Source organism: Trachypithecus francoisi, unplaced genomic scaffold (assembly GCF_009764315.1).
Source record: "Trachypithecus francoisi isolate TF-2019V2 unplaced genomic scaffold, Tfra_2.0 Lachesis_group4, whole genome shotgun sequence".
NCBI classification, from domain to species: domain Eukaryota; kingdom Metazoa; phylum Chordata; class Mammalia; order Primates; family Cercopithecidae; genus Trachypithecus; species Trachypithecus francoisi.
Window position 1 is genome coordinate 73,468,093 of NW_022681469.1, and position 288,358 is coordinate 73,756,450.

General features: G+C 35.7%; 2 protein-coding genes, 1 non-coding gene and 1 pseudogene across 5 annotated transcripts; 2 read left to right on the forward strand and 2 right to left on the reverse strand.

Moving 5' to 3' along the window:
• Positions 1-1,323: 1,323 nt before the first annotated feature.
• VPS50 (VPS50 subunit of EARP/GARPII complex) lies at positions 1,324-121,218 on the forward strand. 3 transcript variants are annotated; one of them, XM_033194767.1, is made up of 29 exons: positions 1,324-1,484; positions 8,495-8,563; positions 21,545-21,667; positions 22,756-22,827; positions 25,439-25,492; positions 26,325-26,395; positions 27,089-27,206; positions 27,288-27,323; positions 28,770-28,852; positions 30,644-30,688; positions 40,224-40,266; positions 41,622-41,720; positions 45,098-45,238; positions 60,861-60,993; positions 63,710-63,801; positions 65,914-66,008; positions 66,323-66,421; positions 72,588-72,678; positions 74,987-75,163; positions 78,037-78,155; positions 80,371-80,477; positions 92,787-92,908; positions 100,764-100,844; positions 108,352-108,500; positions 109,585-109,681; positions 110,744-110,902; positions 114,833-114,954; positions 117,064-117,253; positions 119,504-121,218. In XM_033194767.1, the coding sequence occupies exons 1-29, from the start codon at positions 1,452-1,454 to the stop codon at positions 119,621-119,623; spliced, it is 2,940 nt and encodes a 979-aa protein (XP_033050658.1). In that variant the 5' UTR covers positions 1,324-1,451; the 3' UTR covers positions 119,624-121,218. The 3 variants fall into 3 exon arrangements, with proteins under 3 accessions (XP_033050658.1, XP_033050660.1, XP_033050659.1); XM_033194768.1 differs by having other exon boundaries at positions 1,331-1,484; positions 22,759-22,827; XM_033194769.1 differs by lacking the exon at positions 30,644-30,688.
• On the forward strand, positions 53,098-55,397 carry LOC117073635 (annotated as a pseudogene).
• Positions 121,219-183,220: 62,002 nt separating the features above from the next.
• Positions 183,221-183,327, reverse strand: LOC117073948. The gene has a single exon (XR_004433476.1). It is a non-coding gene; the product is annotated as a U6 spliceosomal RNA (small nuclear RNA).
• Positions 183,328-191,403: 8,076 nt separating this feature from the next.
• CALCR (calcitonin receptor) lies at positions 191,404-253,927 on the reverse strand. The gene is made up of 12 exons (XM_033193493.1): positions 253,851-253,927; positions 246,375-246,528; positions 244,597-244,707; positions 239,195-239,307; positions 235,873-235,964; positions 228,006-228,132; positions 210,547-210,700; positions 205,129-205,189; positions 204,978-205,044; positions 202,935-203,153; positions 201,243-201,284; positions 191,404-193,493 (listed from the first exon to the last, which is right to left on the reverse strand). Exons 1-12 carry the CDS (start codon positions 253,899-253,901, stop codon positions 193,263-193,265), a joined length of 1,422 nt encoding a protein of 473 aa, XP_033049384.1. The 5' UTR covers positions 253,902-253,927; the 3' UTR covers positions 191,404-193,262.
• Positions 253,928-288,358: the final 34,431 nt, after the last annotated feature.

Sequence of the window (288,358 nt, forward strand, 5' to 3'; positions counted from 1 at the left end):
CTCATTTGTAAAAATTAATAAAACGAGGCTCTGAGGGGTGAGAAAATAGAATTGCAGAATCAGAAATAACCTCTGTTAGTGTCCCCCAAACTTCGGTCATTTGCAAATCACCTTTATTAGTTTTGCCATATCTGACTACCACCCCATACTATTGTTTACCCAGTATTTTTAATTAGGTTGACACACTAACTCTTTTTATTCTAAGAAATATTTTTGAAATTATGGGTTTATAAAAGTTTATTAACTTTTAAAAAGTTAGCATTATAATAAAATAAACTTAAAAAATTTGGTGCCATGTTTTAGAACTTTCTTCAGCACAATACATGGAAATCTTAACACACCTGATGACCAATCCTTCAGTTTCTGCTTGCACATCTGCAGTAATCTTAGGCAAGTTCCTTAATTTCGCCATACTTGCTTCGTCATCTCTAAAATGGGAACCCACAGGATTCTTGTGTGGATAAATAAAGCCATATATTTAAAGCTATTAGCCGTTTCTGACAGGTACTCAGCTTTCGATAAGTGTTAGCTATTATTATTAGCTTTAGGGCCGCTTTCTTTTTCTTCTTCTTCTAATATTCTCATAATTGTAAAGTCCTTTTAAAACTGTGTCCCCAAAGACACCCCTGTCCCTTTCCCCAATTTGACTAAACTGCCAAAAGTTGAAAAGAGGACTTTAAAGTGACACGTATACTCATTATTGTTGTCGTATTTCCCGTCATCACTTGCCTTAGAGTACGGAGGTAAAATAATAGGCGGGCGTCAAAATCCTTCGATTTTAGAGCTTTTGCGGGGGATGCCAAGACTGAGGTAGAACAGCCCTAACCCTGGCGGGCCGCCCATTGGGCAACCTAGAGCACACCTTTCCTCAGGCCAAACCCAGCGCGCCCGGGGTAGTCTCGAGTTCTCAGGTCACCTCTCAGTGACAGCCCTTTCTTGAGTTCCTTCTCCTTCGCGTCAGTCTCTCGTTCTCTCACCCCGCCCCTCTAGACCAGGTGAGGTTTCCTCCCTCACACTCCTAGGGGGCATCGCGTCAGCCTGGCTTATATATTGTCTCCTCTGAGTTTGATCTTTCGCTCAACCCCTAGTCACCTATGACTTAGGTTTCCGTCTCGCCAAAGAGTAGCTACTACCTAGTGCAAGCACCTTCCGTCAGGCCGGCGATCTCAGTGGTCGCTCTGAGCAGTAAGCTTTACCGGCTTAACTGAAGCACCCGCTCCTTTGCTTGCTGGGAGATGTAGTCCCTGGACTGGCCATTTTAGTTCATTGTTACTATCGCCGGCGGCCAGAAGACTACAGTTCCCAGCATACCCAGGGCAAGACAGGATGACCTGGGTCGGCGCCTCCACGTGACCACCCAATATGGCTTCCCTGTGTCAGGTCCAGCTGTGTAGTGGCTCGGTGTGATTTGTTAGCTATTTGAGGCAGGGTACCCTCGTCAGGACTGAGACATGCAAAAAATTAAATCTCTCATGACCCGACAGGTAAGTCGCGGCAGCTGAAGCAAAGGCTTCCTTCATCTCGGAAGTGAGAGGAGCCGAGATGTTCTGTCCCTAACCGGTGGCGGGCGGAGACCTAAGTTAATGGGTGGTGGCAGGTGTCAGGGGGACTGGGAAGCCGGGGCACACCCTGGAAAACTCACCTGGGCCGCCTGGATTGGAGCCCTGGTCCAGCAGGTACCCGCCTCCCAGAAACATTCGTATAAAAAGAAGTCATTGAAGGAATCAGGATATCTTTGTCTCCCCTCCTCCTCTTTTTGCCATCTTTCCAGAACAGCCCCAGCTTCCTTGCAAGGTCTTCCGCATCCAGGCTGTCTGTCATATGTGAGCTGATAGCCTGGGTAGGGTGGTGTGGTCTGTGCAGTAGAGGTGACCTGGAAAGAGTGAAAACGGATAATTTTAAGACAGCATTTGTAGCTTTTGGATTTTGGGCAAGTCCCCAAACTTTGTAGCTTACTTGTCTGGATGTAAAAATAATTATTTTTGTTCATTTTATTTCACAGTTCTGTTATGAGGGTCAGCAATAAGCTAATATATGTGAAAACTCTTTGTGAAATTCTACTTTAAAAAATTTATTTTTGTTATGGCAAAATACTGATCTTTTCTTTTTTTCCCAGAATGAAAATTCATGAATAAGAGCTTTGGCTGTTTTGTAATCTGCCTCATAAATGTTAGGGACCTCGTAATAATGCCTCAGCTTCGTTTAAGAAGTGCAGAAATTTTCTTTTATGTACTTATTGATTATGACTTTATTTTAGCTACCTTTATTTACTTCAACTTTAATATTTCACTAGAATTGGTCATTTTATTATTTTAATATAAAAGATAATTAAGATTAGAGTTTTAAATCAACATGGCTTTTAAAAGTTTGGAGAGTGTGGAAGATAATCGTTTAGTGGAAGGTTTATTTGTGAGATTTTTTTCTTGTTGATTACAAAAAGAACTCAAATTCCACTTTCTTATTTAAGAATTCACAATTTGAGAGAGATATAAGCAGGTTACAAATTGTATATTTCTGTTGCATAATACACAAATGACCCTTACATGATTATTTTAGTTATGTCAGATTATTTTGTTAATGGTATGAAAATATATATCAAAATGTTCTGTGAATCATAAAAATATTTAAGTAAGTGGCTAGTAACATTTGTCAGTTCCTCACATATGTGAAGTACTGGTATTATGCATCCTGCTACGTCTTACTTGACAATGAGTTTGGGTCCTGCTGTATCCTGTGGTAGCTGTGTGACTTACGGCAAGTTACATAACGTTTTTAAGCATCTGTTTCCACATCTTTAAAGTAGGAATAATGTGTACCTTATGGAGTTAGCCTGATAGTGGTGTTTATATGATACAATGAAGTTAAAGAGATTAAGGTGTTAACAGAGTTCCTGGGCATTATCAAGGAAGTGCTTGAACATAGAGACCGTTAGTTACATTGGCTACATTGATGGTGGGAAAGCAGGAAAACTGGAAGCAGGCTGTTGCAGTAATTCAAGCAATAGATAAGTTCATGCTGACTTTGGTACCTGTTTGATTTTTAAATCAATATATACTTTTGTACATTATACCACTAATACCTCTGAACTGCCTTTGGGAGGCTGAATTTGGACCTTTGTGTATCAGCTAAGTTTGATGCTCTCTCAAGTTTGTTGCCTGCCATACAGTTCAGTGTAGTTAACATTGTCATAATTGTATGGTAGCTGTGGTTGATTTAGGTTTTTTGACCTCATTTTGTAAAACTGAGGAGAGAAAAAAATTTCAGATAGGAGTGATAAGTGTATGTGTCCTAAATGTAATGCAATTTGCTGAAAATGGTAACACTTAAGCCTTAGTTGCTTATTGAATTTCAGCACGTCAAACCTGTGTTTAATTGGAATGGAAAAAAATACATTAAAGAACACATACAAAAAGCTGGAACCATACTGTGTACAAAGTGAGGTAAAATTAGGAGTTTTGCACACATATTTAAAGTTATCCTAATTATATATGTTATGTCTTGACTTTCACATATTTGATACTGATGCACATTTCTTGAATCCATGAGGTATGAAATTTGTGTGCCTCCTATTTACATCGAGGGTTTGAATTAGTACAGTTTGTTATTGGGTTAAATTTAATAGGATTACAAATAAGTGTACGTGAAAGTATTTCTTTTTTTGAACCTGTAGAATGTGCTAATAATATATATTGAGTTAATGTGAAGAGATGGAAATTAAGGTCTGTGAAATTTAAGTTTTTGGGCATTTCAGCTGCCCTGGGAACTTTGTTTGCAAAATAATGGGAGGAAGGAAGGCTTTGTTAGCTCTCTTTATTTGAATGAGATCTGTTCTTCATCTTTCTCCATTATGCTGGCCTCTGTTCTTTCAGTCCATTCAACAAATGTTTATTGAGCACTTTGTGCCAGGCACTATTGTAAGTAAAAAAAAAAAAAAAAAGACAAGTGTTAAGGCAGACATGGTGATAAACACTGTAGAGGAAAAGAGGATAGAAAGTCCTGGGAATTGTTGGTGATTTGAGGTCACTTATAATTTTAGATAGGATGGTCATGGAAGGCCTTGCAGAGAAGCTAATATAAAAAGACCCGAAGGGAGTGAGGAAGTGAACTCTGTGATGTGGATATTTGGGAAGGAGCATTTCTGATGGAAGGAAAGGCAAATGCAGAGGCCCTGAGGCAGGAGCTTGTTTGAGAAATTGCAAGTGGCCAGTGTGGGTGAAGTGAGTGAGGAGAAGAGTAGTGGGAGATGAGGTCAGGATAAGGTTAGATGACTGAGGGCAGGAAGCTAGATCATATAGTACCTTATAGATAATAGCAAGATCATGGCTTTCATTCTGAGTGAAATGGCAAATAGAGGAATGATATAATCAGACATAACACTTCAGACAGACCATTCTGACCCATGTTTTAAGAATAGATTGAAGAGGGGAAAAGAGCAAAACCAGGAAGACCAGTGATGAGGCTACTATGGTAATCCAGGTGAGAGGGTGAGTGTAGGCCTTCTACCCTAGTGGTAGAAGTGTTCAAAGAGGTCAGATTGTGAATATGCTGTAAATGTAGAGGTGACAGAATTTCCTGACAGATGGGGTTTGGGCTGTGAGGGAAAGAGAAGCATTAAGGATGACTCAAAATAGTTTGGCCCCAGCAATTGGAAGAATGTAATTGTGATTTCCTCGGATGGATAAAACTGAGGGAGGAACAGATTGAGGGAAGGGACATGGTTTTTGTACTTAATTTGACAGCCTCTTAAATATTCAACTGGAGAGATACAGTAGGCAGTTGGCCAGATGAATCTGAATTTATGGGGCGAATCCAGGGTGTAGCTAAAACTCTGGGAGTTACAAACATGTAGATTGCATATAAACTGGTTAAGATCACAGTGGAATGAGTGTAGATATACAAAGAATCTAAGGTTGGAGCTTTTGAGAATCCAGTGTTTAAAATTCAGGGGGAAGCAGTGGATCCAGGAAAGCAGAATGAGAACATGTAGCTTGTGAGGTAAGAAGTCTTTAGCTTCCTGAATGGCACCTGGAATATAGCAGATGCTCAATAAATATTTGTTGCATGAATGTGTGATAAAGAGAACAACCTAGAAGAGTGCCTTGAAGCCAAGTAAAGAATTGAAAAGAGTAAGGAGTGATTAGCTGTGTTAAATGCTGAAGATTGGTCAAGTAAGGTGAGAGTGAGAATGAGAAATGTGCTTTTGGATTGAGCAGCATGGAGGTCCTTGGTGCCCCAACTACAGCAGTTTTCATCAAGTTGTGGGGAGGAAAGCCTGATCAGAATGCGTTCAGGAGAAAATAGGGGGAGAGAAATTAGGGACTGGGTGTAAACACTTAAGTTTTGCTGAAAGAGAAGGAAACACAAATCATCACAGATGCTGCTTTGATGGATAAGACATAGTTGGTGGTTTCATAAATGGAAAATGAGGATTAATGTAGACATAACTGAAGTAGTCTGAAATGTTAATCTGATTTGGGTAAAGGAAATGCAGAGGTAAGTGTTAATTTATGATGAATTTTCTATATGTCTGAACTGGGGAGTTATCAACACAAAAATACAAAAGAAAATCAAATAGTGGTAAATGATTAGCATCAAAGTTTTAACTTAATAAAGGCAGAGAACTGCAGTTAAAACCATGACTTCATGCTTTAGAGAGATGAAGATAAAATAAGAATGACTTCACTTGTTAGTAGAAATTTATAAAATTGATAAAGTGTTGAAGATCTAAAGTACAGTTGAATGTCAGATGTGCTTTGAGACATTTATGTAATTCTTCATTTCTGTTTTGATAAAAGGAAAACATTTCTGTCATAAAATATTAAGAATTAGGGTTAATCATCACAGAATGCTTGAGATATATGAGACAGTATTTTTGGCTTCTCATATACATTACCTCTTTTACTTCTTATAATAGCCTATGAATGATCATAGAATATAATGCACAAAAAGGATAGATAAGTTGTTCAAAACCACAGCAAGAAAGTCAGGATACAAACTCAAGTGGTTTGCTTCAGAGCCCATTACTATAATCACTTCACTCTACATCCTCTTAACATGTACACAGATTTTCAATTTGTATTACTTTTATTTTATACATTTGGCAGAAATTTGCCGTGTATTGGTATTGAATTGTTATGTGGTGACTACTTTTTCTAGATACTGGTATATATCACATTTACAATGCAGGCATTGGTTTCTTTACAGAGTAGCGCTGGGGAAAGAGAAATTAAATATGATATATTTCTTTAGGGATTTCTGTTAGATTAGTTAAGCAAATCTATACAGATGGTCCCCGATTTACTATGGTTTCATTTAATGAATTTTTGAGTTTATGATGATTTTATTGAGATTATTAAATGTATTTTCCACTTATGATGGGTTTAAAAAATTTTTTTATTTTAAGTTCAATGGTACCTATAGAAGTTTGTTATATGGGTAAACTCATGTCACAGGGGTTTGTTGTACAGATTATTTTGTCACCCAAGTATTAAGCCTAGTACCCATTAGTTATTTTCCTGATCCTCTCTCTCCTCCCACCCTCCACCCTCAGGCAGTCTCAGTGTCTGTTTTCTTCTGTATGTTTCCATATGTTCTCATATGATGGGCTTATTGGAACATAACCCCATTTGTAAGTCTAGGAGCATGTGTACTTTAAAAAATGTTTGTTTAAAAGACATGTCAATTACATTTTAAAAATATATTTTAGGGGTGGTCATGATTTGGATTCAAATTGGGAAGTTTTACTTTCATATGTGTGTATATAATGTATTTAGAAGTGTAGTTTGGTAGCTCAGCCTTGCCTTCTTTACCACTTTTGATGCTATTCCCTCATGACTGTTGGTAAGAATTCAAGACAGGGAAGAACAAACTGCCCAAGACTAGTAACATATTTTTTCTCCCTCACTCATTGAAAGGCATATTAAACCTCATTAGGCCTTTCTTTTTCCAGCAGGTATTCCTAGAAATTTTTTTGCAATCAATTACATATTCCCATGGGAACAATGTGCTAATTTGTTGGAGATTGGAACCTGACCAATGACTTCTACCTAATAATTTACTCATTTCTTTGTTGTTTATTCTGTTTCTGGAACTTTGCTAACCACTGGGCTACAGAGGCAAATAGGACTTTGCCTCTCCCTTTCCTTAGGACTTAAAGTTTGGAAGAGAAAGATACATTTAAAATTTAAAGCTTTACTACTTTGGCTGAGGTATTGTCTTGGAAGATGTCTTGCTGAGGTATTGTTTTGGAAAATGCATATTCCTGGTCCAAATCCAGAGAAACCTATTCATTAGGTTTATTTTAGGGCCTACGAATCTTACTGTTAACGAGTTCCCTGGGTGATGTTGATGGTCATGATCCAAGGGTTATACTGAGAAATACTGTGTTCTTTGAAGCTTAGGGATTTAGGAAGACTGTGGAGGAGGTAATTCTGAAAGTGGTGTATTGCTTTCTCATTTCTTGGAGTGGTAAGTGTGTCTAAGAGAGAGAGAAGGGGAGAGAAGAGTGGGTGGGCTAGATATTCTGGGGGTAATGAAAGACTTGGGGTTGAGGCAGAGCACTTTGTAATAAAAAAGTGTAGCTATGACTAGTGCTATTTTACAACAGGGAAGAGAAAATACACATCTCTATAGTTTAAAGATAAGCAAGCTCTGTTCTAAGTCTCAAATAGTCAACATAAGCATAGCATGTATTTTGGTTACTAAGAACCCTCAATATAGGGCACCTAAAGGACAATTTGTATCATCAATCTCTCCTCAAATTAATAATAGCTAATTTTGCCTAAAAACTAATATTGCAGGGACCTTAATTGTCTGCTTTGAATAGTCTATTTTTAAAAAGAGGATTTTAAAGAAAATGCTAACTGCTGATTTCTTTCTATTTTAATAATTTCCCCTGGTACAGATAAAGCTTTCAGAATCCCTCAGTTGATGTGAATATAGAAAGTACAGGGCACCAAAGAACTAAAGGACAGGTAAAAGACAGTGAGATATGAGACTTCAATCTTAATTTATGCAGCATGAATTAGATATGTTGGTGGGAAATAATCAAGTAAAATGAAGGGATTACTTATATGTTAGCTTAGTTGGTTAGCATATTGCATCTGTAAATCATACTACTATTGCTTGGACTTTTTTCCTGATTGATTTAGTAATTATTATTGTATATACAAGCGCTTGTATAGAATGCTTTTTGTTATGTAAGTTTCTTTACTTTTGGCTGTTTTTAAATCATAGATGACTTAGACTTCCACCATTAGTTGTAAAATTGCTGTATAATACTCTTCTATTTTAAAATACCAGAAGTACATCATTCTCTGATTTAGTAATAGTACTATATGTGTTAAATGATGATTACTTTTAGAATGTGTGTTCCATATTTTGAAGCAGGAAAATTTCTATTTTTAAAGTGGTCATTTCTGTTTCAGTAGGTGTATTCCATCCTTTTATAATTCTTCAGCGTGATTAAAATTTTCCTTATCTTATTTTTTTTAAGGGTCTGAAAAGCCCTCAAGAAAGCCTCAGTGATCTTGGTGCCATAGAGAGTCTCCGGGTCCCTGGAAAGGTATGGATCTACATGTGTGAGCGTGACTTTTTATTTCCTTAAGAAAATATGGTTGCCTCTGGATCATAATAATTGATTCACAGAAGCTTTTCTTTCCCACAGGCAGATGGTGGTTAAGATAAGCTAGGTAAATTTTTATTGTACAGTAGGTGTAGAGCTTGTTTCATTACACATTGGGATGCAGTATGTATGATTCATTATAGCAAAGCAAAAAATGCAAACTTGACAAATTTGGAATTTATTATATTAAATTCTTAGCCTGAAAGCAGTTATATATGTGTGTATACACACACACACACACACACACACACACACACACACTCTTATTGATTTATCTGCTGTAATTTGTAGAAATAAAATGAAATAATTGACTACTGACTTTTTATACTCTTAACACTGTGCCAAAAATCATGATTATATTTTTGTTGTGGAGCAGAGGTTTTTCAATAAACATCTAAACCATAGTGTTTATACTGAATTGTATAACTTATCTCCTAGATTGTAGGAATTTTAGATTTTGATTGTCTGATATTCATGTGAATTTCTCAGTTTACAAATTTTATATAGGTTATTTGAAAGCTAGCTGGATTCCCCTCAGAATTATTAAGTATTGTTAAATCCCTGCTGTTTTTCTGGAGTGTTGCTGGTGGGAGCTGCCCATGTGAATAGCTGCTCCATCACAGATTAAGTTGGCATTTCTGAATGTCTGTTTTTGTATTTTTTTAATTTGAGAGTGACACGTGAAAATACTGTTTGTTTTCTGCATCAGGCATTTGAAAACACAGGGCGTGCTTCTTTTGATCAGCAGTTTAAGGCCTCTCCTTACACCTCAGTGTCAGCTCCTTAGGAGGATGATTTCTCATCTCTTTCAGGTGCCTTGCCTGCTCAAGTGAATTTTGTACTTACTGTATTGCTTTTATTTTGGGTTAGACCCAAACGTATTCTCCAAATGCAATAAAATTATAACCAACTCTTTTGCATGAAGTGGTTCAGACAAAAACTTAAAAAAAAATTCCATATAGTTTTATATAATGTTATTAAAAATTATGGACTATGAAAAGGTTGGGAAATAAGAGATAGCTATAAATCCTAATTGACAATAATTCTCTTTATTTCTTTGACTTAAGAAAAAGGTGATCATGCATTACGAACATACCTTTAATTCGATTGTATTACATATTGCAGAATCAATGTTAAATTGATGAGTGAGCCTCTTTAAAAAAATACGTGACTGTCTTAATAAGAACTTTCTGTTGCATTTCCACCACGAGCCATGATGTTTGCTCAGTAGTGGTTGGTAGTGAATTTATGGTGATCTCATTACACAGTCTTCTTATTGACTGTACACCCCCAACTCCATCAGTGACCAGTGCTGTCTGTACTTTTAGGATAACTGGTCTTGGGTGGAGTGGCCAGTCTGGGATCAAAAGGTCAGCAAATATAAATCGTTCAGGTGAAGAGTAAGCCTAAAGCACTGGTCTCTTTAGCACATACTAAGAAGCTAAGTTAGTTAAATAATAAAACAGTTAATAGTAAAAAAGGTATTGATGCTGTAAGCTTACATTTAACCTTACACTAAGAAATCCCTACAAGCTTCATCTGCCTGTTTGTTTTTTTCTGTGTTCTCTTATAGCATAACAAATGATGGAGGGTGAACAGAGCTGCTGCCTTCTTTCTGGGTAGTTCTGAGAACATAAGAGTGCTAGGTCCAGAGAGTGGCAAAGCTCCAGTCAGTAAAATGAGTCTTTGGATAAGGTTTGAAGTCAGTACTGATACCAAGAGTTAAGAAGACTCATATTCAGAAATTCCCTACACAGCATAGCTTGATGTAACTGTAATGTTGAGTATTTTTCACAGTGTAGATATGACTTTATACTTAGATCATACACATATATTTTAATGATTTATTTTTATATAATTGCTTTAAAATTAATGTTGCTGCTAGTTCTTGATGTCATTGAAAAATATCTTTACTTAAGATCTTTTAAAATTAAGATTAAAAGCATTTTAACAAAATGGAAAATGTTAATTCAAATTATTATTTTAAAGTAACCTTTGCTTTAAATATAAAATTAATGTATAGTCTAAACAGAAAACATGATAAACAGAAAAAGGTATCTAAACAAAAAAAAAAATCACAAAAATCACCAACACTGTCAAGGTTAACATTGCCTACTGGTCTTTTCCCTATGCATATTCAACAAATTTATTGAGTTTCTATGTGCTAGAGATACTTCCTAGGGATTAGCAGTATAGCAGTGAAAAGACAAGAGTTCTCTCCAAAAGCCAAAACTTCCCTGTTGTCAGAGAGCTTACTTACATTCAAGCCAGGGGTAAGGAGATTACAAATTAGAATACTGTGAAGGAAATAGGGCGATGAGATAAACTCTTTGAAATTGGCAGTTATTTTACAAGAAGTAGTCAGTATAACTTTTCCACTCTCCCTCCCCAACCTTTTTAAAATGGTATTATACTCTAGAAATTATTTGGAAGCTTGGGTTTTTAATTTAGTTATATATATATGTTACATAGAAAATTCTCACAGTATATTCTAGGTTTAAAAAGCAAGGTACCCATTAGTTTTGCTTAGGGGAGTACTCTTTGAACTTAACAATTTGTGCTATTTAAGTAGTCACTATAAATTTTTATATGGAAAACTTATAAACATTAACTTCATTTAATAGGTCTGCCTCACTCATAAGTGTAAGTACAACTTTTAAAAAACATTTCCCTGGTCTTCAGGAATGATCTCCTCTCTTTTCATAATGTCTTTCTAAGTTGGGACAGAGAATTGATATTTCAGTGGCATTTTCAAGAAAGAAATAGGTTAGTTTGGGTTCTGTTACATGAAAAGGTTCTAGTATAAAGGATAAGTAGGAGAAAAATATTAGGATAAATCATGGCTGTTTAAGTTTAAAATGGTCAAGTACTGGCAAATTTTATGTGCTTCAACTTGCTAGAAAAAGGAGTGTAGTGAAGCAGAATTGAAGGTCACTAGGTGTGCTTGATAAGCCAGATGGTATTATTTATTTATTTATTTTAGAACTATATAAATTCAAAGTGGGAAGAAACTATAGAAACTATCTGGTACAATTTCTGCATTCTGATCCTGTGCCCCATTTTAAGAGCAGATGCAAGTCAAGTAGTAATCTGTATACTGGAAATTTGGAATTTGGGTGGATAAAATAGTATAGAAAAGTAGAAAATATTTAAGGTTCTTTTCAGAACTTGCTAGAGGAAAGGAAACTTTTAGACAGATTTCAGGAATTTTAGCTTAAATAGCTCAGTGCTAAGATCAGTGGTGCCTAAACTTTGCTGTACATTTAGAATCAACAGTCCCCAGGCCATGGCCAATTCCAATTAAATTACCATTTTTGAGTGGAGGCAAGTGTCAGTAATATTTAGAGATTCCCCGGTAATTCCAGTGTGGAGCCAGGTTTGTGAATATTAATTGTGAAAAAAGATGAGAATATTATCTTTTTTTTTTTTTTTTTTTGAGGCGGAGTCTCGCTCTGTCGCCTGGACTGGAGTGCAGTGGCCAGATCTCAGCTCACTGCAAGCTCCGCCTCCCGGGTTTAAGCCATTCTCCTGCCTCAGCCTCCACAGCAGCTGGGACTACAGGCGCCCGCCACCTCGCCCGGCTAGTTTTTGTATTTTTAGTAGAGACGGGGTTTCACCGTGTTAGCCAGGATGGTCTCGATCTCCTGACCTCGTGATCCGCCCGTCTCGGCCTCCCAAAGTGCTGGGATTACAGGCTTGAGCCACCGCGCCTGGCCGAGAATATTATCTTAACAATGGAGCAACAGGAAATGGAGGAACTGTTCTAAAAAATAGTTTGAAAGTTTTACCGAGAACTTTTGTAGGATAAGATAGAATGACCTAAAATTTCATTCTTCGAAATAGATTCTGTTATATTTCAAATTAGTGGGATTTTCATGCAGAGGTAAAGATATAAGAAATTAGGTAGCATTTTCTAAGCTTGTTCTCCATTTAAACATGAAATGTATTTTACTTAATTGGTTACAAGAATTAAGAATAAAACTAGTATTTATTATAATATATGATAGTAGTCAGAGCCAAAATGTTATTAGTTATAGAACTTAGTAGGACTGTGTTTGAGAGTATTTGTTGAACCCAGATTAAAAAGTAAAAATACTAGTATTCAGAACCTTATAAATCTACATCCAACCTTTATTAATAAACACTTTTCATAGTACTTTCACAGTGGCACAATATGAACCTGAAAAAGAGTATTGATACTAATATTGTTTTATGAATTTTTACTGAAACGTTGCTTCCTCATAGTATTCTTTAATAAGACTTTTCTTGTCCTCAATTTAATTAACTCATAAATAGTAATGGGATTCAACTGTCTTTACTATTAATTGGTTTACTTTTGATTTTTTTTCATGAAAGAAAAATATAGTATGAAGTGACAAAATAAATGTTGCAGTCAACATTTGAGAATATATTTGTTTAAATATTTTATACTTCATCCATTCAACAAGTATTTATTGTGTACCCGCCTACTCTGAAGCATTTCTGCTTATATACATTCTAGGAATTTGAGCAGAATGTTTTCTAGAGTTTCTAGTACCTCTGTGAAATCAGATAAACCGATTTGACTTGACTTCTTAAAATCCATTAAAAGAATCCTAAAACCACATGCTAACTGCAGAGCTTGGTTTACAGTTTTACCAAAATTCGTGGAAAGTGTGCTTGAATCACATTCAAGAGACATAGGTTCAAGTATTGACTTAAACATTCAGCTTGTTGAAAGGAAGTCATTTTAATGCTTTGTGCCTCAGTTTCTTCATTTGTGAAAAGATGCTATTGAACTAGATGACTTTTTTAGAGTACTTGTAGCTCGAATGTTTTATAGTTTCTATATTGTAATTTTTGTAGGGGGAGTATGATAGAATAAATATACGTTCTAAAGAATTTTTTGAGCAGTTTTTGTTAGAAGATTTGCATATTGGTGTCTATATCAGAGAGGATTAGTATTGAGGTTTATGACTAGGAGACTTTATTTAGAGATTATGATAAAGACTTTCAATTTAGAATTAGGTATCATTTAGGACAGGTGTCTTTTGCAGGTGGTTCTAAGGGAGCCTCTAACTATGGATCTGCAAAATCATTTAAGAGTTTTTCTTAGGTGCTCATGGCCAACGGTATTTAGTTGTGTTCCCTTGAACCATTAATGAAATTATGCTTCTCATAGCTTCAGATGCTTTGAGATTCTTAACCCTTCTTTCATAGCAATCATATAAGTTCATTCATACAGTCCATTTGGCAAACACTTATGGAACCAGGCAGTTACTAATCATTGAAGATACAAAGAGGTACAAGACTGTTCCTAACTCAACCTGAGTCGGGGAGACAAGCAAAAATAGATAATTGCAGAGGAGTAGAGGCACAATAGAGTTCAGCTAGGAGAGGATGTGGAATAGATGAAGTATATTCAGGATCTTTTAGAGTTGGTGATTAATTTTTTAAAGAAATATTATAGTTTAAGTTGTTGAGTAGAGGTTGGGAACAAGGATACTGATTAAGAAGAAAAAAGGAACATAAGGTATAGGAAATGGAGAAGGGTTACATTGGAAGGACATTAAAAAGCAGAATTTGAGATTGATGATTTTATTGGATTTGGAAGGTGGAAGAACCTGTAAAAGGCACTGGGATTTAAGGTGCTGTGGTGTTGTCTTTTCTCAGATTAGACAGTATTATTATCTTTTAGAGAAAGTGTCTGATGAGATGTTTGAAAACAAAAGAAAAACAAAATTAAGATGTACACACTGGATTTTTCTCCATATATCTTGATTTATGATATATCTTTTCTTCAGTGTTAGCCCCAGAAAGGACAGGCATTGGCACACATTAAAATACATCATCTTAATCACTTGATTGTGTTATAAAGCTGGATTAAAATGTGATCCAATAACCTTTTATTAAAATGTTCTATAAATCATTTTGCCCAAAACCTCCTTTTAAATTGTAACTTCAATAATATTCCACAAGGTGGCACTAAAAGCCTGAAGAAAAACAGGGTAGGCTTTAAAAGATAAGTTTATTTAAAACACACACAGAAACTGATGAACCAGGAATCTTTGATGGATTATTACTGTTGTTCTAGTGGGATTTTAGGAGAATGTGCCATTTCCTCATGTAATCAGACATCTGACAATTCGTTATAAACTTATGTGGCATATGGTTTTAGGGTATCTGTGATCTTGAAATAAGTTTTGAATCCTGTTTCATTTGGAAAGAGATAAAATTTATTTCTGTTCAGTGATTTATGATTGTTGTAATACTGACTGAATATTGAAAACTTCATGTTTTGTCCTTATTTTTAGCTCTGTTTTAGATTTTGGTGACTAAACACTTTTTTTTTTTTTTTTGCTTTCAGTTAGAGCCCTAACATGATGTTAACTTTGGTAAGGTTATAGCATCTGTTTTCCCTATAACAGAATAGATTTTTTTTGTTGACGAATGAAGAATTGCAAACAGTAAAAAAAAGTCTTTGATAAGGGATTTGCTGTGGCAAACCCCAAATCATGCTTGCAAAATTTCTCTTTCCTTCCCAACATACACATGTACATACATTGCATTCTGCCATTGAGTTATATAATCAGCTATTTAAGCACTAATTTCTGCCACTGAGTTATATAATCAGGTGTATAATATGAACTGTGGTCTAGTGAGCTACGTACAGAAAGAGGAGTTGGTGTGCATTTCATTTTTCTGTATATTTTTAGCAGAGTTTTAAAATCTGACCTATGAAGTGAAGATTTGCATTCATATTTTTGTTTGAATAAAAACCTAGTATTGAAGATAATGAGATTCCAAGCTGTTATGTGGGTTTAGAAATTAGGTTAAATTACTTTTCAAAATTGCAGAAAATATTGAATTTAGTAATGGTAAGGAAAACTGTTAAGCTGTCATAACTAACGTTTTATAAAAGTGAATAGAATTAAGAGCCCTGAATTTGGATTAGTAGTTTTAATTAGTGTGATATTTTAGATAATTTAAAAGTAGTGGTTAAATACAAAATTAGTAGTCTCTCTTTTTTTCCTCCTAAACTTGAATACCATCCCTTGGGTGATGAACTCTTAAGTGGAAAATTTCTTGGCAAAGTTATAGTCTAGTTCCTTAGAAACCATAAACGTACTGGGAGTGTATTATAATGCCTTACATTTGAGGGCTCAAATTGTTTTATAGAGCTGAATCCCCAATTCCCATAAAATCTTTTTTGTTGTATTGTGAGGAAAAGTATCTTGGCTAAATCAAAGATGTTGACTTAAATCTCTACTATGATTGTTTTTCTTCATTTTTCATAAAGTTACATTTCTGATGTACATTTATGTGCATGGTCATGTAGCTTTATCTCAGACATGATCAAAATAGAAAAATAGACTGGGTGGTATTATATGCAACCTTATTGCGTGTTGTGACTGCCGGAAAAACACAGCCTCTAAAACATTGAATTCTGCTTGGTTTATTACATTAAGAAAATATTGAATATTTATGCCTGTTTTTGATAAAGCACCTGAGGCAGTGATATGTGTTAAGATGTTTTATTTTTAGGGAAGAAAATATGGTTCTAATATATAAAAAATATATTGAATTTATACAAATCTCAGTTGTTGCATTTGTCTCTTGGGGTACAATGCAGGCTCTCCCTTGTGACATTTTTCTATCCTGCGGAAGCCACCCTTTATTGCTTTAACCTGTTGTGCACTTTCCTGATTCAATATTTTTACTTTTGCTTTGCTTTATATTTGTAACCCTATTCCCCCAATGTCTAAATCTGAAATTCTACCTATTCTCTCATATTTTCCAAATGCCACCTCTTCCATCAGATGTGAACCCACTGTCTGATGCCTTCCTTTTGCATCACCCTTATGTTCTGCCGTGCTTTGTCATTTCTTACTTATTCGTCTGATCCTTCCTATTACTTAACTGTTTGAGGGAAGAGCTATATTTTACTCATTTGTATTCCTGTATGACCTAGTATGGGAAATGTTTACATAGTGGGAATTTAAAAAATTGTTAAATGGAATTTTTTTTTGGGGGGAAAGATAAGATTATAGAGCTTTGAAAGTAGGCAGGTTAGTTTCTGATGATAGTATGGGAGAGAGATTTGATTTATTCATTTTTTACCTTTTATGCTTTTGTTTTCTCCTTTTTGTTATTCCAATTCATTACTTTAATTGTAGTTTTTTATCCAGCTGTAATTCTGGGGTGACGCTGATATACTTTTTGCTTAGTTGATTACCATTGACAGCAAGTTGTGTGGCAGCACATTTGGTAGCCTGTAGTTGTTAACAAATTATTTTTGGATTTTCAAGTTTTAGAGAGCATTTATATCACTGTTAATGTGACTATGTATTTATTAATTACTATGTGACATAAAATTTATTATAAAAATGTTTTAAACATTTTTAAGGCTGAAATATTTTATCCCAGACTTAGTTTGAATGTCTAAGATTATTATAATTTTTTTCTTAAATCACATGTTTAAATATGGTATAAGAAGTTTCATTTGGTATTCATTTTCCCCAATTTTGCCTTGTAATTTTTAAATAGGAAACCTTTTGTTTGTTTTGTTTATGTAAAATTTGGCCTCACACCTATGTATTGGTTCTATTTTAGGTGAAGAATTGTGTATTTTTGTACATCTCCCACCCTAGGAAATCAGTTTCTATTAAATTATGGAGTAATTGTGTTAAAAATATGCAATCTGGTTGCTTCTGTTTATTTTTCTTATTTACGTGTATAAAATATTCCTAAATCAGTTCACATTGTTATCTCTAATTAAAATAAAGAAATGTTTTACTAAGAGTTTGTGGAAAATTTTGACTATTGAAACAAGAACATATTGTCTTTTCCTTTCCTTTTGTCTTATATTCATTTTTTGGCAATTAACTATAAATTAATTTTAGTTTGATCAATGATTACTATCTACGGTGTGCCTTGGCACTGTGGAGCAGCATGATGCAGAATGAAGAGAAATCTCAGTTCTCAAGAAGTGTACAGTCTGATTGAGCAGGCATCCCTAACAGCGATGAAACGTTTAGACAATGATTAGGTAGAAGCAGAGCTTTACAGACTGCTAGTTCAGTGGGACTAAAAAGAACATGGTGATCGGGATTCTAGTCAGAAGGGGGTTTGAATAAATTCCAGTTCAGATGTATATTTTCACATAGAAGCTATGAAATTGTTTTAAAGGAGAGGATATTTTATAGGGAAATAATGTTACATGGGGGCATTTGTTTTAGGTTTAATTCTGGTTTGTATGCTACGTTCTTTTTCTAATTTTCTAGGTTTTATTCCTTTCCTTTGTCCAGGTTTCTTACACTTCAGAGTGTCAGGTGTTCCATGTCAGTTCTTTGAAATTATATGGGGTTGTATGCTTTCTGTGATACTAATTGCTTAGTTCTTTAGGAAAGAATAGCGTTTGACATACATATACAGATTGTACTCCTTTTACAGAGTCATCATGTTTTTGAAATGTACACTTGTGAGATACTTAAAATTATGTTTTTTCTTTGGCTTTCTTAATAAATTTGGATATTTGTTTCACTGTCATTTTGAGAGAGACCGAGACAGAGAGAGACACACACAGAGAGAGAAAGAATGCATGTTTGCCCTTTACAGGTGGAAAAAAAAAAACAAAACAAAAAACTAGGCATGAAGAGACTAAGTTGCTGAGGGTTAGTAATGGAATTGCAGCTAAAAATCTGAGTATCTTTACCTTCTTATTAATCAATTAGGTACTATATGGAGAACCTCAGCATGGTGTTATATGTCATTGACATTTATGCTTTATTTTGAAAGTACTCAATCATTGCAGTCTATTTTAGTTTCTAGCTTGACTCTATTTCTGATTAAAAAAATCATAACAGTTTTTGTAATCTTCAAATATTTTGTCTTGAATGATATCACCTGCATTTATTTGCTCATATTACTACAGACTGCAGAATTCCTAGGGAGGCAATGTTGCCATGTCCTCACTTGGGCCTTATTTCCTCCCTTCCCTTAGCTTACAGTATTTGAAGCTGGTATTTCAAATGTCTGTGGACTTTTAGGGAAAGAGATTGCCAGGAAGTTCAGACCTCCTCTTCCATTTCATGTCTCACTTTCATTTCATATTTCCATTGGATGCACGGAGGCTGCCTGTTGATAGGCTAGTTGGTAACCTTCCCTTCCACACGTGTGAGTTTTAACCAAGTCTGTGTGACAGCACCACTGTCCAGGGTGCTAAATGGATTCATGTGTTGTAGATAAACTCCTTTGGGAATGTAGCTCCCACTGTTAGGACCCCGGATTTCTTACTGCACTCATAGTAGCTGATTGCAGGCTGACTCAGTGATGGCTATGTCACTGACCTTTTTTTCTCAGTGTATTTTATGAGTTAGTACAGAAGAGGGATTTTTCCTTTCCAAACATTTTTGATTATGCAGGTTTGATATTTATGAGTTTGCCTTCTCTTTTAAGTTTATTGGAATTTATATTTAAACAGTCAACTATTTTCTTGAGTTTTAGATTTGTTCTATTTTTTTTAGCTTGAAATTACTAATAGGGAATAATTTTATAGTTAATTTTACAAATACAACATGTAAGTTAAACTCTAAAAGATATCTGAGCAGAGCTCTTTTTACAAATAAAAAATATGCCCCACAATAAAATAATCTAGAATGTCTCTATTTGAAAAATATACTGTTCTTTGATCTCTGACAAAAACAAGCAATGGGGAAAGGATTCCCTAGTTAATAAATGGTGCTGGGAAAACTGGCCAGCCATATACTGAAAGCTGGATCCCTTCTTTACACCTTATACAAAAATTAACCCAAGATGGATTAAAGACTTAAACATAAGACTTAAAACCATGAAAACCCTAGAATAAAAGCTAGGCAGTACCATTCAGGACATAGGCCTGGGCAAAACTTCATGATTAAGACACCAAAAGCAATGGCAACAAAAACCAAAATGGACAAATGGCATCTGATTAAACTAAAGAGCTTCTGCACAGCAAAAGAAACTATCATCAGAGTGAAAAGGCAACCTACAGAATGGGAGAAAATTTTTGCAATCTATCCATCTGGCAAAGAGCTAATATCCAGATTCTACGAAGAAATTAAACAAATTTACAAGAAAAAAAAACCCATCAAAAAGTGGGCGAAGGATATGAACAGACACTTCTCAAAAGAAAACATTTATGCAGCCAACAGACATATGAAAAAAAGCTCATCATCACTGGTCATTTGAGAAATGCAAATCAAAACCACAGTGAGATACCATCTCACACCAGTTAGGATGGCGATCATTAAAAAGTCAGGAAACAACAGATGCTGGAGAGGTTATGGAGAAATAGGAATGCTTTTACACTGTTGGTGGGAGTGTAAATTAGTTCAACCATTATGGAAGACAGTGTGGCAATTCCTCAAGGATCTAGAGCTAGAAATACCATTTGACCCAGCAATCCCATTACTGGGTATATGCCCAAAGGATTATAAATCATTCTATACAGACACATGCACACGTATGTTTATTGCGGCACTATTCACAATAGCAAAGACTTGGAAGCAATCCAAATGCACATCAAGTATAGACTGTATAAAGAAAATGTGGCACATATACACCATGGAATACTATGCAGCTATAAAAAAGGATGAGTTCATGTCCTTTTCAGGTACATAGATGAAGCTGGAAACCATCATTCACAGCAAACTAACACAAGAACAGAAAACCAAACACTGCATGTTCTCACAAGTGGGATGAACAATGAGAACACATGGAGGGGAACATCATACATCAGGGCTTATTGAGGGGTGGGGGCTAGGGGAGGGATAGCATCAGGAAAAATACCTAATGTAGATGACCGGTTGATGGGTGCAGCAAACCACCATGGCACGTATATACCTAGTAACAAACCTACGCATTCTGTACATGTACCCCAGAACTCTAAGTATAATAAAAAATAAAAAGAAAAAAGAAAAATATACTGTTCTTTAATTGACCAGATAATTTTTGTGTATTTCCTTAGTATTTTTGTGTTATTTTAATTACTGTAAAATGACTTAAAACAGTAGTCCCTTTTTTGTGTATATAAATGTATTTGAGGTTAATTTGAATTAAAAATCAAATGGCTAACTTGTTATGTGTCTATAATAATGTCTTGATTAACTAGTGTGGCAGGGGAGTGGGTATCTGAATTGTAAAAATTTACTAGTTAACTGAAGCTTTATCTGATTGTGCAGTGAAATTGCATAGGATATGGATGCTGACATTGGGTTTAGGGATTTGTTTGTCAGGCTCTTCTTCAAATCTACATAACCTCCATTCTGTATCATTAGAAAGAAAGCATTTTATCATATACAGAAATTTAGGTTCATAATCAGATCATTAATTGTAACAGCAATCCACTTTGAAGGAAGCTTCTTAGAATTACAGAACTAAATTTGGGAACCTTTTCTGGAGCCACTGTTTCTTAGGTGAGTGCTGAGATTTTTTTTGCAGAGTTGATGTCTTCTGTTCAGGGCTCCAAAGTTGATTGTGACCCAGAAGTTGTTGAGGTGTTCTTCCCTTATTATCTGTTGTGAGACAGATTTTAGAATGTTATTAAATATTCTAAATGTAAAATGTATATATCTGTGATATGTATGTATGATAGGTTTAGGTAGTCACTTTTTTTTCTTTTGTTGAATATTAGCGTTTTTTTCAACCTTCTTGACATGCAAGCAATTGAGGATAAAATCTGAATGTTCAAACTGGCTAGTTTTCTTCCCTAGTTGTTAGTGTTAATGGTTGGCTATTTCCTAATTTCCTATGAACTTTTCTGGTTTCTGTTGGTTTGTTTCCTTGGTCAGAATTGTAGCAGGTAGATGTGACTGTTAAGACAAATGATCATTTATTTCCATGCAGGTGGAATTTTAACAGCTACAATTACTATAATTATGATTTTTTTTTTTTTTCTTAAAGGAAGAATTCAGGGAACTTCGAGAACAGCCAAGTGACCCTCAAGCTGAACAAGAGCTTATTAATAGTATTGAACAAGTATATTTTTCTGCGGATTCGTTTGATGTTGTTAAATATGAGCTGGAGGTAAACAGAATTTCATTAAAACATAACTAAGGCGTATTTTGTTCAGTGATTGGATTTGTGAGATTTGGATGCTTTTTTGAGGCATTTATATATTTTTGATACCAGAATAGGTCTGTGATTACCACATTGTGATTAAATCAACAGTCAGCATTGTTTGGTGATGAAATTATTATTTTTTAAATGTAACTTTAAATACAGCCGTTCAGGGAAACATTTCTGTATTTTTGATTTTCAATTGTTAGCTTTTAATGTGTTAGTATGCTGTTTCTATCCTATTTTATATTGTCTATGTTTAGAGAAGCTCAAACTTTTAATTACGAAATATGTATTTACATAATTGTTTAGTTATGATAAAAATTCTTATACTATAGTGTTTATAATACTGACATTTTAAATTTATAGAACTTTAACAAAAGCCAGAATAATGAAATTTAGTTTTAGATACAACCAAATGCCGTATGCATATATACTTTATATGCATTATTCACAGTCAGTCCCCAACTCAGTTTGAAGTTTCATCAATCAGTTGACTGAGAGTGTTTCCCTGTATACACAATGGTATGCATTTTTTGGTTAGTTTCCCATACTGTCCTCTGAAAGCTGATGTGATCCATATTGTAGTCCAACAACGGTCACACAGTAGTATTTATGGTTTGTAATATTCCAGAGGAGAACTCTGTTTTGAGTTCTGTCATAAACAAATGAGATATATCTGTGGATGGTAGAGTTGGGGTTAGGTTAGTTACTTTCTCACATTCTCCTGACATAGGCTGTGGCAGCAGTGTCTGTCGGCCTAGGGTCCGGAATCCCCAGTGGTAGTGGGGTTTCTCAGAAGGCAGAGCAGCAGCAGTGGAGGTAACAAGGCTGAATGAGGGATGGAACCAGAGGACTGTGTACTAAAGATGTATAGGTTTTTGTGGTTGGAGCCTAGGAGGGAGTTTGGGAGAACAGGCAGCATGGAGGGCAGTGGGATGTGACACTGTTTTGTATGCACAGTTTGTAGTTCACTAGTCAGAAGGGTCCAGGTAAATGAAACCAAATTAAACAATTTATTTTTTCCTTTTCATTCATGAATTTTTTTTCTGCAGAAGCTTCCACCTGTTCTCAATTTGCAAGAATTAGAGGCGTATAGAGACAAATTGAAACAACAGCAAGCTGCGGTAAGTAAAAAAAAAACATTTCTTTCTGACAAGACTTTAGATGAAACACAACAGAGAGGTATAATGTTGGCAGATTTATGGTTTAAACTAATAATTAACATAGAAACAAATCTTGTTATTTAATATAACTGATTCAAATGATGCATTTATATTAAAAATTTAATGCATATGGTTTTCCTTATGTTCCTTGATAGATTTGCTTCTAGAGCTTGGAATTTTCTCTCTGGAATCCTAAATGTGATCAAAGAACTTTGAACTTTGTTTTAGATTAGTAAGTACCTTTAGGCTCCTTGTCATACACGTATGATTTCCCTACCCATAGTTTTGTAACTGAGTATTCCTTTTTGGTTTTTGAGACAGGGTCTTGCTCTGTTGCCCAGGCTAGAGTGCGGTTGCACGATCATGGCTCACTGCAGCCTCTCCCTCCTGGACTCAAATAATCCTCCCACCTCAGCCTTCTGAGTAGTTGGGATTACAGGCATGTGCCACTAGTCTGGCTGTTTTTTTAATGTTTTGTAGAGATGACATCTCACTATGTTGCCCAGGGTAGTCTCGAACTTGGGCTTAAGTGATTTTCCTGTCTCAGCCTCCCAAAGCACTGGGATTACAGCTGCCAGCCACTATGCCTGGCCCTGTAATGGAGTATTGTCTTGGAATAAATGTCCCCCTGAGATTCAGAAAGTCTGAGTTGTAGTCACTATTTATTTATGATGTTGAGTAAATCATTTAACCTCAGTGACTCCCTTTTATTTATCAGTAAAGTGATAGGTTACTTTACTAAGTAGCCTAATAAAGAAAATGCAAGAATTTTCTTTAATGCTGTAAAATTCTCTGATTCTATAATTTCTTCATGTTAGGCTAAACCTACTTTATGAAATTTAAACTCTACTGTAGGTATTAATTAATGGTAACATGTGGTCTTTTAATTTTTTTCAACAAAAGGACCAGTAGTAATAAATGTATCCGTTTGAATTTAAGATAATGATTTTTAATAATACAACTGGCAAACAAAGGAAGGTATACTTTTCTGTTACACTCAGAAGTCGCAGTGGGTGCTAGGGTCTGCTTGGAAGTGGCAGTGTTGTTGTAGGGCAGTCTTGGGCAGGAGAAGGGATGTGAGCTCTAGAGCAGTGGTTGCCAATTCTTTTGGCACCAGGGACCAGTTTTGTGGAAGACAATTTTTCCATGGACTGGCAGGGGTGGGGTGGGGATGGTTTCAAAATAATTCAAGTGCATTTCATTTATTGTGTATTTTATTTCTATTATTACATCATAATGTATAATGAAATAATTATACAACTCAGCATAATGTAGAATCAGTGGAATCCCTGAGCTTGTTTTCCTGCAATTAGACGGTCCCATCTGATGGGAGACAGTGACAGATCATCAGGCGTTAGAGTCTCAAAAGGAGCACACAACCTAGATTCCTCGCATGTGCAGTTTACAGTAGGGATGGAGTTAGTGCTCTTATGAGAATCTAATGGCACCGCTGATCTGATGGGAGGTGGAGCTCAGGCTGTAATGCAGGTGATGGGGAGCGGCTGTAAATACAGATGAAGCTTCGCTTGCTCACTTGCCACTCACTTCATGCTATGTAGCCTGGTTCCTCACAGGCCACGAACCAGTACTCTCTATTACTAGACAATCCTGTGGAACCTTTGGAATTCTTAAAATGATGTTTAAGATAACATTGATATTTCTTCATTAATTGAAGTCTAAAACCCCTTTACAATTTGATTTTCTTAACCTTAATGGAATCCCTCTTTCTAGACAAAAACAATGAGTGTATCTAAAAATTAATTTACATAATTTCAAAGATGCTTGAAGCAGATTAAGAAAATGTGAAAGGATTAATGCAGTAGTGTAGTAGGTGTGCAATATTTTGTTCTCAGTTGGCCTGGGGAAGGGGAGCCAGTTGTGTTTCTGGAGCAAACATTCCCTAAATACTTTCTGTATGTCCTGCTTCATGCTACATGTGCTATCTCTGTTAGTGAAGTTGGCAGGGACCCTGAAATGGTGGAATTAGAGCTTCATGTTCAAAATCGTTATACTTCTAACCTGCATACATTAGTATTATTCATGGAACAATGCACACAACCTTAGATATCTTCATAGCGTTCCAAAAAACATGTTTTCAACTTTTCAGAAGTGGAGAACCAAACTACTTGCTTGTCTTCTTAGGCAGCATAAAGGATCTAAAGGATACGAGCAAGTTCTTTTTCCCAGATATTGTCTCCATAAATTCATTTGATTAAAAATCTGCTTAACAATTTCATCTTTTTCAATCAAATCCTATTCCCTTAAAGATGGTTACACTTTTTGGTTAATGTTAGGTAAATCAGATAATGATACTCATATTATTAACAATAATAATGACCATTTATTGAGTTTCTGTTAAGGACCAGGACCTGTGCTATGTGCTTTATTATATTACCTCTTTTACTAATTTCATAACCCGGGGAAATCTGTATGGCCATAGTATGCCAATATCTGCTCTGGAAGTTATTGGGGAGATCTATGGAATATTCTTTTAAAAATTCAAATATGAAATATCCTAGAAGGCATGAAGCTTGTTCTTTTGCTTCCTTTGTTTGATTACATCTTCTTATAGGTATCTAAAAAAGTGGCAGATTTAATCCTTGAAAAACAGCCTGCTTACGTAAAGGTAGGATAATATTTGTTATTTTTTGTAGTAGAATTTTTAAATGTTTGAGTGATTTACACTTGAAACTGTCAAAATATTGTATTTTTTGTCAATAATTCTGTAGCAACATATTGACTGTGTTTGTGTGTGTGTGTGTATGTATGTATGTATGTATGTACATTTTTCTCTTTCATTTGGGGTAATTTGCCAGACAGAAGAAGCGAAGAGTTTTTATATATGATTCTAAAGTGATCTCTTGGGTTTTTCAAACTTTAGAAGAGCCAGTGAAAATTGCTCCCATTAACATTTAAACAAATAGATTCACCAATATTGACCCCTCATTGGTGATATAACAATCTGGCTTTAAAATATGATAAAATTGGAACTAACTGAATCTGTGTTTTCATCAGAAAACCAGAGCCTTCAAAATCCATTGAAATGTCTACCAGTGTTCAAATGAAGACTTTCATTGTCAAAGCATCTTAGTAAACAGAAATCATGTTTGTCATATCCTTTGATTACCTTGTGAAGTTCTCTTGGGTAGAAATTTAAACAGACATATCACTGGTATTTGTTTATTCCTGTCTACAACAAGTTGGTCTAGATTTCCTTACAAGCAATACTGACTAAATATTTTGTCATCTGTCTTTGTGAAAATCAGTTACAAGTAGTCGTTTTAAGTAATTTTGTGAAAAATATACTAACAGTTTTCAAGTTCAGGTATTTTTGTTGCTACTTTGTTTTTCAAGCAGATTTTCTTTGAATCTGACTAGAGTTTTTGTTAGAGTACTATATAAATAAGAAAGAAAAATAAAATTCCTCCAACAGTAACCTGTACCTAATCTTTCCATAGGAACTTGAAAGAGTTACCTCATTGCAGACAGGTCTTCAATTAGCTGCTGTTATCTGTACAAATGGCAGAAGGTATTGCTTTTGATGATATTTTGTTCTTTACACTGGATAATATTTCAAGAATAACTATGGAATCCATAATTTATAATTTTTTTTATTATGGCTGTGGTTTCTAGAATATCATTCCATAAGCGAACATGTATTATGATCTAAAGACTACACTAAGAGGGTTTGTGGGAAACATCTCTAAATGTACTTATGGGTTTTAAAAAAATTACTATTTTTGTATTATTTAGACTAGTGCTTCACAAACTGTTTGCCATGAAGGACCTATTTTTTTCTTTCTAAAATTTCCCATCTATTATAGGCTGTGATTTTTTAAAAAATGTAATAAAACAAATTACTAGGCAAATGAAATAAAGAAGGAAAGACATGTAATACAGTCTTAATTTTTAAATTATTTGAGTCACAAAGAATAATTATTCTGTCAGCTTTTGCAGTAAATGTTTTAAGTGCCTATTCTCAGTTTCTGTAATTTTTTGTTACAGACCACTAGCAGGTTGTGAATTGGCACCAGTCTTCTTGTGGTGTTCTGAGTAATGCTGGTTTAGACTGGCCATTGAGTACATTTGTCAAATAGTAGTTTAAATCCTTGGTTTTAAAAGTAATCCATTTCATTGCTTCATTACTTACCTAATTGTTCTGTGTGGATAGTATTCTTATTATAATAAAAAACTTTTAATTATTTATTGTTCACTTTTGCAGACACTTGAATATTGCAAAGGAAGGTTTTACTCAAGCTAGTTTAGGCCTTCTTGCAAATCAAAGGAAACGTCAGTTGCTGATTGGACTTCTGAAATCTCTGAGAACTATAAAAACATTGGTATATATGGGTCATTTTAAAAAAATTAAAACTGAATTTTGTGGTTGAAACAGATTTTACCTTTGATATTTGTTTTTTCAGCAAAGAACAGATGTACGGTTAAGTGAAATGCTGGAGGTAAGTTAACAAGTTTTGGAAATTTAGGGTCCTACTGATACTATATAGAAACATTAAAGCAGGCAAAATTCAGAAGTGCATTTTTCTCAAATTGGTTTATGATATAAAGAATACTTTTAGGCCGGGCGCGGTGGCTCAAGCCTGTAATCCCAGCACTTTGGGAGGCCGAGACGGGTGGATCACGAGGTCAGGAGATCGAGACCATCCTGGCTAACACGGTGAAACCTCGTCTCTACTAAAAAAAAAAAAAAATACAAAAAACTGTAGTCCCAGCTACTCGGGAGGCTGAGGCAGGAGAATGGCGTAAACCCGGGAGGCGGAGCTTGCAGTGAGCTGAGATGTGGCCACTGCACTCCAGCCTGGGTGACAGAGCAAGACTCCGTCTCAAAAAAAAAAAAAAAAAAAGAATACTTTTAGACATGTAAAGATACTTGTTCTGGAGCCTTTTTCTATTGACATGATATATACTTTATTCAGAAAAGCAAATATATTTGGGGAAACATTTGTCTTCTGATAACATTGGAATGTTAACTTGTTTGGTTGTATTACATCCAAATAGCAATAAAAATTAACATCTTTTTCATCTAACATGTAGTAGTAATTTAAGGACTGTGTGATACTTTAGTTTTGTTCAGTATCTTGTATTAATTGCTTTTCTGAGCTAGCCATCTGTTTTTTCTTTGATGTATTGTTAGCATTTTCTGTCTACTTCTGTCATAAGGTTCTCCAAAGCATAATGTAATATGTGTGTTTCCTAACAATACTTGAGCTCCTTGGGTTAGGTACTTTGTCGTTATCAGCATCACCGGTGGTTTGTACTGCATCTGCTGAATTTAGAATTGAGCATAGGGACAAGTTTTTGTGGTTTTCTGTATAATTGCTTTATTACTTCTCAACTATTACTGCTAACTAGGGTTTCAGAAACCCATATGAAAAATTCATTTGGCATTAAATTACTGTTAGGTGATAAAAATACTCTGAGTTTATTAATTATTATATTGTTTTTTTCTAAATTTATTTCTTTAGAACTATTTATTAATTTCTTGGTGGTAAATTGTTGAATATCAATTACAAATAGAATGCATACTATTTTGAAACATTTTGTATAGGCATTACTGAAAGAAGATATGTTAACAGTTAAAGAAAACCTTCCCTGTGAAGCAGCTAATGATTTAATGTAGGATTTATCCATAAGTCGTTGTCTTCAGGGGGCTGTTACTTTTAAGGAATAGAATATTTTAAATATTTCTTCTATGTATATATCTTAGGCCTGGAACTAGTTGCCTCTTATATTTTGTCACTTATCTATCATTAATATTCTAAGAGGAATTAACATTTTTTGATTCTGCAACTTTTGGTTAGAATATGAACAGAGATGTTTTTTTTATCAGGAGCTTTAAGAAAAAATGTTTGTATTCTAATGACTCCTGTTGTTGTTATCTTAAGGAGGAAGATTATCCAGGAGCTATTCAGTTGTGCCTTGAATGTCAAAAAGCTGCCAGTACTTTTAAACATTACAGTTGTATAAGGTAAGGTCGTGTAAAAGGTTTAAAGCAGATTCTCTTGTCAGCTTTTTATGTAGCAGTTGTGTAAAAATGTTAATAAACGTTGAAAATTAGTATAAAGTGCTGTGTTCTAGTTTAACATTCGTATTTATATATGGGCAGTACAATAAAATTATAAATAATAGATTTTAAGGTGTGAAAGAGCAGATAGTTTTCATTCCTGCTTTTTCTTGTCACCTCATTGAAATTCATTTTTCATATTCTTTCCAATCCAACGGATTCTATTTTTATAGAGTTGTAGACAAGAAGAAATTATCTGTTCATATATCCAATGTACCTCTTGGGAATTCTTCCTTAACTTTGCCCAGCTTATAAATATTGAGGATATTATCACAGCTTGTTTTTAAGATCCAGATGGTTCAAGTGTTCAGCTCATCATGATAAAAAGTCTTTTGGAAAATTTAAGTATAATTTCAATGTATATAATAATTGTGTTTGTAATAGTTAAGTGATTATGTATTCTATGTGTTACGTCTTTTGTTTATTATTAAATGTAAAACAGAAAAATAGCCACTGCATATTTTGCTATTATCTCTAACTTTATGAATAGCATTTTGGTTTGCTTAAAATGAGGAATTTGTATTACTTGTGACAGTCTTGGAGAAGCTCTAATCTCTAGGTGTGATTTCCAACATTCCTCTAAAGCCATCACAAATAAATGTACAATCTAAGTAAAATAGTGTGCTTGCCAAACAAATCCAATATCAAATTAAATTCATACCCATCCCAGATTGCATCCCCTTTGTCTCTCCTGTATGGAAATTCTGGCATTCGGTGAGCATGACTCACTGTTGTTGTAGATGTTGATTGCTAGTACCTGAAAACTGAAAGCATTATAGTAGAGCAAAACATTAGTATAGGTTTGAATTAATTAAAAAAAATTATCTCATATTATAAGTGTTTGCTGGTTATAGGCTAAGGGCTAGATATTTTCCTTCCAGAAATGCTGTTTAAGTCTATGGTATTTTTTTTCTTTAAAATGTGCAGATTGAAGTTACCCTTTTTTTTTTTTTTTTTTTAGACAGAGTCTCACTCTGTCACCCAGGCTGGAGTGCAGTGGTGTGATCTTGACTCACTGCAACCTCTGCCTCCTGGGTTTAAGTGATTCTCCTGCCTCAGTCTCCTGAGTAGCTGGGATTACAGATGCCTGCCACGATGCCCAGCTAATTTTTGTATTTTTAGTAGAGATGGGGTTTTGCCATGTCAGCCAGGCTGATCTCTAACTTCACCGTGCCCAGCTTGAAGTTACATATTTTTTATTCGGTTAGGATATAAATTGAGTAGTACCAGTGACACTTTCATTTTGTCCATTTTGAGAGTCATGAACTGTCATTAGAAACCTGATGATGTCATTTACACTTATTAGGTTAAGTAAATAGAGAATTAGTTTTAGTATGTTGAATGTATTTAGAAATTTCTAACAAGCCATTCTGGGTCCTGAAAAAGCAAATCCATTTGAACCAAAGCATCCGTTTATTTCATTTTGTAGTGATAAATCTGTTACATAGTAACAGCTTGTTTATTGGGTGAAAGTAATTCAGGCAGTTTACAGAGTGTTTATGCCAGGTACTTTGCTTTAAAATTGTCGGTATGGTGATAAACCACATACAGTGTAATCAATATAATTCCTGGTTTCATAAAGAACATAATCTGTCAAGAAGGACTTATATTCAAGTAGGCACCCATAGAATTAGGCTGTAGAGAGAAGGAAGTTGTGCATACAGTGGAAGCTTTCGGATGTAACTCTCCTTCCAGGGTCAAGACTGAGGAGGACCTGAAGGAGGAACAGGAAAACTTAAGGTAGGCCAGGATATGAGGGTGTGAATAGGAAACTGTCTACTCCAGAAATGAAATCTTTGTTGCGGAGATACCAAGCAAAATGAAGACTGAAAATATGTATCTATTGGATTTATAGCAACAAAGAGGTCATAGTTGACCTTTGGGGACAGATTTGGTGGGAGCTGGTTGAACTATCAAGTGTAAGGTGAGCAAATTTTGTGACGAGGACAGATACAGAATTAAGAAGGAGAAACCTCAATATTTGAAAATTGGTGGGAGAGAGTGAGAAGCTGAAAATAAAATAGCATAATAATATACTAAGGCTTTGCAGGGATTATGGCAGAGATTGACTTTGAAAAGGTCACTGTCTATTATAATAGGGAAGAATGAGCATGGAATTGGGTGGCAGGAAATTGAGGGAGCAGGTGATGTGTTGAAACTTTTATATAATTAAAAATCTATTTTAGCTATGCTAAAGTAAATGTCTTACATGATGAGTGTTAACTGTAAAAAATGTCTTTGAAAGAAATTCTTATTTGGGCTTTTAAAAATTGATATAAAGTGGCTTCTGAGCACTTTTTAAATTAATGGATATACTGATATGTGGAGGAGGTGTGGCTACAGTTATCAAATGAGGTTAAAAGGTTGAAATGGAAAAGATTTAAATTAATAGTTATTTTAGGTAATACAGTGTATAAGAAGCATGCTATGTTTAGATACGTGAGTCATGCATGTGATAATAAGAAAAATTGGTCTTATTCTCTGAAAATAGGTAAAAATACATCACACACAAACATTCACATATCCCAAGGAATTCTTTGTAATGCGGTTTTACTTTAGATATCTTACGAAAACTTAAAGTAGGGTTTTTAAGTTGGTGATTTAGTGACAGTGTCAGGGTGACTTAGAGAGCAGGGCTATCAGTTGGAGCTGTCTGGTGGTGACAATAGCCCCTCTGCTAGCATCTCTTCTCCACCCCATACCAGCACAATGTCCTTTGCCAGCCACCATTCACCTGCCTAACACCATTCCCTCTTTCCCTTCACCTGTTGTTTAACTATTTTGTTTATATGGGAGAACATAATACGTTTGTTCACTTCTTTCGTAGATGATTTAATGTGTGATGTAAGGATAGAGTTAATTGACATGTGGGTCACGTTGAGTCCACAAAGATAAAAGACATTGTTATTCTAACGTTCTTTTATTTTTGTCTTTATAAATTAGATACACTTCTTTTTTTTTTTTTTCTGTGCGTTTTTGCTCTTTTTTCTCTGGTCTTCCCAGTACAGTGTTGCACCTGTTCTTGAGCTCTCTAGTTGGGCCTACTCATACAGGATTTATCCACACTTTTAAAATGTATTTAATTGACTTGGGGCTTGTGGAACTTAGCCAAAGGCAAGATTTAATCTTTGCTTGGACTTGAATGAATTAGAGTGAATAAGCATTTTGCCTTCTAGTAGTCTTAGGAACACTAATTAACTTCCAACTGAATTTATATATTCTCAATTTTAAAAACATTTTTATCTATTCTAATTCTTGTTGATGACTAGAGAATCATAAATATTTTCCTTTTAGAAATGATTTTTAAGAGGATCACCCAATGATGTAGAACATTTCTGAATTCTGGTGTGATTTTTTAAAAATATTTTAAGCAAGTTTATATGCAAAGTATACCTACTTGTCTACTTGTTAGTTTTTTCTTGGCAGATTGTGTGTTCCTCTTTTCTTTCCTAGTCACATCACTCCTTTATTGGAAATACGTTTTTTTGTTTTGGGTAGAGAGCAAACTCTCCAAGGAGAGTTACTTGGAGTAGCTGAGATGGAAAAACTTTGGGCTGACTCTTATGATTCTGAAAATAGGAAAAACAGAATTTACATATTTGCTTCTGCATAAAGAGATACTGACTCTGTATCTTGTAAGTCTCAGATTATATAACTAGGTAGTTTAACACATGAAATACCAAGTGTAATCGGCTCTCTGTATCCATGTGTTCTGTATCTCTGGATTCAACCAGCTGGAAGTGGAAAATATTTGGGAAGAAAAAACAACAAAAATAACAATACAACCCAAAAAATAACAATGCAATAGTAAAAATAATAAAAATAAAAATAATACAACATAACTATTTCATACATTTGCATTGTATTAGACATTATAAGTAATCAAGATGATTTAAAGTATAAAGGAGGATGCGGATAGGTTATATGCAAGTACTGTGCCATTTTACATAAAGGACTTGAGCATCCATGGATTTTGATGCCTATGGAGGGTCTCAGAATAATCCCCCACAGAGACTGAGGAATGACTGTCATATAATGATGCACCCAGTTGGTTGAAAAATGAAAGAGAACTGGCACTTCCTCTGCACCTTGCGTCTTCCTTGAGATGTACCATGTTTCAACATCTTTAATAAAATATACAGTAATCCGAGTTTTGTTCACTTTTATAACTGACAGAGAACGTTTTAACATTGTCTGACATTTCCTGAGTTGATTGACAGAGAGTCATATAGTTGGGATTTATTGAGAATAAGAATCAGAATGTGTTTATGCTAAAGTGCATCTGTGAATGAAGTACTGAATTTCTTTTTCACTTGAAATTTGTCTCAATTTGTTTCAAGGAAAGTTATTTTTAAAAGTCAAAATTGCTTTATTATTGTATTTGAAAGAAACTACTTGACGGAGCCTGATAGCATTTTGTATTATGCACTGTAAAGTTTGCATACTACTGAACTGGTTTGTTGAGTACTGTACTTTAACATAAACTGATGTATTAAATGTCTCATAATCTTTCAAGAATTCCTTCATTTTTTCTCAGAATATGATCTTGGTAGTTTAGTGAAAATTGTAGGTTGTGGAATGTCTTTACGTCGTATGGCAAATGAACAAAGCTTACAAATACAGCAATACTAGGAACTTTTCTTCCCCTGTTGCGTTTAATTTCTTTATAGCAGGATGTGTCTGCTTTCTTCCTGTAAGATCAGGGACATAAGGAGCCCTGCCTTGAGTAATGTTTGAACGTTGATTGTTTCTGCTAGGTTGCTAGGCCTTCTGACTTCATCCATTGTCTAGATCCTGAGTCCTTGTTGCTTGGTCAGCTTGGACCAAGTTTTGATAACACCTGCACTCTTATCTTCTATTTTAACTTGTTTTTCTCTGCCTCTGTCTGCCATGCTGTGCTGTTTTAAATAATGTAAAATAACAGTTTCACATGTCAAAAATTCTAATAAACAAGATTTTAAATAAAAAGCAAACGATTTTCTTTATGCCCCATTCACCCTTCCCTTTCCTAATCCCTGGAGTAAACCAGGGATTTTAGAGCTTACTAATTTTTTAAACATAATTTTAAAAAGTCTATATATAATATATATATATACACAGACACATATACACACATGTCTCTTTCCTATTTTAACTTTTATCAGTTCACCAACTAAAAGTTCTTCTGCTGAACTCTAGCATGACTTGGCAAACTGTCTTTAAAGGGCCCGATAGTAAATATTTTAGGTTTTACATGTTGTGATGTCTCTGTTGCAACTATTCAACTCTGCCTTTGTAGTCTGAAAGTAGCTGTAGATAAAAAGTGAAGAAAGGGATGTGGCTATGTTCTAGTAAAACTTTATTTAGAAACATAGACTGCCAGCTGGATTTGGCCTGTGGGTTCTGATCGCTGATCTAGAATTATAGTTAATAAAATTGGAGACGTTTTGAACTTACTAGTGTTGGACTCTGAGCTTTGTGGTGATAGATCAGGTCAGGGATTTCTTTTCTTTTCTTTTCTTTTCTTTTTTGAGACAGAGTCTCATTCTGTCACCCAGGCTGGGGTGCAGTGGTGCAATCTCGGCTCACTGCAACCTCTGCCTCCCTGGTTCAAGCGATTCTCCTGCCTCAGCCTCCTGAGTAGCTGGGACTACAGGCGTGCGCTACTACACCTGGCTAATTTTTTTCTATTTTTAGTAGAGATGGGGTTTCATCATGTTAGCCAGGCTGGTCTCGAACTCCTGACCTCAGGCAATCCACCTGCCTCAGCCTCCCAAAGTGCTGGGATTATAAGCATAAACCTCTGCACCTGGCCAAGGTCAGGGATTTATTAACAGAGTTAAGTGAAGTTAAGTGAAGACAGAGATCTAGTTAGATCCAAAGTGATCTTAGACTTTCTGTTATAGCCTGGTTATATATGGTTTGAAGGATCATGTAGACACTTCATGGTACTTAAGAGTTGTTGGTTTAGCTTCAGAATGTTGAAAAATCAGTTTCTCTGAGGTCTGCTGATAAATTATCTGCTTCCTGTAAGTAGATTGAAAACCACTGGAATAGGCTCTGATTTAAACAGACTGGAACATCAGCATCTTCGGGCCATGGATATACAGTATAAACTTGGAAGTACTTTTACTTAAGCTCATTCTAGAAGTTTTAGAGCTTTACTGAACCATGTACAAATTGGGCAATTGAGTAACTTGTCTTCAGCATATAATAGAATCATGAAACATTAGAGCTGGAAGCAACCCTTTCTATCTAGACCACCTTTATATAGGAAACTAATGCCCAGAGATATTAAAGGACTTGACTTAAATCATATGGTTCATTAATAACAGACCAGGGAAAGATCATTAAGATATTATCGCTGTGCCATCCTGTCTTTTTGTATAGTCAGATTTGTTCAAAATCTTGATTTATATGCAACCTTTCTAGGACTCATGCTTGTGAGTGTATGTGTGTCCTAGATCAGTTGTTTAAAGAACACTATTAATTAGTTCTTTATGGATAAATTATTCTTAATATTTCCTGTAGTGATGGTAAAAACGCTTTGTAGAATTGTTTGATTCATTCCATTCAGCTTGCAGATAGCTTTTAAAGGCTTTTAGCCTTCCATCTTAGAACTGGTAATTTTTTGACCATAATGTTGCATTTATTTATCAAAATGTTTATGAATAGATCCTTTTAACATACTTTGATTAATTGATCAAAATGGATTGAATTCATGCTTCTAAATGGTGGGTAAGAGCTTCTTTAAAAGCTGTAGAGTTAATGTCCACTATTTAATCACATAACTTTTATATATTTTTTTTATTATTATACTTTAAGTTCTAGGGTACATGTGCATAACGTGCAGGTTTGTTATATATGTATACTTGTGCCATGTTGGTGTGCTACACCCATCAACTCGTCAGCACATATATATGTATTTTTAATTAGTAGTAAATTGTTGTCACATTGCAGTTGTACATTTTGAAAGCATTTTTATTGAAACCAAATTTTTGATTCATAGATTTTTATGTTTATAATCTTCTGCATGCTGTTTACCTTACCACATTTGCATTAAATCTTAATAAATAGGATGTAGAATCATTTACCTTTAATAACAGCCATAAAAACATCTAGGTTTATTATAATTTCATAAACTAACACTAAAGCCCATTTGTTTTGATAGAGAAGTTGAAGAAATCATTGCTGTCACCTGTGAATGAATTCAGATATATTTCTTTTTCCTCCAAACTCAAAGTATTCCCTCAAGGAATATGTTTACCAATTCTGAATTACTCATTATTCCACTTGTCCTTGCCTCTCTGTTTCTATTACTCTAGGATCAGCCTTGGGTGAAATTTTGAACTCCATATGATAGTGGAACTGTCTTTAACCCTTACTCATCTCTCTTCTTTTACTAAGACACGTGCAGACCCAGAGTTCAGTGTGGTTCTTTTTCTTCTAAAACATTCTCTTCCCTTTCCTTCTATCTCTGTAATTTTATTTATTGAGGTAGAGAATAGGGGCTAATGGAATGATGGCAAAATTTTGCCATTTTTCTTTGAATTACAAATTTGACTTAGAATATTTGTTACCTACTCTTAGTTAGGTAGTAAATTTAATTCTGGGAAGTCACTAGTGAATAAGCCACAGTGCCTTAAATGCTTGTGCCTTGGAGACACAGCCACAGGTATTCCTTACTGTAATACAGGATGCTGTAAACAGAGTATTATGAAGATTGTGGGGGTAGTTACTTAGCAGGGAAAGACTTCCCAGATAATACGGCGTTTGAATTAAGCCTGGAAAGATAGATGGATGCTTGTGAGTGAGAAAGGAAGAAGGGATATTCAAGTTATTGTGACCACTATGTACAAGAACTGAGGGTGTGAAAGTCTGGAGTTTGGTTCAGGTGCTGTGCACAGTACGTATGTCTAAAATAGAGGCAATGAGAAGTCATTGTGAAGTTATTTTTTTCATGTCAGATTGTTAAAAGTCTTATATGCCATACTAATTTGGGGCTTTTCTCCTTAGTTTAATAGGGAGCCACCAAAAGATTAAAAGCAGGAGATTAATGTGGTTTTATTCTTGCTTTACTTAAGAGCTGCACTCAGATGTCTTTAGGGACCAGGCAGGTAGCATAAATGTGAGGCTGCCAGATTAAGACCACAGGAAATGGTAGAGCCCACAGGACTAGAGAGCACTTGCCTTGCCTAAAGCCGTTCACATACAAGCCATTTGACAACACTGTGTCTGCCAAATCATGTAGAATATTGACCAAATCCAATGTGAAATTAGACCTCTGCTCAGAACTATTTCTGACAGCTTTTTGAAGGATGTTGTACAATGTTTGGTTGATGGTGTTTGTCAAATAAATGGATGGGTTGATTAAAGTATGTGTGCTGTATGTGCAGATTCATTAGGAGGCTATTTTTTTTTTTTTCATTATTTTAAGTTCCGGGTATGTGTGCAGGATGTGCAGGTCTGTTATGTAGGTAAATGTGTGCCATGGTGGTTTGCTGCACCTATCAACCCATCACCTAGGTATTAAATCTGGCATGCATTAGTTATTTTGCCTGATGCTGTTCTCCCCACCCGTCCCCTGAGGTCCCACCGTGTGTTGTTCCCCTCCCTGTGTCCGTGTGTTCTCATTGTTCAGCTCCCACTTATAAGTTAGAAAATGTGGTGTTTGGTTTTCTATTCCTGTGTTTGTTTGCTGGGGATAATGAATTCCAGCTTCATCCATGTCCCTGGAAAGGACATGATCTGATTCCTTTTTATGACTGCATAGTATCCCATGGTGTATATGTACCACATTTTCTTTATCCAGTCTATCATTGATGGGCATTTGGATTGACTCCATTTCTTTGCTATTCACGTGTCTTTGTTATCGTGAATAGTGCTACATGAACATACACGTGCATGTATCTTTATAACTAAATGATTTATATTCCCTAAGCAAAAGGTAATAATGCTTGAATTAGGACATAGAATTGAGAAAAGATAAGCACAGGTGGATATGGGAAATCTGAAATGAAATGGTAGAATCATCAGGATTTGATTACCAATTACATATAGAGAGGGAAAAATGCAAGATGATTGAGATTTTCAGCTTTGAGTAGGTGGTGATGCTGTGAATCGAGACAGAGAACATGGGAGACAGAACAGCTCTGAGGGAGAGAAGATACTGATTTGTTTTGTTTTGCTTTTCTTGGGGTTGGATGAGGATTTATTTAATTCTTTGAAAGTGTTAAGGCACTATCATAGCTATCCTTTTGGGGGAATTATTTTGGGGGCAATAGTTTTCATTCTTCATTCACTTATTTATCCATTCATATATTGTTTTTTGGCAGGAATTGTCCTAGAATCATTTTTTAAAGGAAATTTCAGTCCTACCTACAAGTATTCCCTTAATCTGCGTCTGAGGATTTGGCTGTGTTTCAGACACAAATCCTGGTTAGAGATCTTACTTTTTCTAATAAGGTATCAGTCCTACACTGTTAACTGTCAAAGGATATAGTTTTGCTCACTTCCAGTTTTTACCTGAGAATATACTCTCCAGTCCTCAACTTCCATTCAAAATATGCTTATGATAAATACTATTTGCAGAAAATGATCTAATTCGTCTAGATGTTTGGACATTTATCATTGAGAGCATCCAAAACTGTGTACTTGTATTACATTGGTTTTACTTTTCTGACAGATTGCTATCTATATCTATCTGTATCTCACTCTGGTATTATCTCTTTAGCTTGCATTGAAAGGCTCTATAAGAAGCAAATGCAAGGAACCCATTATTGTATGTATTGTAAGGATATTGTCAAGGGTGTTGTGCCTTTGGAGATCAAGGCACTGGCAAAATTTTCTCTCAGAACTTAATGCCAACAAAAGTGATTTTTTATATTTTTGTTTTCATTTATTTTTCCCCCTTGAGCTACTGGTATGTTCTTCTGTTTTAGACTCTGAATTATGTACTGTGGCCCTCCCTATTTGCTTTGGCTGCTAGGAATTTGAGAGTCAAGTTTATTATCAGTAGATAGCAATTTTAAAAACCTTTGATTTTGGTGTGCTAAATGTCTTTCACTTGTACTATTTTAAGAACAATTAGGTTTTATTCTTTCTTGTTAAAATATGTTCTCTGTGATTGCATTTATTTTGTTAGATATCACATCATTTTTAGTAGTGAGATATAATAATTCAAATGATGTTAGTTCTATTGATTTTTTTTTTACTGACCTTGTAAGAATTAAAGGGGGGAAAAATCTAGATTCAATAACATGTCCTAAGTGTATGAGTATAACTCAGTAAACTTTCATAAAGTAAACATAGTTATGTAATTACCACCCAGAAGTAGAAACAAAGTATTTCTGACACCCCACAAACTTCTCGCATGTCTCATCCCAGTCATTCTTCTAAGGTAAGCACCGTTCTGGCTTCTGTCACCAAAATTAGTTTTGCTTGTTTAAACTTTAAATAAATGGAAGCATACAGTATATACTATTTTTACTGACTTCTTTTGCCAAACGTGTTTTTGGGGTTCACATAAATTTTAATTGCTGTAGGATTTTATTGTATGAATATATCATATTTTACTCATCTATTCTAGACAGTTGTGTTGCCTCAGGTTTTTGCCTATTAAAAATAATGCTGCAAGGATTCTGTGTGCTTTTCTGTTCGGTATGTATCCAGGACTAGACCTGCTGGGAGATAGAGTGTGTGTTGTTTCAGTAGATATTAGGGTTTTCCAAGAGGTTATATCGGTTTCCCCTTCCTCTAGCATCAAATGAGTGGTTCTATTTGCTCAACATCCTTGCCAACATTTGGTGGTGTCATTTTTAATTAAAAAAATATTTTTAGCCATTCTTTTCATTTGTTACAGTGTTTTTATAGTATTAATTTGCATTTCCTGAATGACCAATACACTTGAGACAGATAGAATAAAAATAAAGGGTGAAGGTCTTCAGATCACTGAGAAAGAGGATATTCAGTTGACTGTTAAACACACAAACATTGTTTATGTAAAAGTTATCAATTTTAATTCTTCAGTTTTTTTAGTTTTATCTGTAGATTCTTTCTTTCTACTCACACAATCCTGTTGCTGCTGATAATGACTCTTATTTATTTCCTTCTAGTACTTTTTCTTATTGCATTGTCTGTATGTAGAATTCAGCAGCATCCCTTACTGTCTATACTCTTAATCTTTGAATTTACTGATTAATTATTCAGTTAGTATGTATTTATTTAGCACTTAGTTTGTCTCTTTTAGAAATAGAAAAAGACTTTTTTTTTTGTTTTTTTGTTTTTTTTTTAATAGTGAACTGAATTCAAAGCTGCAAGATACTTTGGAACAGATTGAGGTAAGAAGGATTATATCCTAAGCTTAATGACTTTTTCTTTTCAGAAGTTTTTGAATAACATAAGTGCAACATTTTGTTTTGGCTTTTATGTTATTACCAATGTCTCTAAATCACTGTATTTCTTGATTTTCATTTGGAATATCTATTTATGGTGAAGTTTATGTAAAAATTTACTTGTAAATTATGGGATGTCAAAACAGTATTTGAAAATATTACCATTGACAATAAAAATTTCTAAACTGTTAGTCATAGGTATGTTCTCATAAAATAATATAATAGCCATAATACATTCTATGTATTAATTATATTTTAATTATCAGTTACTTTATTGTTTAGTATAGTGATAGTGAGTTAATTTACTTACAAGTAATTATTGGCTGATGAAAACCCTCCAAAATTCCTAAACCTCATAATGATACTTATATAGTTCATCAAAAAGGTAGAAACTAGAAAGGAAGAGGTATGTAATTGTGAGCATGAAGCATGTTTTGCCTGTTCCATGTATTCAAAATTCATCCCTTTCCTTGACAATCTTTGCAAAGGAGGATATTCATTTTAATAAATAAGAATTATTTGGTTTCTTCTAGTCTTTTATTGTTTTCCTGATAAGAGTATTTATAAAAGTTGAGATTGGACTTTCAAATTACCTTTTGAGAAAGTAATTTTTGACCATAGATGCAATTATTTGCTATTAAATAATTGTGAGAATAACAGTTTATTTGATAGTCACAGAAACAACTGCTTTGAGTGGCTTAAGTTAACAATTCTCTGAATGTTTTAATGAAGGCTTTCTTTTGACAGCTCAGTATTTCTTCACTCTTAATAGATATTCTGTACTTATATTAAAAGCTCTTATTTCAAAGTAAAATCATTGAAATGGAAATCCATAAAGCATAGTAATTTAGATATAAGAGCTTACATCTTGAGGAATATACTTTTAAATTCAATGTAGTTTTGTTGAGAATTCCTTTTCATTGATTAGAGAAAGATTGTTTTATTGTTTTCCAGTAGTACCACAAATTCAGTTTATATAAGATTTTAGCAGATGCTTGAGGAAATGTTAAGTAGTAGTAAGAGTAAGATTCATTACAAAACTATTATTTTGTTTCCTGTAAAACACTAGGCATGGGTTTTAAGACATAGAAATTCATATGTTAATATCTTGGTAAACTTGATTATAGTTGCTAATAAATTTACAATTGCAATTTATAACTTTATTTAAATTTATTTTTGACTTCTAAATCTGGTATGATAGTAAATGTTAACTAAAAGTGAGAGATTAGTCTTAATATTTTCCTCTCATTGCCTTGAAAACATAATTCCTTGACCATTTCTTGCTTCTTTTAATTACATAGGAACAGCTGGACGTAGCTCTTTCCAAAATCTGCAAGAATTTTGACATTAACCATTATACCAAGGTTCAACAAGCTTATCGACTTCTTGGAAAAACACAGGTTTGTTTCAAAAGCATGTTTGGATTTTTCCTTAATCAGGAATTTGTTGCCCTTATAAATCTCATGTCCTTAAAAAGTTTTGTTTTATTTAATGAAGTACATTTTTATTCTGAATTAACAGTGATAAAATGGTTGTTCTCATAGACTCAGAGGGTATATACTGTGATTAAAACATTACAGGAGTTTGTTTTGAATTATGAAGTACTTGTCAGGTTTAATATTTTCACAATTTTATGTAGATTTTCCAAAAAGTATATTATAAGATAATTCAGCGGGAGACAATATGTAGTCTCTTTTAACTCAGCTCTTGGTTCTGAGACAGGACTTCCTAATTTGCAGCTTCATGTGTTGTTAGATAGGCCAGCATGACTCCCTCAAAATGATATGTCAGCATTGTACATTTTGTACATTTATCTGTAAAACAGGTCCATTTTATTTATCAGATATTTCAGAGGGCCCTTTTATCCCCAAAGTGTCATAATTTCTCTCATAATGTATGGCTTTTCATACCCTTATTGTTCAAGGGCTTCCTTGAAAGACTGGAAACAGGTGCCATGGTTTTGCAAGTTAATCTTTTATTTGTATAGGATTATATGTTTACCTAGACAACATTTAATGTGATAGATGTAAATGTTTTCTTCCCTTAAATGCTCCCCTCTTTTAGAAGGAAGTTTAAAAATTTACTAAACAATTTAAACTCGACATTTTGAAATGTGAGTAAAGAAATTTTACTGTTTATTGTAATTTAGTTTTCATGTCTTAAGCTATACCCAAGAAAAAATCTAAGAAGAAAGAACTTAGCAATTTTGAGGGATATGTTTAAACACTTTTGAAAATAGGATTATAATTTCTCATTTCCCCCATAAGATTAAGTCTTAAATTCCATAAATATTTTTGGTACCTCCTACGCTCATTGTTTCAAGTGTCTGGATGTAGGCTTTTATGTATCTTACCTTTTAGGGATACTGGCATACCTTTTTTTATTACACTTCACTTTATTGTGCTTTTCAGATACTGTGTTATTTACAAATTAAAGGTTTGTGACCAACCTGCATCAAGCAAGTCTGTCAGTGCCATTTTTCCAACAGCACGCATGTGCTTACTTCATGTGTGTGTGTCAGATTTTCATGATTCTTGCAGTATTTCCAACTTTTTCATCATTATTATATCTGGGATGGTGATTTATGTTTAGTGAGCTTCATGTTAGTATTGTAATTGTTTTGTGGTCCATGGACTGTACCCATATAAAATGGTGAACTTAATTCACAAATGTGTGTGTTCTGACCACTGCACCAACTAGCCATTCCCCCTTCTCTCTCCCTCTCTTTTGACCCTTCTATTCTCTGAGACACAACAGTATTGAAATCAGGCCAATTAATAAACCTACAGTGGCTTCATGTCTCTCACTTTAAATCAAAAGCTAGAAAGGATTAAGCTTAGTGAAGATGGCTATGCTAAAGGACAGATTTTCAGTGTATACGAAATGGCCTTCTATTGGAAGAAGATGCCACCTAGGATTTTCAGAGGTACAGAGAATAAGTCAATGCCTGGCTTCAAAGCATCAAAGGACAGGTTGACTCTCTTTTTAGGGACTAAGGCATGTGGAGGCTTTAAGTTGAAGCCAATGCTCATTTATGATTCTGAAAATCCTAGGGCACTTAAGAATTATGCTAAATCTACTCTGCCTGTGCTCTGTAAGTGGAGTAACGAAGCCTGGGTGATAGTACATCGATTACAGCATGGCTTACTGGATGTGTTAAGCCCACCGTTGAGACCTCCTGCTCAGAAAAAAATTTCTCTTTCAAAATATTACTGTCCATTGACAATGTACCTAGTCCCCATGACTTTGATGGAGATGTACAAGAAGATGAGTGTTGTTTTCGTGCCTGATAATATAACAGTCATTCTGCATCACATGGATCAAGGAGTATTTTGACTTTCAAGTCTCACTACTTAAATACATTTTATAAGGCTATAGGTACCATAAATAGTGATTATTCTGATGGATCTGGGGAGAGTAAATTGAAAACCTTCTGGATTTACCATATGCCATTAAGAACATTTGTGATTCCTCTGCTGGATCTCAGGAAAGTCATTTGAAAACCTCCCATAAAGGATTCACCATTCTAGATGCCATTAAGAACATTCGTGATTCATGAGAGGGTCAAAATAGCAACATTAGCAGGAGTTTGGAAGAAGTTGATTCCAACCTTCATGATGACTTTAAGGAGTTCAAAACTTCATTGGAAGAAATCACTGCAGATGTGGTAGAAACAGCAGCAGAAGTAGAATTAGAAGTGGAGCCTGAAGATGTGACTGAATTGCTACTATCTTATGATAAAATTGAATGGATGTAAGAGTTGCTTCTATGGATGAGCAAAGACAGTGGTTTCTTGAGATGGAATCTACCAGTGAAGATGCCATGAACATTGTTGAAATAACAAGAAATAATTTGGGATATTACATAAACTTAGTTGGTAAAGCAGCAGCAGGGTCTGAGAGCATTGACTCTAGTTTTGAAAGAAGTTCTGCTGTGGATAAAATGCCATCAAACAGCATCGCATGCTACAGAGAAATCTTTTGTGAAAAGAAGAGTCAACTAATGCAGCAAACTTCACTGTTGTCTTTTCAGAAATTGCCATAGCCACTTCAGCCTTTAGCAGCCAGCACCCTGATCAGTCAGCAGCCATCAACATTGAGGCAAGACCCTCGACCAGAAAAAAGATTGACTCGCTGAAGGCCCAGATGATTATTAGCATTTCTAGCAATTTTTTAAAATTAAGGTTTATATGTTGTTTTTTGAAGACATAATGCTATTACACACTTTAAATAGACTATAGTACAGTGTAAACGTAACTTTTATATGCACTGGGAAACCAAAAAATTTGCTTTGTGATTTATGCCTGTAAATGAATATGATGTCAGGTAGTAACAGATGCTACAAAGAAATATAAATCAGGGTATGTGGATGCAGAGATAGAAAGTATTGGTTAGTCATGGAAGATTCCCTGAGAAGATTACCGTTGAGAAATGCACTAAATGATATAAAAGAATGAATGCATGTTGAATGATGCAGAGGGTAATTAGAGATATGGTTATGTACAACCTATTTAAGAAAGAGCAAGAGGAGTACCAGTTATAAATAAAGAACAACAGAGCAGTGTTCACGAGTCACATTTATTTTGAGTGCTCTGATAATCTGGTTGTGTGAAGGGTTATTTGCAAATAATATACCCTACAGTTATAATTCTGGGAAAAATATTATCTTTGTGCTCTAACTATTATTTGAAAAGATGTTTCCCTGGGTTTTTTCAATCTGTTGAAATTTATTTATTTTAATAATGTGAAATTATGTTGTGCGTTTTTTCTTTCCACAGACAGCAATGGATCAACTTCATATGCACTTTACCCAAGCCATTCACAACACTGTGTTTCAAGTTGTTCTTGGTTATGTGGAACTATGTGCAGGAAACACAGACACAAAATTTCAAAAGCTGCAATATAAGGATCTCTGTACAGTATGTAGTGACTTAATTACTATTCATATATCTCTGCTTTAGATTTTAAATTTGTATTTCCTTTATCTTGGCACCTACCTATTTGAAGATGCTACTAAAATAAAAATAAATCTTTGCCAAAATTTTTTTTTCTCCCAAATTGTTCTTTTCCTCATAGAGAAATTGGAGGACTCAGTCACACAAATGGTAAAGGTTACTGAGACTGGAGCGTGATTGCTTCTCAATCGACTCTGCCATTTCATAGCTTCTTTTATCCATCTCTCTCAGGCTCCAAATTATCTCCTATGATTACATCCAGTAGGCTTCTAAGCAACCATCATTGCTGGTTTTCTGTACAGATTTTCAACCAGTTTTTTCATGTGTATGAATGCTGCCTTTGTCAGCATCTGTAACTGTTTTTTTCTTTTTCTTTTTAAAGAAACATAGGTTTTTAAGTAATATAACCCAACAGGTGAGAAGTGTACTGACTTGGGTTCTGTTTTAGAAGTAGGTCCTGCTGATGAGTTGATGTAGAGTGTGAGGAAAAGAGAGTAATAAATAATTGGGAGAATGGTAGTGCCATTTGCTTTTATAGGGAAAACTGGGAAGGAACAGGACTTAGGTGAAAAATCGTGAGCAATTAGTGTAAAATTAAGTAATCTTCACCCTTCAATGAATTGTCATGACAATGAGTTGTCAAACCTGCTGGTTATATGTCTTTTGGGTACTAGAGAAATTTTCTTACCTGAGTTGCAATAAGTATCCTGGAAGGGTGTATTATATATGATGTATTAAAGATTAAGTTAATAATGATAGTGGATGTATGTTAACATATGTGGCTAAAAATATCTTTTTAAACTAATTGTAGAAACCAGGAGGACTGTTTTACAGATTTTATGATTACTAACTTTAAGTGTGATGTAGTTGCATAATTTTGTCTTTAAATGTTCAGTTTTAAGTACAGTTATCATTTGGTAAATATTAATAATTTTGAAATGTGTTGTTTATTGTTACTTTTCTTATGTTCTTACTTTGATAGTATATATTATAAAATTACTCAATTACCTTTTTTATTCTAATAAGTTTTATTAATTTTTTTATTCTAATGTTGCTCTCAGTAATAGATGGTAAACCAATTTATTATGTTGGCAATTTTTTTCTGTTAAAGCAGAAAAGAGCTCTTAAAAATTAAACCAAACATTTTAAGCAAATTAGATATTTGTCTTTTCATCTTTTTAAATTTGGTTAGATCTGTTGTGTATGTTTGTGTGTGTATATTTTGCTTTCTTTTATTGACCATTTTTATACGCTTTTAAAAAAATCAAGGACATATATTGTGCTCATGCTTCTTGAGAAAGCCTCTCTGTGCATTTATATAATAAAAAGCTGAACAAAATTTTTTATGAACAAAACTTTGTGCTCAAGGTGTTTATCATTATGTTTCTTCTGAGTCTCTTTCACTTTTTAAAAAAGCTGACTGTAGGCCAGGTGTGGTGGCTCATGCCTGTAATCCCAGCACTTTGGGAGGCCAAGGAGGCCAGGGGTTCAAGACCAGCCTGGGCAACATGGCAAAGCCCTGCTTCTGCTAAAAATACAAAGAAAAAAAAAATTAGCTGGGTGTAGTGGTGCATGCCTTTAATCCCTGCTACTGGGGAGGCTGAGGCGTCCAGCCTGGGCGATAGAGTGAGACTCTTGTCTCAAAAAAAAAAAAAAAAAAAAAAAAGCTGACTATAAAATAATCTTTTGAAGTAGCTGTGTATATATTTAAATTATCAGATAACAAATAGCTTATGCTTGATTTCATCTTTAGTGAATACTTGTTAAAATTATCCCTAAGAAACTTCTGGTACTTTATTACAAAATTATACATGTATGTGTGATAGTAGGTGATATATATGTGTACTTACACATATATATATGTATATAAAATATAGTGGTTGGCTGAGGAGAGAAAAGATAGAACCCTTAGGAGCTGAATAAAAAGCTGATGAAAGAAAATCTAAATACATTTTCCTGGTAAGAAAAAATATCAAGGTTCTGGCATAACTCAGGCAAGAGAGATAGTTCATGAAGGAACCTCGTGGTAGAATGTAAGCTTCTTATTTTTCAATATGTGGCAGTGGGGGATCATTTTAGCCTCTGATTAAGAATAACTGATAATAATTATTGAAAATATACTTGTGTGAGAGCAAATGTGGCAGTGGGGCGTCAGGTGAGCAAGAAGCAGGAGAGTCCTCAAAAGATGTGCAGGGTGTTGACTGACATGAAATGAGGAGAAAGAGTCTAGGCATTTTGGCAGTTTATATCCTCTGCACAGTAGCAATGTTTTGAAGGAAGTGTTTAATTATACATAGAGCTTAAAAATAACATTGAAAATTAAGATGAATGGTACAGAGTTAAGAGGGAGATTGAGTTCCTGTGAACAGGGAATAATTGTGCTTCCTTTAAATGGAAAGAGAGTGGAAATGAAAAGAGATAATCATCTGCTTGCTTTATTCATAGTATCATTTTAAACCATTCTTAGATGTCAGCCTAAATGAGCTACAGTGAAATTGAACTAATTAAAAAAAAAAAACCCTCTTGGATATCTGGGATGAAATTAGTGTTCCATTTTTATGTACTCTGGTATACAGAACCTCAAGTTCTTAAGGCCAGCAGCATCCTTTCCCAGTCAATTTTCTGCCATTTGTTTCCATTCACCATTGCTCTGAGTTTAAAAGTTTAGTTGGTTTTGAGCTTTTTGAAATCATTTTGCAGTTGAATGTACTTTTTTTTTTCTTTACTAAACCATATTTTTTGAGTGGTTTAATTAGATGCATAGTTTTTATTGGTTGTCTTTTAGTCTGTTTTCCCTGCTTTTCTCGAATGTATTGGTTTACTGCTTTTACACCAGCTGTTTAGGTACTTTTTTAAAAAAGCAGGTACGTTATTTTGAAACTCAAAATAAATTGGTAATACTTAGCAGCAAGATTTCCAAATGAAAATTCATCATACTTCATTTCTGGAAAGGGACAATATAAAGGGTTCATAGTAGTACTTTTATTTACTTAAAATATTAAGACTTATTTGTGATTGCATTTACATTATGATGTACCCTACATATTTACACCAATTTGCGGAGAGATTTATAGACAACATTTGGAAGCTTTTAATTTAGCACCTTTGTAGATAAACACTTTGTGGTTTATTTGAAAGTTTATGAAGTATTCATAAGGATTTTTTTTTCCTTTTTAAAGATAACTTTACTTTGGCAGACTGATGGATTTTCCTGGGGAGCTTATTTCAAGATGCTAATTAGGATGTTCTTGATTAATTTTAGGATAATAGAGTTGGCTAGGCTGCCTGAAGTTTTCTCAACTATTTTTGAAATTGTTCATTTCCAAATGATCTTAATGAGCTTTGAGTTCGGTTTTTATGATGAGTTTCATAATGTACTAAAAATATGTGCTGTGTAAAAATATACTCTCTCTCTCTATATATATATACACATATACATACACACTCATATATATTATTTGGGAGAAAATAAAATGTTTCTGTTAGAAAAAGCTTTTGAAATTATTTCATTGTGTGTTTTCTTAGTGCCTGGCACATTGGAGGTGTTTCCTTAGTAATTGGATTGCCATATTTGTCTCCAATTGGTGTGGTGTTGACACAATTAGAGTCTGTTTAGGTTAAGTGAGAGGGAAAGAAAACCAACATTGAGCACCTTCTCTGAGCCATGTACTTTTTACAGGTGCTTTATATTAGTACCTCATAGACAAACTGTAATATTGATCTAATGTTCCATTCATATAAGCTTTTAAAGTTGCATTATTAAAAATAATATTTTTTGATACTGAATTATAATCCTGTCAGTTTTTTGAGAGTGAAACAATATCTTTAGTAAGGTCCCTGTAGAAGATACAGTTTATTTTGTTATTAGTATAAAACCCCAAAGACAGATTCTTTTGAGTGAAAACATGTTTCTGTTCCTAAATTCTCAGGATTTTTGTGAAGAATTAGTATTTTCTGTCATCCAATACTGTGAGAGTGTATTGACTTTCTTTACTATGGATGATAAGCTGCAGGAAGTTAATGCTAAAGTTAATGTTCATGTTTAGTACCCATTTTGTTTTGGGTTCTCTGTAGAATTAACTGCTGCCTCCTTATCCCTTTTCTGTTTTCCGACTTCTTAAACTGGTATGTTATTTATATGTCTTTATGTTATTCACAGTCTTTATAGGGTTAGAGATGATGTGAGTTATATAAATAGTGACTCAAATTAAGCAGTCATTAATATACATTCTCAAAAATGTGCATATTTTAAATTAGACAACTAAACCATTAATTGTAGGAAAAGCACAAGCAAAAAGAAGAAAGTAAAAATTGCGTATGTCTGCATGCAAAGCTGGTTCTTTCAATGTGTATAAGCTGATAGCTTTTAAAAGTAGCTGCACAAACTGTTTTATAACTTTTTTCCCACTTGCTACATTATAAACAGTTTTTCCATTTCAGTATAATTTTTAATGACCAAATGGTATTTCACTGTAAGGGATCCTGTGGATTAATTAACTGGTTTCCTGTTCTTGGATATTTATGTTATTTCCAGCTTTTGTCATTATGAATAGCACTATAGTAAATATTCTTAAAAGCTAAATCTTTGTGTACATCTTTAATTGTTTCTTCAGAATAAATCACGAGAAATGAAATTGCATTATCTGTCAAAGCTTTACATTTTAAAGGGTTTTGGTTTGTCTTTCCTAAATTTGCACTATAAAAAAATGATATTTCAATTTACACTCCTGAGCAGCAGAGTGGGCGTTTATCCCTTTCCCTGAGCACATGAATGCTGATTATCTTTTATTTAATACTGTAATTGTCAGATGCCAGAGGTAGCATATCAAAAATAATTTGTGTTGCATATCACTCAGGCATATTTGGGATGGTAGGGAGGTTAAATGATATTTCATTGACTGTTGCGGTTAGCTTTTTCAAAAGCTTTTGCTTGATGTGGTTGGATAGGTGAGTAGACCTTTCTTGCTGAATGTTACAAATTTGAATATTTGGTTGAAGAGAGAAACCTTTTCACTTCAAAGAATATTATCATTTACTTGGTTTGCTCAGGTCAGTTTCAGAATGAACTAAGAATTCAGTTGTCAGATTTATTCTTATATATATATGGACTGCCTAGCTAATTTTGTAATATATGATTTTATGTAATGATTTCTAGATTAAGTAGGTTTTGATAATTTTTAAAATTAAAACTTAATGACCAAAAGGTAGGCAAAGAAAGTTTATTTGTTTCTTCCTTTTTTTCCTGCCATTTTCTCTCTGGATCATCAAAAATTGTGAAGAGTCTGAAATTTTATTCTACTTGCAAATTAATAAACTAGGCTGTTACTATTTCATGGATGCTGGTAGAAGACACAGACTTCATATTCTTAGCACTATAACTTGTTAAGTGTAAACCAGTTCCCTTGTCGTTACTGAGCTTTTCTTTTTTTTTTTTTTTGAGGTGGAGTCACCCTCTGTTGCCTGGGCTGGAGTGCAGTGGTGTGATCTTGGCTCAGTGCAACCTCCGCCTCCTGGGTTCAGCAGGTTCAAGTGATCCTCCTGCCTCAGCATCCTGAGTAGTTGGGATTACAGACTCCCACCACCACACCCAGCTAATTTTTGTATTTTGAGTAGAGACGGGGTTTCACCATGTTGGTCAGGCTGGTCTCGAACTTCTGACCTCAGGTGATCCGCCCACCTTGGCCTCCCAAAGTGCTGGGATTATAGGTGTGAGCCACCATGCCCGGCCTACTGAGCTTTTCTTACACAGTCATCAATTTTCTTACTTAGTCATCAGTTCAGATCAGCAAGGACAAATAAGACTTTAAAGTAATCATCTAGTTAAGGTCACATTAATTATGATCAGAGGTAGAGTAAGAAAAGGTCAAATGGCATAAAGTATCCAAGGGGTCAAAATACCTCTTTAAGGTTGGCAAGGGAGGAAAAAATTGGGTCTTAGATTTCAACAGGCACAACAGGAACAGTGTGTGTCCAGGAATGGAAAAGAAATATCATGAGCAATGCCGTGAGAGTAGGAAAGCACAGGGCAGGTGAAAGGAACAGTAGATTGTCTGGCTTGGTTTAACCGGATTTTTTAGTATGGTGGTTTGTTTGTTTCTAATGCACCCAGGGAATAATGAGTGCCTATGGAGCACATGCTTTGGGTAACCATTTATCTGGGTAACCAGTATTACTCTCTTGGCTGGAAGTGGAGGGGTGTTCTCTTCATTTGAAACTGGCCTAGGTCTGGCAAGGCCTCTATATTGTTCATATCTAAGAACCCTTAACATTATCAATGTAATTTAGACTGCTGGGTGATTTTTTCCGGGAGGGGGATTGGATTGGAGATAAAAAAGAACCAACCTATGGTGGCACACAACTTCCAGCAGAAAGAAAAAATAATATACTAGTAGGAAACCATTTTTGGGCCACCTTGCCCAGCAGGAAACTATTTTTGAAATCTGCCAAACACCTGATTATTTGATAGTGTCTTTATATTTAAATACTACCTTTTTTTGTGTGACCTCAGGCAGCATGGGGGTTAATAGCATCTTATCACTTGAAACTTTGAAAGATAATTATATATTCTGATTATACATGCTTTGCTTGTTTTATAATATTGAGCTATCTATTTGATTAAGGCCATTTAATAGCAATTAGAATAACCTGCCAACTAAAGAAGACCTTTTTATTTCATAATTTAACCAGTGCTAGTTACTTAATTCCAAGTTGGGATTATTTATATCATACATATTACATGTCTTATGTGTATATACATATTTAGCATTAATGATAAAATGCCTGGTAGATGAGAATGAGTGTTTTTCTCCCCGTTTATAGTTGTTTTTAAATAATGAATGAATCCAGTGAGTTACAAGGAAAGTTTTGCTAAAATCATACGCATAGTTTTGTCTATGGAGACTCATAGCTTTTAAAGCTTCAGAGGGACTCTAGGAGATTTGCTTTCGTCTTTGGGGTTTAGATACAGGAATTGCTATGCAGGAGTCATGATCAAGTAAATTGCGAAGTTGGGCTCCAAGCCCAAACATGTTTCATCTAGTTCAGTGCGCTTTCCACTATGCAGTACTACCTCTCTGGTTTCCAGTGGTTGGAAACTTCTTAAGATAATCATATTTCATATAGGTAGGCCCTCACAGAAATAATTAGATATTGGAGCAATTAAATTTTAGATACTGGCCCAGACGCTTCCGTAGGTCCAGAGTTACCCCGAGCTGTTTTCAACTCCCTGGGCCTAGTGCTGTTTTGACCAGCAGCATATTTTCAGAAACCACTCAGATAAGCAAGATTCTCCCCAGCAGCTTCTGATGATGTGAGCTTATAGTGCCAACAGCATTCGTCTAAAGATACTGATAACTCTTTGTTATTTTTTGAAATCCATCTATCACTGTGTGTGTGTTTTGGGGGTTGGAAGCACTGGGAATTTTGGATCTCTGTGAGGATGCCAAAACATCTGTTCCCTTTATGTTTGTTAGGATGTGATTAGAGTGCTAAATCAAAACGTGGAACAAGAACAAAATAATTCATTACAACCATCCCTAAGATTTTTCATTTTGACGCTCTAATATAAAAAGCATTACTTTGAAATTTTTGTACGGATTTAGTTATAGACATTTCTTATGAGTATTAAAGTAAATTATAGAATAAAAAGCAAAAGCTTTTCCCCCTGTATTTACTGCTTTACTTTGCATTTAAATAACTTTCAGAAGACAACATTCTCTTATTGTGTGCTTCAAACTTATAAAGGCTGCTTATATTAATTTCCGGATTTATACTATTCTTTGAAAATGACCTCAACTTATATTTTATAATCAAGACTCAGATGTTGCTGGTTTTAATAAGCTAGTTTCATCATTTTTTATTTTAACCAGGTAGGTTGGTTGACATGGTTAATAGTAGAAATGGAAGGTGCCAAGTGTTAGTGTGAACTGACAGTGATAAGAGATGGGAAATCAGATTTGTGGATTTTGTGAAAGTGTTAATCAAAATTGGATTGAGGAGTGAATTGTGGTGTTTGAATGTGAAGCATAGTGGAAATGCTGTGAGCTTCTTGCATAGAACATCCAGTTTGTTCATATTCTCCAAATCCTTCCTCCTAGGATATTTGTTTACCTTTTGTGATCACCACATGTATTAGACATATATGTTGTCTCTGTTATAGAGTTTATGGATTTTTTTTTTAAATTAGGATGCTTAAAATTTCCTTTTTTTTTCTGTGTATTTCTTGGGATATTTTCCAAAGATTATATGCTTATTTTATCTTTTCCCCTCAGTTTATAATCCTTGCTAAATAAATTGATGCTACTAGCTTTCAGTTGTAGTGTAGTAGTGGAAAATAGCTTTAGAACACAGAGAAATATTTGTTAATTAAATTGCGATTTCTTATCTATTCTTAAAAAAATTTCAAGGCGTGTTATTTAGCTCTTGGGGTGTCTTACTATGTGAATATTTTGTAAATTGATTCAATCAAGACTTTCATTGCTATTTTCCATATGTGATGTGAACATAGAACTGGGTTATAGTATGGTGCTCCTCTGCTATGATATTCCTAGTATTATGCCAAATGAGTCTCCCCTTAGCCTGAACTGAGTTTCAATGTAGGTATTTAGTAATCAATGAATGACTTCAACCAGTGATGAAACAGGAAGATACAGGTATCTCTAACACGTTTATGAAAGGTGAAACCGAGAACCAGAGTAGTTTATTATCTAAAGCATGTGACTGGTAAGTTGTAGAACTAGTGCCAGCTGGAATCCAGGGATTCCAATTCTTAATTTAGGTCTCTTTCCATTATGCCCTGCAGATGTGAAGAACTGATGTTTGGGTGGAACACTCAGGTTCCTCTTCTTAGCCTGCCTTTTATTTTTTGATTACTTGTGTAATTATTTGCTTATTCTCTGGCTTCATTGAATCTCTTTGGTTATGATTCATTTATGTCTTTGTAATAAAATTGTCTATTTGAAATTTGGAGGTGATTTTTATAAAGTAGAAAATACTGGGCGGCAGTCTTGATTCTCTTTTGGCCAGCAGTTTTTAGGTCCGTCAGTACTGCACTGCAAGAATGGCAGATTTTGGGATCTCTGCTGGCCAGTTTGTGGCAGTGGTCTGGGATAAGGCATCCTCAGTGGAGGCTCTGAAACGTCTGGTGGATAAGCTTCAAGTGTTAACTAGCAATGAGGGCCGCAGGTCTATGGAAAACATCAACCAGCTGTTGCAGTCTGCTCACAAAGAATCCAGCTTTGACATTATTTTGTCGGGTTTAGTCCTGGGAAGCACCACTCTGCACAGTGCTGAGAGTTTGACTGAAATCGCCCGGATCCTTCGGCCTGGTGAATGTCTTTTTCTGAAAGAGCCAGTAGAGACATCTGTAGATAACAATAGCAAAGTGAAGACAGCATCTAAGCTGTGTTCAGCCCTGACTCTTTCTGGTCTTATGGAAGTGAAAGAGCTGCAGTAGGAGCCCCTAACCCCTGAGAAAGTACTGTCTGTTTGAGAATATCTTAGTCATGAAAGTGACCGCTTGCTGTTTGTTCAGATCACAGGCAAAAAACCAAACTTTGAAGTGAGTTCTTCTAGTCAGCTTAAGCTTTCCATCACCAAGAAGTCTTCTCCTTCAGTGAAGCCTGCTGTGGACCCTGCTGCTGCCAAGCTGTGGACCCTCTCAGCCAATGATATGGAGGACGACAGCATGGATCTCATTGACTCAGATGAGCTGCTGGATCCAAAAGATTTGAAGAAGCCAGATCTGGCTTCCCTGTGGGCTGCTTCTTGTGGAGAAGGAAAAAAGAGGAAGGCCTGCAAGAACTGCACCTGGAGCCTTGCTGAAGAACTGGAAAAAGAGAAGTCGAGGGAACATATAAGCTCCCAACCCAAGTCGGCTTGTTGAAACTGCTACCTGGGCGATGCCTTCCGCTGTGCCAGCTGCCCCTACCTTGGGATGCCAGGCTTCAAACCTGGGGAAAAGATGCTTCTGAGTGATAGCAATCTTCACGATGCCGAGGAGGGACTTGACATGGTACTCATCTACTCCTCCAGCCAACTCCTGTCCCTCACATCCCGCCACGGTGGCTCCTCCCACCTCCTCTGGATTTGTTCACTCTGAGATCCATTTGCAGAGTGGGTGCTTAGCAGACAGAGTGAAGCTGGCTAGGTGGGCGCAGTGGTGTGTAGTGCTGCTGTGTATCAAAAGACCAAGGTATTATGGGGCCCAGTTACTCAGAATGGGATGGGTTTCTTCACCTCATTTTAAGACAAGGAAGTGAGTCCTGAAGAAGCCTTTCTTCTGATTTAAAGTGCTGACCAGAACACTCTTGAGCCCAGGCATCCTTGAGCATTTACACTCTGTGACAGAGCTCCAGACCCCTGCCCCGAGTCTCATCTCAGCAATGCTGCCACCTGCTTGTCTTTCAGAGTTGTTAGTTTATTCCATTCTTTGTGACACAAGCCAAGTGTCTCACCACCTCCTCAGGGCACCAGAGGACTCACTCACTGGTTGCTGTGATGATATCCCGTGTCCCTCTGCTCCCTTCCACCCCAACCACATTTTACTGTAGCATTGCATCTGTGTCCTGTTGTCATTTCTATTAACCTTCAGGTATTAAACTTGCTGCATATCTTGAAAAAAAAAAAAAAAGAAAATACTAGTAGCAAATGATTTTAGTTATATGATGTTAAAAGGATGAGAAGCATTTATCACTGTGAGAATTGACACCAGTTGGTTGCATGGCATTAATAGAAAGGGGCTCAATTTTAAAATGAAATAACTCTTTTAAATTATTACCAGTATAACCTTCAGAGATTAACAGAGCTGGCCTTAAATTTATTGAAAGCATTGTTTTTGTTTTTGTTTTTAATCTACCCCACTTACCTTTTTTCCTTAAACTATTTATTGTATATGTATTTAATAAAATGGTCTTTACATTTGTTCCTATTTTAGAATATAAACAGGCAAGAATCATCTTGTTTGCTGGTGCTGCATATATCATAGTCTTATGTTTGTACATGTGAATATATTTGAAGATAATAAATTTGGGTTCTTTTGGGAGATGTTTAGGTATGTGCAGTGGTTTAGCTGGATCTCTGGATTGTTTACACTTGAATCAGTTCAGTGAGAAGAAAGCCTTGCTATAGCTTCACTATGTAACTTTAACTTTTTTTGAAAAAAAGATTCACATAAACATCTGTGTGTGTATATCTCATCCAAACCCATTAAATTTCAGCAAATCTTCAAGAGATAACATAATGAAGGACCCCTTTTGTTTCAAATAAATAGGCAGATAATGAGCTGGACAGTGGTTGAGTGGAGAATAGAAGATAGTAGGTCTAAGTTTTAATTTTCTGGTTTGTTAAACTGTGACAAGTATAATAGAAATTAATTATAGGACTATAACAATTATTTGTACAGTCATAATTTTTCTTTGGGAAAAAATATGACTAACACTGCCTTTCTCTTATCTACCAGAAAGAATGTTGGGCTATACTTAGATTAAATTTGTTTGCATAATATATAAATTTATGCAAAGTTGGGCTAATAAAAGACTGACTTGTACAGGAGTACCTTTATTTGGGTGTGTGATTGCTGAGTTGCAGCCCAGAACTTTTTGGGATTTTGGGATTTTTGTTTTGCCTTGTTCTTGGAAAACGTTTTTAGTCTTTTCCTGATCCTGTGCATTAGTATTGGCTTTCATCATATGTGTATGGTATAAGAGGTATGTCAGGTATAATTATGTGCTAAAACTAAACCAAGTGTATTAGTCTGTTCTCACGCTGCTAATAAAGGCACACCCAAGACTGGGTCATTTATAAATGAAAGAGGTTTAATTGACTCACAGTTCCACATGGCTGGGGAGGCCTTATAATCATGGCGGAAGGCAAACGAGAAGCAAAGTCTCATCTTACCTGGTGCCGGCAAGAGGGCTTGTGCAGGGGAACTCTCACTTATAAAACCATCAGATCTCATGAGACTTATTCACTATCACGAGAACAGTATGGGGGAAACTGCCCCACCCTTGACACATGGGGATTATTACAATGCAAGGTGAGATTTGAGTGGGGACAGACACAGCCAAAACATATTATCAAGAGAAAATATTAAGACTGGCTCATTGTAAGGGTAGCAATTATAAAAGTAAATGTGAGAAATTACCCAAAATTGTTTTTCACAACTGTAAAGTACTCTTTTGTATGTATGAATAATGTTATACCAATCTCCTGTCTTTGGACATTTAAATATATTTCATTGTTTTGCAATTACAAATAATCCTTTAAGAAATAACATGGTGCATATGTTTTTTCACATTGTTTGAGGTATACCTTCAGTATAAATTCCCAGAAGTAGAATTGCTGGGTTGAAGAAAAAATACACATGTAGGTTTTTTTAGATCGTGACAAATTTCCCTCCTTGGGATTGTACTATTTTGCATCAGTAATGTATGCAAGTGCCGGTTTCATCACAGCCTTGCCAACAGAGCGTATATGATGTCAAAGATAAAGCCAGATACTAGTTAAAGTGTTGAGGACAGGTTTTAATCAGAAGATATTATTGTAATAGGGAAAATAGTCCAGTGTGAACTGACTCAACTTTGATTCATACAATGGTGACTGGGCATTTTTTAAAGGGAAAATGAGGGAAGGGGTTGAGCAGGGGCTTAGTGGAGTCAGAAAAGTGAACATTTACAAAAAGTGAGAAGGGAGTTAGTCCATGTGAAACTCATTTGTATTTGCTAACTGATGTTTATGGAAGTTAGGCTCCTACCCTCTCACAGAGACTGCGGAACAGGGGCCCTATCTTCAGATGTTGGAACAAACAGTACATTTTTTTTTTCAAGTACATTGGCAACCTTGAGTTTTTTTCAGGCTGGCACTTTAAGGGGGGAGCTGAAGTCATCCTAGGGGTGTGACTTGAGTCATTAGAGACTCTGTTAGGTGTTTCGTCCAAGTTTTTTTAGGCCATGGTTAAGAAGATAGCTGAGGGGAGCCTCACTAGAGTTTGGTTAAGGAGAGAATGTTTGTCAGTGCTCAGCTTTAAGATTGAGATTGGTGAGAATCTTTGAGATTAGTGAGAATTTGCATCTTATTGTAGTTTTAATTTATATTTGTCCTATTACAAGTAAAGTTGAACATGCTTTTCTGTGTTGAAGGGCCATTTTTATGTCTCTGTTTATGAAGTATGTTCATGTGTATTTTTTCTCATTTTTTTTGATAGGAGTTTTAGTCTTTTTTTTTCCCCAACTTTTGAGAATCCTATATAAATGTGGAATATCAGCTCTTTATTGTGAATATATGTTGTGAATATTTTACAGAGTTGTCATTTGTCGTTTGACCTCACATATGGTGTTTTTTTTGCTGTATAAATTGTTTATTTTCTATATAGTAAAATCAAATGTTACTTTTATTGCTTGTAAATTTTGTGTTGTAATTAGAAAGTCTTTTTCTATATCAGTGTTAGACATTGATTCGTGTTTTCTTCTAGTATAGTTTTATTTTTGACATTTAAATATCTTATTCATTTGGAGTTTATTCTTACGTATTCTTGAGGAATATGTCTAATTTTATCTTTTTCCAGCTAACTATACAGTTTTCCCAACACGATTTGTGAAGAAAAGACTATCTTCATCTAAGTGATGTGAGATGCCATCTTTATCATATACCAGATTTTTATATGAGACCAGATCTTTTTCTGTACTTTTTTATTGGCATCTCAGTAAATTTATAAATTTCCTTGGGAAGAATTGACATCTTGATGATGTTGAGACATCCTAACCGAGAATAAGGGATTTCTTTCCATTTGTTCAAGTCTGTTTTTATGTCTCTTGGGAATATTTCATGGTTTTCTTCTTGGTTTTCAATCATTTCTTATTAAATTCCTAAAAATTCTCTCTTTTGTTATTTTAAATGAGGGTTTCTCATTCAGTATCTCTTCTAAATGTTTATTTGTATACCATTGTATACCAATGCCATTGGTTTGGGTATGTACATTTTATAGCTTGCTTCCTTGCTGAATTCTTTTATGGTTTGAATTAGTTTTATTATTGGTTCTCTAGGAATTTCTGGGCATATTTTTATGTCATTAGCAGATATAGTTTTATTTTTTCTTGTCCTATTCTTTTGCCCCTGTTTTCTGTAATCTAATTGCATTGGCTTGTACTTCTGAATCGTTGTTAAATACCAGCCCATCTGCTGTGAATCAAACAAAGAAATTATTGAATTAGCAAGTGTTCTCATAAATAGCAGTGTAAACAGTTAAATAGTAATGGAGATAATGGGCATCATTTGTGTGTGTGTGTGAAACCACAGTGGTGGTGCCTTAGAGTTTTCTCATATTAAGGAAATACCTATTCATTCTTATTTCCTCATATGTTTTTGTTAGAATTGGGTTTTGAATTTTCTTAAAGCCCACTTTGAGAAATTTTTTTTTAAATTAGCATCTATTGAGATAATCACTTGATTTTTCTCCTGAGATCTATTAATAGAGCAAATTATATTAATAGATTTTGTAAGATTAAGCCATTCTAGCATTCTTGGCATAAACCCCACAGTCTGTTTCCAGAGCTTAATTTCTTTATTTTAGTACTTCCTAGTTTAGTTTCAAAGATTTGATATACTTAACATGGAAGTGTAGTAAATCATGTAAGTTAGTATTACTTGCCAAAACAATGTTTTGGTGAATGAGTTTAGAGGGAGAGATCATTACGGGAAGAAAATGCCTTTTGAAAGAGCAAGGACCACTACTAACTGTGACATCATGAGCATCAACCATACCATGGCAGTACTTGCCATAGCCTATTTCTACTAGCTGTTTATCTTGGGGAGTTTACTTACACCAGAGTCTTCACCTTTCAATATTTCATCAGCATAAGTTGTAGTCAGTTGATCACAAACTAAAGAAATGCTAGAAAATCTCAAATGATGGAGCAATTGCTGCATTATGACAAATGGGAAGCCTGCAAAATAAAATAAAATAAAAGGGCAGAATGGCAAGTTGGTTGTTTTTACAAAGGGAAACAAAATTCATATACTTCCATTAGGGAGAGGATTTGAGTTCATATATTGTTTCATAACCTTGTTTATATTAGAAGTTATTTTAAAATGTTATTGTCAGACATAGAGTATCCCATATGATTTAAAAATCTTAGAGATTGTCAAAGATATTTACTTAGTTTACACAAATGAAATGATAGAGTTGTAAATCCAACCTCCTTTTTGCGAGTTGCGACTGAGGTCCAGGCTATGTAAAGCTGTATTTGCCTGTTTAGGATCATGTCTTTCAAAAAATGCGTTTGGGGATGTTTACACTGCTATTTATGGGGCCAATTGCTATTTCAGTAATTTCTTTATGGTTCTATAACTACAGATTGATTCACAGCTTATGGGCTGATATTCTTAATGTGTACAAAATAGCCATGTTGAGATGGGAAGTATTTAAAAAATTTTTTTCTCACCATTGAGTTTTCTCTTTAGATATGTCGGTTGAAGAAATTTTCTTAGTTCTTTCTAATTTTTGAATATATTTGATTAATAACATATTTTATTATAACTGTGTTAGAGTAAACATAATAAATTGTAAGTTGTCTCTTCTCATTTTCTTTAGCATGTTACACCAGACAGCTATATTCCATGCCTTGCAGACCTGTGCAAAGCACTGTGGGAAGTTATGCTCAGCTATTATAGGACTATGGAATGGCACGAAAAGCATGACAACGAGGATACTGCTTCAGCTTCTGGTAGGAAAATATTTTTATTTTATTTTAAGAATTGAACTATAAATATCCCACATTACTGGAGTAAGAAGAAAGGAAAGGGGGCAGGAATGCCTTTGGGATTTCAAGGATTACAGTGACCATAGGCTAAATATTGAGCAAATAAAATGATTCAGCTACTTCAAATGTTCTATTACATTTGGAGAGTAACTGGGCCAAAGGACTTTTTAAGTGGCACATAGTGCCAGTTTACAGAAGTGTGTGCTGATGGCTTTAGGACTGAATTTAGTTTATTATTAGTTGCAAACTAGATAAGACATTGGTCTGTCTAAATTTACTCTGAAATTAATGCTAGATGGTCAATATTAATCTATTTGGCCAATTTTCAAGTTGCAGTAATAAAGCTAGGTTCTAAGAATCAATAATTATATTGATACTTTCCTTCCTGAAAATGAAGCAAGACTAGAATTTCATTTTAAAAATGATGTCTTAAAATATTAATCTTTGAATGGAAAATATAACTTTAAACGACTTTGGTATAGTCAGCTAAATAATAAAGAGCAAGTCTTTGAAAAATTATTGTATTTATTAATCATTCTATTTAAATTGCTTCATGAAATAATTATATATCTTAAGTGATTATCCTTGAACAGTAGCTGAGATTAAATATTCAGAATACTTACAAAAACAGTAAATGATTTTATCAGCGTTTTGTTTAATACGGACAAAATAAATTATACTGCACATCTTTTTTTTTTTTGTATTACATACAATTTATTGTAGCTATTCAATCAAATTAGTAACTTCCAGTTTCTTAGGTGCTTATTTTCTGTTGTTGGGTGAGTGGACAACACACCCAAATCTCACTGTTTGATTAAACGTTTTGGTAGTTTAGAAGGCGTTAGTTTAATCTTTGTCTTGACTTACAAAGCTTGTAAATATAGAAAACAAAATAAGAGGAAAATTATATGAATGGATTTTTATCCATTTAGAAGTATTATTGGGGAGAGTAAAGGAAGGGAGAGAAAGAGGAGAAGGCAGAGAGAAGGATGGACACATAGCCAGGATTCCAGGTCAGACTATTTTTACCCAAAACTTATACTCTTACCCTGTACTACCTCTGGGACCATGGGCTCTGCAATCTGAGAGGCCTGGCTTCAAGTTTTCACTTCCGTTTACCAAAGATGAGAACTTGAAGATACTGCTTATTTTTTCCACTCTTCAGTTTGCTCCTAAAAATGATCAGTTAAAAAGCAAAGCAAAACCAAACCAAACACTTAAAGAGTAGTAACACATGTACCCTGCAGGGTCGTTGTAGAGTTTGGACAGCATGTAAGGTACTTACATTGGTGGTGGTTAATATGATGAAAGGAAATGGATCAAGAGATAATATAATAATAGTGAAATACCTGGAGCCTGTTAAGACATATTTGCTTTTCTAGTACATTATTCAAGGAGAAACCAAAGAAAAAGTTTGGAATAGAATTAACACATATTTTAGATATCAGAATTTAGGTGAATGTTATCTATTTATTCATCATGGTAAAGCTTGCTTTTTGCTTTAGGCCGATAGTTTACATTCACTGGAGTACTGAGTCAAACTTAAAACTCTATTTGATCCTTATTACTCAACCCTCTTTGCTAAAATTTCTTCACCCTAATATGTATGTTTTATGGCACTATCAAGTGCTCAAGCAGTCAGCTGGTAGTATCTAGGACTGTAAAAAGTTATTTGTTCACCTGAAATTAATCATATTATATTCAGGAATAAAATTGTAGAAATTAGTAAATTGAAAATTACTCTTCATGGAACTTCATAAAACTGAAGAGGACTCTAGACTTTATCTGCTGTATCTCTTTAATGATAATATTTGATATTGTTTGGTAACCTAATCCTTTAATATTCTAAGATAAAGCTCTAAAGCTCTAGTTCAGGTGCACTGCTTTAGGCTGCTGGATCCCTAACAGCCATACCATGCGTGTAATAATAAGGCTATGTTTTAGGAGTGCTCAGAGGCAAACTAGTCATGTATCTATGTATCTGAGGCCTGGCATTTCCAAGGACCTTTTACTAGTTATCAGTGGACACCTTCCCAACCTGAGACAAGATGATAACATACTTGCTTAGGTATTCTGCACAGGATATTCACACAAAAGCTTCATCTTTTTAATATAAATGTGTATGTGTATTTTTCAGTTGTCTTTAGGGGGAGATTGGAGGCAGATCACTGATCTTACCTATTAAACTAGACATTGTTAAATTATTTATCTAGAGTGGATAAAACTATTATTCATCATGAAAAATATAAAATATATGCATTATCACCTCACTGCCTGAGCTGTTAATGTAGACTGCCCTCTTAGCATGCATGTTAATTGATAATTTGGTTAATTGGTCCTGTAATGCCCTTCTCACAGCCTTTTACATGGTCTTGCAGTAGGCAGTATTAAGAACCTCGTCTTTGGGCCCACACTGATTCAGGTAGAATCCCAGCCTCAGTCACATATGATCTCAGTGGTCTTAGGTATACTTAGCATTTCATAGTCTAAGTTTATTTATCTTACCAAATGGATTTACTTCTAATACCTATTGTTTGACATTGTTTTGATTGTATAAATATCAAACATATTTTCTGCATCTTACATAGACTTATAATGTATGAGAGGCCAAATAGAAAATATTTGGAAAACAAATACAAATTGGATTAAATCTAAAAATATTTATGTCTTTTATTTTCAGAAGGGAGTAATATGATAGGTACTGAAGAAACTAATTTTGATCGTGGCTACATAAAAAAGAAATTAGAACATGGACTTACACGAATATGGCAGGTTTGGTTTTTTTAATATTTTTTTTTCGCAGAAGCAATTTAAATGTCATGTCAAAGTTGTTTTAGAAATTCAGTTTTAAGTTTTCTGTATGTGTATTCTTTGCAGATTTAATCATATGTTTCTGTTTGGAATTAGGCTGTCATTTAATTTCTGTAATGTATTTGATGATTGTATTTGCACTCTAAGTGGCAGGAAAAAAAAAAGACTTTTAACTTGAAAATCTCCATTGAAAATATTCATATATGCCTTGAGGACGTTTTTTGTTTTAAAGGCCTAGAGAATTTCCACTATCGTAAAGAAATGTATGTTTTCTCAGTGAGATGTTCTGTTTATTTTTATTTCATTTTTCTATGTTTTCTTAATTTTTTTTTCTGTTAATTTTAGAAAAGGAGTAACTAAGTAGGTAGCATACTTAGGTCAGATTATAGCTCAGAATGAATAATTTGTTTTTTTTTCTCAGTCAATGATCTTTGTGCCTTGAGGGAATCTTACATGCTTATTGGCTGAATATATCTGGTTTCAGCCCATTTGGGCTCCTATAACAAAATATTCTAGACTGGATAGTTTATAAACACAAAAGTTTATTTCTCAGAATTCTAAAGGCTGGAAGTCAGAGAACAGGGTACCAGCGTTGTTGGAAGGGGCTGCTTCCTGGTTCATAGACATTGTCTTGCTATATCCTCAAATAGTGGAAGGGATGAGGGAGCCCTCTGGGGTCCCTTCTATAGGGGAACTAATGCCATTAATGATGGCTCTACCTTCTTGATTTAATCACCTCACAAAGTCCCCACTTTCTAATATATTATCACCTTGGAGGTTAGAATTTCAGTATAGGAATTTTGGGTAGACACAAACATTCAGTCCATAGCAGTATCTTATTAAGTTTTTCTTTGCAATTTAGTAGCTCAGTTGTTAAAATCAGATAATTTGTTACTTCTTAGATCACAGTGTAATTTCTTTAAGATAACTTACTCTTTTTGGACTTCTTTGAACCCTGGAAGACTATAGACCCTTTGGCCATGTTATGGTCTTTTAAAATGTATTTTTGATTTTTCTAATGAGGCTGATCTTTATTTTGACCATCTTTTTTTCTTTATATTTATTTATTTATTATTTTTTGAGGCAGGGTCTCATGTTGTCACCCAGGCTGGAGTGTGGTGGCAGAATCATGGCTTAGTGTAGCCTCGACCTCTTGCGCTCAGGGGGTCTTTCTGCCTCAGCCTCCTGAGTAGCTGGGACAGACATGCACCACCATGCCTAATTTTCTTAAATTATTATTTGTGGACATGGGGTCTTGTTATGTTGCCCAGACTGGTCTTGAACTCCTGGGCCCAAGTGATATTCCTGCCTTGGCCTCCCAAAGTGCTGGGATTATAGGCGTGAGCCACGATGCCCAGCTTGACCATCTTTTATAGAATGTGTTTTGAAAAAAATTTAGGAAAATTTATTTTGAAAATGTAAATTTCTTCATGAGTCAGTATTTATAATTTAGTGCTCTTCTATTTTTGATAATTTTGTATTGGATATACTATTTGATTTTGTACTTTAGTATTTGAAATTTATGTGGTGGTTGTAAGAGATCTGACATATATTTTCTCATTTGACTATATTAAACTCATATAACCATATTAAACATTTATTAAAATTAAATAAATATTTAATGTATCATTGTGGATTTAGGCTGACTTTTTTCTGAATATTAATGCATAAAAAGAAAGGAAAATCTTAATAGTTATTGAATATACACCCAGGGTCAGATATGATTTGTTTCTGACAGTCTCCCAGTAGGCTTTAATTGTACTTAGTTAAAATTTTAAAATCTATGATAGAATTTCTGGTAATTCAATGTACTTGGAAATACTGACTTGGCACTTTATGTAGCTAGTTTCCATTCAGTTTGGCAACCTGATGGCATTCCTGATATAGGAAATGGGATTGTCTCTATTATATCTCCCTTAAGGATGTTGGCTATTGGCCTAAATAGATATTCATTAACCAATTTGGAATATATTCCTGTCTCATTTTAATCTGGAACTATAGAGTAAATGGTTCTGATAACTTACTTTCTATATTTTGAGTTTGCTTGATTTTTTTTTTTTCTTTTTCTTACAGGATGTTCAGCTAAAAGTAAAAACCTACTTGCTTGGAACCGATTTGTCTATATTCAAATATGATGATTTCATCTTTGTTTTGGACATAATCAGCAGGTAGTGTTTAAGATCTTGTCTTATTCTTTAGTTTGAGTGATTCAACCATGATAATCAAAGAAATCATGAACTAGTGAGCTCTCATCTATAACTTCTTTATGGAAATGAAAATAATTTTTGCTGCTAAGTTTGTGAGTATATTTAAATATTTCTGCTCTTTGAATGTTTGTAAACCTTTATGAATTTGTGATCTTTAGAATTTTTTCACATATCCAAATTTTAGTGATTTTTAGTCTTTGAAGAAAGAGAACCCGCACTTCTTTTTCTCTATAAGGATGTTGCTGAAATTTACTGAAACCTTTTTATCCAACTAGGTTGATGCAAGTTGGAGAAGAATTTTGTGGTAGCAAGTCTGAAGTTTTACAGGAATCTATTAGAAAACAAAGTGTCAATTATTTCAAGAATTACCATAGGTAAGAACTCTAATAAAATATGAATGGACTTATTTAGGTAATGAGAATACTTTTGTCTAATACTTAATCTTATAGCGTTAATTGATTTTAAACAATTACTTTTGAATTTGAATGTGTTGCAGCTTTTTTAAGATGGCTAAGGATTTTTTTAACCAAAACATGATGAAATGTTCTCATTACATATTCATTGTACATTTTAAAATATTCTTTGTCTTGAGGGGCTTAAAATATTGAACTGATTTCTTTATGAGTAAAACATGATTATTAGATCAAGGTTCACAGAAATAATTTGGCTGCTGTTCCGTATCTGCATACATATGCGTGTGCTTATAAGGAAGTTAAATCAGTAGAGGCAGTGCTCAGTGAGGGGGTGCTTGAGAGTATCTATCTTTTGGAAGTAAGAAGGCTTCTACAGGAGAGGATGTGATATTCAGAATTTCACTATAAAGCCAAATTTGTATACTTTATTGCTTTGCAAAACAATCACTGCTAATATTTAAAAGAGTGACTAAGAATGATTTGGGTAGAGGAGGAAGGTGGGAAAGAATGTTCACAATAGCGCTGTGATTATATGCTTACAGCAGCAGTAAATTGAAGGAAGGGAGAGCTAACATTAGATTTTTCTTGATATAAGCTAGACCCCCAAGTTGTATCCCTTACATGTATTTTGTCCTTTGAGTTGAGTTTCATGTTACTTTTTATTCTGAACTTTTAGTTTTTACAATTGAATTTAAGTTTTGATTTCCTTGTTATTTGGTGCCAGAGAGAGTCATGATTTGAAATTCTGCTTTTGCTCCTTGTTCATAGTCAACACCTGCTCACAGTGATCTATGCCGTGTCCAAAGAGAGATGACTGAACACCAAACCATTGATTAATTATTAAATATATTTGAATACAAGTTGTCCGTGTTAATTGTAAACAAGTAAATTGTTTGAAAAAGATTTAAGTTGAACTATACCAAAGCAAAGCCTGTGAGTTTCACAACTGAGAGTGTTTAAAAATTTTTAAAAACTTAATTGAATAAACCTCAGGGAAACAGTGGGAAGGGACCAACAGGAAACCCTAACACTGCCTTTATTTATGACTTCCTTGTCTGCTAAAACTTAAGCCCTGACTAAATGAAAAGGCTGGCCCTATAAACATTCCTGTATAGAAGGGGGAGGGGCCTGTTAATCATGGATAGGGAAATAAAATGGAAGCACAAAGGAGCCAGAAGCCTCACTTTCCTTGCAGTATGAAGGCACACCAAATGTCTCTCTTCCCAGAGATTGCTTCATATCCAACATGACAACTGGGATCACTTTTGGTGTTCCTAGCATCTAGGATGTGTGTACAATATAAAAACACTGATTTATTTAGTGGCTTCCATTCTGCATTCTGTTTTACTTATTATCAAAAGGTGTCTGTCATCTGTAGCAACTAGCTAGGGTCATTTTGACCATGATGGAAATTCCTCAGAGTTCACATTAATGAAATTAGAGAATACAGAAATGAATCACTTAAATCTTCCCCAAACACTCAACATTTTAAAGAACTTCCCTTAGAAACATTTGTGAGACTTATTTCTCATTGATGTGGCTGTGCTATACTATTAGAAGTAAAGCTGGGTTGAGTAATAGTAGACTTGGGTTCTTGTCCCACTTTTTGCTGCTTACCAACTGTCTGATATTGGCAAATCATTTAACCTCTCTGGCCTGTGATTCTATGAATTGTAAAATGAAGTGGCCAGATTAAAAGGTCTCCATAAGTGTTGCCTAGACATCTTGACCTGTTTTCTTGCAGTATTGTATATTGTAAAAATTGGGGCAGGTTAAACAGCAAAGTTTTAATTATTACTTAGTATTCTTCTTTTTCCCTAGTATTTAAACAGAAGTTTAAGGTAGTCTAGTTTCTATCCTGTCTGTAGTCATTTTTGCTCTGACAGTTGCATCGGGAAAATTACGGTGGAAGTCATTTCGTAAAGTTGGTGCACACCATCAGCGTGTTCTAAGGTACATTTATTTCTTTACAAAACAAGGTAAACTTGACAGGAACTTTAGAAATGTTACTAGTGTCCATACATTGAATTGACTAAAGTCATTACATTAGCCAGTGATGAATCTAAATCTGCAAAATCCCAATTTAATATTACCTTTGCCAATCATACTAAATAAATACAGAAAAACTATATGGAACATGGTGAAATATAGATGAAGTGTGTTCTTATTTTGCTAATAGAAGTATTTAAATGTACATACAGTTTGTTTCATGGTCCTCTCCTGCCAAATAGAGCTCTTGAGGATGAAGAAATTCTTGAACCAACTTATTCTGACTTTGAGTCCATTTAAGCTATTGGTTTGAAGTTACAGGAATAATAAAAAGACAAAAATAGGAGCAGTTTCTTTTTGGTGGAGCATCTACTTATGAAATGTATTAATGTTAGTTGTGGTAGTTGTATAAAAGTTTGCATTCCACTACCTTTTTCTAGGATAAAACTGTATGAACACATGAGGGAACACAGCCTCTATTGTTGCTTCTACTTCTCAAAAGTATAAGTTTTATTTCCCCCCATTTTTTTAAATATGCAGATACTAAGTTTATATACACCCAAAGAACACTGTTCTGTCAGATGTTGGAGAATTTCTAAAAGCATAAATATGCTAATTTAAACATTAATGACATAAAAATTATAGAGCAATGTATAGTTGTCAAAATATTCTGTTTAATAAGTACATTTTATTTTGTAATTACTCTAGTAATCAAAGCTTATAAAATGTTTTCAAGGATCCTAAAGTTGCATTGACTGGTGTTAGAAGAGAGAAGTCACCTATCTTTTTAGAAGAATACACAACAAAGTAGATGAAATAAACAAATTCCTTATAAAGCCAAACTTAATGAGCTCACAAAACAAAATATAGAAAATATGAATAGTCCCATGTCTTTTGAAGAAATTATATCTGGGCTTCAAAACATTTCCATAAAGAAATCTCCAGGCCTGCTGATGTCTCTGGTAAATGCTACCAAACCTTAAAGGAGAAAACAATACCAACACAACTCTTTCATAAAATAGAGAAAGAGGGAATGTTTTATAACTTATTTTATGAGGCCAGCATAGCATTTATACCAAAGCATAACAAGAGGACATTATAAAAGGAAAATGACAGACTAGTATCTCATAAGAACATAGATGCAACATCCAAAACAAAATATTGACAAATTTAATTCAGTGATACCTAAAAAGGTTAATATGCTGTGAACAGGTAGGATTTATTATAGGAGAGCGTGAGTTGGCAAAACATTAAATAAATTAAGAAATTTAATTTACCAATTGACAGAATACAGGAAAATATCATAGTTATTATTTTAATAGACGGAGAAAATAATTTTGATAAAAATTCTATGCCAGTTCATGATTTTGAGAAATTGTGTTTTTGTGTAATTTTAACTTTCTTTCTAATTATGTTCTCATATTTAAAGTGTGCCCTTTGTTAACAGCTTATCAAGTTTGGTCTCGTTTTGTTGTTGTTGATGTTGTTTTACTAGTTGAGAAAAATATATATAGTATAAAAAGTAAAAATATATATGATCGATCCAAAAAATGCAGAAAGAGAAAATTTCTTTAAAATATTTAACATTTTTATATATCAAACAGCAATATGATGGGTTTAAACCTATTAATAATTATGTCAATAAATACATTAAATGTAAATGGAAAAATAGTTATATGAAAGCATAACAATTGTCAGACAAGATTTTAAAAGAACATTAGGGGCCGGGCGCAGTGGCTCACGCCTGTAATCCCAGCACTTTGGAAGGCCAAGGCGAATGGATCACGAGGTCAAGAGTTCAAGACCAGCCTGGCCAAGATGGTGAAACTCGGTCTGTACTAGAAATACAAAAAAATTAGCTGGGCATGATGGCAGGTGCCTGTAATCCCAGCTACTCCGGAGGTCGAGGCAGGAGAATCACGTGAATCTGTGCGGCAGAGGTTGCAGTGAGCCAAGATCACACCACTGCACTCCAGCCTGGGCGACAGAGTGAGACTCTGTCTCGAAAAAAAAAAAAAAATACATTCTTGTAATGGTTACCACCAACATTTCAATATGCACTTATGTTCTACTGTAGTCTACCTTAGGTGGTATGCTTCCAGAATAATGCAGGAACCAACTTTGTAACTGCATTTACCTTCTGTTACCTTTTTGGTGTTTTGTCATATACTTTTACTTCATATATTATTTTGCATACATTTTTTATGCCTAGGGTTGACTGCGCTTCTTCAATCTGGTTTGTACCTTTTATCATTGTATTAGTTTTAAATTACTGTGTAATAAATACCACAAACCTGTCTGGAAGAGACAGGAAGCAGATTATCCCCTAGGGCCTCCAGAGAGTGGAGCTCTGCTAACACCTTGATTTCAACCCACTGATACTGATTTTCAGGCTCTGGCCTCTAGAACTGTGAGAGAATAAATTTCTGCTTGTTTAAGTCACCTAGTTTGTGGTAATTTGTTACAGCAGCCACAGGAAACTAATATAGAGTAGAATTACTGGGTCCTGTGGTAACTCTCTCTGTTTAACATTTTGAGGAACTGAATCACACTTTTTTCCAAAGTCATGATACATTTTACGTTCCTACTAATACTGTATGAGGGTTCCAATGTCTCCAAAACCTTGTCACCACCGGTTGTTTTCTGTCTCTGATTATGGCTGTCCTAGTAGGCATGAAGTGGTATCTTACTATGTTTTGGGTTTGCATTTCCCTGATAACTAATGATGTTCAGCAGCTTTTAAGGTGCTCATTGGCCTTTTGTATATCTTCTTTACAGAAATGTTTGTTCAAAGCTTCCATCCATTTTGAATTGGGTTGTTTTTTATTGTTGAGTTGTCAGGTTTTGTACGTTTAGTTCTTACCTTAGGACTGTGATCCACTTGAGGTAATTTTTGTATGTGGTATGAGCTATGAGCGCAATCACCTTTGGGAATTCTTGGCCATTATGTCTTCAAATATTGCTTTTGCTTATTCTCTGTCCTTTCCACCCAATTGCCTGCATAATAAATGTTTTGACTATCTCACATATCTCTTATGATCTTTTGTTTCTTCCTTTTTTTTTTTCAAATTTTTGCTTCAGTTTAGATATTTTCGATTGATCTTTGAGTTCATGAATGCCGTCTTCAGCCACCCCTAGACTGCTGTTTTACTTATCCAGTTTTTAATTGCAAGTGTATGTTTCAGTTACTGAATGTCTATTTGATTCTGTTTGTTTTTCTTATTGCAGTTATTTGAAATTCTCTTTTCTATCCATTTTATACATTTTTTCTATTTTATTTAATTTATAATAATTGTTTTAAAGTCCTTGTCTGTTAACTCTAGTATTTGGAGCAATTCCTGATTTTTACAGATTCATGTATTTATTGTCTCTTTATTTTGAATCTGTGGATTTAAAAAAATCTAGATTTCATTTTTAGCGTGATACTAACAACTTGTGGTAGAAAGAGGAAGAACAGGGCAGGCACTGGCCCTTTTTTCAACTGAAAATAAAGTTTGTTTTTCTGGGGCTGCCTATATCATGTGCTGATTACTCAGGATAGACAATAAGAACAATAGCATTAAAGAAAGAAGAGATCAGTACGGCATAAGTGATTAGTGGAATGTCAAATATATATGTGTCTTACCTGCTCACGTAATTTGTAAATGCTTTGTAGAGACAGGCACTGAGCTAAATGTTTTCAGAAAGTGATAATTATCTTGCTATTGTGGCTTTACTAGGTATGGCTCAGATCTGTGCTGTTTAACGCAACGTGTTAGTATTTATGATCTCATATAATCTGTAAATTTTTCTTTATGTTTTAGCATCGATATATGATCAGCTAAGGATATTTATGTGAGTTGAAGACAAGCTTTTAATTTAGTACCCTAATAAAATTGTCATTTCCTATGCATTACTTTTGCAATATAGTAAAAATATTTAGTTTAGTAGCATTTGAGAGTTTTTCTGTCAAGGATGATAAGATACTAACTAACAAAAGTAGACATTTCTGTCTACTGTATTAATCCCAGTGGGTTCTCAAAGTTGATTATGATCATGACATTAATCCTATAATTATTTGTATTGTACATTATTTCCTCAATTCTTGTGTGCAGTGTACTTTTCTCACTTTTTGGAGTGTTCATTTTCTTTTTTTAAGAACACGGCTTGATGAACTGAGAATGTTCTTAGAGAATGAGACTTGGGAACTTTGTCCTGTTAAGTCAAATTTCAGCATCTTGCAACTTCATGTAAGTGTTTCTTAAGAACAAAGAAATCTGTCATTTAGTCATCTTTTTTACCCTTTTCCTTTGGAAAAAAAGTCCGCAAATACATGAAAACATTTATAAAATAAATTAAGGAGCAGTTTCTTATCTTCCTTCCTTGAAAGTCATTAGTAGCCAGCCTCTTTTATAGGAATGACCCTTTTATGGTTGTGAAAAATCAGTCTTCTTTTATAAAATTCAGTTTACATACTTCAGGAAATCTCTTTTGCCTAAAAAGAGTTACAGTTAAAGTGATATTTTTTGTTTGTTTTGAATTCCGAAAAGGGCTGACTGCTGTATTTAAATTTTGCAAATAATTAATTAGCTATATTTTGGCATAGTTTAATACATATACAAATATAATACAAATAATTATATTTGTAGAATTTTTTCATTTCTTAAAGGGACTAGTAGGTTCTTAATTTGTGCTGCAATTCTTAAATTTGCCTGTAATGAAAAAATGCCTCAGATACAAAAGAGGCACTTATAAAAAATACTCTTAACTAATTTGTATTAGTTAATCAGTTCCTCAAATACTTACAGAATAAGCAGTCTGCAAAAACATCTTTAATTAGTTTGATTTTTCCCTTGTTTGAAACACATTGTAGATAAATATTCCTGTGTGAAAGATTGTGTTCTGCAAATACCAAGTGTCAAAATGCAGTGCATATAGTTAGATTCTTGTTCAGAAAGTACGGGGTCTTTAGTTTTTGCCTTTGGAAGGAATAGCTTTCTAGAAAGCAATTTTCTTACTCTGGATAAATGTACAGAATACATAATTAGAAGTTTTTTTTGATAGGGATTGATTGTCTTTATGCTCATATTGTACAATAGCTTCTTATCCAGTTTTATTATATTGTTTTTCTATTATAAGAAATATTGAAAACACTGGAACATAGTGATTATTAAATGCTTTAAAGACAGCAGAATTAATGTTAATGTTAATTAGTATTAACATAACCATTAACATTAAATTAACATAGGATTTACGAATTCTCAAAGATTTAAGGTAATTCCTTAACATTATTTAGAATTCTAAGTTTAACGTTCATTTTAGAATATCTATTAAATAATTTTATTTGAACTCCTTTTTAACCATCAGACTGTGTGTGTGTGTTGTGACATTGTCACACTTAGTATAATTGTAAGACATGTTTTTTAAAAAAGGCATGTTGAAGCATTCCCATCTAGGTGAACATTATCTCCTTTAAAGTAGTTACCTTGAAAACTATTCACAACTTAGTGTTCACCTGACATGCATTCCTGTGGATTGGATTTTCTAAAAATTAGTCTCGTTGATGTATATTCACTCCTTGTTTAGAATTATAAAAATAATGGCATGATTCTTAGGCATTATTAATGTATATGATTAAATGTATAGTTGAAATGTAAAAGGAAAATAAACACATATATTATTTAATACAACAAGTCAATGTACCTTTCAAGAATTTTAAGAATATCTTTCAAGAATATCATTGAAATTTATATTTGGGATTTAAATATTGGGATTATTTTGTTTAGAGAAAGGAAAAATATTTGTTAAATTTTGTGATAAATCATTAAATCAAGATTTTTGTAATTCAAAGGAACTTTAGAGATTATTCCCGCTTTTCCTGTAATTAGCTGTGTGAGGTTGAACTTTGCACTGAATCCCTTCAAACTGCCTCAGTTTCCTCATGTGGTTAATGCATGATTTAGACTAGGTCTTACAACTCTTTAGCTTTGCTAGGAGTAGAGGACACATCTTATGACTTTGGCATATATGTTCGTGTTGTCTGTTTCTTGGTATATAGAGAAAAGTAAATGAAAGTTTGTAGGCATCAATGTAACACATATACACTTCATACTTTGTTTCTGATGTATTTGTATAGAATATCTTAAGTAGTGCCAACATATGAAAAAGCATAGTGTTCTACTTTAACAATTAGTTTTCGTAAATGACTTTATTGATTAAGATTTTTGCTGTTCTGTTAAAATTTTTAGAAGACATCATTCAGATTTCTTAAGCTATTTTAAAAAATAATCTCTGCAGTTTCTTAAAGGAAGCCGAAAGTAGTTTGATGCAGATGATACTGTTTTAAGTGATATCATTCACTGAGTTGTCTTTAGGAAAACCTTTAGACATGTATTTCTAAGTGTGTACTTTTAGATAACTTGAAAGATTTAAAAGTCAATAACTTGAAGATCAAGATGTTGTTTTTCTGCTAACTCTACGTTTATATTGAGGGATTCAGTTTATGTATTAGAATTTTATTGTTGCTAAAAGGTATCTGGCTCCTTTTTTAACATCTAGGAATTTAAATTCATGGAACAGTCTCGCTCCCCATCAGTTTCACCTAGTAAGCAGCCAGTCTCAACTTCTTCAAAAACAGTGACCTTGTTTGAGCAGTACTGTAGTGGTGGGAATCCATTTGAAATTCAGGCCAACCACAAAGATGAAGAAACAGAAGATGTCTTAGCTTCTAATGGGGTATGTGGTGTATGTGAAACATAAGTGAGTTTTTTTAGTTTAAAACTGTTCTACTCAATGAGCAAGGCAATTTACTACATTGGCTATGAATTATTATTAAAGAATATATCCATTTACTACCCATTTATGTATCCATTTACTACCACCCTGCCTACCTATATACTTAATGTATCTATGATATTGCATTTATAGGTAATGACTTTACAATATGCTTTGTTGACCTTGTCCTCTTGAATAGTAAATTTTCCCTTTTTGTTTGCTTTATGTTCTTATTACATGATGTTCTTATCAGGTTGCTAATCAAATAGTAGTGTAATTTCTTCACTGAATATTTATGTGATATATTATGTGAATATGATGTGATATATTGTGAGATGAGTGAGGGAATGGATATCATCTACCCTTTTTCTCTTCATGGGTCACAGATTCCTTTTGTTCTATGTCCCTTTATCTAAGAGAAAGTAGTAATGTCTTGCTTAATTGCCTGGCAGGGATTTTTTTTTTTGAGATTTAGAAGTACAATATTTTAACAACACCTTTTAGGACCTCAAAAACAATATCAACTAGATGTAGTATGAATTAGTGTAAAGGATTTGAAGGCAAATAATGAATATCATCTTTATTATTTATCAGCTGTGTGGCCCTTGGCAAATTATTTTAACTTTGTGACCCTCAGTTTCTCCATATTTACAGTGAGAGGAATGCTTGCTTCACAGCTACCTGCGTGGTGTTTTCATGGTATTTTACTTGACTTAATAAGTTATTTGATGGTTTCTTCTGATCTTCATAATTCCCATAATGACCCAATATGATTTTTATTTTTGATTGATGAAGCTAAAGTGAAAACCATTCAGATGTGACAAAAATATGTTGAAGGATTTGTCTTTATATTTTATGTTAGTTTTAGGATTTATTTTTCATTTGGTGAAGATGAAATTCATGAAGTTTAAATTGTTTCATAGTAAGCCATATTTAAAATTATGATTCAGTGATTCTTTGTGACATTTTGCCTCTGTGAAATTGACTAAACTGAGAGGAATTTAAAGTCATTCCAATTATTTTGGAATAATATATCTCTCTATAAAAGTGATTCACTAACTAAAACTTACATAGCATTTGATTCCCATTATTTTCAGCAGTGTGGTCTATAAAGTTGCTGTGAATACTGATTTAACAAATACTCAACCATTACTCCCAGAGCAAATATAAGATTAGGTTCCTATAAGCCTCTGGTTACAACATATTTATCAGCCCATCAGTACATAATCTGAATTCATAGTCAACAACGCCATAACTCTTGCCTAAATGAAGCTTATCAGACACACATATTTTATTTCTAAGGCACATCACAGCCTTCTTGTACTTAGAAACACTAAACAGCACTTCAGGGCTACACTTGTGGTGGCATTCTAAACAGTTAAATCACCAACAAAAAGCACAAAAATACAAAGCACTTGGCACTAAATAGGTAATGAAAAGGAAATTTGTTTATAGTATGAGAGCCTAAGCAAGAAGACAGAGCATGCTTTGTATTCAGCTGGGAACATGCATGTTGGATGGCTCAAACTTTTCACTGTTCTGCACATTTATGAATGACTCCAGAAATATCGGAAGTGTTGACTTTAGGGTTACAAATAAATTTCAGTGGGCAGGCAAATTTGCAAACACTGAATCCTCAAATAATGGGTATCTATGATACGATGTGGTCACAAAACTCTGTTGTTGTAATCAGGACATCCTAGTTTGTGTAGAATACCTTTCTCCATAGCATCAGGATCACATTGTGTATAAGTATAAAGGAGTACCTGTAAGGCTTGTTTGCAGTTATTAATGTGTGATCTAATCTTCCCAGGTGCAACTTATGTCCTTGAGAATCAGGGTCCACATCTAAATACGACCTTTCATAGTGCTTTTTATTAACAGACTCTCAAAAAATAGTTGTTGAATTAGGGCACTAAATTATTTCCATGTTGTTATCATACTGGTTTTCTCAACTGTCATGTGGAGATAAAACTTTCTCATAGAAGTGTCTGTACAATTAAATGAGATAATTCATGAAAGAACTTAGCATAATACTTGGTTAAAAACTCATTGGTAGCTATTATTTAATCCTACGAATATTAGCCATTATTTAATCATATTAATCTATAACATTAATAGATGATGATGATGATGATGATGATAATGATGAAAATGCTGTCACTGCTTCCTTTACTGTGCATGAATTCCACTGTCCTTTCCCGTGCTGGCATTGGGCCATGGTGCCATAAAGATGATGAAAATGTTAGGAAGACATTCTTCCTCTCAAGAGTAAATCCACCATTTTTGTCCTCATTCTCAGCAGGTCACTGTGTTCTAAGCTTAATTTTCTAAGCTGCCCTTGAAATTAAGTCTTATAGTGAATTAAAACATCAGCATGTGTGTTGTGCATGTTTATTAAGCTGAAGTAATACTTCCAGAGTGCCAGAATTGGATACTGAACCTCTTTTTAATGAATTTTATTAGCAAATTGGAAATAAGTATGGTGAAACTTCTGAGAGACTTTAAGTAAAAAAAAAAAAAAAAGTGCTTATGTGTACTCTTCTCTTTTTAGGCCTAGTGGAATGTTTGTTAGGTTTTGGTTTATGGTGATTTTATTTTGTTGCGCATTTTCAAGCTTTTATAGGTGTAATATTTTTCTTTTGTGCTGATTAAGGTAGAATGATGAAGACAGTGGAAGAATAATCAGATTCTTGGTGACAACATTAAAGCTAAACTACGGATTTTCTTGTATTTAGCTGTTTCTTATAAAATTGAGTACTTTCACTGTGTTGAGACACCCCACGAAAAGAGGCCCTTTATACTCATTTTTTAATATCCTGTGTTTTCTTCAGTATGAATCTGATGAACAAGAAAAGAGTGCCTATCAAGAGTATGACAGTGACAGTGATGTTCCTGAGGAACTCAAACGAGACTATGTGGATGAGCAGACAGGAGATGTTCCTGTGAAAAGGTGATTGTTCTTAAATTGTGTGGTATTTAGCATTTTATCTTGTGCTCTTAAGTATAGGATTTATTTTAAGGTTAAGAAGAAACAAAATTTTTTTTTTTTTGGTACTTATTATGTCACCTGACAGAAGTTAGTATGTTTTAAATGATTCCTGGAAGGTTTAAAATGTGTTTTTCCTCCTAACATTTCATAACTGGATTTAATGAAAAACAAAATAGTTATATGAAAAGTTCTGCTTAGCGAAACCTTTGCCAGCATCTCACAAATCAGTTCATTTAACTATGAACTGGATTGTTAATGTGTCAAAAAGAAATTGATTTAGCCATTTAAAAATTCTTAAATGGCTAGTTTTAATTTAGCTTTCCTTTGAGTTATGTAGTGTGTTTGACATTGCTTTTTGTAGCAAGATTCTAATTCCTTTTTTATGGCATCACAAAGTTAGTCATTTTTTAAAATCTGGTAAAATTATTGTCGAAAGTATTGGGCATAATCAAAGAGATTGTTTTTGCAGAGGAAAAAGCGTTTAGATTTATAAAATCAATCCTGCTTTTGGTGGCCATTTATGTGATTTACATAGATAAATAAAAAACCTCAAGGAGAAAATGGTCATTTGTTTTGTATGTGGAGTTCTTGCTTCAATCTTGTAAACACGGAAAATCACCACTTATTTCCCCTGTGTCATTTTTGTTCACTATTTGAACTTTCTACCAAGGTGTCCTATTAGTGGTTGAGTTTTGTTTTATGATAAACTGACCTCTTCAAAACTATGATAATTATAACAGAATTTTTTCTTACCTTTTGCCAGTTAAATGGGCCTGATTCTGGAATGTTGAAATGACTTGATTTCGTGACTATCATATGTTTAGTGACTATAAATGTACTTTTTTTCTTAATGATAGATTCTTAACGATAAGTATACTCTTATCGTTTAACGCCAAGCTACCTATTTAATACTGTTTAACTTGAAATCCCGACTGAAATAATACTGTTTTCAAAAGTGAGCAATTCACGTAGTTGTAGCTATTTTAATTGAAAAAATTTGTTCTATTGGTTTTTGCATATGTATGATATTAAGTGTCAGTATGATCTACTGTGAACTAAACAGAACTATTTTGTTGGAATTCTTTATTAGATATGTTTTGGGCATATTTTGGCCAAAAGGAAAGGTCTATTTGAATTGAAATGTACAAGTGAGATAGTGTCTGCCATGTGTATATACCTCCATTTTTGGTAGGGTTACTGCAGCCCCCTAAACTTCTTACCCCTAAGAAGTTTGAATTGAACGAATTAGTGACTAAAGCCAATAAATTAAGAGTTATTATCAATTCTAACTTGTGTCTCTTGAATTGACCAATTTTTCTGGCATTTCACCACTACCATTCTAGTTTATGCCAAAATTATCTCTGAGCCAGATTATTAAATCAACTCCTTTACCTTGGATTCTTGTCTCTAGGCTTGCCCCATTCCAAACAACTCTTAGATCTAAATTTAGGGTTTTTTTTTTTTTTTCATAGTTACAAATTTAATCTTGCTGTTTTTCTGGTTAGCTTTTAGTGACTCACCACTGTATTCAAGATAAGGTTCATATCCCTCAGGTTTGATTGCTTTCAGGGATATCCGGCCTTTACTTGCCTCCTTTCTTGTTACTTTCCCCTCTGTTCAGTTCTTCTACTTGCGAATGTGGTGAACTCCTTGTACTTTTCTGAGCACGCTGTTCTCTTTTATCTATAACCCTGTTTTATGCTGGCCCTTTTTTCTGTGCTGACCATATAACTTTTACTTTTCTTTTGAATCTAACCTAATGCTGCCCCTTAACCCCAAATACTGTCACCAATATTCTCTACTTAATTCAGATTCTTAGGAGGGTATTTTTTCATGTTTATAAGTTTCTGAAATCAAGAAACATAGTACATCTGCACCTAGATATGTCATTATCCTGGAAAATTTGTTTTTTAAAGTGATTAGCTTTTTTAGTGGTTGATAATGTTTTATAATCGAAGAAATGCATTATGGTACTTTATTTTTTTGCTTACTTATTTCCCTTACTTGTGGATTGTAAATTTTATAAGGATAAGAAGTTAATCTCTATATCTTTACCTAATGCATAGTATGATTTTCATTAAATAATTAGTTAATAAAGTCTATGGACTAATCTGAGTAACTTATTGGTTTATTACTTGACAACTCTAGCAACTCTGTTTTGTTTTTCCATATAAAGTGTTTCTCGGGAAACTCTAAAAAGCAGGAAGAAATCAGATTACAGTCTAAATAAAGTGAATGCCCCTATCTTAACAAATACAACGTTGAATGTAATAAGACTTGTTGGTAAGTAGCTACACCTTTAAAAACAAAGAAAAAGAAACATTATAACAGTTAAATTAGTTTGTTACTGAATGACTTTTACTTATGGTTTTCGTTGTCTGGTATACTCTGGTGCTCTCTGCAATAAGGGATTTAAGGTTATCATATGTCAATGCTTCTCATTTTAAATGTTCCAAATACTATAATACTAATAGTAATGCCAGTTTCTCTTTTTAAGTTACCTGTTTATTAAGTCTTTGTATCTTCCAATTTTTCTAAAATATTTCAGTTAATTGAAATGTGATGAAGAATTCTCTCGGTAGGTTAGAGGTACATGCAAGATAAGATAGTACCAGTTTCACATTTATTATTTCACATTTAGTTTTTTACTTTGTTGTTTCATAGATCTTTACAATCTTCTGTCAGGCAGAGTGAATAGTGACTTTCTGGCATTTTCAGACTCAAGGGATTTACAAGCTAAATGTTCAGATTATAGGAAATAGTGTTCTTATTACAGATAAGACATTTATTGATGATTTTGTAGAAGGGAAACAATATGAAGAAATGACATTTTAAATATTCAGGTTTGAGGATGATGTGGATTTTTTGTTAATGTCAGTATTTCAACATCTTGTATGCTTTTAGCCTTTCTATTTCACTAATAAGTCTATCTATTTGACAAATAAGTTATAGAGATGTCTTCTCATATTAACCTTCATTATTCCAATCAGGAATTTTAGTGGTTTTCCATAAAAATCTCTATCTATGAAGATGGTATTTATCTATTGCCTAGTTTGATTAATCTTAGCTCTGTTGAAATAGTCCGTGTTCTTTAAGATAATTATTAAATGTAATTAACGAATAGGATAAAATGTATAGAATGCTTTTTAGGAGTCACGGTTTCTCTAGAAAGAGCAAAAAATGTTACTGAACTGAGAAGAAAAGAAAGGTATACATTTTCATGATGCTCAGAAAAAAGGATAGATTCTAAAAAGCTATTCTGTGACTAATTATTGCCAGGGAACTAAGCTTTTCTTCTTCTTCCAAGAGAACTGACTGAACATAGTGTCAGAAATAACTCTCTAGAATTTGTAGAATCAGAATTGGAAGAGTGCTGAGAGGTCATTGGTGTAAGTTCCCATGAAGTCGGTTGTCTTTCTGTAATGTCTCTAATATGTGGTGGCTGTCTAGCTTCTGTTTCGTGACTCCCAGTCATTGGAAACATAGTGGTTTGCAAGACTACTCATTCTATCATTAGACTGATCTCATTAGTAGAAGTCTCTTCCCTAAGGTAAACCAAAACCTGTCTCTCTGTGATTCTAGCTTTTGGTCTGTCCTTTTGGTCTAAGAGTTCTTCCCTTAGAAGCAAGAAGAATAAGTTCATACTTAAAAAAAAATTTTTTTTCTATTTCTATTTATTCTGTTCTTCTATTTCTTTTATCTTCTATTTCTTCTATTCTTCCATGTGATCACTTTTCAGATATATAGTGGTAGTTGTCCTGTCCTTCCTTCTCTCATACCGACCACCCCACAATCCATTTTTCAGGCTTCATGGGCTTGGTTCCTTTATCTTGTCCTCACTGATAGAAATTTAGACATTTCAGAGTAATTGTCATCCTCCTTAGCCTTCTAGACTCAGTAGTTTTCAGTGTCTGAGCACATCACTTGAGATGTAGTCAGCTTTTGCTAGGTTATGTTGAAGTAACAAGCCACTCTTGGTGCATCAATGACTTTCAGCCACAAAGTTTTATTTTTCTCTCGTGATACGCATTGTCTCCTGATTATATGTAGCTCTGCTCCGTGTGTCTCTTCATTCTAAGATGTAGGCTGAAAGAATAGTACCAACCAATCTGGAACATGGGAAGAAGAGCAAGAACAAACTATGTTATGACTCTTGAAGCTTCTGCTTCCATGTGTCACCCTTGACTTCCTCTGACATGTCATGGCCAAAGCAAGTCAGGCTTGGCAAAGGGAGGGAGAAGTATGCCTCTGCCACAGGAAGCACCGCAAGTCAAGGGAAGTGGGCAGGGCTGTATCATGCTCTTATGGGAAATTGGAAAAAATAATATAATCAAACACATCTAAACAGTTGTTTATATTTTTTACCTTACCTAGTTCAAAAGGGGCTGGAGGTAGTCATGTTGCTGTTTACTCCGAAGGCATGTTTTCATAATAATCAAATAAAATAAAATACAAGGCTAAGGCAAAGTTGAGGAGTGGGCACATCATGCTTTATCATATCATATTTAATGCAGACATCAAATACAGTGCTTAACTTCTTGGTAGGCATAAGGGAATTCAGGAAACAATGTATTCCACTCTCCTTATTATCTGTGAAAAAGATACAGGCCTTTATAATAATGGTAGAAATATGCTCCTGGTGCTGAATTCAGACGATAGTAACAAATTCTTATATGAAGATTGCTGATCAGCATAGTGGGCCTTGCTTTTGAACAGTGGGTTTATAGGAACTGAGAAAAGCCACATTCAAGAGCCTTTAAAGTATGGCACAGTCCTGAATAAAGCCTTACTCTGTGAAGAGAATTTGACTATTGCAATTTCAACTTCCTACACTACCATATCTTTTACTGGACTTGCAATTAGGAAACAATGCCGAGTATGGCAATTTAACTTTTATATCTTTTCATTTAGGACTGGAATTAGGTGCTGCCATTATCACCTCAGTTGGGATCCCCAGTAGACTTTTATTCCTATCATTTTCTCTCTCCCTGGGATGTTTTTATCTTCAGTTTTTAGATATATACAAAACAGAACTTTAACGAAGCCACTGTCTCAGAGGTCTGTGACTAGTAAATGCACTATTCCATCCACTGTTGTTATTGCATAGAAGTGCCTGAAGATTATAAACTGGCAAAAGTCATGCCTCTTCCTACAAAGGGAGAAGTATGGTTGTGTAAATAAGACAGATTAATTTTTGGTGCTTGAGAAGATGAAGGAACTAATTATTGAGTATTTGGGAAACACATATTAGAACATTAAAGGCATATTTAAAATGTCCCTTTCAAGTAGTATTTACTTGGCAGATAATTAGCAGAGAGTAAACAAAAGAGTGTTAATGGGGCTTCCTTACCCTAGGTGGTAACTAAATTTATTAGAAAGGCTCAGGGAGGCTTTGCACTAATGGAGAGGACTGATCAGAAGACTTGCTTGTATTATATAAAGAGAAAATTCTGTCAGCCTGATGGTTTCTTGCAGACAGAGAAAGAGAAATTTTAGGAAATGTGTCTCATCAGTGAAATAGCCTTGGTATTCACGGTTTTCTCTCCTGGAAGCAGCTCTCACTTGAGCAGGTGTGATAGGTCTGAGGAGCAGGTGCTAGATTACCGAAGTCCATGCTTATAACAACTGCCGACAACAGCAAAATTACCACTTTAGTAGCTAGAAAAAATATACCCTAGCACATGCATCAGTATTTAAAATGAAAATAGGATATGTGCATCTAAGGGATATTTAGGTGTAATATATATTCTTTTAGGTGTAATATACATTCTTTTCCTTGGGGGAAGGTAAAATACTAGATGACAGACTGTTGAAGTTTCCCAGCAGTTTAGTTTGCTGGCATACTCTTTATCATTGAGCATTTTAAATGGAAAGGTAATGCATGAAAATGGTTAAAAATTAAAATACTCCAAGATATAAGCAGAGCCCCTGAGCTGCAAGTCTCCTTCCCCAGGCAAAACGACTCAGTTTCTCCTGTTTTCTTCTGGAAATACTAGTGTTAGTACAAATATATTTAATATGTATATCTCCTCTCTCCTATTTTTTTTTGTTGTTGTTTTGTTTGTTTCGAAAATTGGATTACACTATACTGTTTTTATCGGGCTTTTTTACTTAAAATATCTTAAGGTTACACTTAAAATACCTTAATGTATTACCTATCTTAGTATGTGTGGATTTCATTCTTTTTTCCTGTTGTATAGTTGTAATATTATAAGTGCCACAATTTATACGTCTTCTACTTTTCAACATATAGGTTACGTCATTTCATACTACAAACTGCCACAGCAAGTTATCCTTGAAGAAATGTCTTTGTGCCTATACAGATAGAGCTATAGAACAAATTCCTATAAATACTTCCTCTAGCTGGATCAAAGAGTATATACATTTCCAGTTTTGATGGACATTCTCAATTTACCAGTGAGGTTACTAACGAGCTTACTAACAGAGTTCTGTTAGTTTACTCATTCATCAACAGTATTTGAGGGTAGCTCTTTTCTTAGTCTCAGCAACACTGTCTATCCTCCAGCTTTGGGTACTTGCTAGTCTGATAGGTTAAAAATGGCATCTCATTCAAAAATGTGTTTAATTATGAGTGAATTGAAGCATCTTTTCATATGCTTAAAAGACATTTCTATTTACTTGCAAACTAGTTATATCCACTGCTCATTTTTATATAATAAGGAAATATATAGGTTTTAATTTCAACATTAAGGAAATCAGTTCCTTTTTTGCCATGTATATTGCATTCATCAGTTTTAGTCCAACAGATTTTTTGTTTTTTTGAGTCACTACTTTGTTTCCGGTTAGCTGTTGGAGATACAGTCATGAAGAAACCATAGTCTTTCTACTTAAGGAGTCCAATGAGGGAAATAGCATACAAATAAAAAAGTTTACACTGTGTTGTTATAAGCGTAAATAAACAGAAAAGAGGCGAGAGAAAGAATGATGATTAATTTTCCTTTTTGGGTAGGAAGTGAAAGGACTGACTCACTGTGGGGGCTGACACCCTAATTGAGTTTGAAAGATGAATAAGTTCTCATAGATGAAGAAGTTGGTAAAGGCATTTTGGACAGAAAGAACATGTGCAAGACATGGTATATTCAGAGACCCCAGTAGTCTAGTTTGCTGGAATGTAAGAAACATGATAGGGGCGGGAGGCAGAAGCAGAGGAGATGTGACGAGAAAGATGGGCAAGAACCAATTATCAGAAGGCCTCATAGACTGTCCTATGCACCTTGGACATAAGCGCCTTAAGGGATTTCTAACAGGAGAGAGACCCCAGCAGATCTGTTGTTTTTAAAAAAGTGTAAATAAGGGATTGACTTTAGCTAAGGGGAAACTGGAGAAGGTCAAAGACTGGATGGCAGACTGTTGAAGTCTCCCAGGCAAGGGATGATGAGGACATAAGCCTGGATATGGATGGCAGTGGCCATTGTAATAGAGAGAAGGGCAGATTAGAGAGATTTTAGAAATACAACAGACAGAATCGGTGAATCAGTGATGAGCGATCACTCAAATTTTAGGATTGTGTGATTAACTAGTGATAATGCCAGAAATGAAAAAGGGAAGATGAGAGGAAGACCAAGTTTGCAGAGCTGATGATAGGGTATAGACTTTGGACATATAGAGGTACCTCTGGGACATTTAAGTAGAAATAGTCTATAGGTAGTTACATAGATGGATGTGGAGGTCAGGAGCAAAAAGATGATCAGGATACATAATTTGAGTCATTGTTATAAAACAGTTAAAACCATGGTAGTGGATGAGTTTATCTTGGCAGAGGCTCTTAACCTTTTGAGTTCATAGAAAATCAGACAGAAGTTCTACTACCCTTCCTATACACAAAAATGTATAACACAAGATAGCTGAGTGTGGAAACCTAGGAAACAGCAGTGGATATGGATATATTAGAAGGGCAAACAGCAAGATCAGACAGTGAAGGAGGTCATGATTAAACAGCAGAAAGGCAGGAGAAAAATTAGGTGAAGCAGAAGTCTTGAAAACCAAGGCATGAGGGCCTGTCAATAAGAAAGAAGAACTATGCATTATTGTTTTATTCATCTTTTATGGTGATCTAGCCTTTGATTTTTAAATTTTGGCACGCACCAGAATCACCTAGAGGGCTTGTTAAAACACAGATTGCTGGCTGGGTTTGGTGGCTCACACCTGTAATCCCAGTACTTTGGGAGGCCAAGGCAGATGGATCACTTAAGGTCAGGAGTTTGAGAGCAGCCTGGCCAATATGGCAAAACCCTGTCTCTACTAAAAATACAAAAATTAGCCAGATGTGGTAGGGCACTCCTGTAATCCCACCTACTAGGGAGGCTGAGGCATGAGAATGGCTTGAACCCAGGAGGCAGAGGTTGCAGCGAGCCAAGGTTGCAGCAAGCTGAGATTGCACCACTGCACTCCAGCCTGGGTGACAAGGCAAGACTCTGTCTCAAATAAACAAACAAAACACAGATTGCTGTCCCCCACTCCCAGAGTATCTGATTTAGTAGCTCTAGGGTATAACCTGAGAATGGGCATCTTTAACAAGTTTCCAGGTAATGTTGATGCAGCTAGTCTAGGGACCACACTTTGAGAACCTTTGGTTCCTTTCTGTTATTTTCCTAATCAAAATGTAAAACAATGTGTATTTAATGGGAAAATTCTTGATTGCAGAACATATTTAAAATGGTAGCTTCTTTTGTTTTTTTGAATATAAGTTGTTTAAATAAAGTATCCTTGTTTCAGATATTTGGATGAAGTTAGAGTTCAATGAAGTCATAAGTGCAGTCTTACAGAAGTATCACAATACTTTTTTATGTGTTTTAAAATTTTTAGGCCGGGCGCGGTGGCTCAAGCCTGTAATCCCAGCACTTTGGGAGGCCGAGACGGGCGGATCACGAGGTCAGGAGATCGAGACCATCCTGGCTAACATGGTGAAACCCCGTCTCTACTAAAAATACAAAAAACTAGCCGGGCGAGGTGGCGGGCGCCTGTAGTCCCAGCTACTTGGGAGGCTGAGGCAGGAGAATGGCGTGAACCCGGGAGGCGGAGCTTGCAGTGAGCCGAGATTGCGCCACTGCACTCCAGTCTGGGTGATGGAGCGAGACTCCGCCTCAAAAAGAAATAAATAAAATAAATAAAATAAAATAAAATAAAATAAAATAAATTTTTAAACCATGTTTTATGATTATCTTTTAAGAAAACAATATTTTCATATGTAATGTTTAAGGAAAAAAGTTTGTCATTCTCTTTAAACTACATGCTAGTATTTCTGTTTATAATCATATTATAATAATGATATAATTATATCATTATAATATATACTATATATTATCTACATACTAATACTATAAGATAATACTATGAGATAACATATATTTAGATGTTATTTACATGAATTTATATTTTTAACATTTAAAAATATTTTCTGAATTGCTACCTGTATGTACAGCCTTATCTTTTGAGAGCATAATCCTAAAAGCACCATCCCTCAGTACGTGTCACAAGAAAATGACATTGGAGATTTGGGGGGCTGAGATATAATATTTAAAAAATAAACGTGGTAGCCAGGCACTTAGGTAATGGACTTGTTAATTTTTTACTCTGGTCTTCACTTCATTATTCAATACCTTTTTCTGAATTGTCCAAGCTAAACCAACTTTCCTTTCCTTTATACCTCTTTTATAGCTTTTCCAGTTTGTCTTATGTGCTATTATGGCTTTATATGCCATTTATATTCATTGATGGTTTCTTAAATTAGTGTACTGAAATAAGAATAATGACTGTTCTTCCAACTCAGAATCTGTTCCTGCTTGTGTCCCATCAGGTTATAAACTCCAGTGGATGAGAGCCTTAAATCATTTTTGTAGCATCTATATGTGGCACCTGGCCAAGTGCTTTTTACTTTTGTAGGAACCCAGTAGATGTTGGACTGACAAACCTTAATTTTTAAAATCTCCAATATAGGAGAAACCCATGTTCTCTCTTGTCATATCCACAATGGGAAAAATTTCTCCCCCGTGTTTCCAGCATTGTTATGGAACTCCTACACTCTTTTACAAATGACACTATACAAACAACATCAGTTCTCTTTTCCAGGAGATTCAATTTAAAATAATTTCTTTGAAAATGTGTAAGCTTAATAGAGTAAAATACAATATATTTAAGAAAATATTTATTTTTATAAGCTTATATATATATATAGCAAAAGTAGAAAAGCAAGAGAAAAAATGATACATACAAGGTACTGCCCATTCCCCTGAATCCTAGCCCTGTGAAATCTTGGGTCAGAGGCCAAGAACATTTCTTTATCACTATATCATTCAAGAGCACAATATCCACCAGGAGCAAATAACATATCTTTCTCATTCCTTTTTTTGGAAGATGCCAATATCGTATTCCTTTTCCTCTAAATATATAATCAGATATAGTCACAGAAAAAAAAAAAAACAATAAATTAAACTTCTGCATTTACAAACTTGCTAATGTATTTGAAGCATTCAAGTGTGGTAACCACACTTCTCTCTGTGTCTTGCACTGATGAGTTAGCTAAGGCAGGCCCACTGTTCATTCTCTTGTTTCTAGTTCTTGTCCATGCTGCTACTTGGTTGGTTTCTTTGCCAGTCCCTCTGTGTATCTCTTCCCCATGGTTTAGTTATTCCCCAGAAAAGACTGATAAGAAGTAAATGTTTGAATTCGTGTCAGTTTGAAAATGTCTTTTTTTTTTTTCTCTTTCACTCGAATGATAATTTAGCTATGAATAGACTTGTAGATTAAAAATTATTTTCTTCTGAACTGGAACTTCTAGCATTCTATTGTGTTGCAGATGAATTTCTCTCTCTGTCTGAAAGGTTTTAATATTTTTTTCCTTGATGCAGAATTTTATGTTAATGTGTCTAGGTATGATTTCTTTTTTAGTAAGTGTGTTTGATAGTTTGTGGACTCTTGATCTGAAGACTCCTGTGTTCCTCAGCTATTACTGGCACTAGTATTTCTTTGATAATTTCCACTTTTGTATTTTCTTTGTTCTCTCTTTTTAAAACAATTTTCTCCATTACTAAAATTGGTCCTTTATATCTGTTTTCTCAAATGTTTCCCACAGTATTGTCTTTTACTATACCTTTTAGGAGACTTAATTTAACTTTTTATTTTAAACATTATGTTTTTACCTTTAAGAAGTCTTTTATATTCTCTTTTTTGGATAATCTTTTATTATTGAGTTCTACATAATTATTATATTTCTCTTTTTAGCTTGAATTATTCTGTTTCATTTGGGATCAACTTTTCTTTTTCTTTTCACACTCTGAGTTTTCTTTGTGTGCCTGGTGATTTTTGATTATCTATTTAGATTTAAAATGGAAGCCTTACATAGCCCTTGTGGGTTTCTTGTGAGTAATTAGAACTATGTTCAAGCTGGCTCTTTCTCTTCAGTAGAAATTCTGACTGGGAATTTCGTGTGAAATAGGAGAGGGCTTGGGTAGATTTACTGGCAGTCTTTATGAGGACAGATCCTCTAAATCCCAGAATTAGGTAGAAGCCTTAGCTTTTCAGTTTTTTATTTTTTTTAAGTTCGTTTGCCCCCTGTCTTTTTTTTTTTTTCTCTTAGTTTGTTTATCATTTCTTTCTTTTTTTTTTTTTTTTTTTTTTTTTTTTTTTTTTTGAGACGGAGTCTTGCTCTGTCACCCAGGCTGGAGTGCAGTGGCACATCTCAGCTCAATGCAAGCTCCGCCTCCAGGGTTCATGCCATTCTCCTGCCTCAGCCTCCCACATAGCTGGGACTACAGGCGCCCGCCACCACGCCCGGCTAATTTTTTGTATTTTTTTTTTTTTTTTTTTTTTTTTTTTTTTTAGTTGAGACAGGGTTTTACCGTGTTAGCCAGGATGGTCTCGATCTCCTGACCTCGTGATCCACCGCCTCAGCCTCCCAAACTGCTGGGATTACAGGCGTGAGCCACCGCGCCTGGCCTATCGTTTCTTTTAGAGAGGAACCGTAAGGGTTTCTATTTTGTTTTGTGGGTAAATTCTAGCAGCCTACACCTCTAACTGCTGGAAAGGAGAGGGGAATAGTGGTGGTGGTGGGGAATGTAGACTGATAACAGTTTGTCCCATGTGAACCTGTAGCTTGATCCTTTTTCAGCCCCGTTTCTCACTCCTACCTTCCAGCTTGATTCTAAGTAGTTACTGTCCTAGTGAATAGCTTCCACCTCCTTTGTGGCTGTCTTATTGTTTTATTGGCTTCTTATGTTTTTCCATCAACCTGTTCCTATCTACTGTCTGTCATCTAGAACAGACGTTTTGAGATGTCAAATGTTTTGAGCTGCTGGCTACTTGTTTTTGTAAATAGAGCTTTATTGGCACACCCATGCTCATTTGTTTGCATATTGTCTGTCTGTAGCTGCTTTTGTGCTACAGTGGCATAGTTGAGCAGTTGAAACAGAAGACAGCAGAGCTAAATAGTTGCCACAGAGACTGTGTGGTATGCAAAGCCTAAACTATCTACTCTTGCGTCCTTTACAGGAAAAATTTGCCCACCTCTGGTCTAGAAATGTTTTGACATTTTTCATTTTCTTGTGCTCAAACCTACCAGCCTCACCTTCTTACCCTCTTCTCTTCATAGATAAGTAATTAATTCATTGTAATGTTCTCTTTTAATTCAGTAAGATCTGAGGAGGCATATAAGCCTCCTCAAGCCTCCAAATGTCTAATGTCTGCCTGTTCTGTCCTCTTGAACTGGAAAGACAGAGTCCTCATTCTTATCACTCTGTAATATACTGATGGTCTGCTTATTGATTATTGTCTTCCATGTATGACCTTTTGAGGTGCAACAGCCAGGACTCTGTGTAATTCCTTGTTCCTTAATACAAGGCCAAGTATACAGTAAGCCTTCATAACGTGTTTGTTGAATGAATAAATTAATATCCTTATGTTTGAATTTTCTTTTCAAGGTGGTGAGGAACAGCTATTTTTTTCTTCTGAATACACATGTAAAATTCCTTTACCTATTAATAATTCATCTTTATATCCTTTTTCAAGATTAGGTGTATAAACAATGGTTAATCTTATTGGGAATGGAGAGGACCTCGTGTTCTAGATGCATGCCAGCCTACTTATTTGCATTCTACCTCGTTCTACTTTTTCATGTTTTTTTTTTCTTTTTTAACTGAGTAATGTAATATATTATTTTTTTCTTCACAATGTTGCATTATTTTATATGTTAACAAGTTGTAGCTTAAGTAAACATATGTTTTGTAGCTGAGGAACTACCTGCATAATGATCCAGAGTGTTTTAGGAGCAGTATATTTCAAATATTTTTCAAATGTGATTTTTCAAGAAAATGTCTGACTGTGTGAAATGATTGCAAAGGATGATTGTGGAACAGAAGAATTTTTAAATAGGAATAAGAATAAAATCTTAGTTGAGTAGTTTTTATTATGTTTTGATGTGTATTTGTGTTTGTGTTTCTCTTCTCGACCATCTATTATTTCAAATCATTTCCCACATAAATTAAGAACGACGTACTAAGTTCTTAAAAAAATGATTTTGATAGTAGACATTTCCATTGGAGTACATTTGTCATTTCTTGTACTGCAGTGAATGTGTTTTCTCTTGAGTCATGGTGTCTTTAATAGTACCAATTTAAAATCATAGCAGTACGTGAAGTAGAGTCAGCACCTGAATTATTGGCTTATTTGGAAATTAAGTAAATGGCCTGTTTTAAGATCTTCTGCAGAAGAAAGTATAGAGCATTTTTAATAGATATGCTTCTTGTCCTATTATTTCCCATAAAAAAGAAACAGAATTGGGGACTTGTAGTTATTTGTTATTTGATTCATCCCATCTCTCTTGAACTCTTCCAATACATTAGCAAGTTTGTAAATGCAGAAGTTTAATTTATTGTGTTTTTTTTTTCTGTGACTATATCTGATTATATATTTAGAGGAAACGGAATGAGATACTGCTGGCATCTTCCAAAAGAAGGAATGAGAAAGATACGTTCTTTTCACCTTGTGGATATTGTGCTCTTGAATGATACAGTGATAAAGAAATGTTCTTGGCCTCTGACCCAAGATTTCACAGGGCTAGGATTCAGGGGAATGGGCAGTACCTTGTGTGTATCATTTTTCCTCTTGCTTTTCTACTTTTGTTATATATGTATAAGCTTATGAAAAATAAATATTTTCTTAAATACATTGTATTTTACTCTATTAAGCTTACACATTTTCAAAGAAATTATTTTAAATTGAAACTCCTAGAAAAGAGAATCAATGTTGTTTGTTTGTACAGTATCATTTGTAGAAGAGTGTAGGAGTTCCATAAAAATCTGGGAAACAGTAAAATGTAGTCAGAGGAAAATATCATTGTAGTATTTACATTAGTACTCTCCAGTATAATTTTCCAAGATGATGGAACTATTCGTAATCTGTGCTGTCCCATACAATAGCCATTAGCCACATGAAACTACTGAGTACTTGAGACATGGCTACTGTGAAGGAGTGCAATATTTCATTATATTTAAATATTTTAGTACAGTAATTTTATTGTCTTTTTGTAATTATAGACTAACATTTTAATTTTGTTCTATGATTCTTTTTTCTTTTCAGGAAAATATATGCAGATGATGAACATTCTTAAGCCAATTGCCTTTGATGTTATTCATTTCATGTCTCAACTATTTGATTATTACTTGTATGCAATATATACCTTTTTTGGTCGGAATGATTCAGTAAGTCCACCTTTAGAGGGAAAAAATTTTTCTTTTAAAATGTATTTTATAAATGTCAAAGTTTTCATTCTCTTTGTAGAAGATACACAAATAACATTATTTTGGGGAATGCATAAAAAACAAAATTATTGATATCAGCTTTCTGTCTGCCTTATTGCCTTACTTTTATATTAATTTTAAGCTTTGGTATGATACATTCAAATTTTTGGCAGAAAAAGTGCAACGTCTGTTTCTAACCTTGACATGATTTGGCAATGAAAAATGTACAGATTGCTTTATTTAAATCTGGCTCCATGTAAAATACAAAACAGTAAATGAGACATTTTAAATATTGGCTAACAACCTTAGCAGTCACTAGTACATCTAAAAGTTAATGAAAAATATTTATTAAAATAATTGAAAATCTGAACTGAGCCATCTACCTGCCATAGAATTAGTGTTTTTCTGCACCTCCTTTTTGCGTTTCCAAAAGTGTTATTGAGTATATCTTTTTCTACTACTCACAGAAAATAACACAATATTAGGCAGGTAACTAGTTTGATACTTTAAAATTAATTATGTGATTTGCATAGATGTTTGACAGTTTTCTGTGTAAAAACATTCCATTGAGTCCTATGAATATATTGTAATACTAGTTATATTTCATATCTTTTTAAAAATGTAAATTTCAATGTATAACTACATTCATTATATAAATATTTGTATCCTTGCTGTGAGCACAAGTATGTCAAAGACATAATCATTTTATATAGGGCCCGAATTTCTTGGGTTCTTAATTCTGAAAAATATGTCTTAGAAAGAATACTAATATGACCAGTGACAAAATGTTGCTGCAGAATTTATATACTATAAAGTATGCATTAATTCATCACCCTGAATTTGGAAACTCACTAAATATTAATCAAGGAAGACCTTGTAGAGTTTTAGCTAATTGTCAGAATGTTTTAGTCTTGTAGGTGAGCCGTACTTTGTCTTTTGGGCCATGCCTCTAGACCAGTCCTGTCTAAGAAATTTCATAATAGTAGAAACGTTCTGTATTAGCAATGTCCGGTATGGTAACCACTAGCCACACATGGCTGTTGAGCACTTGAAATATGTATGACTAGTGACTTAGGAACTGAATTCTTAATTGTGTCTAATTTTAGTTAATTTACCTTTAAATATAAATAGTCACATGTGACTACTATCATATGGGACAGAACAGTTCCAGAACACATTATTGATAAGGTGTGTTAAAATAAGATCTTTCTGAAACTTTTGGGAACCAAATGGTTTTGTGTGTGATTTCCCAGCTGATTATATACTGACACAGAATTTTTTCAGAATGGCATTCTCTAGTACCCCAGAAATTTAGCAAAGTATAGTTACTTATTGTAAAATATATTGCATATTTGATTTAAGATTTGTTATGAACACAGTATTCTGATATTTTATATTTAAACCATTTTCAATTCTGTAAGACTCAGTAAGAGCTATTTAATTATACTGAAACAAAATCTATACATAAATAGCACAAATAAGCACATGCATGTCTATAATATTGAAGTGGTAGTTTTTAATTTCCTAAGAGAATAAGCTTTTCAGGCCCATTAGAAATCATAAAAGTTTTCATACTCATAAAAATAAATAAATACTCCAAATTTACGCTATTAGCTGTTGAATCTTAGTGGTACCAGGGGAGGGGGAATCAGGTAATGTGTAGAATGGGAAGAACAGGTTATATGGTTGTATCTGCTTCTGTGTCAGAAGAAAGGGACTTGTGTGAGAGAATTTAGATGGATGCTTCTTGTGGAAAAATAAGCATCTTTTTCTCAGGGGTTCTGGCTTCTAGAAATCATTGGTTAGGGACACAGTATATACATTAGTCCAAAGGATTCCTCCTATTAATACTGTTTCCTCCAGAAACTCCTGCTATTCACTGAACTGGTTATTACCTACTTCCTCATGCTCTATTTTATATCTGATCCATTGGATTCTGTTATAATAATGTTCATAGTATTGCTTTATCTTGCCTTGTCCCCAGCTTTCCATTGTTCACCTCTTAAGTTATGTTTTCTTTGGTCTTTCTGGTTCACGTTTTTTTGTGAAGACCATCTGTAACTTACTTAAAACAGTGTTAAACACATAGTAGACACTCATGGCGTATGGATTGATCTTCTAATTATTTGCCATTCCAGTAAATCTTATGAACGTTCTTATTTGACAACAGTTTGTGAGCCTCGTTTAAGGTTACCTTTCATTAGTAAAACTGTTTCTTTGTAGAGAGCCTATAAATCGGTATCTATATATTTAAGAAATGAATTAACTTCCAATTCCAGGTATGACAGACTAAAACCTTTCTAGATAATATTTCCTGCAGAAAACAACTATAAAATCTGAATGTTATAGAAAAGGCAACTATTTGAAGACACTGGAGAGTAAACAGAAGCAGCAAATAGACTCTGGTGAGGGGTCCATGCTAGTCTGCAGATGGGAGAAAGGGGAGCTATGAAAATAAATTTTATCCCCGTGGCTTTGAGCTCAGGGCTAAGTGCAGTCCATGTGGCCCACGAGTAGAGACAAGCACAGGAAGACCTGAAGTTTTTATGGACTGGAGAATCAGAAACGTGGAGCCAGAAAACTGGAAACACTAAAAATAGTGGAGGAAGCTCAGGAGAAAAAAATCCAGAGAGGGGATTTCCAAATTCAGTCCACCTGTATCTCAGACTGTGAGATATGTGATTCCATGATCCATGATTATATGGAACAAACTGACTGCAGCCCAGTGAAAGAAAAAAAATATAAACAGAGACCAAAGCTGCTGCACAAGAGACAGTTTGTAGTTAAAGCCCAGCCAAGAAACTTATGTACTGAAAACAAAGGAAATGATGTTTATGGGAGAAAAATGACAGTATCCAGAATCTCCAGAATGAAATCGGTGATGTAATCCAACTTCACCTAACAGACACAGCACCAAATCAATTAGTTTAACTCTAAGATATTGGAACCAAGGGCTAAGGAATTTAAATGGGCTTTTATCACTGTCTTCAATGAATTAAAACAAAATATATTTTAAATGCTTGAACATCTCAGCAGAGAAATAGTAAATTCTGGTAGTGACAATAATAAAAAAAAAGGGAAATCCTAGAAATGAAAAATACAACTTCAAAAACAACAAAAAAATTTACTCAATATACTTAATAGCCAAATGGACATGACAGAAGAAAGAATATGTGAACTTAATCAAAATTATTCAAAGTGAAGAGCATAAAAAAGGATTAAAAGGAAAAAAATCTCACAGACGTTCGATTATATCACACGGTAAAACATATATGTGATTGGAATACTAGATGGAGAAGAAGAGAGAGAATGAGTCAGAAAAAATATTTGAAAAAACATTGGCCAAAATTTTGCAGCTACAAGGTGCTAAATGAACAGCGAGAAGAGGAAGCATAAAGAAATGTACAGCAGGGTACCTATGATGAAAGTTTTACTTGAAAAACATAGTAGATATATTATATAAAAGGGACCAATAATCTGATTAACAGCTGACTTCCCATTAAAAAGCTATGGGGGCTTTTTGTACCTTGAAGGTACAAAAGAAAAAGAAATACTGTCTATTTAGAATTTTATATCCAGTAAAAACATCATTTGAGAATGAAAGTGAAATTAAGATACTTTTAAATTAAAAGAACAAAAAACTAAGAGAATTTGTCACAAGGGACATCTAAAAATTCCTAAGGGAAGTTATTCAGACTGAAGGGGAATGATAACACATGAAAACCTAGATCCTCAGAAAAGAGTAAAGAGCATTGGTAATGGAATCTACCTGTGGAAATTCAAAGATAAGTTTTTCTTTTTCCACTTACTTTATAAACCACAGGGCTGTTTAACAGTGAAATCATAGCATAGTCTTCCTGGAGTTCATAATACATGTAGATGTATTACATTTAAAAACTATAACAAAGTATGTGGGGAGGGTGTGGACGTATAAGGTTGCAAGATTTCTGTATATTAGTAAAGCAGTGATGAATATATAATTACAAAAGGCAGGAAAGGAAGAACCAAGGAGGGAAAATAGAGATAAAATATAACGGTAGGTGCAAACTCAACTAATCATTGCATTAGATGATAATGGACTAAACTCTCAAATGGCAGAGATTGTCAGAATAGATTAAAAACAAAGTCCACACTGAAGAACAAAAAGATGTACTTTAAATATAAAAAAGAGGCTGGGCATGGTGGTTCAGACTTGTAATCCCAGCACTTTGGGAGGCTGAGGTGGGAGGATCGCTTGAGCCCAGAAGTTCGAGACCAGACTGGAAAATTTGGTGAAACCCAGTCTCTACTAAAAATACAAAAATTAGCCAAGTGTGGTGGCTTGCACGTGTAGTCCCAGTTACTCAGGATGCTGAGGCAGGAGGATCGCTTGAGCCCTGGAGGTCGAGGCTGCAGTGAGCTGTGATCATGCCACTGCACTCCAGCCTGGCAACAGAGTGAGACCCTGTCTCCAGAAAAAAACCAACCAAACAAACAAAGAAAACCCCCAAACAATTGTGCTGGAGATCCTAGCCTTTGTCATAAGATAAGAAATATAAGGCATATGGATTGGAAAAGAAGTTAAGTTGTACTTAATTGCAGATGACATGGCAAACCCTAAGGAATCCACAAATAAGCTTCTAGAACTAATAAATAATTTAGCAAACTGCTAGAATATAAAGTCAGTATACAGAAATCAATAATCCAGTTTGAAAATGAAAAAAAAAATTTTAAAAGCTTTACTTACAGTAACATCAAAACTTTTTAAGAAATTTAACAGATAACTTGATAAGTTTATACACTGAAAATATTAAATCATTAGAAAGGGAATTAAAGACTATGTAAATAAATAATGAGATACACCATGTGCATATATTAGAAAACTCAATGTTGTAAAGGTGGCAGTCTTCCCCAAATCTATAGGTTCAGTACAATCCCAATCAAAACTGTAACAAGATTTTTTTTTTTGAAGAAATTTAGAAGTTTATTTTAAAATTGATACAAAAAGCCAAAGATTCATAATGGCCAAAACATTTTTGAAGAACAGAGTTAGAGGATTTTTATACCTGACTTCACAAAGACTTACTCCAGAGCTACAGTAGTTGATAAAGTATGGTACTGGCCTAACAGTAGATCAGTGCAACAGAAATAGACACACGTACATGGTCAATTGATTTTTGAAAACGGCACTAAGGCAGTTCATTAGAGAAAATAGTTTTTTTAGCAAATGGTGTGGGTACACTTGGATATAAGTATGAAAAGAAAAAAAAAGCCTCAATCCCCCTTCTTCATACCATACACAAGAATATAAATAAACATTGTTTATAAGACCTAAAGAAGTTCCAAAACTATGAAACGTCTAGAAAAAACTAGGAGAAAATCTTTGTGAAATTTGGGTTAGGCATATGCTTCTTTGAAAAGACACAAAAAGCATGAAGCATAAAAGAAAACATTGATAAAATGGGCTTCCTCATGGTTAACAATGTTTGCTAAAGAGGCAGAAATACGAAAAGGCAAGTCAGACCAGGAGAAAATTTTGCAAACCATATGGAGAAAGGGCGTGTTCGCACAAAGTATAAACAACTCTTATAACTCAATAAGAAAACAGCCCACTTAAAAAATGGGAACAGATTTTATCGGGTATCTGCACTGCAAAAGAAGATATGAGAATGGCTAATTAGCACATGAGAAGATGTTTGACATCACTGTCATCAGAGAAGTGCATGTTAAAAGCACATTGCAATACGTCTGTGCAACCACTAGAATGGCTAGTTAAAAAGCACTGACAGTATTAAGAATTGGCAAGTTTGTGGAGTCTTTTAGTCTGCTCCAACTTCCATAGCAAAATAGTGTAGACTTGGCTGCTAAAGAACGGAAATTTATTTCTCAGAGTTCTGGAGGCTGGAAGTCCAAGATCAAGGTGGTGGCCAATTCTTTTTCTGGTGGGGGCACCCTTTCTGGCTAGCAGATGGTTGCTTTCTGCCTGTGTCTTCACATGACCTTTCCTTTGATCACGTGGAAGGAGATAGTAAACTCTCTAGTGTCTCTTCTTAAAGTGTCATGAATCCCATCATACCAGGGACCCACCCTCATGACCTCATCTAAAGCTGATTTTGTCTCCCAAAAGCCCCATCTCCAAATGCTGTCACATTAGAGGTTAGGACATCAACATGCATTTTGAGGGAAAGCACAAACATTTAGTCTGTGACATGGAACAACTAGAATTCACATACATTGTATGTGGAAATGAAAACAGTACAGCTACTTTAGAAAACAATGTGGAAGTACCTTATAAGATTAAAAACATATTTAATATATGAATTAGAAAGTCCAAAGTGAAAATAATATATGTCTAGACAAGGACACACACATGAATGTTCATAGTGACATTATTAAATAGCCTAAACCTGGAACCCAAACGTTAGTTGACCGAATAAGTAAACTGAACAAGAGATTGTACTATATCCATACTACTAAATACAATGAAGCAATAAAACACTACAAAATACCACCAGACCCAACACAGGTGAATCTCTAAAGCATTCTAAGTAAAACACATCAAACACAGAAGATTATATACTATGTGAATCCATTTATATGAAATTTTGGAAAAGGCAAAAACTACAGTGAGAGAAAGCAGGTCAGTGGTTAAGGGTGAGGGAAGCGGATAAGTGCAAAGGGTATGAGGACATTTTTAAGGGTGAGAGAACTCTATCTTTTTATGGTGCTGGTTGCAAGATTGTATGCAATTACCAAATTCATCAAACTGTATACTTAAAAAGATTGAATGTAATTTATATATAAATAATACCTTAATGAAAATAGAAGAAAAATGGATTAATGAAATTTATAAAACCTAGAGAAAATAAAATGTATTAAATATCATAAAATTAGCATATAAAATCAGTTCATGTTTTATTGCACAGTGTTATGGCACAACTATTTTCACTTAAGACTCTCTGACACATGTAAATAATTTCTCATTCTTGTATCTCAAATGGGAGAGGAAGAGGAATAATAAATGTTCATGTATGCTTGTGTGTGTGTATATAGTCACATAGTCATACCTACATAATTTCTGACTATGTTAATGACATACATTTTATAGCTTACTCTTAATGATGTTTTAAATTTATTGGCTCATAGAGAACATTGTAACATTTTACCAAATGCCTTTAACTATGTATGATTACCTCTAAATTACCTTTATTTTCATCAATGGAATCATCACCCAGGGAGCTGACTAACTGGCTATTCATGTCTTATTCTTATCCTTCTCAATTATGCTCTTGTGTGAAGGTTTTTATAAATGGTTTGGCTTTGTTGTAGTGAATAGATTTCTATCTATACTGTGAAATGTTTACCACGCCTAATAGAAAATTGTATTGATTTTTGAATGAGGATTTAAGCTATCGCTAATTTATATAAGAAAAATAAATGAGCAAAAAATATAAATAACTTTATGTTGTTATGCTGCTACATGAACACAGCACAGCATATCTTACATACAACAGGGTGTAATATCTTTATCTAAAATCTCAAGTTTTACAACTAAAGATAATGACTCTTGAGAAAGAAATTCTGGAGAACTCTCTTGATAATTCTTAAGATTGATACATGTTAGTGTGTCCTGTGAATGCACACAGGTAAATGTTTCTTTGGTTCCCTTGAGATTTGACTCCTTTGCTTGATGTGTTAGAATTTGTAAATGCAATTTGGAAACCCTCTGAAGGCTAAGTATCTGAGTGAAAACTCATCAAATACCTTGGTTAATTTGAAGATGTAACATTTGCAAGATGATCTCTAGAATGATGTAACAAGCCTTTTTCTTTTTCAGTTGGAATCAACGGGACTCGGCCTTAGTAGTAGTAGACTAAGAACAACTCTAAACAGAATACAAGAAAGCCTTATTGATCTAGTAAGTAATGAATTGGGATAAATTCTTTTGGGTTATATAAAATGCAAATTAGCTATTCAATCAATTTCATATAAATGTGTGTCTATATGTATATTGAGTAGCGGAGTCCTCAGAATTAAATGAGTGCATATAGGAAGTAAAACAGGTTGTTTATAGTCTGATAAGAGAGAAACTAGTATACATAAAAGAATATGATATTGGTCATATGTCTAGCACAAGTTCAAAGAAGAGAAAGGTTTATGTGAAAAACTAATAATCAGAGGAGAACTAAAGGAAGAAGTGACACTTGTGCTAGACTTCGAAGACCAGGCATAGGATTAATGGGAAAGGGAAAAGTCTTTAAATGAAGGTACACAGGGTGAGCAAGGGCCTTGAGGCGGGTGCAGTCTGAAGTTTGACAGATCTTACGATTGGGACACTGGTATACGCTGCAAAGTTAGGTTGCAGAGAGTGTTTGGGACACTTTATAAACGGCTTTGAAATTCAAGGAGAAAATTTGGGTTTAGTTGCTGTGTGTAGGGAGCCTGGTTTTTGACTGTCATCACAGGATGAAATGCACGTTTTAAGAAGACAGGTTAGATAGCAGCACAGGGTTAATTACCTCCTGTAGTGTTTCAGCTAACATAAACATTTAAAATGAGAAAAACTTTCTCGTGGTTGGTCACTGTAGCCCGAAGTTTATGTTGTTTAGACGTTTCTCCACATCTATTTTAACCCCAGGCTTCTCTGAATTTTCCTTTATTCCTTCAACCTAACACGAACAAGCAATCATTTTCCTCATTTTTCATAAGCTCTACATTATGTGCATACTTCTGTTATTGAAGCTTTTTATAAAGCCATGATTATTCTTTTAAGGAATACTTATTGCAACAATTGTTACATGCCAGGCATTGTTGTAGAGCTGGAAATTCATCAGTGCACAGAAGAGATATTTCCTGTCTTGGAACTTGTATTTTATTGGAACAGAGAGACAAACAAATGTATAACATAGTGTCAGATACTCATTGAATACTAAGACAAAACTGAAGCAGTGATAGGATGGGGATCTTGAGCAGAGCTGTGAATAAAGTGAGTGAGGCATGTGCTGATATCTCAGGTGAGCGCTGTTTGGGCAGAAGAAATAACTGGTGTCCTTCTCTCTTAACATTTGGAGATCCTTTTACCCAACATGTTTTTAAAAATACAGTCATATCACTTACCTTGGCACATAGCATTGCTTCAGAAAATGTTCATAGAGTAGATGAATATACTCCAGTCCCTGAGTTTCTTGTTTCTTGGCTTAACTTGGCTTGCTTCCTTGGTTATGATATTTAATCCTTGATCTTAAGTTTCAGAGTCAAGGCTCCTTATTTGACCCAGCCTTTTTGTTTCTCTTTTTTCTTTTCTTTTTTGTTTTTAGTTTTTGTTTTGTAAAATCCATTGGTCTCAGCCCCACTTGCAGTTTTCTGTGTTTCGATTTTCATTCTTCTTATTGGATACTTAAGTATAACCTTGAGCATCAAATCTTATTCTCCAGATCTTAGTCCACAGCTAAAGTTTTTCTTGTTTCTGACTGAAAGGCCCAAGATTGATGGGCCAAATTTTACCACTAGGGCCATTCACCCTGGCATTTCTGTGTCATTCCTGCTAGCTACTGTCTTGTGATCGTCAAACTCCAGTTCTAGATTTGACCCTTAAGATGTGGATTTTTGCTTCAGATTTTGCCACATAGTGTATAATGAATTATTACTCATACTGATAAACATTGGTTTATTTTAGAAAATATATTTGTCATTTACTAGAACTTGCTTGATCTCAGGATTTTTTTTTTTTTTTTTTTTTGAGACGGAGTCTCGCTGTGTCCCCCAGGCTGGAGTGCAGTGGCAGGATCTCAGCTCACTGCAAGCTCCGCCTCCCGGGTTTACACCATTCTCCTGCCTCAGCCTCCCAAGTAGCTGGGACTACAGGCGCCCGCCACCTCGCCCGGCTAGTTTTTTGTATTTTTTAGTAGAGACGAGGTTTCACCTTGTTAGCCAGGATGGTCTCGATCTCCTGACCTCATGATCCGCTCGTCTCGGCCTCCCAAATCTCAGGATTTTTTAAGCTGGTATGTATTAATTTTCTTCACTTCATTAATTTGCATTTACATTGGCAGAATACATTAATTGATTTCTTGCTACTCAGTACATTCTTTGGCTACTGAAATAATTTATGGCTTAATCAATCTGAAACCAACTAGATGGAAGTAATATTTTTCCTTATATTTATCTTGCATGTCAGTTAAAATCTTAATGAATACTTTTTTGGTAATTTTATTTTCTCCATATAGATATTCTAAGTTTTACTTCTCTTTAAGCTGTAAAAGGCAAAATAGAATCATTGTAGTCTTAAAAAAATACCACCTGAAACAATTTATCATATAAATTCAATGTAAACTAAGAAAATTTGTTTGTCACATCAAATAAAAGTTTAAGAAAAGTTGTCTAATAGGAAAAGTAAGAAAGGAAGCTGGTATAGGTGATAGTGACAGCAGGAAGGTGAATTTTTAGTAACCCATTTGGTTATGCTAACTAAATTGTTTGCTTTAAGACCTTTAGCCAACTTATTTATTTGTTTATTTATTTATTTATTTACTTATGAGACAGAGCCTCACTCTGTCACCCAGGCTGGAGTGCAGTGGCAAGATCTCGGCTCACTGCAACCTCCCCCTCACGGATTCAAGCGACTCTCTGGCCTCAGCCTCCCAAGTAGCTGTAATTACAGGCTGTCACTACCACGCCTGGCTAGTTTTTGTATTTTTAGTAGAGATGGGTTCGCCATGTTGGCCGGGCTGGTCTTGAACTTCTGACCTCAGGTGATCCTCCTGCCTCGGCCTCCCAAAGTGCTGGGATTACAGGCGTGAGCCACTGCACCCAGGCCTTTAGCCAACTTTAAATATTTGATAATAATATTTTAAATTTGTCCAGAAAAATTCATAAATATGAATTCTCTTTGTAGTAGCACATTGGTGGTAGGAAAGGTTAAAAAATGTGATTCTCACAGTGAGAATAAAGGTGGTTAAGGTTTCATTTTTCAGTCTTTAAAGGGTTATATGCTTTACTTATTACACTCCTGTAAACTGAAAAAGCCAGTTTAGGAGCTTTTTATTTAAGTGTGCAGTAAGCACATACCATTTATTTATGTCAGCTTGACATTTTCATGACTCTCTTGCTCTCTTCAAGCGTATTTTCCTAAATATAAACACAGAACTTTAGTCTTTAAGCAAATAATTATCATAAATTTTATGCCTCAAATGCCAGGCATACAACTGGGAACAAAGGAAGGTATTTTAATGAAAGCCTTTTGAAGTGGGGGCAACAATTCCAGTGATCTTCTAAAGAATGCTTTTGTGAAAGAGCTCCCTGAGTAGAAGGGAACTCAACGCATTTGTGTTGGAGGCATTAAGGAGGTAGTTAGGTAAATGCTTTTGGCTCCTCTTGTCATATGAAAGATAACTGTATTCTCTCAGACTATAGGTATACCCTCTCCTTGCCTTCCATTGTTTTCTAGAGCCACCTCCCTGTTCTATCCCTAATTAACTAGTTAGTACTTAAATTGAAAGAAACTGTTAGTTTTATAAATATATTGTGTATATGATATCTAATCCAAAAGAATGAAATTTAAAATTAACTGCTATTATAAGTGTTTGGTATTCATGGAGATCCTTGAGCTATTTTGAATTTGAGATTATACAGTATTGTCAGAAAATTCATATTAGATTTAGCTTAATTATACAATATTTTAAAAGCAAAAGTGTGTGATGCTTAGAAGGAGTTTTGTTATACTGTTGGAGTATAATCTTCCAAGATTTTACTCATAGAAGGAAACTTATCTGTGCTCATCTAACCTGTACAGCATTCATACATACCTAGTAACCATAAGCTTCTGCTTAAACATCTCCAGTGATGTTTTTTTGGGAACTAATAACCACCCAAAGCAGCCCTGCTTGCCTTAAGTCTGCCTGATAGAATGTGCTTTGTTATAATGTAACCAAATATGCTTATCTTTTGAACTATTTTCTGTTATTTTTATTTCTACTTCTTTTGGATCACTTTGAGTAGCCTAGCCATTTTGCCCAAGTGAGTCCTTTCTTCTCCCAGTTCCTTTATTCGTTTTTCATGTTTCAGAGTTTTACATCTCCTCATCGTTCTTTGACTTGTTCTGAAATAGTTATTTGCAACTCTGAACTAAGAAGAAAATTGAGAGCGCTATAAGAGGTATTGGAAGCAGACAGAAAATGAGCTATGTGATGAGGGTGCAGAATGAGATACAAGATAGTTGGATAGCTATCTTTATTACTAATTCATTCAACAATACATATTGCATGCCTAGGTACTTTGTGGTAGACTGATGGCCCCCAGAGTGGAGGAGGTAGTTAAGGAATACATGAAGATCTAATTTAACATCCGATTGTGTTGAGAGCAATGAAGAACTTAGGTGAGAGAAAGGGTGTAATGTTATTTGGGCAGTTAGAGAAGATCCCTCTAGGAAGGACCATTGAAGCAGATCCCTAAAGGAAATAGGAGCATGAGCCACCCTTATTCAACAAATGTTTATTTAGTGTCTGTTTGTTGAACACTCTATGTGGTGCCAAGCACTGTGCCAGGAATTAAAGGATACAATTGTAGGGGAAGGTGGGGAAGCCAGACAAAACTCCCTACCTGTGTAGAGTTTATTTTCTAGTAGGGGGAAGATAATTTGGGAAACAGTGTTTTAGGCTAGAGTCAGTTATAAACAGGTAATATCATGGTAACATGTTTAGACTTTTTCCTGTAAGGAATGGATTAAGGCTTTAAAACCAGGGAGTGTTATGATCACATCTCTATTTGAGAAAGTTCACATCAGTATTGTTGAAAAATCAGTCAGTTAACTATATGGAAACTGGCATAGAAATAGGAGAAGCTAAAGACAGAGCTCTCTATTCATGGGCTTCTAGAATAGTCCGGTCAAGACTGCTAAGGAACCTGTGACCTGTTTAAATAGTAATATCGGGAAGGAACAAATGAGAGGTGTCTATTTAGGCATGTTTTAGTGATTGATTGGATGTGGAAGGTGAGGAAGAAGGGGAGTCATGAATGACTTTAAGGTTCCTTACTTGTTTCTTATCAATAACTACCAGAATTAAATAGGATAGACAACCAATTGGTGCCAAACAGTATTTAATTTTGTAATTTTTTTTCTCCTTTTTTTGTTTTCTGCTGGAGTAGGGTTATTTCCTTTTTAGAGGGAAATGAATGATGGAGATATGACATTAATTAACTTGCATGGATCCATGATCCTGCTTCTCCCTAGAGGAAGCCCAGTTATTCCCAAACTAACTTTTAAATGCTAATTGAGTAGAGATTGAAAAGAGACACTGTCTTTAGGAGAAGATAGGAGATAAAAAAAAAAGATAAAGAATTAAACCATTTTCTAACTTGAAAGGTTTTATAAGTTTTATTTGCATTTTGCTAAATTTATAGGAGTAAATTATATGTATGCATTTGATGTCTTATTTATTCATATGGAAAATAATTGGAGATTTGTTACTATAAAGTTGCTTTAAAAAGTAATCTAGCTTTATATATTGTACACTATTAGATGTGTTTACATCCAATTTTGTGCTAAATTTTCTTTGAGGTTCTTTTAAAGCTATTTTGCATTTAAACATTTAGTTTTGCTATCTGCCTACTCATATGTTCTCACCTCTCATATGTTCTGCCTACTCATATGTTCTCCATAATAGAGATAACCATGGAGTGTTTTCCACACTGAAAGTAGTACGTAAACTGCAGGGGTTGTATTATATAATGTTTAGCATCTCTTCTAACTCTGTCATTCTATGGTTCAATCAACATTTTAAAAGTTTGCGTGGGGGCAGGGGTTAACTTGTACTCAGATTAGCTTTAAAAAACATAGCTGCACTTTTGTACTATGAGCTGTTGCTTAACTTACATAGCTTTTATTCTATTTTTTTCTTTTTGTAAATTTCTCTTATGAAATTTTTTTTCAAAATGTAATGAATGGAGTTTGTTGCCATGTCAGTACTGCAAAACTCTATACTTAAACTAAAAGTATAATGAACATTTGTAATTCAAGCTCATTGTTATTAGAAATATATTTGGTTATAAAAGTTCTTAATGACCTTCACAGTGAAGTGACTTTGGATTATACTGTCATCAGTAATGTTAGGATCACTACAGGCTCACTGCCTTGACCTCTCTCCTTTGTGCCCCAGAAAACAATAATTAAAAGTCTCTTTCTCTGACATGTAATGCAGCAACTATTCAAATAACTATTATGATGATGTCAGTATTTTAAACAGCCTTCTTTCATGTTCTCTGTACAAAGGGAAACTTATTCACCAAAATAAGTTCATATTAAGTTAAGTATTGAAATATTTGGAGTGATTGGTAACTCTTGAGCTGGCAGTCTTCTGGTACTCTGTCAGCTACTCCAAGTAGCCAGCCTTGTGCATCTTTACCCATGATCTCAAGATATTCCCACCCTCCTGGCAAAAAAAGATGGCCAGTGTGCCTGTGAGTTGAAGTGTGTTTTTGTTTTTTTAACTGTTTGCTAAGAGCTTAGTAAAAAATGAGTCCCTTGCTATGTATTGAGGAGAAGTTGAGTAAGTGTATCTTTGAAACTCTTCCTTTGCCAACCTGTTTGTTTACAATATAGGATATGTTTATATGAAGGTGAAGAATGTACATAACTCATATCCAAGGCACTCCTTGCCTGGCATCAGAATACCTAGAAAGGTAAATTAGTAATGAGAAGATTTCTAGTGAGTATATCATGAGATGAAAGTAAAACTGAGAAATTTGAAGTCTGATGAGTTTTCCTGACCACAAATTAGACTGCATCACTCCTATTGACTACATGGCCGTATACCTGAATCAGTGGTTCTCTCCTGGACGGTGCTGAAGGGCCTGGCACATCCTGCTTCCTGGGTATCCCTTTCCTTTGTTCACATTGACCATCTTCCTTCTTATCAGTAGTCTGTCCCCAGATATATACAATACATTTGGCTCTGTTCCAGTTTATAACTTCATTCTAGTCCTGCCTCCTTGAGATTATATACCAAGGTAAACTTCATTAAAATTTGGGTGCGAGATGGTTAATCAAACCATAATTTTGGATTTTATCAGTGTGGTTCTCAAGGAGTAATCATATTTCTCTCATTTACAAGTTCTTGAGGGCCATCTCACTATTGTTGCTATGAAACATCTGTCAATTCATAAAGAGTCCTTGTGTTGACAGACTTTAGGTCATGCACAGATAGTAGCATGTAGATTTGGATGATATTATATAGGCTCGTTTTCAATTAGGATTAAAAAGAAGGTTCCAATAGTTACAAAACATGAAAGCAGGATAAAAAGAACTGAACCTAAATGTAATTAGTGTATGCCCCAAGAGTATTTTAATTTTAATCCTAGTTATGTCAAAATCACATGGTTTATTACTGTTAGATTTGTTATTCCAGGTTATATATGTATTGTATTTTCAGGAAGTTTCTGCTGATCCTACTGCCACACTCACAGCAGCAGAAGAAAGAAAGGAGAAGGTGCCAAGTCCACACCTCAGTCAGCTGGTGGTTTTGACATCTGGGGATACATTATATGGGTTGGCAGAAAGAGTGATAGCCACGGAATCCTTGTAAGTTGTTCAAAACAGTTGCATTGCCGTTAAATATTTAAGAACGTTTATAAAAGTAAGCATTGTTTAATTAGACTTCTAGTTAGCTGCATACATCTACCACTTCTAAATATGACTTATATGTTTCTGACAAGTATATTCTAACACAGATTACCAATTGATTTTTTAAACTGCATGGTTGGTTTTTCAGTTACAGAAATGGAAAGAAGGACATCTTTTAATTTTCAGTCTTTAACAACATGATCCATGCTTTAAGTATAGCTTTAAGAAGTGTTATACTATGCTTCATATTTTCCTATTGATGATTCATGATCCTAGGAGAAGCTGTGGTTGCATTGTCAACTTAGTGCTAAGTGTAATTGACCCTTGACATCAATAAGAATGCTTCCTGACCTTTATAAATCCCCAGAGTTATTAATACAATTAACGCATGTAACTTCTGCATTTCTATAAAATGTAGTCCAATATAACGTAAGAGTTTTTGGATTAATAACAAAAAGCAGAAAAAGACAGTGCCTGGATGCAGTGCATCTGCAGGCAGTAGTCCAGGCTCCTTCACCAGCCCACTGACTCCCATTCCTGAACCCAGCCTCCGGTACCTGTCGTTCATTTGTGATACTCAGCCAAGTTACAGTTTGCTGCCTATTAGGAATGTTGGGGTTACTTCTGAAAAGTGTCAGATATTAAATCTGAGATTTCAAGAGTCTGTTTTATATAACTGAATGAGATATTTAAAAGAAATCCTTTAAAAAATACCCTTGTGTTATTTTTTCAACCTGCTACTCTGGGCTCACATCTTACATTTGAAGCACATGACCCTACACCTCATCATAAGCTGCTTGGCTCCTTTGAAGTTGCTTTTCTTTCTCTTCAACTTCCATTCAGTCATAAACTCAGCATTATTTATTGTGTAGATTTTAAATGAACATGTCAAGTGGTAGTACAGGGTCGTCCACTAAAGTGGAAAGTAATTTTTATTGTTAAAGTTTTGCTCAGAAATGTTAAAAAAATACTTATACGAAAACATGACAGGCTCTAAATCCTACACAATTTGTTTACACAGTGGGTTATTTATTCCCTTTAGGGTATTCTTGGCTGAACAGTTTGAGTTCCTTCAGCCACATCTGGATGCTGTGATGCCTGCAGTCAAAAAGCCCTTTCTTCAGCAGTTCTATTCTCAGGTCAGACATGGTCTTGTATGTCATTTCAACTGTGAGCAAGATAGGACACAGATTATTTAGATTTGTTTGTTTGTTTGTTTAACTAGAAGTCAGTCTTGAAAAACCCAGGAGAGCCAGATAGAGTATTCATTTATTCACTCATGAATTGCTGCATTAAATACATACTATTGAGCACCTCATGTAACTTTTAGACTAGTGAGAGAGAAAGCACCAGTTAAAACTATTAAAATAAAGCATGATAAGTACTGTGGTAAGGGGAAAGTGCCATGAGGGTATTTAACCCAGAGTGGAGGACAGGAGAGGCTCTGGGTGGGAGAAGGTCATCTGGAAAGGCTATCTAGAGGAAGTAATATTTAAACTGGACCAGCAAGGTAGGGTGAATGAGGAATGGATTCTAGACAAAGGGAATGGCATATGTGAAGACCCGTGAGAAAGAGCATGGTGCATGCGAACAGCTGAGGAAAGCTCGTTGGAGTAGGGAGGAGGTCTGGGAATGAGAAAGATGGCTGGGGCAATCAGCAGGAGCCACTGGCATATAAAGCACCCTGCTTCAGAAGTTGGACTTTATTTGGAGGGCATGGAAGCTCCTGGAGGGTTTGAAACAGGTGAGTGGCATGACTGGATTTGTATTTTAGAAAGAGTTTTCTGGGGGCATTGTGAAGAAAGAACTGTAGATGGCAGTCCTAGAGACAGGAAAACTAATTTGAAGGCTGCTACAGTATTGCAGGGGAGAGATGGTAGAATCCTGACATCATGTAGTGGGAGTGGAAATGGAGAGAAGTAGAAGAATTTGAGTAGTAATTGCTAGGCTCCATGAAGAGCTCTAGTTCTTTTACAGTTGCGGTGTCAATGGCTTCAAGTTTATTGAATGTCTCAAAATTATGTTTTGAGTAAGGCCTTTGCCTTCACTCAAATATTTAAAATATTTTCGTAATTTAAATCTCCAAATATATAGTGTTTTATTTTCAGATATGATATATGCTGGAAACAGGGGCAAGTATTCTTTATCAATATGATGCTTTTAGAAAATAATTGTTTCCATTTCTGTGAAATTTATTTCAGACAGTCTCAACTGCCAGTGAACTACGCAAACCAATTTACTGGATTGTAGCTGGTAAAGCCCTTGATTATGAACAGATGCTGCTCCTCATGGCTAATGTGAAATGGGATGTAAAAGAAATTATGTCACAGCACAACATATATGTAGATGCACTATTAAAGGCAAGTGTTGTGGGAAACACCTTTGCTAAAGATCAGTCTACTAAGAGAAGTGTTCCTTTATTGCAGTTGCTCTAAAATAGTAAGATTGTAGTTAACCACATTTCTAGCATTAAAGACCCTGAATTGAAATAGGCTTATTTTCTGAATTTGTCTTCTATTAGATCTAAGAATACATCATAGACTTTTTTAGCTTTGTTCACTAATTTCCCATTTTGAATTGTATGTTGTGGCTGACTTTCATGTTATGTAATCTCAGTAGCCATCACTATAATGACAAGAAGATATTTCTGTTTAATTAGTAATTATTTCTGTAGTTAAGCATAATATTCATTAGCAAGAGACCATGCCTTTGATTATTCCGAGTAAAAATCACACTACTTTTGCAGTGTGTCATACAAATACCTCTTTGGAGTCAGTGACCTGTGTGTATACGTTTTCTGGAAAGAATTGTGTTTTTTTTTTTTCATTTATGCATGAATAGATATCTGTAGATCAACTGGCATGTGCCACACACTGATAGAAGTGCTGGCAGTATAGCTGTGAATTCGGGAACTTATGTGCCCTCAAGGAATTTACATGGCAGGGCAGAGATAGCAGTAAACAGATAAATTGAGATATAATGTCAGATGATGAATAATGCTGTGAAAAAAACCAAAATCATCTGAAGAGAGACAGAGAATGATCGGATGTGGGTGGAAGAGGAAGACCATGTATTTGTCATGCTCAGAGAAGGACCCTGATAAGGTGAGACTGGAGATGAGGCCTGCGGGAAGTAAGGAAATAAGGTGTGGAAAGAGTATCTGAGAAAATGAAAGTAACTTTCAGAAAAAAATTTGTTTTCTTTCATTTTTGTAACTGAAAAGAAAAATGTCCCTTCTTAACCTCCTTACTTTAATCTCATTTACACAATCATTCTTACCTGCTTAGACCAAGTCAACAAATAAGAGCCTAGGACATCTGAGAACCAATGAACAGAGCCATAGATTTAAAATGGAGATGGTAATGGAGTTTCTTCAGTCACCAACTCCCAGCAATTTATGGTCCCCTTTGGAGGCCTAGATTGAAGACCGTGAGGCTGTCTCCAGACTCCGGGACTAATCATGCCAACATCAGTAAGCAATTGCTAGGAGTTTCCATAGAGATCTTAGCAGGGAGTGACACCAAGGGCGCTCTATATTTGCCACTCTGGAATTCAGAGATTATTGACCTTGAAAGATAATCAAAGAAATCACTTGGTTTCTAGAGCACCCAGGAGATTTCAATTGCAAATTTTCATTTGGAATGTAAAAGACAAATGTGATTTATAAATAATGATACTACCCCCCCTTTTTTTAATTTTTTAACAATTCTGTTTTTGAAAAAGTGGTTCTATTTTTTATGACATGCTGTCTTAGTCCTTTAGGATACTACAACAAAGTTTCACAGACTAGGTGGCTTCTAAGCAGAGCAGTTATTTCTCACAGTTCTAGAGGCTGGGAAGTTCAAGATCAAGATCAAGGCTCAGGCAGATTTGGTATATGGTGAAGGTCTTATTTCTCATAGATGTCACTTTGCTGTACCCTCACATGGTAAAAGAGACAAGGCAACTCTCTGGGGCTCATTTATAAGGGTGTTAATTCCCTTGGTGAGAGCTTGGCCCTCATGACCTAATCACTTTTTAAAAGCCCCAACTCCCAACACTATCACCCTGGGATTAGGATTTCAACATACGAATTTAGGGAAGACACAACATTCAGACCATAGAACATACTAACCATGGACCTTATAGGGGTGCAAGAGAAAAAGACTTCTGTGCTCAACACATACACATACTATGAGGAGGCTGCTTTTTTCAGTTATTTGTTATTCCAGTTATAAGAAAGAACTTGTGTTATTCAGATTATTAACCTAGCCCAATTTTTAGCAGCTTAAGGCCTTCTTTAAGCATAAAGGTTAATTATCTATGATAACGTTTGTTCTTTCTGTTACTTTTCTAAGTCTAAGCATCTACGTCTAAACAGTTTGCTTATGTTGCCCCAATAGAATCATAAGAAAAATGAAATGTTTGTATGATTCGTGTTATGACAAGCATTTTTGAACATTGAATTTAGCAATAAGTAGAATGTTATTTTGTACAGAAAGCATTTTACACATATAGCTTTATCTTTTAAATAAAATATTGATGAAAAATATTGAATTATGACTCTTGAAATCCAAAGCAGTTTAAGGAATGCATAAATAAATACAGTAACAAATACTACTACTCTCCTAGATCCATGAAATGAAACAACAAAGAGCAATTATTTATACAGTTTTGATTTTTCGAAGATAAATTTCGTGAATTGACAATCCACTTCTTTTTAATGATTAAAAGCAATTAATTGTTAAAAATAAATTAGCAAGAAAAAATTGTGATTTAGGAAGAAGAAGCGAAAGAGCAGAGGATAACACAGTTATCATTATGTGATTGCCTGAGTGGTGATCGGATTAGATTTTTTTTCTCCTATGTGTTGTTAGAAAAGTTAAACACATGTAAGTCATGTTAAACATTGTGTAGCTTCTCTATTCAGGTAACTAAAGAAAAATGTGATTTTAAGCCTTTTTTTTTTTTTTTTTTGAGATGGAGTCTTGCTCTGTCACCCAGGCTGGAGTGTAGTGGCGTGATCTCCGCTCACTGCAAGCTCCGCCTCCCGGGTTCACGCCATTCTCCTGCCTCAGCCTACCGAGTAGCTGGGACTACAGGCACCCGCCACCACGCCTAGCTAATTTTTTGTATTTTTGGTAGAGACGGGGTTTCACCGTGTTAGCCAGGATGGTCTCTATCTCCTGACCTCATGATCCGCCTGCCTTGGCCTCCCAAAGTGCTGGGATTACAGGCGTGAGCCACTGCCTCCGGCCCAAGCCTTCTTATATTTGAAATATATTGCCAGGGAAGAGTCAACAGCATTTACTTCATTAAATATTAAATGAGTATATTTAAATAGTAATAGTCCAAAGAGACCAAAAACACATTCATTGAAGGCTAGACCTTCTGCTGTTTCTGTCTAATTATTGGAGTTGTCTAAATCAGGTATATGTATTTATATTTTTAGTACAATCATGTCATAAAAGACAATAAAAATATTCAGTTTTTCTGTAGGTAATAGAAACTGTGTTTTATTGTTTCCATTGTACTAACAATTTGCGGATAGAGTATGATTTTTTAATCATTTGGTATACAGTTGAGCATCCCAAATTTGAAAATCTAATATTTGAAATAATCCAGAATCTAAAACTTCTTGAGTGCCAGCATGACACTCAAAGGAATTGGTCATTGGGGCATTTCAGAATTCTGGTTTGGGATTTTCAGATTTGGGATTCCCAACCAGTAGGTATAATGCAAATATTCCAAAACTGGAAAAAGTCCAGAGTCCAAAAATGCTTCTGGCCCCAAGCATTTTAGATAAGACATCCTCAACCCATATAAGTATTTACTTTTAAAAAATGTTTAGGAAAAATGATAATTTATTAGATTGCACTCTGAGGAGTATAGCTACAAATCACAAATAATTCTGAACTGAACACATATCAAACCATGTTTTTAAACCTGGGTTTCTTGAAGATATTTTTGAAGCCAAATTAGGTCATTCAGCTATATTAATCTGTATTGACAACCATAGAAAATTTTGAGACATTTGGACATTGTTAACATGGTTTAATCAGTTAATGACACTTACTCCTTTTGCAATAAAATGTAGTATACTCTGTATTATAACATAATGTATTCAAACTAGTGTATATATATTTTTAAGACCTTCATACTAAGTCCAGATTATCTTTGGCATTATCTTTTTTTATTTTACTTGGTTTGATTCTGAGTCTTTTTAAATCTTTTTTATTTAAACCATTTTTATGGGAGAGCATTGTGGCATTTTAATGATATTCACAAATGGCTACTATTTGTCTTCTTAGGAATTTGAGCAGTTTAACAGGAGGCTAAATGAAGTTTCTAAGAGAGTTCGTATACCCTTGCCTGTATCTAATATACTTTGGGAACATTGTATACGATTGGCTAATCGAACTATTGTAGAAGGGTAAGTTTTTCATGAAAGCATTATTTGTTTCTTTAATGACAAATTGTAATATATGAATAACATATGGTATTAAAGGTTGGAGAGAATAAGTAGAAATAATGATAACTAGCAGACAAGTTTGGGATATAATTAGAGAAAAAACCTTAGACCCCACTGTGTCTGTCTTTATCTCTGCTTTCTTTTCTTGCTAGTGGCATAGACCCAGCTAGTAGATGAGTGAGGAATGCAGAATCTAATGGTTATCTGAAAGTTAAAACTAACAGTTATTATTACCTAATAATAAAATTATGATGATGATGATTATTATACTTAACATTTTTTGAGCATTAACTATGTGTTATTTACTAAACCAAACATTTCTCAGGATTATATCACCAAACCCTGAAATAAACTCTCTTTGCAAGGTACTATGATTCTGTTTCATCAATGAGAGAACCTAGTCTCAGAAAACTGAGGCTTAAAGAGGTTAGGTAACAAGTTCACACAGTTTTTAAAGGCATATGTACCCCTGATTTCTTTTTTTCTTTCTTTCTTTTTTTTTTTTTTGAGACAATCTTGTTTTGTTGCCCAGGCTGGAGTGCAGTGGTGCAATCTGGGCTCACTGCAGCCTCCGCCTCTCGGGCTCAAGCAATTCTTGTGCCTCAGCCCCCTGAGTGGCTAAGACTACTGGTGTGTGCCATCATGCCTGCTAATTTTTTGTGTTTTTAGTAGAGACAGGGTTTCACCATGTTGGCCAAGCTGTTCTAGATCTCCTGGCCTCAAGTTGATCTGCCCACCTCAGCCTCCCAAAGTGCTGGGATTACACGTGAGCCACTGCATCTGTTTGTACTCCTGATTTCTGATGGCAAAATCAGCCCTCAAAACCCTTATATCATCATTAATAATAATCACCATCATATCATTGTAAACTGTATAAATCTTTCATGTGTTGAAGTTATAGATCTATTAATAGTAATTTTCCTGTTTACTCAGAGACCATGCTTACTCTGCCCATAACATCTAAGATACAAATAAGGATCAGTAGTACATTTGAAATATCCCTGAGAAGCAAACAGCTATTTCAAAGACCCTGTACAGTGCTCTAGAATTGCACATCAGTTGAATTTTCACACTATCATTTGTCTGATTTTTCTTTTGTTCTCATTTGTTATACAAAAGAATGTATTAGAAAGTGGGAAGGTGACAGTGACAAGCTGACAACAGTCTTGGCACTCTGTATTGAAACCAACGGTGCTATAAATTATAAAACAGCTGTGTTAATCACGAATGAAGAGTATTTTAAATAAATTTGTTTAATTAAGTAGAAATGTGAATAAATATTTCTGTATAAAATACTCTTTATTTTTTTTAAAAAAAGCTTGGTCATTTTAAATAAAATAAGCTTTTATTTTCTTGTAACTTTCCTTAGGGTAAGTACCTCATTCCCACAGTTGAATTTTCTGTGTTTCGTATGATTGATTGAAGAAATGGAACACTGACTTAATGAATAATAAAGTGTTGTATTGTTAGGGTTAGTACATTTGTCTTTATTACTAGTCCACCTTAAAACACACTGTTTCAGTAGTGTAAAATGTCAGAATAAGTCTATAAACTTTTTATCATGAAAAGTATGTATATACTTTCTATGCTTACATGCTTACACATTTCTTTATGTTTTCAGAGTGTTCATGGGAGAATTATTTCATTTGTTTCTTTTGCATTGAATACTTACAATATTGAACAGTTTCATAAAACTAAGATTACTTTGAAGTATTTAAACCTTAGTTTTATAATAACTCTTGTCAGCCAGATTAACTGGAATATCAGTTTCACTTTCTTACAGACGATTATGTTAATTGAATACAGAGAACTATGGTCTGTAGCACAACAAAGAGCCTTGAACTCATTGGATCTCTTTGCAGATGAGAAAATTGAGGCCCCCATAGGTAAAATGACAGGGAACAAACACAACCCAGTCTTTCTGACTGAAGACTTATGTTCTCTGTTTCCTATAACCCTCTCATTTCTGGGGAATCTGTCCAAAGATAGGTTAGAGAAAACTTCAAATACCCGACAGTTTTTTGCTTCTAATTATCCTATAATGTTTTTTTTTATTGTTTTGCATCTTAGATATGCCAATGTCAAGAAGTGCAGTAATGAGGGTCGTGCCCTGATGCAATTGGATTTTCAACAGTTTTTAATGAAACTTGAAAAACTAACAGATATTAGACCCATTCCTGATAAAGAATTTGTGGAAACTTATATTAAAGCCTATTACCTAACTGAGAATGACATGGAACGCTGGATCAAAGAGCACAGGGTGAGAGATGGAAAACAGTTAATTAAGTTTTTATTCCTTTTTCTTCTTGCTGTTCTTGTTGGGTGTGTTATTTAATTCAAAATCATGAGAGTGAAATATAAAGAAACATTTGCTTTTTTAGTACAAACTACTTAGGTCAGTTCTTTGCCATTTTCAGACTAAGGGCACTGTATCTAAGCAGTACCCTTTGACTCATCGAATCTTCTTCAGCCCTTTGTGAACTGTTACTGTAATTATCCAGAAATACAGCCAAAGTCAAGACATTAGCTAAATTTTTCCTGCAACTGTATTATAGGAAAAGGCTGAAGTTGATAAATGCTAAGACAGATTGAGTACAGAAACAATGAAATGATTCATAAGCCATAATCGATTATGTAACTTAAACCTCACACAAACCTTCTCGTACTCCTCAACAATGAAATGGTAACATCGTACACACTGACATGTATTAGTGATGATTGAAGACATTAATATTTAAATGGCTAAACTTAACTTGCATCTTACATTAGATTTTACCTTTAAAATAGATTTGATTATTTTTCTTTTGTATGACTATATAGATAAAGAAAAATACTATTGTTACGTAGGATGCCGAATTTTTGACACAGTTCAACTCAGTGTGCTTGGTATGGGAAGCTTTTCTGTATATGGCATGTGTTAAAATCATCACCAAATCCTCATTACTTTGATAACTCTAGGGTTCACATTTTCTTAACCTATGAATGTCATACGTAAAAGCTAAGTCAAGTTTTATTTCATTTGGGTAAGAAGATAATTATTTGTATATACCTGCTCAGACTCATCCTTTCTGGCCTTAACACTGTAAAGAGATAAAATGACCATTAGCCTAGAACGTTCACATTGGCCTGAATCTTATGTGAATGTCCCCACTCTTAGTTGGTTTTGTATCTTTAGAAGCAAAGTAGGAATGTATGTGTTATTTTTAATGAGTTTGGCCAGTAAGCCAGATTGAGAAAAACTTCACCACGTTTAGCCCCACTGACATTTGAGAACCAAAATGTTAAACCTAGATACAGATGGACTGCTGAATGTTGCTAGAATCCATTTAGTAAAGTAAGCTGTAAACACTTCTGGGTTGGTACTGAGGAAAGGGTTTTGGGAAAGAGTACAAAGTAGCTGAGGAGAAAAGGCACAGCTCTAAATACACATTCTTTGATGCAAGAATGATGCCATTTTTTGGATTTGCTCTTTTAATATAGTGGACTGATTTTTTCTTTTCAGCTTAGTACTTTGAAAGAGCTTTAACTGATTGATATTTGTAATTCAGTGACATTTCCCCAGCAGCAGCAGGGACACCCTTTTCTGTCTTTGAAGGAAACTCCCCAAAATGTTGAGTCCAGTAATTACTGACAATGGATTCTCACTGAGTGCTGAGTGGTTAAATGAGATTACTTACCAGGTGGGGACAGGTGCTCTCAGAGATCAGATACACAAACTGAGCAGTTTGCTAAGTTTTTAAAATCAATTCTTTCTCCTATTTCGAAACTGTACTATATTTAGTGGTTACCTTCAATAAAGACACATTTTCTTTTCTTATTAGATAATAGTACACAGCTATCTTTACCTATCTGAACTCTTGCTATTCAACCTCCAGTACCAAATCAGTCTGCAGAAATTTCTGATGAATCCCTGTTTATTCTCATCCTGGCAATTCAATATCTGAAATTCAGGAACCAGATGGATTTGGATTGCAAAAGATACTTGTAGTCTTAATTTTATTTGCAGCTCCCCTAACTTTGTGATCCTTATTACCTTATTCATTTGTTGTATCTTAGAAGAGTTGTTGTTCTGTTGTTGGAGATTTTTTTTTTAACTAAAGTGTTTACAAAAGGTAGAGGACCAGAAAAATACTTCATCAGTAGCATTTAAAAAATTTGAAATGTCAATGTATTTTGATGACTCAATAACAAAGACTATCACAGAAACAAGTGTAAAGTGTGTGATCATCAAAGTAGTAACAAGCATATGCATGTCAGATTACTTTGCCATATTAAAACAGATTCTAGTGCTTACTATTTGAAATGTGTACTATAGTATTCTTATTTCCTCCTATTACAGCTCAGTAAACAATTTGCCTTTCATTTGCCAACTGTAATTTCCACTGTTCTTCACTGGTTTATAATGCTCAGTAACTATCCACTGCACCTGAATATCCGCCTATTCTTTTGTTGCACCGATCAGATACATTCCTTTTAGGGTACTAAATTTGAATATTTCTTCTTTGAGCAGGAATATTCAACGAAGCAGCTGACCAATCTGGTGAATGTTTGCCTGGGATCCCATATCAATAAGAAAGCAAGACAAAAACTTCTAGCAGCTATAGATGATATAGACAGACCTAAAAGATAATGAACACTGCTCTTTTTCCTCAATGGCATTGATCCTCACTCAACATATATGACCTGAAAGCCAGTTTTTTAATGCACTTCTGACAACTATCTGCTAAAAAAACTTTGTGCATGTTTTTTTCGACTGGAAAGTGAAAAGCATTGAAATGTGTGTGGTGTTCTCATGACTTTTATATGCTGTGGTCTCTTCAACTTTTGGTCTCATTTGTTGTAATCTGAAATGATATTGTTGCCTTGTCATAACAATGGTTATGTGACTACAGTTATCCATTTTACAGAAGAATGTACCATAAGTATATAATTAGAAGAACAGTGGCTTAATATATGTATGGGAAGTTTATGGAGAATGAAGTTGGCATTTTTCTACCCCCTGAGCTTGGTTCTTACTAAGCATAATGTGAGGGTGAATGTGTAGTATCTCGTAATTATGAGCACTGCATGAGAATTAAAAAACACATGTAAGTAACATAGTTGAAAAATCAGTATGTTCTCTGTTTTTAAAATGTCAAAGTTTATGTCAGGGTTAATTTAGTTATAACAAAGTGATCATAAATGATGAAATGTAATAAATATACTCTAGTATGATCAGCCTATTGAGACTACATTTTGATTTTTTGTGTGGCATGCAGATGTCATGAACAACTTTTATTAGCATGTTCTAATTTTAATTGTTTTGTATCCTGAAACCAATGGTGAAAAGCAATTTCATTGAGTGTACCTTTTCAATGCCTGAGTAGCATACAGAATCATGATTATGAGATTTTCTTTTATCTTTCGTTATAAACATATGGGTTTTTTTGTTGAAAGTTTTGGTCTCTTTAAATTCACATTTTGTCCTAGGACACAGTAAAACCCAGGTCAACTGACTCAGGAAACAGTTGTCTGCTAGTCACGCGTAAATGTATGGTCATATGTTCACTCTTAATTAAATATCTGCCTTTTGTAACACAAATGTAAAATAATATCAGTCTAGCCAATGATGAACTCTGGAATCCACTTAGTCTTCAGTAAGTATGTGTTGTTCCTCTAAACTTTGCCCTGAAGCCAGGGATCTTCTCCTAATATATGTGACAAGAAAATCCATTTTCCATGTACTCTTACCAACTATCTGATAAGGAATTTTGTGTGTGTTCTTTCTGACTGGGGAGTGGAAGACATCTAAACTTGTGTGGCGTTGGTCCAATGATTGCCATGCATGACCTGTAACATCAACAGCTGACAGAATCCAAAGGAATCATGTGAGAAACAGGCCTTGGGTCTTGTGAGTCTTCTGGGACCTAAGGTGATAAAATGGATGGCACAGGATGGCATGTGATCAAGCATGGAGGTGATAAGGAAACAATTGCTACTCTGTGTCCATCAGTCCCTGCGATGTCTGTAAGTGCACAGTGTAATGTGAAGCACTTTCAGAATATGCTTGTGTGTGTCTGTATGCTGTTTTCATCCTCTCACTTCACAGTTCATTTACTGTCAGTTTAAAACTTTCCTCTTGTAAAAAGGTATGAGTTTGGTGCCATTGCGATTTGCTTGTGGCTAGATTATGTACTCGTGAAGTAGATTCTGCCTGTAGCCATTATTTATGTGCAGCCACTTGAAGAAAACAAACATGAGATAAGCTGGGTCCTTGAGTTTAAATGGCATATTTAGCTGGGCACATAAAGAGCTAATCAATCTTTTTAAATTTTCAATTGATGAGGAGCTGCTTATTTGTCTTTTCTACGTGGATTTTATAGTTGGCTTCCTTTAATTTCTACTTTAATTGGCCCTAGATAATATGAACAGTAATTACCTGCCTGGTACAGTCCAGTGTTTTCCAAGGTAATAGGAATTGATACAAAAGAATTACTTACCTTGTTAGGGACTCAACCATGCAATCTGACAGACCTTTTAAGCTACCCTTACTTTGCTCTCTCCATCTTCAAATGAAATGGTGAATATTTTTAATGCTTTTGAAAAAGGTTTCTTTGGTTTTTGGTTTTTTTTTTTTTTTTTGCATTAAAAGGTGGCTTAATAAGTGCTAGCTAGCATCAAAACAGTAACAGGAGATTTCAGTCATGAAATTACCTAATCACAAGAGAGTTACCAGACATTTCTCAAATACTTTATACAGTAATATTGAATTATAACCATGTAACATTTTGTGAAACTAATTTTAAGATAAATAGAATTGAAAAGCTGAGAACGTAAATGGAATTATACATGTTCCAAAAACTACTATCATTACCAAAAATTTATTCTTTTTGAGTCTAAACTTTCCTTGACTTTGATATTTTCCATGAAAGTGTCCTGTAGAATTTACCATGGGAGCATGGTAAATTAGCATGCCCTGAGAAAGAATGATTCTTTCTACAAATACATTGTCTTGCATTTAAAAATGCTAGAGGGGCACATAGCAATTCAAATGAACTAGTTTGCTTTGGTTTATAAAACCAACAGAGATCTTGTAAGTTCACTTTAACTAATAAACTCATTTACACAACTTATGAAATGAATTTCTCTTGAAACCAGGGCCATATGGTATTTTATCATATCTTCAAATAAAATTTCTTTTCAAAATGTCTGTTTAGCTGAGTGCTAAAGTGAAACTTTGTTATATTAAATACCTTTTTCTTTACTCACCGAAAAGTAGTAAAAGGCTTGTAATTCAATTCACCTTATAAGCATAGTTGTCTTTTGTAATAAAAAATCAGATCTGAAGATGAATTGATGAATATAAGTTGTACTCAAAGCATACAGAAGTACAAGGTGGGGGGGATTTCCATATATATATATATATATATATAATATATATATATATATTTGTCTTTTGGAATAATTTTGATTCAGATAAGTGGTTAACAAAATGATACTTGGCTTCTGACAATGATTAATGACAAGAGTATTATTAATACTCTGGTATAATCTTTGTAAATGTTAAGTCTGGTGCAGCTTTCTGCAGATTTTTTCTTATTGTGGAAAATATTTGCTCAATTCCTATCATCACAGATTTGTAAAGGCCATGAAAAAGTTTAAGCAGCACAGCTCTCACAAGGACAAAACTGTGTCAGATTTATACAAGAGAACTGTTAGCTATTTCAAAATGAATGGAGAAAAATAATCCATTTGCTTTGATATGCTTTTCTTGATTGACATATCCTTTTTGAATATTGCTAAGTATGCCTAGATCATTTTTTTCAATATGAAAACAAAACCACAGCTAAATATTCTCCTTCACTTAGAAGTATCCCTCTGGAATTTTAGTCCTTTATTAATACGATTAATATAGAACTCTTTTTGGTCTGTTTTTGATAAAGAACCATTTTTATAAGTTAATTTAGACATCACTTTTTGATCCCAAGACTGAGATGACTTGGCCCTGCTGAAGATTTCCAAATTTGCCCTGCAGGTAGTTTTTCTCACCGAGCTGAGCCTTTCCATCCAGGGAAGGGATTTTCTTCATCAGTAGTTTTTGTTTTACTCTGTTCCTTCCCAATCCTAGGTCCCAAAAGGATTTCTGCTTTAAAGGAAAGGCATTTCCACAGTGTGGGCATTTTAATCCAGCTACACCAAATAACAAGCATGCTAATCTTCACCCAAAAAGAAAAGACTTTGTAGTCAGGGTTTCCATTTTGACACCGCTCAGTACTAGAGCCTATGCTAAAGTGTAGTGACACCATCAGGTAACCACTGGGAGACTATTTTTGCTGGCTTCCTGCTATCTGCCTTACCTTACTTCTGTTATCCCTGCTTTCCTAATCACAATCCCACATTTAAGCACCCAAGCAAAATGCTATCCTTTCTGTGAAACTTATCCTTCCCAAGGAGAGATACTGTGGAGAAAAACCGATAGGGAGTTGTGGTGGTCACGATGATAGCACAACTTTAACAAGGATGGTGGCAGAAGGCCTCCCTTGGGAGGAAGGGAAGAGGCTTGCCATGTAGATGTCTGAGCGAGTGTTGCAGGCTGAGGGAATGACAAGTGCAAAGGCCCCAGGGTGGAGGCTGCTGTTCAGAGAACAGTAAGGAGGGCAGTGTGGATGGCATAGTAAGCAGAAGAAAGAAAGAGCAGAGAGAATGTGGCAGGAGGGGACACATACAGGGAAGACCTTTGGATTTCACCTTCAGATGGAAGCATTTGAAGGGCTGTGAACCAAGTGATGACCTGATTTGTGACTTAGGGTTTACCAAAACCACTCTGTATATTTGAGAAAGGGCTAGAGAGGGACAAAAAGCAAAGCAAGGAAACAAGGTAGGAAGCTAATTTGGTAAACCATGGGAGGCTAGGATTGCAGTAGCATTGCGGGATATGGTGAGGGATGGTCAGACGCTGGACATATTTCGAAGGTAGAAACAAAATGATTGATATTTGAGAAAAGTGTGCTTAAAGACTTTCTGGAGGAAGTAGAAGTCTTTGGGGGAAGACTGGGTTTGTGAACAAGATCAGGAAAACAGTTTTGGACAGAGAAGTTTGAGATACTTGGTGATAAATTGTTGGAGGTGTAGGAGAGGGTAGCTGCATGCAAGTCTGGAGTTCAGAGAAGAGGTCAGAGCTGTAGATGTAAATGTGGGAGTCATCAGAATATAACGTAAAACCAAGATTTATTTAGGAGGCAGAAAACTTGCAAGCATAGGACAGTAAAAAATTTTAAAAAGGCACTTCTCCCCATCCCCTTGCCATTGTTTCCATGAGAGATGAGACAGGACCAGGGTACTGTGCTGGAGGGACAGTGTTCTGGAGCAAATGTGAGAACATCTTGCCACCTAGGGACCTACTGGGTGGACGTTTGTAACTCCTTTAACTGGACATTGTAACTCCTTTAACTGGGAAGCCGTCACTCTTGCTGGAAGATGCACTCTGGTGCAGCTTGTCATCTGGGCGACTGAGTGAGTTTCAGGACCATGTTGTCCCAGAGTGTCTTCCTCCATGACACTGGCTGGGCATTAAGAATGCTCTAATAGATAGGACGAATGACGTGTGCCCTCAAGGAGCTAAAATCTAGCAGGATAAATAGATGTAAGACAAACATTTCATTACATATTGGTGAGTATTCCAAAGGAAAATGCTGGGGGTTAGTGTTCAGGAAAGACTCCCGTGAGGAAGACATTCAAGTGGAAACAGGATGAGTAGGAGTCAAATGAGGAGGCTGAGGGAAGAGCATGTTTGAGGATCAGAAAGGGCAGCGTGTTTGGCCTATAAAAGGGAGGCAGAAAGAGGCACAAGAGGCGGAGGAGGAGCTGCAAACGTAGACGTCTTCAAGCAGGAAACACGCAAGTAAAGCAGCAAATGTTATTCAATAATGAGTGACTAGCATTTTGAAAAGTGGACATTGTGGGCCAGGCTGTACCTACAGGCACTTGAATTATAATTTTAAACTGCATCCAAATGAACTAATCAGGGGAAGAAGGGAGTCTGTAGAGAAGAGAGACCCAGAACTTCATCTGTGGGTTCTGCTGTGCTTCCTTGACAGCATCTGGCACAGAATCTCAGCTAAAATGGATGAAATCCTCTACTCAGGCCCTTTGAACTAGAATTTTTGCCTAAACTGAACTAAAGAGTTGGTGAGTTCCTTTGGGGCAGCACTGGCACATATATACTCCTTACACTCGAAAGCTATCTGTCCTGGATCAAACATGTAATACTGATTTTTCAAGATTGTTGAAAGAAGACTAATTACTAAGTGATTGTTGAAGAGAGATGTGCGTTGGCATTTGAAGCTAAAATATTAGTGGTTTATAAAGAAGCAAAACTTACCTCAATTCCTTGTTTTTGTTTTTGTTTTTTTAACATTTGCATGCTGTGTAAGTTGAAACTTGTCTTGTTGTATTAGACTGCCCCAGACCCCTGGTTCTAAAAATGTGGTTCCCAGTAGCTTCAGCATTTATTACCTGGGAACTTGTCAGACAGGCAGATTCTCGGGTCCCCCCACCCTGCCCCTAGACATGCAGAATCAGAAACTTGGGAGGAAGCTCAGTGATGGGCATTTCAACAAGCAATGATGCACACTAAAGTTTGGGAACCATTGCCTTGCACTTACTTGTATACACACACACACAGAGCGAGAGAATGAAAGCGATCCAGAGAAGTTCACCTGTAACTTTCCCCTAATTAAAAAAACTACCGTATAGCTATTCCAAACAGACTGAGGAGAAGGCCTTGTTTTAGTTTTTAGAAAATTATTTATCTTTTATCCACTTAATAATTGTCACTGTTCTTCAAGGTAAATCTTAGACACAGAACATTATTACCTTTCCTGTTAGAGCCTCTAAGTGACTAGTGTTTGAACAGGCCAGCAAGCATGTTGCATGTCCTTCACACTGACTTGAGTTGATTAACAAAGATTCTCCCAGGAGATTTTTAATTGGTGCATGAGTCATGAGCAGTGAGACAGCTGGAACTATAAGAATAATGTAATATATCTTACAGTGATTTGGTCTTTGATTTTCTTAGCAGTTAATTGAATCAGGTGGAGAGAGAAACTAGCCATCCAGATGGTTATTGTATGTGAATCAGCTTGTAAAATTTCACTTTGCTGAGAGTCCCCCAAATCTAAGAAGTGCTAAAACATCTGACAGAATTGGTTAATGTGCAACTTTGTATTTGCAAATACAGAAGGGTTTGTAGAGGCACCTGTTTCTATTACAAAGCCACAGCTGGACTCTGTAAAGGTGGTGTTCAAGAACATCTCTTTTAGCTTTTAAAATGAAAAAATGGAGTTATTAAGCTGAAGTTATTCTGAAATTTCCACAAAGCTCAACACGAAAAAGGGCTATTATAATTCTTTTCCTAATAGAATACATCAGGATGATTGAATTCATCAGTCAGAATTACTGGGGGAGGGGATGGTTGGAAAAGTGACTTAAAATCAGGCACAAGGCACAACATTTTTTTTTTGTATGTTCCTTATAAAGCAAATTCTAAGAACTACACTTTCTGAGAACTTTCAAAGATCATCCTTTCTCAAAAGAATATGTGTCCAACTTACTTTTGTCTTGCAGACAACCTACAAAGCAAGCCTCCTCCCATGACCTGTCTCCTCTGTATGGATGCCATCTGCTGGCTCCTCCCAGTAGTCCTTTGCTGTCACTACCTCTTTAATGGCCTCTGTTTCTATATCCACATTCACCCAGGAATCCTCTCAGTGACGGCTTCCTGCCAGTAGCAACTATTCCCCAGCCTACCATTTACACCACTTTCCAAGCTCTTCATGCTATGTTATCTTGGATATATTACCTTGGCTTGTCTCCTGTGCAAGGGGCTATCCACCACATTTATGTATCTCCCTCAACACTTGAGCCAACACTAAACAATTAGTCACAATAAACTTAGTGTATAACATTCACCAAGCATGCCTTAAATGATTTACCTTTATACATTTAATTCTAACAAATCTGTATGGCAGCTAGCATTATTATTACTCCCACTCTCTACAAATGAGGAAATTATATAATCCATTTAATTTCTGTGTAACTCAGTGTTAGTAAGTGAAGGAGGTGGGTTTGACTCAGCCAACAATCTACCATGATTCCATAGCCTGTGCATTTATCTATTACCCTAGAAGTCATCTGAAGCAAATAATTTTTGTTTGATTAATTTAGGAAATACATGTCTCATTCTAGATAGAGTTAATGTAACATTCCTCTCCTGTTTGTTTCCATGTCAGACTTACCACGAGCCTGACATGAGTTAATGGTTGGGGCTCTATTGAGTTCATTTCTTTCCTTGCCTAGTCTCCAGTTACCTTTCTGTGCCATTTCCTTTTCTCCGAGATGGGAATAATAATAGTATCTACTTCTTAGGGCTATTGTAAGAATAAAAGAAAGAAAAAATTCTCAGAACAGTGTTTTGTATATAGTTCAGTGAATGGTAGTCATTATTATTAACCTTGTTTTGTGGAGGAGGTGACTGAGGCTCAAGAGTATTAGGCAATTTTCCCAAAACCACAGTGCAAGGGGTAGAACCAGATCTTGAATCCAACACTCTTTCCGTCACTGCTTCCAGCAGCCATGTGATCCAGGTATGGCCACTGATGGACCTTATCACATTTCTTCAGGTCACTAGTCTGCCAGATTGCATCCCAGTATCAATTCCATGGCTGTGTATTTCACTCCTTCCCAAAGGGTTAGTTAGCATACTCAGAACGTATGCTGGTCCTAAGTGGGACTCCTTCAATTTTTAGTGCCTGCAGATTTCATAGCGTCATATTGCTAGTAGTGAGTAATGTGACCTGCTTTGGGGAAATAAGAATCAATCGTTATTCCATGTACAGGTGAATGCTTTAAAGCCTATTCCTTCATGCATTCTTTTGATAAACCACCTAAGAGACACTCTTCTGACTGCTAAGAAATTCATGTGCCAGTGGCACTGTTTGTGCTACCACACAAGCTCCTAAGGAAATTCCAACTGTTATGTTCACTTCTACTTCAATTGTGGGGAAAGTTTTCCCTTTATCCTTCTCCCCGTACAAGGTATACAGCTCTCCCATCCTATGTTCAGGGGGCTTAAGTTTGGAGTTGCTGAAAGGTAGGGAGCACAGGTATTAGAAACATCCACTCTTAGGGCAGCCCAGCATTGAGTCCCTTCTACTCCATTGCTTTACCCACACAGGAAGTGATCTGCAAGTGGGCACGTTTTAGTTCATGCTTAGATCAGCAGTTTCTTAGACTCCTTTACAGCTTGTTTGAGGGTTGAAGGAGCGAAAATGACGCTTGGATGCTAGTGAGATGCAAAGAAAACAGAAATACACAGAAAACCAACAGAGGCATTAATAGGGAAATAACCCTGCCATTGATCAATATCTTATTAATAAGATTATTGGGAGAGTACTCTCATTTCTTTTAGAAGAATTCTTTGTAGTTTATATATTTATAAATACAAAAACCTAATATTTTCATCTCCAAGCTCACAAGCTCACATGTACACAAACACACACACACTTCCTCCTGCCCTAACATCACTGACTAAACAAATCTGCTGCCTGGTATTTATTTATTTATTTATTTTTTGAGGCGGAGTCTCGCTCTGTCGCCCGGACTGGAGTGCAGTGGCCGGATCTCAGCTCACTGCAAGCTCCGCCTCCCGGGTTTAGGCCATTCTCCCGCCTCAGCCTCCCAAGTAGCTGGGACTACAGGCGCCCGCCACCTCGCCCGGCTAGTTTTTGTATTTTTAGTAGAGACGAGGTTTCACTGTGTTAGCCAGGATGGTCTCAATCTCCTGACCTCGTGATCCGCCCGTCTCGGCCTCCCAAAGTGCTGGGATTACAGGTTTGAGCCACCGCGCCCGGCCTGGTATTTATTTCTTTAGATAATGGGATGGTTATTTTAAAATCTATTTGAGCTGAGGTCCATCAGTTACCACTGCTGAGTCATTAATCTTTGAGACAAGGCTTGCTGCAAGCAAACTAATTGCAGTTTTGTCCCTGAGAGTTAAGTGTGTGTCAATAATAAAATTCTAAGTGAGATTGTAATTAGTGTACATCCAGGGACTGAGATTTGTCAGTGCTTGATAACTTGTAAGTACTTTGTCTTTAAAAGCTTACTTGTTGGAAGCTGGTTCAAATACTTTTTAAACCATCTTGGAGAGATGAGCCACTTGATCACTTTCAGCGTATTAGTGGAGTTTTCAATATATTGGCAATTTGAAATCTTGTTTGGTTGGAATTTAACCATGATGATAGGAACTTGGCTTTTGTGAAGATAGTTAAACCATCCTGATGTTTTTTTGTTTGGTTTAGTTTTTAGCTAAAATAAACTTGGTCTTTTCTTGTAAGCGGTCAAATATCCTCTTTTCCTTTGGCTATTTTTTTTCCTCTTTTGGCTCCTAGATTTCATCTTCAGGAGAATATGAACTTTGGGAAGAGATTATGATTTGATTAAACTAATGGTGGCATAGAAGACTTTATGCCAGGATAGGGTGGCAGGGATTGACCAGGTGGTGCTATGAGCTGTTACTCTTGAAGCTTCAGGGACAATGTATAAATGATACAATTGTGGCATTTGAAACAGGAAGATTTAGCAATGACAGTATCACACTAGAATTGTCCACCTGGCAAGATAGTATAGGAAGGCAAAAAAATTTTTTTAGTAAAAACATACACTGATCATGCAGAAGAAAGACACGAAATTATCTCTGCCATGATTTAGGAGGTCCACAGTGGAGTGGCAGGGAAGTGAGGAGTGGTGATTTGGCAGGTGGTGTCAGCAGTCTTTTGTGAGCCTGAAGTCCAGGAACATAATGCTTACCTAGGATCCAGTAAATCTGTGTGGGAATCAGCACATGGGCCTGGCAGCAGGGTTCTCAGAACATGTAGCTGCAGGGGATAACACGACTGAGAAGCTTCAGTTTTGAAGCTAATAGGAAGCTTAGACATCACCTAGTACCATCTTCCACTAGGAAGGTTATGGATATTTATTATCCACAGGTCTGTATTCTACAGCATTCTTAGCTACTTCCTAAGAATTTCCAGTGATACGAATTTTGTTTCCTTCTGAAGATAGCTTTGATCATCAGAGATCTTCCTAGATCTAATATTGCACTTCACAGAGTCTACAGTCATTGTCTCGTGTTCTGCCCCTCTGACCAGGGAGAATACAGAAACCTATCTATCTCCCTTCCATTAATGCTGTCTACAGCTGCATTGACTGACAATAGCCAAATCATATACAGAATGTTAATTCATTTTGGGCATGTTGTCAACTGAAACTCTTGTTCGTTCAGTGCTATTAAAGTCTATCCCCATCAACATGCACATGATGGGTTGTTTGAAATGTAAATAAATGTAAATTCAAGATTTTGAGAAATTTTCTTCTAAATATTATTTTATTACTTTTGGCTTTGTTGCAGCCTGTCTGGAATGTTTTGGTTCCATATTCTGTCATTCAGAATATCCAGCATGTCCCATTTTGCTACTCACGTGATAAAGTATTTCTTATAGGTCATCATCCAAGTAGATACAAATGTGAGGGGGATAGAACCAAGGGCAGAGCTCTTGGGCCCAGCACAAGGCAACTCCAGTAATCAGACCTCTTTGAACAGATGTATTCAAGCCACGATGCACTACCTTTTATCATTTTTTTCATGCTTTTCCAGTTTGACCACAAAGGTAATATGAAATTTTGTAAAATTCTTTGCTAAAAATAAAATGCCAACAACACCCTCAAAATGAAAAGTGGAAATATTTTTATATTCTTGTCCTCACCTGAAACTATAATGGCTTTTAGTGATGATCTTTTATTTTTCTAAGTACTCATAACCTATTTTTTAATATTCTATTTTTGAAGTCTGGCAAATATTCCATGGTAAGCTCATCGGCTAATTGTGAGAGCCAATTCCTCTCAAATTAGAATGTTATTCACTTAATTCCAGATTTCAGACACTTTTCCACTCATATAACTGTGCAGAAATTTTTTCTAATTCTCACTTGTAGTTCCTTTATAACCACAAAAAAGGCTTGAATTCATGTAAAATTTCTAGTTGTTTCTTTACCCAATGAGGTATCATTGATATCTGGCTCTCATTTATATTAACTGTGTTTGTTCTTTTCTTTCTAATTATAAATAACTTCTCTTTTTTCCTTTAAACCTAATAAATATTATTCTATATGCTTCAAGCAGTAACATGTTTTCATCCTTCTTCCCTCTTAGAACACATATGTAAAAACCCTTAGAGTTGTCCTAAGTCACCTTATATTGCAGGCCATGCTACACGTTAACCTCCTGGAAGGTCTCTGCCACTCTTTGGTGTGCTACACGTTAACCTCCTGGAAGGTCTCTGCCACTCTTTGGTGTGTGATTCTGGTTATGCACCGCTCTTCTTGTCTTTTGTACTATTTACAGTGGGGTGAGCAGAATATACTTCACTCAGGCACCCTGGCTTCTTTAGATGACTTTCTCCTTCCTCAGAATGATTGCTTTGAACTCCATAGTTACAATTTCTTTGTTTTCAGTCTTTTTTTAATTTTTAAAGTGTTCTTCCCCTAGAGCTAAATTCCCTTCCAGTTTCTGCACACAATACTGTGATATATTTTCCTGATCATTTTTTAAAATCTGCTTCATTTTGGGAGAGACAGTATAAAGCATAGTGCTTAAGCAACTCAGTTCCAGATTCTAACTTGCTAAGAGAACTGGGGCAACTTACTTAACCTCCATGTACCTTGGTTTCTCATCTGTAAAATTGGAATAATAGAATAACATGTTATGGGATTAAATTAGCTAAAATGTGTAAAATACAGAGTAAGTAAAGCACATACAGTATAGGCATACCTCCTTTTATTGCATTTTGCTTTATTGTGCTTCACAGATTTGCATTTTTTACAAATTGAAAGTTTGTGTTAACCCTGCATCAAGCAAGTCTATACATTTTTCCAGTAACATGTGCTCACTTCATGTCTCTGTCACAGTTTGGTAATTCTCATATTAAACATTTCCATTATTATTATATTTATTATGGTGAACTGTGATCAGTGATCTTTGATGTTACTATTTTAGCTGTCCTGGGGTGCCACAAACTGCACCCATATAAGACAACAAATTTAATGGATAAATGTGTGTTCTGACTGCTCCACAAACCAGCCGTTCCCCCAGCTCTCTCCCTCTCTTTGGGCCATTCTATTCCCTAAGATATAAAAATGTTGAAATTAGGCCAATTAATAATCCTCTAAGTATTCAGTTGAAAGGAAGAGTCCCAGGTCTGTCACCTTAAATCAAAAGTTACAGACTATTAAGCTCAGTGAGGAAGGCATGTCAACAGCAGAGACAGGCCAAGAGCTAGGCCTTTTCTACTAAGCAGCCAAATTGTGAATGCAAAGGAAAAGTTCTACAAGGAAATTAAAAATGTTAATCTAATAAACGCACAAATGATAAGAAAGTAAAATAACTTTATTGCTGATATGGGGAAAGTTTGAGTGATTTGGACAGATGATCAAATCAGTCACAACATTCCCTTAAGCCAAATCCTCATCCAGAGCAAGACCCTAATTCTCTTCAATTTTATGAAGGCTGAGAGAGATGAAAAGCTACAGAAGAAAACTCTAAAGTTAGTAAAGTTTCATTAATTGGGGTTCAAGTAAAGAAGCTGTCCCCATAATATAAAAGTGCATGGTGAAGCAGCAAGTGCTGATGTAGAAGCTACAGCAAGTAAACTAGAAGACCTGGCTAAGGGAATTGATGAAGCTGGCTACACCAAGCAGATGTTCAATGTAGACAAAACAGCTTTATAGTGAAAGAAGATGTCATCCAGGACTTTCATGTCTAAAGAGAAGTCAATGCTTGGCTTCAAAGCATCAAAGGACAAGCTGACTCTCTTTTTAGGGGCTGATATTAGGTGACTTTGAGTTAAAGCCAATGCTCATTTACCATTTCAAAAAACTAGAGCCCTTAAGAAATTATGCTAATTCTACTCTGCTTGTGTTCTGTAAGTGGAAACACAAAGCCTGGATGATAGTACATTTGTTTACAGCCTGAATATCTTAAGCCCACTGTTGAGACCTACTGCTCAGAAAAACAGATTCCTTTCAAAATATTGCTGCACATTGACAATGCACCTAGTCATCCAAGAGTTCTGATGGAGATGTACAAGGAAAAGAATGTCATTTTCATGCCTGCAGCCCATTGAATCAAGGAGTAATTCTAACTTTCAAGTCTTTTTCTTTAAGAAATACATTTCATCCTCTTACTTCCTCTTTTGCCATGTGATACACCTGCATCCTCTTTGCCTTCTGCCACAAGAGGAAGCTTCCTGATGCCATTACCAGAAGTGGATTCTGACATTACATTTCTTGTACAGTCTGCAGAACCATGAGCCAAGTAAACCTTTTTTGTTTATAAATTACCCAGCCTTGGGTATTCCTTTATAGCAATGCTAACAGGTTGACACTGAAAACTTTTACCAAGGAATGAGGCATTGCTATAAAGATACCAAAGTTGTGGAAGCAGTTTTAGAACTGGGTAATAGGGAGAGGTTGGAAGAGTTTGGAGGTCTCAGAAGAAGACAGGAAGATGAGGGAAGGTTTGGAATTTGTTAGAGACTGGTTAAATTGCTGTTACCAAAATGCAGATAGAGATACGGACAGTGAAGGGAAGGCTGATGACGTCTCAGATGATAATGAGAAATTTTGGGGGAACTGGAGCAACGGTCACCCTTGTTATGCTTTAGCAAAGAACTGGATGGCATTGTGTCCATTCCCTGGGGCTTTGTGGAGGGTCAAACCTAAGAGTAGTGACCAGTCTCTTTGCTAAAACATAACAAGATTCACCTTTGCTCCAGTTCCCAATAAGTTCCCCATCTCCATCTGAGACCACCTCAGCCTGGATTTCATTGTCATATCATTATTAGCATTTTGGGCAAAGCCATTCAACAAGTCTCTAGGGAGTTCCACACTTTCCCACATCTTCCTGTATTCTTCCAAACCCTCCAAACTGTTGCAATCTCTGCCTGTTACCCAGTTCCAAAGTCGCTTCCACATTTTCAGGTATTTTTTCAGCAACAACCCACTCTACTGGTACCAATTTACTGTATTAGTCCATTTTCACACTGCTGATAAAGACATACCTGAGACTGGACAATTTACAAAAGAAAAAGGTTTATAATGGACTTTACAGTTCCACATGGCTGGGGAAGCCTCACAATAATGGCAGAAATCAAGGAGGAGAAAGTCACATCTTACATGGTTGGCAGCAAGCAAAAAGAATGAAGAAGATGCAAAAGTGGAAACCCCTGATAAAACCATCAGATCTAGTGAGACTTATTCATTACCGTGAGAAGAGTATGGTGGAAAATGCCCGCATGATTCAATTATCTCCCACTGGGTCCCTCCCACAGTACATGGGAATTATGACAGTACAAGTCAAGATGAGATTTGGATGGGAACACAGAACCAAACCATATGACATGATGTCATTCATTTGTGGAATCTTAAAAAGATGATATTACAGAAGTAGAATAGTAGTTACCAGAGGCTGGGGAAGGTAATGGGAAGGCGGATAGGGAGAGATTACGCAATAGGTACAAAATTACAGTTAGATCGGAGAAATAATTTCTGCTGTTCTGTGGCACAGTAGGGTTGACAATACTGTTAAAACTAGAACAAATAACTAGAAGAGAGGATTCTGAAAGTTCTCATCACAAAGAGATGATAAATGATGTGATGGATATGCTGAATAACCTTATCTGGTCATTATACAACATATACATGTATGGAAACAACATATTGTACCTCAAAATTATGTACAATAATTGTGTCAATTAAAAAGAAAATAAACTTACAAACATAAAATAAAGAGGGAGGTGCAATGTCAAAACTTACAAAGATAAGTATATAAACTCAGATTGAGTTTTACTGAATCCTAAATATTTACAAAGTTGTCAAATGATTCAGCCTTTTAAAAATCTGGAATAGTTTTTCTTCTTTACTAGTAAGAATCTAAAAGGAAGGAAAGTCACATTTATATTTTATCTTATTCTTTGAATCACTATTTACCACCTACAAGAGAAAAAAGCAACATAATAAACTAGGACTATGAACCATGAAAAAAGAATTCAGATGTTTGAAAATTGTTCTTCCAGAACAATAGTACAACTAAAAGCAATTTCTGATTTCACGAACATTTGCAACTTTAGTTACGTTAATTACTAGTTGACAGGATTTTAAGGAATGCATTTAACTTAATAATACACTCAAACAGAAAAACAGTTTGCAAACGGTAATTTCAGTCTGTTAGGTGTTTACTGCAAGTCTTACCTAGCTTGGTAAATATTTGAGTGCCTACTAATGTTTCAAAAGTGGTACTACACCATAAAGCCTCATCTGTTCTAAAGCTGCGGAAATTGAAGGGTCCTGTGTAGTTGATTTAGTGTCTACAATGACCAACCAACTCTATTTTCTGTCTTTAAAAAACTGAATCACTTGGGGAAAATAGGAAAATAAAATTTAGTAGATATTATTTTAAAAAATACAACCTACAAATACCATTTCCATTTTCTTGAAAACAAAGCTTCCTTTCTGCAAGAAACAATGACAGGTAAATGTGAAGTGAGCTGGAGTATGCTTAAAGGACCGTGGCTATGGAGACCAAACACCAGTGTTCTCAGCCTAATACTGTCACATTCTATGTGTTGGTTTCCACATCTAAAATGAGACTTTTTCTGGCTTTACAATTATGACCATAGAAAAATTTCCTCAGTAAAGATGAAATTTCCAAAAATATAAATAAAGTGATTGTTTTCATTTTACAGCATTTTATAACTGAAATTTTAGCTAAGAAAAGTTAACAGAGGTTACCCTCATTGATGGACTCGATTATTATTATTATTTTTTTTACTTTAAGTTCTAGGGTACATGTGCATAACGTGCAGGTTTGTTACATATGTATACTTATGCCATGTTGGTGTGCTGCACCCATCAACTCGTCAGCACCCATCAATTCATCATTTATATCATGTATAACTCCCCAATGCAATCCCTCCCTCCTCCCCCCTCCCCATGATAGGCCCCAGTGTGTGATGTTCCCCTTCCCGTGGACTCGATTATTTTTATTTTCTTCTTTAAATTCTTGGTTTTGTTCTGAATTTTCATAGTTAGCATAGATTACTCTTACATTCATAAAATGGGTTTCTTTTTCAAGTTTGAAAAAGAAACAAGTGAACAATAGTTCTTTCAGCAGTATAAGTTACATGACATCCATGAAAATTTTCCTCCCCATTCAATCCCAGCAATAAAGTACATATACTAGTAATAGTCATTTAGGCCATCACAGAGCTATGTTGCATATTTAATGTGGCTGATGGGTGTTTCTTTTAATAAGAATAAATTAAAAATTGAACTTTTTTTTCATTTCAAAGCATCTTGATATAATAGGAAGAGAATAGGTTTTTCCATCCCAGTATATCTAGCCAAGAATCCCATCCCTTCTGCTTCCCAGCTGTGACTTAGGGCAAGTTGGCCAACATTTCTGAAGATGAGTAGGGTTTCTGTATGGGATTACTGACAAACTGTCTCTTGAACATAGTGCTAACACTCTCTTCTGTATTCCATTCTGGGGTGGTAAGTCTGAGGCTCTGGAAACTTCATATCCTAGGTTTCCTTGCCAGCTGGATTCCAGTATGGTTTCATCGATGTGAGCCATTGGCTGGTGATTGGCAGGTTTCTAGATTCTCTCAGCATCTGCCTAGTTGCAGATGACAACTCCAGTGCCAGCTCCAGTTTCCAGTTTCTCTAAGCGCTCTCAGTCCCAGCTGCACTAAGTTCAGAATGGCAGCTAGCTGTTCTGCATCGGTTGGTCCAAGCACTCCACAGTGTGGGCCCCAGAGGTATCAGCATCAGCCACACTGCACATCTCCTGCTCTATGTTCTCCCCCAAAAAACCAAACACCATGGGGCTGGGCCCTCACCTCAGGGGTTCAAGCATCAGCTCTGGAAATGGAGGAGGGGAATCTCTACTTTGATCCCCTGGGTTCTAACAATTTAATTGTGTCCTTCTTTTACCCAATGTGAATGCCTACTAGTCTAACCATATAGCTAAGAAACCCCTTTCTTCATTTATCCTTGCAGTGGTTTTGTATCAAATTTGTGCCTCAGCAAAACACATATTTTTCAGCCCTTTGGGTTGCTTATGAGTTGTCTAAATGGTGTTTTTTAAAGTCGACCATGTCATGGATCTATTGTACTTCTTAAAACTGTTAATAAAAGATCAGTCAATAAACCTGACTACATCTGCACATCTGCAAAGAGTATTTCAAAGTCTGAAAATTCCTTTATCCTCTATAAAGGCAATTTAGCCCCAGGAAGTTCCATGTCCTAAGCAGGTAAGTTTCCAGTTGATCAAATAACTGATTTCCCCAAATGAAATTTTAGTCTTTCCCCCAAACCACTCACTTTTGACTCCTTACACTTTCATTCCATTTTTTTCTTTTGGGTGGAGGTGGGGAAGCAAATAAACTATAGTAATACAAATTGTTACTTTAAAAAAGACCTCTACTTTAAAGTTCCCTAGAGTCCCTTAAAATTTTTTCAGTCAGTAGGTACTCCCTCCAAGATAATGCTCAAAGTACTAAGTCTTTTTATTCATACATTCAACTTTTAGTTGTGACAAGACATTATCACTAATGTGATATATATATAACATATACAACTTCTCTCTCTAGGTAAGAAAAAGAATACAACATATTTCTAGCACTTCCTGACAGATTCAATAATCAACAAGTAAAAGAAATCCCATCAACCCATAAGTTTGTTATTAGTCAATATAGGCTTTTGATGGATGAAGTCATTTTGTGAAATTTCCTAAATTCTAAGGATAGAAATTTCCTAAATTCTAAGTATAGAAGGAGGATAACTGGATCTAGATTGTCCTCTGAGTCCTATGCTTCTCTGGATCAATTTTAGAGAACATGAAGTTTTAGTCTCTTTTTCCACTTCAATCACTTTAAATCAGAAGGAGTACCTGGATGAAACAAAAATGAGTTTTTCCAACTTCCATATTGACTACATGTGCTCCAGCAGTTTCACAAGTGTTGAGCTTCTTTGTCACACAGAAGTTTCAGGATTACCTTGTCATGCTCATTTAAATGTGTGATGGATTGATTTGTCTCGCTGTACTTTTCTTTCCTACTGCTTGAGCTTCCTGGGAGGAGTTGTTTGGAGTGAAGGGAGAAGGGGATGGTCTGGAAAGCTTTGAGGTCTGTCTGGAAACAACTTTAGATGTGTAAATTCTGCAGAGCTTAAGGCTTCTCCTTCCTTTGTGATAGAGACAGTTCTCTCAACACAGCGTGAGTGGTCCTGGCGGGCCCTAAAGGAAATGCAGTCCTTTCAAGGTGTGTAGGATGAGGTGCTATTGCTGGGGCAACACAACAGAGTCTAATTGCAGGAGTTAATTTACTACCTGGAAACCAGAGGAAGGCTGTGAAAAGAAATTGTGGTGGCATCTGATCCTGAACCAGCTAAGTTTTGAGTCTTTAAGAGGAGGTAGTTTTCAAGCAGAAAGTGAAAAAAACATTTTCACAAGAGACTTGGTGAGACTCAGAGCACAAGTGGTAATGCTCATGTCCAGGTACAAAGTTATGCTCAGTGTGGGAAGACAATCACCTTCCCACAGAGTAGCTCAGGTACAGTAAGGACTGAAGGCATAAAGCACTGTTTTGTGGCAAAACCTTAAGGTTTTGCCATTTTAGCAATTGAAGGTGATTATACTTTGGGCTGCTTCTGAAGACAGTATCCAGGAGGATCCACCATGGGGATGTGACCAAACACAGGGGATGACTACATAGCTTGGCGAATGACCAGAGGACAAGGCAGCACGGCCCAAGCTGAAAGAGGAGCAGCACCCTGCTTAGGGGTGTGAGTCACTCCTGGGGGACAAGTGTGCTGGGAGCTGGTCCTTTCCAGTTAGACACATGAAGGCTACCAAATATATACCCACAGACTGACTGAAAGTGGATACTTTCAGATTACACCTTACTTATATATTTAACTTTATATTACCATCGTATGTTAAATCTCACATGTGTCTAAAATGAAGTTATCAAATGTTTGACTTGCAAAATATTTTCCAATCTAAAAGCCATAGTTTTCATTGTTTCGTCAAGACCATTGTTCTTGAGATATCTAGTTAAATGTCTTTTATTCAGTCTTCTTATCTTTGTGGTTTTCCAATGCCACCAAACTAAGACTCCAGGTGAAAACCATTTTCCTTTGCAATGACTAAAATCAAACATCTTCGATTTTTCTATCCAAATCATTATCCTATTTACCGTTACATTTCAGTTCTGGATATGTCTGAAAGTAAAAATAAAAATGTTTTCTATATCAGAAGAAAGCATATTTGAATAGGAACTTCTGGTTAATCACAGTTTCTCTTCTACCTCTATTAAAAGAAATAAGCAAATGCAGGAAGAAAGACCTCTAAAGAAACATTTTAGATCTCCTCTGGCACTTTGTATCTTGATGAATTGTGCATTTACTCCAGTTGGGCTTTTCTGCTTTTCTGCTGGGTTTTGCTGTGTGCATTTTGATGGTGAAATCTAAAAATGTGTCACTGCTGCACTAACGTGGTTTACTGCCAAGCAGCTGGACCATTATAATGGAAACTCTGAGCTTGTGAGACACAACCACTCTTTAAAAAAATTTAATTTACCTTTAGAATCATGTCTTATTTTTCAGCAAGAAGTTGTCTTTATATTTCCCACTAATTTCAGAGGAAAGCCTGACAAGTTAAATGTTAACAATTTTAATTAATTAATCAAAACAAAAAAGGTGATTGCATAGTTGGTTCTATTTGGCTTTCAGCTGTCCATAGAGATGATTAAATGTTTTGGCAAAAGTACAAAGGCTCAGCAGAATTTGATAGACCAACTCTTTCTCCACTAATGGACGTGGCTGATATGTAGTCTGGGAAAGGAGAAAGAGAAACTGTTTTTGATAGTGGATTAAAGGCAGACCTCTGCCATGACCTAGAAAAGAAAGCGCTAAGATGAACTTTCCCTTAAGTTCTTGAAGGGAACTTAATCCTACCTCTTTCCAGAATGACTATTGTATCTTCTTTATTTCTGCCTGGCTGGGCTTGGGATTCCATTGACCTTACTCTTCCTGTTGATGTGCAGAACTTCCTTCAGCATTCAGAAAAGTGGGGATGTGGCTCTGGGAGAACGTGGGGGTGACACTATGGTATAGTAAGTAACGCAGGCCCAAGAACAGGTAATTTAAATGCAATCCTCTATTAAAATTACTCCAGATGACAGAATGTGTCCCTGAGGTCTGCAAGGAAATTCATTAAACCTCAGGGACAGAAGGACTATATACTTAACCCAAAGAGGATGTTATCTGAGCCATCTCAGTAAGAAAAACCCCACATCTTTCATTAGAAGACCGCCAGAGAAGGCAAGCCATGACTACCTCATTCTAGTACCCTGGAAATACACCACTCTGTCAGGTATGATGGTGTTCCTGAGTACTTTCTCTGGTTTTCTAGCCAAACCATTCTTAAGCTCACCAAATCTCATCCTCATTTTACTACTGTTGACATTTCTAGGGCCTAGCAAACAGTAGAATATTTCAAGTTACAGAATGTTCTTTGCCAAGAGCAAGCAAGAACTGTCAACTGCTCATATATCAGCAGTCAGCACTTTCCAAAACTGAAACAACTGTTTTATTTTATTTTGGATTGATAAAGGGCTACACTTTTCCCTCAAAAAATAGAAAATAAAATACATATCATAAAATAACTGTAATTGCCTGTAACTTTTCATTTTTAATTCAAACATTATCTCAGCTCGAAGATCCTCCCTCTTACCTACCATCATTTGGATTGGTAACTTCAATTTATAGTTACACCCTTACTTTATAGAACATCACAGTTAGAGATGTTATTTTAGGAAATAATTTCACAGCACTGTTTCTCACATTCTACAAGTGTTAGTCAACAGTGGCATTATACTCTCTATAGCTACAGAGAAAAAATTTAATCCTTAAGGAGCTAACAAATTTTCATTCCAAGCTAATTGAGTCCCTCATTTCAGGCAACTAAAAGTCCCTTAGAGGCTAGCCCAACTCTAGCTCCCCATAAACGGAATCTTATGCTCTATGCTCTACTTGCTTTTGATTACAGCATTTTAATGACAATCTTCTATGAATGTGAAAACACTTCTCTGAATGTATACATGTCCCAGGGTTCAGATGACCTGTTCTAAAATCCCACCTTCTTATTTTTGGAGAAACTGAAAAAGTACAAAATAACTGAACATGAAGAAAATAACTCTTCAGAACATGTTGCTAAATCCCTTGTAACTGATGGTGTAGACAAGGACAATGGCTTGAGATTATCTCCTTCCAACGTCCTATTCACTCTAGCAAGCACCCAGAGTAATTTCTAAATAATTTTATCATAGCTTAAATCAACTTTGTATTTAATCTAAATATGGTTATTACTTTGAAGGTTTGCCAGTGATAAACACTGTAGAAATAAACACATAGAGACTAAAATTAAACAGAATTATTTTACCAGCGCTGAAGAGGAATGCTTAGGTAGACTAACATTATCCTTCCGAAGAAGACGTTAGTATGTAAAGAATGAATATACTCCTGACCTGTCTTTGCATTATTGCTAATTTATGAAAAGAAAAAAATAAATTGTCATAATTTGTAGCCCCATTTCCATTCTCACAAGGTTCTAGCTTCCACCACATGATTTACAGCCCTTTATCCACAGTGTGATCAATCAAGTACTACCGAGACCAAATTTCATTTCCCAGGTATCTATTTAGCCATTTCTCTGGCTCTTACTCTAATTAACATGTTAGATTGACTTTTCAGTGGCTCACAACTTGCCACTTAATATTTATGGGCTATGGCTTCTCATTTTAGAAAAATATATTCCCTCTTTAACCATTCCCTCTAAACAAGTAACACGTTTACTGGTGTGAGCAATCACCTGCCCTTGTAGGATGGGGCCTTTCCATGATCCATAGGCTTTACCATTGTCAGTTTGCTTTTTTCTGGGTTCTGCATATGTTTTACAGCATAAGACTCTGGTGCTAATTCTGAAGAGCTGAGAACCTTATTCATCTCTCCAATTCTATGATCTAAATTCTTCTATTTCTGTTTAGAGGCCAGTCCACAACCTCTTCTCAATGAGGACTGCGTCTGTCTCCTGTCTCCCAGCAGGGCTCCAGTCTGAACCATGCTGTGTAGAAAGCATGAAACAGCAAACTGTGGAGCTACTGAAAGCTGTCTCCTCCTTACATTTGCCATTACAGAGTACATGAGTAGTAGCTGCATTACAGTAGTGGGAAAATCCCTGACCCACTTTCCACCTTTCCCTTACTTCTACTTCACACATCAGAAAGAAAGTTTGGGCAGAAGAGAGCATGAGGAATGTACTTCAAAAGCATGTCCACATGACACTTGCACAGCTTCTCTCCACATCTGTGCTTCTTCTGCTCTATTTTTTTGATATGATAAGGAATGTACCATCAGCAGAAAAAGATGGGTGATTTTAAATCTATCATCACCTTTTCACATAGGAGAGAATCAAGGTGCAAATGGCATTAAATGCATTGCCCCTAAGTTTGGGAAACTGGTAAGCAATAAAGTTGGATTAAATAAATGAATGATTGGTCTGGGTCAACACCAAACCCATGATTCTACTGTTCCTCAAGGAATGCTTCAGACCCTAGGTTCACTCAAAAGTGGCATGTGTATTGAGGTTTAGCTTTTCTCCTTTTCTTCAGCTCCCAACTAGACCCTCCCAATCAGCCCTGCCCCAGGTCAGGATATAGGACATGCAGGGGCATTTAGAGGGTATTAGAAAAAATAATAATGATACTGGAAGTATGGGGAGGCTGATGAAGGGAAAAGGAGTATAACATGTTTCTAGTACATTCTTCCTTCCCTTTTACCATATACTCTTTCCTGCCACATAGTTCAGAAGGGTAGGAATTGCATGGAAACTGTCAAGTTGCTTCTGATTTGAGCCTCAGCGTTAAGGTCTATTTTGTCATTTCTAGCATAAACCAAACAGAGGTTTAAAAATGGCATGCTTGGGAAACCATGGGCTGCCATGGTAGTATTGAAGGATCAATACAAGAGACTTGAATGCAATGCAAAGAATTTCACAGCATTAAAGAAGGACAATGGCACAATGGATGCAAAGTGGTAAATATCAGAAACATGTACTCAAGATAGAGAGTATTTTATTAATTTAAGCAGGACATACTAAGAACTTGGAATCAGCCAATGGTAGTGTCAAAGAAAAGGAAATAGCAAGTATGAGAGGAACTTTGTGGGCAGAACCAACTAGAATTAGTATTTCATAGGTTGTGGGAGATGAAGGAAAATGAGGAGTTGGAAATGGCTTCAAGATTTCCAGTCAGGAGACTAGAAGGATGTTTATGGCATTAACTAAGAGAGAAGCTTGGTGAGAAGGAAAAGATGTGAAGAAAGAATGTTGTAGGTGGAGAAAATGTTGGGTTAGATTTATAATATGTTTCAAATATAAATAAAAGCATGAACAAATGAACAATATCATCCAAGTTTGTCAAGAAACTTAAAGATTGACATTTTAATCTTTTTCTTGCTGAAATTTATAGTCTTACCTAAACCCAGTTCTTATTGGGAGATTAAAGACTAAATATATATTAAAATTTCTTTCTCTAAAACTCTGTTCCTCTCTGTGGGAGACAACAACTAGCAAATTATGACCATGAATCAAGAAACCTGTAATCAAATAGTTCATAACTATGAGGAGTTCATAAACAAATCACTGCTTCTTTGAAGCAGGCTATAGATTCACATTTCTCTAGTAGCCTCTAATTTTAAGCAAATAAGTGAGTATGTATAATTTTCCATGTTATTAAATAAACTTGTAATGATAAACCATTAGAATAATTATGTTCACCATTTTCATAACAATAAAATGTCCAAAAGATTAGGGCAGACACAGTTGGAGAAGGAAGAATATTCCTTATATCATGCTCAATTTAAATTTCCTTTACAAACTTACTAGTTATGCTCAAAATATATAACTTTACAAGATTGTATAATCTTTAAAAGTATAATCCAGCATATTTCAGTGATCTGAAGCCATAGTCAATTTCAGACTTTTGCAGCAATGATTATTCTGCTTTTGGATAAAGCAAGCAAGTATTTTCCTAATAAACTAAAGTGACAGTTTAAGTGCTCCTCTTTAAACTTCACGTTTAATTCCCACAAAAGGTTTATGGAAGGTTCTTCCCTATAAAACTAGTATGTTATATTTAAATTTCAGTTATATGACAAGTTACACTCATTTAGCCTTTCATGCACGATTTCTGCTCTCTGAGTTATAGTGTTTCTGCTTCTTCCAAGTGATAATAATTTTCTGTGAGCTTAAAGGAAAAAATCACCATTCACCCAAAGCCAAAAGATAGAAAGGTAAAAGACCTGTAAAAGGCCTTTTTATTTAATAACCTAGATCAATCCATCATTCATTTATTCGTTTATGTATTCGTGTAACAAGTATTATTGAGTATCTCCATGTACAATTACTGTGATAGATAATTGCAGTTACAAAGTTGACCAACATAGGCCCGCTCTTAAAGTTTAGTAAGAGATGTAGACACGTAAATTAACAATTACAAATACTGAATGATCACAGCAATGATAGAATGACTTACCAGGTGATGTGGAAACACAGAGGATGGAAGATGATCTATACCACAATGGAGGAAGTCAGAGAAAACTTTCAAAAAGGCTAAGCCTCAGGTGAGTCTTGAAGGATGAATACAGCCCCTGTCTCTTTAACAACTATGCTTGAATAAAATATAAAGACACCAAATGCTATGACTGAAAAGACCCTAAATGTCCTTCCTTATAAACATAATCCCTACTAACATATCACCTTGTAAGTCATTTTATATTAAGACTCTGCCTGAGGAAGACCATTGTCAGATGAAAATTCTTTAACTAGAAAGGTTAACACACGAATAAACAACCATCCATATATTTACAGATATACTTCATCTATTTCTCAGCCATGGGCTAGATGAAGAAATGGGATTCCAAATAGAGATATTTGGCAGCAGGGAGCAAGAAGAGTCAAAATCTCACAGAATTCTATGAAGGGCAGATCCCAGTGGGGGTACAGCTATAGGGGCTCAACAGATGCTAGATTCTTGGCAGGGTTGTGGCTACAGGTGGATGAGGAATAGAGCAGCCCTCAAGAGAAGAAAAGGGAGAAGTGGACCAACTCATAATTTCTCCTCATGTTAAATCTTCCACTTCCCAGGGAAGGAGCAGAAAATGCTTGATAGTTTTGATCTCCTCAAATTAGAAGGAAGCCAATCCAGTGAGCAAAAGCCAAGAGGTAAAGCTTGGGCTTCAGTTTTTGTTTGTAATTGAAAAGGCACCAAACATAGCCACTGAGCTGTCAAAAAGAATGTGAAGGTCAGAATCATGTATAATTGCAAACACAAATCAAATGTGCAGCGTTGACTCCAAGCTGGCTGAGAAGATAGGAAACTGACATCTATTCAGCCCACATACATTGAAAAGCAAGCAGTAGGTAGCCTTGCCTACAACAAAGATATTGTAAGGATTCTGGTATTTTAAAAAAATTTTATTATTATTTTATTTTTTAAAAAACATGCTGAGAACTTGCACTCCCAGGAAAATGAAGTATATGTAAATTTCTCTATTCCTCCCTGGAATAAAACCCTGGAGATGATACACGGACAGATGATAGATAGATAAGAATTCTGAAAGATGCGGGGAAGAAGACAGACTAGCTAGAGACTTCAGGACTCCCTGGCAAAAAAACGGTGGTAAATCCCTTGAGTTTTCTTTTTGCCTCATATATCCCAGAGTAGAAGTTGAAGAAGCCAGCAACACAGGAAAACCAATGGGCACAGATCAGAACGAGCCCCAAGAAAAGCCTACTCTCTCTAAGCAAAGGACCAGGAAAGAAGTTGTGATGGTTAACACTGAGTGTCAACTTGATTAGATTGAAGGATGCAATATTGATCCTGGGTGTGTCTGTGAGGGCGTTGCCAAAGGAGATTAACACTTGAGTCAGTGGGCTGGGAAAGGCAGATCCACCCTTAATCAGGTGGGCACCATCTAATCAGACACCAGTGAATACAAAGCAGGTAGAAAAACGTGAAGTGACGATACAATCCTAGCCTCCCAATCCATATGTTTTTCCCGTGGTGGATGCTTCCTGCTCTCGAACATTGGACTCCAAGTTCTTCAGTTTTGGGTCTTGGACTGGCTCTCCTTGCTCTTTGTTTTGCAGAGAGCCTATTGTGGGACCTTGTGATCATGCAAGTTCATACTTAATGAATACTTAATAAATGTGTGTGTGTGTGTGTGTGTGTGTGTATACTGACTAATACAGAAGACTAGCAACAAGAAAATATTTTAGAAAAAATTACCCCACTGCTCAAACACCCCAAATAAAATGGTGGACCCACCCTCATCTAGGCTAGCAAAGACTAAATGAGGAGCCTAGGCTTCCACCACAACCAAGCTATAAGGAGGTATCCCAGTCTACCCTGACTTTTATCAGGGTGTTGTCAGGGAGAGCTGAATAAAGAGGCAGAACTTTTATCCCCACAAGACAGTGCCAAGGTTCACTCCCCATCATCACACCTGCTCACTCCCCACCTCATCCTACTCTCTGTACTTTCCTCCTGATGAGGGGTAGCAACCAGCAGGGAAACCTAAATGTCCACCTCTTCTCAGCAGCATTACAAGGAATAAAGAGAGTAGGCACGAATTGCCAATATCATGAATGAAACAGAGGATGTCACTATAGACTATAAGGGCAACAAAAGGGTTAGAAGGGCATACTACAGATGACTCTACACACATACATTTGAAAGCTTAGATAAAATGAGCAATTCCTCAAAAAACAGAAACTACCACATCTCACCCAGCATGAAACAGATCATTTGAGTAGTTCTATAGTTATTAAATAATTTAAATTTGTAAGTTAAAATTTTCCAGAGGGGCCAAGAGCAGTGGCTCACACCTGTAATCCCAGCACTTTGGGAGGCCAAGGCAGGTGGATCACTTGAGGCCAGGAGTTTGCAACTAGCCTGGCCATCATGGTGAAACCCCATCTCTGCTAAAAATACAAAAATCAGCTGGGTGTGGTATCAGGCATCTGAATCCCAGCTACTAGGGAGACTGAGGCAGTAGACTACTGGGAGGTAGATGTTGCAGTGAGCTGAGATCGCACCATTGAACTTCAGCCTGGGCAACAGAGTGAGACTTCATCTCAAAAAATAAATAAATAAATAAATAATTCCAAAAGAAAAAATAAAACCAAATCTGTGTAATCTCTCCCAGAAAAGGGAAGAAAAGAAAATGCTTCCTAATTCATTTTATGAAGCTGGTATTACCCTGATACCAAAATCAGACAAAAACATTAAAAAAGAGAGAAAACTACTGACCAATATTCCTCATAAATATTGATGCAAAAATTATTAGGAAAATATTAGCAATGGATTTTGGCCATATACGGTGAGAATTATATACCATGACCAGGGTGTTTATTCCAGGAATGCAAGGTTGGCTCACTAGTTGAAAATCAAAGTAATCATTATCTTAACAGGTTAAAGAAGGAAATCACATGTTTGTGTCAAGAAATACAGAAAAATTATTTAACAAATTTCAGCACACATTCATGAGAAAAAACAGAAAAACTGTAGTAGAGGAGAACTTTCTAAACGTGATAAAGAGTATCTTCAAACAACCTACAGCTAACATTATACTGACTGCTTTCATTCTAAAATCAGGAACAAGGCTAAGATGTCCACTCTGTTCTTATTCAGTATAGCACTGGAAGTTCTAGCAAGAAAAGAAAGAACAAATAAAAGGAGTAGAAATAAAAGTCATACAGACAAGAAAGGAGGAAGTTCACCTGCCCCTATTTGCAGGTGACATGAATATCTGCATGAAAATTCCAAGGAATGTATAAAAATACTTTTAGAACTAATGAAGTGAGTTCAGCAGGGTCCCAGGATACAAGATAAGAATATAAAAATCAGACTTAATACAAAAAAAAAACAAAAAACAAAACAAAACAAAAAAACCACACAATGAATCACAGACTTAAATGTAAAACTATAAAAATGTTAGAAAAACACAGGAGGAAATCTTTGAGATCTAGGGCTAGGCAAAGAGTGTTTAGATTTAACACAAAAAGCATCGTCCATTAAAAAAACTGATAAACTGCACTTCATCAAAATGAAAACCTTTTCTGCAAAAAACTCTCTTAAGATGATTAAAAAACAAGCTTCAAGCTGAAAGAAAAATTGCAAACACATATCTAGCAAAATACTAATACCTAGAATAGATAAAGATTTCTCAAATCTCAATAGTAAAAAAAAAAAAATTCATTAAAAATTGGGCAAAAGACACAAGAGATTTGACCAGAAAGGATACACAGATACAAATAAGCACATGAAAAGATGTCAAAACCATTAGCCTTTAAGGAAATTAAAATTGCACTGAAATATCATTACATAACTATCAGAATGGCTAAAATAAAAAATAGTGACAACACAAAATTCTGGAAAAGATAGAGAAATGAATGACTCATTGCTGGCAGGAATGTAAAGCGATACAATCACCTAGAAAACAGCTGTAGTTTCTAAAACCTAAAAATATAATTTTCATATGATCCAGTAATTTCACTCCTAAGCATTTATTCCAGATAAATAAAAATTTATGTTCAAGTGAAAACACACACATGAACATTCATAACAGCTGTATTCGTGATAGCCCAAACTGGAAGCAATCCAGATGTCCTTCAAGAAAAGAATGGTTGAAAAACTGTGGTATATTCATACCAAGGAAAACTATTCAGATACATGCAACAACCTGAATAAATTTCTATATAATTATGCTGAATGAAAAAGCCAGTTCTAAGGTTATAATCAGTATCATTCCATTTATACAGGATTTTTGACAGGAGAAAATTATAGACATGAGAACAAATTAGTGATTGCCAGGAGGTAAGGAGGAGGTGAGAGTGAGAGGGAAGTAAGCATGTCTGTAAAAGAGCAACAGGAGGGATCCTTGTGGTGATGAAGACATCCTGTATCTTGACTACATCAATGTCAACCTCATGCCTGTGGAACTATAGTTTTGCAAGATGTTGCCATTGGGGAAAATTGGGTAAAGACTAAAGATGATCTCTCTGTATTATTTCCTACAACTTCGTGTTAATCTATAATTATCTCAAAATAGAAAATTTAATTAAAAAGTCAAAACAAAAGTGTGCTGTTTCTCTACCTAAGAAGACTGGAGAAACTACATGGGGGCCCAGAAAATAAGAAAGCAAGAGCCTACTCAATCCTGGCTAAGGAATTAGAAACAAAGAAGAAACTAGGAAGCAAGATGAGATTTCCTTCTTATGACTGGGTAAAGCTGACAGTTGAGCCTGACATGGAAGGTTAGGTGGTTGGGTTATGGTCAATTGCCATTTACCATATGCTCACTGTATTAGTCAGGGTTTCCCACAAAAACAGCAGGATGTGTACATAGAGAGAGAGATTTATTTTAAGGAGTTATGTGTGGGGTGTGTGTATGTGCATGCATTCAAGCAAGTCAAGTTCTAAAAACTAGGAAAAAAACATGCCTTACCTGGTGGGAAAAGATAGTTATAACCATCAGACAAGGCATCCTATGCTTCCATGCTTCTTAAACACTAGCAGAAAAGGTAACTTAATAACTCTACTGCAAGATGACTGGCTGTTTTCTAAGCTATCTCAAGTTCTGTCAAGCCATCCGTGGGATAACTCCATTTTATTCCCACTTTTACAAATATTTTAGATATATTCTCGCATGCCACAATTCGTCACATGGGTCACCTGGGTATGATGGTTTGATTCATAAATTTCTCTTATTCTCTGCTAATTTTCCTCTCTCTTGTTCACCCCCAAATCCCAAGCTTCTCTTTTAACTCATAAGACATTTTAAAGATCCGTGATCTAAGCCAGAGAGGCCAGTCTAACTGAACAGCATTGTCAAAAAAGGGGCTAACACTATAGCTCCAAAAAATTATGTAGTTTTTATTATTAGAATGCTTTTCTCTATACTGTGCTTTAAAATCAGAATTGTTTACATTTTCTTATATCTTTACATATTTTAACACTTCAAGACTTTAAAAAGTTTGAGCTTAGAATGGACTCACTTTAAATGCTTTTGTAAATTAAACACAGTATGAAATAAATACACCCTGAAAGGTCATGATGGCTTTGTTCACCTTTGCATTTGGTTGAAGAGATCAAACAGAAAAATGTGAAGCACAGCATGGTTTTTGGAACGTAGCTTACTTTGTCCAAATTGCCAGGAGTGCATCAACACATACAAGACTCTTAATGCAAACTAGAAACATACAGATGGCCTATCTTGACAGAAAAATTACACACAGAGGCCCCTTCCTCTGCACGGCCTCTTGAAGCTGGAAGTAACTTGTAGGGGTTGGTCCTGGAGGAAAGGAAGATTTTCCATTTTTGAGGACTGAGTGTGTAGTATGATGCAGCAAATCTATCACTACTTCTTGTAAAAAAAGTCACATATGCTAGACCCTTAAAGATTCTGGTCCAGTACACTTTGAAGTTGCTCACCCAGCATCACATATCAGCATCCTGAAAAATGTCCTTGTTAGTTTCTCTATCCAGTTTTACATGCTCATTTTGGTCCTTTCCACCACACCTCCCTTCCAAAATAGTTAGTTCTACCACACTTACCGTGATTCTACTACACTTACCATGGTGCTACTTCTTCATGTGACATTATCCCCTCACTATGTGCTCAGCTTGGCCAGTATTTCTAGGCAGACTATTGGCCTTTTCTGTATCTTTCCCTGTGGGTTAGATTTTCAAGGCTATTGGTCATGTCTGCTACTTATCTCTGAACTCCTTCCATTTTGCCTACACTTCTCAGGTAGTGAGCTGCTCACCAGAGTATAACAGAAGGAACACACAGCCTCCCAAGATTATGATGGAATTCCTTGGGGTGTGTTATTTAGTAATTTTAAAAAATTAATTTCCCATTTAAGATTTGAATATAATTTTATGTCTACTAATAACTTTAGTTGTATTTCTTCTCCCTGGATTTATCTTTTTAGTTCAAAAGTTATTTGTGAAAGTATTTCTCCAAATGGATTAGCTTTGGTTTTTAGAAAGTGTCATATTATTTGTATCATCTACTTTTTTTTTTTTTTTTTTTGAGGCAGAATCTCACTCTGTCACCCAGGCTGGAGTGCAGTGATGCAATCTTGGCTCACTGCAACCTCCACCTCTTAGGCTCCAGTCATCCTCCCCACTCAGCCTCCCGAGTAGCTGTGAATACAGGTGCATGCCATCACACCTGGCTAATTTTTGTATTTTTGGTAGAGATAGAGTTTTGCTATGTTGCCAAGGCTGGTCCCAAATTCCTGAGCTCAAGTGATCCACTTGCCTGGGTGTCCCAAAGTGCTAGGCATGAGCCACCATGCCTGTAAAATTAAAAAATTTTTAAATTATCTTTTAAAGTTAATTTTTGTCCTTATTCAAAGTTGATAAATGTCATGTTCAATATCCTAAAATGAACAATTTATAGTTTTTTTGTAAAAACATGTAAAGATGTAAAAACATGTTTTTAAAAAGATGTATTTTTCAACCTGAACCTGACCAAAAATTTTGCATAAATGAAAATTAAAAAGTACTTTCAAAAATGCAAAATATCTCAAGTACCCTATTAGAAATCTGTTTAGAGAGTGCCAAACTAAATCTATTTACATAACAAATTCCTACAAATTGCTTTTTAAAAGCAGGATTAAGGTGCATTATAATTAACCTTTTGCTTTAACACAGCATCAAAATAACAAAGTACTTTGCAAATTATGTAATTTTCTAGTTTGTCAGGGGAAAAATGTTCTCAAGTGTGTCTTACATAAGAATGATTATTCCTGACTATTTGAATTATAGAAATACAAATAATTTTAGAATTTTTAGGAAATGTGAAGTAAGCAATAAAAAGAATCTTCAAATAATATTAATTCAAATGTATATATTCATAGTGATTTTTTTAAGAATAAGATCACTCTGTGGGGTAGTAAATACCAAAACAAACAAAATTCACTGGTTTTGTCAAAGAAGAAAATAAAACCAATCAAAACAAAACTCTTCTTGTCCATCCAGGCAGCTGAGGAAGGCAGGAAGGCAGGCAAGGTGAGTTCACTGAAAATCAAATGCTTTACCAAAAGTAAAGAACCATTTATTAAAAAAAAGTCTTGTGACCATCAAAAGAACTGCCACAAACAAGAAGCTGTCATGGCCACGTGTGCCTGTAATCCTAGCATTTTGGGAGGCCAACGTGGGCAGATAACTAGAGCTGAGGAGTTCAAGGGCAGCCTGGGCAACATGGTGAGGATTATGCCATGTTGTGTGCATGTGGGGTGTGTGTGTATGTGTGTGCGTGTGTGTGTGTGTGTCTGGCGCCCGCCACCTCGCCCGGCTAGTTTTTTGTATTTTTTAGTAGAGACAGGGTTTCACCGTGTTAGCCAGGATGGTCTCGATCTCCTGACCTCGTGATCCGCCCGTCTCGGCCTCCCAAAGTGCTGGGATTACAGGCTTGAGCCACCGTGCCCGGCCCATTTTAGGATATTTAACATGATATTTATCAACCTTGAATAAGGACAAAAATTATTCATAAAAAGAGAATACACTAAACAAATGTTGTCTAGTTGTATTTGACAGGAAAGGTTTTCCTCTTTTTAAAAAGATAAATCATAGGTCCAGCCCTGCCAAAGAGCAACACTGAATCATTTCACGTAACTGAAGCATTGACTTGTTTTTCACCTGAAAGTTTTCAGAATATTCTATGTTTATTACCAAATGGTAAGTCAGGTATAATAAAAATAGACACCAACCATCCTCCTAGGAAAGAGTTGAGTGGAAAGTAATGGGATTCTTATGCCTTTCACACAAAAGACACATATGGTAATTAGTTTATTCTCCTCATGTATGGTGTAAATAGCAAAATGTGACTTTGAGTGGTTATTGTTGGCACTCTTTCCTTAGAAAGAGTTTCATTAGAGTTTGAGAGTATTTCTGGGAAAACATCAACCAAAATATTCCATGTTGCTAACTGCAATGTATGTAAATGGGGTTTTCCACCTTTTGGTGACTCATCTTGACTTGATCCTTTGCCAGAATTAGGAAATTCCTAAATTGATATGTGGAGGAAACATGCTTTGGGGCTTCCCTCCCCAGTAAACTAATACTTAATGTAAGCTTGACTTCAGATATGGTTATTAACCAGGGGTCTTAGTTGGCCCTGAAAGATTTAACTTGTGTTGTGATAGGACTGGGACTATGAGGAATCAGATGTAGGATCCAGAAAAGGAAGATTTTCTGGACTGACATAAATATCTAAAATATCTTAATATTGTACTTCAAAAGTAACTTGAAGCAATTTTTAGTAAACCATACATACATATTTAAAAAATAAATCAGACATATATGAAGAGGGGAAAAATCTGTACCAGGTTTCATTTCCCAGAGAATTACTGATATAATACAAAAGTATCTGTCTAATTTTCCTGGCAGCTAAAGAGAAAAGGAAAATAGGGCATGTTATGTAGAAATCAAGTCTACTTAAAGGCAGTTCCAGGTACATTTATAGGGGTCAGAATTGAACTGAAGCTTGTACCTTCTTATGAGACCTTTTTTTACAAGCCAGCTTTGTATTGGAGGATAACTCCGCTTGCAGACAGGACACAAAGGAAGAAGCCCTGGAAAAACTTGTAAGAATTCTTTATTAAAATACAGTCATCACAGGACATCCATGCATCTCTCTCTCAGTCAGCCTGTCTGTTTGTCTGTCTGTCTAATCTATTTATCTTATCTGTCTGTCTATCTTTCTATGAATCTAATCTATCTATTCTGTCATCTATCATCTTTCTATCATCTATCTATCTATCTATCTATCTATCTATCTATATCTCCTATATCTGCTTTCAGACATATAGTTGGTATATTTATAGGGACTAAAATAGAAAAGACCCACATAGTGTACTGTGATGCAAATCAAGTTATTCTCATCATATACTGTTCGGTTTGCCCTGCCTTCTTTTGGAATTGTATCTTTCATCTCCTGGGAACCTTTCTTTCCACCATTGCAGCCATAACAGAACTCTCAGGGTTTTATCCAAAGTTGTCATCTCCTGGCGACAAAAATTAATCCAAGGATGGCACTACTTCAAGCTGAGCCAGTCATAACCCTTCCCCGGGATTTTAAAAACTGAGTGCAGAGAGTATAAGCTCATTACCCTTTCACGGGTGAAGCTGAGACTAAAGATATTAGAAGCTGTAGATACCCATGTTTCCAGCATGGTAGCTGTAGATACCCATGTTTCCAGCATGGTAGAGTCCAGGCTGAGAGAATGAGCCTGGCACACAGGACTAGCACAGACTTGAAGAGAGAGACTGTCCTGGCAGTGTTTGAAGTTCCCGAAGCCCAGCTGCTCTTGTGCGTTCCCAGTAGTTTGATTTTGTGAACCAAAAATTTCTTTTCATTGTCTAAGTTACAGTTGGTGGTGGTGTTGCATGTGGACTACTTTTGATAAGTATTTGTAGGTTTTACTAGCCCATCATCTTTTTCTTCTGTTTCTAGTGACAGCACTTTGATTTTCTTTTTGTGAACCACCCCTCCTTATTCTGGTAAATTGGATCACACAGACTCTTATATATCCTCTTCTGGCTGCAAGCATGGATATATAATCCAGGCATGGCTAATGAGACTTATTCTCAATTTTAATTGTAGCTGGGGAAAAGAAAAGCTAGAAATGTCTGGGATTATTAATTATTATTAATCAAAGAAGCTTAAGATATAGATCCATGGCTCATTGTAAGTCACTTTGCCTTGAGAATACATATGTGTCAAATTTTGATATATAAAACTTTACAATCAAACTCTGTTCAACAAAAGGTAAGAAGAATGGAAAAGTGATTTTTTACCTAATGAGAACCTTAAATTTACAGTTAAACTTCACAGTTTGCAAAGTAACTTGGTGAGGCTGTCAGTGTCAGGGCTGTTGCCATTAGTATCTCTTGTCACCTGCAAAAAACAAAGTGTAGAGAGGCCCAGTGATTCATCTAAGGCCAGAAATCCTGGTCTTGGACCCATGCTCTGTCTGACCTGAGTGCTCCTTCCACCACTACACTCAGCATTCCTCTTAACAGGCTCTGAGGGGCTCCCCCAGTGCCCTGGGAAGACTGTGCTCTTTGTCTGAGATTTGTCATTATCTTCATGAAGAGATTCTCATAAATCATGACATTTTCTAATGCTAAAAGTCCTCTGCCAAGTAAACACAAGTGCTTATTGCAACAGTAAAATCTTCAAAGTGTTGGTTCTTACAAAGGCCACGAAAAAGGTTCTTTCAGCTAAACCTCCCTATACTATTTATTAAAGTATAGCGAGGATTGGAGAATCACATTTCAACATATAAAGTCACCTAGAAAAGTGTTTTTCCAAGACTGTTCTCCCAAGATATTCCCTGAGGAAAATATACCCATGGTTTTATTAGTTTTATATGGCAGCTGTGTAACAAATGACCAGAAACTGGGTAACTTAAAACAACAGAAATTTATTCTCTCACAGTTCTGGGGGCCAGAAGTCTGAAGTCAAGGTATTGGCAGTGTTGGTTGTTTCTGAGGGTTCTAAGTGACAATCTGTTTCATGCCTGTCCTCTCCTACCTACCAGTGACAGCCAGCAATCTTTGACACTCCTTGGCTTTGAGGTGCATCATTCCAATCTCTGCCTCCTTCTTTCCATGGCTGTCCTCTCTGTATGTGTCTCTTTCTTCTTATAAGGACACCAGTCATATTGGATTAGGAACTTGTCCTACTCCATATGACCTTATCTTACCAAACTACTTCTACAGTGACACCATTTCCAAATAAGATTACATTCTGAGGTACTGGGAGTTAGGCTTCAACACGTATTTTTTTGGGGGGAAACAATTCCACCCTTACACTGGTCAAATAAGGTTGAGAAATACTGCACACTATACAATCCTCTTTTCAAATGTGTATTAGCACATTAAAGGTTTTGAAGTCAATGAATCATCTGATTTTCTTTTAACCTAGCATTTCCAAAATGTGTGCAACCACACATTATTTTATTCACTTAATATCAATTAACATCCTGAGACTCAATGTTCTGAGCGGCACACCATTTGAAATGTTCATCAGGATGGCCTTCAGCATATCAGCATATCAGAGACACTCCCTCACTTCCTAGTTGTTAATGAGAACCTCTGTGGCTGACATGCGCGGTTTGTTGGTCAGTTATAACAACATGATTGGAAACACAGTAAAACTCTTTCCATAATGCTATATAACCAGCATCTGTGCATCTCCTTATAATTGACTCACTTAGCAATATGGCAAATTCATCCCAAAGAAGATGTGGGTGAGAACTTGTACTTAGGTAAATGTAAAGCCTTATCCATTGCTGGGAAAAGATAACTGGAAGAACATATCTTGTGGCTATCAGCTAAGAAGCACTATGAAACTTTTTTTCCAGTTAGAAAAGTTGTGTGTGTGTGTGTGTGTGTGTGTGTGTGTATGTGTATATATTCATCAAGGGCCAAATTTACACCTTCCTCATGTTCATGTATTCTAATTTCCTAGTACAGTGCTTTGGAGTCACCAAATCATTTAACATTTATTTTTAAATATGTCCACTGTAATTAATCCAAAATGTATTTATTGAATACTAAGCACTGGGGATGCAGCAGTGGAGGAGACGAACAGAATCCCTGGTCTCGGGAAACTTGTATTCAAGTGGAGTAAAACAAAAAGTAAACAAGAATAAAAATAAATAAAATTTCACCAATACTGATAAATACTATGAAAAAAGAAAATGAATCAGGGTGACATAATACAGAGAAACTAGGTGACTGCAGGGAGAATGATACTTTAGATAGAGTCACCAGTGAATAAGTCAAAGTTTTCCAGAGAAATGTGTGTGTGTGTGTGTGTGTGTGTGTGTGTGTGTAAGATATATAAAATAAGGATTTGGCTTATGGCATAATGGAGACTGGAAAGTCCAAATTCTGCACAGCTGATGTCCCAGTTCAAATCCAATGATCAAAGATGCTGTAGAACCTGGAAGAGCTGATGTCCCAGTTTAAAAGTTGTCAGGTAAGAGAATTCTCTTACTCAGCGGAGGTTCAGCCATTTGTTCTATTCAGGCCTTCAACTGATTGAATGAGACCTACCCACTCTAGAGAGAACAATCTGCTTTACTCAGTCTGTTGATTTAAATTGTAATCTCATTAAAAAAATCCTCATGGAAATACTCAGAACAAAGTCTGACCAAACGTCTGGACACCCCATGGCCCAGTCAAGTTGACATATGAAATTAACCATCACAACGGGCATCTTTGAGCAATTTAGATTTGCACTGAGCCCTAAGTTATGAAAAAAAAAGCCAGCCAGGGGAAATCTGCTGCGGAAATAGTCACCCTCTACTTAGCAGTGTATGGTCTTTAATTTAGATGCATGCCTCGCATAATGCGGGTAAACTGAACACCAACTGAAATAGAAACTAAAGTTGGGGGAAGAAAGCCTCACCACAGTCCTCTCCTGGGATTTAGCATAATGGAACTTCTTTATATGTACTCTTCTGAACACTTAGGTTTCACAATCTGAGAGACACAAAAGAAATCCTAAATAGCATCTCTGAAAAAGGACATGATACACCAACTCAAAGCTTTCAATGAATTTCTTATGCTCACATGGCGACTTTACAAAGGATCTACTTTCAGGCACTGTTGTGGTTTCTCTTTCTCTTTACTTTCCCTCTTTAGTTCCTTTTTCCCCCACCCATTCAAGACATCCACTAACCAGAAATCTACAAGGAATCATTTTAGAATGTTTAGGAACACAGCATAGAGCATTCTTCTTCCAAAACCTGCAACCCTGTTTTAGAATATGTCCCACATCTGGTGCAGCCCAACTAGACCTGGTTGGTTTGTCAATTCAGGAACTCCAAACAATGCTAAAGATTGTACTTTTCACTTATAAACTCAATAGACGGAAGACTGCTCACTGTCAAAAACAGAAATGGTTTAAACAGACATGCACATGTTCACTCAAATGAAGTTTTGGTTTTACTCTCAATGGGAATATTTTTCTGTAGCTGACACAGAAGGAGAGACTCTGGACAAAGCAATGACTTTCTGAAATCACCTATCTTTTCTGAAATGGCATATTTCATATGTGTTAAAGGTGTTGAGCTTGGTAAGATAAATGAGACCAGAGAAACTAGCCAATACTCATATCTCTGTAGGGCCCAGGAGGATGCATTCAAACTAGGGAAACTTATTGGATTAGGATTCTCCAGAAAAACTAAACCAATAGGAGATGTGTGTGTGTGTGTGTGTGTGTGTGTGTGTGTGTGCATGCTCTTGTGTGATTTAGACCTTTAACTGATTAGATGAGACCCACCCACATTAGGGATGGCAATCTACTTTCCCTCAGTCTACTGATTTCAATGCTAGTCTCATCCAAGAATAACCTCACAGACACACCTAGAATACTGTTAGACCAAATTCCTGGGCACCCTATGGCCTAGTCAAGTTGACACACAAAATTAACCATTACACTTCCAAATAAAAGTATACCTTATGCCAAACATTACAATTAATTTTTTGATGGAGGTTATAGAGGCTGTTGTGGGAAGTCAGGGACCCCGAATGGAGGGACCGGCTGGAGCTGTGGCAGAGGAACATAAATTGTGAAGATTTCATGGGCACTTATCTGTTCCCAAATAATACTTTTATAATTTCTTATGCCTGTCTTTACTTCAATCTCTGAACATAAATTGTGAAGATTTCATTTTAATATCAGCATTTATCAGTTCCCAAAATTAATACTTTTATAATTCCTTATGCCTGTCTTTACTTTAATCTCTTAATCTTATTATCTTTGTAGGCTGAGAATGTTTGTAACCTCAGGACCACTACTGTACAAATTGATTGCAAAACATGTGTGTTTGAACAATATGAAATCAGTGCACTTTGAAAAAGAACAGAATAACAGCAATTTTCAGGGAAGAAGGGAAGACAACCATAAGGTTTGACTGCCTGTGCAGTTGGGCACAATAGAGCCATATTTTTCTTCTTGCAGAGAGTCTATAAATGGATGTGCAAGTAGGGAAGATATCGCTGAATTCTTTTCCTAGCAAGGAATATTAATAATTAAGACCCTGGGAAAGCAATGCATTCCTGAAGGGAGGTCTATAAATGGCCACTCTGGGAGTGTCTGTCTTATGCGGTTGAGATAAGGACTGAACTATGCCCTGGTCTCCTGCAGTACAGGCTTATTAGGGTGGGGAAGAAACCCCACCCTGGTGAATTTGAGGTCAGACTGGTTCTCTGCTCCTGAACCCTGTTTTCTGTTGTTTAAGATGTTTATCAAGGCAATACGTGCACAACTGAACATAGACCCTTATCAGGAGTTTTTGATTTCGCCCTTTGCTTTGCGATCTTTGCTTTGCCCTATGCCATGTGATCTTTACTGGCCTCAGAAGCATGTGATCTTTGTTCTCCTTTTTGCCCTTTGAAGCATGTGATCTTCGTGACCTACTCCCTGTTCATACACCCCCTCCCCTTTTAAAGTCCTTGATAAAAACCTGCTGGTTTTCCAGTTCAGGTGGTCATCACAACGATATGCAACGTCACCCCCGGAGGTCCAGCTGTAAAATTCCTCTCTTTGTACTCTTTCTCTTTATTTCTCAGTTGGCTGACACTTAGGGAAAATAGAAAGAACATATGTTGAAATATTGGGGGTGGGTTATTCCAATAAGAGGCAAAGACTTGCCTTTTCTCATCCAAAAATTAATGCTCCACTCAGAATACTTTCAGGTTAAGGGTGCCAATATGAAATACTGGAATTTTTATGCTATAATTTTTGTGTGCAATCTGAATTATACCTCATTAAATTTTTTGCATTCAAGACTTACTAAAGTTATTTAAAGATACAGATTCTCTGTCTATTGTCCCTGTCATTAAACAACTCATAAACTTCCTTCATGAAGGATCAAATTGTCTAGATATCCACTGACCAGCTTCAAAATAAAGATAGAATCTCAACCACAAGTTTTTTTTTTTTTTTTTTTTTTTTTTTGAGACGGAGTCTCGCTCTGCGGCCCAGGCTGGAGTGCAGTGGCCGGATCTCAGCTCACTGCAAGCTCCGCCTCCCAGTCAACCACAAGTTTGATTCAATATCATTTTTGATTCAGTAGCATTCCTTTTACAAAAACAGAATATAGTTAAAGAAGCACAAATCACAAGATTTAGTGAAAATATCCCCCTAAAAAGGACAGATACAGTTGATCTCTTTCATGTATATTGAAATGTTTGAATTTTAAGAATTAATTCTGAGATTGATGACTCTCAGTTACTATAAGGTATTTAATCACTGTTAAAACAAAAACAAAACAAAAAATGTCTCAATTAACCCTCAGCTATTTACCAATAGTGTGCATTTACCAGACTGAGATATTTTAGAAACATTATGTCAATAAATATTAGGCCCAAAAGGGTTTGAAGGTTCTGCTTGAGTTTTAGAGTCAGGCAGGCCTCAATGATAACAAGTATAATGATGTATGGGAGTAGAACAAGTTTCAGAAGGGGCTTTGTATTTTGTTCTCACTGCCGGAGGAACCTAAATGTGTTTTTAGTGTGGGCCCCCTTTCCCAAGGAGACTCTTCAGGATTTTGTGCTTCCTCACTGACATAGAGCTTGTTGGGTACTGCTTCCTTTTACATCTCGCTTCTGTGCAGAACTCCAGATGGGGCTAGGAAGGCAAGGAATGTTGTGGAGAGTAGCTGCAGAGCCCTAAGATGCTGTGGGGGCCTCTGGGTCTGAGCCTTTGACTTGTAAATAACAGGGAGTAGGTTGTCTCTGAGGTAAACCCATGTATGATGACCCAAGAGCAGAAGTAGAACCAGACCCCACAGCAGCATCAGTAGCAGCAAAGGTCAATGGGAATGGGGAAGACCAGGTCCCGCACCCATTTTCCAGAAACCATGGGAGACTCTGTAATTCTTATATGGTCTTAGTGGAGGGAAGGGCGCCTAAACATGACTGAAATTGAACTTCTTAACATTGTAGCAAGTGTAAAATAATACATAAGTGTATTTTTTCAGCAGTTTTATTGAGGCAAAATTGACATACTATAAACTGCACTTAAGATCCCTTAATAATAGCTAATGATGTCGAGCATCTTTCCATGGTCTTATATCTTTATAAGACCATGTAGTCAAATGTATCTTTTATGCTGAACTATCTATTGTATATTTTGCTCATTTTTAATTGGGCTTTTGTTCCCTAATGTTTGAGTTTTGAGGGAATTTTAGATACTCTAGATGTAATAGTTTCACCAGATATATGATTTGCAAGTATTTTCTCTCAGTTTACTACTTGTTTTTTTTCTTTTAATAATGTCTTTCAACGTGCAGTACATGCCTCTACTAAAGAGCAGAAGTTCTTATTTTTTATGCAGTCCAATTTATAAATATTGCTTTTATGGAACATGCTTTGGATGATGAATTTGAGAAATCATTTTTTTTCTTTTTCTTTTTTTTTTTGAGATGGAGTCTTGCTCTGTCACCCAGGCTGGAGTGCAGTGGTGCAATCTCGGCTCACTGCAAGCTCCACCTCCTGGGTTCACGCCATTCTCCTGCCTCAGCCTCCCGAGTAGCTGGGACTACAGGCGCCCACCACTATGCCCGGCTAATTTTTTACATTTTTTGTAGAGACGGAGTTTCACTGTGTTAGCCAGGATGGTCTCGATCTCCTGACCTCGTGACCCAGCCGCCTCAGCCTCCCAAAGTGCTGGGATTACAGGCATGAGCCACTGCGCTCGGCCGAGTTTAAGAAATCTTTAATCCAAAGTCAGAAAGAATTATGTCTGTTTCTTTCTAGAAGTTTTATAGTTTTAGGTTTTATATTTAGGTTTAGGATTCATTTTGAGCTAATTTTTGTATCTGACGCAAATTATGAATCTATTTTTTTTATTTTGGGGGGTTTTTGAGAGTGCTTTTTTCTTTTTCCTTTTTCATACAGATATCCAATTGCTCTGGCACCTCTGGAAAAGATATTCTTTCTCAAGTAAATTATCTTTGTATTTTGAACCTCAATTGACATATATGTGGCTTTATTTCTGGACTTTCAACTGTGTTCCATTTGTCTATATGTCCATCATGACAGCACTACCAAACCATCTTGATTACTGCATCTTTATAATAAATCTTGGAGTAAAAGCAGGTAAGAGTGTTGAGAGCAGACATCCTTGTTTTGTTCCCAATCTTGAAGGGAAATAATTTAGTTTGTCACTGTTAACTACAATGCTGGCTGTAGTGTTTTTGTAGGTACTCATTACCAAGATGAGTAGATTCCCTGTGATTCCTTTCCTTGAGAGTTTTTATTATGAATAAATGCTTATTTTTCTCTAAATTGCTTTTTGTGTACTATTCTTTCACCATTGAATTTATTCCAACGGAACCAAACTGGAATCAATAGCAAAAAGCTAATAGAAAAATCTCCAAACACTTGGAAACTTAGCAACACACTTCTAAATAAACTATAGGTCAAAGAGAAAGCCTCGAGGAAGTCAAAACATAAATTGAACTAAATGAAAGTAAAAATACAACATATTAAAACCTGTGGGAAGGAGCTAAATCACTGCTGAGAGTGAAATTGCACCAAATGCTTACATTAGAAAAAAGTCTCAAATCAATAATCTAAGTATCTACCACAAAAGAAGATCAAAGTGTTTTGAGAGACTCCAAGTAAATTGGGGTTTCAGTACCAGAGTGGCTGGCAATTTTACCCTAATAGAAATTGAAGAGGAGCTGGGTGTGTTTACAGCATGCCTTTCATGGGATCTCCTTTTTTCCTTTCTTTTCTTTTCTTTTTTTTAACCCTGGAAGGTGGCCTAAAGCCTAGTTGTTTGACTGGAGACACAGGAATCCTTTATGCTGGATCCTTGTTTATAGTGGTAGATGCGTTTGTGGTTCTTTTCTTTATACCTGCCTGATCTTTACTCTGGTACTGGGAGCCCAATTTTGTGCTCTCCCTGTCATTTGGGGAAAACTCAACCTGGGGCAGCCCTTACTTAGTCCTTCAGATGGAAGATGCAAATTCAATATGCTACTACAATAGAGAACAAGTTCAAAGATTTTTACTTACAGATTCTGGGCAAGGAGGGTGCAATGAGTTGGGAGGGCAGGCCTCTGTTTGGGTCACATGAGGCAGGAATGCAGAGTCAGGTAGGGAGAGATGAGCACAGGGCAACTGGCAGTACATATAACGGATGAGGGTGTGGGTCACTGTAAGTTCCCAGGCAAGAACTTGAATGGTTTGTCCAAAAAACGTGGAAAGAAAATGAGGAGAGATTCCTCTGAATTCCTATCTCTGGCCACCAGCTTGAGCCATCTGGATGTGTTGTAGATCTGGAAACTGTGTCAAGAGTGACTTTCAAGTTTATGAAAGTAAAATTCCCAAAGTCAAGGGTGACTGGGCTCTGCTTCTAGCTTGAGAAAGTTAAATTTGTATTCAAAATGAATACTGAGGCAACATAAAATTATAATTCATTATACAAAGGAACTCAAAGAAAGAAATTAAAGAAAAAAAAAGAACAGAAGTCAATAAAATTGGAAACAGAAAAGCAATAAAGTCAGTGAAACAAAAGGTGGTTCTTTGCAAAGGCCGGTAAGATTGTCAAACTTCTAGCAAGATTTACAAATACTAAAAAAGAAAAGACACAGATTACCATTATCAGGAATTAAACAGGGATGTCACTATAGACACTGCAGACACAAAAAGGATAATAAGGAACTATTACAAGCATTTGAATAGCTCTGTATCTACTAGAGAAACTATAATTGTAATTTAAAATTTCCAAAGAAGAAATCTCCAGGTCCAGATTGTTTCACTGAAGAATTTTATCAAATGGTTAAAGAATTAACACCAATTCTAAACAATCTTTTCCATAAAACATCAAAAGAGGAAACATATCCCAATTCCTTTTATAAAGCTGTTATTACTCTAACACCAAAACCCTACAAAGACCATTCAGAAAAGAAAACTACAAACCAATATTCCTCATGAATGTAGATACAAAAATCTACATTCTAATCTAATTAAAATATTAAAAATACAATTCAGTAATATATAAAATGAATTATAAACCATGGTAAAGTGATGTTTATCCTAGAGATGCAATATTTCAATATTTCTAAAAGCAAATAATGTAATCCACACAGCAATGAAATGCAGGAGAAATTACATGTGGATTACACTTTCCTCACTGACCAGAAGTGCAACTACATTGCAAACACGGAAACGTTTTTCCACCAGACCTTCTCTGAGCATCTCTCTTCATTTACAAAAACCATCAATTTACCAATCCATGCCACAATGATCACCACCTTATTATGGAGCTCCACCTACCTTGAAAATTTCTCTGACCAACCAGAAAAGGAAAAAGGGGGTTGTCAGTTATTTTTAGGAGAACAAAAATTGATAAGAAGAAAGAGTTGGGGACAGCACTTCTGGCCGCAGATATATAGCATATACTGAGATTTGGCAGTAGAGGGAAGACTCTGAAGTAATGACTCAAAAGTATCACCACAGCTGGGAGGACATCTGATGGAAAAATACTGATAGAAGAATAGATCTCGTTAAAAAGAAACTGATCTACAAGAATGAGTAGAGAGTAGCACTGGATATAAGGACAATACCAGACAGGGATCATTTGTGTTGGGACAGAAGGAAATCAAGTTTAACTATCATATGCTTATGCAACAAATCATCAAGCTAGAGGCTGTGGTGGGGGTGGAGTGTGGGGCTGAGCAGTGGAGGACTATCTCCATTCACTGACCACAGCACGACTGTGTGAGGATCTGTCTCAAGCACTTTCACACATATTGTCTTATGTTGACCCCGTGTCAACCCTTAGATGTAATTCCCATTTTACAGATGAGAGAACTATGGTTAGGAGCATTTATAAAAGTAAAATTCCCAGTCACAGATCGAGCAGTGAAGTCAAGTTAAACTTAGGCTGGAGATCCACTGTAGCATTCCATCATCTTTCCTTCAGAGGCAAGGTAGAGCAACGTGGTGAACCTCAAATCTGAGAGTACCTTCTATAAGGCTTATTCTGCTAAAGGAAGTTTATTCTGCTGAGGAATTCTTGTCTTGCTTTCCTGATGGTTTCATCATTCAGGAAGTAGTGGAATGAACAAGGGACAGTGAACATTTTTGAGAGGCATTTGTTCCACTGCAGTTGATATGAATACTGCCTCCCACCCCCAAAATTGTGCAGTATACAACATGCAGCCCCAGGAACAGCTACTTTATTTTTTTTAAATTTTAATATAACTTATATTGTAGGTTCAGGAGTACATGTGCAGGCTTGTTATATAGGTAAACTCGTGTCATGGTGGTTTGAGATACAGATTATTTAGTCTCCCCGGTACTAAGCCTAATACTCAACAGTTACTTTTTCTATTTCTCTCCCTCCTCCCACCTTCCACCCTCTGGCAGGCCCCAGTGTCTGTTGGAATAACTACTTTAAGCATCATTCTTCAAATAGTAAACTGACTAATAAGGTAAAGATGTTGAGAACCTTGGTAGAATAGAATCAGATTCTTAGGATTCATAGTAGCATGGTCAAAAATGGTCCCTAGACCATAATAATAACTTAATATTTACCCAGCAATGGGATTGCTGGATAATATGGTAGTTCTATTTTTAATTTTTTGAGAAACCTCCATACTGTTTTCCACAGTGGTTGTACTAATTTACATGTCATCAACAGTGTATAAAGGTTTCCATTTCTCCACCTCCATGCCAGCATTTGTTACTTTTGGTCGTTTTGATAATAGCCATTGTAGTTGGGGTGAGATGGTATCTCATTGTGGCTTTGATTTGCATTTGTGTGATGATTAGCGACATTGAGCATTTTTTTTTCATATAATTGTTGGCCATTAGTAAATCTTTTGAGAAATTCCTATTTAGGTCTTTTGTCCACTTTAAAATCAGATTGTTTTTTGCTATTGTTTGAGGTCCTTACGTCATTTGGATATTAACCCCGTGTCAGATGCATGGCTTGCAAGTATTTTTTCCTACTCAGTAGTTTGTGTCTTCACTCTGTTGATTGTTTGCTGTTGATTGTTTGTTGATTGTTTGCTTCTTTGCTGTGCAGAAGCTTTTTATTTTGATGTAATCTCATTTGTTGATTTTTTATTTCATTGCCTGTGCAAGAAAAAATCCTTCTGTGTACCATGAAGCATTTAGGCTGTCTTGTCTTCTAGTAGTTTTATCATTTCAGGTCATACATTTAAGTCTTAATCCATTTTGAGTTGTTTTTTCATAAGGTGAAAGACACTGTTCTAGTTTCATTCTTTTGCTTAAGAATACTCAGTTTTCCCAGCACAACTTATTGAAAATACTCTTTCCCCAGTGTATGTTCTTGGTGTCTTTGTTGAAAATCAGTTTGCTCTGTGTGGGTTTATTTCTGTACTCTCTATTGTGTTCCATTGGTCTATGTGTCTGTTTTTATGCCACTGCCATGCTGTTTAGGTTATATAGCTTTGTTGTATATTTTGAAGTCAGGTAGTGATGCCTTCAGGTTTGTTCTTTATGCCTAAGGTTACTTTAGCTATTTGGGGTCTTTTGTGGTTCAATAAGAATTTTAGGATTGTGTTTTCTATTTCTGTGAAGAATGCTATTGGTATTTTGATAGTGTTTCTATCAAATCTGTAGCTTGCTCTGGGTAGTATGGAAATTTTAACAATATTAATTCTTCTAATCCATGAATGTAGAATATATTTCCATTTCGTTGTGTCTTCTTCCATTTTGTTCATCAATGTTTATAATTTTAATTATAGTGTTCTTTCACCTCCTTGGTTACATTTATTCATAGGTGTTTTATTATTTTTGCACCTATCATAAACAGAATTGCTTGTCTGATTTTTTCCCTGGATAGTTTGCTATTGGCATATAGAAAAACTACTGAATTGTGTGAGCTGATTTTGTATCCTGCAACTTTACTGAATTTGTTTATTAGTTCTAACAGGTTTTTTTTTTTTTTTTTTTTGGTATGTGTAGAGTCTTTACGGTTTTCTATATATAAGATCATGTAATCTGCAAAGATTAGCAATTGGACTTCCTCCTCTCCAATTTAGATTCCCTTTCTTTCTTTAAACTAGTTTCTCTGGCTAGGACTTTCAATACTATGTTAAATAAAAGTGGTGAAAGTTGGCATCCTTATCGTCTTCCAGATTTTAGAGGAAAAGTTTTCAACTTTTCCCATTTCAGTATGATGTTGGCTGTGAATTTGTTATATATGGCCTTTATGCTTCTTTTATGCCCCATTTGTTGAGTTTTTAATCATGAAGGGATGTTTTCTCAAATGATTTTTCTGTGCTTATTGAAATGATCATATGGGTTTTGTCTTTGATTCTGTTAATGGGACGAATCATATTTATTGATTTGCATATATTGAAACATTCTTGCATCCCCAAGATGAATACCCCTTGATCACTGTGAATGAGCATTTTAATGAGCTGCTGAGTTTGTATGCTGGTTTTCTGTTGAGAAATTTTTCATCTCTGTTCAACAGGAATGTTGACCTATAGTCTTTTTTTGTTGTTGTTGTTGGATCATTGTCGGGTTTTGGTATCATGATAATGCTGGCATCATAGAATGGGTTTGGAATAATTCTCTCTTCTTTAATTTTTTTCTAATAGTTTGCATAGGATTGGTATTAATTCTTTAAATGCTTGCTAGAATTCAGTAGTAAAGCCATCAGGTCCTGAGCTTTTCTCTGATGGGAGACTTTTTATAACCCATCCAATGTTGTTACTAGTTAATGGTCTGTTCAGATTTTCCTTTTCCTCATGATTTAATTATGGCAGGTGTACGTGTCCAGAAATTTATTCATTTTTCCCAGGTTTTCCAGTATGTTAGTGTAGAGTTGTTTATAATAATCTTTTATGATCCTTTGTATTTTTGTGATATTGGTTGTAATGTCTGCTTTTAAATTCCTTATTTTAATTATTTGAATATTTTCTTTTTAAAGTTCATTGAACTAGAAGTTTGTTGATTTTGTATATCTTTTTAAAAAACCAACTTTTCATGTTGTTAAATTTCTGTATTTTTTAGTCCAATTTCATAAATTTCTGCTCTGTTCTTTATTATTAATTCTTTATCATTTCTTTCCTTCTACTAATTAATTAATTAATTAATTATCATTTCTTTCCTTCTACTAATTTTGAGTTTGGTTGGTTTTTCCTTTTCTAGATCCTTGAGGTGTTTCATTAGGTTGTTTATTTGAAATCTTTTTACTTTTTTGATATAGGCATTTATTGCTATGAAATTCTCTTCTGTACTAATTTTGCTGTATCTCATAGATTTTCATATGTTGTATTTGCATTTTCGTGTATTTCCAGAAATCTTTGATATTCTCCTTAATTTCTTTATTGACCTATTGGTCATTCAGGAATATATTTTTAAATTTCCTTTTATTTATACAGTTTCAAAACTTCCTCTTATTATTGATTTTTAGTTTCATCCCACTGTGGTCAGAAAGGATACTTGATATTATTTACATGTTAAAAATGTGTTGAAACTTATTTTGTGGCCTAACATACAATCTATCCTGGAGAAATTTCCATGTGCTGATGAGAAGAATGTGGAATGTTCTCTAAATGTCTGTTAGGTCCATTTGATTTAGAGTGTAGTTTTTTTTTTTTTTTTGAGACGGAGTCTCGCTCTGTTGCCCAGGCTGGAGTGCGGTGGCTGGATCTCAGCTCACTGCAAGCTCCGCTTCCTGGGTTTACACCATTCTCCTGCCTCAGCCTCCCAAGTAGCTGGGACTACAGGTGCCCGCCACCATGCCCGGCTAGTTTTTTTGTATTTTTTAGTAGAGACGGGGTTTTACCCTGTTAGCCAGGATGGTCTCGATCTCCTGACCTCGTGATCCGCCCGTCTCGGCAGCCCAAACTGCTGGGATTACAGGCTTGAGCTACCGCGCCCGGCCTAGAGTGTAGTTTAAATCTGATGTTTCTTTGTTGATTTTGTGTCATGATGATCTGTGAATTGCTAAAAGTGAATGTTGAAATTCCCTATGATTATTTTATCTCTTTTTATATCTAATAATATTTGCTTTATATTTTTGGGTGCTCTGGTTTTGGGTACACTTATATTTACAGTTGTATCCTCTTGCTAAATTGATATCTTTATCATTATATAATAATTGTCTTTGTCTCTTTTTACTGTTTATGATTTAAAGTCTATTTTATCTGATATACATATAGCTATTCCTGTTCTATTTTGGTTTCTATTTGCATGTTATATCATTTTCTCTTCCTTTAAGTCTATGTGTATTTCTACAGGTTAACTGAATATCTTATAGGTAGCATATGGTTGGGTCTTTTTAAATTTTAAATTCTCCCACTCTATATCTTCTAACTGGATAATTTAATCCATTTTCATTCAAGGATATTAACTCTTGCCATTCTGTTAATTGTTTTCTGGTTATTTGGTAGACATTTTTCCCTCTTTTTTTCTCTCTTGTTTACTTTTGCAGTTTTGTGGATTTTTATAGTGTTGAGCTTTGTTTCCTTTCTCTTTCTCATTTGTGACTCTACTGCATTTTTTTCATGATTACCTTGAGGCTTACATTAATAAATACTATAGTTATAGATGACTATTTTAATCTAATAGCAACTTGATTTTGGTAGCACATAAATATTCTAGACTTTTACCCTCCTGGTCACACTGTTAATTTTTTTGCTTTAATTTACATATTTTTATATTGTGTAATCCTTAACAACTAATTTTAGCTATAGTTATTGTAGACCATTTTGACTTTTACCTTCATACTAGACATTTGAAAGATTATATTCCACCATTAAAGTAATAGAGTATTCTGAATTTGATTATGAGTTTACCTCAGTGAGTTTTACACTTTTGTGTGATTTCATGGTAGAAATTAACATCTTTTTGTTTCTAACTGAAGCACTCCCTTAAGCATTTCTTGTAGGGCTAGCATAGTGGTGATGAATTCTCTCAGCTTTGGTTTGTCTGGGAAAGACTTTTTTCCTCTTTCATCTCAAAAAGATAGCTTTTCTGGGTATAGTATTCTAGGATGGAAGTTTTTTTTTCTCCTTCAGCACTTTTAATGTATTATTCCATTCATTTTTTCTTGGTCTGCAAGGTTTCTGCTGAGAAATCTGCTAATAATCCAATGGGAATTCCCTTATATGTGAGTTGACACTTTCTTTTGATGCTTTGAAAACTCTCGTTGTGTTTGATTCTGACAGTTGATTACAATATGCCTCAGAGGGGACCTATCTGGATTGAATATAATTGGGATCCCTTGGGCTTTATAGATCTGGATATCCATATTTCTCTAAAGACACGGGATGTTTCCAGCTATTATTTTGTTACACAAGCTTTCTGTGCCTTGCTCTACCTCTTTTCTTTATGAAAACTCCATAATGTAAATTTTTGTTGCTTAATGGTTTCTCATAGGTCTTGTAGGCCTTTTTTGGGTAATTTTTCATTCTTTTTCCTTTTTATTCCACTGACTTATTTCAAAAAGCCTGTTTTAAGTTAAAATATTCTTTCTTTGGTTCGATTTAGTCTGCTGTTGAAGTTTCCAACTGTATTTTAAATTTTTTATTGAAGTCTTCAGTACCAAGATTTGTTTTTTTAAAGTGGTATTTATCTGTTAAATGTCTCATTCAGATAATAAGTTGTTTTTCTGATTTGTTGAATTATCTATCTGCATCCTCTTGTATCTTGCTGAGCTTCCTTAAGTTCATTATTTTTAATTCCTTTAAAGGCAATTCATAAATTACGATTTCTTTGGGGTCAGTTACTGGAGAGTTACTGTATTTCTTTGATGAAATCATCTCTCATTGATTTTTCATGTTTCTTGTATTCTGGCATTGATTAATATCTGTGTGTCTGGTGGAGCAATCACCTTTTCCAATTTTATAGGGTAGCTACCATAGAAAAAATTTTCGCTTGTAGTCTTGTCCTATGGTATTGGTTGGGTAAGGTGCATTGTCTTTGGTTCCCAGTGTGTGTAGTGTAATCTCTCTGCAGTTTCTTCAGCTGCACTAAATGTCAGTGATGCCTGTGAGTGCCTCAGTGGCCTAGGCTGGAGGAGTTTTGCAGATGCTCTGCTGAGTCAAGTCTGGCTCCCCCATTGGGGTTGGGGGTGCTGGCTGTTCTGTGTGCTGAGAATGTGCAGGGGATGCTCTGCTTGGTCAGGTGTGGTCTCCCAACTGGGGACAGGAGTGCCAGGCTATTCCTCATGCCAAGGGTATGTGGGAGCTGCTTCGCTGGATTAGGCACAAGTCTCCATACTGTGCAGAACTGCTTGTTCTCTAGGGGACAGGACATTACATGAGTTTAGGTGCCAGAATTATGGCTATTTAGCTGGACTTAGGCTCTAAGTAGTTGGGTTTGGGGTATTGCAGCCATTAGGATGGGGAAGATGGAGTGCCTCCTATGTAGTTTATTCCCAGTGTGTATGAAGCTGTAACTACTCTGCTGGGGAATAGTGTTAGCATGTATATGTGCCATGTAGTGGCAACAGAGCCTCAGAGATGGAAAGATGCAGTACCTACTGGCCCCTAGAGCAGAACCTGCTTTAGAAGTGACTCTGGTTTCACAATGGGGCTTGAATCATGGGAGAGAGGAGAAGGGGAACAACCTGAATGTCTTTTTTGGAGTAATGCATCCAATATGAACTCCAGACGGCTTACTGGACTAGTTTCAGGGCCTATGAGGACCACAGGGTTCTTGAGCAATGAAGATTGTAGGTGTCTGCAGCTTTAATGGGGACAATTGGAGGTACCCTGCTTATCCTTTTCTCACAGGGAGAGTCACTCCTGGTCCCAGGCTGAACCTAACTGGGAAGACAGAGTGGCATAGGCAGAGTGGGCTTTTTTTCTTCTCCCTTTCTATTTTTATTTATTTATTTATTTTTTGAGATGGAGTCTGGCTCTGTCGCCCAGGCTGGAGTGCAGTGGATGGGTCTCAGCTCACTGCAAGCTCCGCCTCCCGGGTTTACGCCATTCTCCTGCCTCAGCCTCCCGAGTAGCTGGGACTACAGGCGCCCGCCACCTCGCCCGGCTAGTTTTTTGTATTTTTTTAGTAGAGACGGGGTTTCACTGTGTTGGCCAGGATGGTCTCGATCTCCTGACCTCGTGATCCGCCCGTCTCGGCCTCCCAAAGTGCTGGGATTACTGGCTTGAGCCACCGCGCCCGGCTTTTCTCCCTTTCTAATGTGGGCATCCTGAATCTCTGCTTCCCAGAGTGTTTGCCATTCCCCTATTGTACTCCAACCCTCTCCTCCAGATACTCTAGTCAAAATGTGATTGTTTATTAATTGTTTTGGGTGCTTTTTGTGTAGGGAGATGAATGTTAGGCACCTTTAGTAGGCCACCTTGTTGATATCACTCCAGAATATTCTGTATCCCTTATAAGACTAATGTGATATAAAGGTTTGATTCATGTAAATCCACAGACATTATGAATCAGTAAATCAATCAGAATTTCAATCATAAAAGGTGTTTCCATTGATAAGAATAAGATTTTTTTTTCTTCAGTAAATGAGGTATGGCATGGGCTTACCTCATCCAAGGTCTGTTCCAGAAGTCTAAGAATTTGAATACTTTGTTTAGTCTTTCATTTTCTTCACATTCATTTTGGCAAACATTCCCTGAACTATAATTTTTAAAAAGTGAGAGGTGGGCTTGTCTTTTTAGGCTACAGTCCTGGTTTAGATTTCCATGATTTAGCTGGTTTTAAAAATCTTAACTGGAAAAATGTATGGCTGTTCTCTCCTAGTTGAGTGTCTCTTGTCACTTAATGGTTGTGTGACGTTGAGCAGGTTAGCTGGCTGAGCCTTAGTTTTGTGATCCATACAATAAGAATATTACCTTTGTGGATACAATGTTTCAGGCAATTAAATGAGATGATGTAAGTAAAGTGCTTAGCATAGCATATAACCAAAGTAAAACTTCATTTATCCTCATTGAAGAAACTCTCCTGATTTGTCAGGTGAAGCGATGTTGTTTCTTCCCTTTTTAAAATATACTAGTGGGTGCCTAGGGCATGCTGAATGTGATATTTAGTTAAATTATGTAATTACAAAAGTAAGAGTAACTAGTATCAAATGACTTGGGAACAAGTACTTGTTATGCAGGTGTGGCGCATAACACACGTTATGCATGTGGTGTGGTCAAGGACCAACAGCAGTTGGCATCACCTGCATGATTATCTGATGTTAGTAACCCAGCCTCAGACCTGCTAAAGAGGAGTCTGCGTTTTTGACAATCCCCAGATGATTCATAATCACTAAAGTTTAAGTGATTCATAATCACTATTACAGGAATATCTGCATAACAAGTACTTGTTCCCAAGTCATTTGCTACTAGTTACTCTTGCTTTTGCAATTAAATAATTTAACTAAATATCACATAAAGCTAATAAGAGTGTGAAAAGAGAGTTATTTTTTTCTGAGAAAATTAAGTTAGATTCTTTGGAAAAACAACGATGAGTGAGTTACAAAAATTGTTGAACTAAGGATGAGTGAGACAACTGTAAAGATTGGAAAATGCTAAAAATATATACAAGTATTACTCTTTAATTCTTCTCTTACATGTTTTGCTTCTGGACTTTACCTTAAAAAATTTAATAATATTTAATCATTGGCTGGTGCCACCTTGAGAAGAGTGTACACTCAGCTTAAAAAATGGGTACTGGGTAGCCAGTACTTTCTGAGAGGGGTAACCAAATGACACTCTTCACGTCTGTCAAAACACCAATCTGTGTTCTTTTAAATATGTAAAGCTGTGGATACAAGCTTGGTATAAATAAATAAGCCTAGGAGAACAATGTCTCACTTACTTTGTTAGATGAAAACTGCTGCCAATGCAAAGACTTTGAACATCCTGGGTGCAAAAATAATTTATAAATTTTAATGATGGTGCTTGGAACTTGGCAAATAATCAATTATGCTCTCTGCACAGCAATCTCTGTAAATATAACCATCAACGGTCATCCCCAGAGCTGTGAATTAGTTCCTATTTTCAAATTATTGTGCTTTTGCTAACTAATCAAAATTCTGAACACAAATGGGTTTATTGCGGATACATGATGCATACTAAGACACCAGGGAAATATCTGAGTGGGCTTAGTAATATGTCTTTCACCACTTCTATTAAATTTTACAAACTAGAAACAGTCAACAAAAAGAAATGTTTTTTCTGAAGCATCTACGTATATCTCAAGCTTTGGCACATAAAGACAAGCTGATTTGGCAAAAGAAGTGAGATTTGGAGCATGAAAGCCTGCGTTTAAGGCTGGCCTCTGTCATTTATTTCCTGACTTAATGTCATTAGGAAATTGGTAATGAGCATATTATCTGCTGGAAGCTTGGGAAAGAAAAAAGAAGTTGATTTGTTGATTTCTTACAATGAGTCAATAATGGTGTTATATTTACATATGACTAATTTAATTCTCAAAATGCTGAGAAAATTAGACATTATCTTCATTTAATAGATGGAGAATATGATATGCAGTTACTAATGGCAGAGGTAAATTTGAACCAAATTCTATTCAATAATAGAAGCTGTGTTCATTTCATTATACCAACCTGACTACAAATAAGAAGTTTGTGAAACTCACATACATATACGTTAGTATTATAAATAGAATGTCAAAATGTGTCCCATTTTTAACTGAGACTAGAATGGCTGAGAACAATATATTAGGTGTCTAATATCCCTACAGAATGCCTGAAAGCAAGGTGTTAGCCCACACTGGAAGTCCCAAGGTATTATAAATATGTTTTCACAATATCGTTCTATCATGCACTTTGAGGCACTTAAAGGATTGAAGTAAAGAGGCCTGAAGAGAAAGGATTTCCTTGGAGAGTTGTAAATATCCAACAATCCCCAACTTCCCCTTTTCTCCACCGGTGGCATGAGGAAGGCAATGTCTTCCTCTCCATCATAAACCAGAGTAGAAGTGCTGAAAAGAGGTGCATTGAGAGGAGAGAAGTTGATATACTGAAACGAGTATAAGAAAAGGCAGAGGTTAGATGTCCACCACAGAGCCCGTAATTGTGAGACAGATTGAAGCTGCCCTGCCTTAATGGCAGATAGAGAGGGTTTCTGGGCTTGCATTCAGTGGGGTAAAGATGAATGCTCTCTAAGGATCAAATGTGAACTTAGTGAAGGAGAGCCAGCCTGGAATGAAGAGGTGAACTTACCAGAGGGAGTATATTGTGGAGTCCCAGGCTGAGAGAAAGTCAGCTTATAAGAGAGTAGTGTCTTCCCTTACCCTTTGTCCCCATAAATAAAGCCTCTGTCAGAGAGTCAGAGGGTAGCAACCGCTGGGCAACGATGTCTGAGGACCCTGCACTAGAAAACAGCCAGAAACTGTAGGTCTTACACATCCAGAATGAATAAAGACAGATCACAGATATAACTACCATGTAAGACAACTTTTTTCTCTCCTAAGACTGCCATCCCTATGCCTAACTCTGGAGGAGTCAGAAACATCAGGTAGAGTGTGGGGTAGAAAAACTGATCGGCACTATCTCCCCTACCTCCACTGTAGTTTTCTCTGCTTGAGCCTAAGGGGGGAAAAGGTTTTAGGTTGAAAGAATTTTGAAGTTATGTGCTTATTGCACTCTCTTAAACATTTTAATTCCAGACATGAGATTGTTCTTCTGAATGCAAAGGTGCCTTCCCCAGACATTATCAGGAAGTGTGGAAGAACCAGTTTACAAAATGAGTTTAAAGGAAATGATGAGAATGAATGAAAGTGCTTTTGATTTCTCCCTCAAGAGGTGAGATCATTCACACATCTGCTTTACGATTATCATCCAAAGTGTGGACTTGCCACTGGTCCTCTTTCACACTCACCAGGTTGTGGGTGATGTTAGAGGTCAGGTGATTGAGGTTTCCTGGTGTGGAATTAGAGATCTGGAAGAAATTTTTATGATCATTGACTATCTAGCACCCAGCACACTGCTCCACATCTTACAATATTAAATGTTCCATCAACACTTGTTGAATTGAATGTAAGCCAAAAATCTTCATTTTACAGATTCAGAAAGTGATGTTCAGAAAGGTGAAGTGGCTTGACTAAGGTTGGATAACTAGTCAGGAGCATAACTGAGACTGTCTTTCATGCCATGATCCCTTTATTACATCTCCATTCTAGTGTAAGTTGCTTCAAAAAACCCAGTTATGAGTCTGAGTAGGCTAGGTTATATTGTTGTAACAAATTAGCTTACAAAATTTGGATTTAACACAACGAAGTTATTTTCTTGCATGTCACACATGGCTGATGCCGGCTAGGTGAGGGCTCTGCTGCAGGGAAACCAGGTTGTCAGAGGCTCTTTTGCCATCTTACGTTGCTGTGACTTCTATAGTTGCTGCAGCAGAGAGAGCAATGAATAAAGCACACTTTTCTCACTCTCTGGAACTAGAAGTGACACACATCATTTTCTACACTCAGGCCATTGGCCAGAATAAGCACATAGTGCCGTTACGTGCAAGGAAGCTGGGAAACTTTCCCATGTGCCCATGACAGAGAGAATAACTGGATATAATGAAGCTAGTAACTGCTCTCACGTGCAGAAATTAAAACTTGTTTTAACCTTTGTTTTCTTGTTTATAGACCCAAACTCAGAAATGGTCTCTGTCAATCGTAAGGTCACATAGGAGGACTGCTGATGGATTTTTCTTTTTCTTTTTTTTTTTTTTGATAATAGTCATCCTAAGAGATGTGAGGTGACATCTCATTATGGTTTTGATTTGCATTTACCTGATGATTCGTGATGAATGTTTTTTCATATATCTGTGTTGCCCACTTGTATGCCTTCTTTGGAGAAATGTCTATTGAAGTTTTTAGCCCATTTTAAAACTGGATTAGTTTGTTGTTGTTGTTGTTATTGAGTTGTAGGAGTTCCTTATATATTTTAGGTATTTATGCCTTCTCAGATACATAGTTTACAAATATTTTCTTCCATTTCATAAGTTGCCTTTTGCTCAGTTGATTATTTCCTTTGCTGTGCAGAAACTTTTTAGCATGATGTAATTCCATTTGGTCCATTTTTTCTTTTGTTGCTGTGCTATTGGTGTCATATTTATAATCCTTGTCAATACCAATGTCATGAAGCTTTTCTCCAACGTTTTCTCCTATTAGTTTTACATTATCGGTTCTTATGTTTAAGTCTTTAATCCATTTTGAGTTGATTTTTGTTTATGGTATAAGATAAGGGTCCAATTTCAGTCTTTTGTAGGTGGATACTCAGTATTCCCAACACCATTTGTTGAAGAGGCTATCCTTTCCACATTGTGTATTCTTCACACCCTTATTGAAATTCAATTGGTCATATATGCATGGATTTATTTCTGGGCTCCCTATTCTGTTTCATTTGTCTATCTACTTGTCTTTATGCGGGTACTATTCTGGTTTAATTATTTTAGTTTTGTAATACATTTCAAAATCAGAAGGTGTGATGCCTCCAGCTTTGTTCTTTTTTCTCAAGGTTAATTTGGCTATTCAGAGTCTTTTGTAGTTCCACAGGAACTTCAGAATTGCTTTTTCTATTTCTGCTAGAAAATTCCATTGAGGTTTTGGTAGCAATTGCATTGAATCTGTCTATAACTCTGGGTAGTATAGATATTTTAACAATATTAAATCTTCCAATTCATGAACATAGAATTTCTTTCCATTTTTGTGTGTACTTTAAAATATCAGTATTTTCTCATTCTTAGTGTTAAAGTATTTCCCCTCTTTAGTTAAGGTTATTTCTAAGATTTTCTTTTGGGTGTTATGTTATTATAAACCAAATTATTTTCTTAATTTCCTCGTCAGTGAGTTTTCTGTGTATAAGATTATGTCCTCTACAAACTGGGACAATTTGCCTCTTCATTTTGTTTTTTTTTTTTTCCTTCAGGTTTTCTATGTAGATTATCATGTTTTCTGCAAACTGGGACAATTTACCTCTTAATTTAGATTTTTTAAAAGATTTTTTCTTCTTTTTATTGTGGGCATTTAGTGCTATAAACTTCTCTTTTATTACTGCTTTTGCAGCATCACATAAGTTTTTGTATGCGGTGTTTTCATTTTTGTCTCAACATATTTTCAAATTGCTTTTTTGATATTTTTCTTTTTTTTTTTTTTTTTTTGAGACGGAGTCTTGCTCTGTCGCCCGGTCTGGAGTGCAGTGGCCGGATCTCAGCTCACTGCAAGCTCCGCCTCCCGGGTTTACGCCATACTCCTGCCTCAGCCTCCCGAGTAGCTGGGACCACAGGCGCCTGCCACCTCGTCTGGCTAGTTTTTCGTATTTTTAGTAGAGACGGGGTTTCACCGTGTTAGCCAGGATGGTCTCGATCTCCTGACCTCGTGATCCGCCCGTCTCGGCCTCCCAAAGTGCTGGGATTACAGGCTTGAGCCACCGCGCCCGGCCTGATATTTTTCTTTGACCTAGTGTTTGCTCAAAGAGTGTGTAGTTTAATTTCCACAGCTTTTAAAATTTTCCAGTATTTTTCCTGCTATTGGTTGCTCCATTCCAATTTGTTAGAAAGGATACTTGGTATGATTTTAACCTTAATTTTGTTAAGACTTGTCTTGTGACCTGATATGTGAATTATTTTGCACAATGTTCTGTACGCACTTGAGAAGGATGTGTATTCTGCTCCTGTTGGGTGCAATATTCAGATTTTTTTTTAATGTTCATTTGTTCTACAGTGTTGTTCAGGTCCACTTTTTCTTTATTGATCTTCTGTCTGAATGTTCTAGACACTATTGAAAGTTGTGTGTTGAAATAAACTACAATTGTTGTATTGCTGTGTATTTCTTCCTCCAAGTGTCTCAATGTTTGCTTTATATATTTGGTTGCATATATCTATATAATTATGATAACTTCTGGGTGAATAGATCCTTTTAGCATTATAAAATGTTTTTATTTCTCTTGTGATGGTTTTGACACTTAAAATCTATTTTGTCTGATATAAATATGGCCATCTTTATTCTCTTTTGTTTACAATTTGTGTGGGTATCTTTTTCTATCTCTTCACTTCTGCTCTATATGTGTTTTTAAATTTAAAGTGAATCACTTATAGACAGCATATAGTTGGATCTTGTTTTTTTGTCCGTTCAGTCACTTTATGTCTTTTGATTAGGGACATTTTAGATTTAAAGCAATCACTGATAGGAAATAACTTATTATTGCTTTTTGTTAATTGTTTTCTCTCTGTTTTGTAGTTTTCCCCCCTTCTTTTTCTCTCCTGCTGCCTTCCTTTGTGTTTTGTTAATTTTTTGTAGTGACTTTGATTTCTTCCTCATTTTTTTTGTGTATTTTTGGCTTCAATCAATTTGTCCTTCAAGCTTCTTGAGTCTGGATGTCCATTATCTTCCCCATGTTTGGGGATTTTTTGGTCACATATCTTCAAATCAACTTTCTGTTCCTTTCTCTTTCTCTTCCTCTTCTGGAACTCTCACAATGCATATATTGGTTTGCTTGATAGTATCTCATAAGTCCCTTAGGCTTTCTTCCTTTTTTTCTGTTTTTGTTTGTTTGTTTGTTTGCTTGTTTGTTTCTCTGACTGGATAATTTCAAATAATCTGTATTTGAATTAACTGATTCCTTTTTTCTGCTTAATCAAGTCTTCTGTTGAACCCCTCTAGTAAAATTTTCAACTCAGTTATTCTATTTTTCAGCTCAAACATTTCTGTTTGGTTTTTTAAATATTTATCTTTGTTTTAGATTTTTATTTTGTTCATGCTTTATTTTCCTGAGCTCATTGACCATCTTTATGACAGTTATTTTGAATTATTTATCAGGCAATTCATATACTTCCATATCTTTGAAGTTAGCTTATTTATTTTATTTTTTGATTGGGCCATATTTCCCTGCTCCTTCCCTTTATATGTAAGCACTGGTTAATTTCTTGTCACTCTTCTTCCAGTTCATGAGTTTGCTATATCTCTGCCTAATCTCCAATAAAACCATCCCATCAACTGTATCTCAAATATTATATTTTTCATTGTAGAAATTATATTCAATTCTTATACCATTGTATCACACTGTATAATTGTTTTATCATTTGCATATATATTAACATTTTAGTATGTTTAAACATAGTCAGCAAAGTTGTTTTATAGTCTGTATATAGCAATTTCAATACTTGATATCTTCTAATTTTTTTTTCCCAATTGTCTTCAGACAATATAGCCTACCTTCTTATGCGCTGAATTATCTTTGACTATGTGCTGGATAGCATATTTAACTTTTTCTTGTTTGACTATTAAAAAAGCTTACACTTTTGCCAAGCACTTGGGAGCATAAGTATTTCTGGAGAACTTAAAATAAGTTCAAGAGTTTACACTAGGGAGTGAAGTGAGCTTATAACTCCATAAGAGTTGTTTCTTTCTAATTCATCCTTATCTTGAAGGTGTAGCCTTTTGGGGATGCCAGCTTAACATGGGGAGAAATTTTTTGTCTGTTATTTGCCTGTTCTCCTTTTTTGTCAAAATTAAGATTTACATTGGCAAATACCCTCAGTGTGCAAGTGGCTTCTTCTTATTGTTTTCTCTTTGCTTTTCAATTTTAGGCTTCTTTCCTTTCCTCTTTTCACTTACGTGCTTTTAGCAAGATGATTTTAATATTTAATCAGAAATTTTAGTTGTTTTCTGAGACAAAATTATCTGAATTACCTGATCAAGCACTAACAGAAATAAGAGCTTCAGCTATGCATTTTTCTTCATAATGTGCTTCATGCTGCTTACAGAGTTTTCTGAATAACATACTGATTACTTTAGATACTCTTTCCCCCTCTCCTCATCAAGTCCACTTTTGGTTGTACAAGCAAAACAGTGATTTTTCTATACATTTGTAAAATACTATTCTGATCTTCCACCCCTTCAATAGGTGAGTCCTTAAAAAAAAAACAATAAAACAGAAAGCTGTCACATTTTTTAAATTGCTACTGTCTCCGTAACTCTGTAATATCCATGTGACGTTACTTTTCTATTGGTTTTCAAATTTCTAATTCACCGTGGTGTTCCCAAGCTGCTCTGTTATGTAATGATTGTAGGACATACAAATTATTTCTGACTTTTTCCCTAGATAATTTCACATGAAATGTATCTTGTTATTCTCCTGTGATTCTATTTTATCTGTCTGCTGGGCTCCTCCAGTAAAGATTTTAGAGTTATATGTGGAAACCATTATCCCTTTCTGTCTAATGTTTCAGTTTAAAAATGTCTTCATTTTACCATAGGTTTTCTGTCCAATGGAATCCTTTCAGCCTTTAGGGTGGACAAACAGGCTCTCAGCAGTTACTCAATGTGCTGTTGCAATAAGACTCAGAAAATCAAATTCCTTTTTTCACTGATATCCTCAGATGGATTATTGTTACTTTATCTTCTTTTCTGGCAAAGCTGCTCCTTCATTTGGAAGAAGAAATGAAAACTATCTGTGCTTTCATGATCTTCAGCTTCTTACCTATAACCCTCTGTGAAAGGAAACATGTTTTTGATATTACTATATATTCTCAAGGGAATAAGAAGAGGTATATCTGTTCCATGTAATGAATCTTTGTAAGTGTTTGTTCAGGGCCTAGATATATGGTCTTAGAAGCTAATTATTCTAGCCAGGCCAAGTTGTGTTTTTAGGAAAGAAACCCACTCAAAGTATTTTAAGACAAGAATGGATTAATTGTGAGAATACAGGGAAATATTATAGAATTCAGTTGTGAGAAATACAGCCATGTCTCTTAAGATAGCATTAGGAGAAATACCTAATGTAGATGATGGGTTTATGGGTGCAGCAAACCACCATGGCACACGTATACCTATGTAACAAATCTGCACGTTCTGTACATGTACCCCAGAACTTCGAGTGTGTGCGTGTGTGTGTGTGTGTGTGTGTGTGTATGAATAATCAAGCAGCTATTTGGACTTATATCTCTAAGGTCCATCACCATGGTTAATAGTTTTTGTATCTCTTATTTAAAATTTCCAAGAGATAATTTGATTAACCCAGGTCAAGTTAGTTGACTGTCAACATCTAATGTTCTATGGCAAAGACAGCAAGGTCACCTAGTCTAGACAGGTCTGCCAAAGCCATGGGTAGGGGACAGTCTCTTAGATAGTGGTGTGTACGAAGAGGTAGTGAGTGGCTTATTAGTTTATCAGCACACTCATTATTCTAGAATGGGTAGAGATTTATCCACTTTTTAAGTACATGAGTTGCCTTCTTTGATTCAATCATTTCAAAACATATACTGAGAGTAGGCAGTAGACGTGTCATTTCTTATTATTAACCACCTTGTAGGCTGGTGGGTTTTCTCTGTTATTATTCTTGCTGTTGACTAAACACTCCAATTTTACTTTCTATGCTCACTTAGCTATCTCACAAATCACATAAAGTTATCTTTTCTAGGTGTGTTTTTCTATTCACTAAGTTTCAAACTTTGGCTTCATTTCCTTTCTGATCTTTCAGAATTACTTTCTTCTCTTCTTTATAGTCTTCCAATAAACTGGAGGAGGGTTGGTTTCCCCCAATTAGGAATACCTGTTTGTTCCTAAAGTACATAACATCTGTGACAACTTTTGAGTCAGACAAACATAATGCCTACTTTTCAGGATCCCCTCTGTCACAACATTGGGTAGAAACTCTGGTGGTTCTCCCGAGAAATACTAAATACTCTGTTCCTATGTGTAATAGAGGCATCATTTGAGTAAGCATTTGTCTGCTAATTAAGGAGTCTGTGCCTATCTTCACATACTTGTTAACCTTTTGGATTACCTCTGTTGCCTCTTCTGTAAAATGCCTGTGTATATCCCTTATCCATACTTTCTTGTTGATGTGCTGAAGTTCTTTTTATGTTCTAGATATCAATTCATTGTCACATTTGTCTTTAATGCTATCATTTGTCAATTCAAGTTATATATTTAATAAGGGACACTTTCTTGTTGAACAAATATTTTTATTTTAATGTAAAGAAATATTTATTTTTGACTTTTTTTTTTTTAAATATGGAACGCTTCACGAGTTTGCATGTCATCCTTGCGCAGGGGCCATGCTAATCTTCTCTATATCGTTCCAATTTTAGTATATGTGCTGCCGAAGCGAGCACTATTTTTGACTTTTGATTTACACTATTTGATAAATTTTTTCCTACTCTAAAATATTTTCATACATATTCTTTTTAAAAATGTATAGATTGATCTTTTAGAATTAGATACATTTTCTCCTAGGAATCTACCTTTTTATGTGAGATTTTTCAGAGTTCAGTTTTATTTTTCTCCATGTTGTGAGCCTGTTTTTGTAACATCATCTATTAAGTAACTAATTATTTTTCCCTGATTTGTAGTGCCACCTTCATTATATATTCTGGAAAATCTTATATATTGGAAAATTGTTTTAAGGTAAAAATTAATACTTCCTCAATACATTTCATAGAACTTAACCATAAAATGATCTCAGCCTGTAGTTTTTGACTACATATTTTACTCAAGTTCTCTTTTTGTGCCTATTTTGTTCATATATATGTATCTTTAGAAATTTGTTTCATCTAAGTTTTCAAATTTATTAATGTATGCTTGCATACTGAACATATTTATGTGGACATCATAATTATATTACTGTTTTTATAATCTCTGTGGTACCTTTATTATCCACCCTTGTATTACATATATTTGAAATAAGAAGCCTCTTTTTACTTTGATCAGTCTCACTAGAGACCTTTTTTTAAATATACTATATTTTCAGATACCAAATTGACATTACTGTTAAACAATCTTATGTTGGAAACAAGAAATGTTTATAAATAACTCTTACTTTTTATAGAATATTAAGAATTGTAGAATGTTGCCTCAGTGTCAGGTTAGTTTTAACTAATATGGTTAATTTTGTTAGTTTTGGTTTTTTTGATCTTCTCTCTTGCTCTTTCTCTCTCTCATTCTTTATTTCACTGATTTCTGTTTGAAACACTTGTCCCTTTGCAATATGTGTTTGATGAGTTATTTTAGAACATTCGATTCTACTACAGAATGAGGAAAGTGAAAAAGAAGTATGAATAACAAGTAGTTAGTAAACTGTGAGATATATTAGACATAGAATGAGTTGAATAGAGCAGATGTGTGTTTAACATAGACTTAAATCTACCCATGGTGACACCTATTTTACTTCTTGTGTCCTCTGCCCAAGAAGTGCAGATAAAACCCATAGCTGATAATAATTAGAAAGCTCAACAGTAGTCACAAGTACTTGTCCCTGCAACTCCTTGATAGAGTAAGTACCATATGTTGGCTCTAGTCATCTTTCATATCCTGTATCCCATTGCTAAGCCTCAACTCTGGTTTCTCACATTCACATCTTCAGCAGGGAATATGTGATTAGAGAGGACATGTGAACACTGTACCAAAGGATTCACGTAGTGTGGCTGTACCACCATGCTAATGCTCTATCCTAGGTGTGCTAACCTACCTCATCTCCTTCCTAAAGCTTTCCACTAATTGCTTAAGTAAACTGCATGATTTGAGCATCTTAACTTAATCTGTGAGCCTTTCTGGGATAGCTTGCATGCAAATATACTTGGAGGTTATTGTTACATGAAGGTAACGTCTCATATGACATTGACCTTCTTGTGTTTTTGCTTTTACTCTGTTGCTGATTTTCTGATTTCTTCTTAAAGGTATCTAAATTTTAAGCTTCCTTCTAGGAACTGCTCTAGGCATGTTCCATAACTTTGAGATGTAATGGTTTCTTTATCGAAGTAGTATTAATACAGTTGGCACTACATAGTTGTGGATTCCACACCTGCAGATTGAGTCAACTATGGATAAAAACTATATTTAAAAAATAGTACAATTAACAATACAATGATTGAAAAAATGCAAATGGAAAACGTGTTATAGTAACTATGTATTATTTACATTGTGTTAGGTATTGTAAGTAATCCAGAGATAATTCAAAGTATTTGAAAGGATGTATGTGGATTGTATGCAAATACAACACCATTTTATACAAGGAAATTTAGCATCCTTGGATTTTGGTATGGGGGAGGGATTCTAGAACCAATCTCCTGGTGGACATCCAGGAACAACTGTAGGTAAAACTAATATGTTTTAACTGATGTAAGATTGGTACCATTCTCTAATTCTTACTATCCTTTTAAAGGAAAGGATTATTTAGATATGTTTATTGTCTCCAACATCAGATTACTTAGCCTACAATTTTGCTATTAATTTCTAATTTTTTTGCATTATGGTCAGAGATCTTTGGCATGATATAAATTCTTTAGAATTAATGGAGGTTGTCTTTAGGATCTTAAATATGGCTGTTTAGTAAACATTCTCTGTATATTTAAAAGAATGCACATTTCCTGTTTGTTGAGTATAGCGTTTGGCATATTTTTAATTTCTTGAGATTGATAGTTGTATTTTTTCAGGTATTTTACCATACTGTTAATATTTCATTTGTTCGATCTAGCATATTCTAAGACGGATGTGTTAAAATCCTCAATTACAACTGATAAATCATCTGTAGGGTCTGAATGTTTGTGTTCTCTGAAAATTCGTATGTTAAAACTTAATCCACAATGTGGCAGTATTAAGAGGTGGGGCCTTTCTGGGAGTGATAAAGTCATGAGTGTGCCTACCTCATGAATGGAATTAGTGCTCTTATAAAAGAGGCCTGAGATCCCAGTTACTCAGGAGCCTGCAGCAGGAGAATCACTTGAACCCAGGAGGCGGAGGTTGCAGGAGCAGAAATCATACCACTGCACTCCAGCCTGGGTGACTCAGCGAGACTTCATCTCAATAAATAAATAAATAAACAAACAAATAAATAAATACATAAATTAGGCCTGACGAAGCTCCTTTACCTTCTTCCACCATGGGAAGACAAATAGGAGATAACTTCTTTGAGGAACAGGCCCTCACCGGACACCAAATCTGTTGGTGCCTTTGTCTTAGACATGTCAGCCTCTGAAACTGTGGGCAATCAACTTCTGTCTAAATAACCCAGTCTAAGGCGTGCTATTACAGCAACCTGAATGTATCAAGATGCCGCCCTTTACGATATTTTTTTGTCTTAAATTCTATTTAGGGCCAGGCCCAGGGGCTCACTCCTGTAATCCCAGCACTTTGGGAGGTTGAGGAGGGTGGATCACCTGCGGTTGGGAGTTCGAGACCAGCTTGACCAACAAGGAGAAACCCTATCTCTACTAAAAGTACAAAAAAATTAGCCGAGTGTGGTGGTGCATGCCTGTAATCCCAGTTACGCAGGAGGCTGAGGCAGGAGAATCACTTGAACCCGGGAGGTGGAGGTTGCCGTGAACCGAAATTGTGCCGCTGCACTCCAGCCTGGGCAATAAGAGCGAAACTCCATCTCAACAACAACAAAATTCTATTCAGTCAGATATTAAGAGAGAACTTCCAATTTATTTTGGTTCATATTTCCCCAGCATAACTTTTCCCATTCATTTTTGGTCTTTTGTTTCTTATTTTCTTATGTATATCTCTTATTGCCTGTTGTGCTTTGTGTCTTATGTGCATCTCTTGTTGTCTGTGGGTTTTTTTTTTTTCCAATAAGAGAATCTCTGTTTCTAATTGGCAACTATGATCACCTTATTATAAATGTTATATGAAGACTTATTTCACACATCTTAAGACCCATACTCATTAACTTACATTGCTTTATAAATTACCAAATCTCTCTCTTTCTCCTAAAAGAGAGAATCTTTATCCTGCTCTCAGGTCATGATTTCTTCTTGTCCTAATCTTGTCAATATTAACAAAACTTTTAGCTTGGGGCATTTATTTGGCAATTTTGGAGTTATGGCTAGTTGAGGTCTTTTAACCATAGAGAGTTTTAAAACATATTTCTGTGAATATGTCCCCTTCTCCATTTTCATTTTTTGTGTCTTTCTGGTACTCCTACTGTTGATATTGACAATTCAATTTCTATATCTCTTGGTTTTTCTTTTCTGCTTTCTATCTCTTTATTCTTTCCTGCTTCCTCTGAGATTTCCAATCTAGTTTTTAACTCACTAATTAATTTTTAAGTAGTGTCTAAATTATCACGTGTTATTTATTTCAACTATTCTGTATAGTGTTACTTCAGGTATTGCATTTTTATAACCAGTAATCCCACTGGCTTCCTTTTTTTCTGTTGTTTCTTTTAAAATTAATTACTAATTATTGACATGCATGTGTCCTCTCTGCTTCTACAATTTGTCCAGGGTTGGTATCCAGAGAGGGAACTAGCACCCTAACCAGCTTGTTATCTTGACTGTCCCTCCCGTTCCTCAGTGTCTCTTCTTTCTTGACTCTCTACCTTTTTTCATCATCTGGTGCATAGTTGAATGGTGAATGATATTCATAATCTTCATCATCCTATCTATTCAGACCCCAATTCTCGAAACTAATAACTGGAAATCCTGCTATAAACAGTATTAAGTGCAGCCCTGACTACTTATATGTAGCTTTTTGGCAGGCCTCAAATTAGTACTGGTGTGTCCATTGAGAAACCATGAAAAGTTTCCCAAAACATGTTTTGTCTCTCAAATATCTGCACAAAGACAACATTCAAAGTGAAGAAGCTGCAAACTAGTGTTGTGTGTGAAAAACTCGCTGGCTAAAAATAGAAATCACCACTATGGAAAGAAACCCTTAAAACTACTGAAAAATAAATTTTATCTGAAGACTCTTTTTGGTTGAAGGAATCTATGGACAATGAATTAAGTTAATTTTGGACCAAAAAGATACATGTTGTGAATGATCACTCTTCTCTTAACCAATGGGAATTTAATATGTAATATTTTTTAGAGCTAAAAAGGGGGAACAGCTTTACCTTGAGAGGCTGGCTGGTATAGTAGGACCCACCAAGATGGCAATTTAAAATCCTAGCTCAGCTACTTACCAACTGTGTGATTGTGGTAGACAATTTACTCAATTTCTCTTCCATGTAATTTTCTCATCACTAAAATGGGCATAAAGAGAGGATTCATAATGTTATAAAGAGTAGGTGAGCTAATGTCTGTTGGTCTATTATATTGAGTACTGTGTTTTAATGATTACTGTTTATCTCTCTCTCTTCTTAAATCATCTCTGTTAAAGGGATGCTGTAAACATCTTTAAACTCACAATATTCCTCTCCTGATGAGAGCATACAGAAGCTGCAATGCATGAGTGCAGTGAAGAAGAGATTATATCCTGAGAAATGCTTGCTGCACAGAGACTAGCCACAGATTCCGCTGTGCAGAGATTTCAGGAGTTTACAGCTGGTTCTATGTTTAGTTGTATGGCCTCTGTATGAGAGACCAGTGTGCTAGCTTTAATCAACCAGTCTGGCAGGTTTGGATGGAGACAGATTTCTCAATCTTTTCTAATTTTTTTTTTTTTCATTAAAGACATCTCAACTGCTTGTATTGTATTTCTACTAGGCACTTCACCTGCAAGACTCTGAGATTTTATTGGAGGCAAAATTCTCCAAATTAAAATAACAGTTCTCTTAAGCAAAAGAGACTGTAGTGGCATGAGGTGACATTGCTGGTCAATAGGTGAAGAGGGATGGCACAGTTTGTGTCTCAGTGGAAGGATTTCTGGGAAAGCTAGACAGAAGACATTGAATTTCTGTAAATGGAAAATGGCATTGATCAGTGACTTAAGAGACTGGCTGGCCAATGCTTAAGATAATGGAAAATCTCTGAAAATTGTCAGAGATGCTTGCTACTCTGAATGGAGGAAGATATAATATTAGAAAATCTTCCTGTGCTTTGTTGGTTACAGTTTCAGTGACTGTGTTTTCTTTCCTTCAATGCTTCATATTATTCAGAGATATTAAAAAATGCTAATTTCATGTCTAGAAGAAAAAGAAATACAGTTAGTTCTTAATTTGCAAATGTTGCTTCTCTGTCTTCCTTTGCCCTCACATGCACATATTATCATCCTTTTCTGCATGTTTCCAGTTATTGTTTCCTGCAACCTCCTGCTTGATACAAGTTATTAGTTCAGTAAATCAACTTTCATAAGCTTAAGTTAGGAATGTCATCTTGTTTACTCTGTCAAAATAGCAAATAGAATTTCCTTCTGCGTTTACCTGATTACTCTTCTAAATATGGATTCTGATCTACCTTCTTCATAATTTCATTTTAAACCCAAAAGTGTTAACTCCTGTGATAACTAGTTAAGCTGTAATCTAACCAATGAAAGAACCACCATTTTAGACCTTGTCAAGAAAGCGAGTCCTGCTTGAGCCTTTGTCCTGAGATCTTGTTCTGAGAATATTTCTTACAACTAGAGCTCTTATGTCCAGTATTAATGAGGAGGGAAGATCACACTCAGCTACCACCTCCAGCCACATGTTTCACTTTGCTCTTCCACCCCAAAGATATCAATGGCTATGGTTTTAGGGTAATAGTTCACTTAGAAGGTTTATATTTTTGCCCCTGCACTGAAAAAAAGCAGTCCCTACTGTAAAGAAGGTTTGCCTTGATAACTGCTATTAATACATATTTGTTACATAGCAGGATGGAAGGCATATGAAACATCTGTTGAATCGATGTCTAATGAGCGAAGTGATGAATGAGAATGATTGTAGTTCAATGATGATAGCATTTTTGTCATGTTTTTTCCAACATTTTCCCCTGCAGTAACTGTAATATTCATTTGCACCTAAAGGCCTATTTTGGGTCAAAAAATAGGAGCCAAAGCGAAAGGGAAGCTGACCATCTGAGTACAAATTTATCTCTTGAGAAATAATGTTTTATGGTAGGATGTGAAATTGTTTTGTTCTTCAAGATCACAATGATAATAATATCTATTTGTATTCCCCCCTGGAATGTAAGAGAAAGATGTAATCCTTACATATCCTTTCAGAATAAGTTTCCCAGATCTCATGAGGCCACAATTTTGGATGCTCTCCCATAATGAGAAGAATCTACAAATTGCTTCTGTTCCCCTTTATTAGTCCATCAGAGTTCTCATTTAATCGTCATTTTTTCCATTTCATGCTTTCCAGATCTGAAAATCTTTCCAGTGGTGGCCTTTATGCATTCTAATGATAGTTAATTAGTTGTCTTTTCTTGTATATTTGTTTGAGTTCTTTGTAGATTCTGGATATTAGCCCTTTGTCAGATGAGTAGGTTGCAAAAATTTTCTCCCATTCTGTAGGTTGCCTGTTCACTCTGATGGTAGTTTCTTTTGCTGTGCAAAAGCTCTTTAGTTTAATTAGATCCCATGTGTCAATTTTTGCTTTTGCTGCCGTTGCTTTTGGTGTTTTAGACATGAAGTCCTTGCCCATGCCTATGTCCTGAATGGTACTACCTAGATTTTCTTCTAGGGTTTTTATGGTATTAGGTCTAACATTTAAGTCTCTGATCCATCTTGAATTAATTTTTGTATAAGGGGTAAGAAAAGGATCCAGTTTCAGCTTTCTACTTATGGCTAGCCAATTTTCCCAGCACCATTTATTAAATAGGGAATCCTGGGACATGGATGCAGCTGGAAACCATCATTCTTAGCAAACTATCACAAGAAGTTTGTGATAGTTTGTGATAGTCACAAAACCAAACACCGCATGTTCTCACTCATAGGTGGGAACTGAACAATGAGATCACTTGGACTTGGGAAGGGGAACATCACACACTGGGGCCTATCATGGGGAGGGGGGAGGAGGGAGGGATTGCATTGGGGAGTTATACATGATATAAACGTCATGCATATGTACCCTAGAACTTAAAGTATAATAATAAAAAAAAAAATTAGTTGTCTTTCATCTAGCCTTAGTGTCTCTCTCAAACTATATTAAAAGCCAATGATTGTAACAATTCTAATGATCTGATGTGATATTGGACAGATCAAGTCTGGTCCCAGAATAATGAATAAAAAAACAAGAATAAAAGGATATAATACTTTCTTACACTTGATTTCTTTGCTGTGCTTCCTAAACTTATGCAATGTTGATTGACACTGGTGTGTGGTGTTGGGTTATCAAGGGCTTGAGAACAGTGTCACTGAATTTACAATCAAATTGAGAATAAAGATGGTTGTACTAATAAAGATAATAAATTTGATATGTTTGCGTATGGTTTTTAACCTATGCTTTTAGATTATCTTTCCCACTCCTACAGTACAAATGAGATGGGATGTTAGCAGCCCATGGCTGAAATGAAAAACAGCATGGAATGAACAGGAGACGAGATGAATGAATGAAAAGATGAATAATATATTTCTTTAGAAAAATATGCAAATATACATCTTTTTGCTTTTAACATACTCTGTATTAATTTATACATGTACATAGCATAAACATTTCACATAATTTGGACAGAACTGTGTGCAATTCTATAATAAGCTATTTTGTTTTCTTCAGCCCCTACTATATCAGCATAATAACATCTAAAATGTTTTAGCAATATATTATCACATTTGTACCAGAGCTGCAACTCTGTTTTCCACGTTTGTAAACAAAAATAGAACAATACTACGTAACACTGTGATTGGAAAAATACCTTCTTTTCAATTCCCCCCTTACATTCAGTAAAGGAGACTCAAACTACTTTAGTATCCAAAATTCATTTTCTCTGTAGAAATATAATTTTCTCTGGGTGCACTAAATATGTAACCATAACAAATCAATTTATTATCTTCCCACAACTAAATCACTTCTGAAAGGCAGTGGCAAAATATGACATAGATGAGACTGGAGATTTGGAGGGTTTCAATGTACCTCCTCATTTAGTGTACAAATTAAATAATGGTAACTCTGATTACTGTTGCAAATTCACAAATTAATTTCAGGTGCCATTAATGATACTAGTTTATTCAGGATTGTCAAAAATCTTATACTGAGAAGTAAAGAGAGATATGGGAATACAATACTGGATTTTAATGAGAACCGTTAAACATGAATTAATTTATGGTTAAATTTGTAGCAGCTAATTTTTTCCCCCTCCTGTTTTGGTAATAACAAGAAGCAAGAGGTCAATCACAAAATGATTTATAATTAGCCCTCCTGAATCTTCCTGGAAAAGACTGAGATCTTGTTAAGCTTTGAAGCTGGGTTGAAAGCAGTTAATGGACTTATGTGGAGTCTTTTAATTACCAATTTTCAACAAATTTATCTCTTACTGCTAGATAGCACCCAAGGGCAAGAGGTAATCTGCTTTATAAACCTTGGAGTAATTTGCTTTATAAATCCTGGAGTTTAGGAAAGTGGAAAACTCTCTTTAAAGGGAGTATTGTCTTCCACTAAGAATTATATTTTTGGCAGTTTTGTAAAAATTTTTAGTGACAGATTTTTTGTGACCTCTCAGTTTATAAATGTCAGCAACTAAAGTACATTCAACATTAAGACCAATTCTTTACAACAGCTAGGGCCTGCCCAATGGACAGGATTATCCAAAACCAAGCTGAGCATGTAATGTTTCCAGCAAATTGACTCTAAATTTCTTTTGCATTCAAAGCATACATCTTCCTGCCAAATGCAGGTATTTTTCTTCACATATTTAGTAATCTCTCTATTAGAAAGCCACTTTGTCTTGCAGAGGTCATGTAGTTCATGTGGTTTACATTGTAAGGATGGTAAAACATCTCAGTAACATCAGAATTGACTGAAATTAAAAAAAATAAAAATCAGATCCATAGCCAAATACAGAAATATTCTAATTCAAAATCCAGAGTTAAAAAGAAAAATATTGACAATGATTTTAATTTTTCAAAGTTATAAATGGCTCAAAATTGACAAGGAGCACCCTGTATCTGAACTAGGTCAATTTCATTGTTTTTCTTTGATACTTTGCTTGCATTACTATGACATTTGCATCTCAGTCCTGGATGAATGATGGAGTTCACAAGTTGCAGTGGGAGATTCCATTCCTAGACTGTCTCCCAAAGCAATAGTACCAAGAATAACTTTCTTCAAATTTACTATGGACAAATTCACTGAATAATTCTTCACAAATGATATGTTCGGTTCCTGGAAGGATGGAGAACACTTTAAACGCATGGTGTTTCTCCCAGGAAATGATGGCTCAGTGATCACGATGCTGTGTTTGCTTCACATTCAAGCGGATGTCTCTTGCTCTATGATATTCAAAGGGATGATCTCAGCGCTCTCCTCGCCTTGGTTGTTGGCTGGTTCATTCCTCGGCTCCTGATGGCAGATGTAAACCGGGATGTCGCCGGCCTCCGCAGCAGCTGCAGCGCGAGCCGAGCGGTTAGAGGGGCGCCTCCCCCAGCGCTGGTTCCATTGAATTTTGAATTGGATCCATTGGCGCTTCACGGTGGTTTGGACCTGGAAGAGAAAAAGCAGCCTGGTTTTTATATGATAGTCAGAAACGATCCATGCAAAGTTTATGAACATCATTCTTAGAGCTTATCAGATGTTAAAGAAAGTTAAATTGTAATTCTGATCTAAAGGGCTGGGCTGTGTATGCTGTGGCCACAGAATATACTTGGAAGAAGAATTTGCAAATGGAAGAACTGAGTTACTTGCCTAAATTACCCCTGACAAGGTTATTTGCTAGTTTTAAGAACAGATTTCTTTAGCTTTCATATCCAATGAATAAAAGTTGATTTGGTTTACCAGGTAATGTGGTATGCATGTCATAATAGGGAGAAAGGTTGACAAAACTTTTTGTATGCTACCATCCCTGATAAGGCAGAAGTTTTAAATTTAAGTGTGCACATGAAAAATATATATGTAAACCATAGCACAGTTCTGGATTTTATGATAACGGCCTCATACCGTGAACTTTTCCTTGTCCGACATGACTTGAGAGGGGGGTATGCCAGACACACCTCTGGTTAATGCCATGACAACTTTTTAAGAATAAGATTTCAATCTCTTTCTTTTGAAATACTTCTAAAATGTAAATAAACTTGCCAGACTTGTTTTATAAATAACGATAAATTATATATTGAACACAAGAGGTGAAGATGTTAACATCAGAAAGCTCTAAATATAAAAACTACAATAACCACAACTGAAAACAGTACCACAGACAGTGAATTTGCTTGTCTAGCTCTGCTTTTTATAGAGCCAAATTCAACTTAGTAGTTAAGTTCCTCCTTCCTGTTGTCTCCAAACTTCTTGCTTTTCTCTATAGCTGAAGAAAACTAAAAAAGAGATTATTGCAATAATCTCTATTCTGTGTTTCTGAGTTTCTATTGCTTTGTACATACGATAAACTTACTTAAAAATATTTGCATCAATTTATTAATACATCCTTAGTTCATTCTGCTGCCAAACTCACATATGACAGCTAAACACATGAGAGAGAAACTGGGGAATATATAATGTGAAATAAATCATGAAAACTACTTGATCATGGAGAATCATTTTATCTACTTTACATTTGTACAAATCTGAAAGATGAGAAAAATGACAGCAAAACCGATTACTGTTATAAAACTATAGGTATATTATAAAGCTGAATGGTTCTGTGGCAAATATACTTTTTTTCTGTATCTAGTAGAGTAACAGTCTCCTCCGAGAATTATATTGTTCAGATATTTTTAAAGATTTTACTCAGGGAAAGACAAAGTCAAATGATTCCTCAAAAAGCAGCTAAACGGAGTACAGAAATTGTAGCTGGAGAAGTTTATCTTCACACAGCACAGCAACCGTAAGGTTCGAGGTGACAAATGGCAATCAGAATTATTTAGCAATCTGATAATTTGGAATAGTAGACTTTTCAGATTATGGAGGCAACACATCCTGAGTTTTGTTTTACTTTGTTTTGGAGGTAATGAGTGGTTGCATGCAGGGTACTTTATATCTAAAGTGATTTAAAACAGACAAAGACAAAAACTTTAAGTGCTAAGGAATAAGGTGGGCCATGCAGCTAAAAGTTGTATTGAAAAAAGCCACACAGGAACAAAAGATAGAATAACAAGTTTCAGCTGTTTATTGAGTGTTTACTATGTACATAAGTATGTGATCTGTATTATTTAATCCTCACAACAGTCCTATGGGAAGGGCACTATTATCTTCACTTTACGGATGGGGCACTGAGGTTACTCAATGTGTCCAAAATCATATAGCTAGAATGTGGCAAAGCCACAGTACCAAGCAGAGCCTGGCTTTATTTGGATGGTACCATTACCGTAGCTTCAAATGCCAGGGTTATAATCTAGGAACCATCAAATGCCCCACGGAGAAACTGGGAAATATACAGGTTCAGCACGTTTTTGGAGAAGCAATGTCTCCAGTCAAAGGAAGCTGATAGGCTGGGCGTGGTGGCTCACACCTGTGATCCCAGCACTTTGGGAGGCCGAGGTGGGTGGATCACGAAGTCAGGAGATCGAGACCATCCTGGCTAACACAGTGAAATCCCGTCTCTACTAATAATACAAAAAATTAGTCGGGCGTGGTGGCGGGTGCCTGCAGTCCCAGCTACTCAGGAGGCTGGGGCAGGAGAATGGCGTGAACCTGGGAGGTGGAGCTTGCAGTGAGCCGAGATTGCTCCACTGCACTCCAGCTTGGGGGAAGGAGCTAGATTCCATCTCAAAAAAAAAAAAAAAAAAAAAAAAAAAAAAAAAAAAGGAAGCTGATAATTTCCACTAATTCAGTATCTCTTAAATACCAAGATTTTCCTTGTAGCTGAAACTTACACAGATATTTACAAGTATCCAAGCAGGCAGTTAGGAGTTTAGAGTTAGTTTGCAAAAGGATCCAGCATGGAAAACAGGTCTTTTATTTCTCACCTGTCCTTTTAAAATAACTCCCATCAGAGTATCCATTTATATTAATAAAGTACACAGCCCAGCATGGGGCCAAACGGTTTGATTTCTATTTTAATTTTTTAAAGTTATTATTATAGAAAGGATCACGGCCTTCTCTAATCACATCCAAAATTATAGCCTATCCTTTTGTGTGGAGATGGCAACCTGCTTTGATTTGTAAACTGTTCACATAATAGCAGGCCCTTAGCAGCATATAAAAGACACTTAAAGAATTATAGACTAATAAGGGCAATTATCTCCTACAATATCACAGGTTGAGCCTGATGCTGCTCTGATGACAAGAATAAGGGCATTTAATCTGAAAAACAAAACAAAACAAAACAGGGAGAGTTTTGTCGCTCCTGAAAATAAAAGAAATGTTACTAGTTGTAAATGGGATAAATGTAACAACAACAAAAAGATTTGAATTATATAAATTCATCACTCACTAAAAAAGCAACACACATTTTACATTTTTTCCTAATTATATCCATTTATGTATTGCCAACTTAAAGAAGTAGAGCCCTGGTCTTACAGTTTGAAGGCATAACTATTACACCTGGCTCTATTAATAAGCTTTGTAAAGTTGGTATATTTAGGTCTCAGTTCCCACATTTGTACAAAACAAAATAAGGTTAGAGTCTTCATGGTTGGATTTGAATGTTTTTGTCTTTCACCTTTCTTTTCCTGAGTTCATTATAAGCACCTACTATAGTTACGTACTGCAGAATAGAAGGTGAGGTTTATCCCAGGAGTTTTGATCCAACGAATGCAAAGATTGTAATGCCTACTCCTTCACACTGTCACCACAATCTAACAGACCTGCTGCAATCTGAGCTTAACATTTAGAAATCATGATTAAAAAACAAACAAACAAACAACAAAAAAAAAACTTTAAATTCCCTGGAAGTTAAAAAGTAATTGCACACCTTTTTTTTGTTTGTTTCGTTTTTTTTTTTTTTTTTTTTTTTTGAGATGGGAGTCTTGCTCTGTCTCCCAGGCTGGAGTGCAGTGGCGTGAGCTCAGCTCACTGCAAGCTCCGCATCCTGGGTTCAAGCGATTCTCCTGCCTCAGCCTCCCAAGTAGCTGGGACTACAGGCGCCTGCCACCATGTCCAGATAATTTTTTTTGTATTTTTTCTTTTTTTTTTTTTTAGTAGAGATGGCGTTTCACCGTGTTAGCCAGGATGGTCTCAGTCTCCTGACCTTGTGATCTACCCACCTCGGCCTCCCAAAGTGCTGGGCTTACAGGTGTGAGCCACCACGCCTGGCTTAGATGGTTTTATATGACTTCTGAAAGCCAGATTCCTATTAAGTCCTATTAATTAGATGCTAAGGGATACTTGTGAATATTATTTACAAAGTTGTTGCCAACATTCTTTTCAGCCTTTTGGCGGCCATAGTGGCAATATCTCTGCTGGTCTCTGATTTTATCTTACAAAATCTATATGCTCTATAATTAAATTATTAATCTATAATTAATCTATAATTAAGTACTTGATCAGGTCTTTTTGATTCCCATTCATTATCTCTTTTCCTATGTTTGGGGAAGATTCCTTGTTCTAAAAGATAATAATACATAAGTATCATTTATAATAAGGTTAAACTTTTTGAAAACATTTAACCATTGTATTTCTTAATTTTCTTAAATAAAATTTCCCACATCTCCCCAATTCATTAAGTCAAGGTCATCCACTGCTTGAAACACAAGTATGATTGTGTCTAGAATAGTGGTTCTTAAAGTGTAGTCTCTGGGTCAGCAGCATCAGTATCACCTGGGAACTTGGTTAGAAATGCAGATTCTCAAACCCCACCCCAGACCTACTGAATAGGAAACTCTGCTGCTAGGGTCAAGCAATCTCTGGTTTCACAAATCTTCCAGGTGATTCTGATGTACACTCAAGTTTGAGAATACTGGTCTAGACCAAAGAAAATTATTGCTTAGCTTTGAGACTGTGAGTCTCAAAGCTGGCTTTCTTATATCTCTAGAAAGATATTGTGTTGAAAATCAGGCTTTATTGAGTGGAGAATTTCTAAACAGAAAAAACTTCTCTTTGCATATCTTGTGAAAATCTTACTGGTCTGCAGATAGTATTTTACTAAAAGCTACAGGGTAGAAAACATGTAGAATATGATATAGGTAGAGACCCTCACAGACAGGAAGGGGAAGTGGTGAGTGCATAGCCCTAAGAGGCCTGAGAGGAAGAGGAGAGAAAGACAGTTGCACAAATGGCCTTACATTTCTCCTTCATGGTGGGAGTACCTGGGAAATGGGGAGAAGAAATCAAGCAAGAGATAATTTGCTTTCTTAGGAACACTCCATTGTATCAAGTCTTTCTTTTCGATTCGAGAGCAGAGTCTTGAAAATAGCTAGCCCTGAAAAGAAACTCCACATTTGCCCCTGGCACCATGTCCAACAGCGGAGCAGCAACAGCTATGGCATGTAAGGAAGATAGATTCACAGGCTCTATATGGTGTGAAGAAAGGAGCTGGAGTTCCAGGCTCCTCAGGTGGCTTGGCGGAAAGAACTTGTGAATCAGAACAGGACTGTGGCTTCATCAAGGAGGTCACAGAGTGAAAAGACCTCTCGAGTGCTTAGTAGTAAGGGGAACCAGTGTGAAGTTCAACAGTGGGTGCTGGCATTATAACTTGGTAGCCAGTTGCTCTTTTGGACAAAGGCTTTTTGAATTGACTGAATATTTTCTATAAAGAGACTGCTGTAAACCACTAGAAGCTGGTGGAATAGTCTCTTGAAAGCAGGATAAGCTACAGGAAATAAACAAAATTTTAGCTTTTGCACACTCCAATTTGTGACAGTTAAATGGAGATGTTTCTGATCATGCTACTTTCATCTATAAACTATTTTATCCACGAGGTACAGAGAATAGCAAGACACAAGAAAAGGGAGAAAATCCAGTGTGCTGTTAGAACTTTCATTTCTAAGCTACTTCTTGGAAACAAATTGTGCATTTTTTATAGCTGCAATCATCTTTTTCAGGTCTCTTAGATACCTAATAATTTACTGATATGTTTGGATAATCAATGTCTACTCATTTGGAAGAGTCATTGTAGGAAATGCTTGATACATAAGCATGCTCTATGGTCATCTCCTGATTCCTGTTGCTTTAATTCTTCACATTCCTTTCCTGCTTCTAGTCTACCCACTGACTCTCTATATGATTCATTTTCATAATGATCATTTCACCGATAATATACCAATCATGAATCAAAATTCAAAAATGAAATAATCATTTCACTGATAACATACCAATCATAATCAACATTAAATTGCACATAACACAATGTGATGTGATCTCATTATCACATTGAGTTAGCCCCCTAGATTTCTGCTAAAACTCAGTATTCAGTCAGGCATCGTCCCATCACAGCCCTATCTTAGATGCAGCTAGAAATAACTTCCCGCATGTGTGAGTGCCCTGCCTGTGTTCAATGTTGTAAGGTGATGCATTCATAGAATGCCCAGCTGAGATTCAGATGCCTAAAATCCATGGGCCTGTGATATTACATTTGGCATAGTACACAATTTCTACATTATTAGAAATGTCACACTTGTACCTTCCCCCAGTAACGGGATCTTAATGAAAATGGAAATGGTTTCTTTACTTCAAAATCAGAGATAACATACACTCAAATGAACTCGAGACATTCAATTGCTAGGGTACCCCTGGGTTTTCTTTCTATGTCTGACACTTCCAATGACAGTATCATAGCTAAGACACAATAAATATTGTGGTATTTTTACAAATGCATGCAATCCTCTTGTGTTTTTCCAGGTATGCCCCACAGAGCTTGATTTCTTATATCAGCTCTATTTTGATATTATTTTAGATGAAAAAGTTTATTTTGCATGCCACCTGAAACAATCCAAAAGGCATGGATATACATTTACAGAAATTGATATAAACATGGGATGACTTATGTCCTACTCATTTATTAGCTTTTATCATTCTAAAAAATATTAAAGTTCTAAAAATATTGCCACTCTAACAGCTGACACTGGAAGAATGTCTTTTCATTTATATTCTAGGCCCTTAATCTAGCCCTTAGCAATAGTAAATGCACAATGTATTTTTGTTGAATGAAGGAATGAGTTGGTAGATGAATTGATGAAGAAAGGAAGGAATAAAATGTAATAATTAAAATGAAGAATAGGAACAATGAAAACTTTGTCATGTTGGGGTTGGAAACAGGTATGAACAGGTCACAGAATAACAAAATATTGTAGGTGCTCACTAAATATTATTTAACTTAGAAAAAGGAATAGGGAAAAAATTATCAACTGACAATAGTTAGAAACATTTCTAATTACTAATAGGAAAGTAATATATTGATGTCTTGGCAAAGGGTGATTTGCCGTGTATGGAATTATTCTTAATAGGAATTGATTTAAAATGTTCAAATATGCTTGGGCATTAAAAGTTGTGTGGTTCTAGAAAAAGTATACTAACATAGCTCCAGGAAGGAATTATAGATATAGGTAAGTTAATTGGGACTTAGTCAATTTAATTGCAAATCAGGAAATCTGTGTTCCAGTCTGGGTTATAACCATAACTGCATTTGTGACATTGGGTAAATCACATGATCTTTCTGGAGTTTAGATTTCTTCCCTGAAAAATGAGGAAGATTTTGAATCATGTTCCCTAAAACCCCGGAAGTTCTTTGGAAGGACGTCTGGAGCTAGAGAAGCCCCACTTTTATGTTTTATAGATTTGGCTCCCAGGAAAGATTTGGTTGGAAGAAAGGGTAACTCTGGCTAAAAACACCCTGAGAATAGAATGGATCAGCCATATAGCTCTCTAGATTTTACTGATCTAAATATTTGCATTGTAGATTATTTGAGAAACCTTTCTGAATCTTAACTTCAGGGTGATTTACTAACTCTGAATAAGTAGTAGGGTGCTAGCACCAAGCAACTGAAAAAAGGTAGGAACTAGTACAAACCAAATGGAGATTGTCTGCCCTAGTTAGGGCTTGGGTCTTCCAAAGGGAATAGGCATATGACTTCTCTTTCTAATGGCATCCAGAATAGCTTTCACTATTGCTGCTAAGGGTGCTGATCTGTCCAAGATGCAACCCGAGGAAATTAGCTTCCTGTCTGAATCATATTTACCATTGTACTACACATCCATAGATAAGATTGAGCTTGGAGTAGTGGAAAAAACATAATGTTGATAATCACAAAACCCTATGAGGTCAACTGTAGAAGTGAGATGAAACGAAATGTGTACGGAGGCCCTTTGGAAAAAATGCTGCTTTTACATAAACAAGTGATAGTACTATAAGAAATGCATGCTTACCTCATTGTTGCAGAAGCAGTAGATGGTCGCAACAAAGAAGCCCTAAAAAGGGAAGGAAAAATACAGTCCAAGTTATTTTTGTGTTCATTTTGTTGTTTAGTAAACAACATGATAGACTGCCCGGAGAAGGCTCGATGAAGGAAAAAAAGCAAGAAAAAGAATTATCTACCATTCATAGTCAGTGCTGCACTATAAGAATATTCCATGAGAAATATATTTTTTCTTGTTAGGATTCCATTGTTTGGCTAAAAGGATAGCTCTAGTAAATCTAATTAATATTTTGCTCCCTTTAACATGGAGATTTATAGCAGCATATGCTGATTATGGTGAATTTGAAAAAAACACTACACTTCAAAAATTTAAAAATAGAGACCTTGTAGAATTCAGTAGAGGAATCTTTTACAAGGACAAGTGTCACAGTGGGCGGCTGTGGGTCTGTGTCCTGTGTTGTCACGGTGAACTAGTGCAGTACCATACCCACTGCCAAGTTCATCTCTCAGATAAGGACATGGACTAAGAAACTGCCTGAGTCCTGGTTACTGCTTGAAGATTTCTTGTGCCCAAGGTTTGATTATGGCCAAAAGCACAGCTTGAACTATTCAGACAATCCCTAAACTTTCTTTCTAGCCCTATTCATTTTGACCTCCTCCTCACATTAAACCTAATATAGAAAATAAAACTATTTTGAAATTTGTAATAGAGACAGCAAAACTCTGCCTAAGAGCCTGTGATAGAATTACTCCTGCCGAGGACTCCCACATCCTATCTTGCTATCCAAATACAGCAGTACGCTTTCAGTGGGGCTTTAGATCTGGGGAAAAGTGAATGGAACTAGGGCAGCCATTCTTCTATCCAGTGTGGCAGACACTGGACAGCCCAGGACAGCCCAGGACAGCCCCTGAGAGTCCAATGCATTCTCTCCTACATGAGGAGAGGCCTGGATACAACTTCCCTTTATAGCACTGAACCGTCATGAATGGATTCCTGACATTTGCCTGACAAATGGAGGGTGATAGAGCAGGAGGCATGGACAGCTTTGTGCAAATTCCTCATTACCCCAGAGCCAGCATTTATTTATAAAGGAAAATCTGACAATTTCTGTATTTATGACCAGGGAGAACATGCCTGGATGGGACCAGCTGAGGGCCCTGGGAATGACAAGAAAGCAGGTACAGAAAGAAACAGGAAGAAACAGCCTCAAAAAAACTGGTGTCCTTCAGAATTTTGTCTGGGCTTATTGAATTGGAGGCTTAAACGTTACGACATTTAAGATCATGGGTTCGTCAGACGTGCACAGTGGCTCACACCTGTAATCCCAGCACTTTGGGAGGCCGAGGCGGGCAGATTACCTGAGGTCAGGAGTTTGATACCAGCCTGGCCAACATGGTGAAACCCCATCTACTAAAAATACAAAAATTAGCCGGGCATGGTGGCACACACCTGTAATCCCAGCCACTCGGGAGGCTGAGGCAGGAGAATTGCTTGAGCCCGGGAGACGGAGGTTGCAGTGAACAGAGAGCGTGCCACTGCACTCCAGTCTGGTGGACAGAGTGAGACTCTGTCTAAAAATAATAAACAAACAAATAAATAAATAAATAAAATGATAATAATAAAAGATCGTGGGCTTTAGAGTTAAAATCAGCTAGCTGAATAAGCACAGTAGTTGAATAAATACACCTCTGGCTTCCTTACCTGGAAATGAATCAGAGAGTGCATCACGTAATCATATATCTTCCCAAGCATCTTGTTGGAAGGTCTCCAGGGAAAGACGACAAACTGGATTCCCAGCAGGGGCACAAGGATCATGGTGGCCTTCACAGCTTTCAGGTACATGTGGGATTCCGCCTCATGGGTTTCCCTCATTTTGGTCACAAGCACCCGGACAATGTTGAGCAAAAAGAAGAAATTGACCTGCAAATATATGGTGTTATGAGCAAATCATACAGAAAAGTATCACTTAAGAATGTGCACTGTCCTCAGTTTTTGTTTATCCAGTGTGAGCAACAAATGTTACCTACATAGAACTAGAGAGTCTACCTGGGAAGTAGCACAATTTGCTCAGCATTTCTAGGGCTCTGGAGAAGTGGTTTAATTTTATGTTCCCTCCAGCTGTATATAAAACAGTTGCTTATCACCCTTGCCAACACTTGCTATGAACACTCTTTTTAATATGAGCCTTTCCACGGCGGGGGTGGTGGAGGGTAGTATTACCTCATTCTTGTTTTAATCTGCATTTTCCTAATGATACATGAGCTGAACACTTTTTCATACATTTATTAGTCTTTATTTGGAACATTGCAGATACCTTCTTGGACTCTAAGTTTTGTCTTTTCAGTCTGTAAATGTTGTCTTCATTTTAATGTAGCTGATTTATCAGTCTCTTCCTTAAGTGCCTTTTGTATCCTGCTTTAGAAATCTTTCTGTATCTGAAGCTCATGAAGATAGTCACCTAATGTGTCTTTTTTGGGGGGCCTCTATGGTTTGGTCTTTCACATTTAAACCTACAGGTAACTGAAAACACATTTTTTTGTGTCTGGTTGTGGAAGGAATCAATTACTTTTCCCCCCACACATATGCAATTGCTGAATACATGTTTGATATTTTTTCTGTATGTATATCTAATTGACCATCTCTTTCCTCTGCTCAAAAGTGTTGCTGTCATAAATCAAGTGCCCATATTTGCATGGGCAGCTCTTTCAAAATGATAATTAATTGCTGAATCTTTTTTTTTTTTAGTTTTGAAATGCACTAATGTGCATTTCCTTTGGTCATGAAATTAGGAATTCCAAATATATCAATTTCTGTTAATTTATAGTCATTCACAGTGAAGTATGCATATAATCATCCCATATACACATTTTTAATGGATCCTGGAATCTGCATTTCCTTAAAAATTTCTAATTAAGGCAAGAAATGTGTGTTTTAGAATTTTAAATATAAGAGTAATTGCTAAAGATTTTACTTCATTTATTATTTTATTAGGAGATATTTTATAACCATGAATTTATGAGTAGCTATTATTACTTTTGTTATTTTTAACAGATAAAGATATGGAGCAGTACTAAGTTTTAATGACCTAGAGTTAGAGATTATCTTCCAAAAGTACCTAAAAGACGATTTAATCTAACTTTTTCCTTAAAAAAATCAGGGGACATTTTTAGGTTAATTGATTTATCTAAATTTTCAGAGCTGGTAGATGATAGAGCTAAGACATGAGGCCAAGTCTACTGAATCCTGGGTAAGTAAGAACTGTAGCATCCTCATTAAGAATCTGACATTTGGCTGGAGTCCACTATTTATTACTATCTCACTAATTGAACTTGTGTTGAATATTTGAATTTCTGGACCTTAAGTTCACAGAACCAAAGACTTTTAGAGCTCTGGAAAGTCAAAGTTTTCAAAGATCCTAGATGTGCAAAACACAAACAAACTTCTTGCAGCCCCTTGGCCTCTCACCTTTACCTAGGGAGTCTAGTTATAAAAGTCTTAAAATATGAGCTACATTGCTGTTATAGTGTGAGTCTGTAATGAAAATGAGCTCATGATAACCCCTCCACGTGTAAGTAAAAGGCATTTTTTTGAAGATTCTAAAATCAAATTGCTTTTTTTTACTATAGAATACCATCAAATTAGCTTCATTTTGAAGTTATAAAACATGATAAACAGAACCATATGCACAGAAATCTCAACTAAGAGATAACACCACTAATATTGCAGTAAAAAACTAATTCTCACCACAAGTGCCGCCATGACAGGGCCATGGATTATGTAAAGCAAATGGGTTTCCACACTCAGCCAGCAGCTGAAAAAGGGTGAGGGGACACATTAATACACAAAAACATTTTGTTTATGAATATATTAACTTAAACATCACCATAATACTTACTTGTCATTGAAGTACACGGCTCTGGTAATAGCATGGATAGTGGTTGGCACCAGCGGAAACCCTACAAATGTGAGAAGTACAAATCACACTTGGTTTCTTGGTCATAACCTTTAAGTATAGCTGCATGGAAAATGGTACTGTACTTGCAAAAATACTGGCAAATTGAGTGTATCTGTCAAGATGTTCCCCTGATATTTTCACAAAAATCATCTTTGGTCAAGTCAGTCAAAATGCTCCCAGTTAGAACATCATGTGCTTCCAGAGAGTTTGGTTAAGAGCATCCAAATAATTAAAAGCCTTTTACAAATTGCTGAGTGTAGTAGGTACACGATGACTATTATTACCATTGTTATGTTTGTAATGGTGACTATTAACTGAGACCAGAAAGCCTTTCATTGTAGGTGAACTGGGCTCTCTCATGGAGAGGAGCTGGGTCACCCCAGAGGGATGTGACCTGGGACGGTGTATGAAAGCAATAGTCTGATTGCTCCTAAAGCCTTAGCTGATGTTCACATTCTTTCTTCTAGACTTTTTTGTTTTTCTGTCTGTTTATATCTCATGTGGTGATTCTGTTTCCTTTTAATATGAATACTTCAGAGAAGCCAGTACGTTCCCTACTTTTTGTATGTTCTGGCTAGAGAAACTTTATGAAGGCAGCTTACTGTACCTCCCTGACTAAACTCAAAGTGTTAATAAAAATTTTTTTTTTAAATTTATAAACAGGAAAATGGAGACAGTTATTGGAATATGTCCTTCTAGATTATAATTTTTAAATCAATTTGTATTCTATAAGTATAACCTAAAGTTGTAATTTTCATTAAAAAAGAAAAGTCTTTTTTTTCATTAAAAAAGAAAAGTCTTTTTACTCAGATGTACAACAATAGAATATTGCTTGATTTGATTGAGACATCTGTAGAAAGAAATTTTGTTATTGTCATCAGATTAAGAAATGTGTCTTAGGAAAGAATTAAATCAATGCATTTTTATTTTCTGTGAGTTATATACAAAAAGGGGTCTCAAACTATTGAATTTTCACCTGAGAACAACCTCAGCTTTTAAACCCAGGAAGCATATATTTAATAGGACCATAGATTTAATGTTTGGCCTGAAATAATTTTGAGTTTCTTTACACAAAACATGATTGTGTTATTGGCTGCAGTTCTAACATACCATTTTCCCACTTGGGCTCAGACACAGAAACAAAAGTCTCTGAATTTATTTTGAGATGCATATTTTAGAATTAGACAGAAAGAGACGCATATGGAAAACTGAATCCCACCTCACCGTTTTGTAGAAAGGAAAGTGCTTTCTACTTCATCTGGAGAGGAGTATAGACCCCACACCTTTTAACATCCGGGGCTCTTTGCCTTCCTCTGGCTATGATGCCTCCTTTTAGGTAGTTTGTTTTTCTGTTTTTTTCTTTTTTCTTTCTATTCTTCTCAAGGTCCCAAGATCCATAACAACCCATTCCTCCCACCAAAGATAATAAGATTCAGAATAATCCTGTCTCTGTAGGGTTCATTGTTTTTAGAGGGATTTAATAAATTATATTTGTTCAATGTAGAAATCCATGGAGGAAATTTCCTTCCTTTGATTTTTAACAAGGGGAAAAACAGCAAGCCAAGGCGAAGAAACAGTTTGAAGAGGGTTGCAAAATAAATGATTTTCCTGAGAACTAAACTTCAGTATTTGAAATTACTTCAATTGGAGAGAAATCAACGACTAAGTGGTGCCATGTAGACTTGGAAGGGAGTAACTATTGAAAGAACCATTCTTTGATTTTCTGTTGGGCAGAATTTCACCATCAGATACTTGTTCACCCAGTGGCTGATGTTTACAATGTCTCTTACAATTCTTTGAGATTGGTTTCAAATCCTAGAGTTGGTAACATTATTCACAGCTGAATTAAATGAATGGGCTTTATATCACCTGCAAACAAATTAGGTGCTATAATACTACTGGGCTTTTTTGGGCCAAATTTTCTGCAGTCTAACTTTCAAGGCTCTTTTAAAAGTAGGTAGATTTTGCTTTTTTTCTGGCATTGTAAAATTTAGAACCTATCATACTGTCTTCATGTGAAAAAAAATTTTCAAAGAACTATAAAAATATTATCCAGAAGAGACTTACTCTCTTGTCCCGTTAAACTTTATAAAGTTTCTGTGAAGCTATTTTTTCTTGAGAAATTAATTGGTATTAATTTTACCCATTGTCCTGCCATCCAAGGATAATGCTTGCTTAAAGTTCTAAGAAAGGAGCCATTGCTTTAAAATATGTCAATTTTGTTCTCAGAGTTCAGATTTGGCAATGTGATTTTTCAGTGGTAACAAGTTTGGTGGAATTTTGGGGGTGTGTGTGTGTGTGTGTGCATGTAGAAAGATAGTCTTAGCTTTGGCATGCTAAAATCATTACATTTTAGAACTATTTGGTTGACTATCTTTCCAAAAATCTATCTACAGAAGTGCAAATCCCTCTAATTCTTTTTTTAATTTAAATTTTTATATTATTGGGGCAAGAACAATTAACGTGAGGTCTGTCCTCTAAAGAGATTTTTAAGTGCATAGTACAATATTGTTACCTATAGGCACAATGTTGTACAGCAGAAACCTAAAATTTACTCATCTTGCGTTACTTAATCTGTATAACCATTGATTAGCAACTTCCCATTCTGTGCTTACCTTACTAAGTGTAATGTTCTTTGATATTCTACTTGAATCACTCTAATGAAGTTTTAAATAGTTGTTGATTACAGAAGCTTAAGGTATCACATAAACAATTTACTTATTATCATTGCTTTTGTTTTTGATACAGCTGAGCAGCTTGTTCCTTTTTTCCTTTGAATTGTTTATGTGTTTTAAGCAGATATCTTCATTGAGCTATCCACGATGATGCCAAAAAGTTTTATAACTAATTCACAATGCATCAGGATTCTCCAAGAACAGTATAAATTGTTCCTTCCAGGGTGCCCTTGTCTCTGCTGAATGTCACAGACAATAATAAATTTACAGCCTTTTTTTCCCATGAAAAATTTTCTGAGTGTGGCAGATAGATGTTTTGAACAATCAAAACTGGTAAAAGAAATATACCATAGATTTTATTTCAAAGGAAATAAATGTGGTAGAAAGTGTGTATTTGTGTGTGTGTTTGGGGTGGAATGTTATTATCATGTCTTTGGAAGGCATTTGATCAGCACCAATTATTATGATTGTGATTATCAGAATTGCCATTGGAGTGATTAAGTTGTATTGAGTCTATTCTTGGCATGACCAGATTTGGAAGTCTAGAAATTATTGAGAGGGTGTACATACGGATGAGAAGGCCAGGGAAAGGAAAAATTAGTCTCTTTGAAAGGCTGGGGCTAAAAGAGAAAAAAAAATAGTAAAAGGCCATTTTGAGAAAATTTTGCCCTGTTTTAGGACAGGAAAGAGCAGGAGAACCTGTTACCTGATGTGGAACCAGCAGGATAGTGATAGCCTGATTTCTAACTTCACTGGATGGTTAAGGAAACAGGGTGCAGCTGCTTCCTTAACAGCTGCTCCGTGTAAGGGAGCAACCATGCAGATGAGGTGATCTGGTGCATATCCTAGACACCCTGTACAGTTCACAAAGACCCCTTTCTCAGTCCTTTGCTGGAGGGTTCACTATCCCTAGACATGTTCACACTATGTGACAACATCCCCCTCAATTTTCTTGGCTACAGTTTATTGAACCAGGATAGGCTATCTGCCTTCAGTTGGATCAATCAGATTCTCTTGTCCTGCTATTCAGAACTGGAACTTAAAGATGAGCATTTAGTTTCTGTGAGTGCCTAGAACAGAAACATGTGTACTCAGGAAACTATGGGGCAGGATATATTTACTATGAACTGGAGGGAACAGAGACCCTGTGGTCTATGGTCTGTAAAGAAAGAGAAGGGTAAAAACAGATACGCAGAGGAAAAACAAAGACAAAAGGCAGAGGGAGAGAGCTCCTGGTTTATCTGGTCCCAGGCTACAGCCCTTTTAGTTGCCTGGCTGTATTTCTGCCCTTGGATTCCATGAGATACACTAGATTCTGACAACTTCTCTGCATTTGCTTAAGTTAGAACATCTTACTCTGTTACTTGCAACCAGATAATTGTAGCATCATCAATTCAATTTTGAGGCATCCCGCCTATCTGCCCCACTGACCCACCATTATCGGATTATCCCATTGGGCTTGGGGAATGCATTTGGTTAAAATCATGTACTCCTGTCATGTAAGGGTGTTATGGAAACCAGTATGGCATAACACCAGTCCCTTTCTGCAGTTTGCAGACTGCAGGAAAGACTCCAGGCTGCTTATATGACTTCCCAAGCACATTTCTATAAAGTTGGTGACAATGCCTGTTGGGCAGGGCTTTAAATACAAAGGGTGATGTTTTTAAAAATCCCTTGGATTATCCTCCCTCCTCACTTCATCTCTCCTCTCTTATCAGTATTTGGAGGGACTCCCCAGCCTGCTGCATTAAAGGGCAAGCTTAGTTGAAGGCCATCCACAGCCTCTGCTCTCAGAGTCACAGTCACCCATCATGTGGTGTGGATGTGGTGAGAGAAGCCTTTGGTTCTACAGTCAGTGAGGGATGGCCCGCGAGTTCCTCCTCTGGTATGGAAGTTTCAAGATAAGACTGAAACTTTTTTTTTTTGATAAGGCAGTAGGTGTTTTTATTGCAGCATTTAATTTTCTTTCATTGCCCCACCTTCTGTTCAGTTCCCTTCCACCAGGGGGAGCTGGACTTTCAGCAGCCCTGGGGGGAAGGGAGCAATTCTAGAGCATCCCTGAAGGACTTCAGCACCCTCCCTTAGTTTGTATAGAAGCAGCCACAGCTTAAACAATCCAGCCCTAAGCTTTCCCGAGCCATTGCCATGTGCTGTGATGTCACACCGGCTCTACTTGGAAGCCCATGTGGTTATATCTGCTTCTCAGCTGGACTCCGCTTCCTGAGCTTTCACTGGAGGAATCCTGCTGATGGATTGACAGGAAGAAATGTTCTTGAGGAAGGAAAATGAAGCCAGGATAGGGGAGGTACATAATTCAAAAGGTGAAATTCTCCTTTGCTCTACAAACGTGATGAATAAAGCAGAAGGAGGCCTAATCAGATCTTCTCTCAATAACCGAACGTTTTGTGTCCATTATTAGCTAGGATTGTTTCTTTGGAAGTCATCCTTATAGTCATACCTTCCTTCTCTGTGCAGACCCCCATGTTCAGCACAGTTGGATTGAGATTGTTAAAGGGCTTCTACAAGTCTTTTGGAGACTGAACTCCTGCCAGTACCTATGTTCCATCATTCCTTGAAGGACCTGGGACTTAACTCTATTCTCTGAGACCAAGACTAGAAGAAGACTGAAAGCATACAGACAGAGGTGAAAGTGGCTCAAAACTTAGCTGCAGAAAATACATACCCCAGCCCAAGAGATAATACCAGCGCAAGCGTTGCTTCTCAGTAAACACGGCCATGACGATGAGTGTATGAAGATAGATCCCTTCACAGAGCATCCAGAAATAGTTGCAGGCCATCATGTACTGGTGGAAAAAATGCAAAATCTTGCAGCTCACCTGTCAGAAAGAAAGGAAGATACTCAGAGGAAGACATAGGTAAAGATCTGGCAGTGAACACAGAGTAAATGTGAAAAGAAGCCGAAGTATCTGCATTCAGCTTGCAAGGCAGTTTCCCAAGCATCTGTAAACATGTGCCACCCGCTATACCCACAAATCAGAGTGAATGCACAGATCACTGGTATTACATGTAAATAGCCAAATAAGCCAGTGGAAAACTAGTCTACAAAATGTTCTTCCTTGTTACATTCTGGGGACTTACACAGATGGGATCATTTTCCTTCAAGTAGTCAGACTCATAATCTTAGGCACTATCTAGGGATTTGATGCATGACTTTTATGGCCCCTTTTCTATGGTCAATGAAGCAAATAACCCAGATATTTTTAATGCTCCTCCTGAAATTCACTGATTTGTTGATTATGTCCCTTTAGCAGTAAAGAGGAGAGAGTCAGGTGATAAATTTCACGTCTAAACGCAGGGGATATGCTGAGCCTAGCTGCTGTTTATGCTTTTGTTTTCATATGGGAGCCTTGGTTTACATATTGGGATCAAGCCCTCTCCGGGCACAGAGATTAGGATGACATCCTTGCTGAGAACTCAATGCAGATATAGGAGCTATACCCTTAGAAGAGTCAGATCAATATTGTTGTCTGTATAGAAATAACCATTGCTTATACTGCATAATGGAATACTTTTATTCACTAGTCACTCCTGGAATAGGATTTTTCATCTTGGTACATTAACACTTTGGAGTAGTTTTTGTTGTTGTTGTGGGGGCTGCCTTGTATATTGTTGGGAGTTTAGCAGTATAACTAATATCTATCCACTAGATATTCGTAGCATCTCCCACACACTCTTGACAATCAAAAGTGTCAACAGATGTTGCCCAATCTCCCCTGGGGAGCAAAATACCCCCAGTTGAGGATGCCTGACTGAGGGTACTTAGCTGTGCTTATCTCTTAACAACTATAACAACAACAATAATGACAACAGAATTTAGCATTCAAAATCTTAGGTATTAGGGAGTAGTTATTTGCATTACTATTATTTTACCAAATACTCTGTTTTACATTATGTTGCTTCTTATTTTGAATTTGACTGCATTTTAGGCCTTTTTATTAAAAAGCAAGATAGCCATGAAGTGACTTTCAGTACTGTAGCAATCTTTTCCAAACTGTGCATTTTATTTAATGCATAAGAGTAGTAATTCGTTTACTCAGAACCTGTTGTGCTGAGCCAACAGATATTCTATTGTGTTTCCTTTTCTATCAGGGTTTATTGAACATAAGGAAAAGCCCCCTGGGCCCAGGAGAAGGCAGATATGGCATTGTCAGAGGTAGAATCAACCTCTGATTCTGACCAAAGTGGTACAGTGGTGCAGATAATTAAAAACACCAGGTAATCTAAAAGTAATTTATATTTGGCTCAGAAAAGCACTGGCTTCCCTTCCCCCCATCTGATTACCTTCCTAACTGGGATTATTTGATTTAATATAATGTTAGTTTTGTATTTTCTAAGCAAGTACTTCCTATATTTACCTAACACCCAAATATATAAGTAAAATATGAAATTCAGTTGTTACTCTGGATTCATTTGGAAGACTATTCTTATTTAAAAGTCCTATTCCTTCTGGATCCAGAAATTAAGCATACATTTTGGAGGCTGTCATGTGGGGAGAAGGAGATGGGAAGAGAACAAAGATGATGGTCTTATGCCTTTGTCACCCAGAACAATTTTGGCTTCAAGTTTTATATACAGTTAATTATTGTTATTTTCAGTAGTTATGGTCTATAAAGTTGCCTCAAAAACTGAAATAGCAAATACTGAGCCATTGCTCCTAGGGGAAACACATGGTTAGGTTCCTGTAAGCCTCTGGTCACAACATTTTCATCAAGCAATCGATAGCTAACTTTGTTTTATGTGTTTTGTTTAAAGACACCTTATTTAACGTATGTTGCTGCTTCATTCACACCGAACTCTCAGTCAATAGCACTATAACTTCTACCTGAAGAAAACTTCACTGACACACACATATTCTCTGTAAGCCACATCACCGCTTTCTTGTACTTAGGAACACCATACAGCACTTCAATATTATGCTTGGGGGGCTATTTAAAACAGTAAAATCACCAACAAAATTCATAAAAATGTAAAAATCGTGGCAATAAATAGACCACAAAAAGGACATTTGTTTATAGTATGAGAACTGAAACACGAAGGCACAGAGCATTGCCTTGTTTAACCTCAGCTGGGAGCTGCACATCAGGTGGTTCCAATTTCTGGACACTCTGTGAGTGTCTGTGAATGATAGTGAATCTGCTAGTATTGATTTGGGGGTTACAAATAATTTATAGGAAAAAACAAATTTTCAAAGATGAAATTCATGAATAAAAATGAGAATTGACCATATCTGGGTTTGGCGTAAGATATTGTTTGGAGGCTAAAGGCCTCAAAAGCTCACACAAATTTTGAAAATCACCAGTCTATTCATTTTTAAAATAAACACCTCATGAAAATAATTAGAAATATCCAGGTGATCAAGCTATTAGAATTTTTCACAAAAATAGTTTAGCACTTAGATCAATGTTTCATAACTAAGGTGGTTTATCAGTGTCACTTGAGAATTTTTTAACAAATACACATAACCATACCTCATCTCTCTTTTTGTTTTCAAACTATTTTCCAGAATTTCTAATTTAGGCCCCTGGTTAAGAATCCTGTGCCCAAGATATTCAAGGTAATTCAGTTGCATTGAACAAACATTTATGGAACACCTGCTATGAGCCAGGAACTAAGCCAGCTCTGGGAGTATCAACATGAATAAGATATTGTCATATAGCCCCTGACTTAATTGTAACCTTTCCATCAAGGGTGGAGTAAACCAGGCATTAAACAAAATGATGGGGTCTGTTGATTAGGGTTAGTCCCTACTGCCATTCTGAGATGGTTTCTTAATTAGTAGCATGGGGTATTAAGGAAGTCACTCTCAGATCAAATAAGCTAAGCAACTTTTCACTAGCTTTCTAAAGGTAAGTCACACCAGTGTAATTTTGTTTAAAGTAGTATGACCTTCCAAATTGCAAGACAAAAATCTATATTCAAATAATATAAATGCATCACTCCCAAGTAAAGTAAGAAATACTTGAAGCCAAAAGTAGATAAAATTTGAGAGTTATGCTCTATTTTATTTTCTTCATTAACATAAAAAGATATAATTGCCACTGTGAATGATATGTAAGTTAAAATCATACTATCCATTTTGGCTTCAGTGAGTCGTAACACTATTCAGTGCCCTTACTACTAGTTCATGTTTTAATAAAAATATACAGTTTGTTGAGCAGTATGTAACTTTCAAGTGGAAGGGATCCTTTAGTTTTTTGACTGGGTACGCTATTTAATCTGTCTTTTCCACAAAATGCCCCAAAGGGCACTTATAATAATTTGATTAAAATGGAATCAGAATTATAGAACAGTTTTTCCTTAGTCTAATGAATCAAGTCAACCTCAAAACTTTATACAAGATAGATGCTCAGCAGTGAATTTATTTCCTATTATATTTTTCAAGGACACTTAAGAAAATTCCTCTGATCTACATAACATAGGAAATCTTGTGTGGCAATATGTTTAAGAACCGTTGATAAGGGGGCAAAGAGTGCTTCCAAATGTAAACTGCTTTGGAATTTTTGTTTTTTAAGAAAAGAGCAACCTTATAATAGATAATCAAAGTTTTGAGGTGTTTTCCTGTTGTGGTGGGGGTAGAGGAAGACCTTCAGTATGAGAAATAGAAAGGAGACCAGAGCTGATCTGTGAAAACAACGAAAAGCAATGATCATGGCCTATGTCCTACTTTTAAGCAATTGAAAATCCACCATGAACTATTCTTGGCACCATTTGCACCACAGGCCTATTACCAGGTATAACAGGGAGCTAAGGAATACTATCTTGCCTTTCAGAATGCCTTCCATCATCTTCAGAATGCCTGAAATGCCATATGGTTTCATTTCTTTAGCTTAAAGCTGTTTTCCTTGCTAAAATGCCAACACCTCAGGAAGGGATTACACACACATTTTACCCTATCACTCTCTGAAATCACACAGTAGGAAAATTGAGGGGTTGGGGGATCATAGAGAATGCAGATTTGGAATGTGATTTATCAAATATTTATTGAGCTTGTATTGTTTTGCAGGCAGTAGGCCAGAAGATCCAAAGTTGTCAGAGTCCCTACTCCTAAGAAATTTACCATCTTGACAGGTTCACAAAGAGAAGACCCAGGGAAGTGTTGCCAAAAGTAAGCACTCTGAAAACTTTGGCAAGGGCCAAGCCTGTGCATATTTCATTATCAGGGTATACTTAAATCTCATGATACATTTCGTGTGCACAAAAACTCTTAGCTTTCACACACACACACACACACACACACACACACAAACAACTGCAATTTCTCCCTCTCATTGGTAAAGTTGGGGTATTAGATTCAACTTCTGTGTTGATTTCATATGGTTAGGTATAATAACACATTAAGGAAAATTTTGTGAGATGTTTTAGTTTTGTTTTGCTGTAAAACACATTTGGCAAAGGATAATTAAAAAGAACAGCCATATGTTTCCTATATTCTGCCAGGATTTGATTAAAATGCACACTTTAGATAAGATCTTTTGGTTTTTCAAAACGGTGGCTAAGTTTGATGCAGTAACTGTGCTTGCATTTTTGTGTCCAATCCTGGGCTAGGGCTACAAAAATAAAGTTCAATGCTTGCAATCAAGGAAGTTACCTTCAGGTGGGGAGACACATACATAAACAAATAAGTGCCACAATGTACAATGATTTCTAGAAAAGGTAATTTTTGTAGCCTACTTTAAGACAGTTAAAAATTCTCTTCTCAGTTAAGTCAGAGGAGAAAAAATGGATCAAACTAGTAGGGCTTGTGTTATTAATATTAAATAATCTACCCAGTTTGTGTGAAAATTTACAAGGAACAGATTAGCAGATTCTGCCAAAGTCACACACATTCTACTCTTCTTCCAACTTTTCTATTTTCTATTTTTGGGGCTGCAATATAGGTTACTTTATAGTAAAAGAGGTGACTGACTATTAATTTACTTTTCAAATTCACATGGACAAAACTGAGGCAAAATGAAGATCCTGAAGAGTATCTTCCCCATTTCTTTAGTTATTAGGGGGACAAATAAATATGTCTGGAAACTTACAGCAAACAACTAAAACCACATACCCCACTATAGAAACATATTAATAAATAAAATATTTAAAAATTATTTTGAAATGGTCTAAAGAGTACCAACTCCAAAATACTTTGCACTGAATCAAGGCTGCCAATTTTACTTCTGCCAAGTTTTGTTTCAAAACAGAAATAAACTTTGCTATATGTTCAGCATGATCTCTAGTGATTAAAGATAATTATTTACATTTCCCTGAAGCTTCTAAAAACTTTTTCTCATCAGTTCGCTTTAGCACAGAAGGAAGAGTGTGAAGTGATGTTTACTTGAGTAGGTGAAGACGAATCAATAAGTCAATGTCTAAATATTTTACCTGAAGAAATAGACATTTTAAGAGAGACTGAATAGTAAAGATTTATGGTCTATGTTGGTTAAATTGGTCAGGTTAATTTTTTTATTAAGTTTTATTTAATGTATATCTAGATTACATATTGAGTGAACATGTAATTGCTGTTAAATATGTTTCTACCTGATCCATTTTTATGTTTCTGCGGCCTCTTCCATCTCCACCCTCAGGACTTAAACCCAATAATATTTATATAGAGAGTGAGCAGCAGTTGCTTATTAAATCAAAATGAATATGGCTTTTGGTAGTGTTTATAATGTTGTTTGATCGAAAATATTTTAACTCCTAATTCGATATTATTTTATCAAGTATCCAAACAAGAGCTGCTTATCTATGATCTGACAAATGAATTCCAGGGAACTTTTAACCTAACAGCACATTAATTCTTACAAATGTCTGCAAAGATCAGTACATACCTGCAGGGGTCAGGCTGCTGACATCAATAGAAAACTTAAAATGCTGGGTGAGTTCCTGTGGGGGCATCTTAAATTTTTGTCAAGTTTTTCTAGGTTTCCAGTGTGGGTTCTTTAGAGGATAGCAGTCCCTAAGGTCTGCTATACCCTGTCATTTATCCCCTGCAGTCTTGGTCGAACAGGTATTTCCCTTTGAACTATGGTCTTCAGACTGGGCATGCATATGTGCCTTTGGGTATACACAAAGACTGCCCAAGGGGCATATGAATATTCAATGGCCGTTTGCACCATTTCGTAGCATTCTTTAAGCTATCCTTTTCCATCTATCCTTTCGCTTTACAACATAAAAGAACACTTTTCATCTGGAACAAAGTTTACTGTGGTTCATTACTCAAGTGTTAAAAAACTTTCAAATGTCAAACAATGGGACAATGGAAAAAGCTCCTTTAAAGATTAGTAAAGGTGCCCTAATCCTACCTTGAGATGTTGTTTTTCTCTGTCAGACCTCTTAAAGTAAATAAATTTGATATGGGGTATTCCAGCTTGTTGGAGTGTTCTATGAAGGGTATGGCTACTAGATCATCCTTTCATTCATACACTAAAAAATACATATTGAACAAGTGTGACATGCTCATGGGCTCCTTCACATTCACATGGTTATGGGGTCAGTAAAAGACCACACATAAATGTATACACAGAATCTGAGGACCGTCTTCTCTGACTCTCTTCTTTTTGAGATTTATTTTCTTCACTTTTGGGGAGCTGTAGTTGGCCTAAATTCTGTCTTCTATTATTCAAGTCAGTAAAATTGAGAGTTTTCTATCAGAGTTTTACCTGTCCTGGAAAGGGATAAAACCTTGGGAACTCTACTCACAACGATTTCCATTTTAAAGTCTCATCTTCTTTCTAGCATCTCCCTGTCTTGGTCTCTCTCCAGGATCTTCAGATAATTTCTTTTTATATTTTGTTCAGGGTTTGTAGTTGTTATCTGTGAGAGGTTTTTGCCAGACAGGAGCTACTCAGCCATCACCATTTTATTTTTAATCAATTTTAGATAATGAACCACTGTAATATATACTCTGTAACATCACATGAAAATTACGGTAGTAGGGTAATCATATGGGAAATTTTAAATAAAACAATTTTCTTCAAAAAGTAGGTCTTATATGATTCAGATATTACAGGATATGTAGCTCAATAACAGTCCATCTACATTTCAGGAGTAATCTTTTTCCCCCAGTTTATCTATTTAGTTGTAACACTTTTTTTTTTTCTGAGACACTTCCTGCCTTCATGATTTGTAGTTTATGTTAATGCCTTTCTGGTCTTGAGATAATGCTCAAAAAAAATATTTAACAATATAGTTGCCTGTAAACATTGTAGTTAAATTTTGATAGTATACTTGCTTTCACTTTGTAACAATAGTTCACCTTTTTAAATTATTTACACTGCATGCAAATCATCCAGAACTTTTCAAAGCCCTTGAACTTATTACATGTAAAACCCATAAGCAGTTTTTCTCATAAAGAAGACATGCAAAGCTTATTTATCAGCCGAATTCAATTACATGTGACACTAAGAAGGATGCTTGCCATTGAAGTACTATTTATGTATGCAATTGAATATTTTTTCTACAATAACCATCTTTACATGGGGCTCATTTAAAAGCTTGTCCTTTTCTGCTCCCCTTATCATTTCAATTAAAAGAAAATAAGCTTTGTCTGAATCAAATATACTCAGAGTCCGTTCTCTCCATCCCTCCATCCCAAACTGTGTTTCCTCAGAAGAAGAGCAATTACAGAGCAAACAAACCTAAAAAAAAGATGGAAAGGGTCCCACTTCATGCGGTCATCACGTAAGTTTCGTTTTTCACCAGTCTGCCCTTGTCCATGAGAAAGAATTTGAGATTCTGATTCAGAAGCTGTGGTGTGGGGCTTGAGATTCTGCATTTTTTACTTATTTATTTAAACATCATAATCTTTTAATTTTATTTTTTAGTTTTTTAAAGTTCTCCTTTCATTATAGATACAGAAGATATATATACACCATGGAATACCATGTAGACATAAGAAAGAATGAGGTAATGTCCTCTGCAGCAACATAAATGCTTCTGGAGGCCATTATCTTAATTAATGCAAGAACAGGAAACCAAGTATCACATGTCCTCTTTTATAAGTGAGAGTTAAACATTGATCACACAAGAACATAAACATGGAAACAACAGAGACTGGGGACTAGTAGAGGCAAGAGGGAGAGAGGAAGATGTGGGTTGGGAAACCAACTATTGGGTACTATGCTCACTACCTGGGTGACAGGACCCGTACCCCAAACCTCAACTCCATGCAAGATGCCCATGTAAAAGCCTACATGAGATTCTGCATCTCTAACCGCAGCCCAGGTGATGCTGATGCAGACCACATCTTGGAAGAATTTAGGGTTCAGAGAGGGCCTCCTCAGTACTTGTTGCAGTGAATTTACTGCAACTCCTGTTGTAAACTCCTGTTGCAGTAAACTCACAGTGCAATGAGAAACATCCTGACTTTGATTCACATATATTTTAAAACCTCATAAGGAGAATTACAGACCTTTTTGTCAACATGCCAGTTCAGTTAATAAACTAAGGGACAAAAAGACCCTCATCTCACCTGGAAAACTATCAACTTGTACTGTCTTTAAAGCCAGCTGAATGAAGTAGAAACCTCATCAGAAAGTCTAGCAGTAAGCAGCTATGTAGGAAAGGGCTGCAATCTTTCCTCAGAGGAATTTAAGGATGTAATATTTTCAATTAAAAGTGAGTCTGTTGTGCAATCTTCAGATGATTCCTGATAAAGTCTCAGAGAAAATGAGTTTGACTTTGTGGAACCGTGTAGTTGTGATTTGGTGTGTTTAGGAAAAGAATTAAAAACAAACACTGGAGAACAAAGTCTCATTTGAGATAAATACAGTCGGAGATTATCCTGAAATTGGCAAAGGAAGCACTTTGGAAGTGTTAGGAAGACAATGCCAGAGCAAACAGAAGGTTAGGCTATACACAATTCTGATTAAAAAACAAAACAACAGCAACAACAAAGAAATGTGGTAGGGGAATAAAAGTTAACCACTTACTACTCTCAGGGTTTGTTCTCTATACGGTATAGTAAGAGTCTTATATCACCCTTCACTGGGGATTCTCAAGCCACCATTGATTTAGCTGTATATTTTCAGACCACAGCTCTTGAGGTTATTTGTGATTTACAAGCCTCTACATATGTGTATTCTACTTTTATACTTAGTCCCTTTTAGAATCAAGCAGTGTTTTACAAATGCTCTGAGTTTCACACCTCCTGTGCTATATCACACAGAAATGAATAAGGTGCCACGGTTAGTAATTGACAGGTGATAAAGCCCTAATGATAAAGCTAACAATGATAATACAAATAATGATAGCTGATTTTTGAGAGTTGTGTGCCAGATGATGTTTTGTGGACTTTAGGAATATTGGCTTATTTTTCACAGACAGCTTTATGAGAAAGGTAGTATTATGATCTCCATTAGAAAAGTAAGGCACGGTGAGGTTAAGTAATTTACTCAGTATTAAAGATTAATCTGCTAAGTAGAAGAGCGAGGATTTAGATCCTGCAGTTCAGCAACAACAATGATGCAATTTGGACTAATCCAGCTAAGCACAACAAATATCAAATTCGAGTGTCACTTCACAACTTTCCAGCAATGATCCAACATACCCTAACAGAGTGTGCAAAACCTCTAGCATCTCAATTGGAAGTTCTTAGGCAATAAAAACAAATATATAACAAATTCTGCACTAAATTCATGACAGCCTTCTCAAAGCAGGGGAAGCTAACTGCAAATTTTGAGATGAAGACTTGCTATGTAAAAGATGTCACAAGATACCATTTGTAAGTCATTAATTTCATGTGTAGTGGTACCACCAAGATCGGCCAAATGAAGGAAACTGGAGAATGGGTATATGTTTATATCCACTTTAGGAAGAGATTCTCCTTCAAATTTGTATGAGAAAGCATCCAATTATAAATAATAACTTTAAAAAGGAATAAAGAAATCCTCTATACTTTTCTGCACCATGTGACCTTAGTTAAAAGATCATTTATTGATTTTGACATGCAAGTAAAGTGAAGTAGCATAAATGGCCAGGGTAGGATACTTCATTCCATTACCACATCTTGGCATTACTCTTTCTGCATTGTCCTTCAAATGCATCATACACTTTTGTTCCCAATCTAGTTTTTTTTCCATAAGCTACTGAAATAGATCATTTCAATCTGGTTTTATTTACCATTGACCACTCATCTCAAAAACTCTGCTATCGTGATTACCTCTCTCATATTTATATATTTTCCCTTGCACCAACCTCCCTTGGACTGGGCAAGAGTCCAGTTTCCACCCTGGGTTTTGTCTTCTCTAGTGTCTTGGCTCTGAGCATCCATTCTAAGCTAATCTTCCTGTGCCTACCTAAGAAGAAGCTCTGACATAGCCTGGTGGCTCAATTGTCCTGAAAAAATAAAGGTTAGAAGACATTCACGTTGCTTTCCAGAACTTGGAATTCATTTGACTTTACTTATATAAGAGGCTATAGAAAATACGACTAGATTGTTTCAGTTTCTGAGGTGCAAAGTGCTCAGGTTTCCAGTAAAAACTAATCTCTCTGCATTGTGCCTTTCAGACCCAGATAAAAAAATTAGAGAGAAATTTATTTCTAAAAAAATGACAAATATCCTGCTAGCTTCCTTTAGATGCAGCAAGAACAATGCTTTTAATTCTGCCTCCTGACTTTCTACATGAAGATCATCGAACGAGCACATAGAACAAAAAAAAAAAAAATAACATTTCAGATATTATGGAAATGAAATGCTCAAATGACACAAATAACAATGGGCAATTTTCACATCACTCAATAAACTGAGGATGTATTCAGCCCTTCTTTATGCCATGAGTTATTCTGAGTTTAACTTTTTTAAAAAAAAGAACGTGGAAGGAATAAGATTCTCACCCTTGGCCGTTCAGGAGATAATATAACTTTCCAAAAACTACCCAGGGAAGAAACTTTTAAATGGGAAAAGGACCACAGATCCACAGAGATTCTCCACTGACAGTGAGGACAAGGCATTGTGTGTGTGTGTTTTCCTTACCCTCAACAAAATAATAACAACAACAACAAAAAACGCATAGAAATAGTGTGACAACATTTGGGATGAGGCAGCCTTCCTCTTTAAAAAATAACTTTTTAATATATTCCCATGGGCATTGGTGAGGAAAATGATTGCTGATTCAGTGACCCTGAATTGGTCCAAAATGAAAACAAGCAAACAACAACAAGAACAACAACAATAAACACACACACAAAACTCGCCCCTCTGTCTGTCTTTAGTTTGCTTAAGAACAAAGTGTCTTTAAAAATTTGTATTTTTTTTTTTTAAGAAAACATATGCCCGAGTACTGACAGATGACATGCTGATAGATAGACTTTTCTTTATTTATGACTGTGGTTGTCGTTCTCATGTTAGTTGCAATTTCAATGAATATTTATAGATTGACAATGTCCAATAACTTCTCTTTCCCCAATTTTTTTTGGCTGGTTTTCTTTCTTCCTTCCTCCCTTCTCCCTTCTCCCTTCCTCTTTCTCCTCCTCCTCCTCCTCGCCTTCTCCTTCTCCTTCTCCTTCTTCTTTTCCTTGTCTCTTCTACTCTTGGCTAGGGAGGACCTTAATCTATTGTATTCTGGAGTGTCAGGTTTTCAAGAAAAAAACAGTATTTAAAATAATTTATTTCAAGTAATTTTAAATATATGATTATGCACGTGACTTAGTAATGTTCATGACATAATTCTCAGCCTTTGGATACTCTTTTGCCTGTATCTTTGGAAGTGAAGAATTCTATTCCTAGAAAAGATGGGTCTTGAAAATAGCAGTAAAATCTTTTCTAGTTCTTGTTTGTCCCCTTTATAACGAAATCTATTACAATGGGGAAAACTGCTTTCATGATACCTGAATTTACAGTTTCAACTGTAATCTACTTTAATAATCTTTTGGATGGGAAAAGATACTCAAGAAATTGGACTTCTATGAATGCATTTATGGCAGAATATGCATTTTCAAGGTGAAATACAATACAAATTTCACCATGTGTGTCTCTCTTGGTGGTGGCACATAACCAGTTTTAAGGATGAACAATGTATAAAACATGTCTCCTTGAGAATTATTTCCTTCCCTTTCTTAAACTGACTTTCCCACGCCTAGAGACAGCAACCCTATGTTGCTTGTATAGGGAAGGTTAGATAAGAGATCTAACAGCACTCTCATTGGAAAACAATGACTGTGTTATTTTAACACTGAGAAAGTACTAAAAACAAATAGCCTAATTTATTTCCTCTGGGCGAAGTGTATGCTTCACAATTTACAGACATGAATTAAGTTTTGTCATTGTAGTTATTTTGTTTTAGTCTATGCTATTTATATGTATTTGAGGAGGGACATATGTTTCCAAATTTTCTCTTACGGAAAAAACAGACATTTGAAAATATGCAAGAGGCACAGTGTGTTCTCACATATGATATTGTCCCATTGATCATTGTAAGTGGCTTGTTATTGGTGGCTTGTTTTCATTTTGTCTAACTTCAGAGGGAAATGGACTCTTTTAGGCACATAGAGAAAAATGTCCAAATTTTTTGCCTCTTTGTTTTCTGTGGAAAAATTAACAGTTTGAAATAGATAAAAATGTGACCAAACCCCATATGTGTGGTTGCAAAACTCACAAAGCTATTTCCAAGTAAGACTTGGCTCATTGCGAGGGATTACATTTTTGGTGGTCAATAAGTACTTGACTGATTGGATAAAATTCTATTTTTAAAATGTTTTATCATTTTTTCTTAGGAAGTTCGTTCTTGCATAGCTAAAAACATCAAGTCTGTTAGGTTAAAAATACACTGATTGGAAGAACCAGGTGCTACTCATGCCATAAAGATAAGCTACTTTCCTTTCTTTCAAACTTACTTTAAGAATGCCTAATGTGTTTGGGTGAATCAATCTCACTCCTCCATACCCAGAAGAAAGTTTCCTGTTAATTTCTCTGGCTTCCTGAAACTCACACTCATATTCTCCTAGGAAATCAGGTGCATAGTGGCAGAGCCAGGTCCCTAGACACCTGCTTATGGGGTTTATTAAAGGTTACTAGACAATAGAGGAGCTGCAGGGCATACGTGGTTTGACTTAGTGGTGTCTGGGGGACAGCCTATGTGCTGTGGCTGGCAGAGCCCCTGGGCAGGTCCACCCCTAAAAGGCCTATGATAGTGGAAACACCTAGCAATGGCAATGAATGAGACTGCCAAGAGCAATTAATAGAGTAAGAGATTTGTTGGAAAAGTCAAGGACAGAGACCTAGGGAGTTAGTCATAAGGCGAGAGTTGACAGCAACCTTGTGAGCAATCACTTGCAATATTAGGCCCTTGGGGGTTTTGAACAGCTTTATGCTTCTTTGGGCTCCAGGACAACCACTGGGAAGTGAGTAGAGCAGTTTTTATTATTCTCATTTGATGCATAAAGCTACATGGTTTCTATAATTCAGTAGCAAACTCAGAAAAATCCTGAATTTTGACTATTACAGGAAGATAGGTTGAACAAGATCTCGCAGTGGATAAGAAGTCCCTTTTATATTTATAGGTGGGAGACAGGGAGACATGGGTGTGAGACTCCCAAAGGAAGAGTAGAAAGAGTCTATTCAAGAATTTATGATACTTCGCAATGTGACTGAGCATGCTCTCAGATCAATGTGGTTGATTATTCAAAAACTGAAGCCTCATTTCTTGGCCTACCCCCTACAGAGAGTAACTTTCCTACAGTTTCCACTCTTAATGGGAAATGGAGAGCCACAATGTGACTGTTCTCTGCAGAGAGATTCTTAGTTAATTGCTTCTACCTCTGTTTTCATCTCAGTGGGGGTCAGCTTCCCTAATTAACTGTAGCGGGCATGTCTGGTTACGGGCAGCCATCACTTTGGAACGGCTGAGCCCATTTCATTAAGAAGACATCGGCCGGGCGCGGTGGCTCAAGCCTGTAATCCCAGCACTTTGGGAGGCCGAGACGGGCGGATCACGAGGTCAGGAGATCGAGACCATCCTGGCTAACACAGTGAAACCCCGTCTCTACTAAAAATACAAAAACTAGCCGGGCGAGGTGGCGGGCGCCTGTAGTCCCAGCTACTCGGGAGGCTGAGGCAGGAGAATGGCGTAAACCCGGGAGGCGGAGCTTGCAGTGAGCTGAGATCCGGCCACTGCACTCCAGTCCGGGCGACAGAGCGAGACTCCGCCTCAAAAAAAAAAAAGAAGACATCTTTCTAGGGCAATAAATAAAGACAATCAAGAGCACCAAGTGGTAAAGAAGAGAGAGGTTGGCTCCTGTGTGAGATAGGGCTGGGTTTGAATCCCATCTTTAAGTACTCATGGTTCGGAGGACACTTGCTCTCACCGAGCCTCAGTTTCCCCAGCTTTAAAAATGGGGATAATTCCACCCGTTGCTGGGATATTGCATAGATTAAATCAATTGACATTAAAAAGGAAAACTCATCAAGATAAAGACATTTGGTCACATTATTCTGCAGGTAAGATGGGACTTTGTCTCTGATAACAGATGCCATGGTTTTAAAAGATAGATTATAATGTCTCTCTGCATATATTCATACTGCAAAAATTATTAACACTGTGGAGCCATTAGAAGCCAAATTAATCTGCTTTCCCATGCCATGCCACTGTTACACAGGATGCATGCTCTGGGCAGATTTCACACATTTTAGTTATTGGGTTGGCAGAATTGTCAAATGCCAGTTTTGAAAGATGAGGCTATCTACAGATGCTTGCATAACAGTTAAGCAGAGAAACAAAAATGAAAATATCCCTTGGCCCTTCACTGCGAGCTAGATAGCTTCTATTTGTGCTTCCAGATGCACTTTCTATCCTGCTCCCACTACCCTGGGCCCACAGAAATAAATCTGTACATCTCCAACAGGGCTGCCTTGCCCTCTGGTTTCTGGTTGAACTCAGCTATGGGGACCCTCAGTAGAGACTGGAAGATGAGAGTGAGTGAACAAGGGATATTTATTTCTCCACTTCCTTTTGTGGGGTTGCCACAGGCTGACTGTGTCCTAAGACAGAAGTCCTCAGTTTCCATAGGGCCTCCTTTACCACACCACCTCTCTGTCTTCGGGTTCATACACCTTTCCCTCCACTTGTCCATTCAGACCTGGGGTGGTAATAGTCCCCACTGTCACTAGATTCCAGCGTATTGTCTCCACATTTGCATTAGGATAAAACATATGGGTTCATCAATTTTGCAGAACAAAAATTATCAAATATTGGTAATTTCATACTCAATCTAATAAACAGTTACATCATTAAACTGTTTTGAATCATTTAATTAAAGTACAGTCCATTAACAAGTAAGGAAAATACTTGTTAAAATTAAGGAAAGCAGGTTTGCAAAGGAGACAGCAGAGAAGCACTTGGAGATTTTTTGGGATGAAAATATTTACTGAGAGCAAAATAACTATTAAATAATAGAAGCCGTAATTATAAATTATTTAAACACTGGATTGATAAATAAAAATTTCTGTAAAGTAAATGGTTACTTGGTATCACAGCACCAAAGTGATTTGATTTTTAAAAAATTAATCTGGCATATTTGGAAACCTAATCAAGCAGTTTGGTATAAACGAGCCCTCACTGATTTACAGAGATACATCTGATAATGCAAAGGAAAGAACAAAAACTGAGAGTAAGGAGACCTTAATTTGAGTGCCTGCTCCCCGCTCCAATCAGTTATATGATTTGAGGAAAATCGCTTTGCCTTTTTGTCATCAAGTTTCTGATCTGTAAAATGAGGAGTCAGGGATAAATAACCTCCAAAATCCCTTTTAGTTCTGGTTTTTGTTAGTTTGTAATACCAGGGACTGATATCAATGAAAAAGCAGAGCCTCAAGGTGCTCCTCCTCTGTCCTCCCCTGACAGTTTATTTGCTTCATTCAGTAGTTGGCTGATGATTTCCAAACTTGGCAGCACAGAAGAAATATTCAGGGTATATTCCTCGGCTCCACCTCACACCTACTGACTCTCTAGTATCACGGGGACAGTAGCTATTTCATATTTACGAAATCTCCTCCGTTGATTCTGAAGTGCAGCCAGGATTGGAAATCACTGTGAAAAACACTATCTTGGGTATAAAGAGAGAAGAGTGATGACAAATACGGGTTATTCTGAACAACTCTCAGGACAATTCTAGTAGAAGAAATCCAGAATGGTTCTGAGTAATGGAGCTAAATGATTTCAGCTCTCCTGTTCTCTGTAGTACTCAAATAGAAAGAGGACAGTCACCATATTTGCTTGTTGCAATTGTGCATGTGGGCATGAGTTTCAGAGATGTTATGTCCTATTGCCCTAACTTTTGGATTTCCTGTGTCATTATAAACCTTTTTCAAAGCATAATGACACAAAACATGATCATATTTGTATGGTTCATTAGCATAAGGGAATAGCTACTCATAGTGGAGATGACTGGGCCAAGCCCAGCTTAGCATCAGAATGAAGAGGGGATCAATATCTAGGCACACCTGTAACCACTTGTGGCACACTAGGATCACTAGGAAGCACTGCCTGAGTGTACCTAGTATCATCTATGTTCACAAGACGTGCTCAATACATTTGTCATAGATGTTAATAAATTATTGGTCAGTCTTAGTAATGCATGGTTTGGGTTGGGTACAGTGGCTCATGCCTGTAATCCCAGCACTTTGGGAGGCCAAGGCGGGCAGATCACGAGGTCAGGAGTTAGAGACCAGCCTGGCCAATATGGTGAAACCCCGTCTCTACTAAAAATACAAAAAAATTAGCCGGCATGGTGTCGCATGCCTGTAATCCCAGCTACTCAGGAGGCTGAGGCAGAAGAATTGCTTGAACCCGGGAGGCAGAGTTTGCAGTGAGCCAAGATCCCACCACTGCACTCCAGCCTGAATGACAGAGAGAGACTCTGTCTAAAAAAAAAAAAAAAAAAAAAAAAAAAATTATGGTTTGTTGTATGATTCTTATCTGCTTATGATTCAATTATTTTCAGTTCTTTACTATAGCTTGTAATAATTTCTTCCAGAAACTACATAGAAATGACATGCCTCACAAAATGCAAAACTCGACTGTGGAAGTAAATATGATCACATATGTAAACAGCTGTTTAAGTCCAACATGAACACCGTGTTCACTATTTACAGGTACTATATCCTTTAAAATAAAAGTAAAAACAAAACTATGCATTATTTACCGGGTCCCTTCGCACGAGCTCTCCATTGGGTACTACTTCAACCAGGTGGATGATGATAATCATAGAATTCAGAATATAAGTAAGAAACATGTTCTTGTGCAGGGTTACCCTTTGGCAGCCAAGGCTCCTGGAAGAAAAAGTAACATAAAGCATTGACCAGTGCCAAAATGTTAGAGTACCTGGAAAAAAACATTTTGGTAATATTTTTCATATTTTCTTTAAAAAAAAAAGATGAAAGAACATATAGAAAAAAGTAAGGCTGGTCTCCTTTTTCAGATTTATTACTACTTTTCTGCCTGATTTAAAAAAACACGTTTCCAATCATAGCAGCTCATAGTTTTTAGTCCTCAGGGTGACTTCATACAATAACTGAAAGAGTGGGTGATAAAATCTATTTTAATTATAACAAATGTTGTAAAATTAGTTAGCAGAAGGACTCTTAGATTAGAAACTATTAGGGTTTGCAGTGTGCTTCAAATGAAGAGCCTACTGTTCATTGTTGCAACCAGGAAGAAAATATGTGGCCACTGGGGTCACAGAGCATGAAGTGAGAACCAAGGTTGCCTGTGACAAGGTACCGAATCTATGTCCTTGAGTCATTGTATACACGTACTTCACATCTCCTGGCATCCTCCTCTTCCATTATTTCTGTTACTATCTTCTTATATCTTATATTCCAACTAGAATCATCACTGTAGTTCCTCTTTTCCAACCCTCCTGATGGTGGAGCTCAGACACAAGCAGAGAATTCTTAATAGGTGCAAATGAAATGTCATTATGAGGCATATTGTGATTTGGATCCAGTGAGAGCTATCTAAGTGCTGCTGTTTCTTGGCAGAGTCATTCCCCACCTTTTGGGTATTAAGCAATTTGTTGGGCTTTTATTTTTTTCTCCTCCAGTTCATCAACTTGTACATATGTGTTGGTGTGAATGTTCACATAAACAAACATTAATTTGAATATCCTATTTTCAGTTTTTGATGTAATAGAGAGAGCCTACATCATGACTATAACAGAATTGCAGTGATTATTCTAGACAAATGAAAATCTTACATTTATCATATTTGATAAGGCAAAAAATATTAGCATAACGTCATTTGCCATGTGAAAGCTTAAAACATGCAGTTAATGATGCCAATGACTCATAACACTAACTATTCCTAAAAATATCTTCATGGAATAAAGTTAGAAATGAAGAATTTTGAAAAGGAAATTCTGAGGAAAAATGAAATACAAAAATGGTCTGAGTTTACTTATAATGCCTTCCTATATTTCCAATTCAAAGGAAAAATAGTTTTCAACTATCCGTAGCAAAAAGCAAACTTAAGTAATAAAGGCAGCTGTTAGAGCATATTTTAACTATGATAGCTACAGTTTTCAACTTTTTGGGAAGGATAAACAATAACTCATTAATAAATAATATTTTTAAGAATTTAACTTGTTGAACAGGGATAGGATGTAGAATTTACATCCATGAGGCAGGCTCTGATAAAGACAGGATTTAGAAAAGAGCTTTCTCTTACACACACGCTTCTATGGACTACTCTATTCAGCAGTGCGGAAGTCTGTTAAATAAATCAAACCCAACTGGTTTTATAAAGCACTAAAGGTAGGTTACAAATTTAAATTTAAACAAAAATATTACTTATGTGAAACCTCATGCTCGTTAATACTGCATAAACTTCCATCTTGTGACTGCTGCAATCAGCACAGTCGAATCTGTGACCTGCCATCTTTCATAGTCACAAGAGCAATTTATAATTCTCACTGGTGGTTAATTATGGAATTCATTGTTTAATTCAACCTGGCTTAGGCCAACGAGAATTGACATTATCTAGACCTAAGGAGTATGAATGAATGTATCATACAGTGATGGTATTCTTACGCCTGGTTTTCTTTTGACTGGGGAGAGCTCAATAATCTGCTGTTGTACATTAGCTTAAATGACTTCATTAACTTCATTCTCCTGTATAAACCCAAGCCACCCTGAATAAAATATTCCTCCACCTCCAGCTTACTCTCTTGTGTGGCTGCTTTACTTTTTTTCTTAACACTTATCACCTCCTGACATAGTATATGTTTATTTATTGCCTGTTATTCTCTCCTTTCCTCCCACTAAAATGAAAGTGCTAAAGGAATTTATTTTATACACCTAGAACACTGTCTGACACATCATTGGGCTTAATCCTCATTTTGTTTAAATTTAAAAATATATTTAAGAAATATGTTCTGTTTTGAGCTGTGACCACTAAGCAATTTTCTAGTACACCAACGAATTACATTAAATGCTACATGATTTCCTACTTTATACTTCATACCATACTGAACATTTGCCAGATTCTTCAGTTTCATATTAACTAGCTAATATGGAACATTATCCTGTTGTTCAACACTAGTTAAAAATAAATATATCATACAGCATATATACATACAAACAATCTACTGTATATAGATACATACAGTATATATAAAGAGTACTGTATCTCTCTATAAAAGCATACATTTTTTTCATTGGAAACACAGAGAAAATGATAGTTTATAACTAGATAAACTGCTAGTCTCCAAAGGAGAAGTATGACTAATACGTGAGTTTCTGTTTTTTGAAAGTTTTAATATAATTTTTGCTCATTGAGTTTTAAAATTTTTATGATACTAACTTGACAACATTTACAGTCATCTTTTTGAAGTGAGTCGAAGGTACTGCAAATTTTTCAAAATTAATTCAATAATTTAAAATATGTGATTGTCCACTCATTATGATCCAGACCTGGTAGATATCAGGAATATAATGGAGGACAAACAGGCACTCTTGCCTTTAGGGCCCTTATATACTATGCCATTTTTTATTTACTTTTATTGTAAATTGTTCTGAAGAAGAGGTGTGGGATGCTAGAGAGAATTAATTGAACTTAACATTAAAAATCCTCGGTACAAGTATGTCACTTAAATGAACATGAGAGAAGCTGACAACATTTTTTTGTCAGATCTGAGATGTCTTAGGTAGAAATAGCACCAATTTGACACTTACTATATTCTATTCCCTTGATTAAAAAAATCCAGACATGTAGATGGACAGAACATTGCTTATTATTTGAGTGACAGGAAACCATAAGTACCACAAATTCTCCAGTAGTAGAAGGTTGAGACAACATAATCTACTTCTACAACATAATCTACCAATCAAGGTGTCATTCAAATGTGAGGAAGAGATAATGATTTACTTGAGTATGAATCTCAAGATGTCACATTTTAAGGCTAAAGCAAAAAGTCATTTTCATGGTTATAGTTTATCTGGTGTAAATCTTTCACATTTGTTTCAAGCTATTAGTACCCTATGTGTGTGTGAGTGTGTACTTTTTGGGAGCTTGTAGTTGTATGAGATGGCATTTGATATTGGTCTTGAGTTTTGCCGATTGTGTAAATCAGTTTGCTATCACAGGGTAAGGAACAGCAGTATTTTCTCTTATATATCTCATATATAAGACCGTGTGATTATAGTCACATTCAAAGCAAAAGAAGAAAGTAGCAAAAAAGTAAAAGTTGTGAAGTTCCTGGTGCATGGGAAAATATGAATTAGGGATAATTTCTGTAATTGGTACAAGCCCAAGTCATATCTTCTAGTGTAACTTTTCATTTTCGTTTACCTAAGGATCATATGTTATTCATGATAACATGTGAACTGAAAAGAAAAGAGAAAATGAAGTGAAGTGGATTGCATTAAAACTCCTGGGAAAATTCGAATACAATATATTATATATCTTCACTATTTGACAAGAGACTTTATGCCTTTTGATTTAGCACGAAATCCTTATCGTTAATAAATTCTCTTTCAATCAAAATTCTTGCTTTTCCTATTACCACTATTCTATGGGTGAAGAATATGCCATGGTATGATCAACAGTTATCTTTGGTGTCTGTCATGCCAGTGGTGAGTTGGAAGAAAGGAGGCCATTTTTGATACCATTGATTTCATGGTTTCCTCGGAGCAACAGGAAGGCAGCCAGAGACGTATAGATAAAGATTCATATACCCACCCAATATGTAGAGGTGACATAGAACAAAGAGAATAGTAAGTAGTAGAGGAATCAGTCTTCCCTCAGTATGTCCCACTGGAAGTCATTTTTGTTGACCTCCATGATTACCTATATATGCTTTTGGTCAATGTGGCCAATGTAATGTAATGTAGACAATAAAATGAAGAGACTGCCTGTTTTCCAAACTATATTTCTATCAACTTTCAGGCAAGAATAATATTTAAAATACCAATCAGAAAGACATGGATAACAATCAGTCAAAATAAATGCTAATGAATGGTCTGTTATGCTTTTCATGAGGTAATACAATGAGAGGCTTACATATTTAGGATTATTCCACAGAAAAGCAAATTGATAAATTGTAATTGAAATTTATGGATAAGTGAATTATTGGAAATTTGCTGAAAATGGTCAAGAACCAATCTCAAATAAATGTCCATTTATGTGTCTTTCCCAAACCAGTCTTCCCTAAGGGCATCGTCATTTTAGCTCTCTTGTTGACACTTACTATTGGAATCTAGCAGTAAGATATCTTGCTGAATTAATTTGATGTTTATATTTAATCCCTTTCCATATTATCATTCCAAATTTTTCTGTGAAGATTTTAAACTAAATACCATCCTAATAATGCTGTCTTCTATCTTTAACTGGTGTACCAGAAATGACCTGCATATCATCTTGAATATTATTTAAACTTTTGAACAGTTAAGATTTTTAATGCTGACTTTTCTATGAATTAAACCTGAGAAACCGTTTTTTCTACATTTTCTCTTTCTCTAGGAAGAAGGTATAGAAGATCAATTTTCTTCTATTAAAATGAAGACTTTATATACATTTATACATTAATTTTCCAACAGCACAAGGAGCATGATTTCTATTTGCTTTAAGTTTACATAGTTCTGCCTTTTACCTTCCCCTGCATGCTCAGAATAAAATTACATTAACATTAAAGGCATACTTTAATAAACTAATTCTGAGTAATATCCCAAGATTTTAGTGAGGTATTGGCAGTTCCAAAGCCTCTTGTATGGTCAGTGACTTTAAATTTCTCTGCAGGCCTCCTAGGCCTGCTCATTTCAGGAGGACAGCTGCAGGGTTCCTCCTTTTTATAAGGTACATTTGAGAAGTTCTGAGGGCTTTACAGTGAGATTTCAGTGGAATGATTATGAATGGGGCATCAGCTCTTAGAATTGGAGCTGGGTAACTGAATTTTCACTCTGGCTTCCTGAAAGTTTTATAAAACTGTTTGGAGTCTGCAAAATTACTTAACCCTGGGAATATAGAATTAAGCAAGGGAGTGATGATATTTTTTGCGCAGGTTGCACACAGATGATGCCATTTAAGTGCATAAATTATAAAACTTTCTATTGTAATGTGCAGTGAAGATCTTAAAGATGATGTAGAGTATTTGAAAATAAATTCTGGAAAAAGTTTGCTAATTCCCAAATAAATTCCAGTGATACATCAGTATTATTTTCTACTTCCACAATCACTTTTAATGTTTCTGAAATATAAAAACATTAAAGGGTCAGGATCGAACTTAAATTTTAAGAAAACAGAAGCCCTTTATATTTTTAGTTTGGGTAAGGTTTAAGATATGGTTGAAAACAAGTATAAAAATTTTATATAGCTTTTTTTGGTTTGAATATTTGGCGCCTCAACATATGTGTTTTTGGTATGTCATTTGTTTCTTGTTGTGTCTGCTCTGAAGAACCAGCTATTTCAGTTCATTTCTTCTCATTATTAGGCTCAGATGATACATCAATAAGACTTGTTTTTCTTCCTCAGATTTAAGTTGCTGTTTAGTTGGTTCTTAGAACTGAGAGACAGTAGGGCAAAGTTGGGTGCTTTCTAGACAATCTGTCCTCACACTCTCTCAAGGGTTTGATCAGAATCATTTTGCTTTGGGACTAACTGGAGTTGAGAAATATTCTACTTTGCCCATGTGCTGCACTTTAACACACCCATCTTCAGTAGCTTAATATAGAAATGATCATTGAAAAAAATTCTTAATTTCTTTACTGATTTGGCTTTCACATCTCCTCACTTATTTAAGTTACTGGAGAAAAAAGGAATTAAGATCTATAATGCTTTTGACATTATTACCTTTAAAGTCCTAACTACAATTAGTTGCATGATTACAAATTTGGGAAATTTTTCTTTCAATTTTTTTATGATTACATTTAAAAAACTTAAAAAATATGCTTTAGTGGCATATTTTAAGATAAAATTTGTTTGAGAACCATGATGATATGTTTATTTGCCATAATGAAGTGCAATTGAAAAATGAAGACATTCCAAGATTAATCATGTTGTGTGAATACTGTATTCTGATCATCATCGAAAATATTCTTCTATTCTAATTTGAGTAATTAGTAATTCATGTCATTTTGCTTTGTTTATCAGTCTTTCTCTTGTTAAACCACTTATGGAAGGAGCTCATTGTCTGTTTGCTTATGTTATCATTTGCTATCCAGTTAAAAATTACTATTCACTTCTATTGCTTAGTCAATATAAGAATCTTGACTAAGATACAGACAAAGATTGAAAAATGATGAAGGAAAAAATAGTAATTGTACTAAGAATATATTCACAGGTGATTATTCTTCCCTTGGTTTAATTTTCCTTAGTACTATCCTGACAATATTTTAACAAAAATCAAATTAAGATTCTATTATTCTATGTTTTAAATTTATTTTTTGAGGTAAAGCGTAGATGTATAATTTACCATCTTTGCCATTTTAAGTATATAGTTCAGGGGTGATAAATACATATATATTTTTCTCCCCCCCTCATTCTATATGTGAATCACTGTACATTTAATCACATACCACATTTTTTAAGTGTGGATGATTGTTTGTCATCTGAGTCTGCAAAAGGGCTTTTCTTTATGATTTCTATGATACTATCATGACTATTATTACTACCAATAATAATAATAATGATATCAAACACATATTTCACTTATGTGTCAGACATGCATCCAGGCACCTTACATGTATTATTTCATTTTTATCTAATTTACTTCAGTTTCTAACATATTTACTGAACCATGGTGTGTCTAGAAAAAAATACACATGTGGCTTACTTTGAATCTACATTTGAGAATATACTTCAGAAAGCCAGCCTAGGACAATGTTATGAGTGCTTTGTTTTCACTAAGGTTTGTTGTGATGAAAGCATACATAACAGTTTCTAACTTAAATGTACCATTACCTGTAAAGATCCTATTTTATATTCATGTAAGATGACAAGATAATTTAAAGTATTCAAGTTTTCCTTGTGCATTTTCTCATATTTTGCTTTCTAGTATAATTGTGCACCATAAAACCTAAAGACAAGCATTATTAAATTAGGTTTTGTAGAAACATGCTCTGATGTGCTTGTTTATTCCTTAGTCTTACATATGCTAGCAAAAAATAATTAGGCAGGGTATATGTGGATTTGTGGCTATGGTCGCCAAAAATTAGAGTGGGAGTAAAAGAAGGTGGAGAATCCTCTCCTCTACCCTTAATGGTAACTTACCCATGGTGAATGGAACCTTTACCATGTTACAACAGTGTACTTATGGGCTCACAGGACTGTCTTACTTTGGGAAGCCTCAAGGCATAGCGCTTTTGAAAATGATATAAATTTACCCCCTTCTCCTCAAAGATAGGATTAAAAACATATTTAAATTCATTTCATTTTTCTTGCTACTTCATGACTCCTAACGTTGCATGTTGCTTGTAATTTGCTGAAGACCCTTCCACACCTCCACTCTTGCAGAATTCACCATTTATTTCAATAACTTAAAGGAGGAAATAAAGAGCAGATGCTGTAAGTGTACTTACTTGAAAAACACGAAAATCCCCAGGGAAATCACTAAGGTGAAAATTGACAAAGAATGACCCACGATAGCCAAATAGTACAGAACATATGCATTCTGGAACAACAAAAAGTAAAAACAAACAAACACAAAATGAATGAATGATTCATCAGAGAGAAAATCATTTATTTTTCTAAACATATTTAAATCAACAAATGTTTTCCTCCTTTTAAAAAACTGCTACAATTATAACAAATATTTCAGACAATGAAATTATTTTTATCTTTACTCATGGTATGAAAATAAATGGTCATTTTCAAAGAATAAAGTTCCTTGAGATGAAGTTCCTCATTCAAAAATATATTTCAGAAGTAGCTTTAAATTCATTAAAAATTATCATCCCTAAGCCCAGTAAGCAATCCTGGTACTTTTAAACTTCTGGAATCTTTTAGACAGTGGATACATAATTCTATACCACAGACCTGGCAAAATAGCAATCAACTTTCCAAGCTCTCCTGACTCTCAGCATATACAGAGGGTGCGGAGAGTATGGTGGCGGGTTGCTGTGCCTTTGTTTAAAATGATATCATTAGTATTTAGTTGGCTGAAGCTGCAAACTTTCCCCTTGGCAGCCATTTGATAATTCTTTTTTTTCATAATCATGGTTAATTTTATTTATTCTCCCATAATGTTATGTTGACTTGGAAGAATGTCCTTCTCATGAAATGTATAATGTCATAGCATCTTTTTTTTCCTAGTCATCACAATCTTTCCTTTCCTTATAATATAATTTTATCACAGAGAAAACAGCGATTGATCTAGTCACCCATCTCTCTCTCCGTCTTCTCTGTCTCTCTGTTTCTCTTTGTCTGTTTCTATGTTTCTGGTCTCTCTCTCTCTCATTCACTCTATTTTGACACTAGCTTTTGCATTTTGTACTATTTAGCCAATTTCATCAACTGTAATTGAAGTAGACTTGAATCTATTGTAACTAGGCATTTTGTTTTCACTTGTTTTTCTTGGTGGAGCATAATTTGTACATTATTTTGTAGTTGTACCTTAATCTCTTGACTTTTGGTCTTAAGTTCCTTCCACAGTTTGTTGGGTCTTGGTATGAATGCAAATGTAGTGTAGATAGAATGAATAACTTCTATGAAGTTCTTTGATTTCCTGGAATAAATGTGGGATTTGTATAGCCTTGAATATTTTGATTTTTGTCAATTTCCTTAGGAAGAGTCTGGGATTGAAGCACTAACTCAGCTAAAATGCACCCAAACTGTTCAGAGCCCTTTCTTGGTTATGGGCATTATTGCTGTCCTGAAATTAACATTCCTTTTCTAGGCCTTAGAATTTCAAAATGGACTAATTAGCTTCTCCTAAGTTGTGCCTGTTGCATCATTTGACCAGGCATTCCATATTTTGGGGGCATTTTCATTGCTGATACCACTCTCTTAATATCACATTTTACTCTTACAGAAAATGTTAATAAAGTTAGAATAGTAGGTTTATAATTGGAGCTGATAAAATCTTCAGATAGCTTTCTTGGGAGGGATTTAGGAATCTTATACACACACACACACACACACACACACACACACACACACAACATTCACCTCCTATCTTTTCTCCCAGGAATTCATTTTCTAGCTATTTTTCTAACTTCACTTGTAGACAATATCAGGAGAAAAGTTCTTCCTTCTAAATAGTTTACTACGTAGAACACTCTTGCCCCTTAATTAATTTGGATATATATCTGCACCCCTCTTCTGTCAGTCTTTTAAGAAATCTTTGCATACTTTATTTCTAAGAAAAATTTATATAACTTAATTCATATTCTTTTCAGTTGCTTCCAGAATACTCCTTTTAAAAACATTTGTTCTTCTGAAATAGAGTTGTCTAAATACGTAAGATTAAATCAACAACTCATAATTTAGTTGCCATCCTTGTGTCATTCTCAAGGTTGAGTTTTTTTTTTTAATGAATTCTAGGTTGGTTCCTTCAAATTTTAATGTGACGATATTTATATAGAAGATTTGTGGAAAGCATTTTAAACATTGTACTAGATTCCTAGAGAGGAGCATTTCTTCTTTAAATTATTTCCTTCTCAGATGTGGCCAGTGTACGTGAGAAGTCCAAAGACAACACTAAGAATTATTTGGACTTGCACCACTTACAACAATTTGGTTAATGTGAGTATAATTTTTTTCTGTAACATCATAATCAACACTCATTCAGAAAATTCACTACTCCATGACATAGCTTATTAATCAGACTTTATCAACAGCTCTCCATTAGGGTGTAGACATGCATCTGATTCTCAGGGTGACTAAACCATTTGTAAAGAGATAACTGACTGTGGTGCCTTAGTCTGTGCTTGTGATGAGGTGTCCCTCCTATTCAATTGGTTTCTAAGCTATATGTTCATCTTGTTTGTTTTTGTTGTTATTTGTTTTGTTTTTAATAAAAGAAAACTTTTCTACACCCTGAAAGCATCTCAACAACAAACAAAAGCACTAGTGTGCTTTTAGCTTTCAACTGAATAATTATTTAGTATACAGGCCTATCTTTGACGGAAATACTAGGTTTATGTTAGAGTCAGCAGGGTTGCTTAGAGATGCCCTGCACAGCTAAACATTGACCAACTGTAACTCCTAGTTCTGTGCGGTGAGGAGGCTGGTTAGACTTAGTGAACTTTTCAGATTTTTGATGCATCTGAGGAAGAAAGAGCATCTGTTCCCCCACCATTTGCTTAGATGAATGTTTCTAAGCAGAGATAATATTCAAAATATTTAACAGACAGTAAAATGCAAGTACTAACAAATAAGAATGAACTTCCACTGAAAATAATCTAAGCAGCCATACCTGTATTAGCGGACTGAGGAGATGCCCCACTTTAGGAGTTCTTTCTGTGCCTTATTGTAAAACTAAGGTCATGGCCAACACAGGGGAAGCATGCTATCTTGTGACTTGTGGAAAAATCTGTAGTTTTGAAACTCTTCCAGGAAAAGTGAGATGTTAGAGAGTCCCTTGAAATGTTGCCTAATTTCTGGCATCATTGGGAATCCATTCATCTGCTCTATGGACACTTATCTCCCTGCCATAAATGGACTGATTCTGTATGCTCATGGAACTTCAATTGACTCTTGACTCTGAGTGCCAACCAAGAAGTGAAATGTCATTTTCTCTAATGCTGCTCTAGAGATTCCTAGAACTTACCAGTTATCATATGATTTCTTTCCACAAAATCTGTTGGCTTCTTGGTAGCAGATATTTTACAGTTATATGTCCATTTCCTTGTACAAATAACGACATTCTCACTCAATACTGAAATGTGAAAAATAACCTACCTTCAGTTTCTCAGGAGTGAAAGCATTGCACATAGTATAGTTGGACCAGGTTCGATTGTTTTCAGGATGTTTAAACCAAACGCCGTTTTCATCACAGTATTTTGTAACCTTTTCTGTTAATGAAACATAACAATTATTATACTAATATCTCAAAATCCCAAGAAGGAAAAATAATAAATTAAAGCTTAAAAGCCATTGCAACATATTAATCACTTTATAGAACTTGAATGTGAATATGTCAATAGAGACTATAACAAATCATGTGTTATACAAAAGTGTATTAATATGCATTGTCTCATTTTAACTGTAGCAAAGCCATGTGAAGTAGGCATTGTCAACTTCATTTTACAAATTCAAAGCAGACAGTGAGAGGAGTCATGGGCTTGAAAAGCCACTGAGATTGAACCAGGATTTAGATCCAAAGACATGGATATGGGTCAGACTCCAAAGTGCTACCTGTACTCTACCTTGTAATTTTTTTTTTTTTTTTTTTTGAGACGGAGTCTTGCTCTTTCGCCCGGGCTGGAGTGCAGTGGCCGGATCTCAGCTCACTGCAAGCTCCGCCTCCCGGGTTTTACGCCATTCTCCTGCCTCAGCCTCCATAGTAGCTGGGACTACAGGCGCCCGCCACCTCGCCCGGCTAGTTTTTTGTATTTTTAGTAGAGACAGGGTTTCACCGTGTTAGCCAGGATGGTCTCGATCTCCTGACCTCGTGATCCGCCCGTCTCGGCCTCCCAAAGTGCTGGGATTACAGGCTTGAGCCACCGCGCCCGGCCTCTACCTTGTAATTTTTTAACAGACATGAAACTTTTGATTGTAGATGGAAACTATTGGAGAAGAACAAGAACATACCTTTCTTTATTTACTTGCAATGTTTTTTCATTAGATTAACTGTATGAAACAGTAATTTTGGATCAAATGGTCAAATCTTCCCAGTCCCATATGGTTAAATCCAGTAGAACAAAGAAGTCCAAAACTAAGGGATATATCAAGAGGTCATTTTTCTGCCTCTCAAGAGATTTCATTTGAATCATCTCTCTTCATCCCACAGAAAATATATAGGGATCCAGGCTTTAGCCTTTACTGTTTACTTTTTAAAGTATCTCATAGATGCTAGTTAATGAAATTCCTAACTCAGCTGGACTGGCACATTAAAGATCTCCACCTTCGCTATGGGGGGGCCAGGCACCGCTCAGCACTTTGCATAATTATCTTCTTTAACGTTAATAATGAGTCTTTGAAGTGAATATTGTTCTTCCCATTTTATATATAAGTAAATTTCCCTTCCATAACTAGCATCTAGTAAGGTCAGGCATCAAATCTGAGTCTACTTCATTCCACTCTATTGCAGAGCTATTAAGCACTAATTAAGCCTCTTACTTCTGTGGCAATGTGCCAACTGATCAGAGGAAGCAAAACAGGCAAGCCCTAATTGTTAAGATGCAGATGTAGGTGAGAAAATAAGACGATGTAAATGGCACCTGGAAATTGGATTTGGCATAGAAATAAAAGATAACACTGGTTTGGCCCCCCACTTTTTTTTTGCTTAGCAAAGAGGAGGAAAGCCTGGCATCCTACTGTCCCTCCAACCAGCAGGTCAATGATTCTGGGGTTGCTCACTGAGGTTAAGAGTTCTGCTTACACTAAAATATTTCAGAAAAAAAGGACAAGAAGATTTTGTTTGGACCCTGAGAAAGAACCTTCCAAGTGCTTGCTTTGTGGTGTCTGCTGGTTCCCATCAGGCTTATTATTTTTTCAATTATTTTTGTGTGATATATTCAGTGCTGGTTACAATATGATAAAGCCTTGGTGCTTTTTGAATTTTAATTTTTTAGCCAGTGTATATGTATCAGTACAAAGTAAAGTTCCAAATTTGATAGAAATAATAAGTTCTCATGGGGATGACTCATAATATCTTTGCTGAAATTCATACTAAAATATTAGGCCATGATAGCAACTTTCATAATTTTTTAAAATAATATTTGATAACTTACCATATACCAGACCCTACATCAAGTGCTCTATCTCAGAAATAAATAAGAAAACTTCTTTGTTCTGTATGTTGCTTAAATTATTAACTGAGTATATATCTGAGATTCTGGGTTAAGTGCATGAGGCTGGGAAATCACAACAATATATATTGGGAGTAAATAGTGGTCAGAATGGTGAGATAATATTTATCAAGACATTATTATTAGCAGGATAAGCACACTGTAAAACTAGTATATTGTTAGCAAACAACTAAAGTGGCACTTAACTAAAATTAGAATTAAGCTGGATTGTCTAAAAAAAAACCTCGCTTTTGTATTATAATACTGGTCAACAATATTTTAATTTGGTACTGGGACTCTAGAAGGTGAAATCTCATAAATGATCAAGGTTGTCTATATTCCATTCCAGTGACCTAAAGAATTTTAGATAATGTTGTTGGCTACAAGATAATATTTAAATTCTAACCTCTGAATTGGCCGAGCAACTGAAAGAAAAAATCAGGTTGAATTAAATAACATAGAAATAATGAACAAGCAAACATTAAAATGAATGTACTTGCCAAACTTAATCTCAGTTATTCAGATATTCTCTAGTTCTTCAAAGCAACTATGTGATGTGTTTATTGTCTGAGAGATCAAATAGCAAGCCTAGATTGGTATAATATGCAGGGAGATTTTGCAAGTGTATTTGGAATCTTCACAAAATTTTAATCTTTGATAATTTCTCAGGGAAAATATTTTTGAAGCATTTTCCTATGTTAACAAAGGCAAAGCATTGCTGTACCTAAAGATAATGCTTTTATAGATGGTTATTTTCTTTTTTAGCACAGGATGTGGAAGTCAGAATCGTATGGTAATATTTGAAGAACATTGCTATTGTTTTAAAGGCTAAGGAAAAAACATACTGAAAAAAGAGAAATTTATTTGGCTGAAAAATCACTGAGATCTGATAATATTTAAAACAATTTTCTATTAGTAGGCTTGGTTACTCAATCTGCTAAGAGCTAGTACAAAAATCCTTTTTCCTTGGCAGTTTTTAGGTGTAATTCATCATTTTTTATTGTATGACTGAAACAGGTATTATTTTACTAAATGCAAGATTTAAACTGCAGGTTATAGAGTTATTTGTATGTTTAATTTTTATTTAAAATGTATGAAAAAATATTTTTTCAAGCAAAAGAGGTTTTCAAGCAACCTATTAGAATCATTACTGCTTCATGTAAATCCGTTACAAAGTTAAATAAGAAAACTTAAAACTGTAAATTTACTGAGATAGGCACTAGACAAACCCTATTTAAAGCATCTCTATCGGACATTAACAACGTGTGAAAAAGGATTAGCATTGATCAGCACAAAAAATTGATGTTGAAAATTTGTCGATTATTTTGCTAATGTTATTTGTCAATGACCCACCCTTCCAAGTTTACTTGCGATTTTTAAAAGTGGCCACATTTAATATTTATCAGATTGCCGAAAGCAGTTTTTTTTTTTTAAATAAAATGAATATAATTTGGTTTCAATGAAGTTATGTAGCCAGATATGGGAAAATATATTGCATGCAGAGAGATGCTACTCTTAAAGAAGGTCATTCCACTCATGAACAAGGCTATAGGAAACGGTATTTTTTCTTTTGTTTTAACTTAAGTGTGGATCAAGTCATTTCTTGGTTTTAACTGTTACAACTATCAAGAATTTGTCCTCCTTCACCTGATGAGTCTTTCAATATTTGAAGAAAGGATTATGTTTACTCTGGGTCTTCCCTTTACAAACCAAACATCCCCCATTACTCACTCCCCACAGCTTGTCTGCTCACAGCCTGGAGACTCTCCACATGTGTTTGATGATTGATATTTCTCTCTAAAATACTCTATGTGTGGACTGACCTGTGAAAAGTACGATGTGCTTCTCTCATTCCAGATTCACATGGGGGAATTGCTAGCAGATTCTGAGGTCCTGTCCCTAGAGATTCAAATTCTATTGATCTGTACAGGGTCAGGCATCTGCATTTTTTAAAAGCTCACCATTTTTTTTTTTTTCATTTTGTGAAAGGGCATCTGGGTTGAGAATCACTGTCCCAAACCATAGTTGGACCATCTTGGCTCTGTGCCATTAAAGTTGTTTGTTTGGCTTCAAGTGTGGGGCTGTAAATTCTTCCTTGTTAAATTTTGCTTTTTACATTCCAGCATATTCCTTCAGAATGTCAGCCTCTTTTGAATTTCAATACAGTTCTTTCACTATCTGTCTTTTACCAAGGACTTTTTCCAAAGTGAAACCTCTGGGATTTCGTTAATGTGTTTTGTGTGTGTGTGTGTGTGTGTGTGTGTGTTTATAATTTAAGTTTGGAATATATTATATATTTCAGACACACTTTTAAAGTGAATTTGTCCTGCAGCTGAGAGGTTTCTGTATAAGAACTAGGCTGAAAAGATGGATCGATGCCTGGAAATCTCTGATTTGTTGATCAAAATTTTGCCTTGTAGTCAATATTTATATCCACTTTGGCAAGAGCTGCATTGTTACTTTGGAACTGGCCTAGTATCTTCAACTGCACAACAGCTCTTTGTGCCAATCAAGTTACTTCTAATGTAGTTGTGAAATAAAGATTAATGAAGCATCATTCATTGGGAAGAGTTAATAAGGTCCTGAAGGATTATCATCAAATAGCATTTAGTTAGAGATTCCAGGAATGTAGCCGATTTAGGGCACAGCACAAAGCCCTTTCTTTCTTCACATCCCAACTTTTCCATCACAATGGGAATTCCCAGAAGTAGCTAGCCTGCACTGGTTTTAAAAGAGGTTCTCTGCAATCCCACTTCCATTATCTCTGCCTTACTGAGGTGAAATTTTGTTTTCAGGGACAAATTAGATCTTTTACTCTTGAAGGAAGCACAAAAAGCATTTTTCAAACATTGTTTCAGGGGTAGATTCATTTTTCTTCTTTAATTGGGATTCTAAAGCCACTTAACCCCTGTAGGCCTCAGGCTCACTTTACTCTCAGGAACAAATTTCACCCATTAACAACCTATATGTTGTGCCCATAGCTAATCCATTTAGTTTCAGCATCTGGATCTCCTTCATAATTAAGATTTCTACCCCCTTTTCAGTGAGATAATTGAAAAATGTTTAAAACTCACATTTAAATAAAACTATTCACAGAGTTTTAGAAAAGCTATGCTTATAAACCAGAATTTAATACCAACACATATAGCTGACCAGCAATATGCCTTAAAAAAAGGTCAGCTTGTAATATTTGTACACCTAAGCAGTATTTCAATTAAAGAAACGCTTCAGAAGCTGCTGAAATGTGTAGTATGATTAGGTAGGTACATTTTGTATCTGATTTTCTTCTCAAAACCATGAAAACTCTAAAAGCTTCATAGCAAGAGCATAAAATGAAAATAAACACTCTACCTGATGGATCAAAATCCGGAAAATAATCTGGGCAGAACTGATAGGACAGTACTCCAGCTGGTGTGTCATCCCAGCACAGCCATCCATCCCAGGTGCGATTGCAATATGGACCTGGCCATTTAGAAGGAAATTAATATTGAAGCCTTGTGGATTTAACTAAATGAGAAGATTGATCTCAAGACAATATTACATGTAGTTGGGCTCACTACACCAGTCATAACCACCTACTTTTCAAACGAACCAAAGTCACTTATTTTGGAAATACAGTTTCAAATAGCCTTAGCATATCTGTGACCACATTATCTCATTGGATGACAAGCAGGGCTCTATATCTACTTTGTAAAAGGTTCTAAAGTTGAGCTAATCAAAAAAGCAAATGCCCCAAAGACTGCAAGACCCTCTCTCTCTCAAAAACAAAACAAAACAAACAAACAAAAATCTACCCAAAACCATGAAGATTTACCTCTATAAAGGTATGTATTCTAAAGAATCAGATTCAGGCTTTCAAGAATGCTCTCAAAAATTATTTAAAAAATGAAAAGAGCTCTCAGAAAATCCCCGAAAATATCAGTACTGTGTTTTTATTGTCTCATTGGCTTCAACGAAATTGTTTCTCCTTTGGTCAGAGTTATATCTAATGCCTGTTCAGTTCTTGATAAACACTGAAATTACTGCACACAGAAGAATAACATGTATCTGCCTTTCAGTTGACTTGATGTTTTTGTTTAAAGGAAAATGCTAAAAATAAGAACTACAAACTAAAACTTGAACTATTTGAAAGCAAAGAATGTGCAGTAACAGAGTATATTTAACCATTTTTTTCCTACCAAGTTGGCTTGTCTTAAAATGTACCTGGTAGTAGACCAGACACAGTGTCTCACACCTGTAATCCTAGCACTTTGGGAGGCTCTCTTGAACCCAGGAGTTGGAGACCAGCATGGACAACATGCTCTACAAAAAAATACATACTCTACAAAAAAATACAAAAATTTGCCAGGCATGGTGGTATGCACCTGTAGTCCCAACTGCTCAGGAGGCTAAAGTGGGAGGATCGTTCTGGGTGAGAGAGGGAGACCCTGTCTCAAATATATATATGATTGTAAAAGATCTTATTAAATCTTTTCCAATGTCTCAGGGGACAAATAGGAAAATTTAAAGGGATGTTGCTATGAGCTTGCCCATCACATCTCCCCTTTTGCTTTCTATGGGTCCTCTACAGCTAATAGAATATGTTTAGACCAGAAAATATCTGAGCAGTCACATACAGCCATTCTGGAGAAGCTGGTAGATACGCAGTGTCTGGCTAGGAGGTATCATTTTGTAATTCTCCTGGAAAGTGGGGCCAGAAAGTGTGGAAGAATAGTATGGGTTGCCAACCAATTGACAGTTAAAGAGAAGATACTACCTAATTAATCCAAGCAAGATAGGGTTTGATAGCATCCACCTCAGTCAAATTCTCTGCCCATTATTTTCCAATTCCCTTTCCTGTCATTTTCTACATCCCCTTCCTCACTTGGTCCTGTGTTGTTCCTGCTCGCCAGGTGTGAATACTGAATTATTGCAGTCATTTTATCATGAGGGCAGATGTTAGTCAAACTGCAGTCGGATGAACTTGAGCAAAGAAATTAGACATATGCACTGCATGAAATACACAAACATACCATAGTGTGAAAACTGCTGGCATATTAAATTAAAATTATTCAACACATATTTAACCACAAAAGAAAATGTCTTTAATGGTGTTTCAAACATACGTTCATATACATCCTTCTCTTTACCTTCTCCTTGGTATGGGGGTAACTGTTGCATCCGGTCATAGCATTTGTACTGTGCATCCATCATCTTCTTTCGTCCTACGACGTAAAGAAATGGCTCGGGCTCTATTGTTGGATAGGTTTGATTTGAAAAGGCAGGAAGAATTGGGATTGGGTGCTGTATTAAAAAGAAAAATCAGTTACTTATAGACAGGAGGAATGGGTGAGCACACACAAATGAGACAACGAAAAAGTTTGAAAACATTTGTTTTTGCTCTCTAAGCAATATTTATTCATGGTCTCTGTGTACAATTCTTTTTCGTATACATAACTAAAAATGTTTTTACATTTCATCTACAAATTCTACCTGAACATTTTATATTTGCATTTACTATTGAAAATGGATAACACCTACACACACTCATACACCTCTTTATCAGTTAGGATTGTTTTAACTGTATTATGATTCTAAAATTTAGAAGTAAACAAAACAAATAATCTAATTTCCAAAAAATAAAATATTAAATCAACTTTGCCTTACTCTAAAGAATCATGAATCATGTTATTAAAAAATAGACATAGTTCAATAAATATGCTTTTTTATTTGATTCTTTCAGCTAAATTTTATTGGTGCTGTGTACACTGCTAGAAATTTATCCCATCTATTCCATAGAACAAACAAAATATGTTTTATGCTCCTCATAATTGACCATAATCTCCTTAAATTGGTTTCAACAGCAGATGACCTGTACAGGGCAATTTATTTTCACTAATGAAAAATTGATGTATTTATTAGATATTTATCTCAGCACATTTGCATTTTGGTACAGATTGACAATAGTTTTTTTTCAGTTTCAGTTAATCATCACCATCACAAGTCTCTCTTTTTCAAAGGTAATGTGGGTGTTTGAAAAGATCACTCTGTCACATTGCTCTCTAACTTGTGTTTATACAGATTTCAATTTCTTTTGTGGCTATGACCAATGTTTTTAGTGGTGTTGGAATCTGCAACTTTTTAATATCCATGTTCTACATAGTGATTTTTTCTTTTCTTTTTTTTTTTTTTTGAGAAACCTAAAAACATCAGCCTGCACTGACTTTCCTTTTCCTGAATTTAGGAATGCTGTTTAATTTCTATCATACCCACTGAAACTTCAATTCTAAGATTGAAGTTTCTCCAGTTGTATTGATGGCAGAAGTGGTGTTATGTACTCTTCTATATGTGCTAGTTTCTAAACAAAACTCATCCCTATTAAGTTGACACGTATATTCCTGGCTCTTCATGGTGAATCCTCACTGTTTTCCATGCGAGTCATTGTGTATGTCCTACATGACAGCACATCACTAACTGCTAAGTTGTCCAGCACACAATCCAATCAAAATTCAGAGTTTGGAGAGAGTAGGGAGCACAAACATTCAGGATGGCTACAGATACAAGGTAGAATTTGAATTGAACCTTGAGTGTATGTAGTTTCTGCATAGGCACAAGGTGGGCTGAGAAGCTTTTTGGGATGGAGGGATCGTTCCCACAAAAGTCAGGAGGTTGGAAATGACAGGCATGAACCACTGTGAGAAAATCATCTTGCCTGAAGGGGAACATATTTGAGGGTAAGAAGGTCAGGGCTTTGCTTTCAAGACTCTGCATTATCTGAATCTTCAGATAACAAAAAAAGTTAAGACTTGTTTTGCCACTTTGAGCAGATTAGCAACCTCTCACTAGATCTGTTTCCTCAACCTAGGAAATGTAAAATAAGAAGAGTAGAAAGAATAATATTTATCATCTATGATGTTATGAGGATGAACAAGAAAATAAACACAAAGTGTCAGGGACACGAAAGGTTCAAAAGATTTTAGCTAATATTGTTAAAACATGGTATATAACATAATATAATATGATAAAGATGTTTTATAGATTTTTGATCAGTGAAGGTTGTGAAAGGAGAATTTTTAGTAAAATTCATGCAGCAGCCATCAGATGTCCACAGGTTAAACGTGCGGGGTGGGGTGGGGGCAGCAGGAAGTTGAAGGCCTGGCTGGAACAAGAAAGTACCACTCTTAGCACTTTCTCAATAATAAAAACATGAAGGCATATTTGAATACAAGGAATGGGAAACAGTAATAGTCAAATGGCCCAGATATTTAGCCTAGATATTTGGGGAAAAATATAGTTGCCAAGAAAGGGGAGATGCTGGGAAAGGAAAACATTTTTAGGGGGAACTTCTTCCCCTTGGTAAGTAAGTCCTATTTTGGGTTAGATTTGGCGATGGTCGCAAGCCATCCCAGTGGAAATAGCTTGCAAAGAGAAGATGGTGAATACTTAACATTATTATAACATTACTGTGATAACTTCAAATGGACACCAATTGTGAATAAAGTTGACACTACTCTTTAAACATTTTATTTCTAATTTTAATGTCTCTTGAATTTATGTCACAAGAGAAAGTAATGAACCCACAAAAATGATTAAAACTGTGCAAATCCTTTACCAATGCAGCTGAACACAATTCCTTTTGATATATGGCACTTTCCCCACTGGCCTTCAGATCAGTCAGCAAATATTGATCAGACTTGATGAGCCCAACATTGTGCCAGATGCTGAGGATACAGTGCTGAATAAAATAAGTGTAGATCATGCTCTCATAGAGCTTACTGTCTGGCAAGATGGACCAACACTATAAAATGTATTTCTGATACCTGAAGTTATGAACAATAAAGAATCATCAGTCATAATCAGTCATAAAATTCTTAGATATTCCTAATGGAATTGGAACATGATTTGCAAAATTTTAAAAAAAGGGTAATCTGAAGGGATTCTATGTTGAGGTTCCTTTTTTTAGTCTATTACTGAACATTTGTATGAATATGTATGTTTTAAAAATTAAATTACATATCAGGTAACCACAAAGCAAGGATGGATCATGATGCCTTCACAATAGAGATATTAATTATTGGTTCAGCTTATACATGTATTTTAGATTCTTCTTTGGTGGCTCTAAAATCTTCAGTTAATATGAGAATGATCATTTGATATATTATTAATTTCTGGACCCTTTTCTCACCATCTTCAAATTGAATTCAAAGATGGAATATTATGTCATATATAAATCTTGTCTGTCACTTGTATTAGATATGCTAAACACTAAGAACTATTTTGTTTAAAGCTGGCTTTCTTCCCAAAAGTAACATTCTGAATTCTCTTTTTATATGGCTGACAACCAAGTAAGAGATTTTCCTGCTTTAGCTGGAAATTCATGGAAACCATAGGCAAATAGTATGTCCGAGGATATCAAGCAGAAAACCCTACGCTGTATTTTCAATTACATTTTTATTTGCTTTAATGCAGTTTTAACATCAGTAACAGTGGAAACAGACAATCTGTATATGAGTAGTTATAATTCATGCTGATGAAAGTAGCTTCCATCTTATCATTCTTGCAATATTGAAACAAACTCCAGTGAACTTGTTTGAAGCTGGTTCAGTAGAGATTGTTTCAACACTGAAGGAATGAAAAATTAGAACTTCTGTTGTCAGATGAGCAGTAATAATCTGCATCAGTTCCTGGTCTGGTTCATATTTGAGCGCTGAAGATGGAATTTTCCCAGCAGTAGATGAATGTCTCAGTGGCCTTCTTCCTAAAATAACATACTCATTGGCACATTCTGTTTATGTATACAGTCATCCCTTGGTACACTCAGGGGATTGGTTGCAGGACCTCCTGTGGATACCAAAATCTGAGGATGCTTAGGTCCTTCATATAAAATGGTGTAGTATTTGCATATAACCTATGTACATCCTCCTGTATTATTTAAATCATCTCTAGATTATTTATACCTAGTACAATATAAATGTGATGTAAATAGTTGTTATGCTGTATTAGTTAGGAAATAATAAAAAGAAAAAGAGTCTGTACATTTTCAATACAATTTTTTCCTGAATATTTTCTATCTGAGATTGGTTCAATCTATGGATGTACAACCCATGGATACAGAGGGCTGACTGGATAGATAGATAGATAGACAGATAGATAGATAGATAGAAAGAAAGAAACATATAAATATATGTATATGTATGATTATATATATATAATATATATACATATAAAATTCAAATCATGGAATTACTACTGCTTAAAAATAACATATATACAAATTTCATAAAGTTTATTAAATGTTAAATTTTTGCTGATAATTTTATACAAATAAGAATTGCTGGGAAGGTGGTATTATTTTCAGCAATACAGAGACAAAATAAAACCAGTAATGATTGGATGAAACTACCAAGCAATGTAAGAGACTTAAAATATCCTATTTATTATAAGTGTTATGTCTATACTACTTATTTCAGGGGGTTAAATAAACATATGATTATATGATCACATCCAGATAGAAATGAGATATTAAGGGCATATTGTTTTCCTGAAAAAAAAACATCAGTTTTCAAAGTTTTGCATATAAACCATCTTACGTTATTTTTCAACAAACAAACAAACAAACCTCTTAATTGTTGTCCCATGTAACAGTTTAGCTGCCGTATATGTGATGTCACTCCTAAAGGTTCAAGTAAATGGCGCCACACATACGACCACCAAGCTGCCACCAACATCAGTAGTCAGCAGCCCAAGCATCATTGTTTTTTTCAGTCAACAAATACTTTGAGTGCCTCTCATATGTCAGGTACTCTTCTAGGTTCTGCAAATTCAGCAGTGAACAAAACTGGCAAGCCACCTGCTCTCATGGAGCTTACATTCTAGATTTTATCCACACAAATCATGGAGTGCACAAGAAAGCTATCTGATTTGAAATGGTCATATGCTTATGCAATTCCTACTGTGATGTAGGACGGTCAGGTTGCTTTTGTGTTACAGTTTCTAGTAGTAGAGAGACAGTTACAGAGCTGTTCTTCATGGAACTTTGAGAAATGGTCCATCTCTGCAATAGTTCAAGCCCACTGAGTGTGTGGACCCAAGCTGCTGTGCTGAAGGGAGAGCTTCCTGTTGATTGCCACAGGCAAAACTGCTCTAAAAAGAATATAAACCTAGAATCTACAAACTGATGTAACCAATGGGATTTTCATGTCACCATCCTTAATGTTGATAATGTATATAATTATTTTTGCTTTTCAGTTACTTATACGTTTCAAAATAAGAAAGGACAAAGCACCCTGTTGTAAAAAGCATTAGTCCTGGTTTTCCCGGGTAGGATCAGATGCCTGGCTGGTGTGCTGTGTAATTCTACTCACATTATATAAACAACAAAACTGCATATATCATAAATTCAAAGCAAATAGGTGAATATAGCCAAGTAAACACATAACAATAACACCTGCTCTGAAGAACCTAATTTTTTATGTCTTCATTATTGCCATTGGCATTGTCGTCATCAGCATCACCACTAGCATCTTTTTCTGAGAGTTCACTGTATACCAACCACTGTTCTAAGCTTACTGTATACCTCACAGGAGGGAGAGGAATTGAGTGGGTGGTTATGGCTAATGGAAAGAGGTTAGTTGAAAGTGGTGACCCAAACTGATACTTTAAAAACTATATGAAAATCAAGTCGATAGAGTTTGAGAGTTAGTGTATTTTCACAACAATCTATTGTCTAAAAAGCAATATTTTGGATTAGTTAGGAACATTGCCATTACATTTTTTACCCCTGGGAAGTGTCAACGTGCACATAATAAATGTTTTGAAGAAAACGGACATATCAAATTTTGTTTTATGGACAAATCCTCCAAATCAAATATATAATCCAAAAACAGAGAGAGAAGCATATTTCTCTCTGTCACAGCAAAGAGAGCACAAACCCATTTAAATGCCCTGTTCAGTTATGCTTGCTGGTCAAGAGGTGCCCACAAGCCATAAAATGTTTCTATCCATGGCTCATGCAAAGATGTGCATTTTTTCAATATTTAAATTATAGACTACATTAGCTAAAAGTTTTGAATAAAAATGACCTTCTTTACTTTTTTAACACACTACAAATTTTCTAAAGTCTTTGTAATAAAAAAGGCAATTAGATAATCTTCAAACAATTTTGTTAGTATTTAGTTCTTTAGTTTTTCTTCTGTCATGTTCAATATAATTATTTGATTTATGAAACATGATTATTCAAAAATATTCACATATACTAGATCACTTAGGATTTCATTTGAGCTATGAAAAATAACAGTATCAATAATATATAGCAATATTTTTATATCCATAGAAGACCACATAAGGCCTGGGTATTTACAGACAAATTAAAATATTCTATTAGTTTCCACAGTAGTCTTGTTTAGTGTTTTTATTATATTTCCAATGACATAAAGAAACCTGCATTTCCAAATGCTAATTACTTTTAGAAAACTTTACTGTAATTTATCTAAAGAAATATTTAATAGGATAAAATGATAAGACAACCTGACAATAAAATAAGTTATGCTCATTGTCCAGATAGGTGCAAAAGGGTTGCATTAATAGTCATTCCCCTAAACCATTTATTTGATGTACAATATTAAAAATAAAAGTTGCCTTATAAACTAAATTAACATTTATGAAATAGTAGTAATATTTTTTCTTGAATAATATAAAGACAAACAGTTTAGACAGACTTGTAGGCCTATACTACACATTAATAAACAATGGAAATCCTGGAATCCTATGCAAGCTTTGTGTGGGTCAGTACGACAGTATGAGATATTGAGTGATCTTTGCAGCCAGCTGTAATTCATTAGCAAATGTTACTCTGATGTGATGGAAAGGATAAGAAGCAAGGTAGCTCCACATTGATTTATGTAAAATTTACTCATCTCCCTTTCATGTGCTATTGAAGCTGATGTGATGGTGGGTTAACAATGTTGACACAAATAATAGGCATTGATAGTATTTTCTGAGATGATTATATTTCCGATTACTTGCTAAATCTTTTAGGAATAAAACAAAATAGAATTACATAAACTGAACATAATTTAAAAGGTTGGAGAAAGAATTATAGAATAATAGTGGTATACAAAGACTTGAGGATTCTGTAGTCAGTTTTTGATGAAAAATACATTTGAAATCAAATGCCAGACTGAAAGAGTTCAGATGTTTTAAAAGGATTGAACAGCCCAGATGTTTTAAAAGGATTGAACAGCCCAGAAACTATCATTCAAATCATAGTTTTGAACTATGATTCAAAACATAGTTTTTTCAACATGAAAACATTTTACCTGAGAATATTATTTACCATCTACGTTAATTTCTAAGATAATATGGAGATGTCTCAAATTAATGCTAAAGTTTTGTAAACAAAGCTCAAATTTCTGGGTAGACTATAAACACTAATTTAAATTAGAGACAGTTCAGAAGAGAGATTTGTTAACAAAATATTAAGCAAAATAATGGCTTTGAGGAACTTAGTTTTGGCTTCTGGAGACCAATGCCTACCCTTGCAAATACTAATTCAATCACACTCAAAACATTCCTCCTTATTCAACATTCTTCATTAGCATGGCTTTGAATAATTTTGTTTTACTTACATTTAGAAGAAGAAACAGTGCGAAGCACCGGCTTGTAAATGTGAACTTCATTTTTGGTTTTTGAAGATCTCTTTGTCCTAGAAAAATATAAAAGCAACAAAGACTAAAATTAATATATCTCTGATATTGGCTATGGCATTTCATTTTCATTTTTTTCTACTTGACTTAAAGAGGATCGACGTTCCAAGACACCCTAAAAAGCACATGTAAGAAAGAACAGTATGCTTGTGATGCAAATGCAGTGAAGATTCCATTGCTTTTCCTGTCAACCAGATTTTTACACTTGAGACCCTCTTATTAAGAAATTCTGGAACTGCCTTTGCATATTAGGACAGAAATAAAGACATTCCAAGAGAGCAAGAGCAAATCATGTCAGCTTCAATTAACAAGTGTCATCAATAGAGCTGCTGAAAATTGCAATGAAGACGTCTACCAAGAAGTCACCTCACTGGACATAAACAAATAAAATCTATAATTTGCAAAAGATTAATCATGCCCTCTAGGTATTCTAAGGCCAACTCTAAAAGTAGCCTTATTTAAAGCTTTGAGTAATTTTCTTTCCTATAAATGTTTCTTTAAGCTTCAAATTGCTAGTAAGAACAAATTTCTTCCATAGCAATGATTGAGTATTTCACTTAACAGCTCACCATTCATACTCAAGAGCATAATCACCCAAACAGTTTGCTTAGTCACAAATATCAAACAGTTTTTCATGGCTCTGCAGATAATTTTACGCAAGAAAAGATAACAAAGGGTTAAACATTTGAAATATACATATATTTCTTTTCATCAGTGGGATTTGTGTGAAACCTACATTCCAACTAGGGGTGAGTGGTTATGACTGCATCTTAACTGATAATTTCCTCTTGTACTACATCCATTATATTACCTATAGAATTTACCTATCCTTTATCCAGGAGAACTTCTTCAACCTAGCAAGACTGGCCAACATGCAAATTCAGGAAATACAGAGAACACCACTAAGATATTTCATGAGAAGATCAACTCCAAGACACATAATCATCAGATTCTCCAAGGTCGAAATGAATGAAAAAATACCAAGGGCAGCCAGAGAGCAAGGCAAAGTAACCTACAAAGCAAAGCCCATCAGACTAACAGCAGACCTCTCAACAGAAACTCCGCAAGCCAGAGGAGATTGGGGGCCAATTTCAACATTCTTAAATAAAAGAATTTTCAACTCAGAATTTAACATTCAGCCAAACTAAGCTTCATAAGCGAAGGAGATATAAAATCGTTTCCAGGCAAGCAAATGCTGAGAGATTTTATTACCACTAGGCTTGCCTTGAAAAGCTCCTGAAAGAAGCACTAAATACGGAAAGGAAAAACCAGTACCAGCCACTGCAAAAATACACCAAAATATAAAGACCAATGGCACTATGAAGAAACTGCATCAACTGTTGTGCAAAATAACCAGATAGCATCATGATGATGGATTAAATTCACACATAAGAATGCTAACCTTAAATGCCCCAATGGGCTAAATGCCCCAATTAAAAGACACAGACTGGCAAATTGGATAAAAAGTCAAGACCCATTGATGTGCTATATTCAGGAGATCCATTTCATGTGCAAAGACACACATAGGTTCAAAATAAAGGGATGGAGGAAAATTTACCCAGCAAATGGAAAGCAAAAAAAAAAAAAAAAAAAAAAAAAAAAAAAGGCAGGGGTTACAATCCTAGTTTCAGACAAAACAGACTTTAAACCAACAATTAAAAAAAAAAAAAAGACAAAGAAGGGCCTTACATAACGGTAAAGGGAAAAATTCAACAAGAGCTAACTCCTCTAAATATATATACACCCAATACAGGAGCACCCAGATTCATAAAACAAGTTATCAGAGACCTACAAAGACACTTAGACTCCCACACAATAATAGTGGGAGACTTTAACACTCTACTGTCAATGTTAGAGAGATCAATGAGACAGAAAATTAGCAAGGATATTCAAGGCTTTAATTCACCTCTGTATCATGGGACCTAATAGACATCTACAGAATTCTCCAACCCAAATCAACAGAATATACCTTCTTCTCAGTGCCACATGGAACTTGTTCTAAAATCAACCACATAACTGGAAGTAAAATACTCCTCAGCAAATGCAAAAGAACTAAAATCATAACAAAGAGTCTCTCAGACCACAATGTAATCAAATTAGACCTCAGGATTAAGAAACACATTCAAAACCACACAATTACATGGAAATTGAACAACTTGCTTCCAAGTGACTCCTAGGTAAATAAAGGAATTCAGGAAGAAATCAAGAAGTTCTTGGAAACCGATGAGAATAAAGAGACAATGTATCAGAATCTCTGTGACACAGCTAAAGCAGTGTTAAGAGGGAAATTTATAGTACTAAATGCACACATCACAAAGCTGCAAAGATCTCAAATTGACACCCTAACATTACAATTAAAAGAGTTAGAGAGGCAAAAGCAAACTAATCCAAAAGCTAGCAGAAAACAAGAAATAACAAAGAGCAGAGCAGAATTGATGAACATAGAAACCCAAACAACCCTCCAAAATATCAATGAAATCAGGAGCTGGTTTTTGAAAAAATTAACAAAATAGATAGACCACTAGCTAGACTAATAAAGAAGGAAAGAGAGAAGATTCAAATAGACACGATAAAATATGAAAAAGGGGGTATCACCACTGATGCCACAGAAATACAAACTACCATCAGAGAATACTGTAAACACCTCTACACAAATAAACTAGAAAATCTAGAAGAAATGGATAAATTCCTGGTACCCTCCCAAGACTAAACTAGGAAGAAGTTGAAGCCCTGAATAGACCAGTAGCAAGTTCTGAAATTGAGGCAGTAATTAATGGCCTTCGAACCAAAAAAATGCCCAGGACCAAATGGATCCACAGCTGAATTCTACAAGAGGTACAAAGAAGAGTTGGTACCATTTCTTCTGAAACTATTCCAAAGAATTGAAAATGAAGGACTCCTTTATAGCTCATTTTATGAAGTCAGCATCATCCTGATACCAAATCCGGGCAGAGACACAACAAAAGAAGAAAACTTCAGGCCAATATCCCTGAAGAGCACTGATGTGAAAATCCTCAATAAAATATTGGCAAACTGAACCCAGCAGGACATCAAAAACCATATCTACCATGATCAAGTTGGCTTCATCCTCAGATGCAAGTCTGGTTCAACATACGCAAATCAATAAATGTAATCCATCACATAAATAGAACCAAAGACAAAAACCACATGATTATCTCAACAGATGCAGAAAAAGCCTTTGATAAAAGTCAACATACCTTCATGTTAAAAACTCTCAATAGACTACATATCGATGGAACATATCTCAAAATAAAAACTATTTATGACAAACCCACAGCCAATATCATATTGAATGGGGAAGATTGAAAGCATTCCCTTTGAAAACCAGCATAGACAAGAATACCCTCTCTCACTTCTCCTGTTCAACATGGTATTGGAAGTTCTGGCCAGGGCAATAATCAGGCAAGATAAATAAATGAAGGGTATTCAAATAGGAATAGAGGAAGTCAAATTGTCTGTGTTTGCAGACAACATTTTATATTTAGAATACTCCATCATCTCAGCCCCAAAACTCCTTAAACTGATAAGTAACTTCAGCAAAGTCTCAGGATACATAATCAATGTATGAAAATTGCAAGCATTCCTTTAATCCAACAGTAGACAAGCAGAGAGCCAATTCACAATCATTACAAAGAGAATAAAACACCCAGGAATACAGCTAATGAGGGATGTGAAGGACCTCTTCAAGGAGAACTACAAATCACTGCTCAAGGAAATAAGAGATTACACAAACAAATGGAAAAATATTCCATCCTCATTGATAGGAAGAATCAATATCGTGAAAATGGCCATACTGCTCAAAGTAATTTATAGATTCTATGCTATTCCCATCAAACTACCACTGACATTTTTCATAGAATTAGAAAAAACTACTTTAAATTTCATATGGAATCAAAAAAGAACCCATATAGCCAAGATAATCCTAAGCAAAAAGAACAAAGCTGGAGGCATCACACTACCTGACTTCAAACTATACTACAAGGCTACAGTAACCAAAACAGCATGGCACTGGTACCAAAACAGACATATAGACCAATGGAATGGAACAGAACAGAGACCTCAAAAATAACACCACACATCTACAACTATCTGATCTTCAACAACTTGACAAAAACAAGCAATGGGGAAAGGATTTCCTATTCAATAAATAGTGCTAGGAAAAGTAGTAGCCATATGCAGAAAACTAAAAATGGACCGCTTCCTTACACCCTACACAAAAATTAACTCAAGATGGATTAAATTCTTAAATAAAAACCCCAAACCATAAAAACTCTAGAAGAAAATCTAGGTAATACCATTCAGGACATAGGCACGGGCAAAGACTTCATGACAAAAATGCCAAAAGCAATTGCAACAAAAGCCAAAATAGACAAATGGGATCTAATTAAACTAAAGAACTTCCACACAGCAAAAGAAACTATCATCAGAGTGAACCAGCAATCTATAGAATGGGAGAAAATTTTTGCAATCTACCCAACAAAGGTCTAATATCCAAAATTTACAAGGAATTTAAACAAATTTCCAAGAAAACAAACAGCCCATCAAAAAGTGGGTAAAGGATCTGGACACTTCTCAAAAGAAGACATTTACACAGTCAACAAACATATGAAAAAAAGCTGAACATCACTGATCCTTATGGAAATGCAAATCAAAACCACAATGAGATACCATGCATGTCACACCAGTCAGAATGGTGATTATTAAAAAGTCAAGAAACCATAGATGCTAGAGGCTGTGGAGAAATAGGAATGCTTTTACACTGTTAGTGGGAATGTAAATTAGCTCAGCCATTGTAGAAGACAGTATGGCGATTCCTCAAGGATCTAGAACCAGAAACACCATTTGACCCAGCAATCCCATTACTGGGTACATATCCAAAGGAATACAAATCATTCAACTATAAAGACACATGCACATGTATGCTTGCTGTAGCACTATTTACAATAACAATGTCATGGAACCAACCAAAATGCCCATCAAAGACAGACTGTATAAAGAAAATGTGGTACATTTACACCATGGAATACTATGTAGCCATAAAAAGGAATGAGCTCATATCCCTGCAAAGGATGAAGCTGAAAGTCATCATCCTCAGCAAACTAACAGGAACAGAAAACCAAACACCACATATTCTCGTTCATAAGTGGGAGTTGAACAGTGAGAACACATGAACACAGAGAGGGGAACAACACATAGCAAGCCCTGTTGGTGGGTGGGGTGCGAAGGGAGGAAACTTAGAGGACAGGTCAATAGGTGTAAAAATTTTAGTTTTTAAAAAGAAAAGGGCCAGGCGCGGTGGCTCAAGCTTGTGATCCTAGCACTTTGGGAGGCCGAGACGGGAGGATCATGAGGTTAGGAGATCGAGACCATCCTGGCTAACACGGGGAAACCCCGTCTCTACTAAAAATACAAAAAACTAGCCGGGCGAGGTGGCGGGCGCCTGTAGTCCCAGCTACTCCGGAGGCTGAGGCAGGAGAATGGCGTAAAACCCGGGAGGCGGAGCTTGCAGTGAGCTGAGATCCCGCCACTGCACTCCAGCCCGGGTGAAAGAGCAAGACTCCGTCTCAAAAAAAAAAAAAAAAAAAAAAAAAAAAAAATAAAAAAAAAGAAAAAAATTAAAATAAATAAAATATGTACTCACATATTTTAAAAAAATCAAAGAATAGTTAAGAAAAGTATTTACAGATTTTGCCAGATATAAATTACTGTCTACAATGTATGCCTATTAGACTTGTCCCCAAAAGAGTAAATTCTATTCAATTTACATATTGGTATAACAGGAAATTGAGAATGTAAATTATAATTTTCAAATGTCATTTTATATGTTGATCATTATTCATTGTTTCTGATTTATTTCAAGTTCATTCAGTAAATTGGAAGCATATACACACATGCATTAAGTGCTGAGGCACTACATGAAATTTAAATATGAGCTGGATGAGATATGGTTCCAGTATAAGAAGCTGAGCATCTGAGTGGGGAAGGGCATAAATGATATAAGATGTTGCAAAATAACTCAAATGCAGACTGGGTAAAAGGTTCAATGAAATTGCAAAAATGTAGGGCCTTATAAGAGGGTTACATAATTTTTGATTGGGAGATCAGGGAGGGTATTATATTTTGAGATAAAATTTGAAAACTTGAATAGGGTCTTGAAAAGCAAAGACCTCCTAGTCAGAGAAAGTAAATAAAAACAACATATGGATCTAGGAAAACTTAGGATAACTAAAGAATAATGAATATAATAGTTTAAGTTAGCTGGAGCATAAAGCCTCTTAGGGAGTGGAAATACGGCTGAAAAAGTAGGTTTTGAGTGCTTGGGAAATTTATTACCCAAACTACCCATTTGGCATTCTGTGTATTTCTATGTATTTTCATCTACATATATACACATCTTAACAACCTTACCTAATGCTAAACCCTTTCAGATAAGAATTATTTTTTAGACAGCTATGCATCTCTGGCACATCACAAAATTGTTTATTTTTGTTTAGGTTTATTATTATTGATGTTTATTATTATTGATAATGATGGTGGCTTGTGATCTAATGAGTTAAATAAAACATGGAATTCTGATTTTTTACAACTGTATCCTCACCACACCACCACATTGGCAAATCTAAATTTATTATTTTCTCTGTCCATTTTCTTGCATTTCTCATATCAGTGTCTTGCACAATTATCTATGAATTGTATGAATAAGAAAGTAGGGATCATTCTTGATTCCACTCACTTCTTCATTCCAAGCTTCCAGTCTCTAGGACTCTCTGATTCCATCTGCATTTTGGGATCTTTTCAAACATGTCCATCCTATCTACTGCCTTAGTGCAGGTCACCATCTTTCTCTTCAGTTCACTGGCAACAGCCTCGAGACCAGTTTTCCTGCTTCAAGTCGTAATCCCTCCTACTGGTATTCCATATTAAAATGAGTGCAATTTTACTCTTCTTTAGCAATTCCCTACAAACTTTAAGTAAGTGCAAAGAACCATTGGCCAGGAATACAATACAGGACCCCCTTATAGTAACAAGCACCAGTGTGATCATGAAGAGAAATAGAGAAAAATTAAAATTGCCTCTTAGATTTGTGGCTTGGTAAAAGGACAGATAAGAAATTCAGGAGAGGAAAGTAGGTGGAGGAGGCAAACTTTTAATTTATGTCTTTCTTGTTGATTGGGAATATTACTACTTCCATATATTGGGTGAGACTTATTTCCTGGTGTGAAAGGTAGAGCTTTTGAGATGTATACATACTTGTGAAACTGACACAGTTTTCCTTGCCTGTATCCTGCATTTTACAAAGTACAAAGAAGTCATAGACAAACATTAAATTCCTAAAGGCATGATCGTCCTGTAATTTAGCCTCTGAGAGAAGAAGGATACTTAGAACACCATGAGTGGTGCCAGAATGAAAAACCAAATCTCCTCTTGACATGATCCTCCTCATTAATTCCAAATGTGAGAGCTAATATGGTGAGAAGCCAGCTTCTTTATGAAGGTGAATATGGGTGATTAGATGGCTAATTGATAGTACATGGTACTATCCATGTCATGTATTTGATATTTTGTAATGTAGAAGTTGCTGTTTGACTCAACAGTGTTATTAAAATGAGGAGCACAGGAGGCAATGGGCGACTTATCACTTTAAGGTGAATGAGCTGCACAGTCATCTTGTTCTAGGAAAGGGGACCCCCATGGTCTTAAAGCCCCACACGCGACATTTACAAATGTATCACAAGCAGCTTATAAGAACAAAAATAGCATGAAAACAGATCTGAGAGTGAATATTCAGAAATAACAGAGGAGATTTAGATAAGAAACAATGTCTTTTGTTTTGCCTATTAATTGAAGAGGTCTTAATTTTAAAGACTTGCACTATTTGGAACTATAACAAATGCCTCATGCACAAATTATAGTAGATCTCTGCTCACCAACCCTGCCTCTAGTCGGAAAAGTTGCACTGCAGTTGTCCTGGGTTAAACAGTGCCTTGTAGATATGGTGTTTTGAAAAAAAGCACATTATGGTGATTCCTGAGGAGGGGAGAAAAAACATATACAGGTAGAATTGTGAAGAAAGGAGGTGCTTTATCAGTTTCAGAGAGAAAAGCAGGCAAAGAAGAGTAGAATCAGGCTGAAGAATGAGATAATTTCCCTTTCCTGAGATTATTAGAAGGAAGAAAAGAATGGGAGAGAGAGTTAATGAGAGTGACAACCGTGGGGAATCCAGGATGAACTGACAGAGGCCGATGGCTTAGTTGGAGAGATGATTAAAAGAAAGAATGAAAGGATGGAGAGATTGGAGGGTGGAATCTAGAGACTGATTTAGTGTGGGATTTAAAAGAGGCAAGATTCAGGGTGATACTGGTTGTGTTCACAGTTCAGTGACCTTCAGGAGAATAGCCCTGACCTGAGCCTTTGAGAGTGAAACCTGGACCCAGGTAGAAAGGACAATATTACCAAACAGCAGTTAGTTGGTATGAAATGCACCTTGAGAACTTTCAAATTGGAATGGAAACAGGTGATACAGAAGACCTGCAACCGGAAAATCATCTGGTACACCAGGAAGATCACTCAAAAGAAAATCAGAACAAAGTTTAACTTTGACATAAGATTATTTGTTTACTTGCTTCTTGATGAATTACCATCTCCATAGCAAGGATTTTGTTCACTCTTGCAACCCAAGAACCTAGAGAAGAGCCTGGAACATAGTAAATGCTCAGTAAATGTTGGCTGCTTGGTTTAAGGGATAATTTAGAACCTAAGGAATGTCAATCTGATAATTTAGTAAGACAGGAAGCATTGTCCTTTACTTAAAGTGCCCTAATCGTGGAGCCAAAAAAATTCTAATTTCTGCTTCTCCCTTTATTATTATTATTATTTTTGAACAAAGAACTTCACTTTTACGCCAGTTTCTTATCTATAGAATGACTACTTAGCCATGCCCTCCTTGAATACAAGAAGTATACAAGACCTGTCTCAGTAATCTGGCTCCTTAGAGTAATGATTTCCAACATATCTTTTAACCACTTATTTCAAACAAAAACCCTGACAGGAGCCCCATCCTGCTAGAGTCAATGTGAAGCCTAAACCAGGTCAATGTGGAGCCTAAACATCTCATTGTCATGGCTGATTTAGAATGTGCAAATGAAGAAACCGTTGTCAGAGGTTCAGTTACTGGTGAGACAACCAAATCTACACTGGTTTGTATCCATAAATGGACACTTGCCACTAATCTTCTCTCCAGAAAATTGCATCCTAGGGTGGCAAAAGTGGGTGGATCAGTGGAAATCATTTCTTCTGTGAATAAATAAAATCAAAATCAGCAAATCAATGATAATATGATTGAACAGAATGTCTTCATGTAAGGGCAACAAATTTACTTGAAAAGTAAAGTTAAATTATCTTTATTTTTTGTGGAAAGAGTACAAAATGTCAATGTCTGAAAATAATGTGTCTATTCTCATAGATCGGCATTTCCAAAATCATGTTCCATAGAAGAGCAGCAATCCCATGAGAAGCAGCACAGAATAAAGTTTCCAAGGCCAAATAAGTTTAGGAAATTTAAGTCTTTCCTATTCTCCTCTCAGAGATTTACTGTAGACATTAGCACTTTAAAGACTCTAATTTTTCTGTACAAAAAAGACCCCTTTGATGTTAACTCTTCATTTCCCAAACGTGATTGACCATGAAACACTTTTATGGTGTGATAACAATTAATAACCCATCTATAGAGTATACTTTGGAAAATGCTCTTTTAGTTCAATGGCAATTTCTAAACTACTCTAGTTGATTAAGCCTGCAAGTCATGAGAACAAGCTGCCCTTTTACTTATAATTTTCTCTCTTTCCCATTCATGAAGCAAAAGAGGAATTCCTGAGGTCTTCAACATTCTCTAGCCTTGGTACAAAGCCCAGTACTATAACGGGCATCTCATAGGCGATTACTCCCTTGGAGCAGTATTTATCAAGAACCTTTCCACCAATATCTTGACTATGAGAACAAGGAGTAGGATGAGGAATGTGGGCAAAGAGTAGTGAAAAGGAACATGGCTTGTCTCAAAACAGCTATGAGTTGTTGAAACCCAAAGCCTAGAATCTTTTTCAAATATAAAATTTGGTATTTCTTTCTAAATAATTCTATTTAACATGTTTCTGTAGCTGCAGTCTAAGTGAATAAGCAAATGAACTCTGTGAAACCACAGGATAGGCTGGTTTGTTGTCATAGCAAAGCCTTCTGTTGGACGACTCCTTGATTATATAACCTATTTGAAAATCATTCTTCATTATTACAGGAACTAACTTGGCAAGGCACAATATGGCCATAAACCCAATTTATGTTGCCACATTAAGCAAAACAGAGTGCCTTCCTACTCCTCCTCATGAGTTTAAAATGTCTATCTAAATTCAGGCTCCAATTCTAGCTGGTAGAAAGACTTGGCACTTTCTGCATTGGAGAACTGTTCTGGGTAAACAGCATGACACACAATGTCAGAGAAATAATTCAGATGATAGGGGAAATAGAATAAAAATGATGTCATATTGAAAGAAATAAGACTTTTTCTTTTACTCATGTCAATGACCTGACTCAGCTATGTATTTTTACATCAGTCATGCTAATTTAGCTCTTATTGAGCACACTGAGCTCTTATAAACTTAACCACTTTGTATCTTGCATTTTGTGTATACATCATCTAATTAGCATGTAATAGTTACTGTGTTTTCAGTACCAGGCTATATTATTACATACACGTTCTTTGATTTAGTTCTTAAGACAAAATGTTGTAGATTCTCCTTTTACACTTAGCTTATGGATGAGCAACTCAAAGCTCAAGGAGATTAGGAGATTAGGTTAGCTTCTAGTCATGAAGTTATTGAGTGGACAAATCAGGTGTTCTGACTCCTAGTCCTGTGCCCTCAGAGTGGTCTCTCCAACCACCAAGCTATTTCTGTCTTAACAATATCCCTGACTTCAACCAGCCCAGGGCTTTCCATATCATACTTGTTTAATCCATGTTTTTTGAGAGTATAAATGAAAAGAAGATCTAATAGCCATGCCCTTCATATCTTTTCAAAGTTTCCATGGAGAACCCAGTCTCAAATTACTCTTGATCTCTATTATATCTGTTTATCAACTCATATGTTATTTTCACTGTTATTTTTAAGCACATAGATGATGTTTTTATTATCACTGCCTAGAAGTTCAAAGACAAAAAGCCCACAGTCCAGAAATCCCTGGTAGGAATAATCCAGCATGGATATATATTTCTAGCTATTAAGGGGAAATGGCTAGAAAGCACATTTCTACTCCAAGATGCTAGCCTAATCCTGGTGGAAATGGTATAAACTACTTGACAAATTTTGAAAAGTTACTGGTCACATTTTTTTTCAGCATTTCTACTCTAAGACCCATCTCCTTAAGTAACTTTAATTATACTTGCTAGTGGGAAACATAACAATGATATAAGATGTAACATGAAGCAATGATGTATACTGGTTTGGTGGAAGTTTTCAAAAATAATTAGAGTTTACTTTGAATTTGAGTACCACATCCTGTGTAACAGAGTAGTTAATACAAGACTCTACACAAAGCCTTGCACATAGTAAGTGCTCAATAAGTATTTATTGAATGAACAGATACATAACATCTAAGTAGTTGGTCAGGCAAAATTAATAAACAAGGAGATCTTAGAGAAATGGTTCAGAATTATGTGCAGTTCAGAATTGTGCCATTACTCGAATGGCTATTAATGGATAATTAGATACGATTTGTCTAATTCAAACTAATTTAAGAAAAGGGCATTATAACCTCATGTATACTTGCTAGTATCGGAACTCAATAACAGCCATGATAAAGGGGAGATAGAAACTGTTTGGTTCAAATCAATTCAACTAAAAATACATCATGCACTTATTAGATGTGTTTCAATGCTTTCTTAAGGTAAAGTTGAACTTCAATATGTGAGAGATTGGGAGAAAAATAATCCAATCTAAAGGATCAGCATGAAGATACTGGAATCACTAAGCATACTGAAGAAACCCTAAGTGGCCTTATTCCAAAATTTATGTTCTTAGTCACTACATATAGACTATCATATATGAGGAATAAAGTAAACTCAGTTTTGGACAAATGGAAATTGAATTTTCAGAAGGGTCTTCTATTTAGAGAAACTGATTGTAATTAGCATGTTCACGGTTTCTTTGTAACTTTTCAACTTCTGTTAAGATCAACTATGGCAAATATTAGAAGAAAAATCAGTATGGCATAATGGAAAAAAAAATAGTGGGTAAAGGAATAAGAGACACATATTGTAATCCCAGAACAACTTCAAACTCACCACATGACTCTTAAGCTTGTTACTATATCTTTCTGGGCATGCATTTCACTACTTATAACACTGAATTATAATTAAAGGTCTTTTTCACTCCAGGATAGGCTCTAACGCAACCATCATTAAAATACAAAACATGTATTTGGAAGACAGAGACAAGGTAGCAATGTATAGATAAATATTGACTCTACTTGACACTGTAATAGAAAATACACTAAAACAGCATTTCCACATTGACTTTACAAAATATGATCTCTGCGAACACTCATTAATAACAAAAAGAGGAATGAGTAGTCCACTGAAACAAAGTTTGTGAAAGGTGTGAAATGTGAAATACCATGTGCTCTTCTCTGGAAATTCACAAGTATGTTAGGATATTAAAAGTTCTGCAAAATCCTGCAACCATGGATCCTCTAAATAAATTCATTTAAATTAGCTGTTATTTCTAATTACATTTACCAACATTAATGTGCAATGAACGCTCAAGGAATAGATGACCAAGTCTGGGTAATTGACTTCCATTGATTTCCTGAATGAAAAATATGTTGGTGTCTTGATTAGCAGAAAAAGTTGCAGTAAAAGGTAAATGTTGCAGACTTATCAGCATTTCTTTATTATATTGGAAAAGAAATTGCAGGACTTTGCCACGACTTGTTTGGTTAATTGAAATTCTGGTAAATATATGATTGGTTAAATACGTTGGTGCTTGGTTTTGAAAGTCCACTTTCTTTTTTTTTTTTGAGGCGGAGTCTTGCTCTGTCACCCAGGCTGGAGTGCAGTGGCTGGATCTCAGCTCACTGCAAGCTCCCCTCCCGGGTTCCCGCCATTCTCCTGCCTCAGCCTCCCAAGTAGCTGGGACTACAGGCGCCCGCCACCTCGCCCGGCTAGTTTTTTGTATTTTTAGTAGAGACGGGGTTTCACTGTGTTCACCAGGATGGTCTCGATCTCCTGACCTTGTGATCCGCCCGCCTCAGCCTCCCAAAGTGCTGGGATTACAGTCTTGAGCCACCGCGCCCGGCCTGAAAGTCCAGTTTCACAAATACTGATAAATCACCCTTCTATTATATCTTCCACAGGAGGCTTCCTGAATGGAACTAAATTGGTTGGCACAAGTTATAAACTCTTTTAAGCCCAGTTTTAAAATATTTATGTAGAAGTTAATGCCACACACATATGAAACCATTCTATAAATATGAACAGGAATTTAAAATGGTGGGATTAAGATATAGTCCTTATACAAAATATCATTTTGTCCTTATATACACACAGTTGAAAAAATCCTCTTTCAGAATAAAGTACACCTGATTTTATTAAATGATGAAATTGGAAGGGATCTTAGAATTCAAATATTCCAAACTTCTTACACTATAAATGAGCAAAAGAAAACCTAGTGAATCATTTATTTTAAATCTGTTTGAAAGTTAGTGGAAGAGCTCTAATTAAAACTCTGTCACGGGGTCCAACGTACTCCGTGTTCTAAATTACTACTCTGTCTCGCATCAAAGATTTTTCCTAGTTGGCTTCAATATTCTGCAGTGAAGTTCTAAAGCTTGGTCTAGTTGGGGTGGAAATAACCATAACAATAGCTCATCCACTTGCCCTGTTTAATTTCTCTTAATCACCTTTAGAAATTCTGTTTGGTTCTGATATCAAGACTGTTTTAAGAAAGAATCTGCTGTCACAGATGGACATTTGGGAATATTATGCAGCCATAAAAAAGGATGAGTTTGCGTCCTTTGTAGGGACATGGATGCAGCTGGAAACTATCATTCTTAGCAAACTATCACAAGAACAGAAAACTAAACACCGCATTTTCTCACTCATAGGTGGGAACTGAACAATGAGATCACTTGGACTCGGGAAGGGGAACATCACACATCGGGGCTTATCATGGGGAGGGGGGAGGGGGGAGGGATTGCATTGGGAGTTATACCTGATATAAATGACGAATTGATGGGTGCTGATGAGTTGATGGGTGCAGCACACCAACATGGCACAAGTATACATATGTAACAAACCTGCACGTTATGCACATGTACCCTAGAACTTAAAGTACAATAAAAAAAAAAAAAAGAAAGAATCTGCTTAGACTTGAATAAAATGAGGTTAAATAAGAGGATATCTGGGGTGTTATTCAATGTATTTAACAATTGTTGCCTCTGCAACATCCGCCAATTAGAACAATTGCTAGCTGTTAGCTACAGGCCCTTTTGTACCAATACTCACTAGCTATAAACCAGTCTGGGGTTCTTAATTTTCTGCCTCTCCCCCATAACCTTGCTATGCATTGTACATACATTTATCTTTCTATGTTTGTGCTTGTAGAAGTGGAAGTGGGGTAGAATGAAGCAGAGCACTTATTGTGTTTATAAATTCACTCATCGAATATTTACTGAATCCAGATGCAGTACTTGCTCTTACAGAGTCTTTCTGTATTGCAGAGAAAGCTTGAATGGGAGCTACCCTCATGCACCCGCTTAACGCACATATCTCCCAATCCTCTCACCACTTATGGGATTTCATACAAAGATATTTCATCTAGAACCTTATAAGAGACAAGCTTGCTCCTGCATTTCCAATTTCAGTGCATATATTTACTAATAAAGAAAAGCATCATCAAATGTAATTTAATCATTACAAACTTTCCTTTTCTTCCTATTAAATTATTTAAGAATCCATTTCCCTGAAATTTGAGTGCCCTTGGAAATTATCCTTTCTTCACGGCTGTGTAAGTAGTTCAAAAGGTTCTGTAAAATTAGCTAGATTCCCTTGAAAAACAGAGCAATTAAGTGAGATTAATGATATAAGGGATGGCCAACCAAGTTGGATCTCTAAATGTCAGCAATGATATACAAATAGTTTTCATCATAGCAGTTGTTTCACACCAAGACCCTAAGATCTTATAGTCAGTGATCTGATCTGACTGCCTTTATCTAAAATGATGATGTTAAAGTCAATTTCAATGTGGCAATTTAATTTTTCAGGTAAACTGAACATCCGGCTTTATTCAAGAAAGCGTAGTCCTTGTGAGAAACTTGCATATGACTCACCTTGCCAGTTCACTTTTAAAAAATTGATACATTATAATTTTACAAATTTATGAGGTACAATGATCAAATCACCAGTTCACTTTTTAAAAATTAAGTATATAAAAAATTACAGCACATAAAACAAGGTTTAATTAACCCCACAAACTTAATGAGGAATACCAAAGAATTAATCTTAACTAATGTGATTTTGTTTGGGGATGCAGACAGGATAATAACTGAGAAGTTCAGTTATTTCAGAATGTGTCTAGAGGTGTCTACTTGACTTAGATCCATAGGTAATCCGATTCATATTTTGCTGATAGCTGACTCATATTTCTATGACATCTTGTATCTCCTCACCTCTCTCTGGTGGTGGTACACATTCAGTAATAGGAGTTAAAGGAAGCAGTGTAGAACTAAACCAGAACTTATGCAAAGTCAGTGAGCTGAACTGGAATAACTGAGTTGACTAAATTAATCTGAACAGGATCTGTGGCTTTCCCTAAAGGAACCCTGACTAGCATAGCTTCTCCAAGTGCCAGTTGACTCTAAATGAAGTTCGCTGCTTCTCTGCTGTTGCTAATGTGCAGGTTCTGGGTCCTGAACTAACTGCTGCCGGATGGGTGACAGGCAACAGGGCTCCTCCCTTGGTCTCTGTTCTCAGAGAAAGTTCTGGCCGGGCGCGGTGGCTCAAGCCTGTAATCCCAGCACTTTGGGAGGCCGAGACGGGCGGATCACGAGGTCAGAAGATCGAGACCATCCTGGCTAACACGGTGAAACCCCGTCTCTACTAAAAATACAAAAAAACTAGCCGGGCGAGGTGGCAGGCGCCTGTAGTCCCAGCTACTTGGGAGGCTGAGGCAGGAGAATGGCGTAAACCCGGGAGGCGGAGCTTGCAGTGAGCTGAGATCCGGCCACTGCACTCCAGTCCGGGCGACAAAGCGAGACTCCGCCTCAAAAAAAAAAAAAAAAAAAAAAAAAGAAAGTTCTGATATTCTTTGGAGAGATATAGATGAAACCTAATGTTTATCAAGAAACTCTGTTATCCTTGTTGGCTGATACACAAGAATATATGGTAGTCTTTGGTCAAATTAAAACATTAAAATGGACTCCTTTTTTGAGGAGGGGTTGGGAGTAGGGGATAACTAGTGGGAAAGGAAGGAAGGAACTAAAATGAGCTGAATGCATATAGGAGCTAGAAAATTTATACACATTACATTATCCTCATATGAAATGCAAATAGGAATTTAAATCTCCACTTTATATATAAGGAAATAGAGGTTCACAGAAGTAAAGTAACTTGATTAAGATCTCATAGTCAATAAGCGTCAGGGAAAGAACTTGAAAATAGTTCTTACTTAAAAAATCTATTTTCTTTCCATATGTCACACTGATTCTAGAAACATACGTATTTAAATAAACATGCACATTGAAAATAATGAAGTTTGAAAATAAGTTGTCCATGATTTTTCTCTTTAATTGATCTACCCTTAAAGACTATATAACTATCTTCTGGGTAAGGTTTGCTGTATTAACGTTATAAGTTTGTAAGCTGTAAACAACTCTACATGCCAAAATTCTTAAAACATCCAGACTCTTTGACTAAGGTTTTTTTCCTCTTGATATTATAAATTGGTACAGATTTGATTGTAGAAATGTCCATCATAACTTTGTCTACTGTGGTGGAATATGAAAATAATCTAAATGTCCAAAATAATGAGTTTGTTAATCTTTGGCACACCTATACTAATGGAATACTCTGCAGCCATTAAAAATTGTGTACTAGAATATTTAATTATCTAGATAGATGTTTTTGGTATGTTATTACTTTAAAAAGGGACTACAAACTGAATGTATGACATAATCTTATTTTTATAATTATATTTTATATGTGAACAGAAAAAGGCTTGAAGAATATAATATTATGCAGCAGCCACTATGAGTATACATGCATTACCTCCTTTAATCTTTTCAATAGCCTTTGCATGTAGATACTCTTATTGTTACTGTAATTTTGCAGCCGTGAAACTGAGTCTTAGAGAGACTAGGTAAAATACTAGATTTGTTATATAACAAATAACTTCCAAATCTCAGTTTTTAAAAATAACTGATTTTTTCTTTTCCTCAAATTACATGGTAACTGTGGGACAGCTGAAGCACCCTCTGTGGAACTGCTCCACACGATTTTCTCTCTGTGACCAGGGCTAATGGAGTAGCACTCATCTGGAATATGCTGTTCTCAGGGCAGAAGATGGTCCTGCCAGGGGAGCGACACTTTGCTCAGATGAGGCAAGACACAACTCCTCACACCCTATTGCCCTAAGCAAGTTATAACATTAAGGCCAAAATTAACATATCATGAATATATATGCTTTTTCTGAGGAAGGAGAAAGCAAATAATTAGAAACATATACACACACACACACAACACAGAGGAAAACTGCACAAGTTTCCATAGCAAGGTGACAAAGATGGTACTGGAACCGTTCCAGATGGTGGGATTGAAGGTGATTTATTTGATTTGATTTGATTTTGCTTGTCTGTATTTTCTAATTTTTGCAATATACAGGACTTGCTTTTGAAAAAAAATGAACAGAGGAAATGAGCTATCTTGTTCTTGTTCTGTGTTTTATGCTCTGTTGCTGATAGGAATGTTCCCAGTGGTGTAGCTTTGGAGTACAGACTAAGAAAATAGTAGGGGGAGGCGGGAAGTTATACTTGTCTCACCTTAATTGCTTGGGTCTGCTTTCAATCTGTCTTTAGATAACTGGAAATATACTTTTTAAAAATGTTTGACAATAATCCCCAATAAGGAACAATCCTCAAATTAAAAGAAGGCTCTTAAACCAATGGGAACGCCATTTCAATGAGAACTATTCTCTATAATGAAGGTTTCATTCATGATACCAACAGCAAGTTGCAATAAAAAAATGAATTAGTACTAATTAGCAATACACTGAAGACAGAATGTCTGATGGGCTTTCTAATTACATCTCTTAAGAGTGCCCTGGTGGTGATTAGGTGTTAAAAAATGTATTTCACAAATGTAATTACAAAACTATAAAGGGAAATTAATCTCAGAGGCCAATGAAAACTAGTCATAATACACCCATAAAAACAGCTTCCAATAATATACAAACAAAGGCAGAAAGCATTCAACGATGTTATAGAAAATTGCCCACATTTCCCATCTTAATTCTTATTGTTGTTTGACTTATTTGGAAATTCCCCCCCAACGGGAAAAACAACAACAACAAATTCTATCTTACATTTCACACTTGCCTTCCCTAAAAACACTGTCATTGTAATATTGTTTAAGTGTAGCTAAAAATACTTATTTCTGTGCTGGAAATAAGGAAACCCCTGACTGCAAAGTAATAGACCATGAGATAGTTTCAATATCTAACTTCAGCAATATTTGGTGTTGAACGCATTCCAGTAGAAATTCTTTAACCATGTATTGTTTCCTCTGCGCAACAGCGTCTTTTTCTTTCTCCCACCGTATGTAAAACCTGTGACCTGCCATCTTGGGCAGACACTCAAATAGTACTCGTAAATATGTCCACCACGATCCATAAGTTTTTAAGACCTAAGAGAGATAAGTGTTCAAAACGTTCAATATCCTCAACTGCTATTCCTTTTCTTTCCTTTTTCCCCCTAGGCAAAACTGTATTGTTTTCTTAATTTAGTACAACAAAGAATTTAAGTTTCCTGAAATGAAATAACTTCATGCCATAAGAATGAGGTAAAATCTGTCCAGTTAATCTTTTCTGGTATTCTCTTAGGAAGACTGAGTTAGTGTTATCTACTCACTCTGGTAATAATTGTGACTGACAACTCCAAGTTCCTTCTAAAGCATAGGCATCCATACAAGACTTACGTAAGAATCTTACGGGTGCAGCAATATTTCCATGAGGTATCTCACCTCCTCTCTGAAGATGCTGCTGCAAAAAGAGTTTTTATAGTATAAGCAGTGGGGCCCCTATGGAAATTTATATCTGCCACTCCTGATACAGTCCCACCATCCACACTATTTAATAAAAAGAAGTGTCAAGGAAGGTACCAGTTCTTGGTAATTTTAAGAACACCTGAAAAAGGCCTGCAATTCAAGCATATTTTCAATGATGTCTAGATAAGACTAGATATAGCTAAGTGAAAAAAAAAAAACCTACAAAAACTCAGTCACCACAATGTTCTTTGCAGAACTCCCCCACAAAAATAGTTTTGAGTTTCCTTTTCAAAGAATCAGTTGGCACATGTAGTTGCATCTGTTTTTGTCAAAGCAGGAAGAGTTTGATATATTGGTTGTGAAAACAGTTGTACTTTAATTTGGGACATTTGGGAGGCTATGAATTAGTGTGATAGATTCAGGAAAGTTTAGACATGAAAGATGTTTGAGTCAGACAATCAGACATTAGAGATTATCTAATATGAAACCCTCATCTGAAAATGAAGAAACCAAGGCTCAGGGAGGAGAAAGAACTTGTCCAAATTTACAAAGTGTGTACACAGCAATGGGAATCAGGTATGTGCTGGATGGTCTTCTGTGAACATTTCACTATGTCCTTCTCCCCCGTCTTCTGCCTTGTCTCCTTCCTTCAGGGAACTTTGCCAAACTTCTTATCTCCACTATAATACATTATAAAGACTAAATCAAGAGAGAAGCAGATAAGCCATGTCTATAAAATAGGATAAAAAGAGAACCTCTCTCGTGCAAAATAGGAGGCAAAATAACGCGCACACACTTCTTTTTACCATCCCATTCTAGTTAGAAGTTTGTACAGCTTAAAAGGCCACCTGGGACTAGGTATGTTCAAAATGGCGGATCCACCTTCCCTTCTCTTTGCCAGCCCCATGTACAGGAAGGATCAGATAACAAGGAGCCAGCTAGGCAAAGACTCTATTTGCATAATAAGATTAGGGGCCCCACACATTATGTAAACATCACACCTGGTCCAACCCATCTTTTGGCCCTATGTAAATCAGACACTGCCTTCTCAAGTCTGTCTCTAAAATCCGGCGCACTCCGCCTCAGGACAAATGTCCTATTCAGGTGTCCCTCTCTCTCAGAACACAGAAAGCTGTTACTTTTCTTTCTTTTGCCTATTAAACTACCACTCCTAAACTCACTCTCTGTGTGTGTCTGTGTCCTTAGTTTTCTCAGTATGAGATGACAAACCCCAGTTATTTACTCCAGAAAATTGTGCCGCTTCACTAGGTTTCTGGCTTTTATAATATGACTGATGCAGATGGGATTGGCTAAGATAGGGTACACGGAAGGAGGATTAGGATTTGCGGGGAGGTTCATAAGTTTAGGACTTGAAATTGTTCTCATTAAAGACAAATTTCACGGTTTCTCATCCATATTCTCCTGCAGGTGTGTTTCTCAGTTGCACACTTAAGGCCTCATAACCAACTCACAGTGACTTTAAGAGCAGTCACAGAGGTAGTGTTTAACGTTACTTAGTGTATTTCCTTAATGTCCTTCAAACAAACAAAAGCAACAATCTCCTCACTACAGCAGAAAATTGCTAAATGTCCCTGTAGAAAACAAACAGGATTCTATTGCTGTTACAACACGCTACCAAATACCTAGATGGCTCAATCGTTTGTTGAATTATTTGGTCAAACAGTTGTTGATTGTGATTTTTTTTTTTTTTTTTTTTTTTGGCTTCACTTGGTGGTTGTGGGGCATAAGACCAGGAGATTCTCTGCTTCCTCGCTTATTCTCCTGTGCATGAGCTTCTCCTCCAAGAAGTTGACTAATTATCAGGTGATATGGTTTGATTGTGTCCCCACCTAAATCTCATCTTGAATTGTAGTTCCCACAATCCTCACCTGTTACGAGAAGGAGCCAGTGAAAGGTAACTGAATCATGCCGGTGGGTTTTTCTCATGCTGTTCTCATAATAGTAAATAAGTCACATGAGATCTGATGGTTTTATAAAGGGCAGTTACCCTGCACATGCTCTCTTGCCTGCCACCATGTAAGACGTGTCTTTGCTCCTGCTTCACCATGATTGTGAGGCCTTCCCAGACATGTGGAACTGTGAGTCTATTAAACATCTTTTTCTTTATAAATTATCCAGTCTCAGATATGTCTTCATTAGCAGTGTGAGAATGGACTAATACATCAGGAAAGAATAAAGTCCCAAAGGGCCAAATTAGAATTAATTTAGGGTCAATGAAGAGCAAGCAGGCTTAATGTAATAAGGAGGCCCAGAATACTTCCTTGTTGAACACACACACACACACACACACACACACGCACATGAGTAAATAGACTAATAATGTGAGAAAGTGGTTAAAAAGAGGTGGGGTGGGGGGGACAAGTCAAGTGATATATGTCAGTTAATACCCGATGGAGAAAACATTAGTTTAGGAAAAGTACTTCAAAGGGAGAGCCAGCTGTTAGGGCAATGAGTAGCGAGGAGGGTAAAGAGCCAGGACTGAAAAGAACAGGGGTGCTGCCACGAGGGGCCCTCAGTGTAGGGTTTTCAAGACAGCCTAGATGTTGAATCAGGTCCCAAGGAAAGAAAGTGACTAAGAAAAGCAGAAGAAACCAAAGAAACCTTTCCCTCCACCATTGTTTGTGCAGAACTAAAATCAAGCTGATGAAGTCTGCGTTAAAAAAAAAAAGAAGGTTGGGCGCGGTGGCTCACGCTTGTAATCCCAGCACTTTGGGAGGTTGAGGTAGGCAGATCACAAGGTCAGGAGATTGAGACCACCCTGGCTAACACAGTGAAACCTCATCTCTACTAAAAATACAAAAAAAAAAAAATTTAGCCAGGCATGGTGGCGGGTGCCTGTACTCCCAGCTACTTGGGAGGCTGAGGCAGGAGAATGGCATGAACCTGGGAGGCAGAGCTTGCGGTGAGCTGAATTGGTGCCATTGCACTCCAGCCTGGGCAACAGAGCAAGACTCCATCTCAAAAAAAAAAAAAAAAACAAGAAAAAATTGTCCACATGGACCAAGATGAAGAAGACAACCTTTCTTGGATTTTCATTTTAAGAATTAATATACCCAATTTGCTGAAACCTAGAATCTCTGATTAACATACAAGTTCCAGAACCATTTTATGATATTTCGTAAGATATACTCAGAGAATCTTATGAAAGCATATGCACTAAATACAATTCACAAGTATATTGCCATTTGCCAAAGAAAAATAAATGTACACTTACCTCACAAATGTTGACATAAGATAATTCTAATGTATATATTGGATATTTTACCCAAAAGAAACAAACAAACAAACAAACAAAAAATGCTCAATGTGCTTAGTCAGAAGGGGACAAAGAATCAAAGCAAAAAGTAGTATATTTTCCAGTTGGGCATACTACACTGTCAAAACTGTGGCTATCAGAGAGCATGTGGACTCACAAAGGAAGATGGACCTTTTTTTTAAAACAATTTTTTAAAAAATTTTAACAAAATTCAATCAAACCATTAAATAGAATTACTTTTATATGCAGTTTTAGTGATTTTAAGCCTTAATTCTAATTCTGCTTCTATTAACATTGTTGAACTCTCAGGTAGCAAATAAACAAGCATAGTTACGAATTTAAAAAGTATTTGAATGGTCTAGTGGGTAGGGTCATTGAATTATTTTTAACTAACCCTGTTTGAAATGAAGATTAGTCAAGGCATTACAGGTAGAGAGCTAAGATTTCCGGCAAATCCATGTAGTGATCTGTTTGTTATAATAGCTGTGTGCCTAGAGTGGTGCCTAAGACCTTTACTTTCATTACCTAAATTAACTCTCAACAACCCTCAAAGAAAAGCAGATTTGCAGATGAGAAAGTGGAAGATTTGGAATTTAGTACCTGGTCTGTAAGATCTTACTGTCTGTGTACCTCGTAACCCTAGGTACATGCAATAATGTACCCCTGCAGTAATGTCTCCCTGATTTCAGAGGAGTAATTTCTACAGCGCTGTGTTAAAAATTGAGAATTTGGGTTTCTCTTTCCAACTCCCTCACTAAAACTAAATTCCCAGCTATTCTATCTCATCTCATGTGATTTGCCTATAAGATGAAATGGACACTCTTCCATTGAGAGGTGGGGTATATGTTCCCTCCTCCTGAATTTGAGTAGAGCAAGACACTGTGGTGCCATATTGGCTCAGATAAAAGCATAGCAGAGAGGAATCCCATAAGAATCCCAGGCAAAATTCTTTTCTCCAAATTTCTTTAAATTGCCCCCAACAATATTGGGTTTTAGACAGGAAATGATGAAGTCTTACCTTTCACACTACTGAAAATCTTAATTTAAGAAGTCACCTTCTGCTAGAGTTGCAGGCAACTCTAAAATTCAAGTATTAGAAATATATTATCTGGAAAGGAGAACATCCTAATAGGACATTTAAGAACTAACAGGCTTCCTAAGTCAAATGATATAAATGAAGAGAAGCCCGAAATCCTTTTGGACCCTTTATTACACAGGACAAAAACAAAACAAAATGAAACAACTTTTAAGACAACTCAGCCAAAAAATTCCAATTTAGAATCAATCTAACACTCTAGAACTCAACTGCTTTCAAAGCAGAAACTAGCTTTATTTTCTTTCAAAATCTTTGGCCAAAGCGAGGTTTAGAATACTCACATATGTGAAGATTAACTTTCTGCCAAATATAGAAGTTTCCAGTTTATTTACTCAATAAAATCATTCACTCAAGTTAATCTTATTTATTCCAGGAATAATGTTGCATTTGTAGACTGTCTAAGTTTGACTACAAACTTAGAATCAAATAAATTATATATATATATGACAATACTATATCATGAAAGTCTAAATACTGAACTGAAAAATTCCTATGGTAAAGTTAGTAATATTTAAGTTGAATCCCAAAAAGTGGATATGTATAGGATTAATACATAAAATACCATTTACTTACATCATTTGTCTGACCTAAAGCTTCCCTCCAATCAAGTTAGTTGGGCATTACATTTATAATGCTTTTAATATTTTTTTAATTTTTCAGAGACAATTTGGAGTGATCTATATCTTTATAAAGAATAAACAACTCTTACTAAAGACTTTTGAGATTTTTTTTTCTTTGTATAAATTTCTTTGTCATGAGCAAGGACATTTATTTATTATTTCATTGATCAAAGCGGAACTCAGAGTAGAGTGGTGGGTACTCAATAATTATTTACATTGATTACATAAAACTATGACTTCTCCTCCTAAAAGCTGTTATTAAAAATCAGAGTAGGCCGGCATTTCTCTACTCCATGTTTTTCTGGTTCAGAGTAACATCAGGAGCTACTTAGGACCCGTCCAATGTCCACTGGGGAAAGGTCCCTCATTAATATTGAGGCTGGGTTCATCTTTCACTGGAGGTCAGCAAGTCTCCAAGTCTCTCTGTGGCAGCCTGGTGAAGACTTCTATCTGATCTGGTAGGCCAGGAAGGCACCCATCAGTGAGTAGCAAAGCTTTCCCAAAGGAGTTTTAGTTACTTGAGAACATTTAGAACTACAAATAGCACTGCAGCTTGCACAGGTATATCCCCCAAATTCTTCGCTTCTAAGCCTGGACAAAAAGAGATGAGGGGTCTCTAAAGAGGGTGGAGTGAGGTGGCTCAAGCTTATAATCCCAATGCTTTGGAAGGCTAAAGTGGGAGAATTGCTTGAGGCCAGGAGTTGGAGACCAGTCTGGGCAACATAAAGAGACAGTGTCTCTACAAAATAAAAGTTTTTAAAAATTAGCTAGGTGTAATGGCACGTGTCTGTAGTCCCAGCTACTGGAGAGGCCAAGGCAGGAGCATTTCTTGAGCCCAGGAGTTCAAAGCTGCAGTGAGCTATGATAGCACCACTGCCACTCCATCCAGCTTGGACAACAGAGCGAGACCCTGTCTCTACAGAAACAAACACACACACACACACACACACACAAACAAACAAACAAAAATTATTTAGGAGAGTGATGAGATTCTATTTGAAGAATGGGTTGGGGAACAGCAAGCCTGGAAGCAAAGCTAGTTAGGTAATGGGGCCTGGGTGATTAGGGAAGACTTCATAGAGAAGGTGACCTTGAATTGAGAGCAGAAAGAGAAGTGTAAAAACTTGCACAGTGAAAAAAACCTCTCTCTCTCTCTCTCTCTCTCTCTCCATACACACACATACACACACATATGCGATATCTATATAGCATAGGGACATAAACATATGTAATTAAGAAAATAAATCATAAACACAGTAACTAAAAATTCTAGAATAACAAGTAAGTTACCTCTGAGTGGGAAGGAATGGATGGTGGATGAGGTTGGAGAAGGAATCATGGGTACTGCTAAAGATCTTCTTAAACTACTATATGGGTGTTCATTATACAATTATTTTGATGTCCTATATATATTTTTATAACTACTCAAGATTTAATCTAAATTCCTTAAAAACAATTAAGTAATATATAATTTAGTAAATTAATATGTGGGAGGGTTTAAGACAAACCTCCCATTGTTGAGAGTCCTAAATCTAGGCTTACATGGAGTTTTACAACAATCACTTTATCAACAATTTATTGAACATTTTGGTATATGCTCAGAGGTGAGACTCATCCACAATAAAAAATTACTAGATATGTGAAAAGTAGGAAAACATAATTCCTTCTGAAGAGGAAAACATATAGTATATTCATAGATAATGCAGTTGTTGGACTTTTCAGACCAACACTTTAAAACAGTTATTAAACATATATTAAATAATTATCAAAAATGATGAATACAGTGGATGAAACCATGGTGAATGATGGCCATTGTGGATGAGGTGGTAGGGAATTTCAGGAGAGATTTTAAAAATTTAATAAAAAAAAGGAAATTCTAGGAATAAAAAAGTCCTATATCTGAAATAATAATGCACTGGATGGGCTTAACAGCAGATTGGACCCAGCAAAAGAAAGAATCTTGTTTTCTGGGTAGGCATGCACTACTGGCATACAAGTAAATGTAGAGAGGTGGAGGTCACTATCAGATCCTACAGTTAAATCCAGCCATAAATCCGCCCCGTTTTAATGTCCTCCAGCTGGAATACTTCTTTCACTTAGAACCAGCCAAGCTTAATGCTCTCCCTTAGGAGCCAACTAAGTCCCAGCTAAAATGCAGTTCCCATTAACTACGGCCTCTTCAGTGGTGGTTGAAAGGTAGGCAGAATAATGTTCAATCTTCTTACTACATGTCTGGCAGAGTATGTTTTGTGACTATTACGGAAAGGACCTCAAAACGTTTGAGACCTGGTGTGACCAGGCATCATCATGCTCTTTACTTTACATAGCAGCCCTGTACGGTACGTCGTATCTTCATTTTATTGAGGAAGCAACTCAAGTGCATCCCAGAGAGATTAAGAGACTTACCCATGCTCTTTCACTGAGCAAGAGGTAGAATCTAAATTGAAACCCAAGTCTTTCTGACTGTACAGCTCATGGTTTCATTTTCCTAGTGCCTCAGACTGGTTTCTTCTTTTAGAAAAGGCTTTCTTTTATTTTATGACATCACAATTTGTAATAAAAGTAATTCAGGGCCTTAAAAATACACATAAGAAGAGACTTTTATAAAGTTTACATGGGCCGGGCGCGGTGGCTCAAGCCTGTAATCCCAGCACTTTGGGAGGCCCAGACGGGCAGATCACGAGGTCAGGAGAGCGAGACCATCCTGGCTAACACGGTGAAACCCCGTGTCTACTGAAAACAAAAACAAAAACAAAAACAAAAAACTAGCCGGGCGAGGTGGCGGGCGCCTGTAGTCCCAGCTACTCGGGAGGCTGAGGCAGGAGAATGGCGTAAACCCGGGGGGCTGAGCTTGCAGTGAGCTGAGATCCGGCCACTGCACTCCAGTCTGGGCGACAGAGCCAGACTCCGTCTCAAAAAAAAAAAAAAAAAGTTTACATGGAATCAGCAACCATTTGAAGATTATAAATATGGGGACACCCTCTTACTTAATTAAATCCAGCTGAGTATCCTAAAATATTTAAGATAATTATATTTTTTTGATGAATTATTATGGCTTGTACAGACAATCTGAAAAGGCTAATTAAAAAGCAATTTCTCTTGCAGAGTGGAAGATGCTCTTCAGCAGTTCTTGAAGAGCGTCATGCAATTTGGCTGCATCTGCCCCTTACACATGCAGGGGTATCATACAATTCCATGGAAAATTTTATGGTTCTAAATAGCACTCAGAAAATTTTTTCCTTGATAAGCAGCAATACTGACATAACTTATGATAACTGTTTTCCTTCCAACAAATGATTATCGTATTTAGGAGCTGGCATCTAATTAGTAAGACAGTAAAGCCTGTTACATAACAAAACAAAATATTTAAGGTAAACCAGAGACCCCATGAAGGCTAGGAATAACTGTTAACATTCTCCTAATACATGTCCATTGCCCAAATACAGACACAGAGCTGCTGTCTCCACACTGTTCTACACTTTAGAAAGCCTGGAAACGCCACTTTCGTGTGAATCCTGACTGCTTTGTCTCTCAGTGCACTTCTAGCATGGTCTTAATGTAATACTGGCTTCAAAGGAAATTGGGAATACCTATAAGTAATCCCAAATGACAATTGGCAGCCCCAAATGTTCCACATAGAATGTGAAAAAAATTATTTTAAAGGAAGATCATTTATGTAATAAATGTTTTAAATGAAAAACATCTTTCTAATAATATATGCTATTAAAATAAGTATATATAGGTTTATTTACTAGGATACCTTATTAAATACTACAGTATAGAACCACTGCTTTCTCATAGACTAGCTGGTTTAAAAAGCTATTTCTTCTCTTTTTATATTTTCATTTATTTGAGTTGTGGTCCCATGTTTCATTCTTAATGTTTCTGTATGTATTATAAAAGGTAATGTTTTCTAGAAGGTTGGTTTTTCAATAAAACCACTTAAACTTTGCAGATGGCATGGTGGAGCGAGTAAGCTACCGTTGAGTTCCTGCTATGGTCTTTACAAGTTGTGTGACCCTGGGAAAGTGAATTTTTTGAGACTCCATTTTCTCATTTGAAAAATGAGATTGTAATGCCCCCTTGCAGTGTTAATGTGATCTTCAAGGAGGTTAGGTCCATAAAACAGTTGACATGCAATAAGTATTTAATATGTAGTTATTTGTTTTAATTTACAAATAAATATATAGATATTTGTTTTTATTTACAAATAAACATATTTATTTCATTTACAAATAAATATATAGATATTTACTTCACTTACAAATAAATATATATTTATTTCATTTCCAAAAAATATATAGATATTTATTTTATTGTGACCTAGGCCTGCTCCTTTTCTCCTTCAGCATAAACTGTAATTTAAGAAAGTAGCCTCGAGAAGGCCTAATAAGTCAGAGGGAGGGTCAAGAATCAGACAGGTAGAAAGTCTTTTTTTTTTTTTTTTTTTTTTTGAGACAGAGTCTCGCTCTGTCGCCCAGGCTGGAGTGCAGTGGCCGGATCTCAGCTCACTGCAAGCTCCGCCTCCCGGGTTTATGCCATTCTCTCGCCTCAGCCTCCCGAGTAGCTGGGACTACAGGCGCCCGCCACATCGCCCGGCTAATTTTTTGTATTTTTTTAGTAGAGACGGGGTTTCACCATGTTAGCCAGGATGGTCTCGATCTCCTGACCTCGTGATCCACCCGTCTCGGCCTCCCAAAGTGCTGGGATTACAGGCTTGAGCCACCGCGCCCGGCCTAGAAAGTCTTTAAAAGCTTATAGAATGAAGATAATAACCTTTATCTTCTTGTACAACAAGATTCTTAGGAGAGAGTCAAACATTTACGGGGTTGTTTTTGCACATTCCTGGTAAACATTTTTTCTTTCATGACCAAATTTTAACCTCTAAAATTAAAAAAAAAAAAAATTGTTCTGTTCATACACGTACTATCCTCTACACCATTTTCTCATTATAATTATAAGGAATAATTTTCAAAGAATCTTAAAATTATTCAGCTCTGAAACTGGTCTTTTTGAGTACTCTTGACTATTATATTGAGGCTATTTGGCCAGATTTTTTTCCTGTGCCCTGTTACTAGCCTTCATAGCTTAAAAACTGCATCTCGCCAACACTGATGATAGGGTTTAGTAAATAAAAATAACAATAGCAATAATAAGAGCTAATATTATTAGCACTATGTATCAATAATTTTCAAAATGCTTTACATATGTCATCTCATTTAATTCTCACCATAATGGATAGGGTAGGTACTGTTGTCACCCCATGTTACAGATAAAAAATGAGGCACAAAGATATTAAGAAGAGAAGAAGGAGTAATTGATGTGCTATGTCCTGGGAGCATCACATTAAGGCATGTTGCCCTAGATATCCTGAATGCAAATGAACAAACAGCTTCCAGATTAAAGAAATGATGAAATCCCATCTCTCTTCTTTACCCTCTCTATTGAAAGCTTCCTTTGAGTATATCATCCATATATAGAACCAGCTCTGCATCCTGAGGAGATGGGGAAAGAGTTTTAGGGAATGCCCTAAGTACCTATGAAACAACATTTATAACTAAAATTAGAACAAAACTTTAAGACTGTATACAATTACTGCAATTGCAAATAATATTCAAGTCATATTGACCCATACTCTTGTCCTACTTTTACTGCTCACTGTGTCCATATCATCTTAGGCCAATCAATATATCACTCTAGTTTCCCATCCATAAAATGAAAAAGTTTTATTAGCAGATATCTAAGGTCCTTTGAAACTTGACATCCTCTGGTTTTTATAACAGCTCAAGAAACTTCATCCTAATCTTTTATATGATATCCTGATCTTTAATATGTTTTGAGACTAACATCCTTATCAAATTGCACTTGACCTCTACCCACAAAACTAGCTTACTGTCTTAGTCATTGAAAATAAAGTACAAGAGATTTCATTTGCCTTGAAAACAGAGAAAATGCAATTGACTTCCTATAGATCTAATCTTCTCCAGTTTGCTGACTGGATTATTTATGCTGTGATACTCACCTAATAAAAGAATTAGTAAGTTTAGTAAGTTCCAGTTGTGGCGAGACAAAGGGGACCTATTTTATAGGAGTTATGTCCACCTTCCACATAATGAGAATAAACTGTTAACACTTTATGTAAGAGGAAGGGTGAAAATCTTCTTGGTTATTATATGTTACAATGAAAATTTAACTTTAAAGGCCTAATATTTCTGCAGAGTTATTAGCCTGTTTCTTTGTATCAGTGTCAGTCTCCTTACATAGCAAGAGTAGATGGCCCAAACCGAGAGACCAGAAAGGTCTGAGCAGAATTTGTATGAAGATTAGTATCCTTGTGAGTACATCGTTCTGAATCTTTGAATCTTATACCATGTCATAATTTGCAGTTGACTTCCACATACGTGATCTTATACTTCACAACAACCCTTAATAGAGGCAGCAAATGGCTCATGCCTGTAATCCAGCACTTTGGGAGGCCGAGGCAGATGGATCACTTGAGGTTAGGAGTTCAACAGCAGCCTGGACAACATGGTGAAACCCCATTTCTACTAAAAATACAAAAAATTCACCTGGCATGGTGGCATGCACTTGTAATCCCAGTTACTGGGAAGGTTGAGGCAGGAGAATATCTTGAACCCAGGAGGCGGAGGTTTTAGTGAGCCGAGATCATGCCACTGCTCTCCAGCCTGGGCAACAGAGGGAGACTCCTTCTCAAAAAAATAGAAGGAACTTGCTTGTGGTTTGCCATCTATACAGGCTAGATATAAGACAAGGAGACCAAGGAATTTGCATTTTTATCCAATTAATAAGTGCTAAAGTAAAAACTAGAACCCAAATCTTGCCAGTTGAAAGCCATTTTTTTTGCCCCATTGTGCAGCCTCTATGATGTGCTTGAGACCCCCTTCAGGTCTAATTTTGAAGTCATTAGGTCTGGTCAGATATCTTTAACATATTCTGTATTTACCAACAAAGGAAATAAACATAGCAAATTAGCCTTTCCTTATTTGTAAAAGTCTTAATTTAAAACCAAATATAGGCCTAGAGGAATTTATAGAAGTTTTTCCGTTTTTTAACATCCTGAGGGCCGTTTCTGGAAGTTTGTGGCTACAATTTTCTTTTGTAACTTTAGTAAGAAATAGACTTACACTTGGTGTTATGAGGGTAAACAGGAAGTAGAATGGCTTATTCCTCTCTTCCCTTTTCTTTGCTGACATAAGGGCTTAGAGCAGGAAAAGACACAGAAGATAACCATAAACACTCAAAATAAAAGGTAATTATGGAATGGTTTTCACCCACACAGAAGCAGAGGAAGGAAATTAAAATCCCCTCTCCTCCCTTCTCATGCTACAATATTCCAAAACTCTTTCACGTCATGGTCGCCACATTGAACAACCATGAAGAATGCTTCAAATCTTTTGGTCAATGTGCTTTGGAGATCTGATAGACAAACACTTGTAGAGCAGCATTTTCCCTCAAATCACAGGCTGGACACAGAGAGTGACATTCTATGTTTGAATCAATTATTAGAACTTTGCTTATCACAATTTCATTCACCCTCAGAGCACTTACTATACTCTGCACAAAGCAAAGGACAAGGTGGGCTAAGATGGTGAATTTTTAGTCTACGTACTGAAATAGCTTGAATATAACTCCTATGCTCAATTAAGAAGTAACCTTACCCTCAAAGAAATAGAAAATAATTTATTTTTGCATGTGCAATTTTGGTTACTATATGCTATAGCAGAAAAGAAAAAAATACTATATAATATGTAATAATTGACACCTTTGAATCTGAGGTTGGCCACATATTTATAGTCTTTTAAGCATTTGTAGCTATAATACTTTTGTAAAGGGCTCATATTGAGCTCTAAGTATGAAGAGGATCTGTGCTGAGGAATTCCAGTAAGTGCTTCAATACTTCAAGATAAATAATTTGTTGTTATGAATATAATATAAAATTATCAGAAACAATGAAAACTTTCAATATAATAATGCAATATTATTAACATAAGAATCTAATCTGAATTATGGCAGCTCACGAAAGTTGACACCACTCTATTACTGATACCAAATCTAAAGTAATTTAATTTCTTATATTCAGCATCATGTCTGTGAATGTACTAATGCACTCAAAATAATTACTTATTGAAAACATTAAGAATGTTCTGATTTGGGGTACTTGATTTCATGTGCATATTTTAAAGGTACTGCATCAGTTTCCCAATACATTTTATTTTCTCTTTCTGTAAGAATGCAGCCAATTAACCAATAGATAATCCTAAAAGTTCTATTATTTGGAGACAATAGTTTGCCACTGCATTATGAACCATTAAGAATGATAGCAGAGCAAATAAGTAGTGAATCTAGGTTATTCAGAAATACTTTTAGAAATCTAACGGAAAAGATAATCTCATGCGCATGCAACTTAAAACTGTACCACTCACTTAATTATATTCCAAGGCCATGTGGATTCCAGCAACATCTATGTCCTTTCTAAAAACATGAACATGTTTTTCTTCTGGATTCAAATACATCTTCAAGTGTTTCTGACATCAGTAGAAAATCCTTTTTCTTCATACCTTCTAGATAAATACATTTTGGCAAATTGAATGATACTGATCAATTCATGATTCTTATAATTGTAAATCACTTTCTTTCAAGCCATTCTCAAGGATGGCAATAAGGAAGACTAAAAAACTTCTAACATATGAATTCTTGTATTTGGAAAAAATACTTATTAGCAGAAAATTTGTAGGAGTTCTGAAGCAAACAGCATGAAGTTATTACCCTATGGGAGATGAACTGCTAGGTATCATCTGTTGCTATCTCCCTGACTCGGTGTGTTTGTAGCAAAGGAGGTGTGTCAAAGCAGGGACCTTCTATTTTGACCAAAAATGCATGCATGCTTGGAAAATCTCATCTGATTAGTAACGATCAATGGCTCAAATAAAATATATCATTGTGATTTTTATGAATAGTATTACTTTAGCTGTTATTATTTTGGTATTTATGTTTCTCAAATATATCTGCTTATATATATGTTTTCTTTGCTACACTCTTGTTTGATTGATTCTAATGAAATATGTACACATACACCATTTGCACATTTTTCACAACTGAGTATCTCAAAAGTAGATTTGGTTCTTATAATTGCTGTCAGTCAGAAGGCAGTCACGACAAAGTTGTCTGTCCTTTCTTACCAATGCACATTCATATTTGTAGAATGAGCTTCAGAATTCAAAGCTGAGTAGAAAAATATGGACATGGACAATTTTGAGTCAAAAAGTGATTTAAGAAATGTCAAAATCTGAATGTGAAGTTTTAGGGTGCATTAAGTAATTTTGCTTTTATCTCTTTATTTTTATTTCAATGTTTCCACAAGACTGATATATTATAAAAACCTATCTATAAATGGATCTAAAATAATTCTTTCAATAATCATAAAATAAAAATTAAAACAATAAGAAAGCATCGAGTCATAGTATAATTGAACTTTATTTTCTTTATAGTGATACATAAAATAATGTGTGTGTATAATTTCCATTATTATTCAAAATCAGTGTGACCATATCCCAGAGTCCTATCTTTTCTTTTCTAAGTCTCACCTTAAAATTTTCCTCAAAAAATGTAAAAGGTTGAGCATCACCCTCTGTTACACATATAAAATGGTTTTAATTTGGCTCTTCAAAACCATGATAATCCCAAACTTGTAAGCAAATAGTTGGCATAAATAGATGGCACAGTTGGATGATTGTTGTGATGTGATCCAAGAAACTATGGTGCACCCACTAGAATGACTTAGAATGCCCCACTAGGAAGTTGTTTCTTTAGGCTGTTATTTCACAAAGCTTCAAAATTTTGTGTTCACATTGATTCATGAATTCACTGCTCAGAATTTATTCTAAGGAAATAATCATATATGGATAAAGATTTTGCTGCAAGGATACTAACCTTGGGGCTAGTATCATTACACCAAACAATGAAAACAACCTAATGGCTCACAACAAGGAGATGGACACATTGTGGATTGCTATGCAGCAATTTAAAATTATGTTGGAAGAGAATTCAGTATCATGGAAAGATATTGTAAACATATCCTAAAATAAAAAACAA

Coding starts and splice junctions, on each gene's coding strand:
- VPS50 (XM_033194767.1), top strand. CDS start 1,452: ATGCAAAAAATTAAATCTCTCATGACCCGACAG. Junction 30,689..40,223: donor GAGGAACAGGAAAACTTAAG/GTAGGCCAGGAT, acceptor TTTTTTTAATAG/TGAACTGAATTCAAAGCTGC. Junction 40,267..41,621: donor ATACTTTGGAACAGATTGAG/GTAAGAAGGATT, acceptor TTAATTACATAG/GAACAGCTGGACGTAGCTCT.
- CALCR (XM_033193493.1), bottom strand. CDS start 253,901: ATGAAGTTCACATTTACAAGCCGGTGCTTCGCACTGTTTCTTCTTCTA. Junction 235,965..239,194: donor TCACTCCTGAGAAACTGAAG/GTAGGTTATTTT, acceptor TTGTTGTTCCAG/AATGCATATGTTCTGTACTA. Junction 228,133..235,872: donor GGGATTTTCGTGTTTTTCAA/GTAAGTACACTT, acceptor TTTTTCTTCCAG/GAGCCTTGGCTGCCAAAGGG.